This window comes from Vespula vulgaris, chromosome 9, assembly GCF_905475345.1.
Source record: "Vespula vulgaris chromosome 9, iyVesVulg1.1, whole genome shotgun sequence".
NCBI classification, from domain to species: domain Eukaryota; kingdom Metazoa; phylum Arthropoda; class Insecta; order Hymenoptera; family Vespidae; genus Vespula; species Vespula vulgaris.
In genome coordinates this window covers 3,763,449-4,051,806 of record NC_066594.1, presented here as the reverse complement: position 1 = coordinate 4,051,806, position 288,358 = coordinate 3,763,449, and the positions used below count along the sequence as shown (strand labels likewise).

Here is a 288,358-nt window from a genome sequence, read left to right as displayed (position 1 = left end):
GGATTGAAGGGGACACTATATCTTAGAATTTCCACGATTCTGCACTTTCTATATTGCGATTAGATAAAGATTTAAGACGGTACCAAAAAGTAATGGTTCTATCGATTTTTTCGTGGTTCCCTTTGGACATATCACTTTTCAGTATTCTTTTTAAAATTTATAAAAATCACGTGATATCGATGGTGATGATAATAATGGAGATAACCGTGAACAGCAAGAATTTTTTTATTTTTTCGAAAACAATATTTTCTTTGTGGGAAATTATCCTCTAAAGTAATGAAAAAGAATAAAAAAGACATTGCAAAACCTGGCAACTACTTTTTGTACATTACTTCCGGCATTTTTACCGTTATCTACTGAAACGAGTTTTAAAAACTGAGTTCTCGATACAAAAGTAAGTCAATCATTTTGACGAGACTTTCTTTTTTTTTATTTGTGTAAATAAGATCTGTAAAGTGTATGTGAGTGAAAATTTAACTAGAGAGCTAGAGCGCGAAAATTATTATTATAAAAAAAGAATTATGATATTTTATATATAAGATAATAATCGTTATAGAACTTTATTATCTTCTTTTCACATTCCGATTAATTTAACTTAATATACGATGATATAAGTGTAATACGAAGATACACGTGCGAAAAACATTAATAGTATTAGTTTATTATTTCTTATAACTTTAATACTATGATGATCAGTATTATCAGTAGAAGATAGTTATATTGTTAGAAGATAGTTAGTATATTTCTTGGAACCATTGAAAAGTTGATACGTCGAATGAAGGATTATCGGAGTTTTCTTTGGAACGACCACAATATATCCATCTTGTCCTTTACTGAAAAATAAATTTTTGTCGTCATATTGTAACTAAAAAAGAAAATTAATAATTTATCATAGGTGATATAAATAGGACTTACTTAACTTCTATTTTCGACATCAACATTTGTAATTTTCGTTGTTGCTATAGCTGGAATCCTTTCTGACACGTCAGTGAGATTGATCGATTGCGATTTATCGTTTGAAAAATTTATAAGAACTCTTACTAACTTATCTTCGTTATATCGTCTAATTACCAAAAGATTATTATTTTTAAAGTAACTGATATTATCCATTTTTGAGTGCACTCGTTGAACTTCGTAACCTCGTTAGTGCAGTTGTTGGTGCAGTGTAAATCTTGTAATATGAGTTAGTATCTTTTTTCTGCTGTTCCAAATTTAGTATTTCATAATTTTCATTAACTGGTTAGCAAGGTTCTGTTGAAATTCTAGATAAAGGATCTTATAATATAATTTTTCTGTCATTTCGCGATATTTATGCAATATAAAAATTAAAGTTAAATAAAATTTAATCTTTCTTACCTGCATAGGTTGCATTATTGCACAGAAATGGTGTTCTACACGGATAAGATAAGATTTACTTTTATATTTTCTTTTCAGTGGCACTATAAGCTTGTGCATTTTGCATCTATTTAAATATTATGTTTTGATTATTCATCATACCGATTTCTCCTCCGTGATAAGTTTTGTTTCAAGAAATAATCGGTCAATTAATGAAAATAGTTTTTGATTCGCCAAACAAACAGGTACATTTTTTATTGGCATAGTTTGGATCCATGCGTCTATCATATTTTTGAAATTAGTAGCATTTGACTAGATTTATAATGAATTTTAATTAAAGGATATATGTGATCGGTATCTATAAAATTTCGTAGTATTTTCTAATATCGTATATGTCTTTGTTATCATCATCTGTCATGGAAATAATGAAATAATGATTTGATTTTTTCAACCACAAATTCATCTATGTAATTACAATTAATCAATATAATTACAAGAAGATACATGTACCTATATATTCACATATTTTTTCTTCGTTATTTATTATATCTTTGCGTAAGAATCCTTTATTAAAACATATTCGTCTTGATCTTTCATATAAATATTCTGTAAATAAGCATACTCATTCTTCGACAGATTAACAGTATTGTTCTTTGACTCGTCCAAGGTAATGTTGCTTATTTCAAAAAGATGATGTAATACAAAATCCATTTACATCCTTATGTAGCCAATATTTTATTATTTGCTGAAAATGATTACAATTAATATTAACTTTACACTCAATAATTAAAAACTTTATATTTTCATAAGTGCAACATCTCTTTTCCAAAATTACATTTCACGAATTACACGACTTACCTGCTATTCGAATATCACTACAGAATTTTTGCAATTTAGATCTGGCTGTTCTCGAAGAAATCGATGAAAATACAATTACTTTCGACATGGATAATAACTCCAACCTGGATTCCCAAATACATCGAGCCAAATATTTGATGGTCACTTCAGTTTCACTAGGTCAGTTTCATTGACAGGATCCGCCCATATGTAGTAATCTTTGTATTTTCTTCCAGACATATTAACACTTTCTAAAATTTTATTAAACCGTTCGTATTGGTCTATGATCAAGAACGAGATCGAGAATGATCTAAAGATTCGCAATAATTATTATTATTTCTAGATATACAATTAGCATATTTAATACTTTTAATCTGAGCATTTCTTAATACGCTTTGTCAGTTTGTCAAATTCGGATTGGATATTACGAAATATCATATCAAAAATCTTTTATGGGATAACTATTGATAGATGATAACAAGATTCCTATAACTCCGGAGTTGACGAAGTGCTCAAGTTTGCTCGTTATTCTTGCATCATAGTTTGAATTCTCGCATGAATTTTTTTCGTCAAACGATTTCTTGTCGGTATAAGTAAGTATACAAAGTTAAATTGAAAAACGTCACGTTGTAATAATAAGGAAAAATTATTACTTTGTTATTGCGAAATTATTATTGTAGGAAATAATAATAATGGAATGAAATGCAGTAAAGGCGTATATATACTTTAGTATTGTAATTACTACAATGACGTTATTTTTCTACCAGATCAATATCTCTATCGGGCCAGTGCGTAATTATTACGATGCCGGCAAAATAAGTGTTGCTTTAACCGATACGTATCTCGAAGATTGTTATAATCGTTAAAACGAAAGGTAGGAGAAGAAGAAAGACAGGAAGACTTTACTGTAAAATCGACTCATCGTTTCGTTCCTTTCTAGACGATTACTATCGGGTGAAAAGTAATATGATTCTTTTTACCTTTGAGACCGAAAATGCCATTGTGTCGCTGTCCATGAAACTTTGAGGATAGATTTGATAGAACACAGTATCTTTCCACCATCTTTGATTGCGAATTTCAGCAAGAGCGAGCGACGAGTACCGAGAAACACAGAAAGATTATACCGACGCATTGACGCGGATACATCATTTTTACGAATACACCGATGCGAGGATACTGTTAGTTCGTTGTAACACAAAAAGAAAAAAACAAAATGAAGACGTTGGCGATAGTATCTATACGTAGGTATCTACGTTATCAGTAATGTCTTATCAGTGTCATGGAAATAGATGAGTATTTAAAAGTGAACGTATCTTGCCATATCTATAATAACAATCTTTAAAAACCGTAGCAACTCGTGGTTCGAACTCGCTCATCGATATTCTTCATCGGTGATATTAACAACGATGTCGTCATCGGGCTGAGATTCGCACTCGAAAGCAATTGCTTATTTACACGATTTTTTTTGTTCTGTGAAAAAAAAACATTTCTCTATTATATCTATCAAATCTATATTAAGATCAAATCTGAAACGATTTACTTTAAAAAACGTTCCATTTTTTTTTCTATACATTTATGCAGGTATCTACGTTGCTTCTTCGAATCCCACCTGATAACGATAAGTTATTGATAATAATTTAAACGCGAAGACGAAAAGAGGAAAATTTCGATATCGTGTCGTTGTGAGGTAAATACTTTGAGAGCTTTATTCATTGAGCACGTTCGATATAATTGCGAAGTTTAACCGGTTCTCGTGAAATCGGTAATAACCCGCATTCAACGACTAGTCACTCATAAAGAAACATAAGAATAAATGGTAGTTCATTATATATATATATATATATATATATATATATATATATATATATATATTTAAAATATATTTTAGTCGGGATAGAATCGGTTTATTCGTAGAAGTTAAGATTATATTTAATACGCGAGATTTCTGGGAAATATCACTTACCAAGTTGTATGTAAGTTTCTTAACATTTAGAAACAGATTAATAATTTTTTTCAAAATGTGAATTGTTTTAGTTGAATTTTTGATCAAAATCGATTTTCTTAGATCGAACGATGTTTTTTCATGGCGATATCATCTCTCGATACATGAAAAGAGATCGATGTCTATCGATGGCAATAAAACTTAGATATGTGAAATTTAGAAAATTGTCAGATCTAATTGAAACGAACGAGAATAATTATGTTTCCGTTTGCGTGTCACAGGTTCGTGCATATCTGAACGACATGGCACGATACGGAGCTTCCGGATTTGATAGCCGATTGTAATTGGCAACAAGATCGACGTGCTTGTCGTTTCGTCAATCTAGAAATACGAATTGCTTTAATTCATCTCTGATCTCAACGTAGAAAGGTTCCTACATTCGTGGAAGAAAAGTGAAAGATTCGTCAAGTTGAAATAGAATATTTAAAAAGAGAGGCTTTGATTAAAACTTCTTTGTGATTTAATTTTCATGCCCTTGTTTTATTTATTAATATTAATTTTAAATAAATTATTTAACAAATATCTCGAATCATATGGTATCATCGATGAACGCATTAACAAACATTAGTTTTAACAATTAACATGGGTTGTTTATTCCTTGCAGCAACGTTGTGAAAATTGATATAATTATTCTGATCTTAAACACATTGTGCATTGAATAATTAATATCCAATTATTAAATACTCGTAAGAACGAATCCCGTTTGTGCAGGAACTTTTAGGTTGTCAGCTGTTTTGACGATTTTTCTGTTTTAACATAAAGAATTATAGAATTATAACATCTACATATTTTACAAATCATATTTTATATAAAGTACTATTAAATAATTATACTATTTAAAAATTCATGAAGAAAGTTAGACTTATTTAAGAATTACATTTTGCATGATAGAAAATAATAAAGACAAGCTTAAAAAGCGTCTTTTACCCTCAAATGATATCAATTTACACGATTCGACTTACCTCATAGGTATGTCACAAGATTCTGTGACGAAATAAAGTATAAGTTTCTTTGGTACATTATTAAAGATTTTCATATCAACATATTCATCACGATCTCCATAATTTGCCACTACGTAAACAGGTTTACCATTTTTCATACGTCTGTAATAATTAATTAAATATGATACTTATATAAAAGGAAGAAATGAACGAACTGAAGAAAAAAGTAATTACTTGAAATAACATTCGTGAGAATGACTTTAAAATTTACCTTGAAAAAGCTAAAACATTGTTGTTTGGTACTTTCATAACAAATTCTTTGTTTTCCGTAGGAAAGTTTTTCTTGAATTTCGAAAGAAATACTATCATGTTATAGAAAGAGTTCTTCGATACTTTCTCATTGGCTAAATTCAATGTTAAGTAATTACTGTTCACAGGTAACCAAGGTTTGGGATTGCTAGAAAATCCTGTAATGTTCGAGTATTATAAATATAGTTAGAGATAGGTACGTATAAGAAAATACGTTGTAAAATAAGTAAACAGAAGAAAAAAATATTGAGAGGTCCATTATTCTATGGTGAACATACCGGCCGCAGTAGTGTTATCCCATTGGAAAGGTGTCCTTGCATAATCTCTGCTTATAGATAAGTAATTATCTCTGCCGAGTTTACAGGCTGCACTATCCTTTGTATCTTCCCAAGAAAGTACCGTATCTTCCATACCTATTTCATCGCCGTTGTAAATCACAGCTGCACCCGGAAGTAAAAATACCATGGTCATGATTATGCGGGCTCGTTTTTCTCCAATTCGTGACACTAATCTTCGATTGTCGTGATTTCCACTCTAAAAGGAAGATAGAGTTTGTTGAAGTTATTGATTAGTATTTATTTCCAATGTCAATTATATACTTTAAAATTCTTAGCGTTATTTTATTTTCATTTATAATTGGGATCTTTGTCGAGAAAGAGGAATTTAGATTTACCATAGTATATCTTCTACAGTTTACATCAGTCTGAAATAGGGATTATTATATTCATATGTCAATATGAAAATTTTCCGTAATATGTGACAATATATATGTTTGTTTTGTAATATCGTGTTAGATTCGATTCAGCTAATTTCTTTTTAAAATTCCAGAAAATTGTCTATTTTGTTTTCCATAAAAAATATTAAACATAATGTATATAGATAAAATGAAATTACAAGTTAAATTATTTCGCTATCGCGATTGCTTTGACGGTTCACGGTTAGCCGTCGTGTTTATGTAAAATACGAATTTGGAAAGACGTCGACGATGTCAGGATGATTATGCACGCAAAAAAAAAAGAGGAATCGTTCGTAAACTTTGAAATAGATTTATTTGTTGACGCGTAACTTACCACCCAGTTGGCGATGCTACCATCGGGCATATTCGATATCCAATCCTTCACATATTTTGCCACGTCCGATGCCGTTGAATCTTTATTCAGTTTATCGATAAAATTGAAATTAAAAGGGAAGTTTGCTCCGTGTTTGTAATAGTCCATGGTATATTCCACGCTGGCATATGCTTCGATGACCAAAATTTTTGGACATTTCTCTTTGGTAGAATATTCGTCCAATAAATCCCGCCAGCTTTGAACTAAATCGTAGGTTTCTGGTTGATCTCTCGTGTATATTTTTTTCGTAGAATTATAAGCATAAGGATTATAGGTGGTTCCAGAAAGTGGTTCATCTAAAAATTTCTGATTTTCGTAATAGTAAGGTGCAGCATCCAATCGAAAACCGTCCACTCCCAAATCTAACCAAAACTTCATGACATTCTGAAAAATTTCAATTTGTTTTTTTTAACATTAAAAATTCTTTCGCGACAGATAATAATCTTTGTTTAAATTAAAAGAAATTATGAAAGATAGGAAGGATCTCTGAAGAATTCAAATAAAAGATGATTTTGGTAATGCTGAGAATTTCGTCAGCAGCGAAAAATTCTTTCCATATTTTTTAGATTAAGTGAACAAGTGAAAAGTTGAAAAATGCAGATTAGATATATTGCGTCACATTATACTACTGATTAGATTAACGTATTGCGTCGCATCGACGTGAACGTTCAACCTTAAAACGGACAAGCACTTGATGTTTCTCGTCCATATTGCGTACGAATTAATTATTTCGATGGTAAAAGTAATATAACATTTGTTACGTTAAAAATTATTACATCGATTACAGCGTGTGAACGAGATTCGAAATTCCTTTCTTATAATTTAACATTCGAATTTATTCGGAAGTAAATAATTACCTTCATTTCTTCTCTTAGTTGTGGGTCATAGTAGTTTAGTTCAATTTGAAAGGACGAAAATTGATGATAATAATATTCCTCTCTTTCTTCATTCCAAACCCATGCTGGTTCATCGTAAATACTCATCTATACACGTAAATGAGTACGTATATAAAAGTTATTTGTAATATTCAATTTCAAAAGTATACGAAGAAATAATTAATTTGTTTTTGAATCAATTACCCAGTTATTTGGATATGTGATGGTACCATTAGGAAGAGTCCGTCCTTTTCTCCAAACGTAATAGTTGGTATAGGGATCGATTTTTTTGATACTCATTTCGAACCACTTGTGCTTGTCCGACGTATGATTAGGAACGAAGTCCACGAGTAATTTTATACCCTTCGCGTGAGCACCTTTTACTAAATTTTTAAAATCTTCTAACGTACCAAAGATTGGATCGACCTCTGTGAAATTGCTAATATCGTATCCCATATCGAGCATTGGGCTTAAATAGAATGGAGATAACCATATAGCATCGACTTTCAAATCCTGGAAATGATCCAGTTTGCTGATGATACCTGCGTTTAGAAAAAAGAATTATATGAAAATGATAAAATCAATGGATCATATTTAATGAGCCTAGAATATTTTACGTACCTTTAATATCACCTATACCATCTCCGTTGCTGTCCTTAAAGCTTCTCGGATAAATTTGGTATAATAACATGTTCTTCCACCATTGTTGATTGCAATTTATAATTTTAGCGTTTACAGCGATTAGTAACGCGGCAAATACTAAGCACCCCTTCATTGTTTTTAAATTTTAAGATCTATTTTGCGAGAGCTCAATACTCTATATTTGTATTTGTCGACTTTATGTTGTATTATATCTTAAAGTTTTTAAGAATTTTCAAATACGCTTGTACATATTTACTGTGCAGAAGTCTAACGATGTTCTCCTTTTATACTCATATTTACGTCATTTCAACGCAGTTACTAATACTAACAAGCATATATAAACAATCTAATTTTTACGTACATATGTATATTTGCAAATATAGTTAACGATACAGTCATAATACTAGTATAAGTAAAGCAAACAAGAGAGTTAAATAACAGATGTCAGATAAGTTTATATAAATGATTTTTACTAAAAATGATTTATTATTGCAAGTAAGAACACGTGTGTAATGTATATATTTTTCGTTGATAGTAGTAAATATTTTTAACTTGAGAAATTAATAATCTGGAAAAAGCATTTATATTAATGAATCAAGAGGCAAAAGTTGAATCTGCAATTTATTAAAATAATAATGAAAAGATTCTTCTTATTTAGCTTCGTAAAAAAATGGCAAACATGGATATAATAAATTAATATTCGGAACATATTTTTACGTCGTTTCTTCGAAATTATAAACTAATAAAAAAACATTTAATATGAATGCAATGTTTTAACTTTATCTTGAGTTTAAAACATATGATTTGATCCACGTTTAATACATCGAAACGTTGAGAAAGTTTTTCTTTTTTGAATGAAATCATTCTTCTTTTTTTAAATTAAGTGTGCGAAGATGTACATCTTTGATATTTAAATATCATTATCCTCAAGCGTAAAGCTTCGAACCAAAATCTAATCGTGCGGTTTAATTGTATTATGTAGTACGTGAACGTATAAAATCTTCTATAGTGTGTCTACCTTTCAAAGGGTCATATTCACATATATAGCTCTTCCTTTGAATATATAAATTCGAAATACTCGTGTATTGTATGGCGAAATAATTTACCGTCTGTAGACATATACATTTTATTCAAATTTAAATGAATTGCGATTCCAGCATTGTGTATATAATTAATCTTCATTTCTTGGAGAAATGCTAGAGAATTTGTCTTTGTAGTATATACGAAGATAATCATTGAGAAGTCGGTCGAGTAAAGTGGTGATTGTATCAATGTCCTATCCATAAAGGAGAGAGTTTGATTGTATTGTGGTAACTTAGCAATCCCCTTAACTTTGAGTTTAGTAGTTTATTGCTTACCAAATTGGCCAAGTGAACTAACAGGGTTAAGTTATAGTTATATGTGTATACACATACGCATGAAAGTTTGTAGATACATAGATAACACAAACATTCCGAAGTAAAAATATTTTACGTTTTGTACAGCAACGTAATATTTAATTAATTTATTTAATTTACAATCGGTAACAATAAATATGATTTGACTGATATAAAAGTTTATTATTTTGTATTCCAATTCTGGAAGATAAAAAGAAATATATATGTATATTTTATAAAATATACTTTATTTCAGCATTACAACAAATGTGAAGAGTTATAAAATTTTTATGAAGGAATAAATTTCCAACCATTATATTATTGGAAGGTTCAACTTATGGCTTGTATTTATATAAGTTTCTATTCAACATATATTATATATATACATATATATATATATATATATATATATATATGTGTACGTATAACGGTAATTTTGGTATTTCTAGGAACGTTGAAACTTCGAGACCATTTCCGCATAATGTTCAAATAACATTCTATCCTTGTTGAATGCAGTAGTATTACGACATAAACACAATAGACGTTATTGACCAGTATGTACAGGCATTGATCTTTCCTACAATGTAACTTACCTTATACAACACAGAGATGAGATCGTAATAGTGACGAAATGAATGATTGAATCAATTAAGTTTGGATAGTGTATACTAGTCGCTTGAAAATGATGTTATTTAATAGAGACTTTGATCAATCTATTATTATGATTAATAACAAATCGTTCGCCTTTTTTATAGTAAAATAAAAAAACACTTTATTGAAGATACAATATCTATGTAAAATGTAAGATACGAAATAAGAGAGAGGATAATTTTCTTATTATAAGCTTTTTAAAATATTCTTCAATATTTTTTCATATGTGCATTAAATTTGACAAAAACTCGTTATAATCTTTAAGAAAAATTTTTTGATGATATAAAAAAAGTAACTCGATATTCATCACAAAATGTTGTAAGTTACATTGCAATAACTGTGAGTTTTTTTAACACTCGGTACTACGTTGTTGGCGAATTCATTAAAGACTTTACTAGTACGTACTATAAAAATTAACACAGTCTTGGTGTTGCTCTATGAATGTAAAAGGGAAATAGTGCACGCGATTCTTTTTTACGAAAGTACGATCGCGTGTATAGATAAGGAATACGGTGAGTTAACGCGTATTACATCCTCTATCGATCTTTCCTAGCTAGTAGCGTTATGCCTATAGTTTCGTACCTTAAGCGAACAAATATTTTGAATGCTAGCATCTTCTACTTTTATCGACAGATCATCGATACGTTTGAATAGTTAGAATCTTTGAAATTAAAAAAACTGCAATGAAAGAAATGAAAGAAATAAAAGAGAAATACAGAAATCGAATTACTATCAAGCATTTGCATGTTGTTATAACTCGAAATGTTCAACTTTTTTTTACTCGAATATTTATCGTCCGCGATATAAAGAAAATTTTTGCAATAAATCAATCGTCAAAATAGTTGTATACTTTTCGACTGTTTTTAAATGTTGGAACATAACTCAATCAAGGAAACGTTCAAAAAAGATAACGTAGAATTCATGAAATTTGTTTATAAATGTTCAAGACATCATTCAACAATGGTATTCTTTGATAGTTCTAAAGTAACAGGGTGTATACAACGAAACTAATTTTCTCTCGACATCGTTCAATTGCCTTCCTTTCTTCCCAAAGAACGGCAGCTCGTTTTACACGCGGTCTCCTGATTTATGTCCGTACAATGTTGAAATGAGGTAATGCCGTATAGTGTAGGAAGAAATAACGGATACGTCGCCGGAAGGTTTATGGATCTGATAGAATATTATATCGATATCATGACGTTGTTAAACTGACATACAATTCGTCAAAAATCTATAACTACGGAAAAATATTATGTATTTTTCGATAAAATATGGTAATTAAAATGGAACGATAATTAAAAGCTGCGTATTCGTATAAATGAAAATACATATAAAATAATATAATTCATCATATAATATTTGTTTAAATTTAATATAGAGAAATCCTTATCGTTAAGTATACATTGTATTTACATATGTTGTTATTACAATGTATTTTCTTGACTGATTCCAATACTTGTTTTTAATCTATTCAACTCCTCATGATAGTTATCTGATAAATAGTATCTTAATTTTTATTTATTTTGTTAATATAATGATGTACAAGTGTAGTAAATATAATGAATTATTCGGTAGTTTTATGGGGACTTATACCAAAATAATAGGTTTTAATCATTTATAGTTATATATTTGAAGATAATATTTCAAATGTTGTTTTCGGAAAATCATAATTATGTTTTAATACATTTACAAGAATAGTACATATAATTTTGATATATTTTGTTTCGGCAAAGTATTTATTACTAATGAATTATTTTTTGATTTTACCGAAGAGTAAATTACTAATGAACTAAGTTTCGATTTTAACAAACTTCATAAAGCTCTGTTTTTGTTGGATTAACATAATAACATTGCAAAATGCGTTTTCATAATTTGGACGATTATTTTTAGAGAAGAATCGATAATTCGTTTTTATTTTACTCTTATATATATTTTCCATATCTACTGCATCAATTACAGAAATAAAGAAAATCATTATTATAAAAAAGACATAAGAAATCTTATTTCATAATTAATTAGAAAGACGTATAATAATATGAAGCATTTTGTATGTGTATTACAAGATCGTCGTTTTATCGCATAGAAAATTTAGTAATGTAAAATTCAGTAGAAGATATGCACAGTGGAGCCATTAATTAGAAGAAGAAAGACCCGTTTGAATCTCCGTTCTTCACTTTTCAACATTGTTTCCTTTATACCGAAGTCCTTTCTCGTAGCACTTTCATGGATGTTTTATTCGTGTACGACCGATATATACTAGATACGTGATGACGATCGAGAGAGAAAATGAGACACAATAAGCTTTGATAGTCACGTTTTTACGAATCTAGGAGAAAAATATAAAGTACAATATCCCGAGATCATTTTTATCGTCATCTTCATTTTCTCAGTTAGAATACACACTGCATAATAATTTCGGTGGCAATCGAAGAATAAAACGATTGGTAGAAATAAGAAATTTTGATTGAACCGTTAACGACATTGACAACTCAATATTTCTTTCATAATCCATGCCATAGCGCGTTTTCATTTTATTTTCAGTATTTTTCTTATGAATAATTCAATTCACGCATCGTGAAATCGTCGAACGCGTCACTCACCATATATGTAGATATATTACATAGTTCTGTGAAAATTAAGTCAAGAATACGTAAATATATGTACGTATATGTGCACGTATATTTATGTATTTTGCGTGACATTGCAAGTAAGACGAAGGTCTTGTTGGTAGCGGTAATGCTTGTGCGGGGTAATGTAATCAAAGAAATCTCTCTGAACTCGAGGCTCGTGAGAAAATGCGAATAGCTCGTCTCTGGTTATCGTCATCATCGCTCGAAGCTTGTACTCGTAAGAACGATCATTTCAAGAGCTATGGCTAGCTACTGCTTCTTTTTTTTTTATATCCGACGTTGATGTCACAACTCGAGATATCCGATGAAACGAAGTCAATTCAAGTCCCGCGATCTGCTCGTACTTCTTTTTTTCTTTCCTTTTTTTATTTTTTTTTATTTTTTTTTCCATAAAGGTAAAAAATCTTGTCGATCGTTAAACGAAAATGTTAGTTTTTTCAAAGCTTTTCCACAGTACCTCCAGTTATTCAAGTTTACAGCTTCAACGCACATGAGTACATATTTACTCTCACGAATAAGCCCCTTCGAAAATTTATCTTCCTTTTCCCCTCTGAAAATCCAATAATATGCTGACTATTTGCCACGCTTGTATCCGGCAAATTTTCTATCTTGATGACGAACTATGTACGATCGTCCTATTTTAAGCACTTGAAATTAACTTAACTGATGAATGTTATAAGAGATTGTATATATATATATATATATATATATATATATATATTGAATATGATGAAATATACATATGAGGAAAGAAAATCTAATTTGTAAATAAAAATTCGTTTCTATTTTATTACTAAAATATATTTTCATATTTTTATCTTTTCTTGTTTGCTTTTTTGATGTTTCCACCTTTGAGATTTGTTAATGAACATTTGGTAGTAACGTCAATACTTGTGTAAATAAACCTTGATTTATCGATATTTTTCAATCAAACTTCTTACGATGCGCATTTCAAAATTATCCATTTTCTACACATATAAATACATAAATTGCTAAATCATTGTAACAGATGTATCTAAAAATAATTATTTGTACAAATGAATTTTCAGAGTTACTGAACGATTAATGTTATTTTATTAACTTGTTACAATTATTAGTACGCTTCGACGTGAGAACATAAACATGTATTTCTCATTTAGTTCTTATTTTAGTTTTCTATTATTTTATGTAAAAAACGATAAAAGTAAATTCACTATCTAGATATTATCAGCAGTCGTATAATTTTTTTAGAATATAGTAGAAAATTTTAAAATATTCAATTTTGTACATCTGTGACAACAAAAAACGTGTTTAGATTTATTCAACGTGCTTATCGACGTTTTATCATTCAAGGATAACTAAATGACAACTGAAAAAGAACGGTGTATAAATTTTCAAGACTGAAGTGTATATTATGACTACATGCATGTAACTAGTAGTATGCTTTCAACAATTGCATATATTATTTTATTGTGCGACCGATCGTATCACTATGTCTGAATATTATATAAGAGATTTCCAGTAATTAATATTATAAGACGTCGCCTCGTAAGGTAACAAATGATGCGAAGATTATGTAATTTTATATTGATCCAACATCCTTGCATGCGATAAGAATTTAATTAATGATCCATCGATTTTAACGTCGCATAAAAATGCAATTAGACTGTTGCGTAAAAGCATCGTCTTTAAAACGTGTAATTTACTAATCGATATTTTCAATGTCACTTTAATAAGCATTCATTCTATTTGTCATTAAACATTTAACGCGTATCGTGCTTTAATTCGTATAAATTGATTCATATCAAACGTTTACATATATAAATATCTGTCTATTTGATATGCCTATTTCTATTATTATTTCAATATAAAAAATAAATGCAATTAAATATTGGGAAGAGTAAATGAGATAGTATTTCACATAATTGAAAGATATTATACGTATAAATGGTCGATTTTTTTTTACTATCTCATATTTTTTCAATAAAAGAAGAAAGAGGAAGGAAGACAATCATAAAATACTTAACGCATAAATCGTTATATTATTATAGTTATTGCGAACAAATTCTTATTCTTATTTCATGGGAAAGTACCCGAGAAAATAAATGAAATAATTAATGAAGTTAGTTGGAACTATCGAGTAAATGTGACCATTTGTCTTTTCGAGTTTGAAGAATATTCAAGCATTGTAGATTACGTGTAATGAATGAATATCTTATAATTCTCTTTTTTATGATAGATCAAAAGTTACTTCTTTCATCAAGAATGATATATTATTTCAATCTCAAGATTTTACGAGTACGTTACGTCTCTTTTAGAAGATTAATGGTTCCAATCATCGTCGATATTCTTTATTACATTTTCTCTTTTGTCAAAAAGCTTTTATCAATTATTTTATACCAGTCTTAATATCTAGAATTTAAGTACATATCTCTATATACTTTTTATACCTGTTGAGTTGCTTTTTTATACTTTTTAATAAAAAATAAAGCACAAACATAAAAACTATATACGGCATCATGTAGATTATGTCGAATTATTTGTTGATAAATAGTTTAATTTCATGTTTTGATTTGTATTAATATTTTAATATGTTTTTTAATAAAATTAATTAGAGATTATAATTAATTGGAAATTATAAATGTTTTGAACGAGAGTGAAAAGTCAAATGCTTACTAGCGATGTTTTCTACAATATCTACGTTAATGTATGTTAATTTGAATACTTCTCATCTTTTATGTTCGTAGTATAACGTGATTAAAATAATAGATGCAATTCGCGTTCTGAATTTTATCGATGAGTTATATCTACGTAGTGTAAAGACTATCGACGGAGCATACAAATCGATAGCTATCATGCGGTGCTTTCACTGCAGTCGAATGACCCATCGGTTCTATCGCTTATATTTGATCCATCAATTGATTATATATATATATATATATATATATATATATATATATATGCGAAAATTATTTGAAGATTTAATAATTGTTGATAATAATGATAATGACGACATAATGTGCTTACTATTATGAAAAAAATTATTCTCCGATTAACTCGCATTTCAGTTAATTTATATTTTATTAGTTTATCGAAAATATTTAAACAAGATTCAATTCTAACATATATAATTAAATTTAATGACAGAAATATCGTCGAAAATATAATACTTTAAAAATGGATAATCGAAGGATGGAAATAATTAAATAATATAAGAGAACTTTCTAATATAGATATATAGATTTGTACAAATAACTATTTTCTCTCTATGAGCTACTACTAAATCATACATTTTGATTCCCTTTGTGCATTGTTATTATGTAATCACGTTAATATACTATATTACTGTAAATATCAAGTAACTATGTGCAATAGGAGATATATCAATATTAGTTCCAATTATCGATTATGGAATATGATGAAATGAATAAATATGTAAAAACGAATATCAGTTTTATTGGAACGGTTAGTATCGCCAAAAAAATTGTTAGAGTTCATAAAAAAAAAAATGATGACTATGGAGGATAAATGTTTCTATACTCGATAAATCGTGATATATTTATTACAAAAAATAGAAAAAAAAAACTAATGGGAAATAAATGGAGAATAAATAAAAAATATAAAAAAGAAATATGAAAAATTTGTTAAAAATGGTATAGAGATAGTCGGAGAAACGTTTGTAAGCTTTTTAAAATTGAGTAAAATTTTGTAGGTAAAATAAAATGTTCCGAATTTTTGCATAGATATGAAAAAATTAGTGTGTCGCATAAAATATACATAGAAAGAATTAAAAAAAGTATCTTCTTTAAAAATCCTTGAAACATTTTTTATCAATAGCTTTTAGGAATATATTCATTTTGTACATGTAAATATTTCATTTTGTGAATATTCAGAAAATCGATCAATCTTAGGTCAAATTATGCTTCCTGGTTTAGAAGAAAAAAATTATTCCATTTGAAAAAGTGTTCGAATATTTTTCTGTAAAACGAAATATAAAAGAAAGTATAAAGGATAATCTGAAGTGTAATTTTGAAGTAAGTTTAAATTTCTTTTCGAAATTGCAGTTGCATCTCCGCCGGATAGAAGGGTCACGAGAGACGATATGGGGGTGGCCTCGCATGATACAGCTGCGAACACGGCTACCGGCTGTTCAAGTGGTACAACCCCACCTCGCCCGCACAATCCTTCCTCCCCTGGTCGAAATGGTCAGCTATCGAGTAAGTTTCCATGATATTACCACGAGATTCCACTTACGATTTGTGTTTCTATCTCCGACGCGGATTACTCGTTTCTTTGCGTAGATAAATGGACGCGTTATAAATCGATTCTCTTTACGTCGAAGTCGATATTTTTTTTACGATTAAAATAGTTTTACATTTAATGCTGGAACGAAATATTACCAATTTGCGAAATAAAAGACTCTTCCGATAGTATTTAAGGTAATAATATAATTATATAAGCTTAATTTTACTTGATAAAATAATTTGATGATAAAGGTCACACTATTTTCCAAATTATAGTACACTTTCAATATAGATTTACGTTTAAAGATCTTATTAGATCCTATTCGAAGGAGATCGTTAAAAAATATATAGGTATATGTACATATACATACATGTAGGCACGAGTACATGTTAATCCACGTTTCGCAGAAGAGTATGGAAAAGCTCTGTTATCGAACGATATCGTCGCTTAATTTCAGAGCAAGGCACGCTGACGATAGTACGACGCAGTTCGGGCAAAAGCAAAAGCCTCGGTGGTGGCAGTTTCGAGAGTTCCCCGCCATCACATAATCCTGACAGGTTTTTGTCGAGTCAGTCTGTGGATCTCGACGAGATCCTCGATAATGTTGATCTCACGACAGATTCACTACCCGCCATTGACACCCCCGACGCCTGTGACAAAGCTGCTCTCAGGTAGGAACGGATATAGACGCGAACAATTTTATCACATCGAAAATTTTCTTTTAAAATTTTCATCGCAAGATGCAGTTACTATTTGTTTGGTTTTTTGCTTTTACAGACTTCGATGTCTGTTAAGGCAGCTTCAACATGGCGAAATATCCGCCGAATTGCTCCAACGAAATTTACATTATGCGGCGCGTGTACTTGAAGCAGTCTTCATCGACGAGACAAAGTAAGTTACATTTTAAATGGATAACGATATTTTACCTTGCTTAATAAAATATAAAACGACATCTTTACGTATATCGTCCTATGTGTCTCTTTGGAAATATGCAAAAGTTTGCAGACGCACGAGAGTATTACACTATTCTTTTTGTATTTTATTACACGATCTTTTCTCTTCGTTAGGATGTATGATTCTCCAAAGAAAGACATACAAATTATAATTAATATTCTTCATTATTTTAAAGATCTTTGAAAGAGTTCTTTAACGATAATGTAAACATGGTAAGCACGACAAACGATTACAGTTGGTGTAACAAAGTCGAACGTGTATTCACTTCGATTTACTCGTCGTCATCTATCGATCCTTTTTCTCGTACGTGCGAACGTAAACTAATATGCTGAAATGAGAATAGGATTCTGTCTCGCTAATGTTTAAACAAAAGGAAGATATTACTTTCTTTCGCGAAGTTTTCTCTTGGATGTAACTCACGATCCCTTAAATCACGATCGATCGCCTAATGGTAAAAATTAAACTTCGTTCAAATAAGATGAATTATTAATAAAACGTAAAAATTAAAATGTTTTTTAGACTTTTTATGTACATCTACTAATCATCAGAAAGAGTTTGTAAGAGCGCCTCTTTAGCTCAGTGGTAGAGCACTGGTCTCGTAAACCAGGGGTCGTGAGTTCAATCCTCACAGGAGGCAAAGCGAATTTTTCCTTTTCGCTCACTTTTTTCTTATTCTTCTTTATGTTAATTAAAGGGATTATTCGTCGATTATTATTGTTTGAATTTTATTCTTTTCTTTTTATTTTATTAGATTCGATAAATATCGAGGGATTATAATGAAAATAATGACGAATAAGTTACTTTGAAAAATTCTTCGCGTTCGGCTAATAATTTTTATTAACGCTTATCCTGTGTATCCGATGCGACGTACACATTCACGTGTGCGATTTTTGCTCACTCGAAAGCATGTAACATTAAGTTTGATGAATAAGTAGTTTTTTTCCCAAGTAGACTTAGGCGTATTATACCCGATTAGAAGCTGATCCCATTGTCCCGAGGAAATGAACTCAAATTGGCTAGAAGTAAAGCGATATTAATTTTCGATGGTACATTCGGATTATTCTCTGTTACCCTATGCCTATTGGAAACGAAGCAAGTAGTTTAATGTTTCCTTCGACATTATATTTTGTGATATTTTATAATTTGTTACGTTAAGTCTTACACTCTTATTTGGAAAAGAATATATGAACGGCATACGATAGGATATTGGTGAAAATCTTGAACCCTTTTAACGGAAGGGTTCCATCAACGCTGTATTCTCATGGCTCTTACGTTCTTTCGATTTCCCGTAAAAGCGTTTTCCAGGTTAACTTCGACGATGGTGAACTTTGCTGCTGCTTCAAAGAGCAACCAAATTTTCATCTCTTCGTTTACTCTTTTTTCTTTTACGTGCCAAGCAGCAGGAAAACGTGGCTTTCGATATTTTAGAATGCTTTTCTGAGGAGATGATAATGCAGAAAAAAAGGCAAACGATTATTGGCAAAACGATAATAAAAAAGAAAAAAAAAGAAAAGAAAAAAGGAATAGTAAAGCGAATAAAAAAAAAATAGAAAAAGAAAAGAAGGGCAGAGAGGAAAAAGAAAGAAAAAGTGTAATCTATGACTATTTTATTCTTTTCTATATATGATGAACTAACGAGCACTACCGCAGGGTGAGTTCAGGCGGGAATGAGTGCTCTCGGTCATCACGTAGGGGTGCGGGCCTGACTTCTACATCCCTGGGGGGCAGCATGGACCCGGATGGACAACAGAGCCACGCGGTGGTAACCCAGAAAAGGAAGCTTCGCACCCCTGTGTGGGAAAGGTTGCGAAACATTCACATTTCCTACCCCCACACACGAATCATCTCCTCACTTTCAAAGAAACCCTTCAACCCCTGATGCCTGTCACTCCTTCGCCGATGTTCGTAGTGGGTTCACGTAACATGCAGATATCACACAGTGTTCTTGACCATGCATTGTATGCTCGAACGCTGCCAATGACCATCCCTTATAAGGGTCGAGCGATCGACGCTTCACGTATCTACCCCAGCTATGTATATTTGAAACGTCTCTCAATCGATTCTCCGAGATAAAAGAATTGTGCTTCTGCTATAAATAATTTTTTACGTATCGTCGTCATCGCTCTTCCCTCCAATATATAACATCAGTACTGACTTATGATCGCGGGATGATAAATACGAAAAACTCAATTTTATCTCAAACCTTCATTTTTTTCTTACGTACCTCTAAGGAATATAGATCCCGTATTAAACAGTCGATTTAGAGCTTTCCTACCTATCGTAGTAGGGAATATGGGATATGATCGATGGATAAATCGTGTGTCTTTTTTCTTTCTTTTTTTTTAGCGAGAGAGACAAAAGTCTCAGTAGTTTCACGAACATTTTAGTTAGGGTGCTTGAAAACTATCGTAATACATTTCTATCGATATTTTGTCTTTCTATTAAGCGCGTTGTGATATTGTCTAAGCAAGAAGGAAAAAGAATAGATTGTCGTTTTTGAGTAGAACTATCGATATAAAAAGCATCGACTGATTTTTAAAAAATTTCACTTCTTTCATATAAGATATGTTTATACGTAGAGAAAGGTTTCTTCTAGAGGAAAATTGAAAACACGCATGATAGAAAATCTTGAAGAGAGTATTTCTGAAAACCTGCAAGAACACTTGAAAATTTGCAAGAATACAGGAATTGTAACATTTTAAACATAGCATGAAAATGTGATTCCAAGCTGCCTGAATGCCTCGTATTCTTTCATAGTCTATCTATCTTTCTGTATCTTATTTTTCTTTTCTTTCTTTTAGCCCCTTTATAGATTCTTTTTAGGTGTAATCTCTTTGCGGTTTCCGGATACCTGCCTGTTACAAGTTGCATCATCATTGTAATCTATTCTATATCTGTCTTTTCCTACGTTCGAGAGAGTGCATGTATACACATAGGGCGTTTTTAAAAGTTATTACCTATTCGTTATACGTTTAAGTATAACGAATTGAGAAGGAACGTGCGGTCAAACGTTTCCTGCAACACGGAAAATCGCAGGGGTGACTCGAAAGTTTCTCAATGAAAAAGTAGGAAGATGCTGGTTTCGTTTCGGGATCGAAATACGTGAATTTTCTAGTCACGCCTCGCATAGATGGGGACGTTTGCTTTTAACAACGGGTAGATCGATGTAAAAACCCTCAATGTTACATGTCTTTTCTTTGATGTTTTACATTGTAGAGATGCCGACCATACGGAATCAACTGCTACTAGCCGACAAGGTGTACGCCGTAGGTTTGTGCAAAAGTTTGAATTCAAACAACCTCTCACAATCGTTCACCGTTATCTCTTAATTATTATAAATACTATTTCCTATCACGATAGCACTCGAGTTTTTATTTTGCATGACGTTTTATATTTTCTTCATAATGCTTTTTAACAGATATTAGCTTTTCGTTAAAATAGATTTATTTCAGCTCCACTTTTCGAGATGTATGTACGTGTATAATTATAAGATATTCCTTATTACTCGAATTCGTGTGAAACATATCAGCATATATACTTTGAATAATAACAATTAATTATTACGTACCTACGTCGTAAGTAACTTTAGTCGTAGTTGTAATTTAATTGGTTGCCTGCATTCCTTGTATAGTTACATTACTATACACAGCGGATCGTCGCTGTGATATCAAAGTGTTTTCAGGATGTTCAAAACGTTTTCAATCTTAAACGAAAGTAGGTCGGCAATCTTTAAAATCATTTTGTCGATGGCAAAAATGCTCTGAAAAGAAATCGTATTAAAAATTCAAAGTATTTTGGATTCGCTTGTTCTGTACAAAGAATAGTGTTAACTTCTTATTCGTACATTTCTCATTAATATAATACATTCATTTATGAAACTGAATTAGAGCGCTATGTCGCTTTTGGATTCACGTTATCTTTATTGTCGATGTAAAATACGTACTCGAGGTGTACGATTTAGCCGGTAAATAGAAAAAGAACATGCATTTCGTAAGATGCGAGATTTTTTTGAGAAATAAAATTGTAGAAATTTTCGATAATCGGTAATTCATTTAATGCGCAGTACTATTGTCCTCTTTTGGTTGCTTGAATTCGTAAATGCATATATAAAAACAAATACGAATACGATGCGTATTCTTTCGCAATAATTTATTCGAACGATGTCGCCAGACGCGAATTCACATCGATTCGTGACTGTGTAATTTTCTTCGTTGAGGTCGAAAAGATATATTCTCAGGGAAGGCGTGTTTCGTTGAACAACTTTCGAGGATCGTTTTGAAAGAATTCCAATATCTTTGCAAGAAATGAACGCGTCAAATTCGAACTGTGATCGGGTTTGATGACTTTTAAATGTCGAAGTTCACTAGATGAGTATCGAGGAAGTGACTCAGTTTTTCTCTTTCTTTTTTTTTTTATTGGTAAACGAAGGTAGAAGTTTTGAAGCGTCTTCATCTCGATACTCGTCGACTCAGTCGTTAACATTTTCTTCCTGTGGTTTTCTGTAGACGATTGGCCGACGAAGATGACGAATTGTCCGAAGTACAACCGGACGCGGTACCACCCGAAGTTCGTGAATGGTTGGCGTCGACCTTCACCAGACAACTTGCCACGACAAGGCGGAAGGCGGATGAGAAACCCAAGTTTCGATCTGTGGCTCACGCTATTAGAGCTGGGATTTTCGTTGATCGGATTTATAGGAGAGTCACCAATACCGCTCTCATGCAATTTCCACCAGATGTGGTTAAAGTACTTAAGGTAGTTTTTGCTCTGGAAAACTTTACTTCTCATTGAAATAGTGTATATACCCATATATACCTATAAATTATATTTCTTTACGCGAGACTGTGAATGTATTTGATAAATGTTAATTGAATGCAATTCGAGGAAATCCTATTAGTATCGTGTCCATAGTAATTGCACGTCTACTTTTGGATTCGCGTTATTTTAATTAGACGTAGTCTTGTGATTTCTTAAAACAAATATTTTACCAACGAACTTTTTTCTGAATTTTAATGAATCTTAATTTAAGACGTTGGACGACTGGTCTTTCGACGTGTTTTCATTGAACGAAGCTGCAGTCGGAGCTCCTGTCAAATACATAGGCTACGACCTACTGAATCGGTACGGTATGTTACACAAGTTTAAAGTACCACCTGCGGTTCTGGAATGCTTCCTAGGAAGAATTGAAGAAGGATACTGCAGACATCGAAATCCATATCACAATAATCTTCATGCCGCGGACGTCGCTCAAACTATGCATTATATTTTGTGCCAAACGGGGCTAATGGTAAGTTTCGCATCTCAAAATTGTATTTTTAAGAGATTTTCATGCGTTCACTGTTACATCCCTTCATTTTATTAATACTAATATATAACTCGTGTATAAAGAAGGCAGATACGAAACGGTGAACCTGAAGATATCGTGTCGTTGAAAATTTAATCATCTTATAGTTAAAAGAGAAATTACTCTTTCCAGAATTGGCTGACCGATCTAGAAATATTCTCGTCACTCGTAGCGGCAATTATTCACGACTACGAGCACACTGGGACCACAAACAATTTCCACGTAATGTCCGGCAGTGATACGGCACTTCTCTATAACGACCGCGCTGTGTTAGAAAATCACCATATATCAGCGAGTTTCAGGTATACAGAATTAATTTCATATAACGGTACTCTATATAACAGGAAACTTTAGAAATACGGATGGTGTACTTTTTCAGAATATTAAGGGAAGACGAATGTAATATTCTTCAAAATCTGTCGCGAGAAGAATTCCGAGAATTTCGTTCGCTCGTGATCGACATGGTCTTGGCAACCGATATGAGCTTTCATTTTCAACAGCTGAAAAACATGAAAAATCTGCTAAGCTTGGCAGAACCGAGCGTCGATAAGAGCAAAGCCGTCAGTCTCGTGCTCCATTGCTGCGATATTTCTCATCCCGCGAAAAGATGGGATCTTCACCATAGGTTAGACCATTTTATCAGATCGTCTCCCTTTATCGGTTCGACGATATTGCATTAGGAACTATTGACGATCGCAATAATTTCGTTCTTTATGTGATGCGAGTGAATTCCTTTGTGCAGGTGGACGATGCAACTGTTGGAAGAGTTTTTTAGGCAAGGCGACAAGGAGAGAGCTCTTGGCTTGCCATTTTCACCTTTGTGCGACCGTAATAATACTTTGGTAGCGGAATCTCAAATCGGCTTTATAGAATTCATCGTCGAGCCGAGTATGCAAGTGTGCAGCGATATGTTGGAGACGGTTCTTGGACCGTTGAACGTTAAAGAAAGCGTAGATGAGTCGGCTAACGGTAAACGTTTCGATAATTTCAATAATTGCACTGTCATTATCCAAAATATATACATATTTCCAACGTTCATCGATTCATTGATTGTAGGTTCGACAGCAGAAAGTAACAGGTTTAAGATAGGGAAACCATGGATACAGTGTCTCGTAGAGAACAAACAAATTTGGAAGGAACAAGCGGTTCGAGGTATGTTATATGGAAATAAATTATGGATATTGAATGACCTAATTATAATCATGATGCAATCGAAAAGAGAAATTTTTCTTAAGAAAATAAATCGAAATCGCAAAATAAAATGTTTATATAAGAGACTTGGTTTACGATAAAATCGAGTGTAAATAATAGTTGAGTGACTAACAGATTATTATATCTCCTTTATAAATAACTTTATAAATCTTTATTAGTCTTTATATACTGTTATCAATTGTTTGTAAAAGAGAAATAACATGTTTCGAGATTATATGTTCAACAATCGTTGAGTCAGCAAGTGCATATTTATTCAGCCAATATTAATAATCGATTTGTTCGAAAATATAGCTTCATGCGAAACAATTTTTCTCTATATCTTTCGAAGTGGAATAAGCCTTTTTTTGAGCCACTCTATATTCTGTTGTCGTTTACTCTATTTTTTTTTTTTTTTTGTAAATGTAAATATCTTCATCGTTTGTACATTCTACAGATGCAGAGGTTAGGGCACAAAAGGAAGCAGAACAAAATTCCAATACGGAAGAGGAAGGGCAGAATGTTCAAACGACGGCGGAAGAATGAAATGCCAGGTCGACGATCGAAACTTACTTCGAATATCTATGCGATTTTAGGCTACAAGAAATTCGTCTTTACGCCGAACTCATTTTATCGTCTTAAACTTTTTTCCTCGTATATTATATTTATGAATAGAAATTAATAAGGAATTTACTGTGAATGCGAACGTAGATATAAAAACATCTATGCTACTAACGATGCGTTAGCTTTGGGACGACTATCCGCTATATATACCTCGACGTCATTTTCGTGCAACGACTATCTCTCTAAATGCTCCCATAATATCCCATACATACGTATTTTCAATATCGATATCTTTTCGTAAAGTAGAAAAAAATCAACTTTCTTATTCCGTGATAGATCTTTGTTCGAGTAACGTCTGATTTCTTTTTCTGTCGTTTTCTTTTTTTTTGGTCCAAAATCTTTCGTACTTTTACTTAGTATCATGTTAAAGTCATAATACGATATAGAGCGTAGCCTAAAACGATAGATGAAAGACATATTTTTTATAAAAAAAGAGAGGGAAGAATCGATTAAGCGTTATTTACTATCAATGAGCTTTACAAACTATTCTTGCATTATGAACGCTATTTCAATTCGTACCTATCTTTTTTTATGTAACTAGTACGTAAAAATGCATAATGCATTCTTAACAGACTTTAATGTCACGGATAAAGTCCCACTTTCAACGAATTCTATAACAGAACTGGCAAATGCAATTCAAACGCATCGATTAATAACTTCATTTCAAGCTGGTACATAAATTAGAAAGTAAACGGATAGAGGAGAGACGGATATCGAGGAAAAAAAAAAATTAAATTAAATCAAAAGATTAAACTCATCGAACTCGAGATATCTATATGAATTCCTTGTCTCGACAGTATATAAACGTCTTTTTTTTCGTAGTAAGCACGAACGATATTTATATTAATCGACATTATTCAGAATCCTTGTAAATAAGCCTGACAAGACGCACATTAACTTATTTTTATACTTTCACATTATTCCGCGAAGAAAGTTACGAAAAGTCTAGTCGAATGTACGTATGAAACGTATGGAGTAATTGAACGAAAAGGTTCTGGAGAAATGTTTGTAGATTTGCTTTTTCGATTATCGCACAAGCCATACCATCCCTTTCAAAGAAACTTTTTCGTTTGAAGATGGAAATAGACGCATAAGAATGAAAATCCGTCCCTCGGAGGGCTCGAACGAGAAACGGATTTAACGGATTTTACGGAGAATCTTGCGAGAGGAAGGTACTTGTATTATTTTTTTTGTTCCTCTCTCTTTCTCTACTACCCTCCCTTCCTCCCTCTCTCTCTCTCTCTCTCTCTCTCTCTCTCCCGACGATCGAACGTTCAGGGCTCTTGCGATTTTCCGCGTAAAGCCTTCAACGAATAGAATCTCGAAAGTATGATAATTACCGACATATACACACATATATATCTCTGTATATACTCGCGTTAGATATGTACATGTATATCTATTCGTGAACACGTCGAGGTACAGCTTTAATCGATGTATATTTAATGTAAAAGAAAAATTATTGTCGTTAGTGTTTATTTAAACGTCTGTGCTATATGTATATGTCAAATATATGTGGCGGATTTGCGAGCGTGTTCACGACGAGCGTTAGCGCGCAAGCTTGATTACTTGTCCGGGATTCCTTAGAAGAAAAACTAAGTTACGTAGTGTCGTGTTTGTTTGGCAACTAGTAGCAATGTAATTATGCAATACGAGCTCACGTAACCGCTATTATTTTTTTGCGGTAACGATCGTCATAAAATAATCTCCGATTGCGATCTTTTGCGAGCGTTCACTGTATATAGATGTAGGTATCGTTGTTCTATCGAATATCTTTGAGGAAGAGAGGGAGAAAAAGGAGGACCAAGCTACGAACAAACGTATCTTTTTATGTACCTGTCGTCGTAGTGCACTTACACGCGCAGTACCTAGCAGTTTTAAAATTGAAAAGTCAAGAGGAAAGAGAAGACTCGAAAGTGACGTTAGTACTTTTCAACAACGTCAAGTGGATGTGTGTCTTCTGTACGAGTATAGCACTTCGTAGTTGAAACACGTTAAAATATATCCGTCCTTTATTTTTGCTGCTCTTTTTCCCATTTGGTCGTTAGTTAGTTTCATTCGACGTTTTTACAAGCAAGAAGGTGCAAAGGTGAGAAATCTATGGTATACGTATAACACGCGTTGCTTTTTTTCTCTCGGAACGAGGAGAGTATGCGGATGGTAGAAACGTTGTGTAAATAGAGCCATCAGTGCGATATTTTATTTATTTTTAATCGCCGGCTCCTTGTTTTTTATAAATTAATGTTGCAAATGAAATCTCGCGCAATCGATCGCTTACACTCCTCACCATCCTGCTCCATTTTTTCTCATTTTCGTTTGATTAAACCCAGGCGAAAGCGATACGCTCTCTCAAAGCGATTTTATTATATTACGTGTGTGCCTGTGCGTATAGAATTGTGTACTAGTAACTATTAACAAAGGGAAAAGAAAAAAAAAAGAAAGAGGAGTCAAAATTGCAAGAGTATCTAGTCGAAACGGGAAAATACATTTGACGGAGTAAAGTCAAGTGTGAGAATAAAAATATATAACAAATAGAAACAAGAAATGATTACAAATTAAATCTTCCGATGAGCAACAAGTAAGAAATACGAATTAAGTATCCTCCCTGCGGCGGATGAGGGGCCAAAACGCGTGATAGAAATAAGATATGTACCTATATTGGAAGTAGGTTTGTAAAAAAGAGAATAGTATCGGATCGCACGATTGAAACAGCCAAGAGTGGACGCAAATTTATAATCTTTAATGTTATTATCCTCTAAAATTTTTCGTAATGGCACGACGGAACTATTGTAGGTATAGAATTTTCAACTTACCACAATTCGACGCTCTCCTCATTCTTATACGCGCGATCCGATATATTTAATCGCGTGAAGCGAACAGTCTTTCCATCGACGACGATACAGGCCTTTTCCTATGCGATGCAAAATCTTGACCAAAAATTCAGATAACAAATGAATTATACATATATTAGCGCGTTTCTCCGCATACGTACAAATTATTACGCTTCATTCGGGTTACGATAACATGTAAGAATTTATTATTATTATTATTATTATTATTATTAATATTATTATAATTACTACCACTATTACTATTAGTATCATAATCCAAAAAATCGCTAAAATTGCTGGTTAAAATTAAAAAAGAAAAAGATGAAGAGTGAAAGATATTTCGTCTTTACCGAACGATATCACGGTTATAGTAAAGCTTCAAATAAAATAATACTCGACCAATAACGTTAAATCTTGAAATAAGCACATTCACGTAAAATATAAGAGTGACGTATCTCATACGGAGAATTATTTCCGTTTTGCTAATATTTGGCCACTGCAAATTATATCATCGCAAATTGACTTTAGTTAATGACGTTTGTTATCGACGTCGCCAGGATGGCTTGTTTCGACGTATGTATCGAGCATTGAAATTGATATATCTACATTTTTTCTGTATTTTATTTCTTCGGTATAATTCAAAACGAAACATGTACATAATCGTTCATTTTAGCACCGTATCTGTTTGATGTGATGTGATTAATCAAAAATACGTCGAAAGAAAATAATATATTATCCAGAAATCGTGTATAATTAGCCCTGTATTCTCTATAATTCTACAGAGAAATAAAAATACTCGATTAGTTACCGATTGGATTCCCACTTTAGTGTTATCATTCTTGCAAATATGTATTTTACCTACCCGTGTATATTCGTTTGCATTGTACAGGGTACGTCAAATGATTTCGAAATGACGACAATTTATTTAAATCATTCATGATTACAAATATTTCAATCGATTTGTAATAATCCCGCGTATAAACGATTATTGTAAAATAAATAAAATAGAGCATTTTGATTTAATTTTCATGCTAGAGATAGTATTAAAATGGTAAGTATATAAAACATATTGTTCAGGAATATTACCAAGATTCTTTTAATCAAGGAAAGATAAGTTGTCCGATAAAACAATGGAAGATTTTTCTTCTTGTCATTTCCGTTAGCATACAAAGAAATATCGACCATCGTAGGTGATAATAGATTTTCCTACACGATAGAAAGTAGATTTTCTTGGAATAAATATCAACCACAAAATAATTAAATTTAATATTTCAATATAATTAAATTTTGAACTGGCAATCGTTCAACTAATATCAATAAGAACGTACTTTTTGCGGACTTTGATACTTTAGTTATCTTTTGCATTGTTTATTTGTATTTAGTTCATTAATTGTAGCGCGTTGATAATCTCTAAATCCGAATTTTTCTCTAGAATCACTTATATCTTTGTTTATCTTCAAACAGTAAATTTCCTACTTTTGTTTCTACACTTATATAAGTTTTATTACATCCATTATAGTTTATCATTCCTTCAATAATAGTAATTGTTTATTCTATAAGATAATCAAGTTAATAAGAAACAACGATGATCTGTTTAAATTATTTATGATTAAAAATATTTTAATCCAATTACGCTCATTTTGTGTATAAGCGGTTATTTAAAAATAAAATGTTTTAAACACTGTGATTTAATTCTCCTATAGTATAGTATAGATAATAGTAAAAGTTATTTACAATGTGTTGTCCAGGAATATTATCAAGATTCTTTCAATCAAGGAAAGATATCGGATAAAATAATTAATAATTTTTCAAAACTTTTTTTTCCACCCGGTGGGGCTTTCCATTTCTGGTAGGATTTAAAAAAGATTCGATATACATATATGATAGTAGATTTTCTTACATAACACAGAAAAATTTCCATTCTTTGGAGTAGATATTATGTCAATCTTTTTGCTGATAAAATTCAGCATGTATCAATAAGAAAGTAATGAAATCTTACTAATAATGTAAACTTAGTGAGATAACGTATCATAATTTTTGCATTTTAGGAGTATACTTATATAAAACATCATCGGTAATACTGCACAACAAACGCGAAAATGTTTCGCACGCTTTGCTTTTGTTCACTGTTGCTCGCTACTGGTCTCGTCCATGGCGAAATCAAAAACAAGGGATGGTGGAGGAACGCCGTATTTTATCAAATCTATCCACGAAGTTTCATGGATTCCAATAACGATGGAGTCGGAGATCTAAAAGGTAAAAATCATTTCAAATTTGTAGTTGAAATCACCAATAATTTCACTTGCGTAATACTAATGTGCTAGTAACGAAAAAGGTATTACATCAAAATTGGATCATTTCGTTGACGCTGGAGTTCAAGGAATATGGCTTTCACCGATTTATGCGAGTCCAATGATAGATTTTGGTTACGACATATCAGATTTCAAAGCCATACATCCAGAGTTTGGTACCATGCAGGATTTCGAGACATTGGTAGCCAAATCGAAGAAACTTGGATTAAAAGTGAGGCGATCTCTGCCTTTAATTGTCTTCATAAACTCCTTTCAGTTCATCTCATGGCCGTTTCCTCGATCGCATTCTTGGTTTAATTTCGCAGGTAATTCTTGATCTCGTACCAAATCATACATCCGACAAGCATGAGTGGTTCCAAAAGTACCTCGCCGGGGAGAAAAAATATAAGGATTATTATATTTGGAGAAAGGGCCGAAAGGATGATGGAGTGACGCCACCGAACAATTGGATCAGTGTGTTCAGTGGTCCTGCGTGGACGTACAATGCTACCTTGAAGGAATGGTATTTCCATCAATTCGAGTACAGGCAACCAGACTTGAATTACAGTCATCCAGAAGTGCGAGCCGAGATGGAAGTTAGTGCGATTATCGAATCGAAAGGTGGATCTCTAATTGAATTCGTCGAATTTCATGATTTTATATTTTTTAGGACGTCATTCGATTTTGGTTACGTAAAGGCGTAGACGGTTTTCGAATAGATGCCGTTCCTCATCTTTTCGAAATAGAAGATCTCCGTGATGAACCTAGAAGTTCCGATCCAAGCGCTACGGATCGCGATTACACTTATTTGAACCATATTTATACCAAAGATGATCCACGAACCTATGAACTCGTACAAAGCTGGAGAAATATTCTTGATAATTATTCCAATGCCAATAACGAGGATGAGAAGGTATCGATTCTTACGAGAGATCATTAAGATTTCTTTCAATATGTTAATCGTAGTTCTTGTACTCTTTAGGTGATTATGACGGAAGCTTATACTTCTCTAGAAAATACGACGAAATTTTACGAGTATGGTTCTCACATACCATTTAATTTCAAACTGATCACCGACGTGAATCATAATTCGAGTGCGACCGATTTTAAGAGAATCATCGAGACATGGATGGCTCACACTCCAAGTACTGGAAGTGCTAATTGGGTGGTAAGTCGTTGGTCTTCGGTAAAGTAATTATTATTAATGGTTGTAAAATTATTTCGTAATTAGAATTCCTTGCTTCCAGTTGGGAAATCATGATCGAAGTCGCACTGCCTCACGTTATCCAAACCGGGCTGTCCAAATGACGATGTTACCGATGATCTTGCCTGGTATTGCCGTAACTTATTACGGAGAAGAAATCGGAATGGTTGACAAGAGTGACATATCTTGGGAGGACACGCAAGATCCACAGGCTTGTAATGCAGGAAAAGATAAATATCAAAGTCGATCTCGCGATCCAAATCGCACACCTTTCCAGTGGGACTATACTAAAAATGCGGGTGGGTAGATAAATGAACACTGAAATTTTTTCTATTTTATCGAATTATAACATAAAAAGGTTATACGACTTTATTGATCACTAGGATTCAGCAATGGTAATCAAACATGGCTTCCGGTTCATGAAAATTATAAAGAATTGAATTTGTTAGATCAAAAGAACGGCACGCAACAGTCACTTTATAAGATGTATCGATCTTTGATACAATTGCGCAACACATCGCGTGCACTTAAGCAAGGTGATTTGAAAATGAAGGTGTTAAAGTTCAACACGGATTATTGTTACAACTGCGAATTGTTAATTATCAATCGCGAAGTTCCTGGAGAGACCGTGTCTCTCATAATGAGTTTTTCTCCAGCTATACAAATACGCCTAGATTTGAAAGATGTCATGACTCTCCGTAACAATACATACGTTGAAGTTGATACCTATTATACCAAGAGGTAATTAAAGGAACAACAATTTTTATTTTAGGCCATTAGCGATTATTAAAACTGAAAATTAATTAATTTTTATTCGTATATTCTTGTTTTCAGATATAAATTATATTTTGATACTATATATATCAATTCTTGGGAAGGAATTGTTATATCGTCAAGTGATTAGATTTAATATCGATATATAGTGATAAGTTTTGAACCTTGTGGTCAAAAGAAAAAAATGAAATTTCACAATTTCAATTTACACATTTTACATCCATTGCTCGGATACGACAAGCACATTCGATGCCCTATATTTTAGATATACTATTGAATGAATATTTATTTTGTTTGTTCCTTCTTAATAAAATCCTTTTATGTATTCACTATATCCTTTGCATGTAAAAAAGAATAAAATTGAAAAACTGAAATGGAGTAAATGCTCAAAGTTTTTTCCTTTTTCTATAAAGATGTATCCACGGGCTGTAATATTTAAGATCTATAGATTATACAAACTCTAAAATATATTCTTTGGCTTGGCAAAAATATATAAAATTAATTATATATAGAATAATTTATTGCATTATACTTAATCTTTGTTAAAAGTTCACTTAATCAATTAATATAATTACATTCTCAGATTCAAGTAGTTGTCATACTAACAGTGATTAATACTAATCTATTATAAAACTGTTATATTTGTTAATACTGATGTTATATTTAGTAATATTGATAACTTATAGAAACTATGCTTCATTATATTTACATTCTTATGCAATAACTAAGAAATAAAGATACCTGATTTAATCCCAATTTTATTCTACTGTTAATGTCATCTTTCTTGTAAATATGTATTATATTTTCTTATATACTGCCCTTTATTGTACATCATAAGTTGTAAAGTTAATTTGAAAATCTATTAGAACCATTCATTATTAAAATTATTTGAATCAAATAGAATTAGATACACGTATACAGTTTCTGTCGAAAAGAAATGAAATGAGAAGATTTGATAGAATCCTAATGTTACAAATAATAGTAAAATGATAATTATTTACAACGAGTCGTTGAGGAATTGTACTAAGATTCTTTTAATCAAAGAAAGATAATCGTCTCATAAAACAATAGAGGATTAAAAAAAATTATTTCTCCTTTGCCATTTCCGCTAGTATTAAAAAAAGCCACTCGATCTATATATGTGAGTTTTCTTATGTAAGAGATTACATATTCTCATAACAAATATTGCTTGAAAAATATCATGCGAATTTTTTTCTTAATGAAATGCAATATTTAACTCTGCAAAGTAATTATTTCTTATTGACAGAGTAAACTTAATAAGATAACGTATCACAAATTTTTTCGTAACAAGAGTATATTTATATGAAGCATAATCGGGAAAAGTTCATAGCAGTCGCCAGCATGTTCCGCGCGGTTTGCTTTTGTTCCTTGTTGTTCGCAACTACTCTCGTCTATGGCGAGATCAAAAACAAAGGATGGTGGAAGAACGCTGTATTTTATCAAATCTATCCACGGAGTTTCATGGATTCCAATGACGACGGAGTCGGTGATCTAAAAGGTAAGTATCGTTTCGATTTCATTCCATTGCCGTTGAAATCTCCAATAATTTTACTTGTCTGTGCTGCTAACGAAAAAGGTATTACATCGAAATTGGAACATTTCGTCGACGCTGGAGTTCGAGGAATATGGCTTTCACCTATTTATGCGAGTCCAATGATAGATTTTGGTTACGACATATCAGATTTCAAAGCCATACATCCAGAGTTTGGTACCATGCAGGATTTCGAGACATTGGTAGCCAAATCGAAGAAACTTGGATTAAAAGTGAGGCGATCTCTGCCTTTAATTGTCTTCATAAACTCCTTTCAGTTCATCTCATGGCCGTTTCCTCGATCGCATTCTTGGTTTAATTTCGCAGGTAATTCTTGATCTCGTACCAAATCATACATCCGACAAGCACGAGTGGTTCCAAAAGTACCTCGCCGGGGAGAAAAAATATAAGGATTATTATATTTGGAGAAAGGGACGAAAGGATGATGGAGTGACACCACCGAACAATTGGATCAGCTTGTTCAGTGGATCTGCGTGGACATACAATGCAACCTTAAAGGAATGGTATTTCCATCAATTCGAGTACAGGCAACCAGATTTGAATTACAATAACCCAGAAGTGCGAGCCGAGATGGAAGTTAGTGCGACTATCGAATCGAAAGATGGATCTCTTATTGAATTTGTCGAGTTTCATGATTTCAATATTTTTTAGGACGTCATTCGATTTTGGTTAGGTAAAGGCGTAGACGGTTTTCGAATAGACGCCGTTCCGCATCTTTTCGAAATAGAAGATCTCCGTGATGAACCTAGAAGTTCGGATCCAAGTGCTACCGATCGTGATTACACTTATTTGAACCACATTTATACCAAAGATGATCCACGAACTTATGAACTGGTACAAAGCTGGAGAAACATTCTCGATGATTATTCCGATGCCAATAACGAGGATGAGAAGGTATGGATTCTTACGAAGGATCATTAAAATTTCTTTCAATATTAATTAATCATTGTTTTTGTATTATTTAGGTGATGATGACCGAGGCTTATACTTCTCTAGAAAATACTACGAAGTATTACGAGTACGGTTCTCACATACCATTTAATTTCAAACTGATCACTGACGTGAATCAGAATTCGAGCGCTTCCGATTTTAAGAGAATTATCGAGGCATGGATGGCGCATACTCCAAGCACTGGAAGTGCCAATTGGGTGGTAAGTCGTTGGTCTTCGATAAAGTAATTATTATTAATGGTTGTTAACAATTATTTCGTAATTAGAATTCATTGCTTTCAGTTGGGAAATCACGATCGAAGTCGTACCGCGTCACGTTATCCAGAAAGAAGTATTCAAATGAATATGTTACCAATGATCTTGCCTGGCGTTGCCGTAACTTATTACGGAGAGGAGATCGGAATGGTGGATAAGAGTGACATATCGTGGGAGGACACGCAAGATCCGCAAGCTTGTAATGCAGGAAAGGATAAGTATCGAAGTCGATCTCGTGATCCAAATCGCACACCTTTTCAATGGGACAGCAATGAAAATTCGGGTGAGTAGATTACTAAATACGGAAAGTTTTTTGATTTTGTCGCAATATCACCAAAAAAGTATTCACGAATTTACTGGTTCATAGGATTCAGCAAAGGTAATCGAACATGGCTTCCAGTTCATGATAATTATAAAGGATTGAACTTGGAAAATCAAAAGAACACACCACAACAGTCACTTTATAAGATGTATCGAACTTTGATTCAATTACGTAACACATCGCGTGCACTTCAGCATGGTGAATTAAAAATGAAGGTAATGAAATTCAACACGGATTATTGTTATAACTGCGAATTGTTAGCTATCAGCCGAGAAGTTCCTGGAGAGACCGTGTCCCTCCTAATGAGTTTTTCTCCAGCTATAGCAGTTCGCGTAGAATTAAAGGATGTCATGACTCTTTATAAAAATACATATAGTGAGGTTGATGCCTTTACTCCGAAGAGGTAATTAAAAAAGCAATAATTTTTATTCTAGATCATTGGCGCTCATTGATAATAAAGATTAATTATAATTCTAATTCATGTATTTCTATTTTCAGATATAGTTTAAATGCCGGCTATGTATATGTTTTCCCTTGGGAAGGACGTGTTATATCGTCTAGTGATTAAGTTTACTATCGACAAATACCAATCAATTTTGGAGATATGTGGAATGATTTTGCATAAATATGCAGCATTTCAATGATCTAATCTTATCAATTTTTTTAATCTTAGAAACTACAGAAAAATATGTCTATTTAAGCGAAATATTTTCTGATAAAAACTTGAAAATTTGACCTTCTATAAAAATTACACAATTCCAATTTACACATTTTACATCCATTTTTCTGAGATAACAAGCATATTCGATGCCCTATATTTTAAATATACTATTGAATAAATATTTATTTTATTTGTTCCTTGTTGATAAAATGTTTTCATTGTTCTCTCCGTTCGCAAAGAAGAATAAAATTGAAAAATTGAAATGAAACAGACTGACAAAGTTTTTTCCTTTTGTGTATATGAACATATCCTTGGCCTATAATATTTTAGGTTCATGGACTATATAAACCCTAAAAGAACACACCACAACAGTCACTTTATAAGATGTATCGAACTTTGATTCAATTACGTAACACATCGCGTGCACTTCAGCATGGTGAATTAAAAATGAAGGCCCTCTTTGGCTTAGAAAAAATATATAAAATTAATTATATATAGAATAATTTACTGCGTTATACTTAACCTTTGTTAAGAACTCAGTTAACTAATTAATATAATTACATTCTCAGTTTCAAGTAGTTGTCATACTAACGTAATTAATATCAATCTATTATAAAAATTCATATTATATTTGGTAATACTGATAACTTATAGAAACTATGCTCCATTATCTTTACATTTTTATGCAATAACTAAGAAATAAAGATACCTGATTTAATTCCGATACTATTCTCCTGTTAATGTCACCTTTCTTGTAAATATGTGTTATATTTTCTTATATACTGCCCTTTATTGTACATCATAAGTTATAAAGTTAACTTGAAAATCTATTAGAACCATTCATTATTAAAATTATTTGAATCAAATAGAATTACATACACGTATACAGTTTCTGTCGAAAAGAAATGAAATGAGAAGATTTGATAGAATCCTAATGTTACAAATAATAGTAAAATGATAATTATTTACAACGAGTCGTTGAGGAATTGTACTAAGATTCTTTTAATCAAAGAAAGATAATCGTCTGATAAAACAATAGAGGATTAAAAAAATTATTTCTCCTTTGCCATTTCCGCTAGTATTAAAAAAAGCCACTCGATCTATATATGTGAGTTTTCTTATGTAAGAGATTACATATTCTCATAACAAATATTGCTTGAAAAATATCATGCGAATTTTTTTCTTAATGAAATGCAATATTTAACTCTGCAAAGTAATTATTTCTTATTGACAGAGTAAACTTAATAAGATAACGTATCACAAATTTTTTCGTAACAAGAGTATATTTATATGAAGCATAATCGGGGAAAGTTCATAGCAGTCGCCAGCATGTTCCGCGCGGTTTGCTTTTGTTCCTTGTTGTTCGCAACTACTCTCGTCTATGGCGAGATCAAAAACAAAGGATGGTGGAAGAATGCCGTATTTTATCAAATCTATCCACGGAGTTTCATGGATTCCGATGGTGATGGAATTGGTGACCTAAAAGGTAAAACTTATTTCAAGTTTGCCTTTCAAATCTTCGATAATTCAATTTTCGTAACATTATTGTTTTTGTAACAAAATAGGCATTACGTCAAAACTGGAATATTTCATCGATGCTGGAGTTCGAGGAATATGGCTTTCACCTATTTATGCGAGTCCAATGATAGATTTTGGTTACGACATATCAGATTTCAAAGCCATACATCCAGAGTTTGGTACCATGCAGGATTTCGAGACATTGGTAGCCAAATCGAAGAAACTTGGATTAAAAGTGAGGCGATCTCTGTCTTTAATTGTCTTCATAAACTCCTTTTAGTTCATCTCATGGCCGTTACCTCGATCGTATTCTTGGTTTAATTTCGCAGGTAATTCTTGATCTCGTACCAAATCATACATCCGACAAGCACGAGTGGTTCCAAAAGTACCTCGCCGGGGAGAAAAAATATAAGGATTATTATATTTGGAGAAAGGGCCGAAAGAATGATGGAGTGACACCACCGAACAATTGGATCAGTGTGTTCAGTGGTCCTGCGTGGACGTACAATGCGACCTTGAAGGAATGGTATTTCCATCAATTCGAGTACAGGCAACCAGACCTGAATTACAGTCATCCAGAAGTGCGAGCCGAGATGGAAGTTAGTGCGATTATCGAATCGAAAGATGGATCTCTAATGGAATTTGTCGAATTTCATGATTTTATATTTTCCAGGAGGTCATTCGATTTTGGCTACGTAAAGGCGTAGACGGTTTTCGAATAGACGCCGTTCCGCATCTTTTCGAAATAGAAGATCTCCGTGATGAACCTAGAAGTTCGGATCCAAGTGCTACCGATCGTGATTACACTTATTTGAACCACATTTATACCAAAGATGATCCACGAACCTATGAACTGGTACAAAGCTGGAGAAACATTCTCGACGATTATTCCGATGCCAATAACGAGGATGAGAAGGTATGGATTCTTACGAAGGATCATTAAAATTTCTTTCAATATTAATTAATCATTGTTTTTGTATTATTTAGGTGATGATGACCGAGGCTTATACTTCTCTAGAAAATACGACGAAATTTTACGATTACGGCTCTCACATACCATTCAATTTCAAACTGATCACTGACGTGAATCACAATTCGAGTGCGACCGATTTTAAGAGAATCATTGAGACATGGATGGCTCACACTCCAAGTACTGGAAGTGCTAATTGGGTGGTAAGTCGTTCGTTTTCTGTAAATTAACTATTATTAATAGTTGCTGACAATTATTTCATTTATTAAAATGCATTGTTTTCAGTTGGGAAATCATGATCGAAGTCGTACCGCATCACGTTATCCACTAAGGGATAATCAAATGACAATGCTACCAATGATCTTGCCTGGTGTCGCTGTAACTTATTACGGAGAAGAAATTGGAATGGTTGACAAGAGTGACATATCTTGGGAGGACACGCAAGATCCACAGGCTTGTAATGCAGGAAAAGATAAATATCAAAGTCGATCTCGCGATCCAAATCGCACACCTTTCCAGTGGGACTATACTAAAAATGCAGGTGGGTAAATAAATGAATACTACAAGCTTCTTAATTTTATCGAAGTATCACATTAGAAGATGGTACGAATTGATTGGTCACTAGGATTCAGCAATGGTAATCGAACGTGGCTTCCGGTTCATGAAAATTATAAAACGTTGAATTTGTTGGATCAAATGAACGGTACACAACAGTCACTTTATAAGATATATCGATCTTTGATTCGATTACGGAACACATCTCGCGCACTTCAACAAGGTGATTTGAAAATGAAGGTGTTAAAGTTCTACACGGATTATTGTTACAACTGCGAATTGTTAGCTATCAGCCGAGAAGTTCCCGGGGAGACAGTGTCTCTCCTAATGAGTTTTTCTCCTGCTGTACAACTTCCCATACATTTGAAAGATGTCATGACTCTTTACAATCATACTTATATTGAAATTGATGCCTATTATACGAAGAGGTAATTTAACAAGCAATAATTTTTACTTTAGATCATTGAGACTCTTTGGAAATGATGAAGAATGAATTTTTAATTTTGTATTTCTGTTTTCAGATATAAATTTGATTCCGATATTGCATACATAAATCCTTGGGCAGGATATGTTATATCGTCTAGTGATCAGATTTAATATCGTCAGATATCAGTAGGATTTGTGAAAAGAAGAAATGTGGAATGATTTTTATAAATGTGAATTATTTCAATGGCACAATATTTTTTACGTAAAATTTGTTTGATCCAGACTAAGGAAGATATCTATCTACTTAAGTGTAACACTTTTATGGTGGAAATTTTGTCTGTTAACAAAATTGCATAATTTTTATTTGTATATTTTATATTAGTTGTTCTAACATAACGAGTACATTTGAAATCCTATTTTTTAAATATATTATTGAATCAATATTTTACTTATTTCTACTTTGTTGATACAATCTCTTTTAATATTCATTATTTCTTTCATTCATAAGGAAGAATAAAGTTGAAAAATTGGAATAAAATGTTATGTCTTTTTTTTTATATGAAAATATATTTTGGTTCTATTTCTATTTAAAATTGATGGACTATAAAAACTCTATTATACAATCTTTGATTTAGAAAAAATATAAAGTCTTTTTTATGTATAGAATATTGTATGACATTATTCTTCACTATTATTAAAAACCTATTTAACTAAATAGTTTAATTGCATTCTTACTTTTTACTACAGACATGACTAATATTTTTCTATCATATAAACTTTCTATTATTTTTGGTAATACTGATAAGTTTTAGAAACTTTCCTTTATTATATCTACATTTTAATATCAGTAATGAGAAAAAAAACAATTCATTAAAGATTAGTTTTACATTTTAGTTTCATCCTTTTTGAAAAACATACTCTATTTTTCTATGTGCAATATATACTATAGAGATAACTTGAAAATTTATTTAAATCATTTATTTGGTAAGATATCCAAATGAAATTGTACCAAATTTACGTATAAACGTTCTGTGGAAAAGAAATAATATGATATATTTAGATTTAATCGTTATACTGTAAATAATAGTAAAATTATAAGTATCTACAAGTTGTTGAGGAATATTATCAAGATTCTATTAATCAGAGAAAGATAAGTTGTCTGATAAAATGATTGAAGATTTTTGAAAATTGTTTCTTGCTTGCCAATTCCGATAATATTAAAAAAAATTACTCGGTCTACATGTGTGGTAGTAGGTTTTCTTATATAAAAGAATGAATACTCTTCCATAAATTAAGTATTTGTTGATATAAATATTATGCAAAAATTTTTTTTAATAAAATGCAGCAAGTACCTTTTAAAAAGTAATCACATCTTTCGATAACATAAACTTAGTGAGATAACGTATCACAAATTTTTAAACCTCAACAGTATATTTATATGAAGAATTATTGATAATAGTACATAGTAGTTGTAAATATGTTTCGTGCAATTTGCTACTGTTTCTTCTTATTATCTACTGGTCTAGTCAATGGCGAGATCAAAAACAAAGGATGGTGGAGGAACGCTGTATTTTATCAAATCTATCCACGGAGTTTCATGGATTCTAATGACGATGGAGTCGGTGATCTAAAAGGTAAGAATCATTTCAATTTCATTTCATTCCCGTTGAAATCTCTAATAATTACACTTACATAATACTATTATGCTCGCGACAAAAGGTATTTCATCGAAATTGGAACATTTCGTCGACGCTGGAGTTCGAGGAATATGGCTTTCACCTATTTATGCGAGTCCAATGGTAGATTTTGGTTACGACATATCAGATTTCAAAGCCATACATCCAGAGTTTGGTACCATGGAGGATTTCGAGACATTGGTGGCGCAATCGAAACGACATGGATTAAAAGTGAAGCTAATTGTTTTGATAAACTTTCTCAAATCAGTTTCACAGCTGTATTCGATCTTAGTTTTGTTATCATTTCACAGGTAATTCTCGATCTTGTACCAAATCATACATCCGACAAACACGAATGGTTCCAAAAGTACCTCGCCGGGGAGAAAAAATATAAGGATTATTATATTTGGAGAAAGGGACGAAAGGATGATGGAGTGACACCACCGAACAATTGGATCAGCTTGTTCAGTGGACCTGCGTGGACATACAATGCAACCTTAAAGGAATGGTATTTCCATCAATTCGAGTACAGGCAACCAGATTTGAATTACAATAATCCAGAAGTGCGAGCCGAGATGGAAGTTAGTGCGACTATCGAATCGAAAGATGGATCTCTTATTGAATTCATCGAGTTTCATGATTTTATATTTTTCAGGACATCATTCGATTTTGGCTACGTAAAGGTATAGACGGTTTTCGTATAGATGCGGTTCCACATCTCTACGAGAGAAATGATCTCCTTGATGAACCCAGAAGTTCCGATCCAAGCGCTACGACTCGTGATTACACTTACTTGGATCATATTTATACCAAAGATGATCCTCGAACCTATGAACTTGTAAGAAGCTGGAGAAAGGTTCTTGATGACTATTCCGATGCCAATAACGAGGATGAGAAGGTATCGATTCTTATGAAAGACTATTAAAATTTCTTCCAATATTAATTGATCATTGATTTTGTATTCTTTAGGTGATGATGACCGAAGCTTATACTTCTCTAGAAAATACTACGAAATATTATGATTATGGTTCTCACATTCCATTCAATTTCAAACTAATTACCGATGTGAATCACAAGTCGAACGCGTCTGATTTTAAGAAAATTATCGAGGCCTGGATGGATCACACTCCAAGCACTGCAAGTGCCAACTGGGTGGTAAGTCGTTAGTTTTCGATATGGTAACTATTATTAATGATTGGCTGTAATTATTTTGTAATTAATATTTATTATATTCAGTTAGGAAATCACGATCGAAGTCGTATGGTGTCACGTTATCCAAGAAGGACTTTGCAAATGACTATGCTATTAATGGTCTTGCCTGGCGTTGCTGTAACTTATTACGGAGAAGAAATTGGAATGTATGACAAGAGTGACATTTCTTGGGAAGATACGCAAGATCCGCAAGGTTGTAATGCTGGAAAGGATAAGTATCGAAGTCGATCTCGCGATCCATATCGTACACCTTTCCAATGGGACAATAGTAAAAATGCGGGTGAGTAGCTAAATGGATACTATGAGTTTCTTAATTTTATTAAAGTATCACACAGGACAGTTTTACGAAAATATTAATCACTAGGATTCAGCAAAGGTAATCGAACGTGGCTTCCGGTACATCAAAATTACAAAGTATTAAATTTGCAAGGTCAAAAAGTACCCACACGAGTATCGCTTTATAACTCATATCGATCTTTGATTCAATTGCGAAAATCGTCCCGCGCTCTTCAGGAAGGAACATTGAAAATAAAAGTGGTGAAACTCAAAACGGATTATTGTTACAATTGTGAAATATTAGTTGTCAGCCGAGAAGTTCCCGGAGAGACAGTGACTCTATTTATGAGTTTCTCTCCAGTTTTAAATCTTCTCATAAACTTGAAAGAATACATGACACTCTATGATTATACATACGTCGAAGTGGACGCTTTTCGTCTAAAGAGGTAAATTTTTTTTTTACTGCATTCACACTTGTGGAATGATAATGTATTTTTTTATATACTCGTGGACAATACTCGTAGAAAATGATAATGTATTTTTTTCAAACTATATATTTCTATTTTCAGATATAAACCGTTAATATTGTATGTAAATCTTCCTCCTTGGGATGGAGTAGTCGTATTATCTAGCAATGTTCCATAATTGAAAAATTATGATAGCATTTGGAAATATAATAGATTTTCCATAAATATTTATTATTTGTTCCCTTTATAGAATGTCGCCCACCTCGATTTATCAGTTCTATAGTAGACGAGAGTCTAGTCAACCGCATACTTCATTTGCTTCGACTTCTGATAATCTCTGTATCTAAATTTTTTTCTAAGATTATTTATATCATTATTTGCATTTAAATAATAGAGTTTGGACTTTAATTTCTACATTATCGTAAATCATATTGTTTCCATTGTAGTTTATCATTCGTTCGACAAGAATAGATGCTTATTCTACAGGACAATCAACTTTCTCCGAAGCAGCGATGATATATTTAAATGATTTATGATTAAATTCATTGGAAATATATTCAAATTGAATTGTGCCATATTAACGTATGAATGGTTATTGAAAAATAAAATGATTTAGATACTTTGATTTAAATCTCGTATTAGTGATTATAGTAAAATGATAAGTATTTACAACGTGATGTTCAGGAATATTATCAAGATTTTTTTAATCAAGAAAAGATAAGATATCCGATAATATCGAGGACTTTTCAAAATTGTTTTTCTTTTCTGCCATTTTCACAAGCATTCAAAAAAGCTTCGATTTATGATAGTAAATGTTATTCTGTAACAGAAAAATTCAATCTCTATCCTCGAATAAATATACACTCCAACTCTTTTCCTGATAAAATGCAGCACATATCATTTAAAATATAGTGGGATCTTATAGATAGCAAGATAACATATCATAAATTTCTACACTATGGAAGTATATTTATAAGAAACATCATCGGATTTTGCATGACGGACGCAAACATGTTACACGCACTTTGTCTTTGTACCTTTTTCTTCGCTACTGGTCTGGTCAATGGCGAGATCAAAAACAAGGGATGGTGGAAGAACGCTGTATTCTATCAAATCTATCCACGGAGTTTCATGGATTCGGATGATGATGGAATCGGAGATTTGAAAGGTAAAAACTATTTTATTTATCGTTGAAGTCTCCAATAATTACGATTACGTAATCAATTGCACTCGCATTAAAAAAGGTATTTCATCGAAATTGGAACATTTCGTCGACGCAGGAATTCAAGGAATATGGCTTTCACCTATTTATGCGAGTCCAATGATAGATTTTGGTTACGACATATCAGATTTCAAAGCAATACATCCAGAGTTTGGTACGATGCAGGATTTCGAGATATTGGTAGCACAATCGAAACGACATGGATTAAAAGTGAAGCTAATTCTTTTGATAGACATTTTTAAATCAGTTCCACGGCTATATCTTCGATCTCAGTTTTGTTATCATTTCACAGATAATTCTCGATCTCGTACCAAATCATACATCCGACAAGCACGAATGGTTCCAAAAGTATCTCGCTGGGGAGAAAAAATATAAGGATTATTATATTTGGAAAAAAGGTCGAAAGGATGATGGAGTGACACCACCGAACAATTGGATCAGCTTGTTCAGTGGTCCTGCATGGACGTACAATGCAACCTTGAAGGAATGGTATTTCCATCAGTTCGAGTACAGGCAACCAGACTTGAATTATAGTAACCCAGAAGTGCGAGCCGAGATGGAAGTTAGTGCGATTATCGAATCGAAAGATGGATCTCTTATTAAATTCATCGAGTTTCATGATTTTATATTTTTTAGGACGTCATTCGATTTTGGTTACGTAAAGGCGTGGACGGTTTTCGTATAGATGCCGTTCCACATCTCTTCGAGAGGGATGATCTCCGTGATGAACCCAGAAGTTCGGATCCAAGCGCTACCGATCGTGATTACACTTACTTGGACCACATTTACACTAAAGATGATCCTCGAACCTACGAACTTGTAAAAAGCTGGAGAAAGGTTCTTGATGATTATTCCGATGCCAATAACGAGGATGAGAAGGTATCGATTCTTACGAAAGATCATTAAAATTTCTTTCAGTTTGTTAATCTTTTTTCGGATATTCGTTAGGTGATGATGACCGAAGCTTATACTTCTCTAGAAAATACTACGAAATATTACGATTACGGTTCTCACATACCATTCAATTTCAAACTGATCACTGACGTAAATCATAATTCGAGCGCGTCTGATTTTATGAGAATCATCGAGGCATGGATGGCTCACACTCCAAACACTGCAAGTGCCAATTGGGTTGTAAGTCGTTGGTCTTCGATAGAGTAACTATTATTAATTGTTATTAATAATTATTTTATAATTCATATTTCGTAATTAATAAAGAATTCATTACTTTCAGTTAGGAAATCACGATCGAAGTCGTACCGCATCACGTTATCCAAAGAGGGATTTTCAAATGACTATGCTACCAATGATTTTGCCTGGTGTTGCCGTGACTTATTATGGAGAAGAAATCGGAATGGTGGACAAGAGTGATATATCTTGGGAAGATACGCAAGATCCGCAGGCTTGTAATGCCGGAAAGGATAAATATCAAAGTCGATCTCGCGATCCAAATCGTACACCTTTTCAATGGGATAATAGTAAAAATGCTGGTGAATAGAGAAATGGACACTAAAAGTTTGTCGATTTGATTATTCCTTATCATCTAAAATGATATTATGAATTTATTGGTCGGTAGGATTCAGCAGAGCTAACCGAACGTGGCTTCCAGTACATGAAAATTATAAAGTAATCAATTTGCAAAATCGAAAGAACACTACACAACAATCACTTTATAAGGCATATCGATCTTTGATTCAATTGCGAAAATCATCGCACGCTCTCCAGCATGGGGCATTGAAAATGAAGGTGGTAAAACTCAAAACAGATTATTGTTATAATTGCGAATTTTTAGCTATCAGCCGAGAAGTACCAGGAGAGACAATAACACTTTTCATGAGTTTTTCTCCAGTGGTTACCCTTCCCGTAAATTTGAATAAACATATGACACTTTACAGTCATACATATGTCGAAATCGATGCCTATCGTACGAACAGGTAATAATTTTTTCTTTTCAGCATTCATTCACTCATAGAAAATGAAAATGTATTAATATCAAATCATATTTCTATTTTTAGATATAAACCAATTTTCAACCAAGTCAACCTTCAACCTTGGCAGGGGGTAGTCGTATCGTCTAGAAAGTAGATTCATAATCGATAAATTGCAATAGTATTTTGAAATATAATAGAAGATTTTGCATAAATAATAGTAATTTCCATGATACAATTTTATCTAATATTTTTTTAAGTTTGTAGTCGAAAATGGAATCTATTCACTTTCCGCTTGAAGCATGTGTGATTGCAGTGGAGGATATGAATAAAATATGATCTTTTCTAATATCTATGTTTTGTTAAATTTAGAAAATACTGAGAAGCATAGATAGTATGCATTTAATTAAATTTCATGTAAATTTCATGTAAAAAAAAAAAATAAAATTAAGAAATAATAAAGAAAGAATAAAATTTCAAAATACATTCGGTTAATATCATAAATTAATTTGATATCATAACTTAATGGTTTGTTTAACTAATATAATAAATGTGATTATTTCAATATTATTGTTGTATGTCTAATTTTTCTTTAATGCTATATCTATTTTGCTGTATCGATATCGATTGTGATTGCATGTAATTAATATACTTCTGTAAACATATTCTTATCGCGATAATACATGTCTTTATAAAGATAAAACATGATTTTAATTAAACATTTTTATTTATCGAATCCTCAATTGTTAATCTCGCGTATACAATCTTAAAGTCAATGCTTGTAATTGCGTAATGATATGATTGCATTGTAACTCAATTGGTTGATTCAAATATAAGATATAACTGCGAATTCGAATCAATTTTCTTCACGTATTTCGTTAAAAAATTATTCTAGAGATCTATCTAATCTATTTATCGACTGAAGTATCATTAGTATTGAAAAATGTAAGTTCTTTAATATTTTGTTAAAATTAAACAAAAAAGATTTTCGAGACACATTGAAATATGTATCTATTCGCCTCGTAGTACTTGCCTTACATGATTTATAATTACATTTTAGTATATCGTAAGTAATACGGATTCTGGGCTCGCTACATTGAGGTTACTGTTTATGAAGACCCATAGGGTGATGATAACTAATCCATTATATCCAGATGAAATGCCACTTACAGAGAATTCGGCTAATTGAGCTATGTCCATCCCCAATTCCCATATAGCTGGACCGGCACAACATCGTCATCACCACTATTATCCTTTGTATACTATTATACTTTATTCAATAATCACTATATTCGAAAGACAAGATCAAAGAATGAACTTGCGTGAAGTTTCACACCACCTCATCCCAAGGCTAAAGGAAAAGATTAGAGCTATGTCCGCTGTGGCCATTTCTACGGCTATTACTTGCTCATAAAACTTGATTTTCCGCCGGACAACATAACACTATTAATTGTAACGCATCTGTACTACTTGTTCCTTCCCATAGTGTATCGCCCACCCATATTTATCACTTTTCTAGTAGACGTGGTCTAGTCAATCGCATACTCCATTAGCTTCGACTTCTGATAATCACTGTATCTGAATTTTTTTCTAAGATTATTTATGTCTTCATTTGCAGTTAAATAATAGAGTTTGGACTTTGGTTTCTATTTTATCGTAAATTATATTGTTTCCATCGTACTTTTTCGTTTGTTCAATAAGAATAGCTTTTATATAGGATAATCAACTAACTTCGATGCAATGATGATATATTTAAATGATTTATGATTAAATTCATTGGAAATATATTCAAATCGAACTATGCCATATTAACGTATGAATGGTTATTGAAAAAAAAATGATTCAGATATTTTGATTTAAATCTCATACTGCAGATAATAGTAAATTCATAAGTATTTACAACGTGTTGTTCAGAAATATTATCAAGATTCTTTTAATCAAGAGAAGATAAGATATCCGACAATATCGAGGATTTTTAAAAATTGTTCCTCTCTTCTGTCATTTTCACTAACAATCAAAAAAGCATCGATTTATATATGTAAGTGATTTTATTATGTAACCAAAAAATTTAATCTTTATCCATCAGTAAATATATACTCTAATTTTTTCGTGATAAAATGCAGCACGTATCAATTAAAAAGTCAGGAGATCTTATTGATAGCTTAAACTTAATGAGATAACGTATCATAAATTTTTTACAATTTAGGAGTATATTTATATAAAACATCATCGGATTTTGAAATACAGAGACGAAAATGTTACGCGAATTTTTATTTTGTACTATCTTGCTCGCTACTGGTTTCGTCCATGGCGAGATCAAAAATAAGGGATGGTGGAAGAATGCCGTGTTCTATCAAATTTATCCACGGAGTTTCATGGACTCAGGTAACGATGGAGTCGGTGATTTGAAAGGTAGGAATCATTTTAAGTTTGTTTCTGAAATATTGAATAATTTCATCTGCATAACACTAACGTGCTGCTGTAAAAAAGGTATTACATCGAAATTGGAACATTTCGTCGATGCTGGAGTTCGAGGAATATGGCTTTCACCTATTTATGCGAGTCCAATGGTAGATTTTGGTTACGACATATCTGATTTCAAAGCTATACATCCAGAGTTTGGTACGATGAAAGATTTCGAGACATTGGTGGCGAAATCGAAAAAACTTGGATTAAAAGTGAGGCGATCTCTGTCTTTAATTGTTTTTATAATTATTCTTTCTATTCATCTCATGGCTGTTTTCCCGATCGCACTTTCGGTTTAATTACGCAGGTAGTTCTCGATCTCGTACCAAATCATACATCCGACAAGCACGAGTGGTTCCAAAAGTATCTCGCCGGGGAGAAAAAATATAAGGATTATTATATTTGGAGAAAGGGACGAAAGAATGATGGAGTGACGCCACCGAACAATTGGATCAGTGTGTTCAGTGGTCCTGCGTGGACGTACAATGCAACCTTAAAGGAATGGTATTTCCATCAATTCGAGTATAGGCAACCAGACTTGAATTACAATAATCCAAAAGTTCGAGCCGAGATGGAAGTTAGTGCGACTATCGAATCGAAAGATGGATCTCTAATTGAATTGGTCAAGTTTCATGATTTTATATTTTCCAGGACGTCATTCGATTTTGGCTACGTAAAGGCGTAGACGGTTTTCGTATAGATGCCGTTCCACACCTCTACGAGAGAAATGATCTCCTTGATGAACCCAGAAGTTCCGATCCAAGCGCTACGACTCGTGATTACACTTACTTGGATCATATTTATACCAAAGATGATCCTCGAACCTATGAACTTGTAAGAAGCTGGAGAAAGGTTCTTGATGAGTATTCCGATGCCAATAACGAGGATGAGAAGGTATCGATTGTTACGAAAGACTATTAAAATTTCTTCCAATATTTATTGATCATTGATTTTGTATTCTTTAGGTGATGATGACCGAAGCTTATACTTCTCTAGAAAATACTACGAAATATTACGAGTACGGTTCTCACATACCATTCAATTTCAAACTGATCACCGACGTGAATCAGAATTCGAGCGCTTCCGATTTTAAGAGAATCATTGAAGCGTGGATGGCTCACACTCCGAGCACTGCTAGTGCCAATTGGGTGGTAAGTCGTCGGTCCTTGGTAAATTAACTATTATTAATCGGTAGTAATTATTTCATAATTTATATTTATTATATTCAGTTAGGAAATCACGATCGAAGTCGTACTGCATCACGTTATCCAAAAAGAGATTTTCAAATGACTATGCTACCGATGATCTTACCTGGCGTGGCCGTAACTTATTATGGAGAAGAAATCGGAATGGTTGACAAAAGTGACATATCTTGGGAGGACACGCAAGATCCTCAAGCTTGTAACGCCGGGAAGAATAAATATAAAAGTCAATCTCGTGATCCAAATCGCACTCCTTTCCAGTGGGACAGTAGTAAAAATGCGGGTGATTAGATGAATGAATACTAAGAGTTTTTTTTAATTTTATCGAAATATCACATAAAAACGTTTTACGAATTTATTGATCTCTAGGATTCAGCAAAGGTAATCGAACGTGGCTTCCGGTTCATGAAAATTATAAATTATTGAATTTGGAAAATCAAAAGAGCAGCATACAGCAAACACTTTATAAGGCATATCGATCTTTGATTCAATTGCGCAATTCGTCCCGCGCCCTTCAGGAAGGAAATCTGAAAATTAAGGTGCTGAAATTGCAGACACATTTTTGTAACAACTGTGAAATATTAGCAATCAGTCGAGAAGTTCCCGGAGAGACAGTGACTCTTTTTATGAGTTTCTCTCCAGTGGTTAGCCTTCTCGTAGACTTGAAAAAACACATGACACTTTACAAGAATACTTACGTCGAAGTCTGCCCCTTTTTTACCGCGAGGTAATAATTTTTTTTTTGACTCTATTGATATTTGTAAAAAATGAAAATGTATTAATTTCAAACCATATATTTCTATTTTCAGACATGTACCGCGTTTCTTGCAAGTAGTCCTTCCACCTTGGCAGGGCTTTGTCGTATCATCTAGAAATTAGATTCATATTCGACAAATGACAATAGGATTTGGAAATATAGTGGAAGATTTTACATAAATTCTAGTAATTTTCATGATGCGATTTTATCTAATATTTTTTTAATTTTGTAATCGAATTGGAATCCATTCACCTTCCGCTTGAAGCATGTGTGATTGCAATGCCGAATATAGATAAAATGTAATTTTTTTTAATATCTATATTTTGTTGAATTTAGAGAATATTAAGAAGTATAGGTAGCAATGGAAAATATGCATTTAATTAAATTTCATGTAAATTTCCTGTAAAAAAGAAAGAAAAGAATAAAATTTCAAAATACATTTAATTAATATCATAAATTAATGTTTATATCTTAATGGTTAGTTTAACTGGTATAATAAATGTAATTATTTCAATGTTACTGCTCTTTGCATATTTTTTCTTTATTATGCTATATCTATATCATATTTAATGCTATATCTATTTTGCTGTGTCGATATTGATTGTGATTCGATGCAATTAATATACTTCTGTAAACATATTACTATCACGATGATATATGTTTTTATAAAGATACAATGTGACTTTAATTAAACATTTTCATTTATCAAATCTTCAATTTTAATCTCTCGGAATACAATCTTGTAATGACGTAATAGTATAATTGCTTTGCAACTGAATTGGTTAATTTACATAAATACGCGTTGATAATCTCTCTATCCGAATTTTTTTCTGGAATCTGTTATATCTTTGTTTGTCTTTAAATAATAAAGTTCGTGCTTTTGTTTCTACACTTTTATAAATTTTATAATATCCATTATAGTTTATCATTCGTTCAATAATAGTAATTTTTTATTCTATAGGATAATTAAGTTAGAATTAGAAATAGCTAATTGCACTAATTTTGTCTATAAGTACTTAAACATGAAATATTCTGATACAATTCTTATAATCTAGATACTAGTAAAATGTAAGATATTTACAATGTGTTGTTCAGGAATATTATCAGGATTCTTTTAATCAAGAAAAGATATCCGATAAAACAATTAATAATTTTTTATAGATTTTTCTTTTTTCTCGGTGGAACTTCACATTTCCGGTGGGATTTAAAAAAAATTCGATATACATATGTGATAGTAAATTTTTTTATACAACAGAAAAATTTCCATTTCTTGGAATAAATACTACGCCAATCTTTTTCCTGATAAAATTCAGCATGTATCAATAAAAAAGTAATGAGATCTTATTAATAGTGTAAACTTAGAGAGATAACGTATCATAAATTTTTATATTTTAGGATTATATTTATATGAAACATTACGGGCATTACTGCACAACAGATGCGAAGATGTTTCGCACGGTTTGCTTTTGTTCACTCTTGCTCGCTACTGGTCTCGTCCATGGCGAGATCAAAAACAAGGGATGGTGGAGGAACGCCGTATTTTATCAAATTTATCCACGGAGTTTCATGGATTCCAATGATGATGGAATCGGCGATCTAAAAGGTAAGCATCATTTCGATTTCATTTCATTGCCGTTGAAATCTCCAATAATTTTACTTGTCTAACACTAATGTGCTGGTAACGAAAAAGGTATTACATCGAAATTGGAACATTTTGTCGACGCTGGAGTTCGAGGAATATGGCTTTCACCTATTTATGCGAGTCCAATGATAGATTTTGGTTACGACATATCAGATTTCAAAGCCATACATCCAGAGTTTGGTACCATGCAGGATTTCGAGACATTGGTGGCCAAATCGAAGAAACTTGGATTAAAAGTGAGGCGATCTCTGTCTTTAATTGTTTTCATAAACTCCTTTCAGTTAATCTCATGGCCGTTTCCTCGATCCCATTTTTGGTTTAATTTCGCAGGTAATTCTTGATCTCGTACCAAATCATACATCCGACAAGCACGAATGGTTCCAAAAGTATCTCGCCGGGGAGGAAAAATATAAGGATTATTATATTTGGAGAAAGGGCCGAAAGGATGATGGAGTGACGCCACCGAACAATTGGATCAGTGTGTTCAGTGGACCTGCGTGGACATACAATGCAACCTTGAAGGAATGGTATTTCCATCAATTCGAGTACAGGCAACCAGACTTGAATTACAGTCATCCAGAAGTGCGAGCCGAGATGGAAGTTAGTGCGATTATCGAATCGAAAGATGGATCTCTAATGGAATTTGTCGAATTTCATGATTTTATATTTTCCAGGAGGTCATTCGATTTTGGCTACGTAAAGGCGTAGACGGTTTTCGAATAGACGCCGTTCCGCATCTTTTCGAAATAGAAGATCTCCGTGATGAACCTAGAAGTTCGGATCCAAGTGCTACCGATCGTGATTACACTTATTTGAACCACATTTATACCAAAGATGATCCACGAACCTATGAACTGGTACAAAGCTGGAGAAACATTCTCGATGATTATTCCGATGCCAATAACGAGGATGAGAAGGTATGGATTCTTACGAAGGATCATTAAAATTTCTTTCAATATTAATTAATCATTGTTTTTGTATTATTTAGGTGATGATGACCGAGGCTTATACTTCTCTAGAAAATACTACGAAGTATTACGAGTACGGTTCTCACATACCATTTAATTTCAAACTGATCACTGACGTGAACCACAATTCGAGCGCGACCGATTTTAAGAGAATCATCGAGACATGGATGGCTCACACTCCAAGTACTGGAAGTGCCAATTGGGTGGTAAGTTGTTGGTCTTCGGTAAAGTAATTATTATTAATGGTTGTTAACAATTATTTCGTAATTATAATTCCTTGCTTTCAGTTGGGAAATCACGATCGAAGTCGTACTGCCTCACGTTATCCAAAAAGGGCTGTCCAGATGACTATGTTACCAATGATTTTGCCTGGCGTTGCCGTCACTTATTACGGAGAAGAAATTGGAATGTCTGACAAGAATGACATATCTTGGGAGGATACACAAGATCCGCAGGCTTGTAATGCAGGAAAGGATAAGTATCAAAGCCGATCTCGCGATCCAAATCGCACACCTTTCCAATGGGACAATAGCACAAATGCTGGTAAATAGACAAACGAATACTAAAAATATCAACATGTCAATATTATCAAAATATTATATGAAAAATTATTATGTATTTATTGATTGGCAGGATTCAGTAAAGGTAATCGTACGTGGCTTCCTGTTCATGAAAGTTATAAACTATTGAATTTGGAAAATCAGAAGAATATCGTAGGTCCGTCAGTTTATAAGGTATATCGATCTTTGATTCAATTGCGTAACTCATCGCGTGCTCTTCAAGAAGGTAATTTGAGAATGAATGTAGTAAAATTCAACACTCATTTTTGTTACAACTGCGAAATGTTAGTTATTAATCGAGAAATCCCTGGAGAATCAGTAACTTTCTTTATGAGTTTCTCTCCAGTGTTAGATATTTTCGTAGAGTTGAACAAATATATGACACTGTACAATGAGACATATGTCGAAGCCGATGGCTATTATGAGGAGAGGTAATAATGTTTTCTTTACGACATTGACACTCGTAGAAAAAAGAACGTGATTTAATTCAAATCATATATTTCTATTTCCAGACATAAACCATATTGGAACAATTTAAACCTTCCACCATTCCAAGGAGCAGTCGTATCATCTAAGAATTAGATTCGTTTTCGATAAATTGCAGTAGGATTTGGAGATATAATGGAAAATTCTGCATAACTACGGGTAACTTGAACGACTTAAACTTATTTAATATTCTCTTAATATTATAAACAAAATTAAAAATCTGCCTATTAAATCCTTTTACGGATCTTCCATCGAAATTTCATAATTTTTATTTATACATTTTATCTCCATTATTCCGGGATAACGAATACACTGGAATACTACGAAGTCTTATTTCTTAAATATATTATTTGATGAATATTTATTACGTTTGTTCTTTATTGAAACATTTTCTTTCAAGATTCACTATTTTTTTATTTTTGAAAAACAATTTATAAATTGAAACGATATAGATACACTAGGTTTATCTAGGAATTTTTATTTTTAGTGATAAGATTCTTTACCACCAGTTGATATATTATCGACTGTTATTCAATAAAGATTAAAAATTCCACTCGATGTCCCTAGTAGTTTCTTTACGTGCTGGTAAACGAAGTATTATTGATCGCTAGAAACGCATGCGCATGGCTTAATCGGATCATATGTGGGAAGCGTAACGCGAGCTGTATTGAAAGAAACGTAAGCAGCTGCAACACTTAGCGTGGCGCAAATCAACGGAGCTTTCTGTTCGAAAGTTACTTTAACGATTTGTCATATTTCATTGACAAAACAGTTAGTTTCCGAAATTTAATTCGTTGATATATTCTGTACAGTAGTTTTGTTTAAAATCGCGCTTTTAAACGCGGATAAGACATAGACTAACGTTGATTTAAATATTTACGTAAGTCCGTCAGTGTTTCTTGGTGCGTTTTTAAACGAAACTCGAAGATGTGATCGAGTTTTATCGATTACGATTATTTGTATAAGGTGTTAAGAAAAGATAAAAGTGTCACGTTGAAAGTATAAATATTAATAATAAAGGGTATGTACATTATATTTTTTCTTGACATTACATATGTTATCGAGAGCACAGCTTTTACGTTACTATAATCGTCTTTATGTTTTATTTCATATTAATATCGATTGCGTTAGGCAAGAGAATCATTTTGAAAAAAAAGATGAACAATTGTATAAAAGACTAATATAATACAAAAGAAAAGAAAAAGAAAAAAGAAACCAAAAACCTGAGGTACATTTTGCGACGACCCGCATGATGAAAAGAATGTTATATACATGGATAGAGCTGCATTGCGGTTATTTGTGTTTTCCGACGATGCGTTTAGTTACATATAATCTTTGACTACGAGTCAATGCACTTTACTTTACTGGTATCTTATCGCATGACTTCTTTATTTATTGCTAGCTTTAATCGATCATTTGATCATATTGCAGTCTTTCATTATTCTGAATCAGAACTAAGGAAGCACGGAATACCAAGGTTTTTTTCCAAATGATTAATATTTTTGGTTCAAATCATTTGTTATATTTTTTTACATTAATCGACCAGTAATTATTGTTTATCTTTACCATTTTATACACAATGAGGCAAATATTTCAAGGACATTGTGTTGTAAAATATAATGTTAGCCTTATCGTATACCTATGATAAATGATTTCAAGGGAAAAGAAAATAGACGTTTTTTCGATTGTCAATATGTTTTTCATGATCAATAGACATATGCTTCTTTCATACTAATTCGAACATTTGCATTATTCTTGGTAACGAGCGCTTCTCTACTAATTTAACTATCTTATCGCTTCAAATGTTCGATATATAAATGCAGGTAAAATCAATAATTTAAAGTTTAAGTGCCATTCCATGTATTTGTTCTTCTCTCATTTTCTTTCTTTCTCTCTCTCTCTCTCTCTCTCTCTCTCTCTTTTTCTCTCTCTTTCTCTCTCCTATATAGTAGTTCCTTATTAAGATATATAATTTAATTTTTCCTAAATAGAATTAAAAATGAATATCATTCGGTTAAAATCGTATAACATTTTCGACGATAACTCATTAATAATGTTATCGCGAAAGGATATCCGCGGTGATTATAATATATATCCGTGAATGATTTCATAAAGCCAGATCGCGTCTGGTTGATTTAATGAATTTTTAAATTAAAAATTTCACATTGCATAATTATTTACATAATTTTATTATATGAAAGATCGTTTTACTCTCTCTCTCTCCCTCTTTCTCTCCCTCTTTTTTTGGCAAATCTTACTGAGATTAATATAAATATGATAGAAAGAAAAATTGTCAAACGATAGGATTCTATAATTTTATGATAACATTGATCATTCCCGTTAACAATACTGTGTACAATAATAAAAAATAAAAAGAATTTATATTCATTCGGTAATTACATTTGCAAATTCAAAGACAAAATATCCGGAAAGAAAATTTCGATATTATTAACTTTTTATTAGGGATATTTCAATAATGCAAATAATAATATACTTACCTATTTTCTAGGTCTAGATATATCTACTTACGTAGTTCGAAGTAGTTATGCTTAATTCACTAGTCGACTTTGAACAAATACGCTTAAGAATGTTCGTAGTATGATGTTCGGTATCTAAGTTTGTTTTATTGATAAATCGATCGATATTCAACATACTCCTCGTACGCAATTTTTCATATTCCTTACATATTGTAAATGCATGACAAGCTGTTTTCATTAAATCTATCGTCCTATAAAATAGTCTTTGAGATTTTTCATTAAATCATGAATTTTATATTCTTATGTCACGTATTCTACTATTCATACTGGAGTGCCGACATTAAAAATTCCTTTCATTCAAATTTTCCGGCTTATCTATGGATATGCGTAGGTTTAAACTCGTGAGTGTATTCCCATAGACAACCAAGTGAGATGACCTATATACCTGTATACATATATTAACGAGTACAATGCGCATTTATATTTATTTTATTTTTTATCTTAAATTGTTTTTTTTTACCCACATATATTTAATCATATTTCTAGTGGTATAAAATGTGTTCGAATATCGAACGATATCGATGAGAAGATATCTTAAAATGGTTCTTCGCGCTTAAAGTTCTCTTAAAGAAAAGTTGTGAAATGTGTATGGATCATCTAAATCAGTCATTTTTTTTAATTATAAATTTTTTCTTATTACTATGTATATAATACAAACATCATTTAATGATAAATATATGAACTAAATAAACAATATCATATAATGACAAAAAATTTGTAAATGAAATTCGTTTCTATCCGTGTTGGAAATATTTTTAAACAATTAGGTACAACCGATATAATTTTTTGATGAATTTATAATAATTAAATACGATGCGTTTGTATGTTTTGAAATATCTTAAATTTTGACAATTCTTCCTTTCTATTTTTACTTCTTTATAAAAAGTTTATTTAAATAATTTTGCGTTAGAAGATATGGTGGACGTTACAACGGCTTTGCCATCCTCGGCAGGAGACTCTTTAATTGGTCGAACTCGAGGAGCTCTCAGAACTGTAAGATCCGCTTTAGGAGGTAGCGGCGAATACCTTCAAGGCTTAGGGAATAGAATAGGATCAGCATTGAGTAATAGTTTAGAAGAGAATGAGTTGACAACACCGTCCTCAACTCCCTCGTCACCCCCCCATCAACCAGTGAAAGAAGAGGAGCACTTGGCGCGTAGAAAATTGAGACTTCCAAGGCGAGTCGAGAACTTTTCTCTTCTTTGCTCTTTCTAGCACTTATTCTCAATGAGAAAGTATACGAATAAATATAAGCTAGCCAAACTTGAGCTACCTAAGATAATATTTCAACGAAAACAAATAAATCATATTTTTATCTTACGAAAGTTTGTAGATATCAAAATAATTTAATATTAGATTTACCGCAATTAATTTTGTATCTTTTAATTTTTCTTGAAACCCGTCATAACGATGTGTAGATTAAAAAATGCGGTATTTTTTGTCATTATAACATTACTTCGTAGCATTACATTAATCAATGCCAATAATAAATTGTTTAACAATTATATTATTATTTTTAAATAATTATTTTTCCGCAATAATGCTTACTGTTGTTATGTCTCGAAGCACGTTTATATCCGTTTAAGTTGTCACGATAGAGATAAATGAACCGGAACAATATTGGAATATTCATTTTTAGATTCGGTGCAGGCTTGTCATATGAGGATTACGAAGCAATGGCGAGGCATAAATTGGAGCGACAAGGTAGTGCCAGCTTGTCGAGAATTTCGAGGAAGTATCCACGTGGAATGACGTATGAGGAGATAGCTTCATCAAGATCAACCTCGCGTAAGAGACGAGAAGAGAAATCTAACGAGTACGAGGACAACAGTCCAGACAGAGATAGCCAAGAGAGTATAGAACCACTTCAGGAAAAGGATATCAAAGCTACCGGACCTGATCCTTATGAGAAATTGAATTATAAAGCAGGTAAATAAACATATCAATAATATATAGTACAATTCAAATAATTTTCCTATGACAAAATATGTGCTATGATATATTCATCATTCTTTGAGGACAATAATAATAAACTCTATATCTTATTTTTTCTTTCTTTTCCAATAAAGCAAGGGCCCCGACCCGCTATCAGACGGTCATTTTTCGGTTAGGTAAATAGACGTTAGTGTGCCACCCCTTTTTTGTGTAACGCCACGCCAGGTTTTTCTTACGCGGAACATCTCACCGCGTCTCTGTTAACGTTACGTAGGTGCAATTAGTGAAATCGTAGTTTCCCCCTTTCCACTTCCCCGATATTTCATGTTTCTTTAATAAAAGACTCTACACTGTTATCCGCTTATCTATGTGCTTCTCAGCACTTGACTTTTCCCTTCGTGTCTTTGTGTACTTGTCGTCTGGTGCTTCCTCTAAAAAGAGAAATGTCTTTGAGGGAGAAAGAAAAAGAAGAAGAAGGAGAAGAAGGAGAAGAAGAAGAAATAAAGATAATTTGTAACATCAGGAAAAGTTAATGTTTCGGATAAGTTATCGTAGAAAATTTGTACGCCATAATAATTACCTAAGGTCACGCTGGTAGGTAGAAGGTGGCCAAGGAAAGCAGTAAAAAAAATACGTAGTGTTGTAATGTAACCCCGTAACAAAAATGTGCTAGTTAAAATGCACATCTAGTTAGCCGTATTGAATTATAATACGTGTATTAGCACCGTCTGAACGTCCTTATCTTTTTTTAGTTATACCCTATAGAGATCGTGTTCTCGTCTTGTCGTTTTATTGCGGGATTCGCTAGACTGGATTTATTATCGTAATTGATACGAACAGACCTTGCGACTCGACTAGCCGTATAAACGCTTTCGACGTGTATTCTAAACAATAATGGATTGCTCATATACAAGGGTGATGGTTAGTAGAATATTATTTCAGATATGCCTTGTAGCAGCGATTCGACCAGCGATCAGGATGGTTACGGCCCGAGCACCAGTTTAGATTCGAACATGGATGGACGTAGATTTTGGCAAAGATCAGGTAAATATATTAGATATAAAGGTACGATTTTAGGAAATTTAATCTTTTTTGTTCAGCATTTTAATCATTGATGTTATTTTCTCAGGTTCCTCTAGTTCCGTTCAATCTTGGGCATCTAGTTTATCAGCTGACAGTCAATCGGAAGAGGCAGCTGCTGATTTTATGAAAACTTTTGTCCCTTTGCTTTTCGAGGCTCCGAATACCATAGATCAAGAACAAAAGGCCAATTTCGGTCAAATGGTCCTTGTACGTAAAATATTTCCATACGTATACATTGTACATATATAAGACATATTATCACTTATTAATCATTATATACATGTAAATATGTATAATATTATACATGTATACATTTGTATATGGTAGATATGTACGTTTGACAAATAGAAAATGTTGTGACGATGATGAAACGTTTTAGGTTTTACTAAAAAAGAAAAAAAGAATGGAGCAGTCTATCTATTTACTTCTTTTTGAGTTTATTCTCGTCTAATTACGTTCAGTCTATTAGTTATCTATTTATAAATAATTCTATGTATATAGACATCGATAATATCGTTATTAATGAAACGAATAAATTTGTAGACGGAATCCGGTAGGATATGGTTCTCCAGAGTGGTTAATGCGAGAAGAGCACGTGCGTGCGTAACAGAAGCTTCATTTTACTCGCTCGCTCAACATTTCGCCGTGGCACTTTTCGAATGTCACGAAGCTGACGATTTTGCGCCAGCCAAAAATCTTATGAACATGTGTTTTACCTTTTATCATGAGGGTTAGTATTTGTGAATAAAGTAAATCGATATTACGAAAGTTTCATCGTTGTTTTATTTTCAATTAGTCGAGGTACCAGGCTTGGAACCATATCGAGAGTATCTCTACACGCATTTACGCGTTCAACCAATCTGGACATCAATGAGGTTTTGGACTGCAGCTTTTTTCGATGCTGTGCAATGTGAAAGAGCCTTAAGGCCGGTACCACCAAGGCCAAAGTCTCTCGATCAGGAAGCGATTGCGACAGAAGACAGAAAATTTCAAGCTAATATAGTCTTCGGACAATTAGGGTATGTATTAAAAGTCGATCAGTATCGAGAAAGTTTTCGATCATTGTATTTTATTACGTTCTTTTAGTACCTTTACCTGTAACATGCACGCCTTCGGTCTATCCCGTGCCCTTTGTTTGGAGTTTCTCAGAAAACAGTGCGTGATTGCAAATTTAACAAGAGGTAAACACAGTCTAACATTGTACCTCTTTTCATTGTATCTCTTTTTATTACTAACTGATATTTTTTATATACTTACGTTATATTTTTCAATTAATGAAATTTTATGTGATATATTTTAAAATATCTCTTTCATTGCAGATCAAGAAAAAATGCTACGAGATAATATAGAAAGGATGTATAATGAAACCGAACCATGGCGGTAGTTTCATTTCTTGTGATAATTTTATGAATTTTTACTTATCAAATTATCATATAGAATGATGAGAAAACGACACTGTATAAATCTATAATCGTCAATGAAACAAGGATGCGAATTGCGATATCGTCAATTAAAATTTAAAAATATATCTAAAAAGTGGATACCACGTGATATCTTGATATCGAATACAGTGAGAGGTATTGTCAATTTTTCATGTGTATAAGGGTAAAAGCGATTGTGATGAAAGTATTCGAGATATTATGTATTATAACGGTAATTCATAAAGCTAAAAATGAAACGTGTGTTCAAAAATTTACCATAGCAAATGCAATTGTATTAACGTTCGTGATATACGACGACGAATCTTTGATTGTACACTTTGAATGTTATGCAATTTATGATAAAGCACAAATTTCATTTTTACGTTGACAATACTTATTAATTAATATGCATATAAATAATAATTATATGCATTTTAAATAATAATTATACAAAAAAAACAATCATTTCGTTTTCTCCAAACGGCATAAATATACTAATAGAGTCAGGCTTAATAATGACAATAAAATTTGAGGTTCTAATCTCGGTTACTCGTCAATATTCGTATTGTTTGATAAAATTCGTATTGTTATTTATAAACGAAATGATTCATCTCATATAAATTTACAAAAATATATGAAACTGAAATAATCGTGGGAAGTACATACGATTGCTATTAGTTGACGTAGTAATTAGAGAATTGTTGTATTATATATACTTAATGGAATAATATGTTTTTAAACATTACATATAACATATAACAGGCATTTTCAAAAAGAGATTAGGAATATGAGGTCAGAAAGGAACGAAAATATTTTAAAACCAATTTACTCCGCTAATGTTAAAGCTAAATTTTATTTTCAAAATAGTGACAATGTAAATACGATGTTATACGAAAACTTATGTATTTAAAGACATATCATCAAATCGTGATCATTTATAGACACATAATTCATTGTCAGAATGATACGAGATATTTACGACGAATAAGAATTTTTCGTTTGGATGAAGATTTCTACATTTTTGTGTTGTGTTGCACCATACGAGTTATCGTATCATTTACCATACTCGTGTATCGTTGGATCGGATGAATACGTCCTTTTAATTGTGTTGCATTATTTGATCCTTGCGCAACTCATTCAAACTCTTTTTCAAGGCAAATCGGTTTGTAGCAGTCGCCGGGACATTTTTCCCGGATGTCGTGGTTGATCTAATCATTGGATTACTGGATCTCAAAGACTTCATTATATCCATATTATTTAAAACTTCTTTAGGGATAGAATATTTCTTATCCATTTTATCTATTATTTTTGGACTTTTTTTAGGCGAATTTTTATTAAAATCGGTGTCACGTTCAATCGTCTCGTTTCGATCAATAATAATTTTCGAATTCCAAGATTTGTTTTTTTCTCTCATTGGAATCTTATTCGCAGAACGATCCGATTCATTTGCCTTAACATTGTCGATCATAGAATCATTCGATAATGCAGTCATTTTCGAATCCCAGGATTTATTTTTTTCTTTCATTGGAATTTTATTCATAGAACGATCCGATTCATTCGCCTTAATATTGTCGATCATAGAATCATTCGATAATGTAGTCATGGAATCAGAATTTTCCGATAAACGATCGAGTTTTGTATTACTTTGATCTCGCTTCGAATCTTTCATCGTACTTATTGTTTTACGAGTTTCCTCTATCTTTTTCGTTGGATCAGAGGAAGTTTTCGAATTATTGAGATAACTGAAATCGTAATCGAATACTGTCCTAGGACTACGAATTCTCTTTAGACTTTCCTCTATCAGATAAGCCAACTCGAAATTTTCATTCTTCATGACCAACGATTCGTCCAAAAAAGATCTATCAGTACTTAAAATCATCGGATTATCTTGTGTTAATACTTTTCCCTTGGTTTTATTTTTAGGTCGAGATTTGTTTTTAATTTGTTGACCAATCGAAACCCCGTCGTTCGATTTTATTATCGATGCAGTACTTTTACTATGTACATTCTTTTTCGAATCACCGAATTTACCTTTCCCCGTTATATCCATAGTCATATTAGTATTTTTCGCGGTGATAACAGATTTCTTATTTCGTTGCATTGTACTATTTTTTTGAGTGACCGTCATCGAATCAGAAAATGATTCACGAACGTCGTGCTTCGATTCTATTTTCCGTACATTCGATTTTTCTTTTTTTACACCCTTTACATTTTGAGTTTTATTTACTTTCGCGTTATTGACCTTCTTGATGTTTGTATTTATTTTCTTGTCCATTTGAATCATTTTAGCGGAGTTATCGATCTTATTATTTCTAAATGATTTCGTTAAATTCGTCTCTGCATTTTTCTGAGTAATTTGCAAGGGTGTTACAGTCTCGCTGCTCATAGACGAACTTGATGCTTTGGATACAGTTTTTAATGGTCCGCTTATGGATTTAGTCAATCGATGCTGCATTTTCAAATTTTCATATTTGGTCGTCGATCCTGGTATCTATGAAAGTATTGAAATCATAAAATCCACATATTGTATAATATATACGATTGTTATCACTCGCCTAATAAAAATTGTCCATACTTTATTTAGTCCGGCAGAAATCGCCATTTGTTTTTCTTTGAAAGCTTGTTTCCAACCATAAGCCATAGCGTATTCTCTTTCCTCTCTACGAATATTAAACCTCTTGTGCCTTCTATATAAAGCTTCCCAGATAAAATTATCGCTAAAGACCTGATCGTTAATAAGTCATTGAAAATTTCCTTTCGCGAATCGCATCGATTACTTACTACGTTCGCAATGCGTGACAAAGAAGATAAATTGACGATATCTTTAAACTTTAGAAATTCAACGATTTTACTGATCGAAGATCGTGGTAACGTCAAAAGCGTATTCCCTTTTCCTTCTGCGATACTTTTAACGTAATTTACGACGTGCTCACCTGTCTCGTTGTAAAGAAAAAAAAAAAAAAGAAAAAAAAAGTAAAAAAAGCAGCATGAAATTGTACTTAATAAAGAAAGATCGTTTTTCTTGAATTATCAATGAAAAAAATCATTTTGGTTAGACTCCTAAATATGGATTTGAATCATACCGAAAGATCGACTTATATCTTCCTGCAAAGATTTGTCCTGATCGAATTCAAAAAACTTGGTGCAACGAGAAATCGGCGTCTTGTGAGGTCCGTGAGATATTTTCCAGATATAGAGTATCACCTAAGGGGAAGAAGTAAAACGAAAACAAAATGAGAGGTTATATAGCTGAGAAAATCTTTGAAGATCATCGCTGACACCTCGTTTTGAAGAATTTTAAGGCCATAGTAGTCTCTGCTAGGTGGTGGTGCCACCGAATATTTTTCCAAATATTCAACCTTACCAATCATACTCGGCTTCTCCGTGTTCTCGAGGCTTCTACATCGATCCCGATTCGATCTCTTCGCTTGATTTCCTTCTACTACACGAAAATATTGAAAGTTGCAAAGGAGAGCGAAGAGAAACGATCGATCAAATGATTTCAATTGGATACCAACTAAACGATTACCAATCGTAGAACAGTAAAAGAAACGGGACGATCTTGACGATCGACCCTTCAAAATTACCGTGTAGTATTTTAATAGATATAATATGGTAGTTGTAACAAATGTAAACCGTAAATTCTTCGATTTCATAATATTTTATTACAATGTTCAATATGAAGAGATGAAGATAAATATAGAAATGTTGAAGTAAAAATGGAAAGTCACGTAGCATTACATAATATTTGTAATGTTGCTTTAGTAATAATATACAAGTTAGGCTATAGAATAATATCACAATGCATGATTCACAACTTCGTAAAAGTTTAGAGAATAGAGTATAAATTTAAAGTATAATTTTAATTTAATCGTCGCGAAAACAACAAATTACGTCGGTTATGTTCGCGTACGTACATGTCTACGTTATAATAATAATAATCCGTAACGATTATAAAAGGATGAAAAAAGTTTTCTTTCTTCTTTCATACGTTCATATACTTTCGATAGGAAAAATATTGATAGTGCGAATTCGCGGACGATTATCCTCGTCGTCGATGCGAAAAAGTATCGACGGCGTCGTTGGTGCTAACGATAGAAATTTTATAACATTTATTTAAATAGTAGTAGAGTGTACTTTTTCTTTTGCAATAGTGTCATCGTAATATATTCTCTAACGAAAACGTATCTATTCTTCCTGTAAATACTTGATTGCATGATTGATATGACGTTTCTAGTTCGTTAGACTTTCTACCTCTAAGAATGATATTAAAAGTAACATGAAAATAAATTACTATACGCTAGCATGGTCGAGAAGTCTTATGGATGACGGAATAAATTTGAGTGGTATAAAAAGTCTACATTTCGTGCCGCTTTAAAAGTGCTCCTCGCGCCGTTAAATAGAAGGAACGACGAAAATTTCGAGAAAAATCCATTTTCCGGCAAGAAAAAGGGCCGGATTATGAATCCTTTAGCAACGATAGCGACTGATTTTGAAGAGCTGAAAGAGAGACGTTATACGTATACGTATATGTATAAAGACAAAAAGTGAAATGGATAAAGAGCTGGAAAGAGAGCATAAAGAGTAATAACATTCTTAATAAAAGTATTTATCTTTTTGGTCGAAGGTTTGATTACTCGTTCGTAAAGTGTGCATCGGACTTGAAACGATGTGAGAGCTTAAGAAATTGTTTATGACGCGTTAAAACCTTATATAATAATCAGCTCTTCGTCGGCAAACGTTATCAGCCGTACGCGCGTAGGTGTACACATAAATGTATAGTATCGTGTAGTGTGTATATACATATACATATACATAGATATATATATATATATATATATGTGTGTGTGTGTATATATATGTATATATATATATATATATATATATATATATATATATATAATATTTTGGAAGAACAGATTTGCGTATTGCAATAGCGGAAAGGAAATCGGCTTGCCTCATCGAGTTTAGCGATCTAGCTTATAAATTTTTTACATTATTTTGTTACACCGGATATGTCGCTCTTGCGAAATCGCTCGTAATATCAATTCGTCGATAAGGCATCCGATCGAGAGTTTAACGAGTGCCAAATTATTGGAGCGAGCACTCGAGCGAAAATACTTGATTAAAAGGACACGAGAGGAAAAGGAAGGAAGAAAGATAGGAAGGATTCGAGTAGAATGATTCGAGAAAGTCGATATATCCCGAATCTGTTAATCTATCCATCGTCGAAGATTGATTATCGATCGGTCGTTCTTCTATTCCTTTCGCGTTGGAGTTTTAGGCGAAGGTCTTATTTAAAGAATCCAGAGGAATAGAAAAGACGATGTAGAAAATCTCTAGGATTGCTGAAAAACTGAGACCGTCCTCTCCGTGATGGCCCGTCTATCTCTACAAATACTCGAAGAAGTTGTTGTTTCTTCCGACGGTGCAGGCGCAACAGTGAGTTGTCTCTGTTCCATGTGATCTAAAGTCTTCTCGATGGCTCTCAGTCTCTTTTCCAAACTAGTAGTACCCAATATACCAACTTGAAGTTGCGGGCCAAGAGGCAAGATGGCTAATAACCACCACGTCCACGAAGGTCCGTCCGGAAGTCTCGGCCAATCTTCTTCCGTGTCGGGCATGCGACCGAAGACTCGTTGAATTTCGGATTGTTGATAAGACGGCACTGTGTTCCACCATCTTCTACCTTTAGCTCGTACCTGGAACCAAAACAGAAAGCTATTTGTTTCACTGTAAGAGAACCCCACAGTATTCTCCTGATCTAATCGACGAATCTTATTGTTGATCTATCCGCAATTAACGAACATAAATACCTTATCGTGTAATTCCAGCAGATTCAATAATTGATTTCCTTGTACCACTGTATCCCTTAGAAATTCAACATGAGCTGTATCATATCCGTCTCTTTCACCACCAGAAAGGACTCTGAACCTTCTTCTCCCGAGCGTACTAAGAATACTACAACCATCCTTCAGTAACACGCGATCCCGAATTTCAAGCATCGTGCCATATTCCGCGTACCTATGGAAATATCAAAAGTACAAATCATCGGGAATCGAATCATTTCTAAATTCGATAGGGACAATTATGACATCTTACCTTTTAGTACCGCTTGATTCTTTGTTCAAACACGCAGCGATACCAAACTGTTTGACACCGCTCTCCACGCATCTTCTGACCATCAATCGATATCTAGGCTCGTAAACGAATAAGGGACAGGCGACACATGGAAATGCAGTGGTGCAGACAAATACAGCAATTTGTTCGCTATCCAAAAGACCGAGACCTTGAACTAACTCGAGTCGATGACTCGCCGCTCTAGCTGCATATTCAGTTGGTGCTACTATCTTCAGAGCCTTTTCTATGAAGTCAGTCACAGTTTTTTGACTACTTGCTAGATACTGCAAATAAAGAATAATGCGTTAGACTTTTTGCTCCATCTCATCCATTGCATCAGACAAAACGTAATGCTTTTCGAGAACTTCTTTCGCAGATGTTAATTTAATAGTGAAATATCGTACGTTCGAATCTCGGAATGCTTTCTCAGAAACTTGACTCGTTCGTCGTTGCGCAATGCATTGCGAATAAATAAAATTAATAGCTAGAGAGAAGAAAGGAAGAAGAAGATCGTAGAGATACCACAAAATCATCGGGTGTCGCTTCCCTCGGTGGCCTCTCTTCTTACCAAGAGAATTTTCGTTATTAACCGATAATATACCTAAATATAGACAATTGCTAATAGCTCTACAAACGCGGAAGCTTATAGTAGTGACCACAAAGACCGCGAAGAACGATCGTTAAAGATCTATGAGGCATCGTTGAACGGTAGAAAGCATTCTGTCTTATTTAAACTGCAATCGTCGTTATAAGAACGCGTCCGAGCGAGTCTTCTTCCTCCAATCTTTGCAAAATATTACCCATGAGTAACGGCTCGTGACTAACAAGCCGCGGAATCGATTTAATCAATTTAATCGATTTAATTTTACCGTTTAAAAATTTACAGTACGTTAACGATATATATATATATATATATATATATATATATATATATATATCTTCGATTATTTATCGAAATATTTTCAATGTAATACTTACATCATATGTAAGTGAAATTTATGTTTATCAAAAAAAAATTTTCATTTGCAATGGAAAAACGACTTACGTCGGCGAGTGATGTGACGCATAATGGACAGGCCGAGGAATAATCCAAACACCTATCTAGACACATCCAACAATACGTATGCCCACACGGTGTTGTTACCGGTTTCCAAAGTAGTCGACAGCATAAAATACAGTCTAATTCACCGACAGTTCCATCTGCGAATGGCGGTAATAGAACCTCCGCCGGTCTTGCTTCCACTCCTGAAAAGGATTCTCGTTTTTAAACGTTCACAATTAAGATGATATGCACGTAAGTATTTATGAAATCGTCACACTTAACCTTCCGTGTCTTGTAACTTAATTTTCTATTCTTAGTGTTAATATACTTGCGTAAAAAATTAATAATAAATTATAAATATTATTATTTTTCATTCGCGTACGTAACGTTGCTTCAATTCGATGGAATTTAATTTTTAAATTGATTTTATATTTCAATTATCATAAAATATGAAAAAGAAATATTTGATAAAAAAGTAACTTAATTACCTAAATAAACGATAAATTTTTGATACGATACTCGTATAAAATATTAATCGAGGTTGAAAGTTATCGTTTCAAATACAAAAAATTAATCTTTTTTTTTCTTCTTTTCCTTCAGTCACTTACTTTTCAGTTTTTCCATATCTTGAGATACTCGGTCCAAGATCGTTTGAAGTTTGGCGTTATTCGAGAGAAGTCTTCGACTTATCGTCTGCGATAAAAAGAAGAAACAATAAAATTATATAAAAGCAAAAGGTAGCTAGCTGTTCCTGAGTAGGTCGGTTTCACATTCTACAAATTCGAATGATTTCGGAGAGGTTTTCAAACAATGGAATACCTCATTGTCCAATTAATTATAGTTCTCTCGTGGTCAAAAACACGATGATAGACAGTCACGTAGGAATCTACATTGAGTCGAGTATCATGTTTATAATTAGACGCGATGAACGATTACTGATTAATCGTCACCTTTTATCGCGGTCACGATATCAACGATGATAGCAATAATATTTACGTAATCTATGCAGTGCGCTTGAATCATTAGCAAAAAGATATATTAATTACATTTTAATTACGTTGTGTCATAGGTCACAGCCCTATCAAAAGTTCGTCGGACGGATGAAGGTTAAATAAAAATATGTGAAAATAAAATGACGTAGTCTTTTTTTCGTGTTACTGTTTTAGTACAGTAATGGATTACAAAAACGAAACGAAGATAATGAAAATAATAGAAAAGCAAAGGAAAGGACAATAAGAAAAGAAACAACATACCTGTGTGAATTCCTCTTCGCCGCCACTACTATCGTCCTCGCAATCCGAACTATTAAACGCGGCACGTCGATTACGCTTGGGATTTGTTAATTGGTGACGGCTTCTCGTGCGGGGCACACCTTCTATTAAATTGTACGGTGTGCGCTGCTGCATGACGCTCTGCCGACGTAAATCGGCCAATAACATTCTATGCAACACCTAGAAAGATAATGCAAGAACGGATTTTAAAGAGTTTCCAGTCTATTCGAAAGGAGCAGAGTGAAAGGTTCGTGCAACGCTATCATTTATTTGATCTTTCTCACTCTTCTCTTTAGAAATGGCTATACTTTTCTTTATTTTCATAATTACAGAAGAACCTGCCATATATGAATTAACAATAAGATGTAAGAGAAACTGTTCGGTCAATAAATTTATTCTTGATAATAAAATAATAAAAGGACAATTGTTAAAATAAATAGAACGTTTCGATGAATTACAGAAAATTCAAATAATGAAGGCTCTACTTTACTTGGGAGAAAAAGAAAAAAGAATACAAAGATTACAGTTAAGGGTCAGCTAGGGAGAAAAAGTAGAGAGTTGATAACGAGTGACTAACTCACCTGACGACTATTGCACCGACAATGAGTCGTTAAACTCCCAACGACGAATACGAAAGAAACGTCATCGTTTTTAACGAAGAACTTTTATTCTCTTATATTTACCTGGCTCTTACGCTTTGGCAGCAACTAGTTGAAAAGAAGGAAATTATATTTACCTACCCTGGTTAGTTCGTGCCGTACTACTTGAGGATTCTTGTCGATGGCAACGCTAATGCAAAGGGCGAAAAAGGCTTCTTCGTATCTACCTAAAGCCGATAATGCTACTCCTCTTCTATAATGACCCTGTTGATAAGATCATCGTTAGACACGAAGAAACTTTACTTTGTTCTTTTCCAAAGGAAAAGTAGAAAAAGAAATAAAAACACAATGCTAATCTCACCTTGCCCCAATCAGGCCTAAGCCTAACTGCCTGATCGGCATCTGTGAGAGACGCTTGCGGCCTTTTTAACAAGAGCAAGACATGGGCCCTGTTGCTAAGATGGAGTGGGCTGTTTGGCACTGAAACAGAAGGAAATAACGTTCGTAGAACCTGTTGTTCATCATTATTTCTTCTTGCCGAGAATACCAATTTGGTTAAAGCTTTCTCATATTTGTTTAGAAAGTCAAAGATAAAACAAATTTTGTTCTCTGTAATTAAGAGACACTAGTTATGTATGTTGATATTATGTGATTTTCAAGTTGATATTTTTATCGATATGCGGAGGATATATTGACTCGTAATTTGAAACTTTTGGTTAATTAAATCAGTCAATTGTAACGTAAAATAACTGAAAAGTTATCATCGCGTTAACTTAATCGATCGATTTGTGGATATACAATTTATCAAGTAATTATAGATTTTGCAAGAATTTTTTTCTAAACAAATGATAGTTTTGAACTATTGAGAAATACGTTTATTATCTAACATCGATCGAAGAAATTTAAAGATTAATATCTTTACGCTTTCCGATATACAAGTACGAATTTAGGTCGATATGGTCGATTAAACAAATTACTGATATATATTAATTGCCTACTAGCTACCCTACGGCATAAGCAATACGAAATTGCAATACGAAATTGAAATCGTTTGGTCGGATAAGCCAAATTGTATATGACGCGAAGACGAGTGTGGCGATAGTCCGAGGCTTAACGCGACGATGAATTTTATTTTATAATCGTACCTATCTCGAAATAGATTCTACGTTCTCGTTTTATGGGCTCACATAATCAATTCGAGTTGGCTCCACGATTGCAACTATTCCCTATTCATTATTATTTTATTTCAATTTATACTTTTCAATATAAGAATAAATAATCGTTTGTCATACATATGTAAACTGTACATGTTCGATTATTTTATTTTTATATAATAACATACGTAGACATCGAGTTAATAATAAATGATTTATTTAAATAAATAAACTTGTACGTAGTATATCTAATTTTGTATATATAGAGAAGCTCTATGACAAGTGGTTCGTTCCTGTACGTCGAACGTGTGACCAAATATAGTCAAAGACCGAAGATAGTTTAAATGCGTTTCTTGCGAGTCATGAGGAGATCGGTTCGAAAAGGAGGGAGAGAGGAGACGCGTACTTCGAAAGCGTGGACCGTGAAGAGTCGATTCGACGAGGAGAGCGTGACGTCGAGTGGACGCGGAGACAAGCGGAGGCAGACGGGTGCAAACGACGGGAGTGCATCCTGGCATTGTGAGCAATGTCATTGCCTTCGTGGCGAGAACTCTTTCTATATGTTGGTGGAGAATGAATTTCCGGCACGCGCTACGAGCACCGACGGCTCATGCCAATTGTTAAAATAAATGAAATATTCGATTATTACACGAGTTACTTCGTATCCGTTTTGATAAATTTATATGAATATCATAAAAACAAGAGAGTTCAAAAAATTTTTAATATACAATATTCAATTGGAACATTCGTATATATATGTTATCAAAAATGGATAAGATCGATTTAAAATATGATCTTTCATTTTCACATGCATATTTTCTTCTTGCTTGATCGAAGGAACAATCTCGATAGAGATAGGAGAACGACTTACGTAAGTTAGCTCATTCTAGCTACAGCAAGATCTATATATATATATATAGATATATATATACACACACACATTTCGAATCGATCCTTTCGTTCTACAACCTTGACTCTTTCCACAAGTGTCGGAGGAAAGCATATTTTTCGTTTGTTAGAAATGACGAATCGAAAACGATACGGGTCGATTTTTTTTACGAAACGTGAGAGAAAGGATAACTTCGAACGATTGAAAATTCTTTGCAAGATTAATCGTCGGATTGGTTTATGGATGAAACGATTCCAAACATATTGCGAAAAATGGCGAAAGCGATTTTCGAGATGATAAACGAACTTTTTGTTCATAATTGATACGACACGACAAATTTCAATAAATTTTATTTTACACACGATTTCTTGGAGAACGTACGAAAAGTTGAAATACGTTTAATCGTTAAACAGCTATTAGTAGTAATGACATATCGTCGCGGTAGAGCTTACAAGCGAAGGCGCCTTAAACGTTTCTCGCCTAATAAATTCGTTCTAACGTTCTTCGTCGCTTAAGAAACTCTTAACGTTAGGATGAGATTGTAATCGCGCTTCTCAGAACCTAACTCATCGAAATTCTCGTTAAAACGACTTAAAGTACGATAGCTCTTCCCTTTTCAATAGATCGATCTTCGTATTTAATTCCAAATAGTAAAATAGTTATTCGATTATTCTCAATTACGTTGATAATTAAATTTTATATTACATATATAATTTTTTTTTTGTAGATAGAAAGCAAATGTTTTTAATAAATTTTCATAATTGATGTTCATAATTTTTCGATCATATCGAAATGTTTCAAAAATTCAACTGCAAGTTCTGTTTCCTTAATTTTTTATGCGTTATCTTCGAATCGTATTCCATTTACATTATATGAAAGGTTAATAAGATTATCGATAAAAAAACATATTTCTACTTACTCTTATCTATCTTGAGGAAATAAAAAAAAGATGCTTCCATAGAGAAAAGTACGATGAACAGATTCATTCATTAGTAAGATCAATAGTTGTCGCGATGTTAGCTATAGACGTGCTCTGTTTTCTATCTACGATCGAATGCCAAGGTTTGCTCCGGATGATCGATCGTTGGTTCGGAACGAACGAACTAACTATAATCGCATGTTTCTCGAACGAGTATTTCTTTCCGTTCGTTCTTTGACCGTTCTTCGACCGTCCGTTCCGTTCTTTGCGATCGGAAAGCCTTAATAAACCATCGGTGAACTAACGTAAACTATTACGAAATCGATATAATTTTTCACTTAATGAACAATTTTTTATAAATTACAATAAAAGTATTTAGATCATTGCATAAGATAAATTCGCTGCGCAGATCGAAGTAATTGCATGCAATGAGAAAGCCATAAGGAATGAATTAATATAAAAAGGAAAAAAGAATCTTCTTAAACCAATTATTATGTTAAATACTAATACGTGTGATTGACAAGTGATATTGCCCAACTAACATAGTAACAGAGGATTGTAATTATAAGTGATACATGTATAGAATTTATAAAAATATAATTATAAGTTATAACCAACTAAAACGTAGTCTAAGTGGATAAAATTTATAAAAATGTTTCTATTAATGGAAAAATGAGATACGATGAGAGATATTAAATAAATGTATCGATTTATGACAAAATTGGCTCGACAATAGACGCGTTAAGGGCGCGAGGTAATGGAACGATGGCAGGCAACGCTGTCGGAGAAGAACGTGGCCGGGTGACCGACCTTTACGTAACCGGCTGGCTGTTTGCGCCGTGCCGGGGCAGATGACGTCTACTCGATCCAACGAGTCGACGACGAGCATCGTCCGGCGCATCGGCTGGCGCATCAGCTTACGACGCATCCCATCGCGAAATTTACTTTCCCGCCGCGTCGTTTCGTCCTTCCTACCTTTTCGCTCCCCAACCTTTTTCATTCGTCAAGTTTTTGCCAAGAGACAAAAACCAGGAGCCACCCTCGATATCGCTGCCAGGCTGCCGGTACGAATTCTAATGCTCAGATTTATTCTATATATCGCACAAAAATATATATTTATTATGTCCTAGATATAGATAAATATTATATCATCATTTCAATCGAATTTTAATCCTACAATGAATTTCGATAATAATATGCATATTATATACTTTCTTTTTTTCTTATATAATTTATTCTCGGGTATTAATTGGGGATGCTAATTGTTAAAAATAAGTATCTTGGAACAGAAATTTCCTTGGAAGCTATTATAAGCGTGGAATATTTCGTTTTATGAAAAGTATCGTTTCAATAATATCTATCTATCATTTAATAATCGAAAGAAAAATGTTGGACAAGTAATTGATATTATGAACGTATTTTCGAATCTATACACAAGAATGATTACATTACGACGTTACGAGTACAGAGACGCGCGCGCATTTCGTTCTTCGTTCGTTAGCTGGCAACGATCGATAGAATCCAACACGTGGGCAAGAGAACACCGAAAGAAGCGAAGAGACTGTCACTTCGATGGCGCTAGTTGCCAAATAATATGCAACTATTTCCATCGGTACGTAATTCTTTGCATCATCCTGAGAAATCGAGGGATTCGTATACATCCACACGTTGTCATAATCGTTTAGAATTCATTTCATTTTTTATTTATTTCTTCATTCCTATTCATTAGCTTTTCAATGATTTCTCGATACAAAAGCTAACTCAAGCAACACACCTTATTCGTTATTCGCGCATATGATCGGAATACTGTACGAAACCGGTCGAGAATTGATTATTGAATCCTTTCTACGAACGCGAAACAAAAACGAAATATCGATGAAATCGCCAACGTTGACACGTATTTTCTTACGAAACGTTTTCGCGATGGAATCGTCAGATTAAACCTTACCATCGTTGTTTAGTCATTTACAATCCATATTTTTTGTTTCCTTATGAAAATAAGTTATATAATGGGACATTGATGAACGTTAAAAATGTTATGTAAATTACTATGTAATTTTCATTTGTCTATTTATTATGTCATACCAGCTTGAATCGAGCTTTTTTCATTCTTCAAAAACGTTACAAAACAAAGGAATGGGTTTAAACAAATGTTTATTCTCTTACGTATTACATAAAGTATACTGCATAATATATTCTTTCAAGAAAAAAATAAAAACAATTACAACTTTATGTCGCGTTACGTTAATTTTTAAAAGGGTTTACTAGTACAATAATTACCTCCTATTATATAATACGTACGTACATCATTCCTTTTGCATAAAAACTTATTTTGGAAGAAATCGATTAAATTTAACTTTGAAAATAAAGTTGTATTGGGTCGTTTTCTACTAGTGTGTATAACCGCCTTTGTAAGTCACATTGTGTACTCAGTGCGCGTAAATCCTGACTAATCGAAAAGAAATAGAGGAGAGGAAAGGACGAACAACAAACATTGTATACATTCAGTTCCACGAAATATAAGGACGGAAATTATTGTTTATAACCGGCTAACACGTCTCGTCGAGTCGTACTTACCTAGCTTATTGTAAACAGTAACGTTACGTAATGATATCAAGTATAGTTATAAACTCAACGACACGCGTAGGTTCTCGACATTTCTCGATAGAATGCGAGACGTTTCGTATCATCGTCGGGTATATATCTATCTTCGATTCGTTTCTAGTTTTCATGCTTGACCGAATATCAAGCGAAGATACGCCACTGTTTCTGAACGACGTACCGTCGAAAGATGCCATATAAATTCGAAGTCAACAGATACGATGTTATTCTCAAGAGTGGAAGCGATAAGTACGTAATCTTCTAGGAACAAAGATTACCATCTTTCTAAACTCGACGCACCTTTATTATCGTATTTTCATCGTAAATTTTCGATGCTATAATAGATATTTTCTTCGTTTCTGCCAAAACGATCGATGTATTTTTGAGAAAGATCAAACTTGTGTTCTATCGGATTTTTTTTTGTATATTTCTGTATTTACGAAATACGAGAATACGAGAAAACAACTAGAGACAAGTACTATTTATTTCTGTTTCACTTATCTCTTCCGATCGACGAGACGATTTCGACTTTCTCTAGACGGATTATCGACGGTGCTTCGAAACGTTCTCGAAGGCACGTTAACAGAGCTAGACTCGGTGGTGCTCATCGAGTTTACTGTTGGTCGTGCTTTGCACATGTATACGTATATAATTTAAGGCACTTTTCACGGTCAAGTACCGCCTCGACGATGCTTCCGTTCGATCGAGTTTCCTGTCTGTCTCTGACCTATTCTTTCGTCCTCGACAATCGTGCCACTTCAGGTGCAGTGTTCTATGGCTGACTCGGATGCGATCGAGTTTCCTTTAATACAAGAGGATATAATAAAATTCTATTCGAAGAGAAAATCGTAAGAAAGTAGGATAAACCAAACACAGGTGAGTAATACTAGACAAACATTAATATCTCATGGAATTGCTCAATAGGTAATATTGGAATTTGTAATATAAATATGTATGGAAATAAACAATACTATAGTATAGTACGTAATAGTATTGTATTAAGAGTATAATATTGCCCAGGCTAGTAAGTAAATTTCAGTAAAAAATTTCCAATAAAAAATTAACGAATACAGTTTTGTTTGCTTATGTAGACATAAAGTATTGAAAATTTCGATATTACTTATTTGACCGATTTAATAACAATAATATTCAATCTAACTTTGAAGTAATATTTAAACATGTAACTTTCTCCAGAATTAATGACTATTTATAAATTTGCTTATATCGCAAAGACGAAATAGAGTGAAACGCTATCAAAAAGAATAAATAACGATAAGAGGAAAAAAGTCTATAAAAATACTAATAAGGATAAAAAAAGAAGTATATTTGGTAATATTTAGAACAACTTCACGACTTCTTCCCTTCGACGGTCGTAATTTATTCGACTTATCGTGTACCGAATCACCATCGAGCGCTTATGTCATCTAAAGACGCGTAACGCATGAGCGAAACGATAACATCGTAACGTCAAAATGCGATTTCACCAGATTTTCACGCGTACTCTATCCATTCTTTATTTGTATTCGTCTCATGTGATATCTAACTTCGACAAAGGATTTCACGCTATCGAATGATTAATTTCGTTTGAACGGGCAGAAGTCGAGCGCTAGCCACGTTTATGCGACGCGTTCGTCCTTACATAACGCTTTTTATTATGTAATTGACAGAAACGTCAGCCCTGCGCGAGACGGGCGCGCGCGCGCTTGCGCGACCCGGCGAAAGTATCTTGCCCGAGGAAAGACCAACGAGGAGTCGAAATTTCGGTGGGGTCAACTATGCGAGAGGATCTTCGATACAGCTCGCGATTCTGTCGTACTATGTATGCGTTACGAATCATCAATTTGTTATCGACGAGATCACGTTTGTCGACCGATCTTTTCAATTTTAATATTTATTATTAATCATTCATATGATTGTCATAACAAAAACGAAAGATTGGATTAATAGAAAAAAATATCAAATATATAGAAAATACGAAGAGTGTTACATCAACTATTTGTTATCTACGTAAACCCGGAAGAAGATTTTTACGTAGTAAATGATACGCTTAATATTTTATTGAAACTAACAAAAAGAAATATTATCTCAGAAATTTCGATAAAATAATTTCAATGACATTTGAAAAAAAAAGCTAATACTGCCTAGCTGAGCAATTATTGTAGTTAAACGGTGATAACATTTGATTCGTAGAGTTTTTATGAGATTGTTTGAATAAGTAAAAAAGCGAGACGCAGAGGAAGATGTTGATGTACCCGGATCGTAGAGGGGCGGCTCCACGTTAGATAATATAACGATGGCTGAGGCGGCTACGGCCGGGGATCTAGTGTCAACGTAACCATTTATATAAATCTATCGTTACGTAATCGGTCGGCCGATCTTTAACCAGCAGATAGATTCGGCTCGTGAAGACACTACGAAGTACGACCTGCCTCGTTTACTCACTTATGGCCACGTGGCCGATAGAGTTGTTAGACCGATTTCGTCTTTTGAATGCGTGAGTAAGTCAACGTATTTCCGTTTCTCTTGAAACTAATATTTTCTATACGTTACATTTTTCTTTCGTTAACCTATTTGTTCGTCAATGAAAATCTGCGAAGCGATCTAGCGAGTCGATCATTAAAGCGAATGAGATCCTCGTTACGTGGCGTACAACGGATTTTATTATGCCCATATATATATATATATATATGAATATATATATATATATATATATATTCATATATATATGTGTATATATATATGTGTGTGAATTTAACACATATACATATACACGTTTATAACGACAGCAATTTAACGAAGTTAGATTAAATTAGAGATCGCTCCGAACGTTATTTCATTCCTCGTAATGGTATTCACGACGTTTCCGTTTCGTTTCCTTTACTATTTCTCTAATGAAGTATTAACATCCACCAATTTTTTTGTCTCCTCGTTATTTTTCTTTTTATTTCTATTCCTTCATTGTAAACGACTTACGTTAACTTTATAGATATTTTTTTTCTAGCAATGTATCGCAGAATCATTCTGCAATTTATTCATCAGAGTTTTCAATGAAAAAGGGAGAGAGATCGTGTAGATAAAAACTGTTCGATGTAATAGCAGCAGCAGTAAGAGTAGTATCAGCAGCAGCAGCAGCAACAGCAACAGCAGCAGCAGCAGTAGCAGTAGCAGTAGCAGCAGCTCAGTGTTTACTTTCTCAGAACGCAGAGTTGGCAACGAGGAAGGAGCTACGCGTCGCGTTGGTTTAATCTCGTCGTTCCCGAATTTAACGTAGGAATACATAACGCTCATGTATAGTAGCGCGTTAACAACTGCGCCGTATTTATGAGTGAATATCTCAAAATTCCTTGAGATTTAAGAGTATCCGCAACCAAGAACAAGTATGAATGAAGTCTTTCTCTCTGACAATTTTCCCGCGTTAAAAATTACACCGTGAAATTATACCAACACAAAGAAGCTTTCAATTATTTTCCACTGCTCTCTCAATGACGCTACAGATTTAATCTTTTTGATTGATTCATAGCCAATAAATAAAAAGCAAGAAGAAAAACTCGAGTGTTGGCTATTGTAAACAAGTACGTACAATGCGTTTTTGTGTATTATCGATATCGAATTAAACAGAATCGATCCTCTAATAACAAATCTCGTACTTAAAGATATTTTAAAAGAGTCAAGGATATCTATATTGTTATTTTTCTCTTTTTCATCGAAAAAAATTATTAACAAGTTTATAATTAGGTCGATGAATAAAAAATAATTATCGTTCGATAAAGATGGACGAGTGCGAGGTAGAGGGACAACGTTTTTTCTCTGGTCGTGTAACGATAAGAATAAAACGTTATCCGCATCAGATGTTGCGGACGATAGCGTAGAATTGCTCGTCGAAGCCGAATAACCGTTGTTACGCACTCATTAATATTACGAACAAAGGAAAGCATCTTTGTGCGTTGCATAACGTACGTCTTATTCGTGGAACAAGCTGGAACCCATATGTATGTATGTATGTATGCATGTATATATATATATATATATATATATATATATATATTTATAAAACATATGTACAAAAATTTATTCAGTTAAAAATATTCCTGGAGAAGGTAACAAAGTAAACGATACGTAAGAGAAATGATGATTTATAAAATAGTTTTCTGAATCATCGCAAAATTCACATAATCAGAAAATTTCAAAGCGGAGAAACCATCCACCCACTCGATCGTAAATTATGTATAAAGAATTGATCTCGATTTGAAAAATTTGCGCGATATATCGATCGTACGTAGCTACAATCTCGAAATTTGTTCTTTCTTTCTTTCTTTTTTTGTGAAAATGTTTAAAAAGGTATCATAGAAATCAGCGTAACGCCGAAAATAAGTCGAAGAAGTCTCCGATGGTGGTTCGGTGTTACGGTGACGACGGCAGATGGCGAATCGCCAAGAGAGCTCAAAGTTTACATAACAGAGGAGTTTGACAGTACGACGAGCACGTGACCGCGGTTGTTCTCTATCTTATCTCGACAAATATGCCTCCCCGGTTTCTCTTATTATTTCCTTTTACGTAACTGGACCGCCGCGTATCGACCGGCCATGATATACATGCATACATACATATATACATACATGCATATGTATTCTGGACGTCTGTACACTGGGCGTTTCCCGCCAAATTGTCACCAGAAATTTTCTCTTTTTTACATTTCACACTATCGCATTGATTTCTCTCTCTCTCTCTCTCTCTCTCTCTCTCTCTCTCTCTCTCTCTCTCTCTCCCTATTTGACTTATAAAATCAAATATTTATATATACAAATCATCATTTTTAAATAAAAGATAAAGTGAAGGCTTTGTTTCTGATAATACGAAGTAAAAGTTCTTAGGCGATCTTAGAAATGAATTATTCTTTTTCAATACTTTTCGTGTTAATTTTTTTTTCAAATTATAAAATTACAAGTTAGGCTGAGTTACGATTACTCGAAGAAGTGTAATTAATTTAAAAAGTCACTTATGAATTTAGAGTCCATCCTGTACTTATGATACGATAAAGATAAAAATGTCGAACGATTTAGGCACATACTAATCGTTTTTTTCTACGATTTTGAGAATAGACATTGGGAAAGACATTTGTTCGTTGATCGAAAGAGAAATAGAAAAGCATTTGTAGGATATAAGATGTGCTACGATAGCAATAGAATCTTGATGAAATCTTGTATGAAACATGGGTAGCAAATCGAAAGTTTTGCATAACGAGAAAATTAATGGATTACGTTGCGTATAGATTCTATTTCCCGAATAGGATGAAACACCGGGCAGTATTAACGAAGAAGAAGGTTACGTAAGTAAACGCGAGTTCGCGCCCGCGCGTTCTTGCGTCGATAAGATGCGCACTCGTAATTTGGTACAAAGAAAATACACGTACACTTAGAAGTATCGATAGCTGTGATAAAGGATGTTGCTATTCGTACACGTCGTCGATAAGCAGCGCGATTAAGTCGATAGTCAATTCGAGTTTTTCGAGATCGAAAGAAGAGCGCGAGACAATGAAGAAGGTCGTGACGCTTGGACTCGTTGGTGGATGTCACTTCGAAATATCGATCAGCTTCAGTATTTATTATAGATTACGTAAGACGACCAACTCGTCAACGGTCCAAGTAGACCACGTCATTTTTTATAATTCTCAAAAATTCACCATTCAAAGAGATAACGAGATAAGAGGTAACACTTATTATCTATAATTAGCAAACGAAAAGAAACCATTTGGTATTTTTTGATCGACGTAAAAGTAAGTAGATCATTTCGATTTCGTTGAGAACGATCGAGTTATCCTTAACAGGAATAGACCAAGTCGAATAGTAATGAGTCGAAGGAACGAGTAATTATCGAACAAGTGTATATAATGATCTTCTTGCAATACTTAAAATCGTTGAATTCTTGAATGTTAAGAAACTTTGAAGTAGAGTCTACGTAAAAGGTGATCGATCCGAAGGAATCCGGTCCTGCGTAATGAACGTATATGTACCTACCGATTGTGAGGTAATATCTCGATATGTCGTAACTCGTTGCACCGTTAGATCTTTTCACCAAAAAGTGATAAAAGGAGGTTACTTCGTCTCTTACGTTAGATGCGAACACGTTTGAAAAGGGAAACGAAGTTAATGGTCTTGAAAAACGGACTCCAGCCTCTCGTGAGACCAATCGCGAATCAGAAGCGAGTTGTCAACGTATTTTAAAAGTGGACGTTCCACTTCTCTTCGTATTGCCTTCTTTAGACAAGATACAAACTTCGGTTGATTTTCATCGAAGAAATTCGATCGTGCGAAGCGAAAAGAAGACGTCGACGAACTCTCCTTCTTCGTTTTATTTCTATTTCTTTTCTCCTCTTTATTGTCTTCCTTTCTTTCTCTTTTATCGACCTCCCTTGTTACATTATTATTTTATTTCGAGCATTTCGTCAATAAAAACGGGAATCGGGAACGCTGGATTAAACGATGAATCACAGTATTGACGTACGCAATTGCGAGCCGGCGAATGAGTAAGACCGAAGCACGAATCAACGAGCTCCTTACGTAATTTTCCTTAGGTCGTAACAGCAGCGACGAGAAAGAGAGAAAGAGAGAGAGAGAGTGGGCGACACACGTCGCAAGAATCCTATTTAAATTCGGATCAATTCCCAGCCGTTTCCGCAAGATGAATTTCATGTTTCGCTTCGCTATATCAAAATTATAACGTCGTTTTCTTATAACAAGTTCTTATAACGAATAATGTTATCTATTCTGTTACGATAATTTATAGAATTCGACGTAATTTAAAACGATGGAAAGTCACTTTGTCTAGAACTATTAAAAACTCTATGTTTCTACTACATAATTGACATTTAAGTGTTATATGTTATATAAGGAAAGTTAAAAATGAACAACAACTTTGATTTTTTAAATAGTATCTTTATCGAACGTTCGTTGGGTTACCGATTAATGACGTGGCTAGACATGAATTTCAAATCATGTTCTTTGAACTTACGTGATAAAATACTATTAATATTTTTGTTGCGTAGTTTTTTACGATGACAATTGCAAACAACAGTAGTAAATAGTAAGTATATACGGTTGAACGATAGAACTAGAGTCGTAAGATTTTCGTTTCATTTCGAAATCGAAAGATAATAAGACATAAAAGATCGTACGATGAACTCGGATCATTGTTTTAAGATCCTAGAAAATTATTTGAAATTATCTGGTAAAATGTATAAAGTAAAGAGACTGTCCTTCGATGGGTTTGTATTGAGATATACATAGAAAATCCTTGGAATATTTGTATACAATCTCAAAGGTCGCCCGATAGAAAAAAGAAAACAAATGAGAGACCTTCAAAAAACACAGGATCGCCCAATAGAAAAAAGAAAACAAATGAGAGACCTTCAAACATGGTGTGGTTGTATCGATTTGTAATTAAAATATATATTTATCGACATTGCGCGTTGCTTTAAATGAGCAACGAGAAATTAGCCTCGATCGTAAAAGAAGAGTATGTCGACCAACAGGATATATCGATTTACGATAGTTAGACGAGTACAACTTATTACGTTTGACGGTGTATAAAACGATTCGTTTGTTACGTATATAAGTACATGTAAATTTTGTATAAAGTAAACAAATTCTTTGAAGGTCACGTTACTCGCTATTTCCATATACTTCTTACGATTTCGTAGTTTTCTCCCGCAGTATAATACCGCAGTAAGGAAGAGGTAGTTCGCACTGCGTATTGCGCATATTAGAATCTCAGCTATGTCGAAACTATGCGTACATCTATACGTACAAAGCATATAGACGGCAAACATTACTTGGCACGACGTTGACCGAACGAAGAGACATTAGTTGAATGCTTTTTACATTTTTGTTATTTTAGCAAGATATTTTCACAGTGCATTTGAACGACGAACTATTTGTCGCAACTGATTGATCGACGTTGTTCCACGGTAGATGGATTTTCATTAAAGTTCTGTCACGGATTATTTAGCGATGTCATTAGGTTTGTCATTCGTGTTAATAAACATCTCGTCGTTCCGACTTATCTGAAAGGAGTTTGACTATTAAATTAACGCTAAGTTTGTATATAAAATGTGAAAAAATTTAGAATATTTGTTTTCAGTAGGTTCGAGTGGATCAGGATTATTGCATCATTGTTTTTTCTATTGATAACAAAAATATTGCATTTTGTAGATAGAGGACGGAAGAAACATAAAATCTGGCTCTCTCACCTTGACACAAATCGCGAATACTACGTTGAATTAATTTCGTTCGGGTTAATTATATAATCCCAAAGCAGTATTATACATTCTTGATATTTCGACTAAATTCAAATATTGTTTCTTACGTTTTTACGGGAAATTGAAACGTAAATAAAGTTGTAACACGTGCGATTTGAATTAAGATAACTACGAAGAAATGCATTTACTACAATTTCACGCATTTAAAAGTAAGTAATAAATATTATTTTTATCTGTAAAATAAAATTAAAATTATATTTTTACTATTCTTTTATTTAACAATATATATATATATATATATATATATATATATATATATAATAATTAATAAGATTTCATGGGTCGTGTCGAATTTCTACTCAATTCTGTCCCATTGAGTAATTTGGAATGATTTTAAATTTGAGTTTATCGTGGTATACTTTTCTTTTTTACCTATAGAAACATCATACATCGAACATTGTGTGAGCCTTCGAACAATTCTAAACAATAGAAGATAAATTAAAATCATCAAAAAAGGAATTCGGAGAGTTCATAACTGGAGACATATTTACGTACGAAGGGTAACAACGTCAGATTCTTAAAATAAATATTATATTCACGTAAGGGACTTATGGTGTCGAATAAGGTGTCGTTACGAGCGAGAAAAATTTCAAACGATGAATGGGTACGATCGCAGAAAGATCGAGGACGCGACCCACTTTCGCCCGCGGAATTGAACAAAGTCGATTGTATTTATCTCTGTCTCAACTGTTACAAAAGTAGAAGACAAAGATGAGTGGCATCAAAAAATGATTCGAAACGAATATTACTCTCGTCTGGTCTCTAATCGATATTTAAAAAAAGGCTCACACGTTCGTTGTACGTTTCTCGAGATATTAGTTAAAAAAGAAAAAGAATAGCTAAATAATTGATAAACAGTAGAAAGTTCATAGATTTCATTAATATGTAAGACGAGTAACCAACCTTAGCAAATATTCTAAAGTTTTCTATGCTTCTATATTTGGAACGCACCGCATCGAATTTTTATTTTATTTCTGCGAAGCACCTTGACACACTTTCACGTCCGTCGCGTATGCGTAGAAAAAGAGATTTGATAAAAGAAAAAAAAGAAGATTTTTGTGGCGAGATTCAAGGGAAATATTCCTCCTCGTTAAGTCGATTTACAATCGGAAAGTATTATCAAAGGAATTATCGCGAAGGTCGGTGAGAGCTTCTTGCTCGTCAAATATACGAGTCGATCGCATAGTAATGCAAGGTTGGTAGCGTTGCTTTCTTCGCGAATGGTTTGAACGTATTACGGGCACGTCCTTGACCTCCGGTGGCTCTTTAGAATTCGCGGGCACGTCCTTCCTTGGATTCAGCCTCTCCCACGGGATATTCACGAGAAGGAGCAACAGTGTATCGGAGGACCGATAGAGATATCCAGAATTTGGCAGGGTTCCATCGTAACATCGAATTCGCACGAAAGGAGACAGGACAAGATTTTCCAAGGTAAGCAATCCTACGTTTTAGGTGTCGAGAATGTAAATCGAAGGGCGTTATTATCATAATTGTTTGGGGTTAATCAAGTGGTCTGAGCAGATGGGAGCGCGCAAGTAGAAAGATCGAATTTCAGAATACATCATTTACCGTGATTTTTGCAAGAAAGTTTTTAGCTTGAAAATGAGATATTAGATTAATTAGAAATATCTTGCGCATTGGAATTTACTTCGATAAATAGCATTTATAAATCGAGATTAAGAAAATAGATTGTTGTGATTCGTCTCGTAGGATAAATTTGTTTATCTTTTTTTCTTTTTCTCCTTGGATACTTGCGAGCGATTAGATAGAAGAAAAACAACCACGATAAAGCACGGTTTAGTACGGTGACTAATCGTCCTTGAGACAAACGTCCTCTGATTATCTTTGTCATCAGATTCCAAGGATGACCGAGAAATCCATGAATTTCCGTGAGCTTTTAGTTTACGTGGAAAAGCTGATCGCACAACATGCTTCTCGTCACGTAAGTATATATGTAAGTCAGACAAACGTAGGTAGATACATTTATACTCTTGCACATAGACATAGCGTAGACACATGTATCGTGCGTACGTACGATGCACTCTCTCTCAGCGACCCGAGTTCTTTGTCTCCCGAGTGCATCCACCGTGACTCTCCACGATGGAACGCCGTGCCTTCGGAATAGTCCGCTCTTACCGACGCATTCGAGCCTCTTTCAAAGCGTTATATAACCAGCGTCTCAGACTGGCCGTGAACTTATCGTCGTCGTCGTAGTCGTAGTCGCAGTCGTTGTTGTCGTTTTCGAACGCAGTCTCATCCCTTTTCGTTCAAGACATTAGTTTACTCTACGTCAAGCCACGCATGGTTCTTGTCTTATTTTCAATTTTACGAGTTAATTAAAAGAGTCGAGAAGAGAAAAGATATATCGAATAACTGTAAATATAGAATATTCATCGATTTATCGTGCGACGATATTAGCTTCGACGATATTATTGAGTATTTATTATATAAAAGACAGAGAGAGAGAGAGAAAGAGATTAGTAAAATTATCGACACAAGCTTCGGTTCTTGGAAAGGATAAAGGACGGATTATCGTAGAAGTCGATCCATCTTTGTGCTTGCTGTATAAATAGGGGCCATGAACGATTATCAGGTTTATATCTGGACTTGCATCAGTGCGTCGACCTATCTCGGTTGCTGCGCTCGCGTACTCGACCATTTCGAAATATATATAGTCGTTATAAACTTCTCCGCCATTTCTGTGAAAATGCAACGAAATCGTAATCGGATTTCTTTCGAGAATTCGTTAAATAATGGCGAATGTTTTAATACGATAAATTTTTTTTCGATGTCTTCGTCCAGTTCAGAAATATATTTTTATTTAATACCATCGAAATGATTTCCGTGGAAAGAAAAAAAATTATTTTCGTATATCGTTAATACGTATTATCTGTCCTTGATGCGCTCTCATTCGATCGGTCATCGTACCGTCTTGATCTTTTTCAAAGCTCTCGAGATATTTCAATGTCTGGGAATTCGAACAAAGGAGAAGTTTGCGTAGTTTATTCGCGACGAGGTCGTCAACCAGAGGCCGCCAGGGTGATGAAAAAGCGGCTTTTACGAGTCGCGAAGAAGAGACGGCAAACGTCTGCACGTAGCTCGTGTGTAAGATTCTCCGTTTTGAGTTCGCAAACCTATTCGCGCCTTCCCCTGTTTCGTAAATCGTTCATCGATATTTCTTCGACTCGTAAACGTGTCCCTTATAAAATATAAAAAGCGAACCAGATATCGTAACAAAAAAATTCTTTTTTTTTTCTATTATTCTAAAGTTCACATTTATCATGTAAAATATCACAAGGGATTTTGTCAGGATGATTCTATATTTTCATATGAAAAAATGAATTTTATATAAAATGATTTTTATTTTTATTTTTGATGTTTTTATATTTGATTTGAATATATTTTACATAAAATGAATTTTATGCAATTTTATACCTATATAGTAAACTAATTATCGTACGTTCGTATATCTTTTAAGAAAAAATGAAGTTTCGTAAGTGTTCGACTTCATCGAATGGTTTCTTAAGAGACTTTACGATGTTAGATAAGTCTTTTTAAAATACTCCCAGGTTATACGACGCAGATCATCGAATGCATCATGGACGGTTTGTCGAGCATCGATTTTTCTATGAAACGGTTGATCGTCGATGGGATCGGGATCAAAATTACAATGCGAAATTTATTGAAAGGCGGGAACAACGAAAAGTAAAACGATTCCAAACAGTCGTGTTATATTCGATCCGTCGTGTCGCGTGGAGAAAGGAAAGCACGTGTCACTTTTCCCGACAGTTTCACCTCAAAAAAGTATACTACTCTAACAAAGAGATAACTTTATCGACACTATGTAGTAAATGATGTTATGCCGATATTGCGATTCGATCGTAAACAAGTAAAACAAAAAATCGATATTTCATGCCGGTTGCTCGTATCGAACGATCGACGTATTTTTTTCTCCTACAAAAGACGAAATAAATATTGAAAATATATTAAATTATCGTACATCGAGTTGCATTAAAATCGAAGCTAAAAAAAATACATGATAATTACGCCTGTCCTTTCTTCATTATTAGTATTTAGCAGCCGTAGGTATACGAATTCGTACATTTATTGGACGTATCTTCGTGCACAAAGCGATTTCTACAAACGTTACCGTTATCCAAGTTTGGCGTTTCATAACGGTCTTTACGTAACCGTGGCGTATACCTTACGAAACGTTCTTGATTCCTGGCGGAATCGCGCGCGAAGGGAACACATCGGTAGTGCGAAGGGTTACGCTGAAATGGTTAGATCAAGGATCTTTCCTAAAGGGGAGAAAGAGAGAGAAAGAGAGAAGGAAGAAATAAAAGGAAAGAAATAAAGGGAGAGTCAGTAGGAAAACAGGCGCGTTTACGTACTCACCGAGTCGTACGGCAAGGTTGTACCTATCCAGAGCCTGAGCCAGGTCACCCTCCTTTATGAGGAGGTCGCCCTCGTGTCTCGCTTTGCTCGCCTCTGCCTCGCGTGGCCACCACTTTTCCACGAGCCTTTGCACGAGCACGTTTGTTTGACCGACGGTGAGAATCTTTTGACCGCACACGCGACAGTTTTTTCCCGTTTCCATGCAGTTCCTACAGAAAGTGTGTCCGCAGCTGGTGGTTACGGGTTCGAATAGAGTCCCTTCGCAGAAGGGACAGGCAAAAGAGAATTCGATCTTTCTTCTCAATGGCATGCTGGGACTCGTTGAGATAGCCATCGTGGTTGAACTCGTTGTAGTCGTCGTCGTCGTCATCATAGTTGTCGCGCTAGTGATGCTCGGTATACAACTGGCTGTGCTCGTTATCGTAGGACCAGCTAATTCTTCCAGGATGGCGGATGCGAGATACCAAGTCGCAGGTCTGTCTGCTCTGACCAGACTCTTTTCATATATCTCGACAGCGAGACGATATCCACAGTAACGCGTTGTGAGACGATCTTTGGCGGGTTCCATTCTGATGATGGTTGTGGTTCAAAGGACTATACTTTCTTTATCTCTCTCTCTCTCTCTCTTCCTTTTTCTCCCTCACTCTTTCTATATATCGGAGGAACGCGAAGAGTCCTTTTTACGTGCGCGCGTCGCTCGTCCGATAATCCGCGCGGTAGAAGCCGCTCGAGTAGAATTTTGATATATTCAAGTCGGCATGCATCATCTTCTCTTTTTATTATCTTGTCAAGAAAAAAAATTCGATGATTCCCGAAAAAAAATAAAACGCGTGTTAGGTTTGACAAGTCCGCTCGAGCACGCGGCTATCGAGGAACTCGAGAAAGATTACACGCCATCGAGCTCCGCGTTGCACGAGCGTAGAACGTCGACTGATGCCACTAGAAGCGTCGTTCTCATCGCACGCCACCGTCACCGTCATCAACCCAGCCGGCGGCTTCTGACTGCCGACGATGCCAGCGCCACTTGTTTCCTCTCGACTCCTTTTCCATGAGATCGTCTTTTTACCTCTTTTCTCTTTATTTCTTTATTTTCACACGACGATCCGCTTAATTTTCTTCCTTTTCTATTTTCTCACTTATACAGAGAGAAATGTCTATCGTTATGCAAAGTACGATGATAACGAGTCGAATTCCGATTGGATCGATCGATCCTTTCACAAACGAGCCTCGACTCTCCGGGCTCTTTAGCAGGCTTGCTTTTACGGAGCATGAGCAGTGTCGTTCGGTGTCACGACGCCACCCTCCCGCGTTACAACCTTTTAACCCCTTTTCAATAAAAACCATCCGACCATAAGATCAATTACAAAAAATAACAATACCTCTCTCTATATCTTCCGATTCGCTTTTATTTTTGGAAATCGATCGATCCTAACAAAAAGAGATACCGTTTCATCGTTACGTTTCACGCTTGGCCTCGCGGAGGCCATAGCTCCATCTGGCTTAACTCTTGTCAATGACCCCACTGTCGCGTCCTTAGATAATCATAGTTCGTTTCTCCGTACGGATTGCTGACTGTTTCGAGCTCCTTGCATTCACGTAGAATTCTGATACATTTAATTAAAACTTATTTATTTTTATAATGCACTGCGTATTCCGGAAATCTCTAGTTTCCGTACCAAATTAAAATATAATATATTCATATACAATTGTATTCGCTAACGCGTTTACGATCACGAGTAATTTTCATTTCTTTGTAAAAACATCATAAGCAATATTCGAATTTAGTATTATAATTATTTTCCGCAATGATGCAATGATAAATGAATAATCATACGTGTCTTTCCGTAAACGTGTTCGTATCTTAAAAGAATGTTTCTTTTTTTTTATTAATTACCATATTTTTATTAAAACTATTATTTTTGGAAGAATGCTGACGTTTTCGATATTAGCAGGAAAAATCTATACAAATCGGAACGGACCCGAGTTTTAATCGTCTTCAAGTTTTTTTTTTTCATTCTTTATTAAAAATCCGCGGGGAGCAACGTATATAAAAGATACATTTATCAATCGTGAATCAAAAGCATTGTTTTCGTTCGAAAAACTTAAGCGTGATCGTATTTGTCAGAGATATAGATATTCGTACGAACGTATTCAAAACAGCCATTCGAAAAACAAGAATAAAATTTGAAAGAACCTAATCTTTTCTATATGCTTGCATATATACGTTTATCTGCTTACGTAAGGTATTTGTGTCGAACAAAGAGTCACCTTTGTCGATCGCAAAACAAATTGTTAATCATCGAAATACGACGTATCTTACCGTTACGTAAAAGTTTTACGCATGGATTAAGTGAAAGAGAAAGATATAGTAGTTTCGTTTATGTGTCATCGCCCAGACGTCATTAGATTTATCATTACGATGAGACTTTTCGTTAGAAATTTATTATATATATATATATATATATATATATATATATATATATATACTAAAATTTATACTTATTTTCATAATATTTCGAACAGTTAGACGTACAATGCCAGTCGGCACGTATGTCACCAAGAATAACAACCTTGATCAAGATATCGGTATTTATTCAATTTAAAACCGAGTCATCAAAATTATTTATAGTATGTAGCTGTCGATATAACGTATGTAGTATGACTTTTTTACGACTGTTTTAAAATCGTGAATCGATACTTTGCTTGAGAATTCGATTAATTTTTTAAAACGATACTTATCAGAATAAATATGATGATATCTATATGAGATTGTATTCGTACCTCGGTGCAGCTTCGCACACGTCGAGTATCATGACTTTTGAGATACGTTAACCCTCGTATTACCCGTATTCTTGTATTCTCTGAAACTTTTATTAATAATTCGACGAATTTTATATTTTTGGAGTTGATTTTTTCTTTCGTTCTTTCTTCTCCTTCGACCGGTGCGTTTACATCTCTATGACTTTGAGCTTGAGGTCATAAGACTTTATAAAAATGTAGTTAAAACCGCTTTGAGGAATGACTTTAGTCACTAAAATTATATAAACCCTCTTTCGTCAATAAGCTTCCATAGAAGACGCAAAGTCATTCGCGATTGCATCGCCGAAAAAACAAAAACTTTTTTTCGAAGAAAAATAACAAAAGAAAACTTTTTAATGTCTGTGATTCTGACGATTTGATTAGAAAACACAACGAGGAGTTTGCTCGATAAAATGTAAAACATTCCTATGAGAATTTTATACCGTATTTATTTATTCTTCTCGCGTGAGATAGATGTTATTTTCATCTTTGTGTATATATATATGTGTGTGTGTGTGTATATATATATTTTATTTTCCACGAACGTTTCGACGATAATGCTCAGCTTTACGATTGGCTAGTACTTTTATCCGGAGAACAAAGTATTCGAAGCATCAATCGGTTGAAAAATACTTCCAAATCAGATAATACAAAGGAGAGACTTTTTAAAGGCAATAGAAGGGTTACTGTAATAAGTTATTTGATTTATTTCGATTTAATCCAAACTTATAATTTTTACAAAAAATAAATTTCGTATAGAAATTGTATAGTCGGAGAGAATAGTTCTATCATTTATTTTGAAAAATTATTGGTCGTGTTACTTTACAATGAATAAAATCGAACTATATACAAAACAACCTAACAAGTTTCTTCATGAAAAAATCTTTACTACAACTCTGCAATAACATATCCTCATTATCTTGACTCATGATCATATTTTTTTTTGAAAGTGTTAAAGAAAAAATATACTCACTATTATCTGTAAATACATTGTCGTAATAGTTTTTTCATGAAATTTAATATGTGCATTAAAATATATTACGTTTATTAATATATTGTAATTCTACAAAAAAAATATAGACTTAAAGCTCAATCACGATTATTTAACAGGGTGTTGGGCATAGATTCAGAATCTATCGTTTATATATGTATAATAGTTTGAACTTGATTTCGAGCATGGAGAATAAAAGAAGTATCTGTAGTGAATTTTGTCACGACGGATTTAAAAACGCCGCGACGAAGCGTCTTCGTCGGTTCACGAATTGTAAGCATCGTATAAAGAATAGTGGTGTGACTATAAATAAAGTGCGCTCTTGGTAAACACTGGGGAAGCTTTATATAATGAATGAGAGTGAATTGGCGCGATAGTGAGTTAGAGAGCATATGTGCAAGAGAGATAGAGATAGAGACAGAGATAGAGGTGGAGATAGAGATAGATAAATAGTAAGAGAGAGGGAGATAGCAGAGCACGATTACACGTGCTATCGGTGATACTCGATGACAACACAGACGTAACTTGAAGCAGCGAGTTTTAAGAAGACACGAATGAGAGAAGTGCATTATCATTTTAGCGTATTTTCAAGAATCAAACTTCGATTATATAATATTCATTCGTATTCCTTCATAAGTGAGGATCATATCGGTGTTGTTTATAGTATTAATATAATCGCTTGGACGTTTCTAGTCGGTATGTATTATATAATAAACTTAACGAATTCGTGGTATTTATCTTTAAACAGTGAAGATATCACACATTTAAATTTTTGTTTCGTTTCGTACGCTATACGCGTAACTTTAAATATATATGTATATAGTTATGAGCTTTTCGTAAACTCGAATTGCTTTTTAGTTTACGTGCTATTATACATATACGTATGACGTAACGAAGCGTTACGTACGGCTCGTGTTAGATTCAGGGACGGTGTGCGATTATTTTACGAAACATCTCCTCTTACGCGAAAGTTCAGTATACGGAATATGTTCGACAGCGGACATCAAAGATGATTACGTCTAAATTTTGCGAGTTATTTCTCAAGATGTTTTGTTCGTTTCCAAAATGTGCGTCATTAGAGTAAAGATCAAACGCCTTACTTCGTTTCCAGTATTTTAAATATTTTTTTTATTTGACAAGACCGATGTAAAAAGAAATTTCAATTTCTTGTCGGATTTGTTCTTTGAAATACGTTGCTTTTGTCAAATTTTACATGTAATTTTTCGATTATGTCTAAAAAAACTTATATAAATTTACGGGCTTTATTGAAAACCGGAAGAAACGATCTAGCAGATGAACATACATTAATCGTTCATAGTTGATAATTGTAACAATATTATTCATCGGAAAAAAAGTAATCTCGAATACATCGTGGAAAGAGTACGACGTAAGAAACGATAAATATGTAGGTGGTATAGGTATCGATTAATTCAATCGCTTAGTTCACAAGGCGAAGTCTCTCAGATAGAGATGTAAAAACTGTGTTACTCAAGTGTGCATGTTCTTATACACATTCTTATATTATACGTGGTAAGGTAAGACTGAAAGTGTACCGGTTTAAAAATATTTTGATATCATAATGATATCATAGCTCCGTAAAGATGATTGTATACTTAAAATAAACTAAATTTTTTTTAATTAAACAGTATGCTTTGTACATACATGAATCTTTAAAAAAATAATTTTGACGACATTTCTGATAATTTCTTGTATTTCTTTCAATGTTTAGAAGAAAGATAATGAGATACTGACTCGTACAAGGCTACATGATTGGACAAAGTACGATAAAGAATGGTAATCATCGATCTTGCATAATCTTTTATATTTATCATTTGTTAGATGATTTAGGTCAAGTTGATCTTACATATGGGTCAGAATAACATCTCTTTCCAGGTTGATTCTTTGAGAAAATAGGCTAATCACGAGCTACTCGTCCCGGTGAATAGTTCTCTCTCATCATCGACTATGTTCATATCGTTTCTCGGCATAAACTTAGGAAGGAAAGAGTTTAGTAGACGTATCTAAGCCTTACATAACGGCAACGTGCGTGTGCCATACGCACGTGAGAGTCCACGCTTTTATATACGCATATGTAGGTGGAAAGACTTGTGGAAATACGACAAGCGGCAAATCGTTGCTTACTTCGTGCTTAAGAGAATCGGAGCACGTGGCTTATGTAATCGGATATTCTGTTAAAGTAGTTTCTTCTATTTATCTCTCTTCTCATCCTCATTTGATCTATATCTATTCGTTCGTTAGCTTGTCTTATGCGTTTATCTTTGATATTTTTTACAAAAAATGAATCCCATTTCGTCTCTCTTCTTTCATATTTTCATAATTTCATTCGTAAATCAGTCGGTTCTCCATCTTTTTATCTTTTCTCATCGAGTTTAAACATTTATTAGATCTGTTTTTCTACATTTCTTTTATTTTACCTTTTAATTACTTCGTGTTATTATAATTATATCTAATTTTCCGACCGTCCTCCTTATTTTTCTTTATATTATTTGTTTTTATTTTTTAGTTATCATCTCCTAGTACAATAATACTTTTCTTTTCCGTCTTTCTATTTTTTTTTAGCATCATAGTATCTCTATTTCGCGATCTGTAAATATAAGTTATGTCACTGCACTCGCGTAAAAACCAACGACCAAGTGTCGCATTATCGTGCCGGGAATGAAATAAGTAATGACAAGGTGCTTCTTCGAAATCATATTCCTGGGAGATGATTGTGTTACTCGCAGAACTTACGCTGCGATTACGTTTACCTGTCCCGTTCATCGTATCCTGTTAATTTCTACGCGTTTTTTCCCGTTATTTATCACAAACGGTAAAAATCTATTAGAGTTTTTACAAAAAGTATGTTCCTTTCTTCTATTTCTTATTTTCTTTTAACACGTCTGTTTCCACGTCACTGGAATGCGTCATTACGAATGTAAAGATGGAATTAAACGCATCAAACCAATCTAATCAAGTAATGTTTACGTATTTTCCTCGTATAATGAACGCGTGCCAATCGGTATCTTCGAAATCAGTAATCGCATCGAATACTAAATTACATATATAAATTTACATATATATATACATATCATGATAGGATTATAGAATATAATAGTCTTCTCTTGCTCGTCTTGGGGTAGTTAATCTTAGTGAAGACTAATCGTGGCTTCAGTTTTTGGCAATTCACTATGTTTCTTTAAATTTCATTTTGAATAAACGAAGAATCGTATTTACGAACATTGTGTTCTTGAAATGCTTTGTTCTCTTTCTGGCTCATGCATTTTCGAGATCTCAGTGTTTCCCAAATAATCGTCTTTTGATTCAGTGTGAGGTAAAAGAGAACAATTAGAATCTTGGCCGAGCTTGGAAAGTAGAGCACACAGACACACACACACACACACACACACATATGCATATATTCTTACATGCGAGATGCACTTACAAGACCGGGGACAAGGTTTTAACAGTCGTAAAGAAACAATCTGTGGCTTACATCGTGATATCGCCTTACCATTCGTGAAATATATGCCAGCTGGTACGGTGGGTGGCTGACTACGCACAGTCTATGGTTTTACGTGTGATTTACAAGCTATAACTTATCCGCCCTAGCTCCTTGCTTAAGAAATGTTTCGAAGTGATACAAGTCAACGATTCAATACGAGTTTACCGCGATAATTTTCGAATGTGTCGTTCACGATCGTCTTTTCATGCAATTTTCAGCGTTTATTTGTAAAGATAGGCATGTAAAAATGCTTACACGATTTTTTCAGATATCTCGGCGCAGATAACGAGCGATCAATTTCATCGAGAATACAACGTAGTATCGGCGTAATAACGATCCAAGTTTGTAGTCGCGTGAACGTATTCGCTCCTGCACAAAAGTCACGTGTATTTGAAACATTATATAAACTCGACGCTTTTATATAAACGCCGTTTATGTCATAATAGAGTAAGATCAAATCGATACGCGTTAGTAACTTGCTTATAGACAAGAGTATTATTTTCTATTAGGCTTTAATTACCTTGCTTTTTGTTTTGAACAAATATAATACCTACTTATTCTATTCATATATTTTCGTTCATTCGCTTTTCTATTTTATCATTCGTTCAATTTTTCTTTAATCAAATTTTCAAGTTATTCTTAATAATGTGGACATTTTTTATTCGATTCATTGAGTTCTCCTTTGAATGAGAAAACACGATATTTTTCGGATATTCGGTTCAAAGTCAGTTGATTTTCGTACGTATACTAAGTTACATAAGTGAAGATGATTACGTGTACGTCCTCGTTGTAACGGTTTTCTTTGAATTTCATCGGCTCGTTGCTCATCGATGATTGCTACCTATGTATAACTTTTCTAGTAGCCTTGCTGACGAGAGATTTTATTTGTAAAGAAATTCAGCCAATAGAAAAATTGTGCACAATTTTTGTATCTAGTTTGTTGCGAATATATAACTTATTATTAGTATAGTATAATATCGAGAGAAAAAAAGAAAACAAAACATGCGTTTACCTTATCTTTATACAGATAAGAAACTAATTAGCTTAGTAACGATTAATCATTTTACGGTGCCACGAGGTAAGATACATGGAAATGGATTAATTCAGACTGATCGTGGTTAAAACAGAAATCTAATACTCAGCAGTATTCTTTGGCTATATTCCAAACAGAGCTTGAGGAATAATTACAAGAAAATTCACATCATCGTTTCCAACATAAAGAATTATTATATGAAATTCTGCAGATTCCAATCTAACAAGGTATGACTCAATTTACAAATGTGTTAATGTAATGCATTCGATTTGAAAGGAACTATTAAAATCTCATGTGGATATAATAATTTATTATATAATAAGTAATAATTATTTATTGAATATGTAATACCTTATGAGCATACGTAACGCCGAACACGGTTATAAATGTTCAATTTTGCGCAAACTAATTATTTCGAAAAAATATAATATTTAATGAATATTTCAAGATTGCTCGAATACAAAAATTTAGCCTTTTCCTTTTTTTTCTCTCGTCAATAACACATCACTGTTTTTATTTCAATAGATTGGGCGATTATGAAATTCGTGAGTGGGGATACTGAGCAAATATAACCAGTCAAGCTTACACATGAATGTTTCGTCAAAGAAATTAACGGGCGACAAAAAGTTAATCGATTTAGTCAAATAATTGAGAACTTATTATGAAGCTTAAAGAAGATAAGTATAGTTTATAGATTTATATCTTCTTAAAATATATCAATACAGCTTGTTTTAGAACACGTGTAAGGCGTTCGGTCTTTTAAAAAATGAATGAAACGCGTGTTTAAGCTGCGTGTAACGTGATTATCGAGTTCATAATTAATTAATAGTATAGAGTTAACAGGCAAAAAATGTCAAACAATCCTCGGAACAGAGTATCAATGTATAAAAAAGCCATATAACTATTTCGTGCTGTTTTTCATCATTCAATCATTATCATATTGCTTGATCGTATTGCTTGATTTTTAAGAATAGGTAGCATCGAATGTGTTTACAGAGTGCAGCTAACGAGTACGAAGCATAAACGAGTATCGAAAACGAGCAGAAGAAGGAGCAAAACGAATGAATGAGAGAACGAACGACGAACGAACGCGCGAGTTTAAATTGGATTCTATTACGTAAGCTTGCGAGATTAAAGAATCTCAGGACAAATCCGTGCATTGACTTTACGAGTTCCAATTAAGCAATGTATGTACCTACCTATGTATGTATATACATACTGGCTATGTTGTATCGTTCATCTATGTATTGTCGTTGTCGTTTCTCTCAAAATTAATTGTAGTTCACAGATATTATCCACCTAGGCGAAAAGTGAATGGAATATGGCGAGAAATCGAATTAATTACATAATATCATGTAATTAACGTTGAAATCAGTTGCACATTTACGAATGTATTATTCGATTGAAATTCGAGAATCGTAGAAATTCGAGAATTTCGAGAATTGGTACCTAATATTATTTATTATAATCTTTGTTAAAGCTCTATCTTTTTTTTTCTATATTTTTCCTACCGAAGAATTGAGATGAATTTTTTATTTGAATAAATATTCTTTAAATTTAACGGTACTTTCGATACTCCTCGTCGATGGGTATCTATGTTAAGTATCGTTTCAGATGCTGATGACCCTTTTTTTTTCTTCTTTCACTTGGGCGATTACCTCATGACGCATTTTTGCCATTATGGTTCATAATTTTCTTGCGTATTACGTGTAGGCGCATTCCGCGTCGGTCTCCCGAATGTAAAGTGTCGTAACTAAGTCTTTCACCCGCGGGGAATTAATTTCTTAAGACGTCGTATGTTTTTCATTATTATACCAATTATCGTCCCTCTCCATTTATTACCGCCACTTATAATGACCATCTCTTGTATGGATTATTATGTAATCCTTTAAAGAGGGTTATCGATAATTTCATACGTGGAAGTTAAAAGTCTTATTCTTGGAATCGACTTTACCACTCCAATATTATATGAAAGATAAAACGAATTAGTATTGGAACTTTTACAAACGTGCTCGTTGATTTAAGATTAAATCTACTTGCAATTAGTTCAAATATTTATCGGTACATAGAGTGAATACGATGCTTTCGTCTGATTGTTTACGAAATTTAAATTATGACGAAAATGATCAAATAAGCGATGTAGAATAATTGGTCAAGTTATGAATTTATTCAAGTTTCTCGACATTCTGGCGAAACAAAGAACTACAGCAGAGACCTCGAGACTCGGCGAGTTTTCAAATAGAGAATAAAGAAAAAGAAACGAGGAGAGGATTTAAAAAAGAGCAATGCAGCGTAGCATGCAGTGTGCATCTTGACTGCATCCCGAAGGCTGGATCAGTCTCGCGACCGGCTCTCTGACCTTGTCTGGGTGTTCACCTCAACGTTCCTCTTTCCCTTTCTTTCTCAACCAAGACGAGTTTGGTGCGTTTCTCGTTCGACGTACGTTCTACATATATACGTATATAGGGTGCATCATTTAAATAAAGATACCTATATTTTGTCTTGTTCATCAATAAACGAAATATATTTATAATAAGAAGCGATTTGAAGGAAAAAAATATATACATATACATATATATAAAATTATAAATAAAATTATATTCACCCTTTCAAAACTATAACTTTTCACTAAGTTTAAATGCTCCACCCTGTATATATATGTATCTTGCCTTCGGATATATACCTTATGGCTTATGTAATTCGAAGCGGGTCACGGTCAGCCGAAAAATCGCCTTTCTCCGCGCTTATATACCTCGACTCCTTAGCACTAATGTTCCACCATATAATCATAGAATATTTTAAATAAAAATGCGACGCACCTAAGCAAATTAAAAAAATTTGCAAAGATAAAAGATTGAAATTTAGATAAATAATATCTAATTAATGTTTATTATGTACTGGTACTAGCACTGATAAATTATTATGTGAAATTGAATAGCGCAACATTGAGTAGTGTAGTTATTGGTCAATAGTCTTATAAGTTATAACGATTGATTTTTTTGTTCGGAGTTATTTATTTCTTTTCATTCGATCGAACCAACTATTACACTTTATTTCTGAAGTCGAAAGAAGGCGCAATCGCGGCTCTAAAATAAAACCATCGGCTTCTTTTATCCCTTCAAAGCATGTGCACGTGACTCCTATCGCGAAGAAATCTCGTCTTCTCTTGATGTTCGAGTCGTATCCGACAAACAAACCTTTCCCGAGAAAGATAAAAGTACGAAAAGGATGGTTCGTGTCAGAATTAGTACCACGCCTGTAACAACTATTTTTCTGCCAGCCAAGCTCTCGTAAACTTCTGGATTTATGAGAAGCAAATAATTTATATAATACCGTATGGCGTTTCGTTAAAATTAGAATGTTTCTTCTCCTTCTTCTTCCCCATGATAGTATTATACGAACGAACGTGTCATCGTCCAGAACGTATAAAAATAGTCTTAACTTGTTTCTTTTCTCAAGTCCTTCCTAGAGAAAACTTTATTGCTATACATGCACATTACGGGCCTGTAAAAACATTTTTCTATCTTTCTCCTATAGAGAAATTATCATCAATGATCGTTGATTGACAGCAATATTTTTCTTTCGTAAATGCCAGCTCTGAAGATGTACGAGTATCGTATTAAGATTTTATACTAGTGAAATAATCAACGTCTGTCGAGGTAAAATTATTAACGATATCTAGAACGAATTTAGCCATCTTAAATTAGAGAACGACAGACATTACGATCGTTATTTAGAAATACTTCTCTTCTAGTCGTTATCGCGTTGCACAATCGAATCTCGCAATACGAATCTCGAAGACGAAAGCATTAGTTTCTGCGAGCGAAGAACCGCAATCGAGGTACATAATGGCGTTAATAAACGATAGCGCACATTTTGTCTTACCTAAGAGGCCCGTTTGTCACGAGCATTTGTTCGAATCGTGTCGAGAAATAAAACCTTATTTTTCTAACACAATAACATCGTTTCTTCAATACATTTATCAATAAGAATGAACGAAAATAAAATTCAAATCATTACTATAGAACTCGACAAATTTTTCAAAAAATCAACTCAGAAAAATTATCAATCTTTCTTCCCATTGCCCCCCCCCCCCCAAAAAAAAAGAAAAAAGAAGAGATGACATCTAAAGAACGATAAAAAATATTATTCCCTAATAGCAAAAGCAAAATAACGCAACAAAGGGTCCCAGGATGGATTAACAGATCGAGAGCCGGCGTAAAGTCGAGGAGTCGATTTACTCCTCCGTTGTTCAAAGTTTCATAATACGCGGAAAGACGCGATTGGAGTCGTGCGAAGAAACAATAGGCGATGATCGTCGTTCGAGACTCATGAAAATCGTTTCGTGAGTAGGACGATCTCGAGGGATAGTAAAAGAGTTCTTCTCTTGCCTTGTGTATTAATGTTTTTTTTACGAACGATGCAGTTGCATGGTGCGCCCTGCCCCGTATTTCATAACTTTAACTTACCTCTCTCTCTCTCTCTCTCTGTTTCTTTTTTTCTTTTTCTTTTTCTCTCTTTCTTTACCCCCCACCCCAACACGCGCTGCAAACACGTTGTGGCAAGTACGTAACCTTTCATGCGCATTTCTATTGTCGGGCGTCGAGGCACCAGTGACGAAATCGCCGGCGTGCATTATGCCGACGGCTTACGTGTGGTTAACCGCGAGTAGGTGCACGAACCGACACGACCTCATAGACGAACCCGCCGATCGGCCATTACGAAATCTACACCAGGATATGCATTCCCGCGAAAGCGGAGCTCGACTTTTCTTCTTCTATCTCTTTCTCTCTTAGTCTATCTGTAGTTTTTAGCTTCTTCCTTTTCGTTTACGTTGGTTAGTATTGGAAAGTAATTAATAATGACAATATGTTCTAAAAACGCGATTGTTGTTAATACAACGACATGAAACTGATTTATGTTATTGATGATTATGTTATTATTATTTCAAGGTAACCTGCAACACACAATGAGAACTCGATGCTCTTTTCTTCGGCGTTCGAAGAAATAGAAAGGATAAGGAACGAAAAGATTTCTGTATGTTGGTAATATTAAATTCGATTTATGATTATTGACTGAGATTTAAATATTTAATTGGCAATTCTGATTAATGATTAAATTCTCGACTATGGCAATATCCATTTTATCATACGCGATTTCTTTTAATTGTAATTTTTAATCGATCAATAATAAATTTTAATCTATTGATCTTCATGATATCGGAATAAAGGTATTCAGGTAAAACTATTGAAAATAATAATTACTTTAATGGATTTATCTTCTTAATTGTTATACAATTATCATATATTAATTTTCTTTCTTCGACGAGCCTACTTTTCAACAGAAGAAGATCCTGAATGAACATTAAAATTTTTTATTATTCTTTATACAAGTATGTAAATTATTAGTGAATTACATACTTTTTATTTATCGATCAATTAACGGTTTTTGTTTACTGAATTAACATTGTATTAGAATTGTAGAAAAACTCGTTTCTTTGTACGTTTTCTTCGATGATCTCATAGAAAAAAGTCTTTCGTTTCTTCGTCACCGGTTCGATACAATAGATCGAAAGCGAAGATAATCGTCGTCGTTTGCAGTCTGTCGCAAGCGAAGATCAAATTCCGCGATGTACTTCTACATTGTCGTAATAACGCCCTCGATTCTTTGTTAGCTACGTCTCCTTCATTGCATAATGGACCGGAGGTTTCTGATAACTCTCGTACGCTCCCGTATACATGCCGTTATGTAATACCGATACGGAATCTTCTTTTTTACTTTTTCTCTTTCACTGTCCTTTCATCTTTTCACCCTCGGATTCTTTCCATTGACGATATCTATTTTTATAAAACTCATGATGCGCCATAACAGGGGAAATAAATCTTGTAATCGAATATGATATGAGAGCGTATTTATAATATAACAGACAGCGTTTCTATAAGCACTTATAAATCTTTCAGAAGACATAGACATAAAAGTAAAGATGCATTAGTAATGAGAAGAAAGTACATGTATACAAACTCCTATATGGATTGTTTAATACAAAGTTATAGAATAAAGTGTAGAGTTAATAGATGTGTGTATGTGATACATATATATCAATAACAGCAAAGAGAGAGAGAAAGAGATAGAGAGAGGAAGGGAGATAGAAAAAATTTCGTATGATGTTAGAAGACATATCGAATAAATGGGAAATAAAGGTTTAACAGATTTAAAAAGTATTTAACGAAGTAATGAAAGACAAGTTGTGAATGAACAAACAAATATTCTGAACAATATTTGGTTTTTATGATTTTTTTATTATGATGTTAATTATAATGTTAGTGTAAAAAAAAAGAAACAACTCACTTTATTTCAATACAGTTGATTAGCAATGTATAAGCGAACAATTTTCATATTTTATAGGTACAAAAAGAAAAAAATATTCGCTTAACATACGCCATTAATCGATGCTAATATGTATGTAATGATTGCTTAACCATGCTACAAAGTTACGATGAAAAGATGTGAAATCACGATAAGATAGTTGGTAATTAAGTTGTACCTGATCGGATTACAATCATATGATTACAAATATAGATAAAAAAGAAAGAAAAAGATTGGTTAAACACAACTAGAATGTATAGATTGAGAAAAAGAAACTATTAATTTCTTTCCTTTTTTTTCCCTTAGCCTATCTAACAAATTGCAAAATATGCGTTAGAGGAATATTCTGTGCCTCTAAAGAAAATCACGTGTATACTCTGTATGCCGATGAACTACGGTCGCCCGCGTATTATTACGCACGGTCTATATTTAGTATCAATTAATCAGCCGTCGGGTGTATCCGTTTTCAACGAAGCTCTCTCATAAGTATAACATTGCCCTCCCTCTATCGTCCCATTAACGATCAACACGAAATCAACTATAAATGATACGATATTCTGTCTTTTTATGTAAAGTTAGATATGATTGTCTGGTAGGATATCGTCGATTCATGACGCAATTTGATGCAATCCAAACGCCTTCCTTTCAACACGTTACTTCGACCATACCAAAGTTGTCCAAGCGATACAAAATTTCTCGCAACATCGCGCACTCTCGCGATTAAGAATGTTCTACATATTTTATATTTGTATGATGCATGTATGTATGTTATATATATGTACGTGTATGTGTGTGTGTATATATATATATTTGACGTTTTGCTTCTCTGTATGTATTTTTCCCACTTGGCAATATCTCGTATGCGATGAAGATTGAGCTACTTTAAAAAGGATCGATTCATCACGAGACGCGATTTATATATGTATGATGGAACATCGATTATAAGAAATTTATATCGAGCTAAAATATTCCAGATTGAATGATAGAAAGATAGAATAGACATTAAGAAAAGATAAGAAAGTCTGTTAATATATACGACTATGGTAATATGTTTTTTACGATTACATAAGGATAAAATGTTGGTATTTCTCTTGATAATTGCTTAATTGACTTTTCGTTAAGTGATATTCTATCGTTCGAGGAGAAATAAGTTTCGAGATAAAGGTGTTGAAATAAAGGATTTTTGATTTAAAGGGTATATATATAATACTCATTAAACTAAATAAAAAATGATTACTCTATATGAACTGATAAATTTATCTTGACGGACTTATAAACAATATTTAATTTTTTTTAATGATAGTGACTTCGTTTATAACTTTATAATGATTAATTTTTCGATTTATGTTGACTAAATTTTTTTTATTACCAATCAATTTAATAAATACTACATACATATATATATATACCTACGTTACTGTGGATTGACATAAGTGATCGCTCGAGTGAGGAGATCTTTCCTATTAGATTATTATTTCAAAAAGTCAATCTTGTTTTGCTTTCGGTATTTCTCTAATTTGTAATGAAATCCTCGGGTTGCGCCGTAATATCGTACTTATTTCACATTTCGTGAAATTCACATATATACGTTCTATTTCTGCTCGTTGTCGACGATGGTTCACCCTCTCGCGAATGCTGCAGATGCCGAGGTCGTAACGTCTCGACATACTTTCGTAAGGAATTGTCGTTTATCGCTTTGAATGAAAAAATATTCCTAAAATAATTATACTTATATGTTATTTTGTATTATTTATCCATAAATCATTCCTTTCTCTCTCTCTCTCTCTCTCTCTCTCTCTTTCTCTCTCTTTCTATTCCTCTCTTTGAAGTAAGATTTAATAATTAAAATTCATTAATCAGATACATATCTGAGACTTTATATAGAAAACTTTCGAAAATACACCCTTATTCGATTATGAACAGACGATGAAAGTTATGCAAATGAATATTTATCATTGTATAAGACAGGACAAAGATATTAATCGCTTCTCGCAAGCTTAAGAATATAGGTACATATAATATTCTTCCATTCGTTAATGGTTACCTTTCTCACATGTCTGCTTTATCCATATTTGGAGGTAACACGTGTACATATTTAAAAGTTTCTCGTTTAAAATGGCGATCGTTTACCAATTATGTATACGTCTGACGGAAGTGTTTTCTGATTGTAACGCGTATACTTCTAGAGTATAATTTATAATTTCACATGACTAATCTAAGGATTCGACGTTTTCCTTTCTCAAATATGTACGAGTATATTTCGAACTGATAGCCCGAGTGTGAAATATTTTTGTTTTACGCGAACGATGGAACGTCATTTTATGGAGAACGAAAGAAAAGTTTTCCTGAGAGTTTCATAAACCGAACGTGCTATTCCTATATCGTCTGATGAATCATGCCATGATCTTGTAGTTAGACGACATAAAATTCGAGACGGGAGAACTAAAAACACGTGCGTGCTATTCTCTTTATCTTTTTCTTTTTCTCTCTTTGTTTCTTTCTCTCTCTGTCTCTTTCTCTCTCCCTTTTATTATCTTTCTCAAGCGTGTATTCATGCGGGAGAGCTTCGACATGTTTAGTTTAGATCTCCTTTACCTAACCAGAAATAATCGCTGCTCTCTCAGCGTTGCATATTGTAATCGTGTTTTCTTCGTAACTCATGGAACTCGAGAAAATTCGATAAAGGAGAAACCATTTTTGAGATTTTTCACACAAATCCTTCTCATTGCACATTACGTGTCACGTATCATAAAAAGGTAACCAATCGTGAGTTTTGAACATGGTGGTTATTTGTATCATATAATCTTTATTAGATCGTATAATCTGAAGCGACTATATAATTTGGAATAAATACTGGTAATTCACATACTGAACGTTAACATATTTTTAAGTTTATTGTTTATAACTCTTTTATTTCGCGAAAAATAAAGTAGATGTTAAACAATGTTTGACGAAATTATTTTAAATTCTAATTGTTAAATTGGAAAATTGGAAAATGGTAAAACAATTGGAAAAAAATAAAAAATTGGAAAGTGTAAATTTATTTTTTTAAGAATTTAATAGCAATCTTGAATAGATGAAAATATAATAAATATTATTGCAAGATAAAATATACATATGAGAGTCGCCATATTTCATTATTTTTTATTCATGTCCAACATTTAAAATAAGTATGAGCACGTTATTATATTACGTCGTCTTTCAGAAGATACGAGTCATTTAGTCGATTTCCCGTAGTTTTTGCGAAAGCAATTTATTTCGCTTACTTTTGTCATACGATCTTTCGTAATGATAATTTTCGATCGAATGGTGATCCATCGAGTTCCGAAACGTTCGACGACGAGCAGCTCTAACTTTACATGTTACGTAAGAACGTTCAGTAATTTCGATTGAAGTAAGCATCGATCTTCCATTTAAAAGAGAGAGAGAAGGAGAGAGAGAAAGAGAGGGTGCGACGTAAGAGAGAGTGACGATAAGCGAGAGATCGATATATTCACGGTCGCGGTGCGCCGTTGGTACGTTACATAAGTCACGTAGGACGTTGCCTCATATTATCCTTGACGTTTGCTCGAAATGGATAACGGATCATCAAACAAAAAAGCTCATTGGTCCTATAACGAAACGTTGATATAACTCCAATAAGAATGAATATCTTTTTCTTTTGTGTAGATAGTTGTTTAAATATGAAACCATTTTTATTCGACTTCATTGTAAAGTGTTGGATTGGCAAATAAGTAACATTGTAGTATACTACACAATAATATTCTATTGGATTGCGCCTATTAATATTTTATTGACTCGTATTTTATACATAAATAAACAACCTTGTAATAAACAATATAATAATATTATATTAGGTCGTATTTACCAGTATAGTATTGAATTGATCGATAAATAATTTTCAGTAAAAATTTTCAATAAATTCAATGCAATTTTGTTTGATTAGATATAAAATATTTTTAGATATAAACTTTAGATATAAAAGATATTAATGAGAACTTCTCGCATGAAATATCGTGGAATTAAACGATCATTATTATTTTTAGTTCTTCAAGCGCGTTAAAATAATAGAAAGGAAAAACTTTAGAAGTTACGTGAACGCTACTCACAGGATATTGCCCCGATCATTCATCCTTGACGAGGAGATTACGCGCGAAAGTCATTTAATCGTTAGCGTTTTCGTTTCGTCGAAACGATCTCCCTTGTCCTTTTTCCCGATTCTATCTTTGGAAGCCGAGATATCGTGGAACTTTCTTTTTTTTAAGATAATGACGATGCATTTAACGATTATATATTATGATTTAAAATTTTATCATCTTATCTATTCTCTGGTGACATAATGCAACGTTTTCTCGCGTTTCTACTTAACACGATATCTCGATTAATAAATCGTCACTTCGAATCCGACGGCTGTAACAGATTGTGTCGCGTATTTGGCACGCCGCGATCATACCGATTCGAGAGAAAATCCCTTACCGATTTATCGTTAGAATCATAATTTATAAGCTTGTTAACAACGACTCTGCGAATTTCTATTGAATAAACCATTTAAAGAGGCAAGAAAATATCTTTGAACTCGAATTTATTCGTTTGTAGAAATATTTCTTACAATTAGCGATCGATCTGAAGGACTTTGACATGTAGATATAACGAGACGTAAGATCTTTATCGAAGATCAATAATCACGATAATCGATAAATAATATCGATGCAATTCGTCGTAGTTTTGTATTCATAGCAAGAATATTTTATATCCGTTTGCAATTGACGCATATTACAAAATTGAAAAGAGATTTGCATTTTTCATTTTTTTTTACGAAGAAAGAAATTTTCCGTCGTATTTTTATGAACGACTTAATGTTTCTTCTAATGCGTTTCCTTTTTCTTTCGCTTCAACTCGAAAAACAAAAGTTTCGAACGATTAATTCTATATATGGTGATTCATGAAATGTTTAGATGTTATCTCAGAAATATTTCTTGGGAATTTCGGAAATAGGTAAGTATAGTCTTTTAAACTATACCGTGTTACGGATATTAAAAACAAAAATATAATGCTAAAGAAGCGGGATGGATATGTCATTACGTTTTAATAGTTAATGGTGATATACGAGCTGAAAATGTGAGTCACGTTAAGACAGTGCCAACTAGTAATGTAACTTCGAAAAATAGTAGCATATAATTTGAGAACGTTTATCTGGAACGGGTTCAAAATTATTTCGTACAATACGGTCATTGTGTCGAGATTTTATTCTCTCTCTCTTTTTCTTTCTCTCTCTCCCTTTTTTCTCTGTTTCTTTCTTTCTCTTCCTTTCTTTCATTCATATGTTTTTTAAACAAGTCATAGTTTCATAATACAAGCTCGATGACGAATAATCACGTAACAACTCATTTTAAATTAACGCGTAACCGCTTAATCAAAGATCGATTTCTTTATCGTCGAGGTCATCTTGAAATCGAGCTAAACAACGAATTATTGCAATTGGTTATACGTTAAAAAATATACACATACGTACTTACATACATACATACATACATACATACATACATACATACATACATACATACATACATACATACATATATATATATATATATATATATATATATATATATATATTAAAATAAATGATTCGAAAAATAAAGTGAATACAAAGAAACAGCATTTCTACAATACAAGAATTTCTACTAAATACATCAATAAGATTCGATAGTTTTGTAGCATCTATATTGCAAAGATTGACGTACTGTCACAAGATAGACATTAATGTCACATAATTTTATTTTACGTCCTATTCGTACAAATTCATAAATATAAGAATGAGTATAACATTGTTACAGAACAACCAGTAGTCGCGTAACTTTGTAGTCTCGTTGAGTAACGCCTTCCTTAGAATTAGACATTACGAGGCGAGCTTTATGTTCGTGCCTACAGGCGTAAAAGAACGACACGTAACGCAACATGGCGTATGGCCGCAATAGTAGCCAACGTTTGATACTTTGAGCTAAAACGAAAGTCTTTAGCGATCTTAAGACGGAAACGTCGAGAATATTCGGTTACAGTTGATGATTTTCGATGTTACGGTCCTCGCCTTTCGACAATGATTGCTCGCGTATATGTCCAGTTGATTGTATTATACATTTTGCATAATTTTCTGTTATTTTGATGAACTTTTACTTTAATTGAAAATAAAGGAGAATTTATTGCTACATTTTATATACTCGCTAATACGTAATTATGTTTTTTAAAAAATTAATTGAACATTAGAAAAATCATTATAATATATAAAAGTACTTTCTATGGTAGTAAACGTTATGATTATGCAAACATATAACTGCTGGCTTTAGTACTGAGTTGACATTATTAAAAGGGTTGTTCCGTCGAATATGGAAATTATATGTAGAGACGAAAGATTTACGTGTCAATTTATTTTAAAGACATTCGTCTTAGCAACGACACGGTAACGAATTTATTATCTATGTTTAAGGTCGATAAGAACTATATATGTACGTAATGTTACATCGTTGTATAATTTTACGTAACGGTCATTAATGTATTTAACGACCTGGCCGTGTACCGCGTTTTTGACGTCATCGTCGTGTATGATAATGGGCGACTCTGTATATGCGACGAAAAAGCAACGGGTTTGTAAAAATCGAATGATGGTGAACGAAAAAATCAAACAAAAAGAGAAAAAGAAAGAAAAAAAAATGGGTAAAAAAGAGGGGAAAACGAGAATCCGGTCTCAGTGTCGAAAGCGAGCGAGCTCGCTGTTAGTTATCTTCATTAAAGAGTCTCTTTACTAATGAGAATTCCGCCATTGTGTCGCGCACGTACGAGTGCGAACGCACAATGTCTCGTGTTTTCACTAATTGCGCGCGATAGCGTGCTTGCGGGCCGTCCTGATGCGCTGTTACACCAACGATTTGTCAATCGGCACTTCCTGTCGATGATGATCGATACAACAAACAAGTATGCATGCATACGTGCGATGTTTTCACGATCGATCTATGTAAAAAGAAGACAAGAGAAGAAAATATGTCATCTTCGTTTCGCAAGTCACTTTGAATGTCGTTGACAAATCTTTCTTTTTTCATTACGTACTGAGTTCATATTAAAAGCAATGATCTTATTAATAATCACTGTTTAAAAAAATAAATTATCATAACGTTGATCGTTTAAGTACAAATGATACTTGAATCATACGTTTTTATTTGATTCTCTGTTATTCATAATTGTTGTATTCCGGACTTACGATTTCTATCATTTTTACAAGGTTTTGTTTAATTTTTATATGATGTATTATAAAAATCATGGTTATATCTTCGGTGCTATCTTCGATTAAAGTTTCTGTAAGGAAGTATAAATATATATTGTGGTTTATTTTAGAAACAAGTATTCTCTCTATAGAAAGTTTTTATTATTATTTATAGCATAATATAGTTATTTATTTTATATTGTAAGGTAGAAATTATGGAAATTAATTCAAACGGATACTTGCATATTTCAACGTAATATGTATATTAATTTCTGAAGAATAAGAAAACTATTTTGAAATTTTCCCTTTGCACAGATATTAAAAGATACCAGGACTTTGTTGTAATCATTATTTAAAGAATTACATTCGAAAATGAAATATACGACGAATCATAAGATCATCAAAGCCGAATAGTGTTTTGTGTAGAAGCAAAATGTTGGTATTACGATAGAAGTGGCGATAGAAACGATAGAAGATGGTGAAACTCAACGCTATTGGTCAATCGCGAGCCGAGACGCGTGCGATATGATCGTGTGCCTGAACAAGCGATGGAACTCTAAGTCTGATCTGCATATGCGTGTATAAATAAATATGCAAAAATGATTACTATGAAAATGATGTGTGAAATATGTAAATCTTATGCCTAGCGATATATATTTTTACAAACATATCGAAGATATGAGACTGCTCAAAGAATATAGTTGTTTCTTAGGCATACAAGTAAGAGATTTTGTTTGTTAACAACGATGCCCGGTTGTTTTTTTGGAGATTTTGAGATAATAAGATGTATGATCGCTAGCACAAAAGGAACTATATTTATCGTTGCTCAATAATTATAACTAATTATTAATCCTATATATTATTGAAAGATTAATATAAAGAAATTAGGAAAATTAGTAAGAAGATTTATAAAAAGAATGGTTGTCGATCCTGAACGGTAAACCATTGACAGATCATATAATTACGCTTTGAATGAATTTAATAGAAAATAAATATGTTTAATTATACTTAATATTATCGTTTATTTTATTATTGTTTTCGTAACTAATTAAAAGCTTTTGATTTTTCATTTAATCGATCGTTTGGAAATAGATTAAAAATAATTAATGAACTTAGGTATGTATTTTTGTAATTAAAATACGTTGCGATCGTAAAAACCATCGACCAACGAGAAATGATTATTGGATATCTATTAATTTACCTCGGAAAAAATATTTTCTCATTTGTAAGATATATGTGTAGTAGAGTAGATATGGTATCTGTGATATAGTATGATATTTGTATTTGTATGCTGAATCTTATAATATTTTTATTTTTTTGAACATGCTTTACATATCTTATCAGAAAACTGGAAGTATTTCAGTAATATTATCGATTATACTTTATGCTCGATTTCATATCTAGTATAAACAAAACAAAATCATTAAGTTATATATCTAATAATTGGGTTTTGTAAGAAACTAGCAATTAAATTCGTATGAATGTAATTATACGTTAGTATTTCTTATTAATTATATGGTTATCGAAGACTAAGTAAATAACTTATTTATTGTGAGAACTTACGTAAAGTCATTTGGTTAATTAATTTAAAAAATATAAAGTTTTTTGTTGAAGCTATTAACGGTTAGTCGTATCATTCAATAGAATCGTTCTCTAACCAAGTTGTAGAAGACGTAAACGAATCTCGAAGTTTAATAAAAGATTAAAATTGTAAAGTACTATCTGACATTATAAGTGATTATCGTAATTATATCTACGTTAATCTTGTTACTTTCAAATATCTTTGACTGGTTATAATTATTTAACAATACCAATTCTTTTTATTCTTTTGAATTGATCTATGTTAGAGAATTGAAATAAAAGTCGATCCATCAAATATCTAAAAGAAGTTACACGGTTAAAGATGATGTCTTTTATTCATGAAGAATAGCATTGCCGATGATAGTTGATTGAGAGACAGAGGCAGCTCTACGTTTATATAAGCTTCATATTAAAAGACATTCTCTTTGACTCTTTTATCTCTGTGCTTCGTGCAATTAAGTTTAAGAACGTTCTTTGAAAGCAAAGCTTGCAAAGACTCTTCGTTTGAATTTATTATATCGCCTACTTCTTTATACCCTTTTATGTACCTCTTGTTGATTTCTTTCGTTCAATTCAAGGCATTCGAGCCAAAAGGAATTTGATTATAAAGAAACATCTTCGATTCTCGTTGAAATAAATCCCATGACTATGTTCTCGATTTCTCGATTCGTACGCTCAACATACATATACCTATTCACATTGGCGTGCACACTGCCAATTGGCCAAGACTAAATGCTGTAATACGGTTATAGTTTATTACGATGCCCGTAAGAATCTCGACGTGAAAGTATCTCGGATTTGACTCGATGATTATGTAACACAAGTGGGAGTAAAACGCTTTTGAAGTGTACAACCACAGTGAGTAGGTAGCGCGATCATGTGCGCTTGTCTCGTCGTGGGCGCTCCATTGCAGAACGAATAGTGCAAATGAAAGAAATTTTCTTACTTATTTCAGCGTCGCGTGCCGTCGTTCGTGTAAACCTTAGTAATCGATACGGATACTATTTTTTATGATAGCGATTACTAACACGTATTCTAGAAACATAATGCATACTATACTCCCACGTATCGCAGATCTTTAAAAAATTAAGAAAGGCTTTTTACTAAGTTTTTACTTGGAAAAAGATCTCTGCATTTCCTACCTTAGTTCGATGTTTTAAATCTGTGAGTTTAAAAAAGGACTTTTAATGATCGCTTGCACGAATTGCAAATGTTTTGCACGATTTTCTCCGAATAAGTTTCTTACGAATGTATAGGGTAAATTGCCACGACCGTTCCACTTGAGAGAATTATATTTATAATATTGAAATTTGTGTTGCTTGATGTTTCGAGGCTGATTAGGCTTAATATATTACGTGTTTTTATAACATAGTACAACATTTCTAATTTGTTTCCTAGCTCGTATTTCATTTCAATAGTGATTACAATAGAAATAATATAAAAAATATGATTACATTAGAAAATAAGACAAAGATTGATAAAACAAGATTTCGGTGAATGGTACATATTGTAGTATTCTCTTTCGCTCATTTAAATATTAACAATTTTTTTTATTTATGTACTCATTAAACGATGATAAGAAGAGGCAAACGTAACATATTTAATTAAAAAAATATACAGACCATGAAAAAAAGTCATCTTCGTTAACTGAATTTTTTAGCTAATAAATTTCCGAATTTTTTTGTCTTTTTTTTTTCTTGTTTGGAATTGATATAAAGTTGTTAATCGACGAATTAAAATAGAGACTTTTATTCTGAGTTCAACGTACGCGACAAATAAGAGTATCAAGGTTCTGCTCGAATCTTCGTATGCAAGTAATTGAAGAATATAATTGCCGATTGTTGTTAAGTATTATAGCAGCAATATACCGTTGAACGATCGTCGCTATATATGAGTAATCAGTTTAACTGCGCCACAATGCAGATTAAGGTGATCGCACAACCGCACTTCTTGCGTAATCCGATTAGAAAACTCTTAACCCCCGTGTGTTCCTCGAGCAGCATCAAAAGCTACGCCAATAAAAATTTATCGACGACTTGGTGATTGATATATGTATTTTTTTGCAAAAAAGAAAAAAATATATATATATTTTTATCTGTTCGATAATTGGAAGTCAATGGCACAGAAAACGAATCTTCATTTGTCAAAAGTCCATATTATCTTTTTTCTTTCATTTTAGGTTACAAGTACAATGCAAACAAGCTTCGTAAATAAACGTACATCAAAGTCAAAAGAGATTTGACCTACGGTAATATTATTCACTTCGATACGACTATCATCGATCACCTTGAAGGTCGCAACATATGCAATATAAAAGATAACGCTGATAAGAACATGATCGGCGAATGTACGACGGGTACATCGTCTTATCGATCTTTCAATTTATTCGCAAGACGTACTTCGTTTGGGTAGAAACTATTTATTTTTCTTTGGATTATATAGATCGTCGAAAGATAATTTATAACTTATAGACAGTCTTTACGCATCTCATTCGATATTAAATATATTAAGGAAAAGTTTTACGCGGATTTACTCAGGTGAAAAATATTCATTAACTAAAATCGTGGTTGGTAATACGACACCATATTTATTATTACATAATTCCGTTCTTAGACCGAGACACAAACCTGTGTTGGATTGACAGCGTTATTATCACTCGACCACGAGCCGGAGAGCTGTAAGGATCAATTAGGCAAGATACTTGAGATCATAAGATCAAAAGCACAATGAACGGAACTATAGTGCGGTATTAAGGTTATAGATCGCATAAAAAATATACAAATATGTAAGAGAAATTCGTATAATTTTATTCAAATCGAAGAGTCGTTTAAAGTTTTTTACTTTACATTCAAAATAAATCGATTCGTTTTAATTCATTTATTAATATTAAATAAATGAAGAAAAACCAATAAAAATTATCAAGTTTAGTAAGTTACTATAATTATTTTTATAAAAGTACTTGTAAAAAACGTATTTAATATTCATCGAGCTGTATAATTTATTAATAATTAATCTTTTTTCGGTTTTGCTTTTTCGTTATGGGCAGGCAGAACGCGCGCGGGCGTTTCAACGAGAACTGATCGTATGCTTTATTACAGGCCGAATGTACGATATATCTACTTTATCGCTAACAGAGCGTAACATTTAATACCTTGTAGCTATGTAAATATTAATCGTTTTCTATTTAAATTGTATTGAATTTATGCGAAATTTTAACAGGTGAATATATTCACTGATAGAATATGATGAGTCTACGTTGATTATAATTATAATTAGTAACGAAAAAGCTAAGGAAACAAAACTGATTATTATCAGTATAATTTGCTGTTAACATCATTTGAAATAATTTTAATAAAATATTTTCTTTATTCTCTGTTATTACAAATCATTCGTATTATATCGATCGAATATAAGTCAAGTTTATATTTTCATAAAACTGACAAAATCCGAACAATGGCTTTTTCTAATTCTTTTAAAAACGAAGCTAGCAATGTCGATCTCGTAATATGTTTTTAAACAATATTTTTAAAAGTAAATATAACATTTTATAACCTATGGAAGTGCGTCTGTGCTAGAAAAGTATTTTTGTCAGATTTTATATTCCAAATAAGCTTTTTCTTCGAGCTCGAAGTTATGTTGAAGCGTGAAAGGGTGAGAATCGAGATCGGTCCCGATTTTAGTCGATCGGCCGCGACCCCTCTATTATATTTTTATCGAATAAAGGTGAATTCTCACGATATGAAAGGCGACGAATTCTTTAGAGAATGGCGTGGCACGAAGCTGCTTATCGATCTTTTCCATTAACTAGACCGTTACACAACGAACTATAACTATTTCCGAGCAATAGATTACGACGCGGCTTTACGCGGCCGATCGGAGAAGCGCAAGGTAGGGGTAAGGGGACTCGTCTTATGCAAGCGTTACATACATTTGGTTATATTACTGCCATTACATAAGATATATTATGGGAGAAGTAAGGTAGAGAGAAAAAGGGGCAACGACTATATAATATATACATATTTATACATATACGTATGAACATGTTCTTGATATATATCTTTCGTCGTTTTACATAATATTCCGATTTTTTTCATTGCAAGAGGAACATAGAAGTAACAGTGTTGTTTGACTCCAAGCAAGCAATTATCGATCAATGGGGTGACATATGGTATTTTTCAGGAATACATCTCCCGTAATTCATATCTTATATTTTTCTTTTTATTTTTGTTAACTCTGTTCCCAACACGGTTGACTATTGAATCAATTTTGTGCAAATCGATACAATTATCATTCCTTAAGATTCACAAAGGTACGATAAAATGTATTATCGTACATTAGGATATATCAGCAAAAGAAATCTTGTAAATGTTTAGAATGAAATCATCGATGATTACTGTATACGATCAACGCGTTAACTTGGAGCTAATGAGATAATTGGAATTGAAGTTGGTTCTAGAAGTAAGAAATCATCACTTTTCCTTTCAATCGTATTCCTCGTCGTCGTGACGAAAGGTGATATCTCTCCTTCGTCCTTTATTAAATGATTTTTCGTAAATTTTAATTTAATACAGTTGACAAAGACAAGAACAGTATCGAAGAATTCGCTTGACTTTGAAACGTTCCCGCTTGACGTATTACGAAACGATTCCTTTTACCTTGTAATCGAGCACTATAGGAGATGATCGACGTATACGCTGCGTAAGAGGCTGGTTACATGAGCGTGTAAATATTTCGCTTACGTTGAACAGTTTACACTGAGCGTTGTTCGTCTCTCTTGACCAACTCATGCTTCCAGTTACATAAGTTTTCTTCGTTGTTTGACGTTTATTTAACGACGTGCATTGTCTTACCGACAGTTAAGTAATAGCGTAACAAGCAACTTGACCGAGCGAGAAAACGAGCAACCAAAATCAACAATATAACGCCGATAACTTAGCAAGCAACCGTCGGTATCATCAGTTTCTGTTAACGTGTTGGCAATTGGTGCTGCCATGTTATGGACAATCGCAGAATTAATTGATCCTCTATCTATTTATTTTTAGATTTTCGAATAATTACTGTCTTATGAATTTCTATTTTAGGAATCATTAAGAAAATTTTGTTCAAATGATATAGATCAATCAATACAATTTTTAATTAATATTTTCTAATTGAAAAAAGTCATTTTCAGAAACAGAAGACGCGTTTATTATAATATATTTTGTCTATGAGAAACATGATCTTTCTTTTCCCGAATTATCAAGTTATCAAAGATGAATCGAAATGAATTCATTCTTAAAGACAGAGATTACTTGGAAGAATATTGAAATTGAAAATTCTCGCGATTTGGAAGACACTTCATATTTTTCTTTGACATTCGTTTCAAGAGAATTTTGTACGAGAGTATATTTACTTTGATTATTTGCCGTCAAATGTGCTTTTACTTTTTTTATTTCCACGTGAACGCGTTGAAGAGATGAAAGCGTTTTATTAAAAGAATTAAATTAATTAAACGCAATCTATGTCCTTAAATATTTGTAAAGTCTCGATGTTATAACATTATACATTATAGAGTTAATAATGCTATTATTCGGAGAAGTACTTAGCAAAGTAACATCTTATAAATGTAGTAATATAATATAATGTAAATCCGATGATATAATCCGAATAAATGAAAATGTTATGATGCAACAATATTCCATTTATACCAATAAATGAAAATGTTATAACAATATTCTATCAATCTTTGTTAGTTCATTGCAATTTCACTTTTATTTTGGAATATTTACAAACACGGATAGAATTCGATAAAACTTTTCATTAATTGGATCGTTTGAAACGAAACAGGTGGATACGAGTTTTATCTTATATTTAAATTCATTTTTGTTCGGTTTTCGATTTGATTTAAAAGATGAAAAAGAATATGATATACAAAAAAAGTGCTGTTAATTCAATTTTTTTTTAACAAAACGTTGCGGTTCTTCAAATTTTAATTTAAAATCTTTAATCTTTCCTACATTGAAATTTTTTTCAAGTAGCAGTACAGCTGAATACAAAATATGTGTAGTTTTCAAAAACGACAGTCTCTTGACACATTTCAGCATCATTTTCAATATTGTATATGTGCACATATAAGATGTGTTTATAATATTAAAAAAGTATAATATTACAGGGGGAGAATTTCATTTGATGGAGAAGAAAGACAAAACAAAGCAGAAAAGAAAAAAATGTCATTTCGATTTGATGTTTATCCAGAATTGACCTTATTTAAAATAATGTGGTCCTTAAAGACTATCTGAAATCGAGTACCTGCTATGAATTTCTCCCCTTCTTCAACAGACCTAAAGACCCTTCTTATGCATACAGTCTCATCGTAGGAAACCGTCGAAAAAATCCATAGAATTTAATCTTTTCGTCAAGAGTTGGTCGCTCTTGTGAAAGCGAAGGGAGAAAAATAATTTTTATAAGTGGCACACTTTTTATAAGATAATTACGTATACAACAATTTTTTGTTAGCGATTTGCCTAAGATATTACGTAAGAATTATTTTTGACTTTGTAATTCATAGGAATTCTAATATTAGATACATCGCCTTTAATGATACAAAGTAGATAATATTTCTGCTTAGTTCTTAGAAAGCATAGTATATTTTAGGCGTCATATATTTTCCCTACCACAGTTAACTTCGTGTGGACCGACGTTGAATGTGCGTTTTCTATTCGCTCCTTTCTAAGGAAGCTTAGCTGAGAAAAGCATTAAAAGGATGAGTCGACGTTCAGAAGAATATCACGAAAGGAGAACAAAAATGCAAAGAATAAGCACTACATGGAAAAGAGAAATATACATTTGCAAAGAGAAATACTGCTTTTTCTTGTTTAAACTCGTTCGGTATTCTTTGCGTTAGATCGAAAGACACAAAGTTTCTACTTTTCAAAGTAATAGAACAATTTTAAGTTACGATTAAATTGCATATGGAAAATATTTTTTCGAGTATTATTGATAGATATATTTGTTTCTTTGATCTATTTTCATATTCTCCTATAATAGATTCATCTCTCACTTCTTATTAAAATCTTCAATGAAAACTGACAGATCCATTTATTTTCATTTGCGGAAAGCAGATTAATCTTTTTAGTACTTTTAATAGTCTATTTTTTATCTATTATTTTATTATTTATTATTCATTGATATAATTATCTAGAGACATAGATATCGATGTATACCTCTATAGATATCGTAATATATATAAACAGTTAGATATTAATATGTACATGCATATATAGATATGTAAGGTGTATGTATCATAAAGTATTTGATTGTGAGAGAAAAAAAAGCATAATAAATAGCGGAGTCGCGTTTCTCTTCTTTTCAATATCGAACTTTTCTGTAATTCGTCGATGCTGGGTGTCGTCATCGTCGTCGTCGTCGTCGTCGTCGTCGTCGTCGTCGTCGTCGTCGTCGTAGTCGTCGTTGGATTCGTTTTCGCGCGTGCTTCATCATTGAAGCGCGAGACTTCGTCGAGCTCGCGTCGGATTCATCGAAGAGGAACGCGGCTCGTTCGAACGAACACATCGAAGAGCTTTTCGAACTTTCGGGGTGTGCGCGGGCGCACAACATATTCACAGCGCACGTGCAATCCTCTTACCTTTCTTCTTACCTTTCGATCTCTCTTACCTCTCGAAAAAAGAAAGATTATCGTTCAGTGTCCATCGTTGGTATCTCGCGAAAGTGAAGCTGCAACGTAACCGCAGTAAAACTGCATTGCCGTCGCGGTAATTTTCAACGTTTCCTTTTTAAATATTTTTTTTTTGTGCGTGTGTGCTTGTGTGTATGTTTATGTGTATACGTTCGTGTATTTCGTTTTCTAAAGGGGGAAAAAAAAGGAAGAGCCGAGTTTGTGTACAAAGAGAACTTACAGAAAGAAGCTGTAGTAAATTGTGATTCGATCCAAGCCATATTTTGCTCATAAAAGTAAGAGAGATAACGTGGACGCGATCGTTTCTAGTTTTGACGTGATTTTATGATACGTCTTGACTTCGTTTAACGATCTAAAGGTATATGATCGTTATTAATGAACGAGAAAAGATATCTCATCCAAAGATTTCCCGGATCTTTCTAGGTTTATGAGAATAGGAATTGTATTGTATAGCGAAAAGAGTTCTTTTAAGATATATAAGCAAAAAGAAAGATTTCACGTGCGAAGACGATTACTTCTCTCATCGAGAATTCAATATAAATTTGTGAACCTTTTCGTAAAATATCGAATATTTCTTTCTTGGTTACTTGGCATGCAAAACTACTTTTCCACGTTTGTGTTCCTCGAAGAAAGTTTAGCGAATTTTTCATACGTATAAAGAAGTATTTCTCTACGTTAGAAGCGTATACGATCGAGAAATGTCGATTCTTTTTATCCTTTTTTCGACTTTTTCTTTCAAGGCCCTTAACACAAAAGTTCACAAAGTATATGATTGCTAGCCATTGAATCGACATTTACATGAATTTTAAAGTGAACAAGAAATAGGAATCCATTTTGTGAATTGAATCAAATCATGAGTTTTTACTACAAATCGATTGCACTGAATAGGAAATTTAAATCCTTTATGATCTACAACGTAATAAAGCACGTCGAAATAAAATCGGGCGAAATTCATACGATGAGAATCATTCGTTTCGACAATAAAGAGAGTGATATTACTAAAAAAAAAAAAAAAAAAAAAGAAAGGAATTCAAGCTATTTCTTTTCTTGCGATCTCGGTACGTACATATCTTCGGTATTTAATCGCGTTTCTTGTCGGCATGTTTTATATTTTATTGTACGACTACTAATCGCCTTTCTCATATAATTCACTAAAATTTCGGTCGATACGATCGAACTTTATTGTTTCCTCCAATTACAAAGTTTTGTTAAAAAAAAAAAGAAACAATGCGTCAGCATGTATTAACGTGATTTCGCTTCTACTTTACTCACGACATTTTCCTTAAGCTCTTATTTATTAATACGCTTCGATCGAGGTCAAATTCTCATTATTTATTTATTCTCTCACGAGATATACTTGGATATATTTATCCTTGTCTTTCGTTCTTAAGACACGCGAAGATGGACTCGACGTATTTTACAGTACTGTGTAATTACGAAATAGTATTGCTATCAAAAATAAGATGGACACAGCTCTTATCAAAGTTTACGATGTAATACAATATGTAAATTTTATACAAACTTATCGTATTTTTAATTCGCGGAAAATTTTTTAAATAGAAAAATTAAGAGCGCATCTTACGCGTTGTTTGCAATAAATTATTTCTACGAAAGTTAAAAACATATTTTGCAATTCTAAATATATTATGGAATACGGACGATAATCATTGTGATTTTAAAAATAATTAGATGAGTTTATTCGTGATATAAATTTTATTCAAGATCGGTGTAATTTAATATGATTGTGTATTTTTGTGAATTGGATTAATAATTATTAAACGTCTTATTTAAAATACGAAATAAAAGAAACTAAAAGGTCTCGACTCGATCGATTGTTGTGAGTCTGATTATAGTAGTGTGTATTTCGGTGGCGAAGTGATCGACGACTAGAATTCAATAAGTATAATTGATGTGCTGTTCGGGATGACGATAAAAAACCATAATTAAACATTTCTATTTACAACATTATCTACTATCGATCGCGTAGGCGTTAATTCTTGTTAGGCACGATACCTAAAAGTGATAACTTACTATAAATCGTATCAATGGCAACGATACACGCAATTTCCTATAAATATCTATGAAAGCTTTCATTAATGATTATATTATTTTTCATATCGAATTATTTAACGCGTATGATTAAATTAGGAAAGAAATAAAATAAATAGGAAAGAAATACTGGATTTGAAAGAAAAATATAAGATCTTTCATTTAATTTCATCTTAGACGCGAAGTTTTTAGACCGTGCAAGAGAAAAAAAAAAGAAGAGTATCTTCGTGAATCGTATTGTTTAAACGTAACACAGTGAACGTCAGTTCGAGTTAGCTGATTGAAAAGACGTATAAATCATAGTGCCATTATAACGCGATCGTTAAATTCATTTGTCGAACGATATTAATTCAGTTTAGATCGTACAGCGAAAATTCGATTAACGTCGTCGGATATAACACGTAGGTGATGCAAATTTTTCATTTTTCATTGCATGATTCTATAGTTACAAATATTCGTACGTATGTATATATCTTTAGTATTCGAAGAATATAAATCATCAATGTGATATTATAGATAATTTGATTTATTACCGTACATTATACTTCTTATTACATTAAATTCATTCAGCGTTTTTTATTTCTTTGATTTTATTTATTATTAAATGAATAAATCAAATGTACTTTTTAAAGATTTTGTGAAAAACTCCAATTCCTGGATGTCAAGTACAACTTCAATAATTATTTTGAAAGACTAAAAAATCTAGCGAGTCTGCATTTAATAATTTTTTTCACTGTTTTACGAACGCGAAAATATATGATTGAAAAATAATTTAAGAATATTTTTTTCGTTATGTCTATTAAAATATGCAAAGGGATATTTATTTTTTTTTGTACTGTAAGTAAAATCTCTTTTTGTTTTCTTTTCTCAACAGAGCTCAATTTTTAAATTCTTCTTTTCAATAATAATATTTTTCTAGGTAAAACGTACAGTTTATAGACGAGCTTTTCATTAGCAACGTCATGCAATAAAAAGTGGATCGAATTATGTACATAATAGAATAATTACCAGGTTCTATTTTCGCATATTTCAGATGCAGTAAGATAAATCATCAATGTAGCACGAACATTGTGACGCAAGTCACAGAGAAATTATCTTTATTCGTTCATACAATGTTTCTTAACGTAAGACGTATACGCTTTTATTTATCATTAAAGGAAATTTAATTAATCATTTAAAGGAAATAAATTATAATATTGGCTATGAAAAGAATTAATTTATTTCAATCTTCAATGTTACATATTTATACAAAATAAATATTGCCAAGTATCGATATATGTATATATATATGTATACAGTCGTTACAATCTAACAAAAGAAAAATTCCAAGAAACGATCTAGAAGATATCCTAGAGAAAGTGACCTTGCGTGTGTAAATCTAATTCTTAGAACTGGTATACAGCGTTGTTCATTGTTTATTCGCCTTATTATCGGTACAGAGGACAAACGCCCCTCAGTCGGAAGATAGACGGCATTCGAAGAGGTATCGGGCCTTGCTGAAATAATAACGCGTGCGCGTTGGTAGGACAACACGTCATCGTTTGCACCCTTGGCACGCGTTCGACACAGAACACAACAAACCGTCGAGAGAATACGAGCAATCTCCTTCGTGCGAACTCCTTCGTCCGTTTTAATTTTACATACGTATTATAATTCTTCTTAAAGTGCGTTTTCAGAAGATTATTAACGCTCGTGTGTATCATATCATTCGATTATTATCATTATCAGCCGAATAACGAGTGATCATCGTTTGAAAAAGTCATTGTGGCATACGCAAATATTTTATTTCGTACTTCCCCCGATAGAACGGGGGGGTACACGAAAAGCAACATTTCCAAGGAATCCTCGAACGCTGAATGCATGAACGTAACTCACACCATGAACGAGCCAGACCCTTGCTTGCCTCTTATCCTGCCACCGAGATATCGCCTTCGTGATCTCATCCTAGGTGATTATGCGTTCAACGATGATGGCGAACGGTGAGTAAATAATTCATTGATCTTCACAACTTATCGTATTTCTTGTTATTGCATTGAACTTATTTTTTCTTTCTCTTTACAACGAATCGCTTTGAAGAGCAATAATACGTTCGTTTAGTAGTCGGAATTAGTTTCTTTACCATTTTAAGAAATCGTTCGGGAGAATATATCTCGTTTTACAAATGTTTTGGCGAATTATCATTGATGTTTTCTTAAATATTTTTAATATTTCTTTTTTATTTTTTTGTTATCAATGAATACATCGAGTTTTACTTACGAAACGATTAATTAGATAATTTTACAAAAACTTTTGTTTTGCGCTAAAAGCTACGATCTTTATCTTTTTAATTTTCTCAAGAGAAGAAACAATGTAAAGATGTTGCAATTTAATGATATATTGCTTCGTATATTAAATTTAACGGAATAACGCAAGAGAATCTTGAGGAATACTCACAACGTGACGAGTTCATAATACTTTGGAGGTCACGTTCGTGAGTCAGATTATTGATATGTTTTTTATACGATAGAATAAATATTGCTATTTCCTTTAAATACTTTCAATAAGTACTACTGATTAAAAATTAGAGATAGCATTCAGTTTTTGTTTAGCTATTATTTTTAGAATTCACGCATATTAAAAATTGTAAGCGAATACTTATTGATTTTTTTTTGATAACTTGATTACATTTCTCACGTTGCTTTTATTTATCGAGTTACATTCGTTGTACGAAAAGAAAAGTACTACATCTATCCATTAATATGGCGAGTACTAAAACATCTACCTTGTATATAGCTGTATAATACTACGAGAGGAAATTGTACTTTCCTCGTATATTCTCGTATTTTATTTTATATTCGAGTTAGTTAGATATGTTTCTATTTTCTGTAATCGATGGTTGCAATCCATTACAATATTACAAATATTTTCCATATTTTTCAAAGTTTTCGTTTTTCTTCGTCATTTTTTTTCTATTATATTAAAGTATTTAATATAATAGAAAAATTTTGTTTAAAATTCAGGTAAAAGAATTTCAGATTTATCAATTATTTTCACGTTGATCTATTTAATCAAAATAAACCTCTCTATCGAACGATATTGTAATACTGATACGTAATTAAAGTAGAAGAACATTTTAATTGAAAAGTCTTCAATAGGTTATTTAAAAGATCAGAAATATGTCGGCAAAAATAATGAATCACCGATTTTATAGAATATTGAAATAACAAGGAAATATTTTCATTGAGGAAACAAGATTATAATTAAAACTTTTTTTTTAATATTTCACCGTCGATTTATCGACTATTATAGTCATTAAAATTTAAAAAGGTAAAGATAAAAGAAACAATATCACTTTTATTTCCACAGAAAAAATACAAGTAGTCATAAATCGCCCTAATTCAGAAATAAGGAGACATTAGCGAGTTTTGAAAATAATCGATCTTGAAAGTAGTGAGACATCAATTATTAACTTTGTAAATAGATCGATAAAATTGTATGATACGAAAAGTAACGTTCCTTCGATGGTTTAGTTAGTACTATTCGGTCAATAAAAACTATAATGGTAAGACTTAAATCGAGTAAGAGTATTTGTCTCGAAGTCGTTAATATGTGAATATATTCGATTGGAATTGGACTGAGTATATGATAGAAGCGACAGAAAAACCTTTTTAAATGCATAGAGAACAATAAATTGAATTTTGAATAAGTCGTGTTATGTTAAGTCGAATTATGAATTATGACATTCAATATATGAATTTGAAAAATTTCTGGCTTTTATCTTTCACTTTAAGATGCATTTTGTTTTAAGAATGAAATTTACAAATTAAAAAGAAAAAAGCCGTAAGTTTTTCAAATTGTATACGCATATTTCCGATAGTCTAATAGAATATATTTGCCAAAGCTATTATGCTGAAGAGAATACACGGTCTTGCTTATTTGCTTGAACATACTGAACTAAAAATACTAATCAGATAAACCTAGATCCTTCAATTATACTGAAGTGTCTATATATCGATCTTATATTTTGCTGCTGAAACAATATCATCCAAAGCAATAAGTGCTGATGATTATCGTACATACTTATTGATTTGAAACCTTCATTAATATCCGGATCCGTATCTTTCATTAATTCAAAATTATAATCCAAATTTCGTCTTTACGATTTCATCAAATAATATCACTTTTATTTATTTACAAAGCATACGTACGTATATATGGAACTGATAAATAATGACCTTTCGATTGAAATCAGCTACAATGGTTTTGGCAATCATCGTAGTAATCACGAGCATGGCACAATTAAAAGGTAACGATTAAAGGTGAGATCCCAATAGCCAAAAACGAGGAGTTAGAAATAATAAGCGAAAAGCAAAAGATTATAAAAGTATATTTTATTCGACCGACATTTACCATGAAAAAAGTTTTTACGTTTACGCTTATTATTAGTAAGTTACACATTTTATAAATTATGTATAAATAAAAAAATCGCAATCTACAGAAACTCCCAATAATTAAATAAATTCGTTGTCATTAGATTAAAAATTCTTTCGTAACAACATGAATGGCCAGATGAATGACATGCATATACGAACAGTACATAAGTTTATATTCGTCAAAAATCATTTTTAATGTACACTTGTCGTTATTCATTTTGAGCGTTAAATAAAATACGCGTGAAAGAGTACCATTGTTATCGCATAGCCGAAAAAATTTTTCATAACACTCTATATAGATTAAATATCATATACCAAATTTAAGCTTGTATGTCGACATTTTGTACAACAGTTTTATCAAACGACAAATATTTTCAGCTCATTTTTCTGGTAAACCGACTATAACAAAGTGCTCTACGTGTTCATACATTTTTATTGTACGTCATGAATTTCCTATAGGAGGGATCACTCTTTTCATTCAAAGCGATTAATTCGGAAGGAAATGCTTCGATCTTTGTAAAAATATTCATGAATATTGAACGTTATTTTCAATGGGTTTTACTTTCACACCCTTATCTTTGACTGAATTCTTACGAAATATTTTCATCGCCATCAAGTTTCATTCGATATTAAGTTTGAACGACAACATTTTAATCACGAGATACGTATTTCTCAGTTTTTTGACAGAATAAAATTTATCTCTTTGTTTTAAATTGTTTTTGTGAAAAAAAAATACATTCTTTTTTAAACAGTGCAAGAATTTTACCCATTCTTAATTGAGCAATTTTCATGATTTTTACAAATATGTTCTATCTCGTTTGATATTGAAATATATTTTATAACAAATTATTATTCCTCGATCGATCCTTCTGTTTACGCATTATTGAATATTTTATACGCGAAAAATAGATTATGGGAAACATTTGTAGAAATAGGCTGTAGATACGATTTAAAATTCATATATACAAATGTATACGATATTTCGATTGGAATGGATCCTTTTTCGAATATGCTATACCAAAATGACATTTATATATGTACGTATTACATATGTAATTTCACGTATAGAAATTTAGTCTATGTATCTATATCGCGAATGCCTATCTAGGTAAAAAACGATCTAACAGAGGAGGCATTGTTTTATTTCGTGCAGAAGTCAAGGATCCACACTTGACACAATTAATATCGAGCGGTCTTTCTATTTTTGTCATTTAGAAAGTGGCCTGAAAGAACGACGGCCATGTGCCTTTACTCCCTACGAGAAAACCCAAGATCTGGGTTTACCTAACGGATTGTCTCCCTCGTTCTTTTCTTTCATTCTTCTCGTTGAAATGCTCGGCGCTCTTACCGTTTCAAGGGATACTAAGAGAATTTCAGGCGGAAATGTCTACACGCTCTAACAGAACTTGACCCTTTGTAAAGGAGACGGAAACGAGAAAATAGATATCCAACTAGTTTGATACAGAAAAGCAAATCTTTGTATCTTCCACTTGAAAGCTGTTATCTCGGACAAAAAAAAGATAAGTTTCGTTTTCGTATTCTCAGAAATAAAAATGATACTTCATTCGTACGTGAAAGGTGACTGATTAATGCGTGTTCCTAGGATTATACATTTTTCTCGTATTTCTTTATCATTATCGGGAATCTATTATTCTTCTAACACTCCCGAGGGTATCATTTGTGCTGAAACTCGGAAACTTTTGGAACATCACTTTTTACTCTAAAGGAAGAACAGCCTTTAATCACGTACTAACAACGACTCGTAGATTTAGGTAACGTAGGGTGATCTTTGTGCTTGTCTTACAACTACCAACTAACCGACCTTTGAAGTATTTTCATCGGTTTTGATTGAGTGACAAATAAAAAAAATGATGTCAAGTAGGAATTTTGTATGTCAATGAGATGTACGAGAAATCGTTAAATGATATTTCCTATATATGTACCTGATTTCGATCTCTCCCGATTTTTATTGATTTTTTTTTTTTTTATTATGTTTTGTCTAATTCTTTTAAAATGTTTGAGTTTGAAACAATTTACGGAATACTATGAAGAATCCATATGAAAACATGCGTGAAACTTCTTATTATGAATAAAAGATCATCACGTTAATAAAATTGCATTAAATATCATATCTGCATAATTTTTTCCTACTAGACATTCATTTTTTCATAACTGTAATTAAATAGTAATCTCTCAGCAAGCTTGCGTGACTCGATGCTACTACACATTTGCTACATCCTCTTCGTATCTTTTTTCCTCGTTAATTTTCCCTTCATTAATATTCTTATAGGTCTCAAAGTTAAATGAAATTTTTTCTTGACATACTTCGTGTATATATATAGTACCATTTTATTTTTAATTAAAATATTTATTTGAAACGCTTTGTAAAAACGTTTAGATACGATCTTTCTTTTACAGGTTACATGATTAAAGATATTCTTAGAGGATGTAACTATTTTCGAAGTGAAAGTATTAAGCGTACTGATTTATCGAGATATTTATCTAGCATTGATTTATAGAAGACTTCTGACGACGCGAAAAATTTTCGAATATAAAAGAGGAGATGAATTTAGAGAGCAATCAAGATAAATATAATTTCTCGTCTGGAATTATTTCCAAGTTCATGAGTTCGATCAACTTAAATTTCTTTCTTCCTGTAATTCATTTTACTATCTTTCAAACGAGCATGGAAATAAAATTGAATGTTATTTCGATTTATTTTTTATCGCGGTCGACGATATATCTGATACGATTAATCTCGAATGGGTCGACAATTATTCGATAAATTTAATCCTTTAATTAAAATCTACCCTGATAGGTCATTGAAATATAGGTCGGAAAATTAACGATTTGTTGGGTATGGAAAGGTTCACCTTTTTACGGTTAAATTACTCTCTGTCCTATCCCTCTGTACTTTTGCAAACGAATTTGTCGTATCTCTTCCAACTAAAGGTCATTAGATATACATTTATATCGAATTATTAAAAATAAAGAAAGTAGAAAATCGTACGTCTCGCGTGAGGTTCAATCATAGAATATAATCGAGTGAAAATATTGTATTATCGAGCAAAATGTTACATTTTCCAAATCATATCTCTTCTAGATTGTTTCTAATATTCGTAATTATGTGTATATAATTTAACTGCAAAACCCACTATCTTTTCCATAAATTATTTGATAAAAAACACCTTTAAAAATAATAACACCCCTTTTTTAAAGAAAAAAGCTCGTAATTCATGTTCTAAGTTATCAGAAGTATTTTTATTTTAAAATTACAGATTTTATTTCCATCCAAACGTTAAGATCAAATGGCATAAGAAAAAGAAAATTTTGAGATATACACCCGTAACATTGAATTTACATGTAGCATTTTTCTTTTTTTTTTCTTTTTTCTTTTTTCTTTTTTATACTGAAAAGACAAGCGCGCCGCCTAGTAGGCTAAATAGGGCACTCCTATCGTCTCTTGTTCTATATCTTTCCATGAAACTATGAATCGTAATGGATGAGTTTGGTTGATCATCAACGAAGAACACATTCCGTCCTTCGATGAAAAGGCCTCATATGTAGTGTATATCGTGCAGTTATGCGATAGCATCAAACTCGAGCTTTAGGGTCATTTCGAATGAACTGTTCATAGCACTGCTTTATCGACAGTACGGTATTCGCTCAAGCTTTCCGTGCTTTCGAGCTTTCCCGTTGGAATTTCCCGGCGTCGAGCTGCCATTGTTCTGTCTATCTCTCTATACATGAGAGAACATTCGAACGCCATTGCCCATTACTTCGCATAGCTATGACAATGTATACGTACATGTGACAGAAGAAAAGGTATACGCGAGAATTGTATAAAAATCATATTTTATTCTATATACGACGATTGCGGTGCTTTTCGGATGGGTCGAGACGTTTAAAATAATCATAGTTTAGGTTTCATCCTAGAGATTCTTTTTTTTTCACATCAAAAGACTTTCATCCTTGTTATCCTGCCTCTACGGTTTTTATTCATGAAAAACGTCGCATTTGGTTCGCGGAGAAAAGTTCGTATTCTCTCTTGGGAAATGTGAGAGAGAAAAAAAAACGTCCGGGACGGAGGGATATAGCCTATCCATAGAAAAAATTGAAAAATTGATAGCTGCGATCTCGCCTAATTCTTTATCATCCGAATATAAATAAGATATATTTTCAAAAAGTAACGTAGGTATTTTTTTACAATAGTCCGTCCATTTATATTTTATTTAAAATTAAGAATATTAATGATAACATTCATTATTCGTACTAAGTCTCTAGAATAAAATTTCGATACTTCTATTTGAATTTGAACAATGAAGGGACCCATTTAGTTGATCCATTAGGCGAATTATAGTGTTCTCCGATGTGCCAACGGAAAGAATACAAATGTACCCAACTAATCATACGTTTTAAAAGCAAATTATTAGAATACGGAGGAACTCTTCATTATTCAAATATCGTTCGATTCGTTTCTATATGTATGATAACAAAGAATAACTAAATTAGAAGGTGAAATTAGAAGGATGAAATAGATCATTCATTCGAGCACTAGTCCAATTATCTAGTAGTAGTCACGCGAAGCTTTCACATTTTTCAATCGTTCAATTAAGAACTTTGAGACGATCATTTAAGTTAATAAAGTTACAAAGAAGTAACAGAGAAAGTTTTGATCGCATTTAATCGCCTGACGATTTTATCTCAATTCTTCGATATTTGGTGACATGATATATCGAATCGGTGAAATTTACGCGCTATTCCTAGATTTCTAAAGCGCAAACTCACTACGTGAGTTTCCCTTTGCTCTGCATAGAATCGATGCTTCATTCCAGGCATCCATTCAATTCTCACATCCCATACAATATTACTTTCTGCACGAATGAAGGAGTTTTCATAATTTTTGATACCGATAAAAATTGATCGTAATACGACTCATTTATAAAAATAATTTTGCGAATGTACATTGATTACACACCACAGATAATCTAATATTTTCTTTTTATTTTATTTTTTTCACTTGAAAAAAAATAAAAAAAAAGTAAACAAAGAAAGCCAATTTTCGACTTATGATATTTTTCATAGAGAACTGGATTTCGAAAGATCCTGGATAAAGATCAAATATTGTTAAGTTGTAAATAGAAACAATACGTAACACGGATGCTCCTATCTGTCTATCTGTTGGCGCAATCGCCTTGACAACGGCGGCGCCACGTGCATATAAGTGCAGACGAGTGTGCGTGATATTCGAACGTTAGTGTGAGTTTTTCGGTGAGCGAGAAAGATAGACAGATACATCAAAAGAGAGTGAGTGAGAATAAGAAAGAGAGGGAGAGAGATAGAGATAGATAGAAAGAGGGAGAGAGAGAGAGAGAGAGAAGGGAAGGGTAGATAGGAAGGTAGGAGGTGGTGAGAAGGGTGGTGTGCGCGGGAGACGAGATTCAACCACGAGAGAAAACCTCTACGATGTACCGCAGTACGGGGTAGTGAGTCAGACTGTCTCGTGGTGATGTGAAAAAGCGAGCATCCATCAAGGAACACGGCTAGTGGCGAACGAGCACGACAAACAACGCGTTTCGTGACAAATATAGGCTTTAAGATTTGATCGAATACAAGGATGTCCCTCGAATTCCGCCATTTCGAAATTCGTGAAATCCAAGTGTACCTACTACTTTTCTTTCCTTTGTCTTGTCTATGAAACTATATATACATAAGCTCTCTTTCAATTTCTCTTTCCCTCTCTCTCTTTCTTTCTCTCTCCCTCTCTCTCTTTCTTTCTCTCTCCCTCTCTCTATATACATATCTCTCTTGTTTTCTCTTAACCATGACGTTATTTCGATCCAAAGCTTTTGGCTTGCTTCCGCCCTTGCTTTCGTGACTAGTGTAAAAGGAACATCTCTTGGTATAGTTAAAACGATAAAAAAAAGAATGACAGGAGAAGAAGATTCGTTCAGATAATTGGAATGACTGGTCAATTCGACGAAGGAGTCACCTTCGACCTTATCTCCTTACTCTCCCTCTCGACTGTGTCATCATATCAGCAAAATTTTTCTCGACTAATCGATTAGTGAAAGAGAGAGAAAGAGAGAGAGAGAGAAAGGGTGATAGTAAAAAGTAATCCCGTGCATTCGAAGACTCCGTGTTTACTTTGCAATCGTAAAATCGAGGAAGGCTTTCATCGGAGGGAGCAAATATCAGCTGATCTTAGTTCGTCACAGTGACATAGAAAGGAGCCAAGCCATACGAACTGGGACATCTTTCTATAGATATATATATAATATATATATATATCTATAGTGTGTGTATGTGTGTGTGTGTCTATATATATATATATATATATATATATATATATATATATATATATATCTGTATATCTATAAAGCATATCATTTTTTCGAATTAACATCGATCGCCAAGAGTTAACGTTATTATTAATATTATTACTATTATTACTATAGTCGTTGTTGTTATTATTGTTATTGTAAGAACATCACTATAATTCTGAAAAAGTTCAGAAATAATGAAGTAAAGTTCAACTGGAATCATCGTGAGGGATGTTAAGCATGTCTCGTTGAATATGAATGAACGTTAGTAGGCAACGTGGTGATCTGCGTAAGAATCGGATCGCGTGAGCGTGCGTGGCAAACGTTAGCGTTGCGACGTAATCAAGGAGCAGTTTCGTGTTAAGGACGAAAGAACATCGAAGTCGCTGCTGCCGGTTGACCGTGACCTTCGTTCTCTCTCTCTCTCTCTCTCTCTCACTCTCTCCCTTCCTCTCTCTCTCTCTCTCTCTCTCTCTCTCTCTCTCTCTCTGTCTCACACACACTCTACCCCATTGAACGAGCACCAACCAAGCATTTTATGACGTATCCAGGTCAGTCGTGGATACAACGAAGCAAGTTTCTCAGTATTGTTGGCATTGACGTCGAGTGCGGACCGGTGAAAACCGCAAGAGGATCAATTGCAAGCGTCACAAGCATCTTAATCGGCCATGATCGTTCTACGAAAATGATCTCCATAGTGTCTGGAAGGCGCGCGCGCGCGCGCGGAATCATCAATTTCTCCTCACCAAGCAAAAAAAGCGCGAATTCCAATGCGAACAAAACGAAAATCGATGAATGAAAAATTCTTCTCACGATCGAAAGTATAAAAATCATTCGATGTATCTCCGAGACGGAGAACAAGAACAGATTTTCTGGAATATTTTTTGGAAATAACGTCGAAAAGACGTTTACGATTGGAACAATGATTTTGACGATCGAAATAGAAAAAAATCTATTAAACGTTCGATGTATTGTTAATTCGATTTTGGATATACACGAATATTTAACACGAATATCAGCTGAATAAGATTTGTCAAGAGAAAACTGGTTTTATAATTACGCAAAATTTGTTGATATTGTTTTTATTGATTATAGAGAAAGAGATATACCATAGATACATATACATATATATATTGGTATATATCTATATATATGTATAGATTGCGTTGACGATCGAGACGGTCATCGTCGAACGACGACGTCTACTTTTTAAAGAATTTCCACACTTTCCTACATACAATTACGATGGTAATCCGCTTTATCTAATCGTTGAAACGAAATATTGAAGAAAGTTGTTGTTGAAACCGGGCATCATCGTGTTATTTTGTTACGTGCCTGATCATTCTCGTTAAAAATCGTATGTTCGTTGAACTTTAAAAAAAATGATCGAAGACGATCGTGGAATTTTACGTCGGCTTACGTCGTTCTGTAATCGTAAGATTCGTTCGAGAATTACTACACGTAGGAGGTTACGATTCAGATTCTGAAGCTACTTCATGAATGTTAAGATAAATATTTAACGAAGATAGAAAGAAAAAGAAATATTAGTAACGCTGTAGAAGTAACGAGACAAGAAACTGTAATAAATATAAATGAGATCGTTAACACTTTTCTCCGTTGTTATCTCTTCCAAAAGATCGATGAAAGTTATTTTCACAAATTGAAAATTCCTGTAAGAATCGTAAGAAGATACCTACTTTTCATGCAAATTGGATAGAATATTCCGTAACAAATAGAAGTGAGATACGAGCTGGAATGATGTATCTCTCTTTCTCTCTTTCTCTTTCTCAATATTTTTCAGACGATTAGTATCTAAAAGAGTAAGAGACAAAAAGGGAAGAAAGTGAAGTAAGACAAAAAAGAAACAAAAAAGAAATAAAAAGATAGAAGATAGAATAAGAGGATATTGAAAAGACTTAAAAATAATATATATATATATATATATATATATATATATATATATACCAAGGAAGAGGAAAAATAAAAGTATAGGTGCTCGTCAAAGAAAAGCTCATCGAAATTCCGGTTGTACGGAGATTCATCATGAAAGGAAGCGCTACGTGCGATCGACGTAATCGATGCCCGGATCAAAGAGCAAAGTGGACAAGCAGAAGCGAGGAGCGCCTAAGATCGAGATATCTGTCACGGGGTTATCGAACGAGGAGAGCAAAGTGAGGTTGTCAGGGAGGAAACAAAAGAAAAAAGAGGAGGAGGAGAATCGATCGAACGAATCAGCGATCGGACAAATTCTCGGACTTCTGAAGAAGCGTCGAAAACCTCGAGATCCTCTTCCGGGTGCGAACGCGTCCTCTACGGTGCCCTTGCTCGAAATGGGTGCTCGTGGATGGGATTACGAGGCCTTGCCGGAATTACATACTTCAACGGCAGTTACGCCAACGTCGACGCCTCCAAATGCTCAACAAAAGTCCCACCCACCTAGGGTTTACTTCCAAGCTGAAAATCTGGCTACTACTAGAAGACGAAGTAGTTCAAGATTACTTGCCCCACAGACATCATGTAGAAGACGAAGTCGAAGCATGAGCGCGTGGAGCGATCTATCAAGGTCATCTTTCAGATTGGACGAAAGGTAATTAAGTCGATTCGATTCATAATTATTGAGTCATCTCAAATATGTGTATCAAAACATTTTGTTTAGTCTTATGCATACATTAAAACAATGCATTGCTGACAAAAATTTATATAATTTTTTTTTTAACTTAGTGATTTATTTCAATTTTGTGTCTCATTAAACATCGAGAAACTTAACCCCGATATTATAACTAATGAAAAAAGAGAATTTCTCTTTTGATAATAATTTTTATTTTATGACGCTAATATTTTTTTATCTTGGATTTTAACTACTTTTTCATCATCGTTAAGATTTTTTTTTAGCGATAGCTATCGAGCAGTTTATTGCGTTGTGCCTTTGAAATATACATACATCGATATCCGAAATAAAAAAAGTATCTAAATTCAGTGAATTCATATATCGGAACTTATATGTCGCACGTCGGATATACGATTTGCTTGGTGAAACTAACTTTATTGTTGTTGCATGTAGATTTGCGAAACAATAAATAAAGGAGATAAAAAAGAGGATATCCTGAATATTACTGTAAGGTTTCATGTTGTTCATTCATCATGTCTTCGAATATCTAGATCGATTGCAATGTACTTAATATATTTACATTCGTTTGTTTTATTATCGATACTCACTAGTCGTTTTATTATTGATCCGAAACATTCATTTGTATTCATTTCATTTGTATAAGACAAAAATTAATTTATTTGGATTTTTTTTTATTAAACGTATGCCATGTGTCTTTAATTAATTATAAATGTCGTAGAACGTATCTTTCCCATAAAATAATTGAAATTCTAAGGAGAAACACTACAATTGTTTTTACGTATTTAGTTTTCGTATATAATCGCATTTACAATTTTATATACGATCATGCAATAACTTTTCAGAAAATAGAGAACTTTTGAAAACCTTTAACAAGGGAGAATAAATATAACTAACTTTCTACATACTATTAAATTACGATGATACTTGTATTCTCCATTACCATAAGCTTCTTTCAAAAGAGGATATACAGGATATTCCCTTTAACTCGTAATATTGGCATATCTCGTGAGGGCTGAATCTATAAATTAAGCGCATCATTTTGTAAGTTCGATCATTCTGTAAGATTACACGAGAGTATGCGAATACATATGTTTCATCATTCAGATTGCCATCAATAGAAAATGATCAATTAATTATTTCATTTTGCATCAATTGCCCAATTTTTGTAAATTTATCTTTCCACTTAAGGTCGCGCGAAGTTTACGGTATTACAATTAAATTACATTAACGTATGCCATCGTATCATTAAAAAAAAAAAGAATATATGGTCCTAATCTAAAGAAATTAATCGGACCTTGAAATTTTCTCCACTATTTGACTTATAAAAAAAATAATTTAGACTATATGCTATCCTCTTTTACATTTTTTCATAGATTTAAACTCTCACGAAATATTCTTATATTGGGAGTTAAATGAAATGCTCTCTATACACGTATTCATATACCTACGAATGAACGGAAATTTAAAATATTTCATTTTCATAACTTAAATGAGAAAATCGATTTAGATTCTTGACATTGATAAATATATCTACATTGATACCTTTAATAGGAAAGCTATAAATCTATATTTTGTAACATGTAATATTACTTTCTAAGTATTTTTATTAACTTTTTTAAGTATTTTTTGATCCTACGTAAAAGTTACTATTTTCCAAATATAGCGTGCATTTCATTTCCGATTATTTTTTTAATAGCTTACTACCGTATTATATCTATTTCTTCTTTTGATGATAGAAGCTTTTATATACTACTATTTAAAGATCGCAGCTATTATTTCGATGGTCTGACTTGAAGAGTTTTAAAAGCAGGGAAACCTTGACATTCATCTTTGCCTTGAAAAGTAAGCCACGTTATATGTAGAAAAAAAATATATATATAATAAACGTACTATTTCACAGAATAAACTGAGTTTTATCATACTTACGTTCATGAAAAGAGGATAGTAAATTAACTCGAAAACAAAGATCTATTTAAGGTCTTCATGGTATGGACGTAACAAACTATGTTTTCAAGGAAAAACATACACGTATACATGTACACATAAATCCTCATTGGATACCATACAACAGCATCCGCAAGAACAAGATGAGATCAATTTTTTGTGATATCCCTAGAACTTACATTGACGGGATATAGGGTTTTATGTTATCGGTTGACCTACTTTGATATATTGGAAAAGGGTCTTTCAAAGTATCTAACTTTTGTTTCATTTCGTGCGTTTATTGTAAGAATTCTTGGATTAAATGAATGAACCATTTTTCTTTCCATTTTATAATATGAATTATGAATATTTTATTTTATAACATAAATATAACAATATATCATTAATTACAATCTAAGAATAACAGTTCTTCTTTAAAATTATATGAATTATAATTTCATTCAAATATATATATATATATATATATATATATATATATATATATATATGAAATTAATGCAAAAAGTTATTAAAACAGAAGATAGAAATTAAGAAACGGAAGATAAAAAGTAATGAAATGTGTAACGCTTACAATTTATTTTGAAACATATTCTCTCCTTATGAGTACAAATGTAATTTACAAAAAGTTAATCCTACTTCAATGCGATTATTTATTGTATTTAGCGTTCGTCTTGTAATTAAATTCGGAATCAAATGCTTAATCGACACAGAAAGAGGCTTGTGATTATTGACAAAAGATAAATCTTTCATAATAACTTTATAAAAAGCCTGATTTATATTCATCCTGTTTGATATACGATTTATTTGTTTCAGGTAAGTGACGAATCGTAATAAGCGGATTTTCATAAGTACCTATTACGTAAGTAAATTTTTATCGATATTCAAATACACAGGAAGAGAAATTGTTTATAATAAATTAGCCAATAGTTCTTACTAATTTTATTAATATTGTATTATATGTAAGTATTTGAGATCTATTGCTAGGAAACTTGTAAAAAATGGAATGTCAAGAAAACTTCTAAAAATTCTATTCAGTTGAGCAACCGAGCACTCAAGGTTTTTTAGATTTATAATACGTTTATTTTTATTACGTCTAGTATCTCCCACGAAATGGAAGATAGCTGTTTACGTTAGAAAAATATGTTTGAGTTGAACGTGTATTCGAAGATATTGCTCATCATTCACATGAATTATATTCGAGCTTTTTAAATGGAAACGCGAAGGAAGAATTTTTCTGTTTGTTTGATATAATGCAACCTATTGAACTAGATAATATTTTACAAATCTACAAAAAGAAAGAAAAAATAGCATTCCAGGAAATTGTCTTGTCAAAAGCGCGTAAATTATCAGCCATCGGTAGAAAATAACATGCTTTTTGGCCAAATATCAAAAAGAAGAAATCTATTAAGGACGTTTATGTATATAAGTATGTATACATTTCGATGATACTTCGATTGAATTTATTTCACGGTGACACGAAATCTCGCATATTTATTAAAATTTAACATTGCAAAATTTCGATACGAAGATTAACACAAAAGCTGTTTGATAATTGAAAATTACGATATTTAACTTAAAAATCTGAAATGGAATCATGTTCCTTAATTTGTAAAAGAATTTTATGATATTTCGTGATAATATTTCGACGCCAATGCGTATGCTACTGGAAATCAATAAAACCTACACTCGAAATTTAACGCGTTAACGTTTTATTTGATTCGAAATATATTTATTATCTAAATGCAAGATATATGACAACTGTCATCGATTGAGTATCTGTAAATGGAGAAATATTGAAGGAAACTGATAAAAAAAGTAAATGATCTAATTAATACCTACAAATGAAGAAAGATTAAACTTGAAATTTGGATAAAGTATGCGAATATAATATATATTTATACACATAAGTGTATTTAAACATTAAATTCCGTTTGATAAAAAGCAGGGGACTTCGAAAAATTGATAACTTTCCACGTTGAACAAGGAAATATATCTGTATGTCTGTATTAAACCATTGGATTGACAGAAACGTCGTTGAAAATTGTAATTTAATCGTGAATATAGTGAGGGATAAAGTGACGTATGTAGAAGCTTTTTATTCACTGTAGAAGATGAATTCGAGTAACACGGTACGATATTAATTTCGTTAATCGAATGAGCAGTTCTAACATGAATCAAATATTCATTTTTTGTTTTTCATTTTCTGTCATCCTCTTTCTCCCCTTAACGTAACTTTTATCGATCATTTAACAACGCGTACTGATAAAACGCTACTTTTCTTTTTGTTTTATATATAACCAGCAAGTTCTTCCGCTGAATGACTACTTTATGAAGCAACGGATCAAGCACGAGTATTCTTTTTGCGTAAATAAAAGCATTGCGCTTCGACCTGATTAAAAAACTATCTATAACACCGGAGGAAAGATTATCGATTCGTATGATAATGGACTAACGAGTAGATACTAATTAACGGAGTGTTACTTTGGTAACAGTGCAAAAGAAAGACATTGTTATAGCGAGTTCTTAGCCGTGATTTTACTCTGATTGTAATTATCATGAATCAGCGAGTAGTTTTATGTGTATATAGAATATTTGAAAAGATCAAGACAAAACTTTTACTATTTGTTAATGAGTAGGTAAAAAAAGTTCATATAAATTAGAAAATGCTTTATTAGAGTTCATATAAAATTTTGTAGCCTCATTAACACGTAGTATAAGTTTGGCCATGAGCTTATCAGATATCCTGTATATTACTCGGGGATAAAAGAACTAACGTAGGGAATTTTTGTCTTGAAACTTGAGTTTCTTTTTTCTTAAATATTTATGCCGGATTAATTATAGTTTTAGTTAACTTAAATCTGTCAAAAAATATTTTGAAGACATTAAAATTTATTTTTAAAATAATATAACATTATGGTAGTCAAGATATTTATCAGCAGACGGAATCTTCTTTTCCACGTGTTCCTCTTAGAATGTTCACAATAATTTTGCGATCGCAAAGACATTATCTCTGTTGGTAAGGTAGAAGGCGAGCTTTTTCGCGACACATAGCTTTTTTCTCACGTCATTCAAGGTGTCCCATTTGGTGATAAGAGCTTTTCTTTCTTACATTCTGTTTTACCGACCGCGTTGGTAAAGCTTCGAGTGCTTTCGTTGAATTTCTCATAGATGTTCAATTAAAAGCTTCATACAAAGATACTTACAGAGATTTCATAATAGAATCAAGGACTGATCACTATCATTGTTATTATAATCATTATTCATATAATTCCATAATAATTATTATTGGCATAGTATTATGTTATTTTTATTTTATTTTTCTTATTGTTATACCATGATTATTATTAGATTGTGAACAGATCCAAGGGTCTCCATTCTCATTATTCAGTTACCACGAGCTTTCCTTCTTCCGATTTTTATTTCTTCAGGCTTTTCATATTCTTTTCTTTTTTTTAAATTTTTTCAAATCATTATCAAGCATGTAATATCATAGATATAAAAAACTAGCTTACACGTAGTATATAATAGGAGTCATGTAATTTCAAAATACATAGAAAACTCGTTAGTTTCGTGAAGCAACTTGCTCAATTGCAACAGAGATTAATGCGATAATAATTTTTAATGACGATAAAAATGTAATCACCGAAAGAACGATTAAGCCCTTTTTATAAAGGACATTAGAGAGATTATATTATATTCTATGCGAGAATTCTCGTTTAATTATCGAGCCCGTTGATTTACATTTTTTGTCGAAATTCCTTGAATATCATGCAAACGATTTTAATTTTCTTACAGCTAACATATTGTTATTGCTATTACATATGCGAAACAAAATGTGCATTTTATGCATTTCGGTATTATATATGAACGTTACTTAAAATTTCATCATTTTATGAATAAATAGTTCACGATAAGTATACATTAACATCTGAAAAGCAATATCAAGTAGCTGGATTTATTTATACCATGAGGTCTTCTATTCATACAGTAGTATTACCTACTTATCTTCATTCATTGGATATGATGATACAAATGTTGAATTAAGATCTTTAATGTAGTTCAGAAGTGACAAGAAATAGAGATACATATTCGGTAATATAAATAATGAGACAGGAAATGAAGAGTCATTAAAATCCTTTCCACATTCACAAAAATTATTGTACGGACAAAATTACTAGTTAATTCAGATATAACACTTAAATTATAAAGTTTTAAGGAAATGTTTTGAGGAAATTCACTTTTAAACATGAAAAATAATTTAAAAATTATTGGTTTTATATAACAAATGAACTTTCAATATAAAAGTAGTATTACTTTGGATAGTAGATTAGACCAATTAAACTTTTAATTTAATTTTAGTGATAAAATAATATTCCTTCGTAGTAATACGCATTGTACGAATTGCAATCGATATACGAGGTTCAATGTCCTATGTTCAATGTCAAATGATTAATAGAATACACGCTATAATACTACTATGAGAGTAATATACACGTATGAGAAAATTTAATATCATATCCAATTTTTTTAATGCTTTTTTCAGAAAGTATGCATTTCCCGTGTGAAAAAAGAACTTTTTCGGTAAAATTTATAATTACTAAATTAATCGCATTATAAAAATGATATTTAATTTTCTAACATGTTATTTGATCCGATTATATTCTATTTTTCGTGAGCTGATAAAAATTATTAATAAATTTTTTTACACATTTAACTTTTTCCAAATCTTTTTACATAATATAGAACAATTATCTTCTTGCTATTCTTTATACGCGTATTCTTGTCATTTTATCAATGAAATTTTTTATGTTAAATAAACGATCGACCTTCGATTTTTCAATATTTTATGGTAGACATTTACAAGCGTAACTTATGATGTGTGTAAGGATTATCGATACGATACGGTGCGATTCGACGTGTCAAGTAGAAATCTGCTATGTCATGTCATTTATAACAGTGACAGTACTTTTTATACCCCTATTGCAAATTGATCGACTATTAAAATTTATTTTTTAAATATATTCTTTAAATTAAGTCATATTAAATGCTTTTCAATTAAAATTTTTTTGATTCGAAGATAATTAACTTATTTGAAATAAATTTATAATTGATAACGTGAAAAGAAAAAAAGAGAGAAAGAAAAAGAGAGATAATGAATGGCAAATACAGAGAGATTTTCAATTTAATTATACAAATTTTTAATTATTTTAAATATAGTATACATCGTATTATATTTTACGATAGATATTTATTGTGTAAAAAAAAAAATGTCACGCTTGAATAAACCGCTGTATTATTAAACATTTCCAGTAGGAAAGTGATTAATTTCATTTTAGAACGAAGGTACGATGGTTTCTGCTTGCCATTAATAAGATTGTCACCACGATATTTCTTTTCTCTTGACGTAACGCAAACCTGCATAGACAACTTGTGAATATGTTCATTAAGTATCAATCCGATCGATCGATCGATCGATCGATCGATCGAATTAGATGTAATCGTACGTGGAAAAGCATGATTTATCGAATGTAGTGGAAATATGAAGTTTAGAGAGACATTGAAAATACGTGCTCGTTTATAACGACTTAAATTTAGATTCGTTTGCCCCAAGAGTCTTTCATTTTCTAACTAAACTTTAATGCTGATTTTGATTTTGTATTTCCCCATAGAAACAGAAACAAACTTTTGTACTTTACCAAACGTAGTTTGGCTATCTCTTGCTCCTTTTCTCGTTAGTTTTCTCTCTTAACGAAGTTTGCTCTTTATCTTAACTAATCGAAACAATCGTTTGATATTGATAACAGAAACAGTTTAATGAACGAGATGTGAAATCACATTTACCATTAACGAGAAAGTTTGCAAGCCGAATACAATTAAATGATGTATTTGTTTCGAAAAAACGAGATTTGTAGAGGAATTGCAATTATCGTATTCCATTAATTTCAGTTTTTTTGCAACATCTCTTATAAAAAATATTAATGTATAATTATATTTATTGGATATTTTATCTCTTTAATCTTTTTTTAATATAATTTAAGAAACAATATAAAACATTTTTTTGTTTGATTTTCCATTTCTACCTACAAGAGTGTTAAATCGATCGTGTCATTTTTAAATCGGCGTTTTTTGACAATACTATTTATACTCATCCACAATATGACTTTACTTCGTAATACAATCGAACCTTTAGGGAATAACAATAAAAGAAGTTGGGAAAATGATTTGGAACCTTCGGAAAAGGGGGAAAGTACGTGAAATGTTTCGAAACGAAGTTTTCAGTTGTTATGAAATTCCGGTCACAACAGAAAAAGGTTTGTGGAAATTTGACGAAGCTTCGATGTGATTACAAATCGTTAAGAAGACGAATCGTGTCACGAATTCGGTGACACGAAAAAAGAAAATGACGAAAGTAAATAGCAATCGATTTGTATGAAATGTTCGTCTTCATCGAACTTGAACGATCTGTTTTCTACGTCAAAGAATTTGGTTAGTCGTTCACGGAATGTTTGACCAAATAATGCAATGAAGTGGAAATTTAAGTTATAAAGAAGTCTTCCATACATATGCCTATATCTTTCAACTATTCTCTCCATAATGGAAGGACCGAAAGCAAGAAAAGAAAAAGTAGGTCGAGCTTCTTGAGCATACTTACGAATTTTAAACATATATTTACGATAACTGACTCGCCTCATCTACCTATGTTACTTTGGATTATGTTACAAATTTACAAGTTTAATACTAATTTCAAAGGACACGTGACGTGACTCAACGAAGAAAAATATTACCTTTTATTCGAAGATTCTTCTTCTTTTTTCTGCCTGTATTTTTTTTTCTTTTTTTTTTTTTTTAAATATTGCACGAGCTACTTAAGACAATGCACAAGAATATCTTAGTTATTTTTAATGATACAACAAGAAGTTTTCAAGGAAATTATATTTGATTCTAAAAAGATTAAACAATAGGGAAGAGAGTTTTCACATAAAGATGGTATTTTTCAAGACATGGTGAACATCGATAATTTTTTAAAAATATTAGTTGAGTTTTTGCCAGTAGAAAAATGGTAAAATAAATGGATGTAAATTCAAACTCGAAATAACGATGGAAACTCTAACGTAAGGTATTCGTTGAGTAAATAAAGAACAACCGAAGAAATTGCAGTCTCGGGTTATTTCTGTAACTAACGTCTCTTTCGAAACGCGAGTGGAAGCGACTATGTATCTTTCTGCAAAAGTTTTACTTCTTCGCGTTCTCTGCCTTTGACAAATAGCACATTTCGACTTATGTCACGTCGATAAATTTTACTTCAGAATCGACTTTCACATCTTTTGAGTATCAAATAATTTCATCTATTCTGTCCCAAAAAGTTATCCGAAAAGGATGTTGAAATGATGTGAATTTGATTTCTGGGAGAAAGAGGGAGGAAAAGAAAAAAATATTAAGAAAAAGATTAGGAATGACAGACATGGGAAATTGATCGTATAATGGATGATTTTACTTCTGAACTTTTATCGAGATATCAACGAATGGGAATATGATCGTCGTATCGATACAAAAATAAATTTCTCCTTTCGTACAATCAAATTTGATAAACATTTTACAGTAGATCGTTGAATCTACGTGCTACGACACGAAGTCATAAAAAAATATAATTCACAGAAAGAGAAGAGCAAGTAACAAAAATAAATGGAAAAGAGAATTGACTCTACATATTTCCTCTCGATTCACTTCAGTTAAGTTCACTTTCAAGAAGATGACGAAACAAGGTCAGCATTCATTTTTCCCAATAGTGTTTTCGGGTCACGAGTTTGAGGGAACTGAAAACGGTAGTTTTATACAAACAAAACATCGTAATATTGCTGTAAGTTGGAAGAAGAACAAAGAAGAAAGTTTGACGAGTAAAGGACAATCTTGTTAAAAAGTTGCTAACGTAAAAGATGGAAAGAAATTCAAAGAAATCTAAGAAATCTAAGAAAAAGGTTTAAGAGATATCGATTGTCGTCGATATTGAAGAATAAAATAAGAGAGTGAGAGAGAAATAGAGAGAGGGGAGGCAATAATGAAGAAGAGGGTGAAGAATAAGAGGTAGAGAAATCGAAAATGACGATTGTTTTGGGGCGTCTGCGCTCATAGGTGGGGAAGGGTAGGGGATGAAATGGAAGTTACTCGTTCACTCTCCCTTCGCTTGTTCGCTTGTTCGTTTGTTGGCAGCGCGCGAGGCGTTGGAGGCGTCGGAGCATTCGGGATGGCAGTCGCCTACGAGCCGCCATACGGTTGAGATGCGGCAGTCTCGTCGCGTTTCGTGTACCTCGACGCCATCTACGACCTCGTGCACGCACGATTCGTTTTTTTCGAACGGCACAAAGAGACAGACATCAATTAATTTGTCAAAGATCGCCTCTTTCGTTTTATTTCCATTAGTTATTCCAATCGTTTCTGGAGAGTTTCCTCGTTCTTTTCGTAATTTGATCTGAGAAAATAACATCTTTTCTTTTTTTTTTTATCGGATGAAAAAATTATTTATAATCTTTGCTTCATATTTTTTTCTTATTCCTTCGATATTTATTTATATTTACATATATATATGTATATATGTCCATTTTTTAATTATCCAGTTTAATATATATTTCATAGCAATCGGATTTAAACGATTCGAGAGAAATAATTCTCATTTTGTGTAATATTAAGTACGAGAAGTAATGAAGTTGCAAGATTAATTAAGATTGGGGATTACGTTTCGTAGGGATTTAGAAAGTTAGTTAAGATGCTGAAAGGGGGTCGTTAAAAGGATTTCTTTAGGAAGAGCTTTCATCTTCGTAATATATGTTGAAAAGCGCGAAAGTGGCGCCATCTTGGATGCCTTGCATCCCTTTCATCCCTCTTTGGCCATACTAGGGACATTGACTAAGTTCTTTGTCTAATAGCAAAGAATGGTGTCGACCTTGAAGAAGAAAGTGGAAAGAAAAGGACGTTTCGTTCAACAGAGGGTAACGTTGATAAAAGGGGTCTCTAAAAAACGCGCGATTATATTTTTGTTTGCTCATCTTTAAGCTAATTAGCGGAACGGAGTGAATGATCCGAGTAATACGAGAGCTATTGTATTTTGTGTAAAGAGACTGGAGAGTTCTAATTTTGTACTCGTAATTAGTAGTTCAATTAGCGATAATCTTCTATGTGTGTATATATTTATATGTATATTCGGGAATCAAAGCGTTCTCGATGAATGAGCTTATGGTAGTAAGGCTTTAATGGAACTTAGCTTGGAAATACAGATTTAACTGAAAAATAATATTACAAACGAATTCATGAATTAAAATCAATTACATTAGCATGCTTAACGATTAGTTTCGTGACTTCGAAGCGAATCAACAGATAGCAAAGTTATTTTGACCATCGATCACCAACTAATCGACCAGCGATAATTTAACTACATCTTAATGTCATGTTAGTAGCATTTATTTATACGATATATATATATATATATATATATATATATATATATATATATATAATGTATTTGTTTGCAGGAAATCGTTCCAACCGTTTAATAGATCAATCGGTCACTTGTACGTCGGTTTATCGCGTGCAATTATTTGGACGGAAATACGATTGGATTTCTTCCACATTTTGGATATGGTAGAATTTGATGATTGTCATAAGGATCGCAAGCTGATCCTTCTTGTCTATTTTGGCTTGTTTTTGTCGACGAGCATATTTTTGTTTTTTTTATTTTTTATTTTTTTTTGTAACCAATATTTTATTGAGTTTCTAGATAAAATAACGGTGCGATCATTCGGTGATACGGATATTGATATTTTGTTATTCTTTATTTTAGTAAACGAAATTTAAATTGAATCAACGATTGATAAAGTTTTCATCTAAACAAATAATACAATATTATATTTGTTCATAATATAATATTTGTTGATATAGTAAATTTTATTCACCGACGATTTTTTATTTACTTTTTTTGTATAAAATTAATTTTAAAATCTTTCTTTTCATACTGTTTAAAAGATAATATTTACAAAGACAAACTTAAATACATAAAAGCGTAGTTTTATATATTTACATTATAAAAAAGTAATCTAGCAACGAGTTTCCACAACTGTTAAGGTATGATAATTTAATAATAAGGTACACAAGCTATGTGTATATATAGTAAAGTTTCTCAAGCACTAGAAAGATCTATGTAAATGTACCGAATAGATTATCATAGAGCTTCCCCTTTTTGGATTTTTTTCCGAGGTACATAATCGATAAAAATTTTTCTTTCTTTCTTGCATATTCATCTTGTCTTCATTTTAATATTTCGCGTTTAATAAGCAAATAATACTTTATTGTTACGTCGAGGCATGTTAATTCGAAGCGTTTTAATAGATAAAATTCTTTGGAGAGACGTACACAAGGACATTGATAAAAGACAATTCCACTTGGACTGATGAAAGAAATTCAATTAAATCCGTTTGATGAATTTTTCACACATCTTCGCGAGTATGAATGAAAAATTTTACAATCGATTGTCCAATAGACGTACCGAGTTAGTTCTCTTTCCATTTCTTTTTTTTTCATTTCTTTTCAAATACGAACAGATATCGCGATCTCATAACCAGAAGTTATAATACCACGAATAAAGTAGACATAACGATTAACTTATTGTCTGTCGTACGTAATTCATTATGCCATCAGATATTCTACAATGAATTCAACAGGTGGAACGAAATATTTCAATGATGAATTATCGCGAAGGAAAGAATGATCTAAAAGATATCATATTAATACGAATTAAAAGAGGAATAATTTATAATCGATCCATTATCGAGGGAATGCTTTTTCTTTTTCAGATTTCACGTTTCATTCGTAAGAAATTTTGAAAAATCATGACGAATCAAATTAAATTCGCAACCGTAATAAAACGAAGAATTAATCGAACGTATTTCAGGCATTTAATTAGATAGGAGTTCCCAATCAAAAAAAAAAAAAAGAAGAAAAAGAACACAAAACGAAAAATTAAACACGATGAAGTTGTATAACGAAGGCACGATAACGTTGAAAGAAATTGTCGACTTATTTTTATCGAAAATTGCAGAGAGTCAAGAATACTCCAAAATAAATCATTTTATTTGGATATCTTTCTAATACCCTTTTCTATCAATTGAAATTCGGGAGGAGGAACGTTTTAATCGACTTCTTTGATATCTTAGATATGGATTGTTTCGTTCACGATCATTATATTTTTTCTCCCTTAACTTCTCCGTTTGCAGATCTGTTTAATCAAGCAAGATAGAATATCCCGCGCAGTTGGTAGAGATAGGGTGAAGAGGTGTGAGAATGACGGTGTGAAATTGTGATACCTCCTACTGTCATCGGAGATTTTCTGGATAGAATGAAACGGGGAAACAAGAAGATAACAAATTGAATACCGTCCTCGATGCTTAATAAAAGACTCTCTTGCAATTAATCGAACTTTCTACGTGACGACACATTGACGCTTCCATCCTATCGACGAACATGCCATAAATATAAAGAGTAGTACGCAATTGGTAATCTTCTTTGAACCGACAAAGAAACGCGTTAGAACTCGACGTCAAACGAACCTTGGATAACGGAGCTACCGATTCCTTTCGCAACAACACTTCGCTCGTATTTCCTTTTATAAAAAAAGGAAAGAAAGAAAATTCGATGTATGCCGTTTTCTCTCTTTCTCTCTCTCTCTCTCTCTCTCTCTCTCTCTCTTTCTCTCTCCATCTTTTCCTCTTTTCGAAAATCGAGATACGTGATCAAACTGCAAATCATAAAATTAATACCGAGGTCATTTTTCTCGTTGAAAAAGAATTATGCGCGAGGTCAATCGTTATCATTAAAAAAATTCATTGGATAATGAAAGGAGGAAAACATAATTATTTCCTTTGAAATAATTGAACGATCGATTTGATCGATTGGATGCTTTCGATCGAGTACATATATTCAATCATCTGATAAACAGACTTTAGATTTCAACGGTGCACCCTTAAATCGATTCCACCTAACGATGAAAAAAGGAAAAAATATGTTTTCCATAACGATGTAGGACATACGTAGTAGATATGCCTGTGAAATCGGAAAGTAGAAGAGACTTGTTTGCGTTGGATATCGTAATCATTAAGCGCTCGAGTGGATATACATATATATAACTCTATACGACAGGGGGATGAAAAGGCGCAAACGTAATTAACAAGTAATACGTACATTTGATATTCCATTTATTTCGAATATAATATAAATGTATATTATAAATGAACGTACATTAATCGTTTGAGTGAGTACCACGAAGAGCGATCGAGTTATTTAAATTTCATGTCGAAAAGTGCCGGAGCATCTTGGGCCAAGCAAGATCGGAAGAGTGTGTAATTGACAGTGAGTTCGGATCGATTGATATGTGTTTAAACAAGCGCTATTGCACCGCTTATCACTTTTTGACAAGATTTTTTTCAAAGATTCCTGGCACTCAAACGGTTAATGGTAGATAGGTATACTCATATTGACATACGTCAGAGCGGCAATTTAAAATATGAAAAAAATAAATGATCGAGTCTATTTGATACAATCTAGTGTGAATAACGCGTGGATTTAGTTACATTACATATACTGCAATAAAAACAATTTCGCGTATGTGTTATTAGTCATGCTCGACGAATGAAAGGATGAAAAATAAATATCGACATAACCATCGTACTCGTTTGAGTATGAGTGAATATTGCACATCGATACGTATGAATATTGTGACATTCTCTCTTAAAAGAATATCAAGGTATGTAAGTACAAAAAAAAGGGAAGATTAAATCTTTCCCTTGCAAATGAAACATAATTAATTTATTCGAGTGAACTATTGTATTTACATCGATTCTATGACATCGTTATTATTTCTATGCATTCAGAGTTTTGTAGAAATTCGAATGTAAAGTTATCATGGTGAACTATAAATTCAACTCAGGTTAACACGGATATCGTTAGGGCGTATATTTTTCAAGAGAAGAAATAAGACTGAACCTGTCAACATGTAGGTGAATATATGGCGCTGTTAGAAAGCTAATTTCATTCGAACGGATTTACGAGTCTTTTCGTACACAGACAGTCGATTCCCCTTAGCGACGCTAACAATAGACGCGCAACCCATATAACGACTGCCTGCTAAATTTTCCGTGCGCGTAATGTCAATTAGAAAATGTTCCTTTCTTTGAGCGGACACTTGGTTACGCACGTGCGTATGTTCCTTGACCGATTATTCTTCGCGTCGTGTTCGCAAAGATTTCTCAATGTTATTATCGCATCGATCATTTCACCGGACTGTTCGAGGCATTTCAAACAATGATTCATCAATGATTTCATCGGTGTATTTCTAATAAATTTCCCATAAAATTATTCATTGCCCGTTTCGTTAGTTTTAATGCTACGTTTTCCAATTTTTCTTTCAATTATAAACATTTACAGATCGCCGATAAACTTTGATGTGCACAAAACTGAAGTTTATAGATAAATTAAACGACTCAAGCTTTATAAGTGTAGATCCTATTTAAAAAAGTTTAATATCGTATAACGGTAATAATAATATGTTTTTAGCACGTAGTCGTTAAATATTTGTCGGAATGGTTTGCGTGGAAAATTTTATTAACAAGCCTTAGTAGTCGATTTCATAATCGTATGTTCGGAAATATTGATGTTTCAAACAGTTCAAATAATTTTGAATGAATACTTACGAAAGTTTTGAAAGAGGTCATTGTAGAAGAGTCTCTGTAGAACAATCTGCTTTCACTAATTAGTACTTTAGCTGAAACTTTCAAGCACATGGTATCGACGTTCGACATTAATTCAATATTTCCAATTCATTGATCTTTAAGATAGAATCTTTGACATTTTCATATATTTATTCCTCTAATTTCCGAGTGTCTGAACGATACCTATTTATTTATTACGATTTACAGTTCAAGAAACTTTATAGCTTTGGTATATCTATATGCCTATGGAAAAATCTTGAAGTACAATGGAAAACTGAGACGTCGGTGAACAGTAAAATGCATTTATTGAATTACCTTTTTCATGATACAAGAATAGTTCGAATTGCATCAAACCTTAGAGGTAGATTTAACGGCACGATAGCTGAGTTAATCGTTTCTCGCATATTTTTACTTTTTTATATTCACATAAAGAAATCTGATTCCGAAAAAGTTTCTATATTTGCCATAAAATGTTTATGCGATCTTGCCATTTAATTTCGTTTGTTTCAGAATCGTATGAATAACTTCGAACGAGTTTGAATTATTGATGAAATTTTATTAGAGCTATTTAATAAAATGTAACTACACCATGATATATAATCAATGATATAGCTACACTGTTTCGCAAACATATTCGAATTGCGTAGGAAACTACAGTCTTAAATTCAGCCTCGAATTTCTTGAAGAAATACGAAATATTCGATCGTATTGATTTTCGCACAGCTGACTTTGTTTCTTGTCGATAAATTCGTAAAATTATTCCCGTTGGTACCAACGTTTACCTTCAACGTGAAAGATTTATATATCCTCGGAAGAGAAGAAGTTCCTTGGGAAAAAGCCAATATCATTGCTGAAGGGTAACTATTTATCGCATCCTTTGGTTGAAGTTAGATATACTATCTCTTCCGAGGTAAATTACACGGTTAGAAAAATCCTAGGTAATCTATCGCTTCACACTTTTGGTATTACTATAGAAATAAACATTATTTCGATCCGACGCTATTTTTACTCGCTTTATCAGAGAAAGAACTATTAAAATTTGAGTATTATATTATCGTTACGAAAAAAAGTACGTGGTATTCTAAATTCTAATAGGACCGATAATTTATCGGTCGATTTGCATGAAATATCACATGGAAATTCCCGTAGAATGAAATTCTCCTGTTCAAATTACTTATAATATTGTACGTTGTACTTCGATCAAGAGAAAACTTTTCGTCATTTTTCCTCAATTTACTTTTCTCTCTGCCTGTTCAAGATTGATTGATTCGATCCAAGAAGATTGACGAATTCGATTGGAAATATGGAAAAAAAAGTATTTGATAAAATATCTTCTACGTGTATCTAAATAATCAAACTCGTAAAATTAATTTCGGATTACTATGAATGAGGAAAATCACCAAAGAGCTTTTCAATAAATTTCTTTCTAATACCAAATCGGGAAGTATCTTAATACTACATTTTCCTTACGATAGCAACAAATCCTCCAGTAAAAAATTTTTTAGATTTATTATATCGTTTCTTGTCATCGTTACACTGGTAGAGCATGTATTAGATGGAAAATTTACAAAATGAGACTCATCTGTCTTGTAATATGAATATTGATCGTGGTAAACATATTTATCCTGTAACAGGGATAATTTGATTTTGAATGAAATAAAGTGATACCGAGAAAAAGGAAGGAAAAAGAAAAAGCGATTTGAATGACAGAGAAAGAGGGGGAGAGAGACAGAGAGAGAGAGAGAGAGAGAGAGAGAGAGAGAGAGAGGAAGACAGAGGGAGAAAGAAACAGAATATTTCTACTATAGGAATTGACCCAAATACCAATTTTCCTTGGATATTGAATTTCCGCTATCGAAGTAGTTTAAATGACGATTTCCGTACGCAAACTTCAGACACATTATGCTAATTTATCTGATTAAAAGGAAAAATCGTTGGTTTGAAACCAAATTACTTTTTCTTTGCGTGTTCCTTTCTGCACGATTAACAAGATTGAAATGAAATCGTTAGTACGTGCTCGATTGAATGAGATCGTTGAAATTTTCGAGGTAGATCTGGTTGAAATCGATATAATTGAGTCTTTATAATAAGTGAACTTTTCCGAGAGAATAAAAAAAGTCGATTGAAGGAAAAATCCATGAATTGTTGTTGCCTTATGTAGGGATTTTTTTCTTTTTTTATGAAAAAGGAACAGATTAAATTATGGACTCTTTATCACAAGATTTTCGAGCATTCGACCTACCGATATATTTTCCTAAAACTGTCATCGTTATTCTTCACGGCACCAACCCTCTTTTCTGAGTATTTCAAGGAACATATCGTTGGTATTCCAACGATGAAACTTAAATCTCTGGTATTTGTGGGAGATAAAAAATTGTCGAATTCTTTGGAAGTTGTTTTCGGAGGCCAAATTTTAAAAAATATGACGAGATTATGACATATATATCTATTACTGATGATAAAGCATAAATTTCATATTAAATATTTGGATTTTTCAACTTGTTACGCGTTTAAAGCAATTAAAATGCGAAGTACAACATGGAATTAGTTCACCTCAGAGCCATTTAAATAATGTTTATTCCTGTTAGTGTATTCTAGTATATTGTGTGATTTCAACTCTAAACATACCAACTTCCTAAAAGATGATTAGCTACAAAATACACTCGCAGTAGGCTCGTTTCACTGTTGCATTTAATAAATGAGGCACTCAACGAAACTCAAATCACGTTTTACCTTCGTAATTTCAGAGAACTCCTATTACACAGTCCACCGTCATCGTTTACTCTCTTAAAATATCGAATGATAGTATTATTTTATAGATATATTATTACAGATATAGTAATTAAAATCTTCATACATATAGGTATCTTTTTTTATTCATATGTCATTAATTTTTCTTACAAATATAAATTCTATAAAAAGATATTTTATTTTTGCAGTTTGGTACTTCAATATTTTCATTCACTCGATTGCTCTATTTTGCGATATCCAACGTGACCGACTTTTGTCGATACATTGTATTATTATATAACCTCGGCTTTTGTGCATCATGCAGATCTTATTATCTGTCAGGGAAGATAGTTCGTGCATCGAACTATCTTGCCGTGCGACTTGTTCGAAAAGTCAACCACTTCGAAAGATGAGAGATAATGCTGTAATGTTTAATACATATCGCTTTTAGTTGGATAATATAGTTGTACGTAAATTTCAATGAGATTAAAAAAATGTTTTTGACAAATAAGTATTTTATAAAATTAAAAAACGATAGAGCTCGTTTCAAATTATTAGTATCATTTCGATATTATTTTCTTTAATCTTAATTTGTCGAAACTAAATTTCATAAAAAGAAAACGAGCAAGATCTTTTCTATTGAAACATTATTCTCTCTACAAAATTTCTAGACCGATGGACGATAATTTTTAATGGACATCAAAGTTTTTGTCGACAAAAACAAAGCACAATGCTTTTGCGAAGGTAGCAAGTGTGCAAACGATAGCATTTATCATTTGTTATTCATCTCCGCTACTAGTAATTTACTTAATTAAACTTTTTAGAGCGTATACATTTAGGAAAACCACAGTGCGGTGCAATTAATGATATTCCTTTGTAGCGAAAGCTACTTGATTACAGTCAGTATTTGCCTGTAATGTACTGTGTTGACCTGAATGCATCATGCACTTGCTCGCCGTTGCTTGTACTAGACTAAACTATTAATTTCACGCACCAGGTTTCATATTAACTTCGATTAACTGAAAATCGGACATAAGTTTTATGTAAAGAAAAGTCATATGAATTTTTTTTTTTTTTTTATTTATTCGGCAGTGAGGAACTCTTGCAAGTATTTTAATATTTTATTAAGTCCTTTTGATAGAAAGTAGTCAAAGAGAAAAATGGACAAGAGACCTAAAGGTCAAATGGATCAAAAGATATTTTCGTTCCACTTAAATCCACTTAAATTTCGATAGGAATCCAATAAATGTAATAACCTCTGTGCGTCTCTGGACAATCGAAATCCGATCTTATTAGGAGTTTAGCGCTTGTATCAATTACTCTCCGGTCTACTAAAAGTCGAAAATTCATTTATGATTACAGCTATATTGGACTGGCCGATAGTATCGCCAGTGATTATCTATTGACGGAGTCGATAAAAGATAAAGCAAAGAATTCTACGTAGTGTCCTAACGTAAGAGTATCGTAAGAGTACATCGTAATCTTAAGAATAAAAGCATCATTGATAAAATATATGGACCAAAGATAGAAGACAAAGAAGGATAAAGGGACCTAATTTATACGCAACAGAAACACGTACCTTATATATTAACTGTCCGTTCGTTATTTATGGGGCCATATTTTAGAAGAGTAAAATAGAATAATAGTCAATTATTATTGAAGAAAGAAGAAAAAATATATACAGAAGGAAACACAATATAAAAACTTCAGACACAAAAGAGCCTAAATATTTTCGACATATTTATTAAATCGGAATTAATAACGAAAGTGAATTTCTATGTATCTATCATTATTTTTCATCATCGAATCATCGAATATCATCGAATATCACCGAGGCGACTCTCCGGAAAAGACCGTAAGACGTCGTTTAAACTTGACGATCTAAAATGACGATTCGAAGTGTTTAGTGGTAAAAGATCGCCAGGTACTGTGCACAGCCAGCTAAAAAAAGAAAGTGTATTATACTTGTTGCACGATATGTCTTGAGTGTAAGTTGATGGCTCGTATGCCCTTATGCATGCTAATTGAGATCTAATTTAATATTTAGCACGATAATTATTGCATGCTCGAAACGATTCAATAATATTGTTACTCTGACGAAACAGTTTTTGTTTTGAATAATGCATTAGACAATTTTTTTCTATTATCTGCATAACTTGCAAATAAGTTTTAACTTCCTTTCAATTTGCCCAATCTTCAAATAAAATTTCCTTTCTTTCTGTTTTTTTCTTTTTTCATTATTCTCTCTTATATCGTGTAGCTTATATGACACTGTACACGCTCGTGAAATAGTTTTGTCACGTCCCTGTGAGCTCTTCTCTGATCCAGTAATTGCTCTCCGATTGCTATCCTCTCGGATGTGCAAGCCATAGCCCAAGAGATACTTCAACTTATTTGATGGATAGGAAATATCGAAGGCAGGTGAATCTAATTCCGTGAACTCAAATTGCGAATCAGTAAATGTATCGATCAATTCGAATTTCCTAAATTTAAATTTAACTTTCGAAATATTAGTTCGTTTGTTAATCTTTATTATTTCGTTAAATCAAATTAGAAGTTTTTTTTTTATGAATATTTTATGAGCAGTTCGAATTAAGGGATTCTTTTAATTGAAATCTTCTTTAAAATAAATGTTCATTCGTCAGCTATCCAATAATTTAATAACTTAAGACCACTTTTGTAATAGTCATAAAATGCATATTTTATTCTTTTTTCACTTATTATTTGAGTCATTCATTTTCATATTTTCTCACTGATCGTTAAATCCGACTTTGAATAATTAAAATGGCAAAACTTCTTGTAATTTTGTAAAAGATAAACAAAAGTGACGTGTAATATATTTCTAGCAATTCTGCTAATAAATGTAAGTATTTAAATTTGAAAGAGTGTGAGACTCGTATTCCTAACACATGATGCTAAGTGTTACTGATATGTCGCTACTACGTAGATAAATTTATAAAGGGGTTTCAGTCTGTCGAAGCAAAGTTCATAAAGTAGGTTTATAACATATTCATACTAATGTAATTATCATGTAATCATTAATATGTATTTAAATCGATCATTTGCACATATTCGTTAATTGGTTTAATTCTTTAAATCTATCTACAGAAACAAATAAAAAAAAGAGCAAATACAATTAAAAGTTTTCTATATTAAATCTATATTAAATGAAAATTATGATAACTAATTTTTACTACCGGTACGTCGTATAAATATCCTACAGAAAAAATGTATTAATTTACATAATTTTAGATTAAATTTAAACAAAATACGCCTGGTGGAAAATATTATCAATGATAACTTTTAACGAAAGCAGTTAAAATGACGGATTTTAAATTCCTCATTTGGTAATTATCGAAATGATAAATAAATATTAACAAATTAATAACTTATAGCTGTTTTATTAACATTACCGAGAATTAATATATTTTAATATAAGCCGAGAATAAAAATAAATAAGCAGCTTTTCTCAATTGACAGATGTTATAAAAATACTAATTTCTAAAGTGTTAATATTCTTTCTTCTTCAGAGAAAGGTTTCTTCTGTAGAGAAAGAAATTCAATTTGTCATACTTATTTAAACCCAAAACATCCAAGTGTTAATTAAGATTTTCATTATTTTCTAAATCGACTTAATTTATAATAATCGCATAAAAAGGATAACATTTATTAATATTTCAATATTATAAGATTTAAAATGCAACAGAATCAGTAGATATCTGTAAATAAATATTAAACTTTCGTTATAACACTGGATTAAATGTCGCTCTTCTGCACTGCGACATGTATTTAGCAAGATGAATTTTAAGGTAATTTTCCCTTTTTCCTCTCCTCTCATACCCCTCTATACCGACTGTTGAGACACCGAGGTTTCCAGATTCTCGAGAATTTCCTCGTTAATCCTTAAACGTCTCTGAACGTTCCTGACTCTTGGCAATCGTACAAGTACGCTAATCGACGACAAACCTCGAACTTTATAACTTCGAATAGAATAGAAGTGAGAACGACATTCGGTAATTAACTCCACGGAAATAGTTCCGGAACAAATTAATAGTACAAATAGAACACGTTTTCCATCCTTCTATAAGAATGCAAGCTCAAAGTTTAATGTCTCTATCGTGCTTGTACTTTTTATTGAAGTTTCCTTTCTTCCGCATTCTTATCATTCCGAACATTAAGATAATAACAGGAGAATTACATTTCCGTACGATTTACGTTCCGTTTTAAGATTATCTCGAAATAGGAAAGTTTCATGTGTTTATATTAAAACGTTCGATAGTCATCGCTAAAAGATAGAATATGAATAACGTAAGTGACTCTTCTCCTTTCAAAATCTTAAGTCCTTTATATCGAAATTTTTAGCTTCCATTCAGGCGCATGCTTTAATAGTTCACAGAAAAGCTTCTAGCGTGTAACTTACTCCAGGAAATACTGTTACCTGCATAATTGCAATCGTTAAGTGCTCTTCGTGCAGTTCTAGATTACAAAGGCTGGAAAGTCAAACGGGTTTAAAGAGAATTCACTTCGACGTAGTGACGACCGCATTAAAATTTTGCGATAACTTCTGCCACATTTCCTTTAATTATCTCATTAAACTTCCTAAATGCATTTATATATATATATATATATATATATATATATATATATATATGCGTGTACATGTCGAGTTCAATGAAAAAGACATCGCAAGATAACAGAACATAGGGTACGTCGTTTTGCTTCGGATTTTTGAATAAATTTGATCGAAAAGGAATATAATCTCGTCTTTACGCCAAAATAGGATTAAGGAAAATATCATATTTGAATTTTCAATAAAATGTTCGTAATACATTTTGCATTTTCGCGTTTAACATATTTAATAACAAATCTATGTAAATGAAAAGTAATTCTTTAAATCACATAATCACGTACAGCATAATTACGTCCATGCTAATTGAATGCAACCATTAATGACGGTATCGATTATATTTTTAGTAATAGATAGAGAATCAACGATAGAGAATCAATTAATAGATAGCTCAAAATCTCCCTTCGTGATATCGGTTAATTACGATGAAAATCGGTAAGTCAATGGTTCAATAAAAATGTATAACTATAGTACATACAATAGTGATAATTAACATACTACAAGTAATTAGCTTGAATGAAGAAAACTTGACAAGTATAATGTAATACAACGTTTTTTTTTAGCAATGAAAAATTCTGTTACTAGAGTAGGTAATTTAAATCGATCCAAGAATACACGAGGCAATTAGGTAGATCGTTGTGATGTGTTCATATGTCCACATGTACTCAAGAGAGAACAGAAAGCACAGAGAACAGAAAGCACAGAGCAGAGAGAGAGAGAGAGAGAGAGAGAAAGAGAGAGAGAGCGAGAGAGAGAGAGAGAGTGAGATTACAAGTACCTACTACGCGAGGCGACTATACTATAGGCAATTCGCTCGTGCTCTAATAAACGTGCGATAGATCATAGCAACCAATCGTGTCTAGGCCGCTCGTAAAGCACTGACGAAGCAGTTTGACAGTGTCGAGAGTCGTATAACCGCGAACGTTAACTGAAAGGGTAAAGTTCACGAGGGTTGATTCGGAACGAGCAAAAGATCCATAATGCCACTCGCAATGAGATTCGATAAATAGATCGATATGTATCTCTTGATTATAAAGAGAGAGATAAATGTAGAAGAATTGGGGAGGATAGAAAGACAAACATTTCAAACGAAACGATAATAAATATATATATATATATATATATATATATATATATATACACACATATAAATGGAACAATTTTTATGCGATGTTAAAATGCCATTCATTATCGGATTAACAAAACGAACGATCATTCAAAGTCGGCACAGATGATCGATGATAAGAAAAAAAGGATTTTTAGAGGATCCACGAAAAGCAATCAACACTTCGTTTGTATTCGTTTGAAAGAGCTATCCTAAAAAGTCCATTTTTATCTCGATTAATCCCAGCGAGTTTCTTTAAACGAATAGAAAAAGAGTAAGATCGAATAGGGGGACTAAATCAGAATCCGAAGGACGAATCGTTAGGAGTTTTCTTAATTTGAGTGCCGAGATGCTTGAATACATTTGAGAAGCTTCTTCTTCTTACAGCTGGAATTTCCATCTATATAACTCCCTTCTACGGACGCAAACGTTTTACTTTAAGTGGAATGATCCTTATGGCTTCTCCACCCCAGCAAGCAACGTGTCTATTTTCGGACGTTTACATACTCACTTCCTCGGACGATCCTTTTTTCTTCATAGTTTTATTAAGCCTTATAGCTTTCGAAGGTAGAAAACTTATTTTATCTCAATATCGACATTTTTGACGATGAAGCAAAAGTAAACGATACAAAGTGTATGATAATTATCCTAAGTAATTACGGTGTCATGAGATTATAAGGAATACGATATTAGCAACCATTTGATTAGAACATTCTTTTTATTTTTCATTTTTAAATCTTTTTTGCCTGATACACTCACAGTTCTTTTATTATATACTTCATACTAAGATACCTAAGTACATACCAATATTCTATAAAGTTGCTATTAGAACACAGCAGTTCTATGTACGATCAATTCTTGTTTCAATATTACGGAATCAATTTAGAACAACTAAGTTCGAGATAAATCTTTGAAATTTTCACTGAAGAGCTCCTTAGAAGACATTAAGATACTCAGAGATGAACTATTTGCGAAACTTGTTTCGAAAAGGTCAAACCCTTAAGTCTACAGATTCGAGGCGATGGTATCATTTATGAAGTTCACCTTGTTACGAGCGAGGTGATTTACAAAAGCACATTGGATCAGACACAACCGAGAATTCAGGCAGGTCAATGTATCTTTCGTAGTACTCTCTTGAGACACATCTACTCCTACTATAGAACTGTTTCTATAGCACCTGGTATACTATACTTTCGTTTCTATGTTGCACGATCTCGTTATGTTAGATCTTCTCATTTCAATATACTTTCAAAAGAATTATTTCTAGGATGAAAGGAAATGAAATTATAGAAAGTTTTTATTCCATTGTTCACTTATCAATATGAAAAGATTTCTTTATTCTCATGAAGTTGAAAAATAAGAATCCTTATGGTATTGATGATTTTAATAAGAGTGAAGTTCTAGATCGTTTATCGAGCAGACGCGAACATAACGTTTTCATGAAACTATAATCCAATTTGTGAAGCTTCTTTCTTCCTCGAAATGTATAATTTCATAGGTCAAAGAGTGGACGTCTTTGATGCAATCGATAATTGGCACAATACCCTTCCAGTCGACTTTTAGCTATCCTTGTGAAAGGATCATCACTGTCTAAGGATTAATTAATTAAGGTAGTATAATAGTGGAATGGAGAGCACACACCCACAGATTGCCAGTGCTCGTCATAGTCGAATCTTAAGGGAGGTTTACTCTTAAGGGAAGATATCTCTGTATTGATTCCAATGTCCATCCAACAATGACGTCGACTTCTCCTGCATACCATCATACTATTCTTTTTCGTCATTTTACTTGAAAATGGAATTTCGAGAATCTTGGATCAACCGAGGCTTTTTCAACGAGATTTCTTGCTGGATTTCTTTAATCGAGGCTAAACCTTTTTTCTTCAATCTTCAGGTAATCTGCTTCGAGTAGTTTGCCGAGAAAGGAATTTTTTTTCTTTTTAGCTTCGAGTAGCTCTTCCGATTTAAGTACCTATTACCTATCAAACGGAATTCACTCGAAACGTTGAAGGAAGGGTCATCTCTATTGAGAGTTTTCTTATTAGTCGACATTCATTGAATACTTTCACAAATTTACGCTTGCCTAAGAAAACTTATGTTTCTTTTTTTTTCTTCAAACACGATCTGCAAGGTTTTTTGTATATAAGAACGAAAAGTGTAACAAACGATCGTCTTCGAAAATTATTTGAAATATCAAATAACTTGCTTGAATTTTTAGTTTTCGTATTGGAAATTATCATGTGCGTGTCTGAATACATTTTAGCGTTTAAACAATTGAATAGATTGATTAAACATTTATATCAAAGTGCATACAACGAATATTTAGATTCAATAATTTCTATTCGTTTCAATTTTTTATTTCAAAGTTGGAAGGATTTTAAGAAATAAAAAATTGAAATAAAAAATTGATTATATAGATTAAAGTTGAAACAAATAAACCCATTAAGAACATGCAAAAATTTTTTTATATTTTGTATTATTAAAGAATTTTAAAATATTGAAATATTAAGGAAAAGAAAATGTTTTAAATTTAAAAATTCTTTTTAAAGTGGGAAGCATTAAAAATTATAATAAGTTATAATCATAATAAAAGCACAGAAAATGAAGCTTCTTGTTCGATTTGATCGATATAAAAAAAATTGAGTAGTGAGTCAATTATATCGACTATATTTCAAATGAAAATACGATGCTTTTTCAAATAATAAATCAATGAAGCGGATATTAAAAAAAAGGAATAAGAACGACAATAATGACTCAAGTTTCTCCTATATTTTTTTGAAATCCAAGAACCGCCTATTGTGCTTTACTAACAATGTTGTTTATTCACTGTTTATTAATTTTCATTGAAAAATACGGTACGCGTTAAATTCAAGGGTGAATGAAAATACATCAAAGTCATTTGAGAGTCACAATGACGTAATTCGAATGAGTAATATCTCTGTTTTAAAATATTTACTAGGACAACAAATACCAAATTAAAATGCGTAGAAGACCAGAGAACTATAGGTAGAGTAACAAAGTAAAGCAGTTTATAGATAGAGCTGAGCTTTTTGAGTTTGCATAGACTCATGAGAATAGCGCTACACGTACATATGTACTTTAGAAGCAGGTCACACATATGATCCGTGAAACTACTTCGACGTTCGTCCACTTCTCCAAAAGTGAGGTAACTTGATTGAGATATTATTTTGACTTTCTCATACGGCATTAGATACCCGCATATAGTAGACAAAACGAAAGCAAAATGTCATCGGGGATATAGAAGTTAAAATATTTTGACGACCAATTCTTTGATTCAAACAAATTTTCGTACTTTTCATTCTATTTAATTAGCTCATTGATATATTTATATTATCGATAATTAAATTATAGCTTATACTTTATAAATTAAATACATTAAATGGCGCGATAAGAGAAAATCGTATTTTCAAACGGTATTCCAAAGAGAAGAATTCCTAAAACGTTATTTTCACTTTTTCTCACCTTCTGAAGAAATCAGTACGACACCGTTGAAAATATTTAATATATTTTCCGTTTCGTACGGAGTGTACTACGAGCTATCCCGAAAGTCGAACATTTCTTTCAAAAATTAAATTTTGTATTATTTGAAATAGAATAGAAAAATTAATTGGGGGAATATTTTCGGAATAAGGATAGAAATGGAGAGGAAATATGTAAATGTACTTTTTCGAACATATCCAATCAGATTGAATTTCGGAAGAGTAATCATTGGACGAGGAGAGAGTTATAAAAATAAAAAGAAAACTGAATTATGAGTTTCGATCTTTATCATTCGACAAATATATTTGGTTATTAATGATGGTATAATAATATAATGATTTAACGTGAACGAGAACGCATGTTACGTATATTTATTATGAGCACGCATTTTAATTCCACATTAAATATCACGTCCCAAGACGTACGTCAAAATGAATGTTCGCGCGTTATTAATTTGCGCATGTACCTAATGACTCACATGTCAATAATTAAATATGCATGCGCGAGTTGCAGTAGTTTCGAGCGCGTTTCAGAGAACTTCCCTCTTCCTTTTTGCCTCGTTAAACGCTTTGTTCTACACTTCCAACTGGCAAAGGCATTTTTCTTAAACGACGCTATCGTCGGAAGGTTCGCCGAAAGCAGAATTTTCCAGTTCTTTAAAATTTCTCATCACGTAAACACTATTTCCAGTCGTTAAATTCTTCGGAAAAGTCATTATATTTCATATATTTCAAATACGTAAGAAACTATGTGTTGAAAAAATAAATATTTCATTATTTAAGAATTCTATCTTGAAAAATTCAAATTGTAAACTACAAGAATAAAAGAAAAGTTCTTTAAATATAAAGAAAAATCTCTTATAACGTCATGTAACTTTTAAATCGCACACTCATTTACATATCTTATCGTCGTATTTATTTAGTTTTATCTCCTTTCTTCGCAGTAAAATTAATTGTTAGTTCGTATCTAAAAATTAATATTTGCTCGGTACACAGAGTTACATTTAGTAGTGTAGTCATATTATAGTACGAGTTATGTACTACAAATTTTGTGTCATTTAATCTTTTTTCTATACATGCAAAAAAACATCGTTTCATGGAGGATTAATATAGATATTGAAACGTAAGTAGATTATTTAAAAACTTCCGACGATGCGATTGCTTCGTCTTTCTAAACTTTCCTGCAAAATTCGTAATAATCGTTAAAAGAAAGTTCGCACGATAAGAAGACGTCTCGAGGCACTTGAAACTCCCTAGCTACAGCTCTTTGTATCTCTCTGATCAAAAGTACTCGCGATTGTGTGGAACAGAAATGTCGATGTACTTCTTCCGGCTGCACAATCTGCGCCGTCAGGCGGAAGAGACACGAAAGAAGCAATTAAAGAATGGAACAAATAGCCAAAGTGGACAACGTGGGACCAATCGTGGGGACCAATTGCAACCAACGGCCGAATCGATGCAGTGCTGCAACAAAGTTCATCGGGGCCCTAGTAAGCTCTTTGAACGGGCCCCTCTTCAACCAAGCGATTCCCTTGACGAAATTGCCTTTCAAATACCAAGGTAAGCGAGTATTTGGATCTCGTTAAAGCAGAATTTTAACTTCGACTTTTATTCGCTTATTATTCCTTTCATGAAACACGATTCCTCTCGGTTATCCGAAGAAGCATGATCTTTTATGAAACTTTTTCTGATATTATATAGGTAGATGAAATTCATCCGGAGAACTCGTATAAACTACCAACAATTATACATTTCAAAGGTATCCGAATATAAAGTTTTGCGTATAAAATGTCCACTTAAACGATATTGATTTCTTTAGTTTGTCAGTTACACGCCTATTATGGGCTTCTTCCGGAATCATCTGCAACAATTTTCTACTCTTCCATAATATAGATTTTATTTCTAAACCTTTTCTCTTTTTTCTGCTTATTTCGCGCTCGCGCAAAATGAAAAACGTAATGCGATTCGGGGATCGTGATATTCTTTTCTCATAGTCTCTTCCTCTCTGTATCTCTTCTTTCGTAGCATGGAAAGGTCAAAGATCAAGTCGAAAAAAACGAGAGAGAAAAAGAGAGGGAGGGAGGGAAAGGGAGAGAGAGAGAGAGAAAGATCGTACAGGGAGTAGCCTTTCTCTGAGAATTCTCGAGTGAAAGAACAAGACTTGGAATAAACATGGGGTTCATTAAGATCGTGATGTAAACGCATGTTGCGCGCCATTTGCGAGCGAGCTCTTGAGGATAACGAGAAGAGGGACCGGCTTCTTGGGCTACTTGAAAGATTTGGTTAGGATAAACCAACCAAGATCGTCGTCAAAACTTCAAGTACCTTGTTTTTGATATACGCATATATGTACCTACATATATCTTTCTTTGTTTAATAACGACTAATGGAATATCTTAAATTATTTCTTAACAATTTACGGGGATCTAGAAATTACAGATCGGAAGATAAAACGAGCAATATACGTATACAAACCATTATATAAATAGTTACTCTACATTATCTGCTATATATCTAGCATATAAATTGTTTCATTCAATTAGAATCCGTGTTTTTATTTTACGATAAGTTTATTATATATATATATGAAAAGAACGATTGATTTTCGAATCGAAGTACAAGGTAATCATTAAAAAGCACATATCCAAAACTTTAAAAAAGTATTGAAATAAATCACTTTGTATTTGTTTTCTTTACCTTACAAGCCTAGTTCACATCTTCGCTTTAGGATATTATAATAAATACGAGCCTTCTTTACTCTCGAATAAATTCAAGATAGAAAACAGCAATATCAGTGTAAACGGAAAATAATAGACTTTTGCTTGGTAAGAAAAGTCTAGAGAAAGTATTTAAGTTCGTTCAGTTCCTATATCATGTGATTCGTTTCTCTTGATTGCATTTACGGTAATCGAAAATAATATCAAACCAAAGATGAAATCTTATGCTGCGATTGCATATTTTTTATTTGATATGCTAAAATCATTCGTCCTAAACTCTCGCAGTTGTACCATTAGTTCTTTTATTTTCTTCTTCTTTCTAGACAACGGTAACAGAGCCACTTATCACATAGGGCGCACGATGAAAAGCCCCTTTGTCCTTAAAATCTCCATAATAAATGTGGTCACGGATAAAGAGAAAATGGAGTCAATAAAATCTCACTGCCTTGTTTATGCGCCTTAAGACCACTATCTTCCCATTTATTTTCCATACAGTTTCTCAAACTTCCTCTTTAGAGCAACTCGCTTTACTCGTAAGAATATCAAACTTAAGGCAAAGTGTGTACGTAGATTTAGTTAACAATTTGGATCGTTTAAAAATGTAATAGTTCGACAATATTTATTGATCAAACCAAAGAGTTTTATTAGCATAATATCTTTTTAAAAGACAATTTCGTGAATTGTAAAAATAAAAAATATTACATAAATTCGGCTTAAGAAAAAGCTGGATTTATAAATTAAAATCTTTAAAATGGCTGAATCTTTTAAAGAAATACAAGCTTTTAAATAAAATCTCTCTTGATTTATAATATAGATAGATCAATGGACAGTGATGATTTATGAGGATCAAGGATTCCCAAAATAGCTTTGCTCTCGTATCCGATTATTTTAGTAAAATATTCCCATAAAAGGACAGAGGGGTGAGTTTATACCATGGGAAGCCTCGTCGAACGAATGCTCGTGGATTGTGCTGCCATTGTATAGAGACGATGACGGTAAAACTTCGAACTAAAAAAGCCGCGACGGCATTGAGAACGTAGACGGAAGCATAAGCGAAAAAGGAACAATTTTATGATCGAGGTACCATCGTGTTTCAGCCATCTCGTGAGTAATTCCATTGCGAGTTAGATGATAGAGGAAATGGAAGTAAGACAAGGAAGATAGAAGAAAATAACGAAAGGAAGTAAAAAGAAAGTGAGATAAAGAAGATCGAGAAAGGAAAGCGTCGAACGAATCTCTTGAAACCGCCACCGTTGTTCGCTCTTTCGGCTAAAACGAACTCTTCTTTTTTTTTTCTTCTTTAGATACTACCGACGCCATTTCACCACCCGCTAATGCAGTGGAAGTGGTCTCTCAATGATGTTACCTCTAATCGTATCGAACTCTCGCTCTTACTCTCTTTCTCTCTCTCTCTCTCTCTCTCTCTCTCTCTCTCTCTCTCCTTTTTTCTCTCTAGATCGTTGCAGATAATTTCTAGCTAGATATTTGGTTTATAGACATCTTCGATGTGCCGTTAACCTTCTTATCCTCTTCTCCTTCGTGGCAAATCTCAAATTCGTTATTTTTCTGAGCTAGTATTTTAAGTTTTAAAGGAAGGCGACGACCAAAAATAAATAAATAAACATTTTTCTTTCCGTGTTATTTTCTTATATATAGGACTTAGTTTAGTTTGCGTATCGTCTTTATAAGTATGTACATAACTGTTTGCCTACTCATCTCCTTACAGTCGTCAGCTTCGCCGCGCTTGAGATGAATAATACACATCTTCTTAAAGTTTACACGACATCGATAGTACTAGACAACGTATGTTTGTACTTCGAGTGTACCCGATGTATTTTCATGTTTGCTTTAAAACATCTTAAAGAACGATCGATTTATCGTTTGAAAAATTGTTGTTTTTCTACGCGATACTCAACCTACATTCGTTAGAAAGAAAAGATAGGAAAAAAAAGAGAGAGTATCACGATCGGATAGTTTTTACGGTACATTTAATGCTATTTGTTCGTAAATTAGTGTAAAGATCGATTTTGCGGAAGCAATTGCATCTCTTTCAATTGTAACGAAAAAAGTTCTCCTTTAAAGATCGTACTTTTAACCAATGCTGGATAATAAGGAAGAGAAAAACGAACAAAATGAAATATGAACTTCATTACAACGACCCTTAATACGTACACAATGTGGTTTACAATTTTAATATCACAGCGTTAACATTGACAAGCTATCGAGAAGCTATCGAAGCTTCCTAGATATTATATGTTATCATTTTAACAAGCTTTTTATAAATTTCAAGAAAACATGATTTTTACCTGGTCGTAAATCGATCAATTTAAGTTACGATTTAATCGAGTACGATCGCCCATATATCATTCTTTTGAAGTTTTATGTTAAAATTATAAAATTTATTATCCGTCAATCGCGGAACACCTCGACTTTCGCTTTGAGCTAGTCAAGATACTCGATAATATCATTATTCTTGAAGATAATCAAACTCGATACAACGATCAACTATTATCGACTAAAACTATTATCGATTAAATGTATCTATATAAATGTGTATAGATGTGTATATCGACGAAAAGAGGGCTTATGTTTTAATTTTCTTTTGTTCACAGAAAAACGCATTTCTTCATTTCTTCCCTTTCCATTTTTTCTTTTTCTTTTATTTCTGAAGTATTTGATTATCTTTAGGATGCACGAGAAAGGGAATGAGAAGTTCAAAGAAATGAAATTTTTCTTTTCTGATAGTATGTAGAGAGTACCGCACTCGTGAAGAATATTTCTGTTGGATCGCGTTAAAGAAATCGTCTTTATACGACTCCACGAGATTTCTCCGTAAAATCTACCTGCCTGAGTTGTGTCCTTAAATCGAGGCCCTTCTCTTACGAGGTCAAAGGTTTACGATCGATGGTGCCAGTGTTTTATGGGCGGAACGGCTTTACTCGTAAATTTCCTATCGAAATATTTCGAGTCTGACAGAGGACGATAGCGATCACTTTTTATCCTATATTTTCGATCTGCGATACGAGTCATCACTTAATGGCTTTCTTTGAGATTTTTATTCCCTCGAATTCTTCGGAAGTCACGGATCGTCCTGTTTTATTAGAAAACTCGTAGAACGATTCGTGAAATAAACGATTAATGGATTTCTAACGTCATCGAGTATTTAACATTTATTACTTCCTTTAACATTTAAACGTTCTACAATCAACCATGCGGATAAGAAAGGCTTAGTGGTCTTCGAAATAAAGTCTAAATTTTATCAAATACCTAGCGAATAATTCGACAAATAATCGGTCATTATTATCATGATTGATTATTTTTCATTTGCTCTTTGTACCGTTTACTTGACCTTCTCCCTTGTTTATTGGCCCTTTCCACGCTTTCATAAGGTTGGGTGTTTAAGGAGGAAGCATTCGAGGTGGGAGTTGCAAAGAGGGAGAGAAAAGAGAGAGAGAGAGGGAAAGAGAGAGAGAGAGAAAGAGAAAGAAAGAAAGGGAGAGAGAAAGAGAGAGGGAGAGAGGGAAAGTTCTGAGCTTGCGCGAATCCTTCCTGTGCTTTCTCACTTCGGAAAAGTTTGAGGCTGAATCCGCTAGTCGGCGCTGAGCCAGGCCACGCGAAGCGCCTTATACTTGGGAGCTTACGGAGAGGAGGTCCTCTCGCGGCGCCTCTCGATGCCAGAACGGCGGGCTAATGAAATCGCGCGAGTACGCGGCCTTTTCTATCTCTTCGAATTCACGAAGAATGATTCGCTATCTGAAGAGGAAGTGTCGTTGCCTACATGCGAAATACCGTGATTTTAATCGACGTCCGTGACGAAAACGAAGACAACGAAAGGAAGAGAGCTAACGAAGACAGTTTACAAAGAGGAAGGGAAAGAAGAAACGGAAAAGGTCACCGCGCTACGAGTTTATGTTCTACGTAAGGGAAATATCTACGTAATGTGAATTTTTTGTTGTTTTTTGTTTCCTGAATACGACTATCTTTTTCATTTCGTAAACTTCTCGAAAAAGACGCGCGTAAAGTGACAGAGGACCAAGAGTCAAAATTTGAACAAGTAGATCGAACGGGAAAAAAATCTGGATCGTGATCGAAGTAATTCGTGACGGGACCAAAGATATCCTCTCGAGTCTTCGTTCTTCGAAAACAAGTGATAAGATAAAGGGGAAAAAATGTCGCGAAATCTTGGCTTTTTTCGAAATACATATGTGGATCGCAAGCGGAAAGAAGAAACCATTATAAAAAAATTTCATTGAGAATGAATGTATTAATGTACCAAAGTGATTGCAAATTTGAAGAAATTCGAAAGAGAATGATTGAATTGAATCTTCTAATGTGCTAATGTTTCTCATATCATGATCTCAATTAACGTTCTACGATCAAAGAAAAAAATAAATAAGGAAAAGAGATGAGAAAGAGTATGAGGATAAGAGAGTTATGATTTCTCATAGCAGCAAATCACTACGTGTTATGTGTATTCGGTTAAGAAAGTAAATATCTTACGGAGGAAGGCACGCTTGGAATAAGAATTTAAAGAGCTTAAAACAAAGTGAGAAACGATTCGAAAGAGGGAAGAGCAAAGAAAAGTGGTAATAGCTCCTTCCTCCTACTTAGGATATTATCCAGCACGCTGGTTGGCGGGTCCAAAAACGTAGAATATTTTTAATATTACATATACGTAAGAAACAAGCGCATATGGAAGAAAAAATCCGTGCTTATGAATCGTTGGATATGCGCGACGAGCAAAGAGAAATGAGATGTTAATTAAGTCTATGATAGAATTTAATAGTTAATTTTATCGTTAATTAACAAGGGAAAACAGTGTAAGTGGTCCAAAAAGAAGCGAAGTAGCCTGGTGGTCCAAGTATTAGTGGCTTAGTGTATTTTATATGAGTGTTCTGTGAAACTTCGGGAAAAAAGAGAATTGCTTATATGCATGTACATATATAAACATATATGTAAACATACACATAAATAGACACATACATACGTATGTGTATATATATATAAATATATATATATATATTATACATATATTTTATATGTATGTATATATCTGTATATATATGTATATATATATATATATATATATATATATATATATATATATATATACATATATATACATATATCTATACATATTACGGGTTTTTAACGTGTTCGCGAAATCTCGCTCGTTCACTTCGATGCTTCATCGAAGCTCAGTGACATCGAATAGTCAATGTCGGCCGATTGAGCATCGTGAGTTGAAAAGCGGACCAAAAATTCTCTTAGAATATTCCGGCTAATATAGTGCGGTAAAAAACGGTGTACAATATCAAACAGCGTCCTCGTTGTCTCTCTTTCTCTCTTTCTTTCTCTTCGGCACATCGTGATCGTGGGATCGAGTTCGACGTGCCATCCTGAAGGAAAATGTTAACGATGACTACGTCGAGCAGATACAGCAGCTACAATTGTCTGACCAGCTGGGACAGTTACGACAGAATACCAAGGTATTTTAATTGCGTTTGAATCTCAATTTTATACGTTAGATTATGTCCGAATTTCTTGGAAACAGACAATACGGATTTAAGATCCCATGAATGATGATAAATAGAAGCGAATAATAGAAGCGAATCTATGGATGATAGTTCTCGAGCGTACTATTAATTACCCGTATTATAGCATACGAAGTTTCACGGATTTTCCTCGTGTAAGTATTCAAGTTAAATTAGACATTTTTTTTCCTATTCATTTCGGACTAATTTTGTTTCCTAACGTAATTAAAACATTTTAAAATAGATTTTCTTATTCTGACTCATGTTTTTTGAAAGGGTATAAATATTTTTTTCATTTGTTTTAAATTGAATCGACCTCATTGAATCTCTCTAATTAGTAAACGAACCTTAATTTAGATAGAATTGTTCCCCTAACAAAAATAATCTGACAAAAGATCGAATATAATCGTGAATTCAAATTATTCGCGTCTCCTAATAGTGACAAATTCGTTGATAATTCGAATGCCGTTATTGTTAGAGATTACGATTTATCGGACATAAATTCAATTACTAATTGTGATCCGATTTTCGTTTGAATTGGTTTATCGCATTTGTTGATTAGACAGCCAACAATTCGATTCACATTTAGATTTGCATTTTTCGATAGGTCACAAAACTAATATTCTTTTTATTTTTCCATTATCAGAATTTCTCTCTCTTTCTCTATTTCTCTGTTTCTCTTGTTCTATTTCTCTAAATGATTTCCTGCATTCGATGTTTCATAAATTAAGATTCACGGTAGGAACCGTTTCAACTAAAATTTCAGTGCAAAAAGTTCCACGGATAACAGTCTCAACTAACAACGCCAAGACAAGTGGTTAGCAAATATTAGATATCCAGACCTGATTTCGACTTGGTAGATTTAACTAAGCCATGAGCGTTTCTCTATGAAAAATGTCGTTTAAGTATACAATGAGTATACCTTTCCACTCGAACAAACACAAAGTAAACGATACCGCGGAATAATTCCAATTACAGATGATGAAAGAACAACTGAAAAGATAATAACTCGGTTCGCACTATTTTCACTATTTTCTAAGGTACATGTTGGAAGGTAAAATGACTTGAATAAATAAAGAATTCGTTGAAATTTTGTCTTTATTTTCTTTCCAAACGTTTCCAATTTACGATTATTTACATCGTTTCTTAATGAAGTTCGATTTGTACAGAACTGTCTATTTAAATAGGAACATTGTGTTGTTTAGTAATAAACGAAATTTTCCGTAAGAAAGAGAAAGAGAGAAAGAAATTTAATGGATCAGATTTCCCTATCGATATACTTAGAATTTCGAACCCGTAAGTATTTATTTAGAAATATTGAATTATCATGCGTTCATAAGCAAATTAGAAAAACGTTCAAGTGTTTCTAATTAAATGTTCTATCATGTAGATATAATACAAGGAATAATGGTTAAAGAATAAGTTACACTAATCGTGTTAGAAGAATCGAGTATAATGGTGCAATACGGAGAACTAGTAACCTCGGCACGAATAGGCATTGTACAAGCTTTCCGCTGTGTTTAAGAACGAAACGATACAAAGAGCAACGATCCCGGAGCGCGAGGGCGTACACTTCATAAACTATTTAAAAGTCGACAGAACCGTAACAATTGCGATATAAATATTAATATGCAGAGACCACGTTATATGTTACGTGTCGTATAATATTAAAGCAATTTTAGTGGCAACGAGAGACACGATCGATTTTTTTCTACGGAAAAGAAAGTAAAAGGAAAGAAAAAAAAACAGAAAAAATAGGGAGGGGATGGTTGAGAGGATACCAGACTTTCCAATAATTTCATGGTATATGTAAGGGACAAAGATCACGTAATCGCATGTCTCTCGAGCTTCTTCTTCTTCGGAGCTCGCGTAAAGTAACGAAAAGTATTAATTTTTGATTCAACTTTTATATTCATGATGCAAGTTAAATGATCAAAAATGAATCGATCGGATGACGAATTAGCAAGTAAAAGTGTAGTTTGACTTCGTTTTAAAAAAGCCAAAAAAATTAATTGTCAGATAAAATAGATACGATTTGGCGTTGATGCTCCGCTACTAAGATATTTTTTATGAGCGATCGATAGGAGAACATGACAAGGCTATCGCGATCATTCTTAACATAGTACGTCACGCATAGGACAATAACGTGCTCGTATATTGTCGATAAAAAAATAAATAATATTAGGACGTACTATCTTACTCTTATCTATCTTACTTTTCCTCATTTTCTGTTTTCCTCTCTCACTCTTTTCTTCCTTATTTCTCTGAAATCGGGAACTGCACGAGCACGCACGCCATGTAGACCAACAAAAAGTTAACTCGTTCGCACAAATGTACGTAGCTATGTATATCGTCCAAAATAACGATTCTTATCATAAACGTGCTACATAATAAAATTTTAATAACGTCGAAATGAAAGTGTACTAATGAGCAACCTTTGAATGTTTTCAATCAGTTTCTCAAATATGTTAAATTTATTCATTGGAATATATACATATATATATATATATATATATATATATATATATATATATATGTATTATCGGTTAATATTTTGATATTTTTGCAAAGATAAAGCAATAGCAGTTCGTTTATTTTGTAAAAAGAAAAAAGTAAGTTTTCGTGTTCGGATTGTATAAATTCATTATTACCGTCATTACATTTAACGAGGATTTAATCGAACATTTAACGAGGATTTAATCGAAGGGAAAATTAAGGGAAATTAAAAGGTTGATATTGGCACATCCCAAGAATCTGAATGGATTCTTTACATGAAACTTTGATTAGTTTGCATTACAGTAATAACCGGTTAGTTATTAGTAAACTTATTGTTTGTCTCTTCCTTCCTCTATTTGTTACTCTTATACCTCACGTTGTTCGGAGATTGGCATCTCCGGAAAATGTTCATTTCTCGATAATTACATATAGGAAGCAAAAAGCTGATAACAACGACAATGTATTGATAAATTTATTTATGTTACATTAAAAGTATAGGCGTTAAAAAGTGGTAGCAAATATGAATATTGATAATCACGATAATTAATAAAAGTTGTATAAATATTTCATTTCTAACATTTTATAGTTGTTATATATAAGGTTTTAATGAATAAAGTTTATAGCACTCATTAAACTCAATGAAAAATACTTAGTCAACATGGATTGAAAGATTAATCTTAACAAAGTGATTGCAGTTTTTGTATTGCAAGTTACTACTTCTTTTCGTTGCAACTTTGATTGCAATTCAACTACTTTTCTTCATCGTATTGAACTCGAAAATTTCGTTAAAGTCAATTTCCCGATCTATCTTTAGTAAATTGTTTTTTATTTAACTTAATCAACAATATACTGCTTCTAAATTCAGAATTCTATTTTTAAGAGCCAATATAAATCGAGAGTCTCGTACCAATAAATAATCTAATTTTGATGGATGTACCAGAAACAGAAAGCACTTATATTAGCACCAGAGGATTGACTCTAATTGAAATGCCTTGTTCCCACAAATACCAGTAACCACCGTCGTTCGACGGAAGCCAAGCTACCATCGCATTCTCTGTTCTCGTTCTGTTAATGAAACATGGTCCGCTGTCAGTCCGTTCCGGCTTTGCGACTGTCGTATCATAGCGACGCTCTGTAAATAGATCGCAAGACCGTCGTCTGACGATCGTTTCCATCAAGTGTTTGCAAGCATTTAATTAGAGAGCATTGGACAACTGTTAATGTGCTTTGTATTTCGTCGCACCGCGCCTCATTTACCGCATTCGACCACTGATTTATTAAGACGATCTCTTTACGAATCACATAAATGTGCCGAAAGAAATCCACTTAATAGTAAATACCCATTTCTATCTGAACAAACGATCTGATATTGATAGGAAAAAATGATCATAATTGGGAAAAATTTTTAACTAAATGATTCATACAAGAATTGAGAAACATCGAGAATTTAATTATAAATTCTAGCACTCTGTCATATGCACATATCACAAATTTTCAGAATGTAAAATCAATAAATAAATACAATACAGACATTCTTCATGCAATTGAATATATATATATATATATATATATATATATATATGGTTTTAAAAATTCATTAAAGTTTAATCAGCTTATGAATTCTGAAAGTTTAATAATGATAGTATATTGCTTCTTTTTTTTTTAATAAAACGAGTTATAATTAAACATTCTAATAAATATAGTCGCTTATAAATTATTTTTACATTAGAAAATAATATCAAACGATTATGAATTATTTTTAAAAAATTTAACGTCGGCTTTCAGAACGTACCAATACTCGTCCGAATATAAAGAAACTAAAGAAATATTTGCAAACGGTGCGACATTTATCACATTTCATTAAAATAAAAATAAAAATAAAGGTGTCATGAATTCTGAAAAACGATCAAATTCGTGCTAGAAAATACCGTCAATGAATCTTATATATGCAATAATTGGCACCTTATTTGAAATGCGAAAATAGAATCATATAATGTATATGCAAATTGTCGGCTATAATATTACGATGGAGATGACCGAGGCAATCGAGGTTCTAATAAAATCCAATCGAGATACTGACCATACCAGAAACAAGTTTAGCATTTACTCGTTAGTTCCTAGATAACGAGCTTTCGGAATTATCGTGGGCTGCCGATAATCGCATTTATCTCGGACACCTGCTTCGCATCGTGAGAATTAGTTCTGAAGCTTTTTGATGCGAATTTTATTGGCGAGTGGAGGAAATATAGACACCTAGAGCTTAAGATCAAAAACTTCTAAATTGATTGATTCCCATGGTCGTGATCGTTGCTCGAGACAGGCTGTTATCGATCAACCTAATTGTACGAATGCCCTTCCAGCCTAGTTCGAGTAGGATCGAAGGGTTACGAATGAAGAGCGGAGAGTCTGTAACGAGGCTTCGCTTAATTGTTACCTCGCTTAAACTAGTTAGGAGGAAACTTCCGTGGAATCTTAACAAGAGAAAAAGAGAAGAAGGAACGAGATGTTGGGATTATCGAGAGATTTGTTAAGAATAACTAGCTGATAGAGAAAATCCCACGGAACATTGGAAGTCTTATCTGATAAGAGAAAAGAAACTTAAAAATAAGTCTTTGAATCCGTCGACAAGAGATTTTCACCTGTTGCCAGGTTGTAGATAAATAGGTAAATCTAATAATATGTAATCCGTAAATAGATGAAATTTATTTATGGTTACGAACGAATGAATTTTATCGTATAAAATTTTTTCATATGCGATGAAATCTATTACTCTATTTATATCATTTATTAAAGATGCGAAATCTTATTTGAGAACAAATTTAATCTTCTCTTTAAAAAGATCATGCGATTAGCAAAGGAGATTAAAAATATTCACAACACACTTTTAATTTAATCATTAAAAGTTCGAGTGATCCTACAACGATCTTTCATCCTTGAAAAAAATGGAGGTTAATCCATTTTTAATCCTTTCATTCGCAATATTTTTATCGCGAGAAATTGTTTACTTTAAGCTCCGAGATCGTTCGAATTCTCTCAGCTTTCTCTCGTGGAAAAAAAGCTCTCCTAGAATATTTTCTTTTCGTCGTAAGGGATATTTTCGAGATAAAAATTTTGCATATCTCGATGGAAAGATCTCCTCGAAAATTCATATCGTTTCGCGAGAGACAACGACGTATGCTTGAAATCTGAAGAATAAAATAAAACTATAAAAAACGAGATTCTCTTTCAGCGAGCGAAGGGTTTGTCGTAAGAACTAGGGTCAACTGTTGTACGATTAACGTATGTCGGGGAAGGAATGAGATAGAGATAGTACGAAGACAAGATTGTCAGCAAAAAGAAAACGTTTCTAGGTTTGTGCGTGGGCCATTGTGAGACAAAGTCGTTCTCTTGAAGAAAAAGGTTACGATACTTTTGGGGCAAAGTACTCGATAAAAAAGTACTCGATTAAAAATGTTCTTTCTACTCGCACGATTATTTTCTCGGCTTGTCAGCTTTATGCTTGAGCGAATAAAAGCCTCGTTACCACTTAGAGTTTTACTCGTTATTTATCAACATATCTTGCCATATATTATATTTCGAGTTAGCTTTAATCTTTCAAACCCGCACGATTCTTTCTTTTTTTATAACAAGTATAAAAGTGAAGAATTTATTGATAAGATTGTTTTATAGAAAAATATCATACGGATAATATCGCAAGATATACGTATATCTTTAATAGTTATAATTAAAATACTAAAATAATTAGAAGTATGAGAATTAAATAATATGAGCGCATATAATGCATATATGATCATTTTAAACTTAATGTAGTGTACGGAAACTATAAAAGATAATTCGGAAAGCATGATATCACATTGTATGATAAAATTGAAAAGTGTTAAAAAGAAGAAATATTACTTGGGGATTTTGTATCTCTTTACCATTTTTATATATATTCCGTTTCTATATGAAAAATGACCTTTTCACATAAAACCATAAATAACTGTCCTGGTAAATTCAGAAGTTTAATGTATATCGATCTTTTCAAATGTCATCTCTGAGTTCGGCTTATTTATGTATATTTGTAAGAAAAATTCATGGAAATAATATTTCTTTATAAATTTAACTATACGAATGACAAATACTTGACCGAACCGATCTTTTGTGTTTTTCCGATGATCTACGAAGTTGGAAGCGACTTTTCAAGGAGACCACTCTTTTTTTCATCTACGATGTAATCCTACAAAAGCGTCGTTGTAAAGGACGCGTACAAGAAGAAGAGCGGTAATCAAAAACTTTTCCGCTCCGTACTCTTTCAACGGTGCACTTACCTTTCTCTCCGAAACCGATCTCGGGAGGGTTATAGGATTTTTCTGAGATGATGCTTTGAGCTAAAAAAAGAAGAAGAAAAAAGAACTAGATACAGAAAAGGAGAAAAAGAAAGAGAAAGAGAAAAAGACAGTGGTAGTAGTAATAGTAATAGTAGTAGTAATAGATATAGCAGATAGAAGGGAAAAAGGAAACGTAGTAGAAGATAAGAAGTGAAACCGCGACTTTTCTCTCTTCCTTTCGTCTCCTACTTTTTCGTATCGAATCGAATCATGACACTCGTGGGAAATAAGTTTTGGTCGATCATACAGTGCGAGTGCGAAAAAGACAGAGGGAGAGAGAGAGAGAGAGAGAGAGAGAGAGAGAGAGAGAGAGAAAGCTGGAGGGTGTCCAACCAAAAAGTACTTCGACTATTGCACTCGGAGGAATCTCCAAACTAAGGTTGATGTTTCGATAGTCATTTTCACTACTCTTCGAACGAATACGTCTCTTCTCTCTTCTATCTGCCAAATAAAAATAACATTTTCGAAAATTCAATAGAGGAGAATCATCTCAACGATATAGTTTTTCCATTAACGATGTTTCAAGAATATCATTGTTTTACGTTTGTTACGTCGAAACAACCATTGAGTGGGTTCAAAGTTTTTCCTTCGTCATGAAATATCCTAGAATAATTGTCGAAATAATATCAAAAAAGCTTAACGTTACGTACTTATTTTATGTCAAAATAAAAAAAAAATCAATCGTCATGGATAAACGAATAAAGAGATATCGTGTTTTATTCGGAAGGGAAGAGAAAGTTCGAAAGTTTCTCGAACGATTCTACGATCTTCCAATGTGTCTACTCACTCTACAAGATGGAGCAACTTTCTTCCCTCGTATTTCGTGACGTGTGAATGACGCGTGAAACATCTAAATTCTGCTAATAAATAAAGAATGAAATCTAACACGCTTTTCTCTCTCTCTCTCTCTCTCTCTCTCTCTCTCTCTCTCTCTCTCTTTCTCGATAGAATACTCTTCTCCACGTCGTTTAAGAATCCTAGCTATAGGAAGAAAGTCGAGCTTGAAAAAAGTCGATCTGTCAGTTTGACTTTACGAATCGACGTACGCAAGTTTCTATTCACAATGGATAGTAATGCTTCAATAGAACTTGTTTTATAAAAGATACGAGTTTGATTCCAGTAAGGATATATTCCCTCTAAGGAATCTTCTTTGATTCGCGATCGCGAGTTACCCTTCGTTTCGATGAAGTTCTTACGAAAGAGAGTCAAGTGTCTTTGCCCTAAAAAATTAAAAAAGGGAAAAAACAATCTATGCAATTGCAGACTCGCTGTAATGACACTTTTACACGTTGTATATTGTTCGAGTGAGAACACTTGACGTGGCAAGGTGAGAGTCGTTACAGAAGGTGGATGAGACTTCTAATTTTAGATTCATTTGCGACTTTTCTTTGGTCTCAGTATTTGCATGTTATGTTAGATGAAGATGTCGACTGGTTGGATGATGTTTTCTATCCTCTTTTACTTTTCTTTTTATTTCTTTTTCTTTTTTATTTTTTTATTTTTTTTTTTTTTTATAAAAATCATAACAAAATGTACTCCAACGTTTTAACTTTCGAACTGTACTTTTGATCGAAAACAAGTTACATACATTTGAGCTTTTCACTCGAAAAGTCGATATGCTTATCATCCATTGAAAGTTTTGAAATGTAAAAAGTAGAAGATAATATATATATATATATATATATATATATATATATATATATGTATATGTATATTATCCGTTTCTCGATAGTTCCCATTGTAATCTTTTATGACAACCTTCGATTGATAAAATCAATATTCTCCAATTCTATGGTGTTGTAACTTAGCATCTTCTTATAGATTATTTTCTGCGATTTTAAACGTGTTCGTGACACTATGCATTAAAACAATCAAACTGTGTCTCACGAACAAGCACTGCAATTTGACAACACAATTTCATTTTTATAAATTAGAAATACTTCAAATTTACAAATTCAACCACATCTCCAGTGCTTAGCCAAATTCTTTCCTATTCAAATACTATTTATTATATATGCGTGTGTGTGTGTATTCGCGATTTTATATCATTCTATCTAAAAGAATGTTTCTTTTTCGAGGTTACGAGCTTTAAATGTCACCTTCCGTACGAATGTTTTATGAGCACAAGGGACAGCTCGTAAACCGAAAATTCCGTGGTCCACTTAAAACTTACAGAAAAAGGTGCGGATAGCGAATTCTCCCAAGCGATATTATTATCGCGATTTGAATCCAGGGAAGAATAAGTGCCAATGAAATATTTCAATAAAAAAATGATGTTATGGCGTAATCGTAAAATATAATTTTTTTCTCTATATCTACCTATATATCTATATATGATTAAAGAGGAAAAAAATAGAGAAAGATATAGATACAGAAGAAAAACGAAAATTATACATAACGATTACAATAAAGAATTTTGGAAAATATGTTATAAATCGATCGTTTCACCAGCAGGATGATTCTCGACTCTATATCAATATCCTCTAGCGTCAAATCGTATTAATAGATACCATGAAGCGCATATAGAGAATTCGAGATAATACGATCTGGTACAATAGGAAATAGTTCGCCGCTTGACACGATATACCCGGGAGGTTTCAAACTGTCCGTAGCTCGAAAGTTCAACCGTGGAAGATTCGCTGGATATCACGTTTCGCTTGGAACACGAATACCTCGATTTTAATTGAAAATTTTCCCGAAAGTGCCATCGGTGAGAGTATCGTCTCATGAATTAAATGAAATAAATGAAAAATAAAGCAGACGAGATGAAACGGAAGCAAGCGGTGCTCGTTGCTTTTCGAATTTCTGATAAGGCAAAGTTGAATATTATTTGTTATATCGATTGGAAACTTAAGATCGGATTAAATAACTTGTAATAAAGTTATTTGAAGATATAACAATTGCGCTTAGAGACTTTGATGCCTGGCGTGCGGCAGGCGAGCGAGTATCAGATTGGGAAACGTCCGAAAGCTGTCGGCCGCATATGGCTCGGCTTGAAATTACTCGTATTTTAGAGAAGACATGCCGTATCTCTTTAGCCTTATCACCAGCGAGGTAATTCCTTTCTGATAGACGAAAGAAAGACACTCGTGTTTTATCTTTTATTTTTTTCCCTTTCTTTTTACGACGATCGTTGGATAGAATGGTAAAAGTGTTCCTGCTTCGGACGAACCACGCGCGCAAAACACCTTCCGGTATAGTGTGCTTTAAAATGTTTTTATCGTTCTTAGGGAATATAAACTTATAAACTGTTTGTTTGTTTCTTTTTTCTTTTTTTTTTTTTTTTTTAATCGCGAGTAACGTCTCGCACACAATATTCTGTGACCTCTCTTGTCGGATTAAATTTCTTTTTATGACATATCACGTACGCTATATCACATATGACGTGATTGAAAAGCTCTCCTTTGCAAGAGAATACAATATCTAAGAGGTGTGTGTAAGCAAAATCTTACAACTTACATTCTTAAGTATTATTCTTTCGGTGGTTAACGTGGAACTATTGAGAAGAAAAAACATAGTTTATTTTCCATTACCATAGACGTGTCTACTTCGAAACTGGGAACCACCTTATATCATTTTGTTTGCCATCTAACGTTAAGATATAATATATTCGTTTTTGGAAATAACATCGAGGAGGTACAGGCACGTGATTACTGAAACATAAAAGCGAACTGCTTAAGACATCGTGAATTAAACGGAGCGAACCCTCGAAGGGAGCAATTTAAATTACTACCCTTCGAAAATGTTCCGGTTCGTATAGTGGCGAAGAACCCTCTTGAAATTCGGATTAACCAATCTCTTAGCTCGAAATTTATTTCGCTCATATTTATTACGCGTTTACTCGAGATAAATCTTAAAGCCGAACCTGTTGTGGTCGCAGTATACTCTCCGAAATCTCTTCTACATAGATACCTTTCCGCGTCCCTTCAACCCTTACATTAATTATTACAACATAGCCCAGCAATCTACCCTTAAAGATAGCCGCGCTTCAAGGGCAACACGTTTAGGATGCCTAATTATTTTAAGGGGGCACTCCCGGATTTTTTTTTCACTGCAGAATTTATTATCTTAATAACTGTGTCACTCGTTATTACCATGGTTAACGTTGGAGAGAGAAAGAGAGAGGATCAGTGCGACGTTCATGGCTTCGCCACTAGCTCTACTCGCTTTTAGCCCTTTAATTTATTTATGCAGAGCCGAGCAGCGTGCGAAGGGCATACTAGCTAACAGCACGCAATTTCAAGCACGCACGTTCGTGTGGGAGCTTTCGATGTGCCCTCTTTCTCTCTTTATCTATCTCCTTCTCTCTCTATTTTCTTTCCTTCCTTCTCTAACTTTCTCTCTCTCTCTTTCTCTTTTATTTTTTCCTTTCTCTACAATTATTGCAGATCAAAAGATAAGAGTACAATGTGACGCATTATTTCTGTAATTTACTTTATTATAAAATAGAATTCAAAGACATTACGCCAACATTGTACCACCTATGATACATTCTAATTACGCTTATCTCGATTTTAGCTAGCCTACGACTATTCACCAACGATAACATCTGTTATTACTACTACCTTCTTTTTTATCGATCCTCCGTTGTTTTATGCTAAAGGAATAGAAAAAACTTTTACAGATTTTTAAACAACAACATTTTAAACAACAATTTAAACATACCCGAAAGAAGTCTGATTCATCGTTATTTAATTCTGAAAATAACTAATAATTCGGATTCACTTTGGTTGGCTAATATTCTGTGTATTTTTTCTCGAAACAAATTTATCTTCCTACGCAATATTTCTGAGAAGAGATAAAGTCGAATATAATTACGGAAATGAAACGGAATAATATTATTTCATATACAATATAAGATTAACGAAGATGAAAATCGTATTTTGATTCATATTTCCAACCTGATAAATCATAGTCGAAGTACGTCGGAATTGAATGGAACGTTCGATGTTTCGTCATCGTTGGTAAAGATAGAATAGCCAATTCGTACTTCTAAATGAATGCCTTTCTTTTTCTATTACATATTTATCATCACTTTTCTCTTGTTTGAACTAGTTATTATGGCTAAAGTCTATACATCGAAAGTAGCTTCGACTATGATATCGTAAAACTTATTGCGGTGCAAGGTTGAATAATTTTATTTTTGTACGTCGTAATTCTATTCACGACGACGAGGATACATTTAAACACAAGGAATAATACCAAATTAGAAAAAGGAAAAGAGGAGAAGTAATCTGATAGTCTAGTCTGTCCTTTCGTTATTATAGATGAACAAAGCTATTTGCGAAGCAATTATTTGTTTTGGTCTCACACGACTTCTATCGATTTTTAAACATTAATCGTATCCACCGTCTACTTTCGATCACTTCCCCAGACCGACGTTCTTCTCCATCTTCGATCATGAATTATTCGAGGTTTCTCGCATATAGATATTGTTCGACCAATGTTGTGAACAACGAGCAGCTTGTCATCGTATGAAATATCAGATCGAAAATTTTTCAATTCTCATATCGTTTACACGGGTGTAGTCTTAAAGAGTATAATTAATTAACAATTAACAGTTTAACATTTTATTTATATTTGTTCGAATTAATTTATATATTTGTCATTTGGCAAATTGTGTTACGAGCGAGTTAGTGCGAAATAATCGAGTTAGAATGTTTAATATTTATTAGAAACACAATTTGTGTAAATCTACTAATATTATTTATAAACGAGCCGTGAATGCAAAGTTTTTTGTTTACAAAGTGACGCCGCTACCATTCGAAAAAGGATAAAGCACGATCGTACGTAGTTTCATTTAAATGACAAACAGCAATCGATTATCGAAGAAGCATGTTTTGTGTCCAATAAAACGAAATTACCTTTATATGTTGCTCGTTATTCGTAACCAATTTCTCTCTGTTGTAGACACTTCACAAATACTCGCTCAAGCCGATCGGTAGACAGACGCGTCCTCGTTAAATCGTTTTCAATCACCCGTCGAGAACTGTGGCACGTGACTCGTAACATTTTGTTGACCGATCGCAGACGAATCCCTTTCCTCTTTCGCCAATCCGTCTGTACTACGCGATCGAAACTAAACTAAATACATATGTGAAGTATTTTTAGCGTTGAAAATGTTTCTCGAGCAACGTATACATAATCAAGCTGCATTAACGGAAGCGTTAAAAAAATATTTAACAAATTATCACACCTTTATATCACGGCTCTTATTTCATGGAAAGCTTTTAACACCTGCAAAATCATAGATTTTACATATGCAGTCATTAAAATACACAAACACATTTTTAATCTTTTTTACGAAAGAGATCGAAAAGATAAGATCGTACACCTGCATATATATATATATATATATATATATATATATATATATATATAATATGCGAATTTTTATAATCATTGGGGAAAAAATGCTTAGTTTCTGAATGTAGTATAATAATAAGACCTCGATTTGGAACCTGCTGATGAGTGTTGAAAGTGAATACGCGACAGATTTGTGGACTTGTAATGTTTGATTTCCTGTTATAAAGCTGAGTAAAGCATTTTTCAACGTGATCTTTCTACCTTCCGAATCATTTCTTTCAACCTGTTTTCAATCATCGCCTACTTAAGGTACTTTTGTTATCGAAGAGAAAGAAAAGCACGGAAATTTGAGGGCGTATTTCGCGTGTAAGAGCTTTAATAGAAGCAAACTTCGTGCGTGAATATCAACGTAGATAGGGGCCTTCGTGGCATCGTCGAACGAAACAGCACGCAGTTGGTGCTGAGTTGTCGCATACTGGGTCATACCTGACCGATCGATGTTGCTGCAGGTAAATATAAACGATCGACTGTTTAACAAGCTGCAGTCAAGATGGCCCGTCATTGAACAAGACCCTTCATATAATTCACCAACGTACAGCGTTCAATATACAGCCCACGTACGTTCGTAATTAACGAAACTTTCCAAAGTATCAAAGCGACTCAATTAAAAAGCAGCGTCGTGGACTTTAATAGAAGCAACTTCCGATTTTCCATACTCATAAACGATACGCTTCGACATTTTCACCGTCACGCTAATCCAACGATTCGATGGGAAATTATACTTAAAATTATTCGCGATAAACTTTTCTCGTTCTTTCGTGGTTTCTCGGATACTTAATTATTATCATCGCGTGTCTTGCATTACAATTCTGAAGAGAATTCGTCTGCGTGTTCGTACACGTGTGGGAGCATGCTAAGTCATTTTTTTGTTCCGTTGTATCAAACGAAGTGCATATAAATTACAGCTACAGATATTGCATGTTGATAGAACTCATTGAAACGTGTTGGATCTATGGCGATCTACTGGATAGTAGGCGAACTGATACAACCTTTTTACCTATGCAACCTAATAGAAGTTATTGAAAGGTGTATGAAATATAAACTGCAAAATCGAAACACTTTTATAACTATTAAGCATTCATGGGAACATTTGGCTGAAGAGTTAGATAATTCAGTTGAAAGAACAATCGTCGAACAAGCGAAAGGTCACGGATTCAAGTCTTAGTCTGTATAAAGTTTTATAGATATGATCATCAAAAGTTTCTTTTTTATCTATAACAATAAAATGAATGAAACAAGTCTAACAAAATATTATACGCAGTTTTTTTATCATGATTGAAAATATTGCATACAATTTCGCATTGATCGCTTGAAAATTTTCAAGAAAACAATATCGTATTCATTTGAATATAAATATTTGAACATTGAAAATTACTTAATCGAAATGTCTTTTATCGATTCTATGGAAATATTCACAGCGTGCTTTTATAAAACCTGAAAATGTGTCATTTATAATTTCGAATAAATTAATAAATATAATAACATTAAAAATAGCATTTAATTCTCTGTAAACATTTTAATACCTAGGATTAATAAGATCACCGTGCTGGTCCGTTGAAATGTTCATGTTAGTACAACGAACGATGGAACATTACACTTCCAACGAAATGGTAAAAGTGTAACGATCGATGAAGTGAAAAAGCAACTGCGAAACTGAGGATAGTGGACTTCAATCGAGTAAACTTTCCTTCTCAATTTATAGATTAGCTTATACTTGCTAGTGTTTTAAGTTCATATAAAAAGAAGTACTACGAGAACGCTAGTATCTCTTTCGTTGAACAGTGACACTAGTACTATGTTGTCATTTTCTGTACCAATCAAAGAGAAACGATATGAAAGAGAAAAAGAGAGAGAGAGAGAGAGAGAAGAAAGAAAAAAGAATAAAAATATATAGCAAAAAATATAGAAAAATCTTTGTTACGCTACAGACTTTTTCATACTATTATATATCAACTAACTTATTGTTAGTAGGTATAGCAAAATTATTTTCTATATTTCCATTTCATTTCTAGAATCAATTACTTTATACATAATTTGAAATGTTATGCTTATCGATCGAAAAAAACGATCGATAAGTCATCTTGAAGACTTCGTTACAAATTTCAAGGATCTTCTTACGGTTACAAACTATACTATGGTATGGGAAGAACGATTTCAGATGAAAGATAAGAACACTAGGAAAGAAAGCACGACAGACTGGAAGACAAATTGCTATCGAGGTAAGAAGAAGAGATATGAAAAACATTTCTTTCAATTTATATAAATCGCTCCGAACGATATCTCAAGTTAGAATGAAGAGAGCCGTCTTAAAATCCGCACAAGATTTTCTTGTATCAGTGGAAAGGCAGACACGTAACATTAAATAAATTGAGCAGATGTACGAGAGAAAAGTATCTGTTAAATATCAACTATTAATCGATACGATATATTATATATAAATATATGTATCATGCTAAGAATAAGTGCATAAGACTGTCTTATTTTTGGATCTTAGATAGCAAGTTTAGTGAATTTTCATTGTTAATGTATGAGCTAATAATTGATACATGGTTCACTTTAAAAATGTTAATCATTCAAACACCTTCAATGGAGTATCGTGATAAGAGATGCCCTTCAAGCAAAGAACAAGGTAAAAGTGAAACTTATTATTGTGAGAATTGACTTTTCAGTAGTGACCATAATGAAATCGCATAGACATTAATCTTGTTACAGGGAAAAAATTTTTTATGACGCCTCGTTCGTTATGATTTTACACCTAGGAAATAGAAAACCTATAAAAAAAAAAAAGAAAAAAAATAAGGAGAGAGAGAACGATATTAACTGATATTATTTCTTCCACCATGTAAAATACCGAGACTTTTCATCCAACCGTATTAACTTTATTATTTTATACACAAAGAATGGGGATAACATATTTCTATTTCCATTTATTTTATTTTCAATACTACTTATTTTATTTTTCCTTGCAAATTCCTACGATTTCCTTAGTTATCATTCTCTTACTGAACAACTAGGAAGTTTCGTAATTGAATTTTTTTACCGGAGATATAATAAACGTAAGTGTGTCTCTACGTTGTAAGAAAAAAAGATACTTGGAGAAACTGAAGAACTTGGAGGTCTCGGAATTACAGTATTTAACGTTAAACGAGACAAAAAAAGAAGAAGAATGAACGAAGCCTGATGCTTTTCTTCGCCTCCATAATCGGTGAATGTGCGGATAAAGAGATCATTAATCTTCTCCGGTTTGAGTCCACCTGCTCCGCAACTTCTTTCCTCCATCTGATCCCAATGGCTAGATTAGCGACATAGGTTTCTATAGCCATTCATTTTCTAAGCTTGTAAAAAAGTTGAAAGAACAAAGTACGCAGAAAGCTTTATAACGAATCATCGATCGTGAGTTTTCTTTTATTTCTGTATGAATCTGGTGCGCGGAAAAGTTAGAAGATCAAAAAAAAAAAATTGGAAAAACAGAAATACCGTGATGATAAATACTTATCGTTCGTGTTCACGTATTTGCATGCATGCCTTGTAAACGTACTTACGTACTATACCAGCTTTCGTCCAATCACAAATCAGGCACGCCCAACATAGAGACGCATGCATTTTATCGCGATCTTTCACAGTAATTGGCGTCGTACAAATACCATCTCCCATCTTGCCCGATTTTTCCATCGCGTTTATTGAGAAAGCTAGGCCAATTAGTTATTACGTGTTTACAAGATTCAACGATATGCGAGTTTTCTCGCGTTCACTGATGTGATATATTTTAGAAAAAATCTCATTAATTTTCGTAAGTAGATATACGCTCGGATAATGATAGAACTAGAATGACTTCTTGCATAATAGATAACGGCTCAATTTTGATCTATCATATAGAAATTTTAAAAGCCATACCATAGGAAAAGTTTCACGTTTGACTTCTCTCTAAAAAAATTCCACGAATATTCGAGTAATAGTATCTGCAAAAAAATATATATATAAAATAACATAGGATACAAATCGACCAATATTTTATTTTTAGAATATATAAGATTTGTGTTATCTATAAAATAAACAAATGGAGAGATACAACATATTTATTACTTGTTCATATTAAGGATTCTATATATTGCAGAAAAGAAATATCAATATCTCCAATACAAACATAATGGAAAAATATTAATGATAAATTAGCGGATTTTTTGAAGGATTATTGGTTTTTTTCTCTCTATTAGATTTATTCTAAGAAATACACTAGCGTTCAATATTACTCATAAAAATGGTTTTTCCTCGAGAAACAAGAGTAAGAAGAAAAGGTGAAGTGTATTATATTAGAAGTTTCATTTCAGCGGAAGACGCGTGTCGTAGGTCGGGTAGCGATGACGTTATATATGTAGGTCAAAGAACGAGTTCAACGCAACCGAGAAGGATCGCCTATGCCCACGTCGATCGGTTGTCGACGTTGGCAAAGTGACGTCACGTAACGCTACTTTCAGTGACGCTGCTGCATTATCGGGACTAAGAATAGAACTCTCGTGTCAAAACGAGAAGGAAAGTATCATCGACCGAATGCAATTGGTTCGTGAATTGTACCTATTCCGATGAGTGTCCCAAATGCAAGATCAATTATTCAATAGAAACTAGGAAATCGAATAGAGAACTATCGAAATCGATCGATACATTAAGTTACCATAACTGTATCTACTGCTATACTATATTTAGGAGAAACGTTTCTCTCAAAAGTTGTATGGCATCGACCACATGACATCGATAAAAATATATTTTTAAGTTTCCTATTTTATATATACATATATATATATATATATATATATATATATATATATGTATATATCTACTGTCGTTTACATATAAAATATGAAAAAATAGAAATATTAATCTAATAAAAAACTGAAACTGCTTTTTTTTTGTTTCAGAGTTCGCGTCGAGTACTACGTTAACGAGAATACCTTCAAGGAACGACTTCAGTTGTATTTCATCAAGAACCAACGTTCGAGTGAGTTAATCCATTCTACGATTTGATTCTAATCGCTACGCTTTTTCCGCACCCATGCATACATACGCAAGTGTATACATATATGTGGATACATTAATCGCCAGCGAACGAATCGCTCGAAGGCAGAGCTTTATACGATACCGTGCGTTTTCTGTCATACATTTTCACGCCACTGAAATAACGGGTTTTTTTTTATCCAACGATGAATTTGGCCCACTCCTTTTACTCGTATTTCAAGCCGAGTATGAGATGGATCGACCATTAATCATTAAGCCCAGGAAAGCGGAAATTTGGTTTCAAGCAAATTACTTTTGCACCTATCCATGTATATTGCTATGTATATATACATCTAAGTATCTATATATGCTAGCTCGATGAGTACTAAAGAGGATTAAAATATCGTTCCGCTATAATAAAGATCCATCGATCATCTATTACGAGTGATATAAATCTTAAGTCCGATTATTTGGTAATGTAAAGGACGTAACGTTTTATATAGCTATCACAGAAATCTCAATCGTAATATAAACGTCAATGAGCACGAACTTTTAAGCCTAAATTCTGTAGATATGAGACTGCTTTCCGTCGCTCGCTATATCGCGTATCAGTTATCAACGTTCTGCCATCGTAAACTATAGAAAGCATCATCGTATTCGCATTAGCCTTTCTACATGTCATCGTCGTAACCACATGGACACAAAAGCTCGTAAAATAGTTGATTACGTGAAATTTGATTGAAAATAAAGATAAATAGGAAAGCCGATTAACTGGATATTTAGGTTAAAATATTAACAATTTTTTAATACAATAATATATATACCTATATACATCATGTGTTTGTTTTCCATAGATTTACTTTTTCGTGACAATAAATAAAATATTATAGATGTTATTGAAATATTGATGAGTACGCGACATATTTTTATAATTTTTCTTCAATGCAGTATAGTTTTACATCAACTTAACACCTTTTCAATATCGTGTATCAAGTTTATCGATGGATAGGATTTAACCATTTGCGTGCCAATAGTCTGAATGAATCTTGTCGAAAAATGACAAAGGCGCGGTAATGTTTGCTTCAATATATAGATACGAGCATATCATCAATTGTGCAACAACTCTTTTACACTTTTAAAAATGAAATATGAACAGCTACGTGGCATTCAAACGGTTAACATAATATGCGCAAAATGTTATGTAGAATGATTTTCTCTTTCTCCCTCTTTCTCTCCCTCTTCCCATCTCTTTGTCTCTTTCACTCTCCCTCTTTCCTGCTTGCTATTTCTCGTGACATTTTACATTAAGCGTAAAAACAAGTACCTACCTATATACGATTACTCTGAATTTTCGAACCTTTGTTTTTCCGTGTTACCTTATGACAGCTTTTTGTAATCTAACAAAGATCGCAATGACACTTTCCGCGATGACGTCCAACGCATTTCTAGTAATTCTAGTATTGTATGTCGTGTTTGCTAACAGACAGATTCTATTATCGCGATTTCTCGCAATACTAGAACTCGCTTCCGTGAGCATAGTATTTTGACAAGTTACGATTCAACAGGATATGTACACCTGCAAAAAAATAATAATTGATTTGTTCAATAGTGAAATATTACGTCACGCGAATGTAAAAAAAAGTGTTTTAAAAATTTTCCTCTTTAGAGGAAGAAAATTGAAACAGTTACACTGACAAGATCATTTGTCGTTTTAGATTCGATAAATCTCAAATTACGTGTAAGTAGTATTTGACGTTAGGTCGATAACGTTATTTTTTCGACACGTAAAATATTTTATATTTTGTTTTTTTATCGAAAGTAATTATTCGGACTCGTAGTTTTTTGAAACTCAATTTCGAGATCATCGTTGTTACGAAATTCAGTGTGTAAAGTGAAAAACTTAAAACGATCATCTTAGCACAATGATTTACACTTTCAAAGATGCTGTTGACAACAACTAATAGCAGATATTACGACCAGATTGTTCTTTCGCACTTTGCTAGGACTAATCTTCGCACTTACGTAAGCTCGATACTGATTTAAATCGATATTCTTGTCATTCTTTCTTTTCTCTTATTTCTTCACTCGCTTCTACTCGTACAAAAATCATTTTTTTTTTTTTTAGTAATCTTCAATGGTATGACATTGTATCCTTTTTTTATTGCAGGTTTAAGGATACGACTTGCCAATCTTTTCTTTAAACTCCTGACATGTTTCCTCTACATATTCAGAGTTATAATCGACAACGATCCAACTTTTGCAGCATGGTAAGTCTTTCTCTTTTCTTTTGAAAGAATTTATTGAAGTTTAGAAAGAAACTTTTCCGAGATAAACGGATAATTTTAAAACCGTTCAGAATTGTATCGAAAGAGAATAGAAAATGAAACCATTGGGATTAACTGAAAAAAGGTCTCGATTCATTCTTTCGGGATTTCATTAAGGATCTTAATCGGCCAATGACAATTCAGCTCTGAATCCTCAAGTAATTCTCATTTCTCGTTCTAGCCAAATGGCATACCTAAAGAAAATTTTCCTCGGTCGAATCGGCTATTTCTGTTCACGACCTTAACGCAATATTCATGCACGATTACGATACTTTGTTGCACTACTATCGTGGCGTAGAATAAGCTCGAGATAAGGTTTTGCAGCGGAAACGTTTTAGCATCCTATTGCTCGACCGTGTAAAAGCCGGCGTATTCCCAAAGGATTTCCAGTGCCTTTCCTTTTACGCCTTCCTATCGTTCCATTCTCTCTCTCTCTCTCTCTCTCTCTCTCTCTCTCTCTCTCTCTCTCTCTTTCTCCTCTCTTTCTCTCTCTTTTTCCTTTCTCTCTCTCTTTCTCTCTCTCTCCCTCTCTCTTCCCACTTTTCACTTTACGTATATACCTACGAGTTTTGTTTCTCCCAGTTACGGATGTACGCCCGGAAACAAAACGGAGTTTCTTGCATCCCAGAATCTCACCGAAGAAGAATTTCAGGAGCGTCCAACCATCAACTGGGACGCGATCCTATGGGTAAGAAGACCTTTGGAGCTTTGGATAGTACAGGTGATCCTGGCGATGGTATCGCTCACAGAAGCTTTACTACTTGCTTATCTTGGATACAAGGTACGTGTCTTTTCGTATTACTTTTCTTATGCACAACGATATTTATATATTTTTTCTTCCATCTTCGTCTCTTTGGCTGCACCGTTGCATGAAAGTCGTTCCTGTCGCTTTCGTGCTGATAACTTTTCGAAGAATTTACATTTTCTTTACTTGTCTCGGATAATTCCTTTTCTGAATTTTTTCAATCCCTCCCTCCCCCACCCATCTATTCTATGTAATTATTCAACGTGCTTATATAAATGTATTCTTTAAACTTCCAAATACGATTTAATATCTTTCTGTGTTCAACTACTCGAATGGATAATTCTCGTAAAATGATTATTCATATTTTTTACGCTTTGAAGCTTTTCGCAGTGACTATTCTACGTCGTTCTGCAGTTTCATCGTCCTTTTACACGGTTTTAGATTTTTCCGGTTATAAAGTTTTTTTCTATTTTTAAAACATTTTGTCATGAATTTATAAACATTTCCAATTGTAGAATTTTTAATTAAATGTCTATTCATCGTTTCGATCACCTACTGAATCACTACGTGATCACTACGTGAACACTTCACTAACTGCAGTACTCCAATTAGTTCTTTATCATTTTTCTTTGAAATTTATTAGCGTTAATTCATCAATATCAATCATTCGAGGATAAAGAAAGAAGTTTATTATTGAAAAATTTATCATAGAAACATTAAAAATTCCTTTTTGTATCCTATATATCACTGTTGTATCTATTCAGTGATCGTATCGATATAGGTTTTTTTTTTAATTCATACTAGTTCAATGATTCGATTCGACGAAAACAGGAATTTCATTATATCGTAATTATTCGAATCCGAATGCAACGAAGTGATTTCTGACTATTTGATCACGAGGTTAGTTTGTCGAGTTAATTGGAGCGGTTAGCTGGAAAATCAAATGAAGGTATGTACAAGCACGGTTCTCGTTTCTCCGATGCTACTTACGATTCCGCTTGCAATTCGTGAGGCTTTACGTGGAACGAGTTTATGGAGAAACTGTATATATGAAAGAGGGGTGAGAGAAAAGTTTAAAATGCCGCACCACGTCGAAACGTCCGCGTCATAAATACCTTCCTTCTCTTTCTGTTAATCAGACTCGACGACGTGTTGGACGTCCATTTAGGAAAGATTCTAATCCGAAGTCTAACCTTTTAAGAGATTCAGAACGTATAGATAACTGGAACATACATACGCATGTATATATATATTTCTGGGCCATCGCGTGTCTCGGTAAACGCATTTCCACCTGTCGCTTACGATTCCCCTAAGTTTCTCGTTGCACCTTCGTTGCTGAGAGAATTCGAGAAGCTTACGTCTTGTAAGTGGAAACTTGCACCTCGTTAATCGAGTTAGGCGTAACCAAGCGTAATGCGATTAACGTCTTGGAAATATTCCTCGATACTCACCCGAACGGATTATATTCGGTCGAGTCGCTTCAGAAATCTTGCTCTTCGAAAATCGCAGTGTACAATAAAAGGATGATCTAAGACGACATTTGAATAAATAAAAGGAATATTTGAAAAAGACGATTCGCGTTATTTGTCCTTTCTGTTCTTTTTCTTAATACACATTATATAGGATTATCGGAAATAATCTGTACAACTTTACCATTTAGTGAAATTTATCATGACACATGTAGAATTATTAAATAAGAATCTTTAGAATTTGCATTTTCCAATGTTTCTTTTATTAAAAATACAATGTTACGATTAAAAAGCAAGAATTATAGCTAACATTGAATAACACGATAATATAATATAGTAAAATTTATTTTTAATTTTCAAGCCCCGATTTAAATTATTTATTTCTCAACACACATACCGAATGTTGCTTTTAAATGAGATTCATCGATTCTCACAAAGTTTAAGATTTTAAGCGTCCTGTCTGACGGACTAACTGTTCAGCATGATAAACTTTCGTTCTCTAGAGACCGATCCATCTCTTTTTTTCTTTTTCCTTTTTTCTTTTATTACAAAACTTTCAACAGGCGATTCGAAAGAAAATTAGAAGTTTAAGCTAATGCAGTTGGAATAGTTTGATACATAACTTTTAACCGGCCATTCCTACAAGAAGCTAGCAGAACGTAAACGTTGACCTTTTCATGTATATATTTATGAGATGTGTATTTTAATTTTCTTATATTGAAATTATTAAAGTGCGAAGACTCGACAAAGATGTTAACAAATTACATTTAGAAAGAGAATGCGATTATCCCTCTCGAATTTTTCTCTCTGGATCAAAGTATATTCATAGTGGACGAGAATTCTTCAAAAGAAATTTGAAGTACGCCTTGCTAAAAGTATTAAATAATAAACGTAAGAAGAGAGAAAAAAGATCAGAATAAGTTTGCTTTTACGGTACCAGTAGTTTTCCATATCTGGAGCAAGAGATTTGCTTTTTGAGAATCCGTCATGGTCGTCTGTCTCTCGTATGGACGGAAGAGGCCTTGAGCGGTCTAAAACGCGAATTGACTATACAGGAAAGAGAATCGACCCATCGAAAGAGCTTGCAAGCCTGAAAGCTGTACGATGGATAACTGAAAATCTACAGTGAGGTCCTGCATATAAATGAAAATTTACCAATGTTCAAGTACAACGTGTCGCTGAAACAAGCCTTCCTGTAATAATATTTAAATTTAAGGATTCTATTTAAATTCCTCGGCCCTTTTCTTCCTTCCACATATAGAATCTATAGCAATGGAAATACACAAATGCTTACTACTTATTCGTGTATTGTAAAAAGGGACAGCGAAGCTACGCTTTTTTATAAATAAAGAAAGTCGCTCACGTGCGAGTGATAATGCTTTTTCTTTAATACTATTCTTTAGTATCTACGATAAAAAACATATATGAATAATCTTTTAAATCTTTAGGAAAAATCCATCAGAGAAAAGTAATTCTTTTCTAAGTAATATAAATGAAAGAGCTGCCTGTCGACAGCATGTTGACATCAGTAAAACGCAATTTACTTCGTTGATAGGTCCGTATTAAGTTCTACGTGAATTTTTCGTACGTGAGACTTAAGTAATTAAAATCGATGGTTGCGCTCGTTTCCTTCCGTTCGGTTATTCGACATTTAATAAAACAATAAAAGCGGAACGATCGATCAGCGATGTGACGATCCGCCATCGAGCGAACCTTTGAAAAATTCTATCCAAAATCTGACTTTGACGGATGAACGATGTACCTAGTATGGTATAGTGCGGTAAAGGTTACCGTATAGTTACAAAATAAAAACTTGGAAAGTTCAAAAAAATATTTCCAAGAATTTCCTTAATCTAAGTCTGTTTTACATTTTTATATTATATATATATGAATGAATGACGAGCTTAAGTAATACATTCGTATTACTACATTCATTTAATGTCCATCTCCAAAGTATCTATATTTTGTTTCATAATCTTTAAGACAGTGATTTTAGCGAACTTTCATTATGATGCAAAAAGTTAGGATATTTATTATAATAAGTCTGCCTGATTAAAATGTACGATGTTATTTGAATTCCGTATTTGCCGTTGGAGATTAAAATCGGAGTGAGGTCGCTGCATATGTAAAGATTATATGCATACACATACATGAACGATATTTCTTATATGAGAAGCTAAGATAAAAATCCAGGAACTTGTAAAACGTTTTTTTAAGCGTTTTTCCGTTCTGTTAACTTAACAATAAAATTATCGTGACTCATATTATTTTAATTACTTGAGATGGTTTTCTAAAATATTCGATTAATCGAATATCGTCCAAATCAATAATCGTAACCTACACATTCGGTCTGGACTTTTTAAAATCGATTATGGCTAAACAGAAAATATTCTTTCTGGAATTTGAAACAATTAAACATTTGTTTTCCGTGATCTAATAATACGATAGTACTAATAGTACTAATAGTACGGAAGAGATTTTCATTCGTATCATAAAACTTAACACGTTTTTCTAATAGATAATAAATGCAAAATGAATTAATCAATTTAACCCGGATAAGATAGTACTCTATCTGATGATACGTGTAGTCTATTCATTTAGAAATTAGCGATTATAGCATATCAAATTAATTATCTCAAGAACGATATGCTCACGACTAAATAGTTAGATCCAGTAGATAATTTGAACGATTCAATAATAAAATTAATTAGATCTAGATATTCGTTTTGAAAGAGACCTAATTACGTATAGATACGATTGCTCGATTTGCTGTAAGATTCTAAAAAATTAAAGATCTCATAAGATACTCGATCGAAGAATAAATAATATTTTTTCGATCGTTCGAGACAGCTGTTATCCGAGAATACGATAGCAAGGAAACGTATTCTCAAAAGATTCGCGATGAGAAAATAGAAAGTGCAGGACGACTTTATAAAGTGCTATGCTGTATTTGGAACATTCTTAACCGCATTCCTATTGATAACATTGTCACTGGGTATGTTGAGCTGTCTTCCTAATGTCCACAGGGTAACGTCTGGCAGCAGCTTCTATCGTTCCACTTCATATTGGAGTTAGTCAACACTATACCTTTCACGATTACGGTAAGTCATCTTCGTTTGCTTCTAATCGATAATAGTTGTTGTAGTCTCTTCTATTTGGCACGATCGCTTTCTCGATTGATTTGTAAGATATATTTTGTGTGAATAGTGAACTTGGAATCCGAGTTAGACAAAATCACGATATTGCATCGATCTCTTCGATCCTCAAAGGGATTAACCTTTATCTCTTCGCGAACAGGATATATAATGACATTACGTGCGATATCTCTATTGTGCTTCTGAATTTAATTAATTTAACATCATTAGTTCAACCTCATGTGTTACGCGGCAGCATTTTCCAACAGTATGAAAGCTTCTGCGTGATTCATTATGTTTTAGAATTGCTTACACATATATTATTAAACAATATATATTTAATTTATCATTTTCACGTATAAACTATATTATATATAATTATATAATATATATATATATATATATATATATATATATATATATATATACACATAAATATATATAGAGTAGTTCAATAATAATAGTAAGAGTAACAGTAAATAAATAGTAGCAGTAACAATGTGATTATTCCTTAACTTCAGCGTAAGACTAAGTGCAGAGTAAGTGCTCGTTTATCAATTATTTATTAATTTTATATATTTTAACATTTAATCTGAACACTTTTTTTGCAAAATAAGATAAATTTAGTACATAAGAATCTGTTAATGATTTTTTTTTAATTTATTAAAAAATTTGTTATAAAAATTATTTATAAAAAATTGTTAATTAATTATTAATAATAGGCTAACAAAATAGAAAAAATTTTGACCTTTAAAATGCTATTTGAATCAAGTTTCTACGACTTTTAGTTCCAAAGATATTCCCATGTAAATGGAAAACGTAATTAATAATGTAGATAAAAATATTTTTTTAAATAAAAAAATAATTTATTTATTAATTATTTATTAATTTATGTAATTTTATAAACCAGTTGCAATTTAAATTTTTTGACAAAATAAGATGAATTTAGTTTAAAAGAATTTGTTTATAAAAATTATTTATAACAAATTGTTAATTAATTATTAACAATATGTTGAAAAAATAGAAAAAAAATTGCTCTTTAAAATGGTGTTTGATTCGAGTCTCTACGACTTTTAGTTCCAAAGATATTCCCATCTAAATATAAGGTTACATTAATCCATTAACCTATATAATTTCATTCATATTGGCTCGGTGACACACTGACCTATATAAATTCCGAGAATTTACGCAACCGTACTACTACTACTACTATTACTACGAACAGCTGTACTGATTTATGAATGAAAATCTTTCGAAGGCGATATCTTCGGAACGGAAAGTCGTAGAAACTTGAAACAAACGCCGTTTTCAAGAGAAAATTATTCTCTATTTATTTAAATATAGCAACAATATCCATATAATAAAAACGATTTTGTTAATAATTTTTAATATTGAATTTTTTCTTTCTTTCGTAATGAGGATATAATTATAATGAAATCATAAAAATTTTTGTTATAATTATGTAAATTTTAATTTGTTTATTTAAAATAAAAAATAGAAAGATCTATTAGTTGTCAATGTACAAATTTAAATGATTAAAAATTTAAAAGATCTTCCTTTTATAATAAAGTTGCTTCGCTTACCTTGTGCTTATTTCAATTAAATAATGAAAAATTATATTAAAAGGGAATAAATACCTGTGTCATTTCTACAATCGTTTTATAGAATAAACTAAGCTATGTCTAAAAAATTTTCATTTATTTAAAACATGGTTTCAGTTATTATACCCACCTATGCGAAATCTTTTCATCCCGGTGTTCTTAAATTGTTGGTTGGCCAAACATTCATTGGAGAATATGTTTGTGAGTACTTTGATATCCGTGAGGACTTTGTCCTACTAATTAGATGGTTTATGAATAATATTCTTTGTATTTTTAGAATGATTTGCACAGAGCCATGCAAAAATCTCAGTCGGCTTTGAGTCAACAGCTTATGATCCTTAGTGCAACGTTACTGTGCCTTGTCTTTACTAGGTGAGTCTTTGAATTTATTTCTTTAAAACTCTCTACCATGTATCTACATAATAATTTTATTTCAATTTTATTTCAATGAGGAAGCAATTAGTATTCGTAGCATTGCAAAGTACGTACATAAACGATTAATATTATTTTGACGAGAATTCTATAGTAAATTGTATGCAATCTTGAATAATTATTGAAGAAACTTCGTGATGGAGAGAATCTATAAGCCAGAATGTTTGAAACTTCGTACCGTAGTTAATGTTCTAACGTTTTGTTAATACAGTGACGTAGTACTCAACGAGTAAATTTTCAATGTATTAATATAGCAAGATTCGCTGCAAGAGAACTTTGTTTTGTAAACATGCTGACCGCTTTAAAATTGAAATTAATTCCGAAATTCTTTCGAAGCGAATAAATATAAAATATATAATCGATCTATCGAAAGACTAATTGTGTTAATTTCTTAATATGAGATCGTTTGCAAAATAAGATGGTATTTCATCCTTCCTCTTATCGCTCATCGAATAGAATTTATAATTTGTAATATTAATTATCTGAACAATTACTTTCTATTCTATCAGAAATTGTGTGAACATCCTTCGTATATTTGGAATTGATCGTTGAAAGGACTAACAAAGTATCGACCGATCTTTCGTTTAATCTTTTGAAATTGCGATTAGAATTTTCTAAAGACGTCCTCAAATAAAATGAAAATTATTATAAAAAATGGAAAAACATTAATTTGTCATAGATCTAGGAAAGTATTGATTATTACTCATAAGTTAAATCTACCAAAATTTTTTCAAAGAATTGTTTTTTCTTTTTTTTTTTCTTTTATTTTTCTTCTAAGAAGAAAACGAGAAAGTTCATTCGAAATCTTTCTATTCATACATCAATGATAATAGAACAAGGGCGTTGACCTTCTATGATAAACGATTCATTAATATTTGCTAATCGAAAAATTCATTTCTTTGACCGCGAAACCCTTAATTATCAAGGGTGACTTTTTAACCTCATATGGTACCACTTTGGGCGTGTTTGAAACGCCGACTCGTTAATTTGTTTGTGGACATTATTCAGCAGTTTCTACGTGGCATGCTAATTTTCTTCGTCGACTCTCGTGTCAACGATGCCGCACCCCTTTTCTGAATGTAGACAATCTATACATCGAGCGTCGACGATTTTTTATCCGTTGATATAAATTTATCTATAAACCTAAAAGAATTCTAAGAAAGCCAGGTTAAAAAGAAAAGGCAAACAAAAAATTATAAAATAATTGACATTGTAAGATTACATTGATATACAACTCATACGTCCAATCTCAAATCGTGCAAATTTTTTGACTACTTCTTCTTATAACTTCGTTAACTATAATTGGCGAACGTTCTTAGAATTATAATTGAGTTTCTACGGCAAAAAGAGGCAGAAGGCTGCAGACGTTAACATGATTAGAGTGAATTTATAGTATTGGCTGTTTCGATCAAATCCACTGGCTCAACGTTACCGCTCGTTATTTAAGTTTACGCAACGCGTTATGTTTGTTTCATACACGACTTATTGCTTTATACGGATAATGAGAAAAGTTTTCTAGTGAGCGTGCCGGAAGTTCGTGCATACGAATTTATCGTGAGCGTGGATCTCCTCGGATCTCCTCTCTCCGTTAATATCTTACTAAAATAATCAGACATTCGTATTTGTAGCTTGTTCTCGCTTTTAAGTGATTAGTTCAGTTTTTCTCTCTCTTTCTCTCTCCCTCCTTCTTTCTCTTTCTCTCTCCCTCTCTCTTTCAGTCTCTTTCCCTCTCTCTCTTTTTCTCTCTCTTGCGAAAGAAGAAGACGGAGAATTTTTTTGTGAGACGTTTAAATTTTCCTCCCTTTACAAACAGGTTCTTCGTAATTTTAATGAAAAATCAGAATGAGACTCAACAACGATTGTGACTTATGTTTTGAAGAATAAAGAGAAAGAGAGAGAGAGAGAGAGAGGGGGGAAAGGAGAGAGTAGAGAAAGAAACGAGCAAAATATCGAATTACTGAATAAATAGAAAGAGTAAAGAGAAGATTCCGTAGCGTTAGTTTCATCTAATATTCGTCTCGTTAAAAAAATAGTACAAAAAAAGTTGTACAAATCAAAAGTGGTTAGACGCGTGACGACATCGTATAATCGATCATATCCTCGTTCAATATCAGTAAGTATATTTGAAAGTTACATCATACAAGTACAATGCTACGTTCACAAGTTTTTCTTACGAGAAGGACAGAGAAAGAAGACGAAAGAGAGAAAGGTGGATTGGCGGGGAACAAAGTGGGGATGAGAAAAGTAAAAAATAAAGTCGGTTGATCGACTCGGATCGTAATGTGGGACATGTATTAATAAATAATCGTGGCGGCTTCTGCAGATGGATTGGTGTCACCATCGATCGCGTCGGATTTATTATGTATGGTGTAATTCTGATGCGACGTACAAAGTCGTATCGTTTTGCCCTTGTAATCGGTGCGTTACTAGCGACCAGGCCTATATCTTCTAAGATCGTACTTCTTCCTTAAGACCTTGAAAAGATAGAAAGACTCCGACCTACTCTTCATCCGTCAAAAGCTACGAAGAAAACGTGTAGACGTCTTATTTCAAATTATTTCTTACGAAATCACTCTACGAATCTAATGCAATTTGTTATACCTACGCTTTCCTTTCTCACTCGAAAGAACCTTTTAAAGAGTTTTTTCTTTTTCTACTGGCAAATTCTAAAGCAATTTTTCAAATGGCAACGTCAGTAACGACGGTAACCTACCACGGACTATAACTTTCTCTATATTTTAAGAGACATCGCTGTATATTCTCACTTTCTTTTTGATATTTCTAAGAAATAGTATTTCATAAGCAATCCTTAGATTTTTGCTTGCTTATCCTCCCATTGTTTTCTTTTCAATCGTTTGACATTTGCGAACGTCAAACGTTTACTTGGACGTTTTGAATGCTTGAGTACTTTTGATTATAAAGCCGATAGAAACATCTTCTCGTTGTCTTACTCAAATGCATCAAGAAACAAATTAATTACATCGACAAAGGGCAGATCTTTCCTCAAAGGATATTTCCATTAACCTGTATTTGATTTTCACAACTCTCAGCGCAGGTAAAGCAAATAAATCACGATCTTAGATAACAAATTAGTAATTAATAATTTTGGATCGAGAGAAAATTCCGTCGGAATTTTTTAAACATCATTTTTCGCAATTTCTATATTGAAACCGACACTTTGGTTCTATCATGTCTACGGCGCTTAATCGTTAAAATCACACGCGATAACTTTTTTGATGCTATTATGCTACTTAAAGCCATTATGACGTGTTCGCACGACTTTTAAACCATTTTTTTACGATCACTGTGGCATAATGCAGTAGAATGTCCTATAACAATTAAATATAACAGTCTGAACATTTTTACGATCTCATAATTACACTTGCTAACCAATCGCTATTCTTGCACGGTATTCTCTTTTTTATTAATCGATATTTTATTTCCGTATAATTTATTGCGATTCGATATCTTCAATTTATTCTATTAAGTTTACAATAAAACTATTAAAGCGATCATAGAAAACGATTAATATTAAAATGAATTGAACAAATCTTATTGGACTTTTTTATTCATTTCGCTTAATCAATGTAAAGAATAGAAACAAAGAATATACTATTAAAAAATTCAGCAATAAGAATTCCAAAAGACAGGATATACAAAAATATTTACAGCTTAAATGCAATCTTATAGAATGAATGCAGAACAAATTCTCTTGGTATCCTTTGGCTGGCTATGTAAATCCTTTATTTAATGTCACGTTTCATTAATGCGAGTCTCGTTATAACATGCCGCAATGGTCGTCTGGTTTGCTGAACGAGTGAATAGCTTCTGTTAGGAAAGGAGAGGGATATAAAGGGAGTGAAAAAAGGAGAGAAAAAGGAAAAAAAAAAAAATAGAGAAATATCCATGCTGATATAGATATAAAAAGGAGGCCGCATGCATAATGGATATCAGTCGTTTATAAATGCCAGTCCTTACTACGGCCAGTAAACCGCTTGGTCTACAACCTTTTTCTGCAGCCCTTCATGGTCCATCCTTTTCTACAGAATTTATCAAATATTTGTAGTCGTCATTACAGTATCTCTTCGACATTTTATCTATCGAACAAAGGAAACCATTCGATTATTCCTGATATCAAACGGTAAAATAGAATTTTACCATCGTAATGGAGCATTCGTTAGTATCACAAAGTAATATTGGCTACAAATGTATACAAAATGATTCAGTAAGCAGTAACGACAACAATAGCAAGCTATCTTTTTACTATTAATTAAAATGGAAGAATTAAATGGAATTAATTTGAATGGAAGAGATACGAGTTTTTCTTTTTCTTTCTTTTTCGGTTTCAGCGTATGCGGAATCCAACATTTTCAAAGGGCAGGGCACAGGCACTTGAATCTGTTTCAGAGCACGTATTTCGTCGTCGTAACATTTTCTACGGTAGGTTACGGAGACTTCGTGCCCGATATTTGGCCCTCGCAGCTTTATATGGTTATTATGATCTGCGTCGCTCTCATAGTATTACCAACACAGGTACGTACATCATTCTTCCTTGCAACTCTCGATCGTACGACAATCGATGCGGAAGTAAGACTTATTTCGAGCATTTGGGACAATTATATTTCTGTATATATTTTTTATATAAACATTTACGACAAACTATATATGTATATATTTATATACAAGTTATAAAACATATTATTTAAATCATATGATCTAAATAAATTTAAATCTTTCCGATAGAGAACGTAGACTTATCTTATAATGAAAAATACATATATGGACAATCGTTCGAGTATCTGTATATCTGAGAACAGATTCAGCAGCTTCACATTTGATTAGAAAATGTCAAATATATCGACGATGACGAATCAATTTCGCAGGTAAAAACGAGAGAGGAAAATTTAACCTCGACGTCCGTCGACGATCAAAATACGCGTGCTAACTCAATCAGAGATGGTATGATCCAGTGTAAAGTATCGGCCACGTAACGTCGACTCTCGAATTTTCGAGAGTGGTATAGGAGCTGTCCGTTTAAATAGAGAGCGACATTGAACTGTTTAAAAATGGCGGCTCGGGTTAGAGTGGTACTATTTCACAATCGTCTACGAAGGTTGACGGATGGCAAAGCGCTCGAACCGAGGAACTGTCGATCGTCGATAACGACGACAATGATAGCTATGATATTGCCCTATTCAACTGTCAAATTGCCTGTCACCTACATACACGCGAGAAATTGCGATTCTCATCCACGCTGGTCATACTTGCATGCGAATGAATTTCTACTCGTGATTTCGCTCGGTCGAATTCTCACTCGTGACTTGTCTCGGGTCGATAGTATCTCCCGATGATCAAATATTTATTCAAAATCACTCGAAAAGCGCGAACTTTCTTTTCGCTCGGACGATGCGAATATAAAGAACTAATAAAAAAAAAGAAGAAAACAAAACAAAAGGAAAAGAAAAATAACACAAATTCCATAAGATTTTCTATTCGTATTGACATTTCTAGAAATTGTTTTGCGAAACACGTAGAATACCAAGTTCTATATACGGCATGTTTCTTTTATCTTTCTTCACAGTTCGAACAGCTGGCTTTTACCTGGATGGAACGACAAAAGTTGGGTGGCTCTTATTCGTCTCACAGGGCGCAAAGCGAAAAACACGTAGTCGTTTGCAGTACGACGTTACACGCTGACACCATCATGGATTTCTTAAATGAATTCTACGCTCATCCCTTATTGCAGGTCTGACATGCTATACTCAAATTATATTCATTAAAGTTCTAAAACTTTGTCCTCGGGACACGAACTCGTTCTAGTTTATCCATCGATCCATCGATCGATCCATCTTAAAAACCACTTAACATGTAAAACTCGAATTCTCGAGCAGACGATCGACCGATCCTCTGCTAAAATCGATTCTAAACATATTTAGGATTATTACGTCGTTCTCCTATCCCCGATGGAACTCGACACGACGATGAGAATGATCCTGCAGGTGCCGATCTGGGCGCAAAGAGTGATTTATATTCAGGGATCCTGTCTGAAAGACGGCGACCTAGCAAGAGCTAGGATGAACGAGGCGGAAGCTTGTTTCGTCCTTGCTGCGCGAAATTACGCTGACAAAACGGCTGCCGACGAGCACACGATACTAAGGTCGGTCTTTACCGCAGTGCCATATCGATTGATATTTGCAACTTCGTCATTTTCCTTCGTGATAGCCGTAGTTAAACGGATAGATGTTCGCGATCGGATTATCTACAGCTACACGATCAATAAGCGTTCGCGAGAAAATTTAATCGAAGAATTTTTGTAATTTCATATTTACATGTACTCAAAAATAATTATTGAAATTTCTGTCAATATCTGAAATTTTTATTGACATCGCGTCGATGGAAATATTATCGAAATCGAAAAAGTATCGACATTTGTAAATAGATCGAATGAAATCGTTTCTTCCGCACTACTCTATCTTATTGATTGCATTTCTAACAACGAGTTGATGAATATTTTTATATAAATTAAATTTAATTCAATTAAAATTGAAATTATTTCGCTTTGACGCACGTAGGTCGTGGGCGGTAAAGGATTTCGCTCCGAACGTCCCACAGTACGTTCAGATTTTCCGTCCAGAGAACAAGCTCCACGTGAAATTCGCGGAACACGTTGTTTGCGAGGACGAGTTCAAGTACGCTCTTTTAGCGAATAATTGTACGTGTCCTGGCGCATCAACCTTGGTCACGCTCCTGCTACATACCTCGAGAGGACAGTAAGTTGTCTTTTTTCTCTCTTTCTTTCTTTTGCTGATGTGAAAAAAAATTTTTCATGAACTAATCCCCATTCCCTGCGAATGAACTTAATGAAAATGTGACGAATGTATATGGAATGTACACATTAGTAACTTTCATCAAGATTGTCCTTTTACGACGAGCATCCGCATCTCGTATTTTAGGGAGGGGCAACAGTCGCAAGAGGAATGGCACAGACTATACGGCAAATGTTCCGGCAACGAGATTTACCATATAATCCTCGGAGATTCACGATTCTTTGGGGAATACGAGGGCAAGTCCTTCACCTACGCATCCTTTCACAGCCACCGGAAATACGGCGTTGCGTTGGTGGCCGTCAGACCCGCTGAACTTCCCGAATTTTACGAAGACACCATTCTCCTCAATCCCGGTAGGACGCCTCCCTCGAGAACGATACCTTTTGAATACGATTTATCTCTCTTTCTCTCTCTTTCTCTCTCTCGCCCCCTTTCTCTCTTTCTTTTATATCCCTTAAATTCGTTCTATTCGAGAAGGAAGAGGAAAAAGAAAAAGGAACGTATGTCTTGATCGACAGGTCCCAGGCACATAATGAAAAAGACAGATACCTGCTACTATATGAGCATTACGAAGGAAGAAAACTCAGCGTTCGTTGTAGCAAATCATCAAAGTAGTGGTGCGGAGCCTACTCAGGTAGTCGTCGAGACGAAAACTGATCCAACTTCTGGTAGTACAACGGGTAGTGGCTCAACAACGAATACTAACGCAACGACGAACACAACAACAACGACGATAACCTCTTCGTGCATAGCACCTACGACAACTACCACTACAACAACCACGATGACCCTCACGATGAGCTGCAGTACGCCAGGAACCGGTGGTTCAGCAGGAGGTGGAGGTGGTGGAGGAGGAGGAGGAGGAGGAAGTGCTGGGAACGGTACTGCAATGAGCCACGGTGCTGCCGAACAGCATCGGCCATTTTCCAACAGTTGTAACGTTGCTCTCAGCGAAACATCCTCAAGGCAGGATACCTGCACGGGGCCCCGAGGACAGCAGGCTCGTACCACGAACGGTACCACGCCCGCGAATGCTCCCAGGGCCCCGTTACCGCCACAGGTTATTTTGCAGGTCCTCCCTAGCACGCCCACACCACACCAACACCACCTACTCGCATCCGATGTCCACCGTGAGTGTTGCATGCGCCTCTCTCTCTCTCTCTCTCTTTTTTCTTTCTTTTTCTTTTTTTATCTCTACCTCTTTAACTACTTATCTATTTTCATTTATTTATTTATTTTTACTTTCACCTTTCACTGTTTTTACTCTTCATTTTTACGATTTATCCATGGAAAATTAGGTAAAATTCTATAAAAAGTAACGGAATTGGAATACGTCAAGGGAGAATATATATAATATTCACCATAAATAAATAGACGAGACGTATGTCTATAATGAGCGTGTCTTTTGCTTTTAATAATAACTTTGGCTGTGATAATGTCAAATAAATGAGAGACAATTTTAATGCTGTATCATTTTCAAAAATAACTAAAAATCGGAATTTCGTAAAGCTGGGACTATAATACCAGTACTTGATTATCGTGAAAGTTCGTTCGATAACCTCGTTTTCTCTCATCGTGCGGCAACGCAATTTTTCAACGATAGCCTTGGGGTATATATCGTGGAACTGGGCTTTCCAATATTAGAACATAAGTGCTCTATAATCTCATATCTCCCCGTCGAGCGTCTCCACTTCCTTTTATGTTTACTGCATGCTCTTCCGCTCACACGTTGCCCATATCTTCGAACGCTTTCTTCTTTCATAGAGAAAGAAGCTGATAATAGCGTGCAAATTAAAAAATAAAAAGAAGATGAAAAAAAAATATGGAGAGAAAAACTTGGAAAATTCGAATTTCGTTGGGAGAACGCAAACTTTGTAGCTACGATTAGGCGACGTATAATTGCACATAATTACGTCAGAATGCCCTGCTAGTTTTATGCATTGTAATTCTTGCTTGGTGCATGACTTCGCCCGAGTAGCCAGTTTCGGTGCATGTTTCTGTAATACTTTTGCACGGAAAGAAACGATTAACACCGAGATCAAGAAAGTTATTCTACCGACTTGGCAAGAGGAAAGTTGGACTCATTTTCATAGATACTTATGCCGATTAACGGAGAATTTTAAAATCGAATAATCGTTTTATTAACCATAAATAACTTTTTTACCCGATATTTTCTTTCCATCATTTTATCCCCATCAGTTTACGAGATAAGTAAAAAGATTTTCTTTACAAATTATTTTTTCTCATTAAAATGTAATTATCATAGATAAGGTAAAACACGTGTTTCTTATTTTTAATATCTCTATCAACATGTACAATTTTAACGAAATCTTAATCAGTATCTTTCTCTTGATCGATTGTGGATGTAAGCTTTTCTTTCCGTGTCAAGTAATTCCGTGCCATATTAATTATCTCCAGCACATCTCGCATTTTTAATACATCTTGCTTCTCACACATTCAATACATTTTATTATACTTACAATAAAACGTAACATAAATGACACAATGTGCTTACGCGTGGAAAATGTGGAAATTAGTGAAATGAAATAGTTCGTCATTTATTAATACGTAATAAGAAGAGAGAAAAGAATAGATTGTTGTTTATATTTATTGTTATGAGAAATCTTCGTCTAATTTGTTCTGATAATGTTTAATCGCATTATAATGTGTGGAAACATCAATATGAATGAATTAGACGTATAAAATTTTTCTATTAGAACTTTCGATCGTCGTCATTTATATTATCATGACTCGACACATATATCTATATCACTTCTCTCTTTATCAAATATGTACTTTGAAGATCACATAATCGCACATCACGAAGTATTCGTCGAATGTATTGAGACGAGCTCACTATCGTTGATTTCTCCTGTTGTAGCGACTTATCTCGATCCCGGAGGGTTAGGAGATTCGAGACCGTATTTAAAAGAAACTTGCTCTACTCCACAAACACCGATTACGGGGAATCACCTTGATGTACCGCGTTCTCTCGATCCTAATCCAAATCTTCTTAGTCCAGAAATTCTCACTCAAAGAAGAGGTAACGAAAGAAATAAATAACAATTAATTAAACTTTTCGCTCCGACGCACTTATGAAATAACGTGTTTCTATCGATATGATATCGCGTTCGAAGCGAAAAGGTTAAAAAGATAAATTTTTAATTGAGTTGTACCTACCGCAAAAAGTATCTAAAATAGAATGTTGAAATAATTAAATCAATCGAATTCGAATCATTAGGAAGCAGAAGGCCGAGTATCTTACCTGTGCCTGATATGTTAACGAGCTCAACCTTGCATCTACCAGGGCAAGAATCCTTGGATCATGAAGGAGATGAATCCGAGGACGAGATGGACGACGATGTTCCGTGGAGATCACCGAGTGAAAAGATAGCGTGAGTATATTCTTTTTTCTTTTCTTTTTATCTTTCTGTCTCACTCTCTTTCTCTCTTTCTCTCTAGCTCTCTTTCTCTCTCTCTCTCTCTCTCTCTCTCTCTCTTTTTCTTTCTCTTTCTTTCTCTCTCTTTCTTTCTCTCTTTCTTTCTCTATCTTTTCCTGCATCTTTTATTTTATTTATTGAACTACACCCGAGGGTCCCAGGAATCAAGGTATAAACGAGGAAACTGAATAAGCAAAAAGATGATCGATCGTTCGACGTTAAAAAATCTCGATTCGAATGTTCCGATTAGAAATATATACTAGACAGATCAAATTTGCTTTTCTCGATAGCTGATTGAAATAGATGGAAATAATTCGATCCAGATTTGAAACGTCGAGCGTATTACGAAATTCAGAGTATGTTCACGTTAGACTAACGCTAGAATACCAGCTCCATTTTTGTCTCATTTTCTGATCTCTTTAATCTTAAATTCATATCGTTTCAAAGAGAATACGATCTTGCACTGTGCATTTGCATGGCACGATCTTGTGCATTATATATATACATATATGTATATATATGTATATATCATATTAGATAATATATATTTTTATCCACACAAACGTGTGTAAATAAATATATGCATATATGTATACATATATATACTTATTTTCTTGTCGAAAAAAATCTTTCCTCCTCTTTTCTTTCTCAATATATCTTCACGCGTTTTATCGCGCGTATCGAAGCGTGTAAAGAGCAGCTTAAGTGAAAAACTCTTAGGATACGAGGACTATACGATCGTACGGAAAACGAGCAGTATGGTTAACGATGACATTGCTGGCAAGACATGAACGTCGTTTCTACTTAATATCACCGTTTCTACTTAATATCGTGCCATCGTATCGTCCATCTCCGAAATGGAGAATAGTCAGATAATTATGCAAGTATGAACCGTAAACTCGCACTCTGTTTATCCTGTTTCTGCACTGTTATCTTGCGTTACACCCCCGTCCCAATCGCGATTGTTAGTTTATTAGCATGAATCAAGTCGCACCTTTTTTTCTCGGGTTCTACGGGATCGATGTGATAAATAGAAAGTCGATCGCTGTTTATTATCGTTATTTTTTTTTACGTTTGTTGCGAGATTGTTATAGATTCGTAATAATCTAATCGGATCGGTCTTGACGTTTGATGTAAAAAAAAAGAGTTATTAGAGATTCTCTAAGAATCCGTAATGTATAATTATATAAGTTTTCGTTCGATGGTCGATGTGTCCTGTCTCAATGTATCTCGATGCCTGTTCCACTCACGGCACCGACCGTGCCGTCGTATCGCTGTTCGATGCTGTCCTGCCTGACACCCTATAAATCCTCGTGGATATTTTCGCTGTCTTCTTTCCTGCATCATCTTTGTGCACTGCGTCTTGCCGCACGACTTTCGTCCAACAGATTCAAAGGGTGAGTTTACCGTTTATTTCTTTTCATTCCTAAGATATAGATAGAGATATTAGTTACCTATATGTCATAGAGGAGCCTATAGCGAACCTCCCTTATTATTGGCTTGATAATATTTCGACGCACTTTCTAAACCGTGATAATTACTTTAGTATGCACGTATCGATATCTCGAAATAGTTTCATTAATACATATCGTAATAATTTTTATTACAGCGATTTTCATTCACGAATTGAAAAGTGCGCTCTATGCAAGAATGGTTTTATACTTGCAAAACGAAAAGCTGTAAGAAAATTGAGAGGCGATGATTTTGTCAACTTAAACTCTCGATATTTATTCCCTCTTGCTACGTTAACACCACGTCGTCGTACTTTTTCTTTACGTTCTCGTAAAGAGTAAGAAACGACTAAATTACGACGTTCTCGCTTTAAAAGTAAAGTCGAAGGAAAGAGCAATAAAATTTAATCGGTCATCGATAATGTTACAGGATAGTCAAGGGTTTTCCACCGGTATCGCCTTTTATCGGAGTTTCTCCTACTTTGTGTTACCTTTTGAAGGAAAAGAAACCCCTTTGCTGTCTACAATTAGCTCAGGTATTTTCTTCTCTTGATATATCAACCTAACTAAATCCATCTTTTCTTCCTAATTCTTTAATAATATCTATATGAAAAACAATATGAAAAATTATGGTTTCATTATATATCATTGAAATAAAAACGAAAGAGTAGACGCAAGTATAATCTTTTGGACAGGTTTGCGAACACTGCACCTATAGAAATGCTAAGGAATATAACTGGCAGAACAAAACAATAATTCTCGCCGCTGACTACGCCAGTAATGGAATTTACAACTTCATAATTCCTCTACGAGCACACTTCAGGTACAATAAAACTTTTCTTTCTAAATAAATCTCTCTGATTAATCGTTTTAATATTTTTTATTTAATTAAAAATTATCGCGAACGTTTTACGGATTGATCAGAAATATCGAATGATATGTAACTATAATATGTATGTGCATTTTCCTCTTATTTTGAAAACAAAATCCTGTTACAAAGTTGATCTTTTGTGTATGTACACAGGTCGAAAACATCACTAAATCCTATCATTCTCCTTCTCGAGAGAAGACCAGAAATCGCCTTTTTGGACGCAGTATCATATTTTCCCCTCGTATATTGGATGCTGGGATCCATCGACTGTTTGGATGATCTCCTTCGTGCTGGCATCACTTTAGCGGAAAACGTCGTCGTTGTGAACAAGGAACTGAGCAATTCCGCAGAGGAAGATACTTTGGCCGATTGCAATACCATCGTCGCGGTTCAAACGATGTTCAAGTCGGTATTCCTGTCATTTCCTTTATTGGATACCATTTGAAAAGAAAGAAAAAAATATATATATACATATATATGTGTATATATATATATATATATATATATATACATACACATACATATATCAAGCATACAAACCGTAGAGTGAGATAAATGGAACGAATAAGTTTTCTTCATTTTGTCGACAGATTCTTTCCAAGCATAAAGAGCATAACAGAATTGTCTCAATCGAGCAACATGCGTTTCATGCAGTTTCGGGCACATGACAAATATGCTCTTCATCTCAGCAAAATGGAAAAGGTACTCCTCAGTGCTACTTCCGGTGACAACTACCACAATGAGCCTCCGATGGGCTCTCCGGTAACACGATATCACTCACTCTCTGACCTCTGATTGATAATTGATTGATTGATTGTTGGATTGACCGATCAATTGACTGTGAAAAATCTATCCTTTTTTTATCACCGATCATTACACAGCTCGTACTCATCGTTCTCGTACGTTAAATAAAATTAATAAATATAAGCTTACGTTAATAATTTAACATCTTTCTTATTAATCTATTACAAGAATTAAAATACTATATCTTGTACGATTATAATTACTTATTAAAAGTTAATTGATAGTAATCGCGTAAGTCCATTATCGTAGAAAAAGCCTTTGCGTTAAACACTTTGGAAAATAAATCGTCTACCATGAAAATAAATGACATGAAAGATGCAAAAAATGCAATTAGCTCGCGCTTCGGGGCAAAGATGGTTATGCGCAAAGTGCTCTTTTAAGCATGCATTTTTTATCAAAATATTTCTCTGACCTATTTTTGCTACGTTGTAGCCAAATGGGAAACTTTTGTTTCTAAGAAAAATTACGAAAAAAATTGCGAACGAATTTCTCTTTGATAGTTCAATTCCGTGGATTTAACGAAAACGATGAAAACGTGCTAAAGATCCTTTAAGATTGGCATCGCTAGAGCATCGCTAATAGATAGCTAGTAGATAATTATAGCAAGCATAAGTGCTGAAGAGGTCTTAACGCACTAGTTGATAAAGTCAAATTTCTAATGGAAAATCATTTGAAAATGTTTTATCCAAAATGGTTGGATTACGTTAATAACACGATTAGTGCCTCGAGATCATTAGAATGCTTCGTAGTCTCCTTGCAAATAGTGCACTCCTTCAGTATATCCATGAAAGTTCTTAGAGATAAAAAGCATGATACATTGCATCGATCTATATGTCATATCTATATTATATTTGACATTACTAAAAATTTTTGAAGAATCAAACACATATCGATTGCGAATATAGATTCTTTATAGACTTGTTTGATCAACTATACATTCTCTCAACGTGTGTTTATACTCTCACGTTTTATCGTCTGCTATTTATTATTAACGTAACCTAACGTAACGTAACGTAGTTAGCTTAATGCGTATTATTTATTCGCGATCGAAGAACACATATTTTTTTCATGAGATTATTACGAAGATCTTTTTCACGCGACACCATATTCTCTCATAACGAAAGCCTGCAATTAATATATTATTTTTTAAGAATATACCAAAACTAAATCAATTAAGGAAAAAAGTTGGAAACAAAGTAAGCATAATTATTACAAAGAAAGAACAAATGAATATGCACGTGTGGAGAACGAGATTAGTTTAGAATTTTATGGACGTAGGATAGATCAAAATTTACGATCAGATGGTAGAATGTATTTGTGAACAAAATTATTATATATTTTTAACAGAGAGAAAAGGAAAGGGGATCTCACATATCGTATATGTTCCGGTTGCCATTTGCCGCTGGTAGTGTCTTCAGCGCCTCAATGCTCGACACTCTCCTCTATCAAGCTTTTGTCAAGGATTATGTAATAACATTTGTAAGATTGCTGCTTGGGGTCGATCAGGCCCCTGGATCTGGATTTCTAACGTCGGTAAAAGAATCAGGAGATTATCTCAATTTTCTCGATGTTTCCTATTAAGCAACAACATCATAGGGTGTCCAACTCACAGAGAAACATATTTCTATAGATGAGAATAACAAAGGACGACATGTGGATACGAACCTACGGCAGATTATACCAAAAGCTTTGCTCAACTACCTGCGAGATTCCAATTGGTATTTACAGAACGCAGGACACAACAGTATCGGATACTTCGCACGTGAGTAAAACATTCTTTAGTATAGACATTCTTAAGAATGGTTAATTTTTTGTAACCATTCGAAGGATACGATAAAACTCGTTAAATGGCAGCTGTGAGTAGCGCATGATCGTGCTCTCGCTCTCTCGTTCTCCTCATTTTTTCCCGATTATCCGTCTTATTTGTGCAACTTTCCGAAAAGAGAGATAAAAAGGAGAAAAAGGATAATGCGATTGTAACCTCGCATCTTGACAAACCTTGTCCTCCGATTTCTCCAACATATTCTTCTTTTTTTATCAACGAAATCCTGCATCGTGTTTTAGAAATTAGTACGATTATGTAGTACGCTTTCTTCTGTCGATATATTTTTTTCTGCATTGACATTAGCGGAACGAATAATGTCGAACGGCGGCAGTTTCGATGTATTTACAAAGCTTTCAAGATAAAAAATGGTTAGATCGCTAATCGAGCTAGGCGCACGATCAATAACGTAGTGTCATTCGTAGCTTGATCGAAAGCTAAGCCTAGTACGAGACGTAGTAAATAATATCATCAAAGTTGATAAAAATGTATTCGTATGAATGTACATACATCGTATGTGTGCGTGTGTGTGTGTGTGTATATATATATAGTGTGTATATATATATATGCTACGGAAGTGGCAAAATGAATAAAAATTAGTCGGAGGCGATTAGACGTAACATAGAGCTAATCACTAACGTAAAAGTAAAAGAAGAAAAGTGATAGGCAAGGTGTGCCTTGTCAAAAAAGAAATGACAAAGAGAATGAAAAACGAACGATACAACCGAGGCTGAAGAGCGAAAGTTGGTGACGGCGAATCGTTTGTTCAGTAAGAGTAGTCTTGCTTGTCATTTTGGCAGGGCGACTCAGACGCAGAGAGCGACGCCGGCGTCGGCGTGACGTACAAGGTGCGTCATTCGGCGGCAGCATCATGCCTTGCAAATTGCTCCACCCGTGACAAGGGTACTTCAGCCGTGAGTACAGTGTCGAGAAATTGCCTGTTCGCTGTTCTTTGTTCCTAACGTTTCCCTCCAATCTCGTGTTCTATTAAATTTACGATTTTCGTTTGATTTCTCTCTCTCTCTCTCTCTCTCTCTCTCTCTCTCTATTTCACACTTTTCCTTTTCCACTGTCATCTTCTCTTCCTCTTCTTCCTGCACCTCTTTATTTTTGGTCTTCTCTTCTTCTTCTTCTTCTTCTTCTTATTTTTCGTCTTTTAATAATTTTTCCTTGTACAGCTCTTTGTCTCACTATCGCTCGATCTGCCTTGTTTCCCAGCGTATTCATGGGGCACAGAAATGGTGCATGCACAAAGTCGCTTCGACTGAACCGCTGCAAATTACTCAACTTTGCTCTTTCGTTGATACCATCGGAACGGTGATCGATGCCGCGACGAGCGATGAAGCAATGCAGCGTCGGTTACCGTCGACGTATCGCACGGATCGCTTTTAAGTTATCATCGAATTTAAGAAAAGAAAAGAACTTAACGTGTCGCTCTTGTCTTCTCCTGGCATTAGTATTCGGTGAGTCTCGGCGACGAGGCACGCGACAACCATGCTCAACAGATCGAGAGGGCTGAAATCGCAAACCTGGTACGTTCGAGAATGGAATCACTGAACCTCCCAGTTGCGGACTACGACGACGTCTCGGAGAAACGGAACAACCTGTCCTACGTTATCATCAATCCGAGCTGCGACCTAAAACTGGAGGAGGGTGACATAGTCTATCTCGTGAGGCCAAGTCCGTTCTCAGCCCAGAAGACCTTCGAGCGTCACAACTCACGGCGTAAGAGCAACATCAGCTTTTGCTCGGCTCAGCTAGTCTCGCAGATGAACGCAACCGTCGCCTCGGCTGGATTTACCGGTGGTCCGGGTAGCCGTCGAGGTTCAGCCATAGGCTTGGCCAGAGCACCGCCATTAGGTACCACCAAATCGAACTCTTTGTCTCTTCCCGACAGTCCTACCGTTGCCGGTACGCTTCGAGGCCGTTCAAATTCCCTGAGAGTCGTCGACGACATTCTGTTGCGACGTAGCAACTCCTTGAGACAAGGACTGACGGTCTCAAGGAGGAAGAGCAGTCTAGAAGACATCGGGCTGGGCGCTCTCTCGCATCCCACCAATCATAATCCTATAAAGATCGCGCTGAATGGATCCATCGGTTTGGAAGTGACGCCACCCGAGGAAGGTTCTTTGGGTGGTGGTGGTGCTAGTAATACGGGCATACTCGACATCGGTCTCCCATCCATGCCGAGTCTTGGCGTTGGAGTTGGATTCGGACCGACGCTAGCTCCAGGACTCTGCAGTTCCTTGGGCGGCCTATACGATCCGTCTACTCTTCAGAGTCCTATGGTGCAATCACCTCAATCGCCGCAAATTCAGGCTGCCACGCAGGATCCACAGCACATACAGGGGACGATAGTATGATATAACCTTATGTGGGGACGCAGACTCTCTGGCGTAGTGCGAAACAAATGGCTCTAGCGTTCCCACATTAGGTATTAGAATCGTACATCGTTAGCGAGCGTAGCGTGCTTGCCCGTAATGAACCGGTGGAAGCACCCGATTCACTCAAACGGCTTGGAATTGCGATGGAAAATGTGCAAACCGCATTGCGACTTTTCCATCGTCTTCCTAATCCGAATAGAACGTAGATGACCCCGAGTAGATACTCTTATGATGCAGTAATATTTCCTTACAGTTGCTCGAAGCGAATTACAAACTGTGATATACTATACTTTCGTATACGTTGCATTATCTCGTTGGGACTAATTTTTTAATTCGACACATTTTATTACTCTTTTTTTTGTTTGTTTTCTTAACAAACGATATTACGATCAAAGATGTAACTTCATCTTTTCATTAAATATTTGGTATGTGTTCAGTAAAACAAGATATATATTCATAATTGTCGAAAGAAGACATTTTTGTGAACGATTTACTACTGTCATCACAAATTATATACTTACAAACAGTTGTTTGCATAGTAATGTGATTGGCGAAACGAGATATCTTTCTGTCAATCGTAAATGGTCAACGTGATACGACGTTCAGAGCAAATGATATATATATATATATAATATACATATATATATATATGTGTCAGGCTCGTAACTAGAAAGAACCAAAGAATATTAACGTGATTTATTCATTATTTGAAAAGTTAAACCTTTCGATCGGTGACAAATATCTAATTTGGAATTTCTTAAGTACAGCAAAGGGACTTGACGAAAGGGACTTGATATATTCAACAAATTATTACTAATTTTATTAGAAGTGATTTATAGTTTTCCGTATATGCAAGATAGTAAATTCGAAGAAGAAAGAAAGAAATCCGAATTAGATAGATTTTACCTGATCAATTTGGTACATTCTCGACTTCAAAACACAAAGGATATTAACGTGAATATCCGCTTAGAGAAATTCCAAATAATTTTATACTAGGAGAATTTACGGTGAGAGTATACAAAATACAAAAGAATATGTATGTATATATATATATATTCTACACATAAGAACATATATATACAAAACAGAGTATATATATATATATATAATTATAAATATAAAAGAATATATATATACACACATATATATATGTATGATTATAAATATAAAACTATGACCATTCTAATCATATCAGTCAACAATGACATTCGAAAAAGTCATCGTACTATACGTAGGTATATTAAAACCAAAAAAAACCGAGTAGAAGAGGCGTAGATGCTTAAGATACGTAAGAATTAAAGTTTCAACAGGATTCGAAAAGATGCTTTTCATTAGCAAAGTTTCTATTTTCAAATCTGATTCGAAATTGTACGAACGATTCGATCGATATGAAAAGAAATTCAATACTAATGTGAACAATACAAATGTTTCTTCATCTCTTGTATTAATTCCATAGTAAATTATAATGCATATTGCAAAATGATAAATTTTATGGATACTCGTCCATAAAAAATTATTTAGCGTTAGCAATAGGGCAAAGACGTTCCTGCTTTATTTGGACAATCCGTTTTATTAGTTATTTCGGAATCCATGCCAATCCTGAAATGTCTTAAGAGTCTATTTTTTGACTTTTTCAACGCCAAATTCTCGGCGTTTCGAGCCAAATGCGATCGTTCGTTGACCAATTTACACGTTTTTTCGACCAAATCGTCATCCTTCGCGTGATACGTATTTACATATTGCTTGGAAATTGCTTTTACTAGCCCTGCCATTAACGACGCTACGATTTCAATCAGTCGAATTAGTTCGTCTCGTATTTGCCTCAAATGCGATAATTCTTACCAATTACTATTATCAATTTTATTGTATCTTACAGCAAGACGAATTTCACAGGAAAATCAAAATAACTTATTAATGAGCTTACTTTATACAACTGTCTCTTTGTCTCTTTTTAATGTCATGCATACAATAGACAATATTTTATCCTAAAGCAATGATCATACTAATTCCTATAAGAGAGGTATACACTTTGAATTATCGCATTGTTTCATGAATCTTTGATTAGTCATCTTATTGAAAGAAAAAATGTTCAACACTATAGTTTTATTATTGGTACAATGCGATCTTGGTTTTGATCGGCGAACGAACTTTTAATTTGATAGAAATCGGCGTTGAAGTAATTTTAAATATTCTTGTAAGTCGTTTCCTCGATCTCTCCTTATATTCGCTTTTCTCACATTCGCTCGGTACATTTTTCTCGTAATTTAGAACGAAGAGTGTTGATTATTAAGAACAAATATGGATTATCTTCGTTAGAACGACGAAGACTCGGTAGTGTTTTGTATATATATATATATATATAACGTATAGGTATATAGCACATGCGTGAGGTATTTTTCAGTAGGAGGTAATTTTCTATGTCTTAAATCATAAAAGCTCGAATAAAAAAATTCGAGAAATTCATGCGACTTCATCTTGACGTTAACGCGTTAAGAAAATATTCGCGGAGTCTCATATATTTTTTCCGAAGAGCATATTTAAAATAGTCGCCGATGAGACGAGGAATCGAAAAAAAACTGTTTGATGTTATCGACCGGACGAATTAAGGGTATAAAAAGATTTAACTCTAAAATCTCTATTGGAACTCATTTGAGTTAACATTTATTGTCGATCGTTAACAGAGTACAAATGAAATAGTTATTTTTCTTTTCTTTCCTCGCTCGAATAAACATTTATCGCTTGACTACTCGCGCGTAGCTCGATTTTCTCGGAAAAAAATCGATTGTCATGTTTTACCTTCTACTTCTCCGATACTTACATTGATTTAAAATAGATATAAATCTTTTTAAAGAATCATTACGATCGACCTCTCGGTATGCAAAAACAGAAAAATGACGAGCGAACGACGATATCGAATATTTTACTTCCCTCTAGAAAGTGTAGAGATTATTATGGAGGAATAACTGAGTACTGAAAAAATAAATTACAAAATTTATCCGCATACCGTAATTCGTTGTCACGGTAGCGATACGAGTGGTAGTTCAAAGATGTATATAGTTGATTATATATCTAGACGATAGGATCATCTTACAAACATATGACCTGAATCTTCGTAGTTTAATTGGTACGAATAGTTGAAAGAATTTTATGCTGTGGAGGACGACCGCCCAAACGATGTCCTGAATGGGGAAACTTCGAATGTGTTTTTTCTAGTAATTTATAACTTAAGTAATTCAAATGTATACAAAATTATAAAGAAAGAAGAGAAGGTATTATCGCTTGTTCTAATAAGCTCGATGTCTTCGTATACTTACAATATTCATCCTAAGATAAATCTTAACATTTTATGATAAAAAACAAAACATACTCAACAAAGATGAATGTAGCTATACGAAGATAGTCCAACATTGGTAAAATGTGATGATTCCTTATTTAGGACAAATTTAACCCTTAAAAGCTCTAATGACAAAAATCACGTTAATGCTATTTATTATATTTATATATATTTTTGAAATGTCATCGAAGTATATTATTTGTTATTTTATAAACTTAATATCAATCAAAAACAAAAACAAATGCAATTGTTTTTATTATCATCTAATATTAGATGAAAATCATCTAAAGTAATTTGTGCAGCGTTTGCCGTGATACATAGCCATGATTACGGCAAACAAATATTTTTTTTGCACTTTGTGCATTAACTCCATACTTCTTTTCTTCTTGGAGTAAAACTTTAGCCATTATAGACTTTAAGGGTTAAACGAAATATTTTCAATCTCATCGGATGGTCGACTATACGTTTATGAACGGCTGATGATCAATTTTTATTTCTTAGCCTTTTTGCATTTGTTAATTTTTTCTCGATCTAACGATACGATCTTTGCCAAAATGTGGAAAACAAGTTCGCGTCTTGTGAACAACGACATCGCGACTTTCTATTTAACGAAAAAATCATCAGAATCGAAGCACAAATTTCTCACAATTTCTAATATTTATTCCGTGTATAATATTTGTAAATTCTATTGTATTACATTTTCATTTACCGAATCTCAGAAGTACTCTTGCATCTCTTTTCTTTCGTAAGCATGACAGACAATTCTTTTCGCACTGAGCACCGCACAAATTTTGTTCTCACTTCAAAAAAAAAAAAATAATAATAAAAGAAAAGAAAAAGAGAGAGAGAGAGAGAGTATAGAACAAAAGAATCTGGTGTATCTCGACGACCTTATTTCGAACGCACGACTACTACATAGACGAACATGTTCTTACAATTAGAATTTAAGCAATTAAGCATTCCTCGACCATTAACAAACAAGATTGTAAACGGATGTACGTAATGTAAAATAATAAATGGAAAAAAAACGGAGAAAGAATGTAAACTATATATATACATGCAATGTGTTGCAACGCGATGCGAGTGTAAATTTATTATGAATAAATTATTATAAAGCAAAGGAACAAACGTTCGTGTCGTTTAGATATGACCAATAAAATTCTTCGTATTCCTTCTCTCGTAACTCGGATAGAAAACTAAACGAGAAGGATCAAATATAATAGTGTACGTGGAATGTTTATTCTACGTATATGCACACACGTGTGTTATATACATAATTATACGTATTGTCGTCTCTATGCACGATGTATAAATACAGCCTTTAAATACATTATCGACAGAAGTGTTGATCCGGCGAGCGCGCGCGCGGACTAGACGTTCTTTACAGATTTAGGAACGTTCTCCGTAAACTGTCCAACGATATTACCCCTGGGATGATAACACGCGACCACGACGCACGTTCCATCTCTTTTTGCCATAGCTATGCCCATTTCCGTCGTGTTTTTCCATATGATTTGCGTGAAGTGACCTAACGAAAATAAAAAAGAAGAAATTGCGGGTGTTAATTTTTTCATATACGATTATCAAGTCATTTAGAAATTTCATACGTACAGGTATTAAGGATCTTCGGTTCCGTACCAAATTTATGTTCCTTTTTCTCGGAATACCACTTCGACACAACTTCTCGAGCCGACACGACCAATTTAGGATCGGAACATTGCATAGAGTATATGTTTTCTCCATACGGTGAGGAAGATTGTGGTATCAATTTATTCGTGTTCAATAGTGTGTTAGCCCATGCCTGAATAAAACCGAATGAAAAATTGATTATCAATGAAATCAAATATGTTGATTGAATTACGAGAAAGAATTAAGGTACCTTTGCAGCTACCGTTAACTCAGGACTTAACCTTAAGTCAGGTACACGATGCCTCCTTCTGTATTCATTGTGAACTAACAAGGCCTCTTGTTGCCAGGCCTGTTCGTCGAGAGTATATTGACTCTTTGAAAAGGATATCCTTTTACTCGGACTAGTACTACCAGATGGAAGGACGTTATCCGTAAAGCTGCCTAAGAAGTTACCAGCTGGATTGTAGTTACATACTACATAGACCTCTCCGTTTCTGTTTCTCGCCATGCCGACACCTAACTCGGTACTGTCTCTCCATACAACTTGTGTAAAATGACCAGTTTTCAAAGTAGTAGGTTCCTTACCATACTGATGTAAAGCTTCCTCGGCATACCTGAAGGACAAAGGTTACAATGTAAAAAATGGAAGAAGATTTATTATCAGGGAACATACCATTCGTTTACAGGCTCGTCACCACCAACGACGGTCTTTGGATTGGAACTCCACATGCAATAAAGGTTCTCTCCGTAATCTATATTTGCCCTATGCTCCAATCTACCCTTGGCTGCCAGAATATTAGCCCAATCTTGACTGGTCTTGCACAACTGAAAATTTCATAAATTTATAACGATTATGAAAGTTCCGATCTTACCGATCGATCGATAATTACCTGTTTACTAAGTCGCAAAGGTGGTACACCGTGTCGCACCCGGTAGTAATTGTGTGTTTCCAGGCACATATTGATGAATTCCTTGGGAGGTCCTGATCTACGCACAGACGGTTTACGCGTGTCAGTCTTTGTTATCTATAACATAGAGAGGGAACATACTGAAAATCTAACGATCTGTTTTTTAAGGAATACAACATAAGACCCTATTTAATTATAATTAAAATAATTATTCAAAAGAAATTCAAGAAAAAATTTAATTATATACACGTGCAATTAATGTCGATATTTTTTATATAGAATGGAAAAAAGAAACGCTAACAGATTGCAACGATTTCCCATCATTCTAAAGAAGACCGATCATTTTTTAATCGACCAGTCACGGTCGAAAAATCGATAAATTCTTTTGCTTCTATGAGATTTTCCGCTCACGTATTCCAGCTAGATTCAAAGTTCTTTCACTCGTAAAAACGTTTTAAATGCTTCACTGTATAATAGACACATAAAACGTCTGCAAGAAATCAAGATAATATTATATAACTATAGAACTTTTTTACGAAGAGGTTGAAGAAAGAAGTTGCAGATGTCCGAGACTTAAAACGATAACGATATTCTTTTCAATCGAGATATCGATGCTTTTCGAAAAGATTTCAAACTATTGAATGAGCGAGCGTGTAGAAATTACTTTGAATCCCTCTCAGGATTTGAATAGAGTTTAAGAGAAGACGAGAATTAATATACATACATAATATCGTACCAACTTTAAAAACAACTTTTGTATTACTTTATGACAAAATACACGCTTCAAATAATTCTTTAATTTGCATCAATTTCAGATATCTAAATTGCTTCAAATGACTCGATGTACCTTCGTACTTTCATCGATTTCGTTTTCATCTCGAACAATCAATTATCTCAATCGTTAGATGAATCAAACAGAATGATGCTAATATATAAAGACATAATCAAATATGATTTCGCAGCAAAATACTGAACACCCGCACGATATATAAAAGTGGCTCAACGGTACAGTGCTTGAAACGTCCGATAATCGAAGGCACGATGAACGTGTACTTAGGGCACGATCATACACGTATGGGCAGTTGACCGGTAAAGGCGACTAGGATTAGTCATCGGACGAGAGATCAGTTCGATATCGTGAAGTAATAATTCAAGTCGATGAGGAAGACAAAGACAGACAGTGAGAGAAAGAGAGACAGATAGAAACCGAGAAAAAGAGAAAGGGAGAGAGAGAGAGAGAGAGAGAGAGAGAGAGAGAGAGAAACAGAATGAAAGAGAAAAATAAAGAGAAGGAAAGAGAAAGAAAGAAAGAAAATCGCGAGCATCAGAAATAAGAAAAATCTCTTGAGAAGTAAGTGAGTCATAGACGAATGGTAAGAAGCATTCATCCTGTCTGCTTTCTTTCTCACATGTCAACGTGTTAAACGCCTTCGAATGCAAATCTTGCGGCAACCAACTTGTTCAGGTTCGACTCACCGGAGTCGCGTGCTTCTTAACGGACCGACGTAAATAGCGCGGACTAGTTGAATAGCAATTAGCATCGCGTGCGAATAGCGAGCAATCGAGGTGCGAGAATCCTTCGGCGTTGCCTTCTTGTTTCCGTTATGTCTACGGTTCTATATCTTTAATCGTGATCCGAAGTCGATCTAAAATCCAGTCACTCATTGATTGGATCGAAGCGAACGGTTACCTAAGAACAGTTTCTAGAACTGTCTCTCCATGGACATTCTCACGATTCGATGAGAGATTATATTTATGTTCGAAGATAGTTACAGATAGATAAGTAAGGGTAATAAGTATTTGTGTAATTATTTTTTATAATTTTTTATACATACATATTTCTTTGTTGTATTATATAATTCTTACGTATCTGAGCTGTCAAACGTTTAAAAAAAGAGACGTATAAAATAAGTAATAGTTATAAAATATAATTTATTAATACTAATTCTTGAATAAATAAAAAAGGGAAAAGTTCGAATACGTGAAAAACAATGAAAATTAATGATTCTGTCAAATTTGGAAACAAAGTTATTTTTACTAAAAAAGAACAAATTGCAAGATGTTCCTACATATACGAATACTTTATATGCATCAGTTTTGGAAAATCTATTGAATGATTTATTCCTATAGATTATTTACTTATTTTATACTTTTTTTTATAGCTAATATACGTAAAAATTATAATGATATACATACATTACATATGTATATATGTATAACTTTTTTAGAAAGAAATAAATAATACAACAAAAAAGAGTTTACAGTTATAAAAAAAATTATGACGAGTATATATAAGTACTTTTTACATTCAATATAAATCACATATGGATAATTTTACCTGCGAGGAGGAATATCTCGCAGAATCCGGTGAGGCAGAAGAGGACCTTGCACTGCTGCATGACATGCCATCGCTTCCTAAACTACCGTGAAAACTGCCGTGTAAGGAGTTCGACAATGGTCCTGGCGATGCTGGCGATGCAGTCAAAGGCGATTTGGATCTAACCGATTCCGTCCTCGACCTGAAAGTACATCGATTACATGGTATATGGAGAAACACAGAGTCTCTTTCAGTTTTATACAGTAGAGCGTCTGTGTAATTTTAAATAACTCCGTAATCTTTGTTCAAGCTGCTTATGTGCGAAGCTCATTTTCATCGAGCGTGAAAGAAGAGATGTGACGTTTAGCGTGAATAAATATTTTGAATAATATTTCTTTTCTTTTTTTATGCAAAAAATTAATTTGAAGCGTTAAAAAATTGTATGAAAATAATCTTTACAAGTTCGTTTATTTTTTAATTTGCTTTGAGGCTCGTTTAAAGCGATCTATCGAATACGTCGGATATCTAATTAATTAAAGATCGTCCTAAATACGAAGAGAAATTCAAAGAATATTGAAAAATGTATGAATGAAAAGTAATGAGAGCGAGATGTAAGCATTACAACGTATACGAGGAAGCATACAAGAAGGCAAATGATCGAAGAAAGCGCGCGAGGTCGGTCGATCTTGATCTTGCGGATCGCGCAAGTAGTTATTACGACATGCGGAATGGGTCGAAGCAATTTATGACGAGGATATCTAATGTGCTATCTAATGGTATTTCTAATCTATTTTCCGGCTAATCGGCCAAGCTGAATACCGCTTCTACTTGCAAGTAGTTTATTTTACATCGTACATATCTATCTATTTCCGTTTATAAAAGCAATCATTTCCCTAAGAATCGTTCGATTCTCTTACGAAAGCCATATCGAACTGTACTTTCGTTACGTAAAAAACATTAGCGATCTCGTAGTGTCACGACAAACAATAAAATCGTAGTATTAGTATTCAGCCGGGATAATGTCGCGTTTAAGAAGCGGAGAGAAAGCTGAAAATTTCAATGTACGACAACGAGGCGGTGGAGGACACGTCGTTCCTCGAGAATTACGAGAAGTCTCTCGTACTCTCTTCGTCCATGCTGTTCAACACGCTTTTACGATCGACGCTTTTACTTTCTCCTTCCCTACGAGCCTTTCCTTCCTTCTTCGTAGCACTCTAACCACGGTCATGGTCGTCACCGAAGACCTTCCTTCCGCGCCAGTTCATCGACCGTCCCGATCCCATCTCGAGATTATTTAATATTATTTAATATTATTATTCCAATTCGAAAAACAATTCGTGGAAATACGAAACATAATATACGTTTTTTTTTTCGAATATATAAAATCGAAGAATCTCTGTTTTCATTGAAACATATTTTCCACGTAAGTCGCCCGATTCCTTTGTTTACGTTACGTCCTTTGTAAAACTATAAACAAACCGTCTGAGCGATGTCTTCTAAATAAGCAAGCGTTAGTCTCACACGGTCTTTAGAACTGGATGGTCGTGGGAACGCGAAGCTATGTTATTTAATACATTCAATTCCCTTTCGTTAACGACATAAAGCGCATTACGTATGAGCAGTCAATTCACGAAGGCTCATATGAAAGTATTAGAAAGAAAAAATAAAAGAAAAAAGAAACATTGAAAGGGAAAGCGTTCGTATTTAAACGTACGAAAGTATAGCTTGTAGCAAAGTAATCGCAAATAAATATTGAAGTATCGTTTTAGTTTCAACGTTTATATACGAAGAGAAATTTTCAGCCGTCACTCTTAGTACAGCACGTCTATAACATAAAGAAAAAAAAAGGTCGCTTGTACTACGGAAAGTAAAACCACTACCGATTCTAGTGAAGTTGCGAGAAGCGTTGCAAGGATGCCAGAGAAGGACTTGCTATAAAGCTATAAATCAGTCATATACTTTCTCGCTTCACTGGAATTGGAATTTGGCTTGACTGCAAGTCTGCACCATAGGTGAGTACCTTTCGGGCGACAGCTGGTCGACAAAGCCGACCACCTTCTTTTTCGTTCCACTGACGCTGAGCGAGGGCATACTACGCAAGGGTAACGATTTACGATGTACACAAACGTTCATCTTTTAACTTACGTTATATGTTTTTCTGACATCTGAAGAGGCGTCTCGAGAGAAATTCGTAATAAAGTGTATCGAAGTGTGACCTCTGTAAAAGGATATATTCACCTTGGCGAAAGATACGTCCTATAATTGACAACACACATGTACGAGGTCGTAGTTTCTCTCGGAACCTCTCTTCTCTCTTTCTCTCTCTCTCTCTCTCTTTCTCTCGTCTAATTTTCATCTCTATCTCTCATCTCTAGCCTCACTGTGATATATAAACACATTTATAAAGGGAAAAGGATACAACGTGAAATTACCGACTACAACTTTACGACGTATAAATCTTTGCCTACTGAAACGCATGTAACGAGTTTCCGGTACTAGGATATACATAGAAGAAACGTCGTTCGAATTTCGTGCATATTACGAACGTTTCTCACAATACGATATCGAGCAATCTTATGGTAACAATTACATATACATACATGCCAACTCTCGTCTAATTTTCTTCTTTATTATATACAAAATAGCATGACATCGTTCCGGACTTTGATCGAGTACGATTTACCGCCGATTAATTCGTTACATAATATCCTTTTTATACGTTGATCGTCATCGTGCCACCTCTGTTTACTCTTTCGCAATTTTATTCCTTGCAGAGAAGAATTCTGTGAACGCATCAACCAACCTGTTTGACTTTGGCGTGACGATGTCTCTCGTTTCCGAAGTGTATTTTCTTTCAGCTCTGCCACCGTTGAACAACTCGACGGTTTCCCTGGTGACGGTTTCCAAAAGAGGTTCCCCACCTCGCCGACCCTTACTGAAGGTTCTCTGATCCGTTTTACGGACCATAACAACCCTCGACAAGGGTTGGTTGAATTCGTGACCATGCATAGTCGGTGGAATCATCGCTAATGATTGCGAGAGGGGTCCTCCTACGCGCGGAGACCTAAAACATAATTGAAATAATTGAAGAGACAATCTTCTTGACGTATAGATAAAGAATATGACAAGGTGATATCGAAGAAATGAGTATTCTTGCACTCTATAAGTGAGATAAGTCACGAGTTCATAGAAAGGAAAGGCATGATCGTGCGATCTTATCGTCGTACGAAGGTAGAATATTAGATGAGAAAAATGTTTCTACTATATTTCCGTTCCGTGACCGAAGGTCAGTACGTGGGGCAGAGCGGTTAGAGCGTGTTACGTGCTCGAGGCTGGCAGATACATGGACGTGTACACATAATACACACATAATACATACGCATTAGACGAATAGAGAAGTAAATGGATGACCAGGAAAAAAGTTCCCTCTTAACGAAAACTGCGTTTACGAGGGAAACGGGTAAAACTCGGTATTATCCGACCGATTAGATTTGCAGATCGAAGTATTTGTTCGTCGTACTTCCCTCGTTAAACCGGCACGAGTTTTCTGTTCGACACAACAATTAAAATCGAATAGGTCTCTTGCATGCTCGCCATCTCGTAGGACCTTCTCGTTTTCCAAACGATTAGATCGCAGTAAGTGGTATCGACAGTATTTTCTTTAGAGACGAGATGCTCGTCAATTATTTTTCACTCCGCTCGTAGTAAATCCATGAAACTCGCGGGAATGCTTCGAAAAATCGATTTGGAAAGTTTCACCGTAGAAGAAATGTTGGCTTAATGACTTTTGCGAGAATCCATCGCCGTCGTAAATATATTGGAAAGTGTTCCATAGAAAGAGTGTAATAATCACAGTAAGAAGAAGAAGTAAAGGAAGAAGAGGAAGAAGAAGAAGAAGAGGTCTGTTTTGCTTCTCGTAAAAAGTCTCTTTGTAGTTTGTTTAAGAAGCAATGCGTGTTCGCGGGATAGTAACCTTGACTGGAAATACATACTCACGTATGATTAAAGGATCGATAAAAAGTTGCGGTCACGCGTCGAGGATTCGAGGTCGATACCACGAAGTTCGCAGAAGGAATCATAGATAGTTTCGTAGAAAAAGAGAAAGAATGAAAGAAAAGAAGGTAGAGAGAGAGAGAGAGAGAGAGAGAGAGAGAGAGATGTTTCAGATGCAAAAAAAATTTTCATAAAAATTCCAAGTATTAAAATTATTAACTGGGCGATGAGATCGAGATAGATGAGCGCACGAAAAAATGTGCACATATATTTACGAAATCATAGGAACAACGTTAAAAAGGACGTATACGAAATTGTTGCGAATAAAGGAAAGACAAAGAGGACTTACGTGTGAACGAAGAAGGATAATAGAAACTTTAGAATTTTCTTCTTCACTCTCTATCCACGACGAAGGCAAGAACGACGACGACAACGACAACGTGGCCGAGGAGGACGACGCCGAGGGTCCATAATTTAGGCACGTAGCGTGAAAGATGTCTCGAGGATCGTGAAGCTTATATCAGCGCCGTTTTCTCGAGCTCTGCACTCGGTTTAACCCGCGCGACAGGACGAACAAAACTGGCACGAGTCGGCCGACGTACAGAGGGAGAAGGCGCCGCGAGAAAGGGAGAGAAAAAGATAGAGGAAAGGAAAGGAGAGAGGGATAGCTCTCTTCTCTCTTTCTCTCTTTTTCTTTCTCTCTCTCTCTCTCTCTTTCTCTTTCTCTTTCTCTTTCTCTCTCTCTCTCTCTCTCTTTCTTTCTCGTTCTCGCTTCGAGAGAGGAAAGGTGGCCAATTAGCCGTTACTCGGCGCAGCAGCAGCAACAGCAGCACATGCCTTGAGCGAGTAACTCTCGATGCAGCTGCTACGAGAGAGTCTCTAGCATGCCTGTTAACTCGTCGATGTTCCGAACTGCACTGCTTGCACGTTCCTCATGAAACGTATTCGTGAGTTAGAGACAAGCGTAGAGAGAAGCTTCAGTATCGGTGCTACGATATTGATCACGAGAAACGACCTCCAACTTCGTCTGCGATTGTAGACAATAATCGATTAAATCTTGTAAAAACATAATTAATATGAATAATTGAAATTGTGTATATATATATATATAGATTCGTATCTCATGTAGAAACGTCTCAGATATATTACTGAGATTTATTATCTAAGACGGAAGTTACTTCTTTTATAGAATCTTTCCTATATCGAGACGCAGGAATCTGGTGTCAACGTGTTTCATTAAGTCGACAAGTTGATAGATAATGAACGATAAATAGAAATTTCTTCAGGCATAAAAACATTCGTTAAGAAATTGTAACGTTTCGTCCTTAATTTCTATCTTTCTTTTTTTTTCAATATGTATCGCATTAACAACGAGCTTGCGACTATTGAAAAATATTCTGTTTTGTAAGAGAACGAAAAAAAAAATAAATAAATAATAGAATGAGAGATAAGGTTCGTAGAAAAAAAAAGAAAGGAGTATGTGTAGTACTCATCGTAATAGTTTTCTTCTTCCGCTTTCGCGACAGAAAGCGCATGCGCTCAGGCTCTCCGCGGGAAGCAACATAATTCGAGACGAAGACACACGGCCGAGCGAGTACCGCTATTCCGGCTGACCGGAATCACTGCTCTGGAACAGCACGATATTCGTATCTCATACTCGACTCTCGCGAGGAGCAGAAAGCACACGCTCGGCCACCATCTCTTTCGGAGCACGTGCGACCGCCCAACAGTTGCACCTGCTCGCGCCTTCTCGCGCGTTCCGCTTCGAGAATATCGGACAGGGATCGCGAGAAGGAAAATTTCTATGCTGCTACGCGCGGAACGCTTCATTCTTATTTTTCTTTTTCCTTTTATCTTTCTTTCACGATGAGAAATCATTATCGATCGTATCGACGGTGTCATTAAGGCGGCAAGAATTCTTGGAACTTTATAATCTCTTCTGGATTCTATATACACGAGTTTCGAAAAATTCCAGTAAATTATATAAGCTATAAATATGTAAAGAGAAAAAATGATTTCCTCGAAGTCTTTCTATTTTAATTTTCAAATAAGTTTAAGTATAATCGATATATTGGATCGGTCTAAAAATAATGTCAGAAATACTAAAGTACTTTATATCTAAATAAGCAAAATGTAATATATTGACCAATACAATATTTTATAGCGAAAGTAAATAATTATTGAGCACACTGCACGCTTTATCGTAATAAGTAAGCGTATAATGCACACACGTTATCGCACATCTTAGGATTAATAATTTATATTATAAATGCTCGAAAACTAGGTCTTATATTATTCTGATCTAATAAAATAGTCTTCTGATAAAAATCACGAAATGAGAACACGTCCTTCTCGTGCTCGTTCAAGTATCTACCTGTTTCAAATTGTGGAGAACTTGATTAGAAAGGATATAACGTAGAGTAGAAGTAAAGAAGAAGAAAGAAGCCTTAGAAAGGGACTTACGAAGCGACCGACGTAGCGTGCGTCCTTCGGGCGTACACAATACTTTCGTTTAAGTAAGATACTTGTCTCGAAAGTAGCGTAATTCCTTCCGGAATAGGTGGTGCTCTCACGAAAGGTAGGTACGTTTCTTTCGCACAACCAAATTTATTGTAATTTTGTAACGAAAACTCAACTCTCGTTGGGCGACAACTTTTTCGAATCGATCGAAAAAATTCATTATCTTTACGGGAAATCTCAAAAGTACGAAATCATACACAATTTCTTATCTCGATCTGATTATATCTGCCCTTCGATCGTGCTCGAGCTCGCGTGACCGTCCGTAACAAATCATAAATGCTCCATGAAATCGTCGACGCGTAGATACGTATATACCTACTTTGATTTTACATACATTACCAGTGAAAGCAGCCAGAAATATAAAAAAAAAAGAAGAAGTTACAACCTCGTTGCTCATTTCGAATTCGTGGAAATTAAAATATTAAAGGCATGCGTTTTCTACAAAATCATTTACGTATACGCATACGTATGTACATTATCAGTGAAAGCAGCTAGAAAGATGAAGAAGAAAAAGAAGAAGAAGATGAAGTTACCAACCTCGTTGCTCATTTCGAATTCGTGGAAATTAAAAGATTGAAGGCATGCGTTTTCTACAAAATCATTTACCAGGATTTTCCCGGCACGCAGTTCTTTTACTTTCGAACGTTGTATCAACGATGATTAATGTAATAGAATATTTCTATATGATGAGAAGGATCATCAGATGTACATACATATCCACCAACGTGCCGTATAATTACAGTCGAAGAAAGTCCATTGCAAGCATGCGCAACTAAGACGGTATCTAAATGAAACAGAAGATAAAAGAAAAAAAGAAAAAGAAAATTATTTAGACGAATTCTCGTACTTATTTCTCTAAGAATGTTGAGTTATAGTAGGAGTTGTAACGAGGGGACACAAGATATCGTACTCGAAAACTATGCGGTCGCTCGGTGGTAACGCTCGTGGAATAAATTTCGTGACCGGCATCGCGTGCCATCGAGACCGTTCGATAATATATACAAGTAGAAATTTCTTCTCGATCTAGTCGACTACATTTCGAACTTGTCATGATTTAATTTCAATGTTAAAGATAATACGTGGATCGAAGTTTGTCGTGAAATTTTCCACTTAACGTATTGCATTTATAAATGAAAAATTTATTTCTAAATAGTTTTTATGAAGCTAAAAAAATTGCATTTTTTTTAGAAAATTTCTTAAGATATTATGTAGCTAAATCCCAATAAATCTAGACAGATCTAATCTTCCAAATAGTAACCTCGTTAATTTCTAAATAATCATATTACGACAGAAATCAACAGGAAAAGATCGATTAACGACGATTAGATCATCGACGTTCCTGTTCTCCAGACTAACGAACGTTAATCAACCTACAGCTTTCATTAAACGAATTGTCCTACTTTCCGAAAGTATGTACATATACTATGGCTCCGATATAGATCCATCCTTATTATTCCGACATAATCGACTATTTCGCGTAATACTCTCGAGTATTATATACATGTGTATTGTATGTATGTGTAAGTACAAGACAAACGAGTGCGCAAAGAGATGACGCGATTGAGATCGTTGCGGTTGTTCTACGATCTCGATTCGATTCTATCATTGTAATTCGATCTTCGAGGTCATTGCAATGACAGAAAACCAACGAGGAAAATAAAAAATTCAGTTGAGTAAAGTCTAACGAAATGTTACCATCAAGAGGAAATCTTCGAGATTGTATAAAACGATGATGTTGCGTTCGTTATGAAATCTCCGTCACGTCTCGTTGATTGCGACTGCGTCGGATAACACAACATGATAGCCCTGACATTGTCGAATCGAATGTCACGAATAAAACGAGTTTCGCGGATCAAATGACCCACGATGCGCTTTTCAATTTCGAATGTAAATATTCACGGCTTTTTTGTATATAAAAACCACGAGATAAATTTTTTTCTTTTCAAATTAATTAATGGACATTCGAAAAATCGAAAGTTGATGTTTCGATAAAAGCGTAGAAATATGTATTCGGCTGTATCGATCGATCTTTTTTCTTCATTACGATAAAAAAAGTTGACTTTTGACTTCGTAGAACGAATATGTTGTAAAAAAAATTCAGCGTCATCGTCAGATCTAATTTCGAGAGTCATACGCGATAAAAAGAAACAGCGTATCTTTGTGAAGAAGAACAGGTGTACCTTCTTTATCGTCCTCGAACCTCACGATCTATCTTTCCATCTCCTGCTGTCTCACTCGTGGTTCATTAAAATTTCTTTTCTATACGAGTCTGCTAGAGATCGTGCAAATAGGCTACTGACGCAACGAAGAACGCGCCACCAGCTTCTCGTAATGACCGATAATTAGTCAGGCTGTTACGTAACTATACTATTGTCGAGTAATTTATTCTAACAAGGCGTCGGTCGTTCGAGGATTTATTTAACGATACCGAGATAAAAGACGTTCTGTAACGTTTCCTAAATGTTTCACTCGTGTTTACGATTAGAACAACGTACTTACTTTCTCAGATCATAAGATCAATTGTGTTTATAGTAACAGAAACATTTTACGAGAAGTTCTTTTCTCTTCGAATCTCTTTGTCTTTACGATTCAACTTAAATAGTATAAACATTTATACAAAATGAAATGTAGACGTAAAGATATGCAAGAAAAAAATAAAATGTATAAAAAGTTTTAAGTCGTAGCGAAGTGTCTCGTGTCTCACAACATAGTTTGTAAACATTCTATAAGCAGCTACAATGACACGTGCACGTTCGAAACCGACCGGAACTTTCGTGACCTTGTGTATCTGATACTCACCAACACAAAGATATTCGAACAGAAAATAAACTACATACATAAATTCGGCACGTCCGTGTAGTACTCGTTTTATCGACATTTTGATGTTTTAACTTGAATTTAATACATACCAAAGTCGAATATCGATTCATTCGAGGAAGGATAAAGTTTATTTACATACAAACGGCTGTATAAACTTATAATTTATTTTTACACTGCTACGAATAAATTCATTCATCGTTAACAGTAATTCCTTCAGTTTAAAAATTGTAAAACTTTAAAAATTGTTTCTCGGATTTGTTTAAAGACTGATTTTCTTAAAACCAAAAAAGATGTTTTTCGGTGTAAACACATACGGCACACCCAAACTTTAATCATCGTTATCCGGAAAGGCGTGGCACCTTATCGCGAAAATATGATCGAACATATTTTCGTAAGGACCTTCGAGAACTATTAACCCAGAATTCGCGCTCTTCTAATTGCTCATCATTTATGTTGACTCATCAAAAGATAAGCATCGTATTTATGTCATGATAAAATGAATCGATTGGCAATTACAACACACGCGTTCGATGGAAAGAATTGATTGGAAATACATCAAAACTTTCATTGTTTAAGTGCTTTTTTCGTTTTGGAATATTCATAGCCCTAGCAAAATAATATTTCAGATACTTTCAAACTTTGACATAATAGCACAAAGTTAAAGAACGCCAAGTATTTCAATAGTTCAAGTAATTTATTTAACATCCTAAAAGACTAGAGTCCGTGAATTTAAATATATATAATTCATTTAATTTTTCCTTTAAAATAGATAAATTTTAGAAGACATATATATATATTATTCAAGTATTCTTTTATTTAAAAACTTTTATCTCTTCATTAATTCGTATATTAAAAATTCTATAGTAGGTTAAGTACTCTCAAATTCCTACGAGCTAATGTATTCGACAACGATCTTGTATTATCATGTTTCACACGTTAGAATATAAAAAGCGAGCGAGTCGTCTTACGATAGGCATATCGGTTTTAGGGTCAAACGAAACGGCCGAGCAGTTTTAAATACTAGTGAACGCACATTCCAGATTCTTATCGTATTGTCACATTCTAATATAACGATATTTTCAACAAACACAAATGCAATTCATTCTTCAAAGAACATACGTAAGCAAGTACGTGCATTGGTTGTAAATTTCGAGATAAGTTTTAACCGGTGAAGTCTGTAGAGAAAATCGATTGGAGATGACTTTAAAAAGGAATACGAACGTATCTTATCTTTTTTTCGTGCTACGGTCTCATAAATAGCTTTCTCGAGCTCTCTTTTCGAGTCTACCGGTGAACGTTACTCGGCTTATCGAAACACACCAAGTCGCTTATGAGATAGCTTCTTTCGTGTCATAAATATCTGAAGAGATGCAGGATGATACAAGCTGGGGAGTATCGGTGAAGGTGTGGTGCCCAACATACATATATCGTTGATTTTAACGAGCGAACTACTCGTACGAGCGAACAATATTTATGGCATTGTTGATATAGATAATAATAATGATAATAATACAAAAGGGAGAGATCTCCAGAGAAAAGGTCCTTGACGATGAAACAATCTCTTTTGAAAATAAAAAATTTGCAGAATTCGGGGAAAAATAAAAAACGAGGAGAAGCAGACACGTTGACGTATATGTTCGAAAATTCTTTATAACATTTCCATGCGAATAAATTAATGCAGCAGGTCGAGTCAATTAGCCTATCGATCTTGCCGCAAAGCATTTCATGTGCAAGCTGCACTGTTATGAGCGGAAATAACAGGAGTAGTGGTAGATAAAAGCGTTCTTGCTCGTATCGTACGTGTATACAGTGTAGGTAGGAGTGGAGCGTGCTCGTAAACTTTTGTACCGGTGTACGCGCTTGGAAAGGCCTTCAGCAGGTTCAAGGTCATGGTCGCTGCGTAAATCGAAACTTCCGCGATGACTTCGACGAACAATCGACAATAGATAGTCGATTTTATAATATATATCGTGATAAGGAAGAGTTCTGCTTCATCAATTTTCTATGTATATCTGTAGATTAGTAGATGAAAAAATGAATCGAAAAAATATCATAAACGAAGAAGAATAGACGAGTTATCATTCTCACGAGTCGCCTTTCACCCTGGACTGACCAACTAACTCTTAACTCTCTCCATTGGAACATGATGCAGCGATAATGACGAAACGAAAGAACACCGATCGATAGAATAGTTGTCTAGCCATCGGCCGTTTCTAGCCGACAAGACGATCCCTTCGGACCTTGATACGGCTCTCTTCGAAAGAACAGCCTTTCGCAAGGAGTGGGTGCAGCGTTAAAAATTCATCTCTCGTTCTCGCTTATCGTGAGAAAAGGAGCAAACGTCGAAGCGATCGCAAATGATCAAGCCCCGCGGCTTGAAAATAATACTCGCGCTCGTTTTATATATATATATATATAAACACGCATAACTGGATAGCGTAAATTTCTTTAAAACAGATATAGAGGACGTGTAAAAATGTTGAAATAAAATAAAACGAGTTTGAAATAAATTTGAACATTTGTAAGAATTGTTCGTAACGATCTTGTCAGAAATTTTTTGTTATTCTTTCGTACGTCAGTTTCAAACCATGTTGGCACAGTCTACGCTAATATTCGATAGCAGTGCATATGATTTATGGATTTTTCTAAGATCGATAAAAAAGTTGGCAATGTTGTCTCGGTCAGAAAATAACGATAACGAGTTATCGAACGAGTTTACTTGAGGCGTATTAATCTCGGAGCGTTTTTGTACTTTCTCAAAAAATAGGTCAGCAGATTTAGTTCAAGAAATGAGTATATCGAATGTTTTTCGTCGAAGAAAGGCGACCGCGATATCTTATTTTCCCTGACCCTCTAACAGTCTCTCGATAAATTTCTGTCTCGAGCAAGACGCCAAGAGGGAGATTTTAATTAACGATTATCGATCAAATGGATTTTCGTGCGGAGCTTCGGATATACGAAAATAGCTGGAGAGGGCAAAGAACGATCTCGAGAAGTTATGGGATACATTAACTTGTGATACAACAAAGGACTCACTCAGCAAAGTAATAATTACACGGTCGTGTTCCTTCTGTATATCTCCTTCGTAAACTCGATCCCTTTTGCTTGCCTCTGTCTTTCTTTCTTTCTCTTAGAATGAACGGATTTAAAAGATTCCGCGTATCGGTACCGGCACACGCTTCGTTCTCAGAATAAATCGCTGTGACTGGGGTCAAGAGTTCAGCAACGTGGGTGGAGTGCGTAGAAAGATCGAGTTCGTTTCTCGTCGAACATAAAACAAGAATCTACGTTTTCTTTGAAACGATGTTCATTTCACAGCCATCGTTGCTCTTGAAAAACGGCTTCGTTCGTGTTTTATAATTTTTTATGAACATTTATTACGATTTATATCACGACCATTTATATTATCATACTCGCGATAATTTGCTTTTCGTGCTAGTGAATGTATGGATGTATAGTACATGCAGCTTTGAAAGAACAAAGGAAAAAATATTATGACGCGCTATCGATCAAGACAAAAACCTTTATTTTTACAGCTGAATAATTATTCTTTGAAAGGATAATGCAGTAGATTATTTCGTTCATCACTTGAATAACAAATTCGATGAATCATTTGAATTGAAACGACACGATTCTTTTTGAAGTTAGTATCAATTAACAAATACTTCATCCGTTCGCATATAATCGAAATTCGAGTCAAACGTTATAATAGACAAATAACATTCAAATAAAATTCAATTCAAAAAACACCCTCGACATTATAAAATATAACTAATTATTAAATCTCCGATTAAATATTGTCTTAAAAAATGAAACATTTCCGACACTTTTAATTTTCAAATCAGACATTGAAACCTTAGCATGTTGCCGGGGCTCGAAAGGAACGGAAACGAAAGAAAGAAAACAAAGTTGCCTGTAAACTCAACGTGGAGTTGTAAAGAAAAGAGGTAAAAAGAGTCAGTTATTTTCTGTCGGAGAGTAAAAGGTGGAATAAAAAAAGGGAGACGGCTTGCTTCTCTCTTTAGCGTCGCGTCCTCTTTATCATCGCTTAGTCGTCCTTACCTCACGCTGTAGGACCTTCCCGGTTTGGAGGTCATTGCACTTGGACGAGAGTGGTTGCAGCAATGACGCCGGCACCCAATCGATTTTCCACGACGACGACGGCCACGACGTCAACGGTTCGACGGTGTACCGGGAAAAGCCGGCTTTCAGTTTCCACCCTCTTCGTTTCTCTATTCCCAACGCTTGGCACCCCTTATGCGCTCGTTCCGAACCTCAGCACCGCCTCTTGGCACGTGACTGCGACGTAGAACTCGGAAGGGAGCATCCTCTTCAAGTCGCAGACCAATCGATAACCACTAGCCGGTTCTCTTCTCATACAACGATATTAACGACGACAACGACGATGACGACGACAACGACGACAACGACGATGACAACGATGACCTTCGATTTTCGAGCTTTCCCGCCTGACTTGCACAAACTTCCACGTTGACTCGTAACCACCAACGCCACTATCGAAATACCTAACTCGCAACCCCTCGATTTTCTTCCTACTTGTTGCTATTTTCAATCTCGAATCTCGATCTTTTTTATCATCGAAATGACTTCGATAAAACGATTTCTCTCACCACAAGGGAAAAGAGAAGGAAATAGTTACGTTTTATCAATGTCACGCATCAAATCGAGAATTGCTGTTTCCGTTTGCCGAAGCGATTATGAGCGAAGCGTTGTCTGTTTGTCCAGTCATAAGAGGAGGGGCGTGATCGTACGCTCATATATCTACCTTTTTTGTGGCTTATCGTGTGAAGAACCGAAGATGGAACACGTGTTACTCGCGCGGTCTTTCGTCTACGTACGATAATATTCGTTCTTGATATTCGTCGCACGAGATTCTTCGATCATCACAAGGTCGTAGCATAACTTAAGCCTTATCTTTCGATTTGTTACGTTGATAAGTAGTACATTCTTCTGAGATGAAAATTCTGTTGCATCACAAGAGAGAAAGCGTTTGAGATCTACTATTCCCATAAATCGAATCTTAAGATGAAACGGGAATGATCAGGAGATGACAGGATTATTTCCGTGTTGTTGATCACAAGTTTTCTGAACGTAGAAACGTCTCTTGCCGGCGACATCCCGCTAGGAAATGGACGCTGAACGGCTCCGTTCCCTTTTCTCGATGGCGCCGAGAGGGTGTATGTGTATGTGGGTGTATCTGAGAGGGTGCTATTACGTATTGGGTATGCTCTCCACTTGAAAATGTGGAATGAGAAGAGAGGGATAAAGAGGAGAATAAAGAGAAGGAACAGGAGGAGGAAGAGGAGGAAGAGGAGGGCGCGTTGTATTCTCGAAGGAGAGGAACCACTGTAGCAAACGTTCCCGTTTACGCTATCGACCGTATCGCACTGCGACGACGAATAGAACTGACGGCACACACGACCTCGTGGCGCGCGACTCGCTCTCTCGCGCACGCTCGTGTATACCTACACACGAACGTATTCCTAAACGTGCACAGGTGGCGCCAAAATAAGGACACGTACAATCATCGACATTCATTCGCCACGTGCGTATCCTTTTCCACCCTCCATGTTTAATCTTCGTTTTTTACTTACTGCTGCTTTGTAATTTTTTATTTGGGCACGTCTAAAATTTATTACAAATTTAGGTTGTTACATCATGAAAAATATGTTCTGTTTAGCGAAACGAACGAAAAAGATCATATATATGGTCAAAGTGCAACTTTAGGTTGCATCGTTTTGAAACTTTGTAGTAATTACAATGTCTTTTTATATTAAGAGGAAGATACATAACAAATCGTATTATTTTATCTTCATTAAAACGAAACACGATATAAGAAATAAAAAATGAAATAAAATTATCACTGAATGTTCAAAGTGATCGTTCCTAGCCATTACTCTTTGACATGGAATTATAATAGAACTAATCGGAATCGAATCGATGTCTTGATAAACTTATTTTTATACAGAATTCAATGCACAAATCAAATCCTGAAGTAGTGACCTACATATTCAATACATCCGATATATATTTGTGCATGCGATTTTATCCTATTCGGAGGGTTAAAAAGAAATAAAGGAATTATACTAACACAAGAAAGGCATAGCCTTGTTAATAAAATAAATATAATTGGAAATAAAGAAAGAGAATGAATAATAAATTTATCGAATGATAAATCTAATGAATATACAATTTGAAAGATGCGTTGTTTTGCACATTTTTCGCAACGAAGCTTCAAAGCCTCTTAAACCTCATTAGAAAGCTAATCATTAATTTCTTTGATTATCTAATTAATTAAATCCTTTCCACTTGGCATTGATATCGTCTGTACTCCATTTTATCTCTATCATAAACTCTCTTGTAAAAATCAACTTTCGTTTTGTACATCTCGAACATTCTCCCAAAAAAAGAACTCTAAAGAAAAATACGATATATCATGAAAAGTACATATATCGTGTAGAAAACATTCCTGTAGGCCGAGACAGACAGACTCGTCGTCGTCGTTAAAAAGATACAAAAGAGAAACACGAGACGCGTGGCCCCGTTTCAGTGTCTTAGGCTAATTATTCGTAGAGCGACGCGACGAGCCCTCGAAGAGGACGTTCCACAAGCAGACAACGATAATGATCGCCGTGCTCGCACTCTCGTTTCCGTTGAGACGATATAAATGGTAACGAGCGATGCTTGCTGAGTGGTGGGTGCCACATTAAGGTTGGCGGCGCCTATGATCTGCTTGCTTATTGCTATTAGCTGACGAGATACGCTGACACTAAGGCGAATACCACGTTTATAATCCTCAACTGGAGAAAATCCCTGCTGATGAGACAGGTAGCCAATTCTCTTCGATAAGAAAAACATGAATCGTCGATCGTGTCTTTTCACCTTCGATAAAATCAAATTGCGGAAGAGGTAAAGTGAGGAACAGTAAAAAGGACGAAATGATTCGCGTCACCGTAAAGAACTGTCGTTGACTTAGAGTTTCCGAGTTGGAAACTGATCATTCTTCGCGAATTTAGTTTAAATCTTTTACTTTCAAAAAAAATAAAAAAAAAACAAAAAAGAAATTGAACGCATCTACTTTATTCTTGTAAGCTTTTACCCTTCTTATCCAGTAAAGATATATAAACGAGATAATAAAAAGTAAAGAGAGCAAAAGTGTCGAAGAAGATGTGATGTGCAGTGTCATTGTCAGTTGGTCAATTGCATGCCGTAGGTGGTTGCTCGGTAGGTACTCTCAACAAAATTCCAAAGTCGCTACGCGCGACGAGACTGTGAGAAAAACGAGAAGGAGACCGTAGAAGAGACATAGGGCTCGGTGGTATAAACGAACGAACGAAGAAACGAAGAAACGAAGAAACGAATAAACGATGGAAGGAACGAACGAAGAACGGCGGTGTTCCCGAGGGAAGCACAAAGAAAGTCGCAAGGAATGCCGGGAGTTCCAGACGCGTAAATCGCTCAGCGCTTTCCTGCGCATAGGTGCACACACCATAGGATAAATATAGACCGCGGCCAGAAATATGTCTTTCAGCCCGCACTTAAAATCGTCGCTTCCGCCGTACGTGTCGGAGGCTGCGTTATACCTTTAGGGCCGACTACTCGAAGCTCACGCGCTTTTCGACGCCTGATCGCATCCTCTTCGTCATCCTGCTCGCGGCTTCTTCTTCTCTTCATCAACGGTGAAACAAATTTTCCCTTAAGCTTTACCCGTCGGCTTCTACTCGTCTGTGACGAGTAACATAACACTTACTTGACACTTCCGCTGTTTAATAATATGGTGTTAATAATAAGCATAGAAAAAAAACACCCTCACCTTTTTATAATTTCATTTACTAGATCCATTAAGTGTCTTTACAATATGCCGCTAATTTTGATATTAACGCGCTCGCGTGGTATAATTATCTCATACAGATCTTTGCATCAATTATTTGTGTTTTATAAATTTTTGTAATATGTAGCTTATATCTAAAACAAATGCTTCGATGACCCATTACAAACATAATTACAGACCCATTATTCATTGGACATGTAAAGTATGAATACTTCTTTTGCACAAATTAGTAAATTCATACTAAGATTTCCCGTTTCTAATAAGTCTGATAAACTTTGCTATCCTTTCTAAACTTGTGAGATGTAATATTCCGTTATGTCTTCGATAAAGAGAACTATGCATGACCTCTGATTTCTCTCTTAGCAGGTAATGATTTGTATTTTCTTTTCAATCTCTATTAAGTAATTTTCTAGTCAATTACGTACTTAGTTTTCCGTATTACTTATTTATATCTTGTATTATTTTTCTTTCTAGCATTATTTTAACGCATATATGTTTGTTTTTTATAAATAAATAAATAACAAAAATTCGTAATAAACATAAGTTTTAGAACACTTCCTTAATAAATGTTTTTTTGTTTATTAATTAAATTCTATAAATTAAATAACAAAAGAATAACATGCAAAAAAAAGCAAAGTTAAGCATGTTTCGTTTACCATTATATAATTTAATTTTTTCAAGATGCTCTCAAGAGATAACTATATTTCGTTCTCTCGTCGAATCCAATTTTCCACCGTGAAATCATCAAAGTGGCTGTATTCCAGAAGTGCTCATCCTGAAAAAAGTAGATCCGGCTCGCAAGAAAAGATTATCGATCCACAGGATCGCTCGCGCATGAAGTCTTTCAAAGTAGCAAAGTAGAAAATCACACGATCGTAGTTAACAGAAAGGTGAATTGAAGATTTATTTCATCTTATATAAAGATATTACTTGATATAAAGAAATATTTATAACCAAGATAATAATTTCTCATCGTCGAAAGTCCGACTCAAAACTCGCAAGCGCAATACTCGTACTAGCTTACTATTTTGTTTTTTTATATCTATTGTTCTTGAATCAACTTCGATATTCTTTTTTACTCCGACAATATGGAGGACCTCAACGTCACAGCCGAATAGTTACAGAAAAAATCTAGTATGTCGTCATCTTCTTACATGCGAAGCTTCGTCTTCCCGTTATTAACGATTAAATTGCTTATAGATAAGCCTAAGATATAATAAATTAATCATTTAGGTTAATATACAGAAATATAAATTAAGTTAACACATAAGGATCAGGTCCCTTCTACGGAGACGATAAATCCTCTGGACGAAAGCCTATCGGTAGAGTAAATATAGGCCTGATCTACGCGTGCATAATCGTTGCATATTATTATTATTATTATTATTCTCGACGCGTCGCCTCGGGGAGCTTTAGGTTATTTACGATCGTGGCGTGCGGCTGTTCTTTCCTTGTGACTGGCTGGTGCACGCGCACACACTAATACTCGATTGAAAGGTTTCTATTCACGATGGATACCGAAAAGGTGAACAACTTTTTTTTCTATAAAAGTCTCGATTTTCCCGAGATGAGAGGAGGAAGACGTTCACGGGATCGAAAGAAACGATCGATTGAATGCTCGTTGATATCCCTGCAAAGGTGCGGTTTCACGAGATAGGTCAGCGCCTTTAGCGCGAATTGACTCGAATCAACTTGTGAATCGTGCGAGGATTGCCTTTCTCTTTTATCGAAGCGAGTCGATTCACGAAACATTCGTTTCCCGTTCGCGGAATCCTGCACTGTCTCGTGTTACCAATTTTAGATGTTAGGTTTGATTAGTATACCGTTCCCGTTATAAAAGACCTCGCACCATTCTAATAAGAAAGTGTCTTTCTTTAGAATTGGCTAATTTTTGCATATGTCGTAATTCTCGCCATTGTAAACAAATGTCTCAATGGGCATAAATTCATGGTGAAAAGAAAAAGAAACTGATCGATGCAGTCTGTTGAACTTAGTTCTACAATTACTTTTCAAAGCATCGTTGTACCATCAAGAATTGATCTCTACGTTTTACGAATAATCGAGCGTATCGAGAGTGAAAGCTGGGATAGCTCGAAATCAAGCATATTTTTACTTTATACCGTAGAATCAATTCTATACACTTTATTTAGAAAAGAAACTCATTCGAGATCAACAAGTGCTCATCTTTGTAATGATTAACGGTGATCGAGCAAATGATAATTAAGGTACACGGTGTCTCGTTCGTATGTAATATCGAAGGTTAATCGAGAATGACCCGACTTGATCCAGCCTGCCAGCGTAGGCAGACTTAATTGTAATCCATGAGATATTATGTCGCAGCGTGCGCTCACAATCCCGTTTCCTTGAACGAGCGGAGAAGCATAATATGAGAAACGGTAAATCATGATTTCAATTTAATCAACCAAATTTTCCTTCCCTTTTCGTGCCTCGCAAAGTAGTTGTTAACGCAAAGGATAACGGTACTCATCGTTTGTATCTCGAGCTTGTCGAGATGATGGGTCGAGTTCTCGATAGTTACTCTAAGCTCGATAGAACGTTTGCGTAATCGATCCTTTTTTTTCTAAATTACGTTTAGCACGATATCCGTCTACTAACAGCAAGAGAAGACCGTTTACGCTGAGCACATGTCGACGTTTGTAAAAACGTTCGCTCATAAATCCTTGACTTTTTGCGGATACATATGTGGGACGGCTCGTTTGTACTAAACTATACGTTCTATATTTTCTAACTGAATTCTCTCATGTCGCACAAGTTTTGCGATGTTATACGATAATATAACGACTGAAATTGAAATAACGATCGCCTAAGGAACCCGTATCAAGTTCGTAACAACGTTAACGCTCTGAAGGAAATCCTTCGTAATGTAATTCTCCCCCGTTGTTGCGTAAAACAGTTTCAAAAGGAACACGAAGTAACGTCGTCGGTCTAGCGAATCTTACGATTGACTGTAGATTGATATGTACCTATAACACATTATGTATTCATCCTTATTTCTAAGGCGACCGAGTTTCCTATTTTTTTTTCCTTTTTTTTTTCAATAACTTCGAACAGAGTTTGCACGATTGTTATCCATCGAGTTACGAGTTATTGTCCTCCAATGCGAATTCTTTCAGTAATACTCGGACATCGAGATAAAACGGCTCGGATTATCGCGAAACAGATTTTAATCCCATCTGTAATGTTATTACGACATTCGAAAGAATCGGTAATGGTAATAGCACAATTCCCGTGTCAATAGCTAACCATGCAAAGCGTGATAGTATCCGAAGAAAGACGAGGAGAGATCTTCCTTTCAAACAAGAAAGGCAAAATCTCATTGCGAAGTTTCTACTTTGGCAATGGCTTGGCAAGTTTGTTCGTGCCGTCCTCTCGTTCTACCTTTCGTGCTTCTCTCGTTTCGAATTATCGAGAGCAAACAATTTCGACGATTTCAACGACGATTTTACATCACGAAAGATTTCTCAGCTAACAAAACTTTCTTCCCAATTTTCGTGTTCGCTCACTCGTTGAATAGATACTTCATTAGCGTACGTTCCTTAATGTATCGACATATCGATTATACACGTACATAGGTCCTATCGAAACCAATTAACCGTGACACCTATGATGGATGATAAATCGCAGAATGTATATCGTTTACTGCGACGAAGAAGAAAAAAACGAAGAAAATTTCTAAACCTGTTTTCTCTCGGCATCAAATTAAAAATATACATTACTTAAAAAATAATTAAATTATATTAGATTCATCATACTATCAGATTATTTTCTCTTATATTTCTAATCAGCTATTTTTATTTTTATTACTCGACAAACAATATTGTTGTGCAACTGTTATTACATAATACTCGTCAAGAATATATCCCAGGTACGGCACGTGCAAGATAGATCGTTGAAAAGGGTTACGGGAAAGATTGCCAAGGGGTCTCAGATCTCTCGTGGTGGCTGTTGGGATAGAATCTCGGGTAAGCGGAAAGAATCGATTTACCTTAGAAACGAGAACAATTGACGATAGAACAAGGAAAGCGAATGCACACCGCTACGTGACCATCATTCGAAGCTAAAGTACCAACCCATTAGAACTTAATTCGATATTCCAACGTGTCGTGATCTGATATTCTGGAAGCGGAACACGATCTTGAATCCGAAAAGAAAGAAAGAGAAAAAAAAAGAATTAGAATCACGTCGATTTCATGTAAGAACCTATACATGCACTTAATCTTCAAAAATTCAATTGACTCGTGCAAGCAATGATGAATAATTCAAAGGAAGGACTACGAAAACGAATTACAAAGACTCGTAACTTTCCTCGAGCGAACAACGAATTAATCGAAACGAGTAGAAGCCTTCGTTCTTTCATTTTCTTTTTCTTGTTTTCTTTTTTTTTTTTGATTCTCTCTTCACGCTAAAATTATCATACGCGTTAATCCGTTGATTTCTCTACTCGTCGAGACGTTATTAATGCTAATAGCCATTATGACAACGTACAGCGCACGCGCGTCTTTCAAAAGCACTCGAGATTTCGTTCTCACGAGAGAATCTACTTGTTAGGCTCCCATTCCCAGCGAGATCTCGTGAACTTGATGAGCGGGCAAGCGGAAACGGCTGCGTTGGCAGTAGGTTGGAGCGGCCGGTTTTTTTTGTCGAAAGTATTTTTGAATGAGAGCTGCGCGATCTTTATATACGTTTCTATGTATGCGTATGCACATACGTTCCATACAAGATCTACCATTCGCGTTTCCGCGAAGACATCTCTAAAGATGTCTCAACATTGAAAGAATTCGACTTAAGAATCTTTTCAGCGATCATCAACGCGACGTTTTTGTTGTTTATTTCGATTTCTTTTTTTTTGTGTGTTTCTCTCAGAAAGAAGAGGAAAGAACGGTAAAGAACGGTAAAGAACGGTAAAGAACGGCCAGCTGCGTTTATTTTCCTCGACGAGAAATCCTTGACGACGAACATGCCAGGAGAAAGTTCCCGCAGGTTCTTCGAACGATTAACCGTGCTTACCCTACATATCGCAGGACAACGTCTCGCGTCGGGCAAACCAAATTACTACGTTCTCTCGTGGGCATCGTGTGAATATCCGACGCACGATAGCAAGCTTGTTAAAAGACTCGGTTCCATAGAATTTCCGCAAAGTATTTCGCAGCGTGGAATCGGATAATATCTTCCCAACAATTTCCATTCGCAAACCGCAACGTTTCATATCACAAATTATATTACTTCTTCGTAATGCTCTTACGAGATGAATATACAACGACAATCCGTTTAGCTAAATGAACTTGGTTCTTAGTGACGTCATTTTTTTAAGATTATCGATAAAAAACGTAATTAAAGGATCACAAAATAAGATTTCTACGTGTTATATGATGGAATCCATTGAAGATCGAACATGGGTGGTCTCTCTAAATCATGTTTTAATATTAATTTACAGTCACTGAAATATTCGTCAATAAATTAATTTAAATACGACTAGTATCTAGTATTTCGATTGACTATATTTGCCGGAATTAAATCGGATAAAGGGCAACAGCTTATGATATATAAAATGTTCGTATGGAGAAGTTATAAAATGAATAATAATATTTTCTCGATAGTTTTAGAAATAATTTTTACGATCAACTCTGTGGAAAATAAAAATAACTGAGATCTCAAAGTTTCTCGAAAGAATAGAACTGTAAGTTAGCGCTTTCCAAGGAGAAGATTCTCAGTGGACGCTAACACACGGAATTATGTCGCACTACGTGCATTAATCCAATACGATTCCGTATCTGGGCGTAACGCAATTAGCGGCTTCTCGCACGATGTCGTTAAAAGGCCCGACTACTTTGTGGTTTTCCCTTTGCGTGGTTAATTTCATGGTCACTAAGCAGCGCAGGAAAGAGCGAAATCGCTTGCCATTCGCAACGACTATGGATACGCTCAGGTGGATGATGATCGTTAAACGTTGCTTATACGCGATCGCTTATGAAATTAATTATTCTGCCTTGCTCTATCTCACAACATGGTATCTTGAGTACTTTCTGACAAAAAAAAAAAGAAAAAAAATACGATTGATTAAGGAAGAAACGACGATACTATAAATTTTGTTTTGTTTTGTTTTATAGTAAACGAATAGTATTGCATCGTTTGCATAAATATATTTCATGAATATAAATTTATTCAAATATTAAAGTTGTACATATGTTTTATAAGACTCTTGCGTCAAATATACATATGTACAAATGTTCGTTCCATATAGAAAATTAATATTAATGCGATTTTATGCTATCATTAATGTTTTATTTCGTATTAGAAACTAGAAATGTCTCCGATCTCGAAAAATATAGTCTTTGAAAAGCATCGTTGAATCTCTCGAACGACGTAGCATTCGCACCCTTTGAAATTTTCACGAGTTTACGGCCTATATCGATGCCTATCGACTTTCGATACCTACCTACCTACTATGTTGCAGGCGGAATCCACTTTCGCGCAGCCTTGAAAACTTGACCCGCGGAGAGAAATGGTGTCTTTAGAATCAACGAGGAAACGCGAGTGAGGTGAAAAGACTCGATTCGATTTCTTGCCGACAACGAAGTCGTTGCGATCGTCATTCGCATTGATATTCCGCGAGAGCGAAGACAATGACCTGATTAAAAGTATACAATAAAATCGGTGTCAATATCGTTAGAGTACGACGAGGAAAGAGCGTAATGAAAAGTTTGCGACTAAATAGATAGGTATGTATCTATCGTTAATAAATCTCCAATATCAAATCAATTTTTCACATGATCTCGTTCATTCAAGATCTCGTTTAATTCACTTTGACGATAATGTGAATATCTACTTGAGGAATTTCGAAAAACACAATTTTATGATTTAACAAGAAGCGAAAAGAAGTCAGACTTCGGGAAAACGAATCGTAAGAAAAATTCAACGCTCTTGCTTTCCTCGTGGAATCCCGCTCATCGAAAACCGGTTCTATACGACGCATAGTTTCAATACGTATCGTACCGAATCCGTAATTTTGTAGGAGATCACGAAGTATCATAAATTCGTTAGATCAAATGAAAGCTTCCTTTTTCATCCTTTTCACATACATAGATACAGGTTCGAAGCAACGCGATAAACAATTTTCTCGCGTATCAACGAACTCGAATGAACTTTCATTAGGCGTGAAAGATGTACGTATACCTATTTTAAGAACGCTTTTCGGAATAACTAACTCGATTAAAACCAACAATCATCGAGAGTAATTGACACTCATTGAATCGGTCGAAGACTCGACTACGAGTCAGCTAGATATCGTGAAATGAAACAATTGCGAATGTTCAGTCCTGTTCCGTAAAGGAGAATCATTCTGGAATAGAAGAGTGAGTTCAAATAACTGTATGTTTCTTTAAGGACTGTAGGAAGTGATCGATAGATACGATTTTAGGAAGAGAAAATAAGGTATCATCAACGTAACATTACACTGTAGCTATCTAAATATTCTAGTGGCATACGTCTCGCTCGTAGCCTAGTTTCTAAAGTGATGACACTTATGACATCGAAACCGGGTCAGTAATGTATACGATATGGACCCTAGTTTGTCGTTCATCGAGCAAAGCCACGTATGCATTACGCACCTATATATACGTATGCATATACGCATATTCCATGCAGTATTCGCACCGAGAATCACGAATCGTTCGATAACTTGCATGATTTATGACGAGAAACGGAAACAAGTAGCATTTCGAAAGTACGGTACATACATGTACCGATCAGATCGAGAAGCCGTCCTAGATCGTGCTTGGCAAAATAGGATAAACACTGACATGGGATAGATAGCTTACGTACTTTACGATCGTATCGAATCGGTGAAGACGTTATTCTTATTTCGAAAGCTACCGTAACTAAAAAATTACTGCTACGCATGCGCGTAGTACGTTACGAGAAAAAGCAAATCGATAACTTTCGACGATGTATTTCTAGCTGTATAATTCAATGTCTGCTGACTGGCGTCAAGTTTTCGTTACGTTGCTGTTAAATAAGAGTAATCGAAATAGCTATATATTTTATTATCGCATATCTTCATTACAATGCTACATCAAATTCTATTAAATGTATTCTCATTTGGTATACATATGTATGTATATTACTAAGAATATCATTTCAAATCGTTTATATTATTATGTAAATATTTATAGAACTCGGTTGAGTAAATCGCAAGAACGAAGAAAATACATTGATAAGCATAGCAAATCCATGATGTAGAAATATTTTACGAATGGTCTACAAACGTGCACGTGCTACGCTACACGTTGTAATGCAAGAATATTATCTAGTAACGGCGGTATATTATTTCGATGAAATAACTTGGCAAACCGTTATCGTTATCAATGAAAGTTATAAATGATGAAATGCACGAGATAATTTGTAAATGCTTAGAAAACTTTTTATTTCGTCCTTCATGCATTTTAAGAAAAATATCTTGGACCATATTAAAGTTATACAATAAAATTCGCAAGTTGAAATTCAGCAAATTGACGGAGTAAAAGATTCAAATTGATTTAATTTATATAGTAACTCACCTCTTTTCTCGAAGAATATTCCTCGTTCGCAAAATGCCACGTCGCGAAAAACGATTCGAACTCAATTCAGTTCTCAGGCTCGACTACAGACTCGCTTAAAAGTTCGGAAGCCGTTGCTTCCGGCAACGTGTCGTCGTTCTTGTTATCAGTGAAAGTCACTCTATTAAAATGCGCGTGTAAGCGCCTCGTAAAGGGGAATCGAGTGGATCGCTGGTCTCACAACACCGACGCAAGGTGCCATCGAGACAAACACGAGCCTGCTCGACGGCTTTCCATTTCCATTGACGACGATTTTACTTTCGGCAAGTTTAACAGATTTTCCGCGCTGATTACCAAGGAGGTCGAGAAATTAGAAGCGAACGAGAACGATAGCCAAAGTACCGAGTTTTACTTGCAAAACAATTTTTATATTCCGAATCCATCGTCTTTTTTTTTTGTTCTCTCGTGTTGGATTAATTATACGTACTCCGTTATTAGTTACGCCGCGATTAGAATCGTATTCATTCCTGTGTGAATCACAATTCCGATTTCCAATTTCTCAATAATATCGATCAGTTGTAAGATACTTACTCGAGGTCAAGATTTTCTAACTCCTCGTCGATGCTCGATATATCATCGAAGGAGTTGTAGATATAGGTCTCTCTTGCTTGCTGCATCTTTGCTTAAAATGTATCTGAAATATACAAATAGAGAAATCATCGATAAGAAAACAATTCTATTTTCATAGATAAGAAAACAAAATAGAAACACATAAGTATATACTACTAAATCATTTCTCTTGTTTGCAAAAAAGTATGTCTTTATCACAATTAGTAAAAACAAAATTATTTCAATGATGAAACGCCGACACACGATAAGATTCACGCGAGCATCTCGTAAAACGCGACACGCTCGTCATCCTAAGTTTAGCTCTTACATAATAGTCTTGTCTACGGTTAAATGACTTTAATTGGTACTCTCATTGTTTTTTTTTTTCCAAGCGGATGGTCGTACTTCTTTACTCTCTCAAGCGAATAAATAAAAAAGATAAGCGATAATATGTAGTACCGCGATGAGATAAAGAGAAAAAATAGAAGAATATCTTCGACGATAAGAGAAAAATAAAAAGACAAATAGAGGAATATCGATATTCATAGCGTTCCCTCGTTTCCTATCGCTATACCATAACGTCCTTGTAACGATTGTAACGATTTACAAATACTACGTACTATGGTTCAATTTCGAAACACGTAACTAAAAAACTATTACAATTTGATTCATTTAATTCAATATGGAAGCATCGCATTACAACGCGATAACTCGTATCGTAAAACCGTACCTCCAAGCGTTCAATTTCTAACAAGATTCCAATAAGATGGCAAAGATACGCTCGAAGAGAACTTTGTAGGGTAGTCGATAATCCAGTCATGGAGAGAGAGTATACCTTCATGGTTACGACGAAGGCCATTGCACTCTCTGACGGTACTTCTTATTTCTCTTTCTTTCTCTCTTTTGTTCCATGTACAATGTACATAGTTCGACGACCCGGTAAAGAAAAAAAAATGAAAAGAAGGCGACTGCAAAGGAAGGAACGGCTTATTCGACGATTCAATTTCTTCCGGTAATTGTGACTCTTTCCCTGATCGAACAACGTTCCTTTCGATTGAGTAACCCGAAAGATAGACGACGTGTGACCAGTGATCCAGTTTTCTCGGAATTACGCGTCACGCGAAAGAAAGCTTTCATAGCGATGCATTTGTTCAATCTTAAGAAAAAAGTTGATGAAGTTTCTTCCTTTGATAGGATCTCTTTGATAGAGATCGATCCAAATAATTTTTCATTTTTTACATATTATTTTTGTAATTAAATTGAACGATTTTGATCATTGATCGTTTACTATTTTGTTATCAGTTATCGCTTTTCAATTCAAAAATTGTTATAAAGTTATTTAATAACCATTTCGTAATATTCGTTTGATATTAAATAATAATGTAATCATTTAATATTGCGTCCACTCGTTTTTATTGACTTTTAAGATGATAAATAATATACTAGGGTAAAATTTCATTTGCGATAGCATTAGCGTGATTTTTTTTTCTTTCATAGCTTTTAAAAGTTAAAAGGCATCGAGTCACGATCGCACTGACTTTTCCATTCGGACCTGACGTTTACCCGTTGACATTAATTGGAAATCGATGCCGTTTGCCTCTCTCCATTTCTCTTTCTATTTCTACGGTACGTTAAACTAGCACCACTTATTTCGAACGATCGTCCATTAAAAAGAAATTGCAGTTAATTCTTCAAATCTCATAAATAATAAAAATAATAAAAAAACAAATTCGAAATTTAAAGTCTGTTTTTCTAAAGAATTTCTTTGAATTACAAAGAATTTTTTTGAATTACATTAGACTACAACCGATAGTGTACAAAAGACCTTCGTGACTTCAGTGAATCTCAATTGCGAACTTTACTTACTCCTGATTAAAGTTTCAAGATGAGGACGTCGTCTCTACGTCTGTATGTCGTACAATGTCCGACGTTTTATCCGACGATCCAAACGATTGCACTAACAATGCGAAAAAAGGAGACTTGAGTCTGCCCACGTCCACGAGAGCTCTCTCTGTCACTTTAGTTAGCCTATTACTACATTAACGAGTTACTCTTCGTACAGCTTTATAGCATTGACACTCACCGATAAGACCTTTTCTCGGTGATAGAAACGTTTTCTGCTTACCGGCACGCCGTCTTGCATATGAATCGCGTGCCAGCTTTCCTTCATTGACAATAAATTTATCTTTTCATTTGTTGATCAATGTCACAATCATTATTTGCAAGAATCCGTGTCTTTGGAACATAATGAAATTCGTAAATTATCTTTTTTATATATTTCAAATAGAGATTATATATGAAAAAGGATTGATCAAAAAATTTACATACTCAAACATAATCGCAAAGTGAAAGATATTACAATATAGATACATAAAACATCGCTGCCCTCGCTCCGATTAGTTTTTTATTAAGACATTTACTTCGTTCGTTGTCACGCTTTAACGTGTTTATATTAGGATCTAACAAATCTCTTTCAAGATTAGTTCGAGATTAAAGTATTATTATACAATAAATTTACAAGTTGTAGATTAGTTTGACTATATAATTTATTATTTAATTAAAAATCGTTCTCTTTTGTTTTCCCTTCCTTTCTCTATGCGTATATGCATTATTGCAATAATATCGTTGAGTGAAATATGCCAATCAAATAAGTGGAAAACAGATTGTATCATTCCAATAATTAATAGAGACTTGTTGGAAACAAAAAAAATAGAATAGACGATTAATATATCAGTATAAAAAAACATAAAAATATTAATTCATAATTTTTCACTGGTAATCTCTTCTCTCTTTCGAAAAAAATTTATGCGTCGGAATGCAGTATATATATCTATTATTATCGTTTCTACAAACCACGATAACGATAATATCCGTATTTATTTTCTTGGGAGTGTCTTCGACAAAATTGAGAGTATGCCGTTATCAAGTCGTGTTATTAGTATCTAATAATTGATCGTAACTGATTTTCATATTGATACTTTGCATTGAAACGTGTTGAAATAATGAAATTGTCTCCATTAATTAATATTCTTTTAATAACTTTATCAGATTGACATAATTTGTAACTTATACTTAAATATTAATTAAAAATCATTGGAAATAATGCAAACATTTTCTTAAAAACACATATATTATTATATATTAACAAGAATAGTAGTATATAATTAAAATTAATGATTACTACAAGTAATATGTGACTTCAAACTTACCGAATACTTTTTCTGTTAAAATCTACAATTTTGGATTTAATCGAAACATAATGAAAACTGTTTTTACGAACAAGATTGAATAAATCACATAATTAAAAGTATCACGTAATTCACGATTGATCAAACCGTTAGCAAATATATTACGATTCAGGCATATCTTTACAGAGAATACTATCTTAAGGCTGTTCACCACCTTTCGCTTGAAACATACATGACTTTAGCGACGACTATGGATAAAATACGAACTACAAGCGCAATAAGAGTCCCCACTACATGCTTATCGCTACGGCATGTAAGAATATGTAGTTTATATCTCTCTCATACGTAATCTGAAACTCGAATTAGTGTACGACACAAATTTTTGAATGTAGTAAAAATATGAGTATATCTATCCAAAATAAAAGAAAAATACATGTCAGATTATACTTCTCCGAAAATAAATTACTAGAAAAATGTTGATTGTACAAACTTTATATTCTTTGCTTGTAGCAAAACTTATATATAGATAAAACTTATTTAAGCAACCATTAGCTTGATATTACTAACGATGCAATAAACAGCACATAAAGTATAGTAGACATTGAACGTAATATTGAGAATACAGATTTCAGGGGTTGCTGCATCTAAAGACCCATGGGCTAACTGTGATTCTACTTTAAAATCCAAGTAACCGGTATGATCTAATCGTAATTCTAAACGATAAAACGAAGTCTACGGTAAGACTTTAAATCGCGCCCGCAGACACTCACGTGAGTATTAAAATAACGATGATTTTATTCTAAAATCCGCGTTCTTTACGTTCTCGGGGTGACATAAGAATTCTGATACCCAACGCTATCTGGAGAAGGGAATCCTCGATCAACTACAATCTACTTGATAGAAGATTTATTAAACGCGACTAATTAATATGTTATTTTAATTATCTTAAAACATTTAAATTGTCTTAAAATAATTAAACTTATAATAATAAGTCTCATTGTTTAACATACACATATAAGTCTGTCTCCTTTTATACACGCAGTAATGCTCTTAATAGAGAGAGAAAGATAACATTAAGACAAACATTGTTCCGTCCCGCTATTCATCTCCGGCTAACAACAATATAAAAACTGTTTGAGCATGATAAAATGTTATTATCGGTATATGTGTGTGTATGAGTGCGCGTAAATATATTATTACGCTGTACTATTTGGAGTACTTGCCGGAAAAAGTATTTGTAAATAATCCGAGGACGATCGAAAGACCTTGGCACTTTCCTCCATTCATCATCCTTACTATCATCTTACACAGTTTTCGTCCTTCTAAGCAGCTGTCTAGACGTGTTCAAACCTGCTCTTGCTTCATTAATTTCATTTCATCTAAGTAATTATGAAGACGAATTGAAAACTTCGTTTGGATATAATCACATGTAAGTGGCTTTCTTGATTTTTATATGTGCTTTACGCTCATTACTCAAATCATACTTTTTTATCGTTTTCATTCATTGAACATATTCTTTTGGTATGGAATACATAATTAATTTTCTTTTGTCCTTTGTTTAATCTTAATTATAGATTAATCAAAAATGCATCGAGTCAATTTGAGTCAATATTCAACAATAATTTCAATCTACTTCATGGGGGATATTGTAGTGTTTTGGAGCCACCGCAGAACTTCTTAAATAGTAAGTCCAAAATTTCGTCTATATCGACAAAAATCCATATCAACATGGTTAATTGATTGTATTCAGATATTTTTAAAGTGACCGTGATTAAGATCATTACTTTTACTCGCGAGTGATTTTCTATATGTTCCTCATCGCTTTTATGAATTTTTTTATTTTTGTCTATCAAGCAAGGATCTTTTTGTTTTATCGAATCGAATCGTTTAACAGTGCTGTTAATTAAATAGTATTTTTTAACTTTTTTAAAACTTTTTTTAGCTTTTTTTTTATCTTTTACTGATACTTTATATTACGTGATACAATAGTATCAAATAGTTCGAAAAACTTTGCATCAAATGAGAACATTATATATTTCCCATATCTTTCGAATTTAGCGAAAGATTTGGAATTATTTGGATGCTTAGTCATAAGTATATTAACATTTGCACTTTGCGATTTCTAGAATATTCAAAATATTTTTATTTATATATATAATATCTGCGCGTACATACATATGTAAGATGGAAATATTACAATTTTTATAGAAACTTTTTATCGAAATTTCTATCATCTAAGTGTAAGGAGTTAATCTTAGTTTATAATAGCTTTATGAATTAAGAAATTTAAGCGTCGATTTACGCAAATAACAAGGAAACAATTGTCTACTTACGAAAACAAGATACAACCATTTTAGCATTTATATGGAAGTTAGAAAGGGTAGGAGCTTCTTCTCTTTTGCCACGAAGTTCAAGAGGCGCCACTATACGAATCTTTTCTTCACGAAAAATGTCGAAAACAGCGTTTACGTTCACAACGAATCTAGGTATTATTCTTGATTTTAATAAATCAGGGCTCATTTTAAAAATGAAGGTTTAAGCGAGAAAATAGCTTTTCAAATTTTTTTATATAAACTATTTATAGTTGATAAAACATTATTTTTTACGCGATTTTTTCCAAAGAAAATAAACTTTTTTGAAAAGTATTCGTTGTTGACGTAAACCATTATAAAACTAAGAGCAAGATAAACAGCCTTAATTAGTTAAGTTAGTTTTTTTTTCCGTAACTTTGACTAGATTTATTAAAGTCTTCATACTTACTTCGATATAAAACGTAATATTATAAGTTATAAGAAAATCCATAAATCAGAACTGACTACTCCGCCCTACATTTTTGTACACAAGACGTAGCAATACAAAATTTTATAAGGGTAAAATTCTTACGGTTACGTCACGCCGATTCGTTCATCAAAACCTTTATAGATAGCGCTAGCTCTGCCATATCCTATCATAACCTGTGTGTATAGTATCACGTGCTGAGTGTCGCAAATTTTATTTAAGACAAAAGGGCTATCTAGAATCGATATTAAATACATTACTAATTATATTAATTAAGTGTTATAGGTAAGGAAAAACGCATTGTTTATTATTCGTATTAAAATTTGTACTTATATGGAGTATAGTAGAAACTTTTAAACATTTTTGAAAGTGAGGTTATATTGTATACATTATTTTGATACATAACATTGTTTGTAGAGTTAATTAAAAATCTATAAATTGTATTAATATTTTTTATGTTTTTCGTTCATTCTAATTTCTATTTAGGAATCAAAATAATGGCAAAATCATTACGTAGTAAATGGAGGAGAAAATGCAGAGCCGTTAAGAGGGAACGTTATGGTGCAAAAGAACTTGATAGATTAAAAAAGACACTTGCTATTGATGAAAATGGCGATGTTGAAATGCCGGATATATCCGAAATTGCTACAGGTTTATATTATACAAGTTTAGAATATATTATCTTATAAATTTTTTAATATATATTATAACAATATGATATTTTTGATAGTGGTTGATGCTAAGGATATAAAAGAAAGTTCTAAAGCAAAGGAAAATCATAAAGCCGATAATACAGAGAAAATGGAAGTGGATAGTGGTAGAGTATATGATAAGAAAACGTTAAAGGACCAATATGGAAATTATCCCGTCTGGATGAATAGGCGAAAGATAATGAAACATAAGAAGGGAAGAGCAAAAGCTGATAAAGGTACCACAAAAACGAACAAAAGATTGACTAGGCGACAAAAAAAAGCATTGAAACAGAAAAAGTAAAGCTATAGATTGATAATTATTAAATGGTAAATGTTTATTTTGACACATAAAAATATACAAAAATATTAGAATAGATCGGTTCAAAACTCTAATATTTACGAAAATATTAATTAATATTAATCAATAAGAGATCCTCACGCTTAGTTTACATTTCTTTTTATTATAAAGCTGCGTACAAAGATTCGTAAAATTATTTAAATTACATGTACACTATATAGTCTAACTATCGTATAAATGCTAATGTGGCAGTGACACCGGTACCTCATATTTTCATCAAGGAGAATTTCATGCAAACGCGATAACAATACGATCGTGATTCGTTTCACATTACACGACAGTGTACCTAAAAGTTTATGGATCCAGAGTTGAGTGGCAAAGAAGATCTACAACGCGTTCTTAGCCTACTTTCTAAATCCGCCACACGATTCGTCAAATGTTGTACCTTTCTTGCCTCTAACTCATAATGTTTTATTTTACTCCTCATATCATATATTTCTTGTTGCATCAATTGCTGAAATCATATCACATTTATTCATTAGAATTCTACCTAGATGTTCCAACGTACGTACAATCTTAATTTCTCTACATCTTACCACATTCTCGACCGCTCTTCTCATATCATTTATACTCTCAACAGCCAGAGTGATTTTCGCGCTCATATCCGTCGTTTCTGTATCTCTTTTTTTATTCCTTGCTACTTGCTAAAAACAATAAAATTTTTTTGTAATTATCATTAAAAAATTTTAAGAGTATGTCTTTAGAACATGATTAAAAAATTGAAATAGATTGACATAGATGAAAAAAATAATGTCGCTATACAATCAACATACTTTTTCTAGTTTAGTGAGTCTCTTCAAGATGATCTCATAATCCTGATCGAGGTCAGCATCCCCCACTTCGTTTTCTGCATCTGCAAAAAATTAGAATCATATGTCGGACGACACGTCACTCTATTTGTTGATTCAAAACGACGACAGGAAGGACGTAAACTTGCGCATGGATATTTTTAACTTATCTCTGAGGAGCATTCTATATACGAACCGTGAGAGGAGGTGGTAGTTGGTTTTCTCGTAGTACTCGTCGTCGTCGTCAACGATTCATGGAAGTCGTTCTCTAGATCTCGAGCCTCGAAAGCCGTGTCTTCGGTGTCTGTAAAACATACGTGGCTAGCCTGATAAAAGGTCAAGGGAGAGTTCTAGCCTAGAGCGTTCGAGCTGTTTCTGGAAACTCACCATTTCTTCGACAGGATTGTCCATCTTGTTGAAGATGAAAACCGGCCCTGCAGTAACACTCATAAGTACCAGGTAGGTTTCTGCAAAGTTGCCCGCATGGCTTCTCTGTCACGCATTCGTCTATATCTATATATAAGTGTAATATCACATATCCATCAATGTTATTCTCTTCCTTTCTCAAACATCTTAAAAAATATTTTCGAATATTTTTTAATTTATTTATTCCTTTTAATAACGTGATATCAATTTTTATTCTCTCAAACAATTTCCTCTAGAAATATTACTTCTAATAATTAAAATAACCACTTTATGTTTTACGAGATTTATATCATATTGCTCTTTAAATCTTTAAGAATTATACCGACCGAATATATTCTTGCTTAAACAACGTATGTTCGTGTTTGTGTATATGTATGTATGTATGTATGTATATGTATGCAAGGTAACACCTTGAGCTTGATTAGCACGTACGAACGTGCATGTACTACAAACTAAAGGCTACAACGCGAACCCGTTGCAATTAATTTCGAAAAGGCGATTGCACGTCGAGGATTAGGGGACATCCGGTATATCCTCGTCGTTTCTATCTCTAACCACCTTCGTAAATCTTTCTACTAAGTAATTTTAATCGAATGACAAAGTTTTCCGTCGTCCGAACGAATCGCGAATGAACGATCGAAAAAAAGATGATCCTATAACGCAAGACGTCGCCTATCCCCAAGTAATTAGAACGTTCGTGTAACGTATCGATAATCGCTCGTAAATCTATCGAAAACACACGGTCTATCCAAAGGTAGTACACCGTAGTACCTAGTTACACAAACACACACACAGATATATGTGTGTATATATATATATATATATATATATACACATATGTATATAAGTTCACATACAGGGTAGCCCAGACAATTGAAACGAAATTATAGTTTTCTAGTTTTAGAAATCTCCCATAGTCTTTTCAATGAAAATACCAATTTCTATAATTTTATTGATATGATGGAGTAAATAAAATTATCGCGAATATGATGAGTAGTTTGTTAATTTTTATAACTAATTATTGAAAGTTTCATTATTTTTTTTTATTCTTTATTTATTCATCTTATAAAGCTGGATAATTAAATCAGAATAAAAGTAGACTTGCTATCATAACATTTAATGTGATCGAATCTTTCTCAATATTGCCGAAATATTTTGTTAAAGAAAATAGATTGAGTTTCATTAGAAAAAGAAAAAGAAAACCAAGGAAAATTAAAAGATATTTCGATATTCTAAAAATTACTAGCAATTAAAAAAATAATTAAATAATACATTACATGGCTCTCTTCTGAAATATAACTACATTTCAAAGACTTTTTCGTTAAAGTTAATATTTACAGAAATATTAAAATAATTTATATCTATTTATATAGACCACCCCGTAGATAAATAAGTTTCTCATTGACTCTATACACACGGAATGTAATATTATCGAATGGAATATCGCACCGCGTCGATTTAATTACGCCCAACAATTCCTGGCTACACGAACGTAATCGTTGTTTGGTATCGATACACTCCAGATACTTCATGATTTAACGACTCGCATTCGTCAGTCGAGTCATTATCGCGAACTTTGTAAGGCACTTTTACTACGAGTTACCTTAGAAGGATATCGATACCTTACACTACTTGTGTCGTTAGAGCTAGAGAATTTCTAATCTAACATAAGTATATACCTACCATCTATTTTCTTATTTAACATTTATTTCTACGTGCATTATTGAAATATATATTGAAATTGTATGAAAATATTGGCTCACCCGATTGGCACTGACTACCGGTAAAACCCTTTGGACAGGCACATTTCCCTGGAGAAACGCAGGTTCCACCGTTTAAACATGATGTTAAACAGGTTGCTAAAAGACAAATCGCAAGAAATCATTCAATGATTATTGTTATTATATATATATATATATATATATATATATATATATATATATATAAAGTGTGAAAAAAATCTTACGTTTATTGCAACCGAAACTGAGACGAGTAAACTGCATCCAACCTGGACAACACGTGAAGCCGGGTGACACTTCGGTATAGACTAACCTAAAGTATACGATGACTTATCTCGAGTAATTTGAAATTTTAGAAGATCTCGATAGATCAACAACGTAATAAAGTTTACCTGATCTGTCTACCACGGTGATGATGCGGGGAAGAGGAAGTAGTTTGTCGTGCACATACTCGTCTTCTAAAAAACAACAACGATACTTCGGTTGAAAATAGCCCAAGAGCTAGGAGAGAAAGAAAAAAACAAAAAAAAAGTTTCAAAAAAGAGATAAAGAGATATATCTAATCGAAAGAGCAGGAAAGTTTAAACGCGACGAGAGATAGATGCTACGCATGATCTGAAAATAAATCGCGCAGTACGGACACGTAACGAGCTCTCGTTGCTTTAAGAAGACCGCGTCTTTCACGTCGAGGGGACGAATCTGGCTTTGCATTCATTACCACGCCTCGATTCGCATAACGTGGAGCCCTTTGTCGAATATACGATGAAGAAGAAGAATGTGAAAGAGAGAGAGAGAGAGAAAGACAGAGAGTATTAAATTAAATCTCTTTTCATATTCACCATACAACATACGTTTCCTTGATTTTACTACAGAGAGTTTGGCAAACCGGCGTAATTAAAAATGGCGAATTGCTCGGTAGTCAGCAAAGTAGTTATGGTGACAGTACTGCTGAGAAGCGATAGATCTGCGTTCCGCACAGTATTCGCATAGTTTCAAGATGAAACGATGTGAAGACGACCGAGAGAGAAATAGAGAATGAATCAAGGTATATTACCGTACGTAAATATCCAGATATTTACAGATATTTAATAGATGTTACAATTAAATAATTATTCATTTTATTTATTGGCAAAAAATATGAGAATGATAAGAAATTAACAAATTTAATATACATAATAACTTAGAACGTTTAAACTAGTTTTCTGAATATTTTTTAGTTTTCTTTTCTTTTTTGAAGCAATCGATTGTAAGTATCAATCGTAAAGAATTTTCCGTTATATCAAAGATTTTTATTTTGTTAGAAAATTTATGTCATCATTTGTGAAACAAATTATAATTTATACTATTATTTACTATTATCGAAAATTTACACATGGTGCTGCAGGTAATATTCATAAACGTTAATTCTTCTTATATTTTGAGAAAAATATTAAATTTATTCTATTATAATTCATATTCTTCTTAACTATTTTATAAAAATTATTATCAATAATATTTCAAAGTATACGACCTGTCAGCATACTTACGTACAGTAGTGTATATTATAACAGTGATACGCAAACTATTTATATTCGTAATCCTCTTAAAAAGGAATTTTACGCGTGCCTTAACATTCTTTTACATTACACTAATAAATATAATAATCGAATAATAGTATTTTTTTCTTAATTTTTATTTTGCAAATAAAATAAAATTTTTTCTTTAAAATTCGATTCTTGTTATACGAAAAATGTATGAAAAGGTTTACTATATTTTCTCATAGTTGGCGCATTACTGTACTGTAACTTAGATAGAAGAACGTGTTAGCGCAAGTATATTCTACATATATGCATATATACATGAAGATCATATATAATTTGGTACGAAGAGGCGGACTCGGTGGAACCACTTCGTCATCATCAGGGCGCAGAAAATTGCGTTTTGCCGTGTCGCTGTCATGTTTACTGAAACGCGACACGACGTTAACTGTCCCAACAACGTATCCTCGATCCACACGATGCGTGCCCTCCATCGCATATTTTCCGACTCATGATCCTCTTCCTTGCAAGGAGAACAAGGCATCGAGGGAAAAAGGAGGCACGATACGGCCATAGGGAACGCCGGACAAAGAAGCTGGACTCGCCCGATTAAACTCAGCTCGCGGGCACAAGAGTGCAATTAAAACGCCTTCTGCCTTCCCAAAAAAAAGGGAGAGATAAAGAGAGGAAAAAAAGGAAAGAAACACAAAAAGAGACACATTGGAGTAGCATGACCCTTATCTTTTTCCCTCTCTTTTTTGCCTTTCCTCGTCTCCTTTCTTTTCTAAGGCTTTCTTCTATTGCCAGCCACTACTCTCGATGCCACCAAGCAAAAAGTTTCATAGAAAATAATGCAAAAGAGAAATGAAGAATGTAAGTTCTCTGGCATTTTTGGCATACTTTCTTTGGTCGTGTTAGTGATAATATCATAGAGAAAATATCGAATGAAAGAAGGAGTTCTCTATATAAAAAATAATAATTAGTAGAAAGTCATGACATCGTTTAATTAATTAACGTTCAAATTGCAATAGATTAATCGTTTCATTTTAATTGAACATTTAATCAAATCAGTCTTTAAAGACATTTTCTACGTTAAATTAGTACTTCTTTTTATCGATTATCAACCACGCGTAACTATATAAAAATTAACGATCTGTGTGATACGAGTATACGCATGATTTTAAGTAAAGGGGTAGGATATGTCTAGCGAAGAAATATTTTACTATTTTTCCGAAGTAATGGCCTGTAAAATATTCTTCTTAAAGTTATGAGAAAGTTATGTCGCGCTTAGATTCTCACGACGTGATGCACTCCAGGACGAAAGCAAGGTCTTGGACGAGGTCAAGAAATAACGTATATGTGTAGCTCGAAGAAAAGGACGTAACTTTGGTAAATGCATTATTTTTGAGAAAAAGGATTAAAGGAACTTCGAACATAGAACTTTTCCCTACTCAACCGATATATAGTATACTTATTGATTTTAGTCTTGAACACGCTCGGTGAGTGTACTTTAAGTAAATATTAGAAAGTCTCGTTCTTTAAAAATGAGTCACTTCCAAGTAATGGAGGATATACAGGGTGAGCTATTTAACATGTAAACTTTAAATGGTTTCTGCACATTATATGCTTTCTATGACAAATTGTTTTATTCAGTTACATGTTCATCGCTTGCGCTTAAAAATACTGTTAACGACGTTAAACACTATTAACAGGTTTGACGATATATTTCAGTATAATAATAAATTTGATATATAAAGCAAATTTTTAAAGAAACACTCAGAATATCCCGTTAACTATTAAATTGAAAATAACAATTTTGACTTTCGAATTTCTATTATAAAAATAAATAGTATGTAGTCTGTATAATCTCTCTGTCGAAACTTTTGTACAAAACAATTTTTCATATAACGCACGGTTTAAAATTTATTCGAAATAATGTATATATTCTTTGTTTCTCAAATAGTTCGCCTGTTTACTTTTACTGTTTAATTTTGTAGTAATCAGTACATTGTCCCCCAAATTTTAGATACATTAGAATTATTCTTTTTCATTCGTTTTTCTTTAAATATTATTTCTAAAATTGATGAAATCTTAACGATCAATGAAAATACGGTATCGTTCACCGTCTTATATAAAGATCGTTTACAAGTAACGTTCGCTATGAGAAATAGTTGATTCGCTGTTAAACCGGTTTACGTGTCCAACAAAAATCTGTTTGATCGTCGATCTACGCTTTTGGAAATCGACGAAGAGTCGATCTGTCGTTTGGATCGTTCCCAAAGAAAATCAGTGGGTGCACTTAAATATCACGAAACTCGATCTATCCCGCATTGGATTGTACGAAAGTTCAATCAACGAAAACAATCGGTTAAGGTAAATAATTCAAAATGAAAAAGAAAAGGAACGTTTGCCGGTCGTATCAGCTTTGTTCTTGGGTGACAAGGGTACACTTTCACGTGTATTTGAAAAATAAAAGGAATGAAAAAAATATTGTTAAACGGATATTGGAGACACTTTGGATACGGTTCGGAGGACAATCGCGTGGGAATACTGGTTCAAGAACAACTCTCCGCGATACGGTACATCGCTCGTCAATGATAACAGCATGTAAAAGCATATAGGGTGATCTAAAAATATTATCGAAGAATTTAGAGAGAGATAATATTATCAAAAGTAGAAAAAAGTGTCCTCCTGACATACGTCTGGAAATGAACGAAGATATATGGACAATTTATTTTATTTGCGAGTACCAATTATAATATACGAATAATACTTAATGATACATCATAACAATACAACTTCAATACAACTTAACCTTTGACATTTGCTTATTTTATTAATATTCTTGCGTGCATTTGACGTATCATAGTTGTATCATAATTCGTATGAAGTATCATGTAACGTATATAATTGTTATCCAGAAATAAAATAAATTATCTATATCTGATTTTGAGAACACCACTTATCTCCATACTTTTAAAAGATACTTTTAAATCACCTTATATATACTTGCATGCACGTCCGATTCGTGAACCTTCCGATAATCTTAAAATAAAATAAATTATCTTCGGTAATAGTAGAGTATTTCTCCAGCTATTATTTAAAGCAAATTACATGTATAATCTCAGAGTACTTCTTTCTTTTTTCTTTTCTTTCTTTTTTTCTTTTTTTAAAACACTACGAAAGAGTACTCGTAATATGTAAAATATCCTTGACTTTGCAGCTTGTTTTCGTGTAAACCTTTCGACAAAATTTTACAAGGGGTTCCCTCGAGTATCCTTTTTATTATTCAGCATCCTTCTACTTAAAAAATGCATGAAAGCAACGAAAGAATTCTTTCTTCTCCGTTCCGAGTGATTTAAACGCATTGTTAGATAGACCAGTAAGGACATGCTTAATAATTCATATTCCGTTGTCGTAAAAATTGGTCGATAAAAATGTCGATAAAAGATGGTCAATAAAAGATCGTCTCTATGGCGATAACTAATACACGTACTATGTTTTTTAATATTATCTTGGAAGATATCCATGGCGTGCGAGACCGAGGGCGTCGAAAGACTAAATGGAAAAAAAGGGAGGGAGAGAGAGAAAGAGAGAGAGAAAGAGAAAGATAAGGCAGATAGAAGACATCGGTAATAAAATTAGCAACGTCGTACGATAGGAAAGAAGAGGGAGAGAGAGTGGGACAGGATCGTCCCTTGCGTGATCCGGCTTGGAGCCTTCTCCAGGGTGATAAATTTCCGATGAGTTATCGCGTTGGCTGCTCGCGTGTCTACGGCTCTCTTAAGCACTTCCGAAATCTCAACGGCTATCTCTGAGAAAGATTTCACCTCGAGTATCTTTAACGCATAACGATATACCGGCTTCTTTGAGAAAACGTACACACATTCATTATACATTATTTCGCGATGGGATAAAAGAGACAAAAAAGTTATAAAATCCTTGATTTTATCTCTCTATCTTCCTTTCTATCTTTCTCTCTTTCTCTCTCTGTATTTTTCTCTATCTCTTCCTTTTTCGAAAGAACTTTCTTTTGTTTGAACAGGTCGACGATCGCAAATATGAGAAATTTAGCGGACGTCCGTGCACTGGCACAAGCAATAAACACAAACTCTTTATTATCCGATCTCGTGAACCTTAACGTCGAAAGATATTTTCTTTTTCCGGTATACGAGTTTATCATGGATAAAAATGTACATTCATCGCTTTCCGAGTTCGGAGACAGAGTCTCATAAATCAAAGATTTAATGAGAGTTAAGTGTAACGAACGTCCCATCGAATTAACCGAAGCTCGTAAAGACCGATATTAAATCTTGACACCGCTTCGTCTCTGTTACTACCATTCTATAGACAACATTCATTTTGTCCTTTATCGTAATCGTTCCATGCTAGTGGTTAACGCGAATTTTTTGATTAACAGTCCCTTGTTAATTTTTAACAATGAAAAACTCTTGACCTGTTGTAATCGAAACGTTTGACATTTGATGCTTTTCGAGAACTCGTAATTTTTCTCGTTAGAAAAAAAAAAAAGAAAAATAAAAAGAAAAATGCCAATAACTTCGAAAACGAAGCGAGGCTGAGGCAATAAAAGCTTCACAAAAAGTATGGAATCTCAATGACTCCAATCGTGCTCTCGAACTCATATTAAAAAAGAAAGAAGGGGCGGGGAAAGAGTGAGGGCAGAAGAGAGAGAAGAAGCCGTGAATTGAAGTGGCACTCGTGACTCAACGAACAATTCCCTTCGTAAAATCTACCAACTGGAATAGTATTGGTCGCATTGGTTGTTAGTCGAAGGCGAAAGGATCGATCGAGAGCAGCCTCGAGATTCGTGACACCTCATTTTTCTTCGGACATCCTTCTCCTTTGCAAAGACCACTTTCGCGTCGTCCAAAGTGAAAAAGAGTAGTGGATGACTTACGATCGTCCATTTAGGTAATTTACGAACACACTCGTATCAAAGTTGATTCGATCGTTTCTACTTCCATAATACATGAAACGGGTAATTCGTAGAAAATTTTATTTGAAGAATGACAGGTATATAATGAACTTTCTGTCAGGTTTCTTTTATCCTAGGAGGAAAGAATATTTTTACATTTGGATTCACGGAATCGCTTAAATCTTATTTCCCGTATAACGAGAAATCCTTCGTGGAAGTTCGAACGATTCGTTCTTCGTCCTTGAGCCTTTATTCTGTTGAACGTTTCGGTATAATAATTCTACGAGGCAGTTTCACACAACCGAGCGACCCCTGTCTGGCCTCTCACTGTCTCGTCGAGGGTACTACGCGAACGAATAAAAGCGCGTGCAAAGTGGAAAGATAAAGGAGCGCGAGTCAGACATGACAGGATTTGATGGGAGAACGTGTTCGCTCTGGCACTTGCAAATTCATCGCGATTTAACGGCATCGATTAAAATCGCGAACAAAGCGAGAAGCACCACGGATGTTCCTTTGAAACGAAACTTGAGAGGAAGCGTAACCGATTAGCACGATGACGAAATTCTGAATTTGTTGTTCTGAGTCACGAAGTAAACCGCGAATAATGTGAAACAATAAGTCCAATTAAAAATGAGCCGTTTTTATTGGTCCGTCTTTTATTTCGCTTCGTCAGTTAAATATGTAATGTTACGAGGTATAATACCAATTAAGGTTTGGAACACCGTCGAAAAATATTAATTTGGATACTGTGGTTCACGAAATTTCCCACTCGCGACTTATTTCGATCAATTCTAGCATTATAATTCTGGCATTTTATTTATCTGTTGTATTTAATTAATAAAATGCATATCCTGTTCCCCACGGGTCATCATTACTTCTTGAATTTATATTACACATAATTATATATGTGTACGCATTATCATGATTAAATTAATATTCATATAAACTGATTGAATTAAATTATTACTTTCGACAATTAATTTTTTTTAATCGTCGTTCTTAATCAATTTAGTACTCCAGTGCTACTATCAAAACGGGAATGTATGTAATAATAATATCGAACTAATAAGTTTTTTGATTTGTGAAGAAAAGCTATCTTTCATGATTGGAATGAACATAAAAATAACCCGTACGATAGAAAGTCGAATATTTTTATCTCTGAATATTTATGCGTCAGCGGTTTATCATACGGTCTAACAATAAAGAGTGACTTTCGTTAGTGACAAATGGCATCGATTCATATTCCAGATATCTCTCGATATATTTTCTCCTTCGAATAATCTTCTTTCAACACCTTCAACTCATCTTTTTATTCGTCGAAGAAAAAGAGTCTTTTTATCGAGGGAGTTAAGCCTTAAGAATATATAGCCTACCGATCGTTAACGGTTGCTATATCGACGAATCGTTACTTTCCCCTACGAGGGTAACGGACTATGGCTAAACAATCCGACGCCATAGTAACTCTGGTGTATACGTTAGCGAGTGAACGCGAGAACGTCGAAGCTAAACTTGCACCAAAACGACCGACCATTCGAGAACGTGATTCACCTTCGCTAATTTCAGAAATGTGATATTTGAAATTGTTTATAAGATCTTCGTTTCAACGCATCTGCCATCATTATGGCATTCTCGTAATACAATTTCAAGGATCGCGTTACCAAACACAATTCTTGCTTGTTTTTTTTTTCTTCACATTGATATTCTCGTAATAAACTTTTCAAACATTTTCTTTTTTCTTTTTCTTTTGTTTAATACCAGAAAAATACTTGACAATATTACTATTACGAGCTGATAAATAAATGAATTACCGAGAATTGCAAAAAATACGAAGAGCGTGAGTTCTGAACGGGTAGATCTGTTAAGAACTTCCAAATTACAAAATTACTTGATGAAAGGTTAAGAATTGCATCGGAAGTGAAGTAATTACATGGCTACGCGGTGCCGATAAGACATGCATCGTCTCACATTACCCCTCCTACTTCTACTTCTTCCTTTTTCTTCTTCTTTCGTGTCCGTTACTACTACAGTAGTCTGTGAGTCGCTTACAGAACCGGACAAGACTCTATGTAATATTGATTGTATATTATATGTTCGGATATCTTTTATGATTAATTAAATTACACCTTACAACATTACAGATTTCATTACCAAGAATTATAGTTTCCTTGATCATCTGATATTCAGTGCTGAGATAAAAAATTTCAAACATTTTACAAACGCTTAAAAATGTTCAAATATTATCATTTGTATATAAACACATGGATATACCAAGATCCTGGAAAAGAATGAAGCTTTTCATAGAAGATGAATTCAGATATCACAATCTCGTTCTTTTTTATCTTAACAAAACGATACTCGAAATGTACAGCAAAATGTTTGCAAGCATCATATTTTGTAAAATAGGAAAAAAGAGGAGGAGAAGATTTGCATTAGTTAATAGTTCCTCGATGCGAGGGAAAGATTTTATGGACGTCAAGCAGCTCGTCGGCATACTTAAGTGGCGCTATTGTTCCAGGTCAATCAGGAACAACGAAACCAGTTCCATAGGCGGGTTCAGGATACTTTCAGGAGAACGTACTCGAGAGAAGACAAAGAATCTCGAGCTTTTTCTTGCATCATAGTTAGTTCGTGTGTGGGAGCCTACAAGAATTTCTCACGCGTATGCTATCGCAAAAATACATCCTCTCGCATCCTAGCAAAACACTTCTCTCTCTTTCTCTTGTTAATACGCGTTTCACCAGCCGCGAACACCCTCCAGCGATCTCTCTGCGCCTATTAATACTTGTACTCGGCTGAACGATCATATGCAAGACCCTTTCCTAGACATAAACGGACGAAGTGAAATCGATCTTTCGAAACTTCACTAAATTCTCTCTCTTAGAGAGTTATTCGTCCTTCGAATGATTTTCAGTGATTCGCTTGGTTCGAAAAGGACACTGAAAAAAAGAGGAAAAAGAAGAAGAAGAAAAAGAAGGTATAAAGGTAGAAACGAGAAGGCACGAATTCCTCGCGAAGAAGGAACGATGTAGTTTTTTACTCGAGCGTCCATTTACGGCGAATATGAGCAGCCATCCGGTTCGACCACCCGAGGGCCATCGCTCGAGGGCCTGGCGGTTCACGAGGGCCAGCAGTACCTTGACCGCCTCCGTGCAATCGCGTGAGGAGGACGCTTGCAACTCTCGCGATTTTTTAACCTCTGACCTCTCTATCACTCTCTCTCTCTCTCTCTCTCTCTCTCTCTCTCTCTCTCTCTCTCTCTCTTACTTTCTCTCATTTTCTCTCTCTCTCTTTTAACGCATGACTAAAAAGGAGATCGATCGAGTATCAATTTATACGGACGAGATATATCTGAAAAACCATCCCGATGTTGCAGTACGAATTACAGCTCTCTATTTTAATACTTGTTCAGAAAATTGTACCTTTCAATATGAAACTTTTTAATTTTTAATATACGCCGCTTCCCATCGCGATAATCAAAGAATTATGTTCTCGAAGAGAAAATCTAAATTCTAATCTATACTTACACTTATCTCAACCAACAAAGTGTTAAAGCAGCTTACGATTTTTCCAGCTAATCTGTAGACAAATATTTTATATTCTTCGTATGTGTTTTTTTAGAGTGAGTATACGATATTCTAAAGAAGCACAATGTATACTTACATAAAAAGATTCGTATATACGTTGCATATAAGCAATATTTATAGACAGTGTAGATATTTAAATGAGTCTAGACCACAGCAGGCTGACTCAGTCATTATGAAATTTAGAAACGATCACGACGCGTGCGCTCTTTAAATCGGTACAATTTTACATTTTATGAGCCTGTCGTGCCCGTCACCGTACGCACCTGCGTACGTTCACGAACCAGTTCTCGTTCCCTTCGGAACAGGTTCGAAGTGTTTCTACAACGACACGTGACGAATTCATGAAACACGCATCGGCTAAATACTCCGGATACGGCTACTGGGTTGAACGTCCGTCACTGTTATGTTTATCCTACGAGACGATCAGCCCTCTAAGTGGATGAAGGAAAAAGAAAAAGAGAGGAAAAGATTCGTGGCAAAAGATGCGCTCTATTTGTGGCCATGGTATCTCATTCCACCTTGTCTCTCTTCTTTCTCCTCTTCGTAACGCCCAGCCACGTTCCAAGCTCGACATCACCAAAGTCGCCCAAAGGCGTTCGAGTCTCGCATGGAACGAATCCCATTAAGTGAAACTCGCAGTTCATGAGTTAGACCTCTTCAAAGCTTTATTCAATTATTCTCGCTTTTCGCATCCTTCTCTCCGCAACATTTTAATTCGAATAACTGAGTCCAGAATGTTATCCGGGTTCAAAACCGGCATTACGTATTTCGAAATCGATTTATCGAAAATAGTTACTCGGATGATAAATTCTAGGAATGGATAATATAGATACGAGTGAGTTCGTTCCAGGAATGGATAATATAGATACGAGTGCGTTCGTTGCACGAATGGATAATATAGATGTATGTTGATTTGTTTCAGTGAATGATATAGATATGAATGAATTTGTTTAGAGGATTTACATATGTATATCGATTTTGAAAAAATCTCTAAGAACCCAGTAATTAAATTTTATTACCAGAGTATTCGAGTTTAATGAACCAACGATACAAAACCTAGTTCTGAATCTGGATAACATTGTGGCTTCGAGTTTCCGAGTATTCGATTACTACTGGCTTCCATTAAACTGCTTCGAGTTGCTTTTATGGCTATAATCAACTTTATTCGATTGATTTCATTTTCTTTTATACGATCACTAAATAGATAATCGCTTTATGTATTTATATCCAAGTTTATTTAAAACAAAAGCATTTAGTGTTATTAGTTAATAATAATTATTAATAATTTCGACATGGTTTCCTTTGATCAGACCTGTTTTCCAAGTTCAACATTATTTTCAGAATTATTCTCGTACGTAATATTCCTAAATCGATAAATTTAAAGAAATTTTTACCAGAGGGACTCAGCGTCTAACGTTTCCCTTGTGCTTTTTATACAAATTTTCTAGGCTATTTCAAGCGAAACGAGACACATTATCTTCGAACGTTATTCTATAAATACGAACGTCGAAATGTTTCTAACTCGAATTCACGAGTACAAAAGCTTGACTCTCGTTAATGAAGATATTCGAATCTATTGTAGATGTTCGTAATCTTTTCTCTTATAATTTACATTTTGTTGCAACGACAATTAAAAATTTCAACGAGTCAGTCGCATAATCTCGGAGTATTCGGAGCAACAAATACCATTTAGTATACACTCGTAAAGGTAACAAGAAAGCTCATTTCGACTAGTTTCATTCGATGTTTTACGCTCATTCATATGCATACAGAAAAAAAAAATAAAAGTAATGGGAAATCGTGGTTCAAAGTGAAAGCGACTGATGATATATAAACCTAGCAAAGAAACCTTCACTGCCTTGAACGTTCAGGGAATTGATCGTTTCCATTTCAACCCTTCCTTGTCGCTCATTGTATTTCACAACAAACATTTAGTTCTTTCGCGTTCTACGTTGCGATTTAAAATTAAAATCTACCGGTATTTTCCTAGCGTCAAACTAACCCAGAACTTCAAACACATTCCACATAAGTTATTTACGAAGATTCGATGTTTAAACACGAAAATTACGATTGGTTAGAATAGAAGAGTATTCTCGAGAATGCGATTTATTTTTTTTTTTATCTTTATTTAGTCGGGAAAGAACGATCGGCCAATATATCGTCTATATTCGTGTTTCGAAGGGGATCGGTTAAACTCGATTCGATAAGCACTTATCTCGATAGAGGCGAATAATCTAAGCGACTTAATGAAGCGAGTAACGCCGATGAAAGATCAAAGAGGCGACGATGCAAGGTAGCGAACTTCGTTCTCGCCCCTATTCTCTCTCTCTCTCTCTCTCTCTCTCTCTCTCTCTCTCTCTATCTTTTTATCTATCAATCTATCTATCTATCTCTCTTTCTTTCTTTATTTCTTAGCGAGTATTATATCGTAAGAAAAGTGAAGGGGAAGAAAAATCACGTTTGACGATGTGAAAAGCACGATGATTTTGACGGGGCAACGATGATAGAGAGACACGTTGTATGGTTTTCCTCTTCGGCAGACCTTCTCAAGAGCTCGTTGATCGTTGTTCATCGATCTTCGTCGGCACTCCGTCAGTTCTCCGATACACATCATGGATATGACGAAACGAAGATCGATAGACGATAGATTTGAGCTTGCGCAAAATCGTTCTACGAGTGACATAGCAGGATCATTATCTCTCCTACTTGGAACTCCTTGAATATTCATTATTCTTGTTTCTTTTCGTACGGCGACTATCGATCATTCTGAGCAAAGTATTTGAACAAGTGGACGAAGGATCTTTATGTTCCTTGAACGCGACGCACTTTTCTTGCTACTTTTTAGCAGAGTTTTATAATAAGAAAGAGAGAGACAGAAAGAAGTATAAATGAAAGAGTAAGCAGAGAGTAAGAAAGAGAAAGAGAGAGAGTCAGTGAGTAGAAAATAATTTATATTTATAGATTGTAGTAATCCCATTACGGAGGGGAAAGATAAACGAAATTTCGTGATAAAATAAATAAATATATATATATACAAAGAAGGAGATATATGTCTGTTAAATGTCTATAACGTATGGATGCTGCGTGAATCAAAACTATGTAAATATAAGAAAAAAATGTATAAAGATTACAGTAAGTATGAAAAATAAATCACATCGATATAAGCAAGCGGATGAGTAACAGTAAGTATCTGTATGAGTATAGATATTTATAGGTATAAAAATAGAAAGAGATAAGAGTAAAGGTAAGGATTAAAAATACAAAATGAGAGAAAGTGAGAGATGAGGTATACTACGTAAAGACGTATAAGGCAACAAGCCTTAAGCTTTTTTCCAATGAAGGCTTTCAAGAGATTTATTCAAATGGAAGTCACTTGATGGAGCGTAATAATGAGCGTGAAACTTTGTTCGAAACGAATCGAAGGCGCTTCGCCATCGTCCGACGAAAAAATGTCGCCTGTTACGAACGTTTTATGATATATGAATATTCGATTTGGTCCGTTGATTCGTCAGACCGTAGAAATGACTGAAAGTAATTTAAACGTCGTGAACCCAACGTACCCTTCTAATTTCGTTGGCAGAGACATTGAATCTTCATATCGACAAATCGGATTTTAAGTGTTATTATTATCGTATCAACAAGTCGAGATCGATGATTCTCTCGAGATCGATGCCACCATAAAGAGAGGAGGAGGGAACCCGTGGTGCTATTTGGCCTCTCGTTCACGAATAAGTTATTTTTTCTCTCTTTCATTCTCTTTCTCTCTGTCCTTCTCTCTTTCTCTTTTTCTTACATACATATATCTCCGAATTGGACGAACAATCGTGATTCTTTGAATAAATTTATAAGAATTTTTCAACTCGACATAGACGCACGTTTTTCCAAGTAGATCGCATTAAAGATTAAAAAAATGTGAAAATCTCGATGAAAAGTCCATTCAAGAATTTTTCTTGAGAATCCACGGAATTCTTTTACTTATCAATATCCTCGTGAAAATAAATCGAGAGATCACGTAGCAACGATCATTCCTCTCGATTCAATTCAAGGAAAATACAACGTGCACTGATATTTATTCCAAAAGACACGTCCATTTATATGTAACACGCGAAGGCGGATTACGAGCTCGATGGTGTCTACATGAACACATATGTATATACGTCTCGCACGAACAATCCCGATGATTGTACAACTCGGTGAGAAACGCTGTGCGCGTGATAATTAATCGATCGATTAATTAAGCCTACGAGTAGACGGAACCTTCGATAGTATCAGTGAGTCAAGTCGAGTCGAGTCGAGTCGAGTCAAGTCGAGTCGAATCAAATCTTTTTCGAGGGAACCTTCTCAGCGAATGTTATTACACCGTGCGAGATATACCGGGCTTCCTTCGATCGTACATCATCTCGCGGATACGGCGCGTCGCTTATTGCTCGTAAATATAGTAATTCAACGACACGCCGCCTAGCAGCGTATATTTATGCGTCGCTTCGTTCGGCTCCATTTGCGTGTCTCGAGATAAAGTCGCTTCGATTGAGCCCGAATCCGTGGGCCTCTCTCTCTCTCTCTCTCTCTCTTTTTCTCGAGCACTCACTCTCTCTCGAGCACTCGATGTACTTTTCGAAAGGTACGTTTGCAAAGATAACGAGAAAAAAGAGACTCCTGGAATTCGGCGTATGCGCTTGCGTGGAACGTGATCGATGAGGTAGCACGTTTATATTAGTAAGAGCGGGCGAACAACCGAGCGAGTGCTATACCTTTGCGTTATAGCTTAATACTCCTTACGATCGTGACCGTTTAATGATCGCCCCGGCTGACAGTAAGGATCTATGATCCTGGAATATGATACCATAATCGTGTAGAAGAGAAAGGTAGCGTTTCTTATTGATAACTCGATTACCGTCTACGATGGAATCTCGAGTAAGGTATCCATTGCTTCTGGATAATAGCGAGTTTGGTTAATTAAGGTACCTCGATATGCTTTATATACCATTGGCAATCGTGAATTCCAAGTAATCTTGCCCGTGGACTCTCTATCGATCTCACGGACTTTCATCGAATATTCCTGAGACGATCGCAAAGTAACGGTACCCTGCGTGACGATCGAGAGGAATCGCTCGATCGATTCCTGTTCTCGAGCGATGCTGAGATCGAATGAAAATGAAATCATTTTTTACATGCTATAAATCATCCTTCAAGTTCCGTTTATTAATATTAATCGATATTTTTCATGAGGCGATATAAAAGTAGTTTACACTGTACAGGCAAAGTGGAGCACCTTATTACTTATTAAAACAAACAGTAGGAGCTAAAAGATTTGTACGAATTTTTACAGCAAGATATTTTACATCAAGAATTGTAAATTGTAAGAAAGCTGTCGAATCTAAAGAAAGATCGAAATTTATTTAATGTTTCGTGCATGGATGTGTAGAGGCAATGAAAACATACGCAAAACAAGCAGATATAATTTAATAGAAAAAGAAAATAAAGAAAGAAAAGTAAAGAAAATTTATTGTTAAAGTTATTGTTAAAAAGGAGATTCCTGGGACATACCCCGAATGATGTCTGGTGTAAGTAGGCGTCGTGGTAAGAATTCGTTGGTAGCCTCGAGTAGTAGCTTCCGAAAGGGCTCGATGCCGATGGTCTTCGTGAAATCCGGCATAAGCGATCGCTCTGGTACCAGCGTATTCTGCAACGGCGATCGCACCAAATTTGTCTGGTCTGGTTGCGTTCGATCGTACGATGGGTCTCATCGACGATCCGATCGTTGGTGCTGTTGCGATCGTCGTTTCAACGTCATCGTCGTTCTTGTAATTCCAAAGGCGATTCCAATCGTGTTCGCGCTCTTGGACGCGAGCCCACCTCTCGCGAAACAAATGCGGCCAAATGATCTTTCGTGTGCCGATCTGCGAGACTCTTCCGTGAAAACTCTCGTTGACTCGTGTCTCTCGATCGGTAGACGATACCACGAGAACGATCGCTTGGAGGATCACAAGGGACAACGTCGAGGCCATCGTACTCGGGACACGAAGAACTCGGGTACAGGGTGAATCACGTGACCTGATAATAAGTTGGTATCTCACTTTTGATAAGGAAAGCGACTGTGCAAAGAAAAGAAAAAAAGATATACATGCTTGATATTTCAAACAAAAGAAGAAAGTGTACGGAAATCTCGAATGGTCCAAAGAATGTTGATTGATAAAAAGAAGAAGATTATTATGCGATCTCAATGAAGAATCCTTCCTTCAGAATCGAACTTTTTCAAGCGTATCTATTTGTAGTAACTCACCCCGTATGCGTCTGGTCCACGAAACGGACTAAACGAAGAAGCTTCTTCTTCCCTCGTGAGAAGCTCGCATTCTCCGTCGCGGAACGGTGCAGCAAACGGTGCAACGGACGCGTCGAGAACGGTGGATGGACATCCGGTGCGAAATAATCCGAAGGCAGCTGAGAGCACTACTGAAGGAGACACACGGACTTGGGGTCCCACGTGCTTCGTTCCTCGCGCTACCAACCCCACCATTCTTCTTTCTCTTTCTCCTTCCCACTACCTTTCTCTCTCACTCTTTCTCTGCCTCTCTGTCTCTCTCTCTCTCTCTCTCTCTCTCTCTCTCTCTGTTTCTCTTTCCCTCTCTTTGCTTTCCCTCTCGTTCTCGTTCGCCAGACTCAACGAACAATCCACCTCTTTTGCCGCTACTCTTTGTCCTACTCCCTCTCTAGTAACGTCTACTCTCCTGGTACGACGACGTGTCTTTCAGTAACCACCTACGTATCCTTGCGCGCGTGCAGCCAGCTACAGGACAACGGCTTCGAGTTTCTCTTTTTACGAGCTCCGATAACTATACGTGTACCTTTCTATACGTATGAACGTTTCGTTCTTTCGACGATGTGCATCCGCGATCATAGACCATAGAACAGATCGAGAAAAAATTATTCTATCTCGTCTCAAGACTTTTCCTTTCGTTTTCGAACACTTACTTTGTTTCGATGATTCCACTAGATTTCACATATCATTAAACATCGTATTGTTGGACAGGAAGGTTCTGATAACAGAACGATTCGAATAGCAAACATTCTCGCTAGCTCTTCTCTGAAACAGTTGGCTCACTGACACAAATTTCATTCACTCTTAAACAAATGTTCCCGTACGCGTAATATAATAACAGGCGTTCTTATAAATACCTGGTAAATGCAGCTTCGGATAACAAGAACTCAGCAAAAAGATATACCGAATATTAAGCATACCTAAATCCATAGCTTGTAGAGAATGATTTTAAAATTGAAACAATACGCGTTGGTAAATTTCAACGAAACGTTCTCCTATTCGCGTTTTGTAACCCGACTCGTTCGAAAATGTTTCGTGAGTTGAAAGAAAGTTAAAAATACAGGCGTTATTTTTCTTTCGATCAAGAGGAAAGAAGCAGAAAATAAATGAAGTTCTAGCGTAGTCGAAAGGGCAAAGTATGTACGAGCGTGTTTATTTTAAATCTCTGTCGAGTCAAGGATGAAAACAAACAGCCCCTAAAACTCGTTAAAACTCGATGATGCAACCTTCAGACAACTACGCGATGCTTCAAGCATAGTCGATAAGATAGCGAGCTCGATGCCGAGGAGGGAATTTTAAAGCGACAGCCGACAAGCTTCGCTCGATTACATCGTGCTCTGCTACGATAATCTTGTCGAAGGATGTTTGCTTCGATCGATCGTTCTTCGTTATATACTTTAGATCGCAAGTATATACCGATCTCCACGAATATACAAACACGTCCACGTGCGTGTATACATCGAGCCATACTCCTTCGTTTTGCACCGATATGACCGCACCTTTGTTTGTTCGAGCACGATCGAAAGCGAAAACAGAGACGCAAATGGTGGAAAATCGACTCGAACGTCTTCTTGTCTGGAGAATCTCGTTAGTACTATTACCTAAACGATCTTTGTTCGTATTAACGAACGACAGATCAAAATAATTCGACTTATTCAAAGTTCTATCAATTACGATTATATAAATGAAGATATAAAAAGTACAAAGTGTTTAAAAACACTTGGAATTGTTATAAAAAACGAAGCAACATTTTAGTATCAATTAATTTGATTTGTTTTTATAAAGGATCTTTTTTATAATTTACTTCAAAAGATATAAGATTCGATATTTCGAAAACTTATCGATTTACAAAATGACGAAAAAAAATAATACGATGCAATAACATTTTATCTTAAAAAATCAAGGATCTCGTTCGTTATTCAAATAAAAAATGATCGACTTGCGAGAGATCAAATAAGGCTTAACAAGCATCTATGCTTTACTTGATTTCAAAAACTTGAATCGATTTATTCAGGGTACGTGTCGTAGAAGAGGAAGAAGAAGAAAGAAAGAAAGAAAGAGAGAGAGAGAGAAAGAGAAAGAGAGAGAAAGAGAGAGAGACTTGCGAAAGATTCGAGTCGCTGCATCCGTCAGTATGAATTATCTCGAGATAGGAACGTGTCCGTAGGACGTAGCATAAACTCGGAGCGAAAGATTGCATAGTGCTGGTAGAAGGAGGAGGGAACTCTCCTCCCGCGTTCTCCGCTAACGTTAGATCGTTCGAAGAAGAGGAGCGCGTCGGACTCGTAAGATATTTTCCGACGAAGATAAGATCTGCGGTAGCTAAGAAAGAGAAAGAAAGAAAGGGAGAGAAAAGAAGAGAAAGAGAAAGAGAGAGAGAGAAAGAAAGAGAAAGAGAAATTTGCGGTAGATGGTGATTCGAAGATACAACTGCCTACGCATCTTCTTCCGAGTGCACCGGCTGGTCGTTGGTTGGTCCAGCCTCTGGACCAGCCGCTGGTTCACCTGCATTGCGGTGCGTTCGGCCCCGGGCTCGAGCTCGCGTCGCAGCCGCAGCTGCGCGTTCGAGACCAAGGATGTCCGCTTTTGAGAAAGCCACGAACCTTTCTTATACGCTCGTTAATCCTTCAGGATCACATTGATAAGCGTAAAAACGTGTAAGGCTTCGTTCAAAATTTGCTCTAACTGTTCTATAAAAATCCAATTTCTTTAAACTTGTCTATTCGAGAATATTATCGATCATAATCGAATTGATCGAACGACCGTGACGAGATGTTACACCCACGTATACCGGACTACCGTCGATTAGATCGTAAACGTTTTAGCGTTGCTACACGACAAAGGAAATAAAATATCGAAGGGCGTCGTCGTCTTCGTCGTGTCGTTTGAGAAAGATAAGCTGACTCTCAGAGTCTCGGTGCAGTTTTTGAAACGTCGAGTGGACGGTACTTGGTCTCGACCAAGGACAGCGGTGTGCTGCAACCGCAGCGAGGTCTCTTGAGCCTTTTTGTTTGTTTCGAGGCTACCTTCGGAACCGTGCCCCGTTCGAACGAAGGGCAAGGTAATTGCGCGGATCATCGTCGTATTATTACCCATTAAGGGCACGAGACACGCGAGAGCTGTTAATGCAAAAGGAAATAAAAAATAGTAACGAAATAAATTCCTCCTTCCAGGATAACGTTCATTGTAGCCTCATCGAGATAAAACTATGTTTGAGAGAAAACTATGTAGAAATTCTACTTGACACAAGTGGGCTACTTTAAAACAAAGCGATTGATTGATGATTTTGATATACTATCGTTTCGAGAGGTTGGCTAGTTTTCAATGGACCAACCGATAAGTCATCTTGACCTCTAACCTTAGAACCTATACGAAGATACTTTCAATGGGAATAAAAAAAAAATTCTAACCCGCCTACCTAGCTTTACTATAGAACGCTTTCGCGCGGAAGTATGCTTTCCAATAATAATTTAGCACTGTATAACTATCCGGCGTGCATTGTACTCTCGGTAGCACTCGTAACGACTGCAAAACGATAAAAAGATAGAATAGTGCCAACTGTCTTTGTTATATCCATTTTCAAGGTCTTAGAAACGTGTAATTATTTTGAATGAATGAATTTATCCTGCGACGTAAATAAGATCGACCTTAAAACTCGAGAAATTCTATTACGTAAGATTGCGAAATTGGAAAAAACTAGTGCAGATCGTAGCATTCTTCTCTTCAGATCTGAGAATCTTTAAAAGATCGTGTTATCTACTCCGTCTACTTACTCGCTCTCGATATTTCTATACATATAGAGTCGCTTAAAGCTGGAAAGCGTGAACTTTCTGTAAGGGAAAACTTTGAATTTCGAAATGTCAAAGATCAGAAGGGAAATTTCGTGTGTGACCTAATAGGAGCACGTCAACGGGCCGAACGTAAGATAGCTTTGAGAACTTTTGAAATAGTATGATACGAAATGCCGAAGTAAATCTTCGATGAAACTCACGAGCTGCGGCACAAACTTGTTATCGGAATAAGCGAAGCGAACATCATTGTCAAGAGCAGCATTTTGTTCCTTTTAAAGTCGAACGCTTTCAACGTACATACATGTGTTCGATCAAGACGCGATCGTTTACATGATTCTCTTCCATTTTGTTCGAAACTCATTTGCTAGAATCCAAAGTTAATTATCGAAACGTCGTACCCGTCATCTTTCATTAACTAACATTTGCAATCACATCGTTTTTTTAACGATATTCTTTTGCTCGCTCAACTGAAATTTTTTAATGATCGATAGCGATCATAGGAAAAAATAAGTAAACGATCATGAAGTCGATATACGATTTGTAACTTGTCCGATAGCTAATGAGCTCTGTCTCGAATCACTTTCTTCGTGCCTTGAGATAAACGAGAGGAACTGTATCACAGAGATCTATGTTACCGACTGTGAAACAACGATTTCCTTTCGCTTCGAAGAAAGAAGAGTCGTTAGAGAGCATATTTTTTGGAAAAAAGAAGTAAGAAAATTAGAGGACCAAAAAGTCGCTTTAAAAACGAGAACAGCGTCTCTTTAGAGACTTCGATTACGAAGTCAAAGAAAATTCATTGTTCTGGAAAAAAATAATGAACGTGGAACAGATTGATATGATATGAAAAATCACATACTATATCATAATGACCTTGATAAATTGATGAGTTTTTTTTCATGAGAACGTAACGTGAATTTTTATAGCTATAGAAAATTGTTTGGCATTCACGCAACGATTCTAATTACGATAAACGTATTCGACGAGTTCAATTATGTATAGAATATCTCGCTACTAAAAAATGAAAAAGAAATTGTTAGATCTTTTAGATAAGTAAAAAAATATCTACAGTTCGTAAAAAAAAGTATTCGCACGCTATTTAAAATCAAATAACTTTTTATAGATTCTACGAGCTCTCAACTCAAAGAGCTTTGAAGTTTTATATGGAAAATATGCAGAGATTAATGTGCTGTAAAAATACAATAGAAATAATTTTACTTTGTGGTAGCAATAAAAAATATAAAACGAGAACTTTTTATACAAACTTTGTATGGAGTGCTTATAGGAAAAACGATTATATGAATTTTGTAAATTATGATTTGAAATTATTCAAAGATAATTCAAATCGCGCGAAATTATTAATTATCTCGTTATCTCATCTGTTATTCATTATCATAAAATTTATACAAAGCTTTATTTTATATTTATATTACTATCATACTACAACGTGAAACATACAGTATTTTTGTTTAATCATTGATACTTGATGCAACACAACAGATGAATTTTTTCGTATTTATTAAAAAATTTCGACTGATCTTTTATCGATTTAAAAAAATTTGTTCGATTTTAAATAGCATCGAAACACTTACTTCAGCCCTGGTACCTACATAAATCTACGTATGTTGTACGTATACATAAATGTACGTATGTATGAAGCATGCATTCTCGCATCTTATAAGAGCATTACAATTTTCTTCCACTTTATCCTCTGATTAGAAACAACACAACCAGTTCCATCGTGGTCTCTATGTGTGGGTGTAGAAATTGCTTTATTGTAAGGGCGTCGCGACGTCTGGCGTCATTCAGACGGCTGTGTGAAGCGTGGAAATGTTCTTTAAAAGACCGACGGCCGGCGTCTTGTACTGTACCGCTCGATAATATTTTGTTTACGCTTCAATGTAAACTCAACAATAACGCTACTTGCGGAATTATTTGCAATGCGATGTGAACAATCAAACATCGCTATGTGCATTGGATTCTTTTAACAAATTTCAATTTTTACCGATCGTATTCCAGAAACACGATCGATTGAACCTATATTTAAGAATCAATCAGTCTTCATATTTCAACACTTTGTAAACCATAAATGATGGAAGTATTTTTTTCTTTTATTTTCCGTCCATAATCAGCAGCGTTCGATATGTCCAATTATTAATCAAGAGACCTGTCACGATCTCATGGATGACTATTAAAAAATCATTGAGTTTTTCTTCGTTTAAAATCATAAACAATTTATGGAATATACGTGTAAAACTTTTTTTATTACTCTATAACTAACAATAAATTGTAACATATAATTTACATACTCTCAGAAATTAATTATAAAATATCAAAAAATTATGCTTGTAATAATTTTCTGGTAAAATTACGTTACGTAGAATAACGTAATTAGAGGTGTCATTACTAAATCATGATAGGTACCATTTGCCCATTTGCCCTGTCTCGGTCGTAATTAATTGGTCTCGTAGGAGAATATCGTACAAAGAGAAACACCCGGTAGATGGGTGAAACACAACACGCAGAGTGCTCGCTCTGGTAACGTATCCAGTATTTGACCTAATGACACGATCCCGTGACGTCAGGGGCGAAAGGTAGGTCGACCGAGAGACTCTAAGGAGGTGAGGCGGTCAAAGGCGGCCAAAGACTGACCTATCCTAGTCACGTAAATCGCCTTAACACACTGCGCTACCATAAAACGAAAGCAAGTTTCGGCTGGTTTTTTATTTCTTTTGAAAGAGCGAAGACCTTGACCGAACTTTTTTTTACATTAAATTCGTCCTCAGTTACTATGATAGAAGTTAAGGATACGTATACATACACATACATACATGCATATATATCTACGTAAATCCAAAGAAGATCGGGATAATTCATAAAAGATTTAATCTCGATTGATCATCATGCGTGACAAACTTCAAACAGTCGATCACAATCCTTTGTCTAAATTCCGAGCCGAGGCCGTTTCGTACGTCATTTACCCGAACCTTTTTTTTTTACCTCTTTACCGAAATACTTTTTATATTTAAAGTTTATCCGCGAAAGAGCGAAGGATATGAAAAATCGTCGTGGTATCATCGGAGTAGACTCCATTATTAAAGGTGATCAGTGGTGGCGACAGTGAGAGCAATCAAATACAGTTTGGTTAGAATCGGATTTTTTGCCCTTGTTGCATTCTGCCGTGGGTGAAGGAGAAAGAAAAGGGCGTGAAGCCACCGCTCAAAGGGTGGAGATCTAGCAAAATCGTCTTCAATTCCACGTCGGTGGAAGGCATAAAAACTTATACTTGTCGAACAAGCGAAGTTCTTTTATAAGAGAGTGAATCTCTCTTATTTTCACTGATGCTCGTAAGTTATATCCGTCGCAACTCGACGATTTCGCCTTCGATCAATAAACTCTATTCGATGACTCAGAAAAAACTTGCGCTCTCGAAGGGCACAGAAGGAACTTTGAAAATTTATCGTCGTCCTTCTCGAATTCCATTTTCCCTCTCCTTTCTCAGGTCGTCCTTATAGATACGCGTTTCGCTGGTTCGCGTTTGCCTTGACATCTCCTCTCTCTCTCTCTATATATATATATGTATATGTATATATATATATATTTCTCTCTCTTTTTCCGTCACTTTCGTACTATATAAAACGTATCTCTCCGCTAGTACTTGACCTCCGTGCTCCTTCCGCTTTTCCTCGCCGATACGATACGATGCAATACGTTCTTCTACCTTTCCATCGTCCTCTACTCTTGGCTCTTTCTGTTGTATCTTCTTCTTAGAATGTACATTACGAGAAACCAAATCTCTTTCAACTTCTTTGGACACGCATTGCGACTTTGACGACTGTTGTACATGTCTAGAATGATCGCAACCTTCATGCCCTTTAAAGTTTTCATTCCACAAGTACAACCAGTAGAGAGGACTATGTACTTCTCTTTCTTCCATCGTAGGTTCCACCGACGCAGTTCTCAGCGTGTCACTGTTCACGGCCATTCTATGTTTCGGCTAGTCGATCGACCTCTCAGTTTCAGGCAGCGCGCCAACGAGTGGATATATAAGGTCAGTCTTGATAGTAAAAACGTGTGGCTAATGCGGAATTCTTCCTCGCAGAGGTCTTTGCCAAATGGGTCAATTCGAATAGGGAGAAAGAAGAAGGGAACGAAATCTCGAGCAAAAGCTACGTCGAGAGGCGTTTCGCGCCCACGATGGAGCCATAAAAGTCTAAACACGGCATACTGACATCCAGTTAACAGGCATCTCTAAACGAATTATCAAAGGATTTGCCGCTCGACAACCTTGAAAAAGTACAACGGTTAGATTGAATCGATCGCGTTAACTCACGCCAACAACTAACTTCCGAGAACGAGCAACGATAGTGATATAGATCGACAAATTCAATCACTACTGACCAAATTCAATCACTAATGGCCAAAGTCAATCACTACCCCGTAATCTCTTGTAACTAGCGAACCAATTATGAACGAAGTAACTTTCCTTTCAAAAGAACTTGTAACATCCGCTCGAGATTTCGGATATCCGTAACGTAAGGCATTAACGATATTAATGCATTGCTGATTAAAAAATTTTGCTTAAATTTCTTACATTAGTTTTATATTTAAATAACTATGTAGTTATATCTAATTATATTTATGTGACTTAGATAAACGATTAAGGATATAAAGTTTACTGAAAAGAAGGAATTGTTATCACCTGTTAGAGGATAATCAAAGTACATAACTATTAGCTGATTAGCATTGTATTAGATAAAAACATGAGATGTCTTAATGTCTATCTGCAATGTGTTAATAATATCGTAGATTTGTCACCATTCTGATATTAACGTGTTCGCTGTTCATAAAAGAAACTGTTCGTAATGAACAGTGAACGTGTTAAGAGGGAGATCGTAGAACCATTTGGCAATCAGGATAATCTCCTAAATAAATCTACGATCCATCTTTGTTAGAGGCCCGTGGAAGTGCACATTAATGTACTCTTCAGATGTTATTCCTCTGGTCGAAGGAACCGGCAGCAGATCCTAGGGCCAGTCCGTGGTTCGCTTGGTTCGCTACCGCGGTAATACTCTGGCGTTGCAGAAGACGAATTACAAAAGCTATTTTGGCAGTATCGCCGTTTAGACTGTTAAGAAGACGGACGGTGATTGCGTTACTGAAAGAAAGAACTTCGTCAGTGGTAATGAAGCCAACGAGGACAACAACGATGACGACGATGGCGACGGGAACGACGACAGCGACGGCGACGGCGAAAACGATGACGACAGCGCGAATGAAACAGCAACAGTTGCAATTAAAACAGCATCACGGTATTTTGCTAGGTCAATATTGTCAGCGGCAGCTACGACAAGAACACAATTGCAAGGCAACAACCGGCATCAGGACTCGGGTAAAACGATTGTGTACAGGCGACGGTCCACACGTCTCGCCATCTTCGTCCTCGATCCAAACGAATCACCAGATCAATTATAGAGTAACCAGAAGCGGCAGAATTTATGGGAAATATCACAACAGAATTGTTTCGGCGGAACATCGCTGATCAGAACGATCATTGATTATTTTCTTGTTCGTTCGTTTACTTTCTTCCTCATCGTAGTTTCTCCTTAACGTTCTAATCGTCGACATATATGTGTACATATAAAGCGTATCACTATTCTCTTAAGCTTGTGTAACCCTTTGTTTGAAACTATAAGAATCGCTAAACACCGATTACGAAGATGACCATCGGTCTTTTTACTCCTTCCTTGTGTCCTCGACATGCTTTCAAACAGTACGATCATTTGGCAGAGACCTTCAACGAGGTCGTCATGGTAGTCGTCGGTTTTAGATCAAATGGCGACGACGCCTGCGACCAGCGTTTTTGGACTCTTGGCTGCCTCGACCGACTGCAGATCGATAAACCTCTGGTGCGTTTAAGAGGTCTAGGACATGAACGTGTCGCACGATAATATTTACGAGGTCCCTATATTTCTGTGAGAAACAACTGTGTCTCTTCTTTTTAAAACTTTCGATGGACATTTCATACTTCTACGATGACGTTGTTATGACGATGACGATGAGCGAACAACCATGATGGAAAAGATCATTTTAGATGCAAAAAATCATTGAAAATTTAGCCAAAATTGCGGCAGCAAAATGCCATCGACAATTTTTATCTTTCGAAACGTTTCTTCTCTCGAGAGTCCGCATCGCGTGAAGAACACTCGCTCGCACAACGAAGACAACAATGAAAACCTCCGCAAGTTTCATATCAGAGATGTGCCAATTTGAAAGGCACAATGCTCGCGGTTTCAGAATGAGCCAACGTATCGAACGAGTACACAGTCATGTAGAATGAAACGTATCTGTGTCAAATTTAGTGACTCTATACCACGTTGCGTCACAACGATGACGAATGCGTCTCTCTGTATCGTCTATACTTTTTTTTTCCCCACACGTTTAGAAAGAACAAACGCAATTATTTATATATATATTATATATATGTATATAAATATATAAATATATATATATATATAAATATCGTTCCTAGATCGTTCATTGTGAATAAAAATTCGATCGATCCTACGTTTATCTTTTTTTTTCTAATTATCACATGAATTCTAAACGATTCATTGTCGCTAATAATATTCTAATACAATGCAAAAGAGGCATTACGTATTCGAATGAAGTAACAAAAGAGGTTGATAGCGAGACAAGAACGTGAAAGTGAATCCCTTGTCTTCTAATCAAGTGTACGCGAAAATAGCTTCGGAGAGACTTAATCAACGTGTCTAAGGTGAGCGGATGAAAGGAGGCCCTATCTGATTTGAATAGAATACAGCAGGGATGGGGCTTCGCTAAGGTCAGCACGAGGCCTTGCTCGTTCCGAATTACCGCGATCAACGATTTTATGTCATCGGAATTCCACTGCATTCTCCGACGTACCGTCAGCTTGCGTTTACATCGAACGAACGTTATTAGGAATATTAAATGCATAGCTTTTTTTCCGGATGGTCACGCACGTGATCACGATTTCTTTAACTCTTTAAAACTATCAGAAAAGGAATTCGCATTAGTGCGCATTAAACTCGCGTTAAATGAATGAAATTTCTCGTCGAATTAGAAAAATAAAAATAATTAGAATAATTAAGAACATTTTA

General features: G+C 34.0%; 17 protein-coding genes, 3 long non-coding RNA genes and 1 other non-coding gene across 56 annotated transcripts in view; 14 read left to right on the top strand and 7 right to left on the bottom strand.

The window, feature by feature from the left end:
- Positions 1-28,694, top strand: part of LOC127066408 (dual specificity calcium/calmodulin-dependent 3',5'-cyclic nucleotide phosphodiesterase 1-like) — a 67,534-nt gene extending 38,840 nt beyond the window's left edge. For 6 of the 10 annotated variants that reach the window (XM_051000136.1, XM_051000137.1, XM_051000139.1 and 3 more), the window contains 12 exons: positions 16,751-16,903; positions 17,389-17,602; positions 17,709-17,822; positions 19,536-19,688; positions 21,102-21,155; positions 22,391-22,640; positions 22,915-23,172; positions 23,362-23,531; positions 23,609-23,854; positions 23,972-24,198; positions 24,286-24,381; positions 24,875-28,694. In XM_051000136.1, the coding sequence (XP_050856093.1) occupies positions 16,751-16,903; positions 17,389-17,602; positions 17,709-17,822; positions 19,536-19,688; positions 21,102-21,155; positions 22,391-22,640; positions 22,915-23,172; positions 23,362-23,531; positions 23,609-23,854; positions 23,972-24,198; positions 24,286-24,381; positions 24,875-24,963 (2,024 nt within the window). In that variant the 3' untranslated portion in view covers positions 24,964-28,694. The remainder of the gene's footprint in view (positions 1-16,750; positions 16,904-17,388; positions 17,603-17,708; positions 17,823-19,535; positions 19,689-21,101; positions 21,156-22,390; positions 22,641-22,914; positions 23,173-23,361; positions 23,532-23,608; positions 23,855-23,971; positions 24,199-24,285; positions 24,382-24,874) is intronic. The other 4 variants (XM_051000133.1, XM_051000135.1, XM_051000134.1 and 1 more) reach the window with 4 other exon arrangements.
- LOC127066451 (uncharacterized) lies at positions 642-3,638 on the bottom strand. Of its 3 annotated transcripts, none has more exons than XR_007782397.1 (6): positions 3,153-3,638; positions 2,194-2,482; positions 1,846-2,080; positions 1,357-1,746; positions 916-1,262; positions 642-833 (listed from the first exon to the last, which is right to left on the bottom strand). It is a non-coding gene; the product is annotated as an uncharacterized LOC127066451 (long non-coding RNA). The 3 variants fall into 3 exon arrangements; XR_007782398.1 differs by having other exon boundaries at positions 2,194-2,419; positions 3,153-3,637; XR_007782396.1 differs by having other exon boundaries at positions 2,194-2,423; positions 3,153-3,632.
- On the bottom strand, positions 4,634-8,321 carry LOC127066420 (alpha-glucosidase-like). The gene is made up of 8 exons (XM_051000163.1): positions 8,030-8,321; positions 7,613-7,950; positions 7,391-7,516; positions 6,495-6,917; positions 5,703-5,958; positions 5,387-5,582; positions 5,137-5,277; positions 4,634-4,920 (listed from the first exon to the last, which is right to left on the bottom strand). Exons 1-8 carry the CDS (start codon positions 8,181-8,183, stop codon positions 4,851-4,853), a joined length of 1,704 nt encoding a protein of 567 aa, XP_050856120.1. The 5' UTR covers positions 8,184-8,321; the 3' UTR covers positions 4,634-4,850.
- Positions 18,451-18,522, top strand: Trnat-cgu (transfer RNA threonine (anticodon CGU)). Its single transcript has one exon. It is a non-coding gene; the product is annotated as a tRNA-Thr (tRNA).
- A 1,250-nt stretch (positions 28,695-29,944) lies between the features above and the next one.
- LOC127066418 (maltase 1-like) lies at positions 29,945-32,515 on the top strand. The gene is made up of 8 exons (XM_051000161.1): positions 29,945-30,128; positions 30,208-30,395; positions 30,490-30,759; positions 30,834-31,076; positions 31,146-31,331; positions 31,411-31,666; positions 31,751-32,108; positions 32,202-32,515. Exons 1-8 carry the CDS (start codon positions 29,972-29,974, stop codon positions 32,269-32,271), a joined length of 1,728 nt encoding a protein of 575 aa, XP_050856118.1. The 5' UTR covers positions 29,945-29,971; the 3' UTR covers positions 32,272-32,515.
- LOC127066449 (uncharacterized) lies at positions 30,690-38,337 on the bottom strand. Its single transcript, XR_007782394.1, has 2 exons — positions 38,188-38,337; positions 30,690-30,927 (listed from the first exon to the last, which is right to left on the bottom strand). It is a non-coding gene; the product is annotated as an uncharacterized LOC127066449 (long non-coding RNA).
- On the top strand, positions 33,471-36,099 carry LOC127066414 (maltase 1-like). The gene is made up of 8 exons (XM_051000154.1): positions 33,471-33,660; positions 33,739-33,926; positions 34,021-34,290; positions 34,366-34,608; positions 34,680-34,865; positions 34,947-35,202; positions 35,287-35,644; positions 35,740-36,099. Exons 1-8 carry the CDS (start codon positions 33,504-33,506, stop codon positions 35,807-35,809), a joined length of 1,728 nt encoding a protein of 575 aa, XP_050856111.1. The 5' UTR covers positions 33,471-33,503; the 3' UTR covers positions 35,810-36,099.
- LOC127066411 (maltase 1-like) lies at positions 37,178-39,567 on the top strand. Its single transcript, XM_051000149.1, has 8 exons — positions 37,178-37,388; positions 37,468-37,655; positions 37,750-38,019; positions 38,094-38,336; positions 38,408-38,593; positions 38,676-38,931; positions 39,016-39,373; positions 39,467-39,567. The coding sequence occupies exons 1-8, from the start codon at positions 37,193-37,195 to the stop codon at positions 39,540-39,542; spliced, it is 1,773 nt and encodes a 590-aa protein (XP_050856106.1). The 5' UTR covers positions 37,178-37,192; the 3' UTR covers positions 39,543-39,567.
- A 1,104-nt stretch (positions 39,568-40,671) lies between these two features.
- LOC127066417 (maltase 1-like) lies at positions 40,672-43,227 on the top strand. The gene is made up of 8 exons (XM_051000160.1): positions 40,672-41,005; positions 41,091-41,278; positions 41,359-41,628; positions 41,703-41,945; positions 42,017-42,202; positions 42,284-42,539; positions 42,624-42,981; positions 43,105-43,227. Exons 1-8 carry the CDS (start codon positions 40,849-40,851, stop codon positions 43,178-43,180), a joined length of 1,734 nt encoding a protein of 577 aa, XP_050856117.1. The 5' UTR covers positions 40,672-40,848; the 3' UTR covers positions 43,181-43,227.
- Positions 43,228-43,789: 562 nt separating this feature from the next.
- On the top strand, positions 43,790-46,871 carry LOC127066416 (maltase 1-like). The gene is made up of 8 exons (XM_051000159.1): positions 43,790-44,170; positions 44,247-44,434; positions 44,517-44,786; positions 44,861-45,103; positions 45,173-45,358; positions 45,459-45,714; positions 45,801-46,158; positions 46,240-46,871. Exons 1-8 carry the CDS (start codon positions 43,999-44,001, stop codon positions 46,307-46,309), a joined length of 1,743 nt encoding a protein of 580 aa, XP_050856116.1. The 5' UTR covers positions 43,790-43,998; the 3' UTR covers positions 46,310-46,871.
- Positions 46,872-48,377: 1,506 nt separating this feature from the next.
- LOC127066419 (maltase 1-like) lies at positions 48,378-51,021 on the top strand. The gene is made up of 8 exons (XM_051000162.1): positions 48,378-48,564; positions 48,643-48,830; positions 48,926-49,195; positions 49,270-49,512; positions 49,584-49,769; positions 49,848-50,103; positions 50,190-50,547; positions 50,630-51,021. The coding sequence occupies exons 1-8, from the start codon at positions 48,408-48,410 to the stop codon at positions 50,697-50,699; spliced, it is 1,728 nt and encodes a 575-aa protein (XP_050856119.1). The 5' UTR covers positions 48,378-48,407; the 3' UTR covers positions 50,700-51,021.
- Positions 51,022-51,972: 951 nt separating this feature from the next.
- LOC127066413 (maltase 1-like) lies at positions 51,973-55,483 on the top strand. Of its 2 annotated transcripts, XR_007782387.1 has the most exons (9): positions 51,973-52,180; positions 52,268-52,455; positions 52,550-52,819; positions 52,894-53,136; positions 53,208-53,393; positions 53,475-53,730; positions 53,821-54,178; positions 54,260-54,392; positions 54,845-55,483. XR_007782387.1 is itself a non-coding variant. In XM_051000153.1 (8 exons), exons 1-8 carry the CDS (start codon positions 51,985-51,987, stop codon positions 54,327-54,329), a joined length of 1,767 nt encoding a protein of 588 aa, XP_050856110.1. In that variant the 5' UTR covers positions 51,973-51,984; the 3' UTR covers positions 54,330-54,597. The 2 variants fall into 2 exon arrangements, 1 of the variants encoding a protein (XP_050856110.1); XM_051000153.1 differs by lacking the exon at positions 54,845-55,483 and having other exon boundaries at positions 54,260-54,597.
- LOC127066428 (uncharacterized protein KIAA0513) lies at positions 55,111-64,236 on the top strand. Of its 4 annotated transcripts, none has more exons than XM_051000189.1 (10): positions 55,111-55,254; positions 57,681-57,948; positions 58,410-58,699; positions 58,840-58,881; positions 59,648-59,749; positions 59,835-59,995; positions 60,332-60,518; positions 60,585-60,807; positions 60,875-60,969; positions 61,108-64,236. In XM_051000189.1, exons 2-10 carry the CDS (start codon positions 57,686-57,688, stop codon positions 61,170-61,172), a joined length of 1,428 nt encoding a protein of 475 aa, XP_050856146.1. In that variant the 5' UTR covers positions 55,111-55,254; positions 57,681-57,685; the 3' UTR covers positions 61,173-64,236. The 4 variants fall into 4 exon arrangements, with proteins under 4 accessions (XP_050856146.1, XP_050856148.1, XP_050856149.1 ...); XM_051000190.1 differs by having other exon boundaries at positions 55,114-55,254; positions 57,684-57,948; XM_051000191.1 differs by lacking the exon at positions 58,840-58,881.
- Positions 62,309-65,036, bottom strand: LOC127066208 (uncharacterized). The gene is made up of 4 exons (XM_050999635.1): positions 64,491-65,036; positions 64,293-64,413; positions 63,796-64,142; positions 62,309-63,700 (listed from the first exon to the last, which is right to left on the bottom strand). The coding sequence occupies exons 1-4, from the start codon at positions 64,863-64,865 to the stop codon at positions 62,309-62,311; spliced, it is 2,235 nt and encodes a 744-aa protein (XP_050855592.1). The 5' UTR covers positions 64,866-65,036.
- Positions 65,037-65,802: 766 nt separating this feature from the next.
- Positions 65,803-89,709, bottom strand: LOC127066409 (LON peptidase N-terminal domain and RING finger protein 1). Its single transcript, XM_051000143.1, has 9 exons — positions 88,517-89,709; positions 70,603-70,721; positions 70,383-70,505; positions 69,625-69,822; positions 68,980-69,064; positions 68,375-68,574; positions 67,312-67,613; positions 67,026-67,233; positions 65,803-66,911 (listed from the first exon to the last, which is right to left on the bottom strand). Exons 1-9 carry the CDS (start codon positions 89,082-89,084, stop codon positions 66,549-66,551), a joined length of 2,166 nt encoding a protein of 721 aa, XP_050856100.1. The 5' UTR covers positions 89,085-89,709; the 3' UTR covers positions 65,803-66,548.
- LOC127066455 (uncharacterized) lies at positions 69,791-72,043 on the top strand. Its single transcript, XR_007782402.1, has 2 exons — positions 69,791-69,889; positions 69,975-72,043. It is a non-coding gene; the product is annotated as an uncharacterized LOC127066455 (long non-coding RNA).
- Positions 89,710-119,554: 29,845 nt separating the features above from the next.
- On the top strand, positions 119,555-221,025 carry LOC127066400 (potassium channel subfamily T member 2). Of its 11 annotated transcripts, none has more exons than XM_051000102.1 (24): positions 119,555-119,794; positions 123,207-123,746; positions 189,184-189,263; positions 191,427-191,526; positions 192,166-192,364; positions 196,824-196,898; positions 198,650-198,733; positions 198,810-198,904; positions 203,314-203,497; positions 204,546-204,710; positions 204,901-205,121; positions 205,537-205,734; positions 205,918-206,144; positions 206,310-206,921; positions 208,673-208,834; positions 209,033-209,186; positions 211,113-211,218; positions 211,378-211,505; positions 211,707-211,958; positions 212,144-212,315; positions 213,705-213,890; positions 213,988-214,119; positions 214,980-215,093; positions 215,637-221,025. In XM_051000102.1, exons 2-24 carry the CDS (start codon positions 123,628-123,630, stop codon positions 216,540-216,542), a joined length of 4,671 nt encoding a protein of 1,556 aa, XP_050856059.1. In that variant the 5' UTR covers positions 119,555-119,794; positions 123,207-123,627; the 3' UTR covers positions 216,543-221,025. The 11 variants fall into 11 exon arrangements, with proteins under 11 accessions (XP_050856059.1, XP_050856058.1, XP_050856061.1 ...); XM_051000101.1 differs by having other exon boundaries at positions 119,555-120,076; XM_051000104.1 differs by lacking the exons at positions 119,555-119,794; positions 123,207-123,746 and adding exons at positions 131,544-131,840; positions 133,054-135,089 and having other exon boundaries at positions 215,398-215,778.
- Positions 221,026-221,114: 89 nt separating this feature from the next.
- Positions 221,115-254,451, bottom strand: LOC127066421 (uncharacterized). Of its 8 annotated transcripts, none has more exons than XM_051000164.1 (10): positions 254,310-254,451; positions 251,083-251,185; positions 227,555-227,815; positions 226,772-226,843; positions 224,773-224,953; positions 222,417-222,551; positions 222,200-222,351; positions 221,777-222,140; positions 221,509-221,698; positions 221,115-221,425 (listed from the first exon to the last, which is right to left on the bottom strand). In XM_051000164.1, the coding sequence occupies exons 2-10, from the start codon at positions 251,166-251,168 to the stop codon at positions 221,268-221,270; spliced, it is 1,599 nt and encodes a 532-aa protein (XP_050856121.1). In that variant the 5' UTR covers positions 251,169-251,185; positions 254,310-254,451; the 3' UTR covers positions 221,115-221,267. The 8 variants fall into 8 exon arrangements, with proteins under 8 accessions (XP_050856121.1, XP_050856122.1, XP_050856124.1 ...); XM_051000165.1 differs by lacking the exon at positions 254,310-254,451 and adding an exon at positions 252,967-253,139; XM_051000167.1 differs by lacking the exon at positions 226,772-226,843.
- A 2,754-nt stretch (positions 254,452-257,205) lies between these two features.
- On the top strand, positions 257,206-259,008 carry LOC127066447 (protein LLP homolog). 2 transcript variants are annotated; one of them, XM_051000227.1, is made up of 4 exons: positions 257,206-257,351; positions 257,553-257,717; positions 257,797-258,085; positions 258,899-259,008. In XM_051000227.1, the coding sequence occupies exons 2-3, from the start codon at positions 257,564-257,566 to the stop codon at positions 258,057-258,059; spliced, it is 417 nt and encodes a 138-aa protein (XP_050856184.1). In that variant the 5' UTR covers positions 257,206-257,351; positions 257,553-257,563; the 3' UTR covers positions 258,060-258,085; positions 258,899-259,008. The 2 variants fall into 2 exon arrangements, with proteins under 2 accessions (XP_050856184.1, XP_050856183.1); XM_051000226.1 differs by lacking the exon at positions 258,899-259,008 and having other exon boundaries at positions 257,797-258,169.
- LOC127066431 (uncharacterized) lies at positions 258,199-277,648 on the bottom strand. Its single transcript, XM_051000197.1, has 10 exons — positions 277,390-277,648; positions 276,654-277,160; positions 261,462-261,527; positions 261,297-261,382; positions 261,094-261,189; positions 259,292-259,417; positions 259,101-259,208; positions 258,890-258,969; positions 258,653-258,760; positions 258,199-258,570 (listed from the first exon to the last, which is right to left on the bottom strand). The coding sequence occupies exons 2-10, from the start codon at positions 277,112-277,114 to the stop codon at positions 258,403-258,405; spliced, it is 1,299 nt and encodes a 432-aa protein (XP_050856154.1). The 5' UTR covers positions 277,115-277,160; positions 277,390-277,648; the 3' UTR covers positions 258,199-258,402.
- LOC127066442 (uncharacterized) lies at positions 259,215-286,940 on the top strand. Of its 3 annotated transcripts, none has more exons than XM_051000218.1 (3): positions 259,215-259,363; positions 285,159-285,267; positions 286,228-286,940. In XM_051000218.1, the coding sequence occupies exons 1-3, from the start codon at positions 259,326-259,328 to the stop codon at positions 286,756-286,758; spliced, it is 678 nt and encodes a 225-aa protein (XP_050856175.1). In that variant the 5' UTR covers positions 259,215-259,325; the 3' UTR covers positions 286,759-286,940. The 3 variants fall into 3 exon arrangements, with proteins under 3 accessions (XP_050856175.1, XP_050856174.1, XP_050856176.1); XM_051000217.1 differs by having other exon boundaries at positions 286,207-286,940; XM_051000219.1 differs by lacking the exon at positions 259,215-259,363 and adding an exon at positions 283,555-284,563 and having other exon boundaries at positions 286,207-286,940.
- Positions 286,941-288,358: the final 1,418 nt, after the last annotated feature.

Coding starts and splice junctions, on each gene's coding strand:
- LOC127066420 (XM_051000163.1), bottom strand. CDS start 8,183: ATGAAGGGGTGCTTAGTATTTGCCGCGTTACTAATCGCTGTAAACGCT. Junction 7,517..7,612: donor TCACATATCCAAATAACTGG/GTAATTGATTCA, acceptor TTACGTGTATAG/ATGAGTATTTACGATGAACC. Junction 5,278..5,386: donor AATGTTTTAGCTTTTTCAAG/GTAAATTTTAAA, acceptor TAATTATTACAG/ACGTATGAAAAATGGTAAAC.
- LOC127066418 (XM_051000161.1), top strand. CDS start 29,972: ATGTTTCGCACGCTTTGCTTTTGTTCACTGTTGCTCGCTACTGGTCTC. Junction 31,332..31,410: donor CTGGAAGTGCTAATTGGGTG/GTAAGTCGTTGG, acceptor CCTTGCTTCCAG/TTGGGAAATCATGATCGAAG. Junction 31,667..31,750: donor GGACTATACTAAAAATGCGG/GTGGGTAGATAA, acceptor ATTGATCACTAG/GATTCAGCAATGGTAATCAA.
- LOC127066414 (XM_051000154.1), top strand. CDS start 33,504: ATGTTCCGCGCGGTTTGCTTTTGTTCCTTGTTGTTCGCAACTACTCTC. Junction 34,291..34,365: donor AAGTGCGAGCCGAGATGGAA/GTTAGTGCGACT, acceptor AATATTTTTTAG/GACGTCATTCGATTTTGGTT. Junction 34,609..34,679: donor CCAATAACGAGGATGAGAAG/GTATGGATTCTT, acceptor TGTATTATTTAG/GTGATGATGACCGAGGCTTA.
- LOC127066411 (XM_051000149.1), top strand. CDS start 37,193: ATGAAGCATAATCGGGGAAAGTTCATAGCAGTCGCCAGCATGTTCCGC. Junction 37,389..37,467: donor TGGAATTGGTGACCTAAAAG/GTAAAACTTATT, acceptor GTAACAAAATAG/GCATTACGTCAAAACTGGAA. Junction 38,932..39,015: donor GGACTATACTAAAAATGCAG/GTGGGTAAATAA, acceptor ATTGGTCACTAG/GATTCAGCAATGGTAATCGA.
- LOC127066417 (XM_051000160.1), top strand. CDS start 40,849: ATGTTTCGTGCAATTTGCTACTGTTTCTTCTTATTATCTACTGGTCTA. Junction 41,006..41,090: donor TGGAGTCGGTGATCTAAAAG/GTAAGAATCATT, acceptor TCGCGACAAAAG/GTATTTCATCGAAATTGGAA. Junction 41,279..41,358: donor CGAAACGACATGGATTAAAA/GTGAAGCTAATT, acceptor ATCATTTCACAG/GTAATTCTCGATCTTGTACC.
- LOC127066416 (XM_051000159.1), top strand. CDS start 43,999: ATGACGGACGCAAACATGTTACACGCACTTTGTCTTTGTACCTTTTTC. Junction 44,435..44,516: donor CGAAACGACATGGATTAAAA/GTGAAGCTAATT, acceptor ATCATTTCACAG/ATAATTCTCGATCTCGTACC. Junction 44,787..44,860: donor AAGTGCGAGCCGAGATGGAA/GTTAGTGCGATT, acceptor TATATTTTTTAG/GACGTCATTCGATTTTGGTT.
- LOC127066419 (XM_051000162.1), top strand. CDS start 48,408: ATGTTACGCGAATTTTTATTTTGTACTATCTTGCTCGCTACTGGTTTC. Junction 49,513..49,583: donor CCAATAACGAGGATGAGAAG/GTATCGATTGTT, acceptor TGTATTCTTTAG/GTGATGATGACCGAAGCTTA. Junction 50,548..50,629: donor TGCCCCTTTTTTACCGCGAG/GTAATAATTTTT, acceptor TTCTATTTTCAG/ACATGTACCGCGTTTCTTGC.
- LOC127066413 (XM_051000153.1), top strand. CDS start 51,985: ATGAAACATTACGGGCATTACTGCACAACAGATGCGAAGATGTTTCGC. Junction 52,820..52,893: donor AAGTGCGAGCCGAGATGGAA/GTTAGTGCGATT, acceptor TATATTTTCCAG/GAGGTCATTCGATTTTGGCT. Junction 53,731..53,820: donor GGACAATAGCACAAATGCTG/GTAAATAGACAA, acceptor ATTGATTGGCAG/GATTCAGTAAAGGTAATCGT.
- LOC127066428 (XM_051000189.1), top strand. CDS start 57,686: ATGGTGGACGTTACAACGGCTTTGCCATCCTCGGCAGGAGACTCTTTA. Junction 58,882..59,647: donor GACGGTCATTTTTCGGTTAG/GTAAATAGACGT, acceptor ATATTATTTCAG/ATATGCCTTGTAGCAGCGAT. Junction 59,750..59,834: donor TAGATTTTGGCAAAGATCAG/GTAAATATATTA, acceptor TTATTTTCTCAG/GTTCCTCTAGTTCCGTTCAA.
- LOC127066208 (XM_050999635.1), bottom strand. CDS start 64,865: ATGAAATCGAAGAATTTACGGTTTACATTTGTTACAACTACCATATTA. Junction 64,414..64,490: donor TTAAAATTCTTCAAAACGAG/GTGTCAGCGATG, acceptor TCTTCCCCTTAG/GTGATACTCTATATCTGGAA. Junction 63,701..63,795: donor ACAAATGGCGATTTCTGCCG/GACTAAATAAAG, acceptor ATACTTTCATAG/ATACCAGGATCGACGACCAA.
- LOC127066409 (XM_051000143.1), bottom strand. CDS start 89,084: ATGGAACCCGCCAAAGATCGTCTCACAACGCGTTACTGTGGATATCGT. Junction 70,506..70,602: donor TTAGGCCTGATTGGGGCAAG/GTGAGATTAGCA, acceptor TCTTATCAACAG/GGTCATTATAGAAGAGGAGT. Junction 69,823..70,382: donor TACGGCACGAACTAACCAGG/GTAGGTAAATAT, acceptor TTATCTTTCTAG/GTGTTGCATAGAATGTTATT.
- LOC127066400 (XM_051000095.1), top strand. CDS start 134,581: ATGCCCGGATCAAAGAGCAAAGTGGACAAGCAGAAGCGAGGAGCGCCT. Junction 198,734..198,809: donor ATTCATTGGAGAATATGTTT/GTGAGTACTTTG, acceptor TTGTATTTTTAG/AATGATTTGCACAGAGCCAT. Junction 211,219..211,377: donor GCTGTCTACAATTAGCTCAG/GTATTTTCTTCT, acceptor TCTTTTGGACAG/GTTTGCGAACACTGCACCTA.
- LOC127066421 (XM_051000164.1), bottom strand. CDS start 251,168: ATGCAGCAAGCAAGAGAGACCTATATCTACAACTCCTTCGATGATATA. Junction 224,954..226,771: donor GACCAGCTGTCGCCCGAAAG/GTACTCACCTAT, acceptor ATGTACTTTCAG/GTCGAGGACGGAATCGGTTA. Junction 221,426..221,508: donor ACCGAAGATCCTTAATACCT/GTACGTATGAAA, acceptor TATTTTCGTTAG/GTCACTTCACGCAAATCATA.
- LOC127066447 (XM_051000227.1), top strand. CDS start 257,564: ATGGCAAAATCATTACGTAGTAAATGGAGGAGAAAATGCAGAGCCGTT. Junction 257,718..257,796: donor TATATCCGAAATTGCTACAG/GTTTATATTATA, acceptor TATTTTTGATAG/TGGTTGATGCTAAGGATATA.
- LOC127066442 (XM_051000217.1), top strand. CDS start 259,326: ATGAAAACCGGCCCTGCAGTAACACTCATAAGTACCAG. Junction 259,364..285,158: donor GTAACACTCATAAGTACCAG/GTAGGTTTCTGC, acceptor CTTCCATCGTAG/GTTCCACCGACGCAGTTCTC. Junction 285,268..286,206: donor CCAACGAGTGGATATATAAG/GTCAGTCTTGAT, acceptor TGTACTCTTCAG/ATGTTATTCCTCTGGTCGAA.
- LOC127066431 (XM_051000197.1), bottom strand. CDS start 277,114: ATGGCCTCGACGTTGTCCCTTGTGATCCTCCAAGCGATCGTTCTCGTG. Junction 261,383..261,461: donor CACCGTGGTAGACAGATCAG/GTAAACTTTATT, acceptor CGTATACTTTAG/GTTAGTCTATACCGAAGTGT. Junction 258,571..258,652: donor GAAGAGCGGTCGAGAATGTG/GTAAGATGTAGA, acceptor ATATGATTTCAG/CAATTGATGCAACAAGAAAT.